The sequence below is a fragment of the Temnothorax americanus genome, unplaced genomic scaffold, assembly GCF_048541705.1.
Source record: "Temnothorax americanus isolate GAGA-0224 unplaced genomic scaffold, ASM4854170v1 Scaffold78, whole genome shotgun sequence".
Taxonomy (NCBI): Eukaryota; Metazoa; Arthropoda; class Insecta; order Hymenoptera; family Formicidae; genus Temnothorax; species Temnothorax americanus.
This window is the reverse complement of record NW_027509801.1, coordinates 301,471-526,091: the sequence shown is the minus strand read 5'-3', so window position 1 is coordinate 526,091 and position 224,621 is coordinate 301,471. Positions and strand designations below refer to the sequence as shown.

General features: G+C 38.1%; 31 protein-coding genes, 1 long non-coding RNA gene and 3 other non-coding genes across 60 annotated transcripts; 20 read left to right on the top strand and 15 right to left on the bottom strand.

Annotated features, from left to right (window-relative positions):
* The first annotated feature begins 4,891 nt into the window (after window positions 1–4,891).
* On the top strand, window positions 4,892–12,900 carry LOC143906930 (lipase 3-like). Its single transcript, XM_077423314.1, has 9 exons — window positions 4,892–5,209; window positions 6,993–7,310; window positions 7,925–8,123; window positions 9,372–9,486; window positions 9,841–10,084; window positions 10,704–10,862; window positions 10,942–11,026; window positions 11,293–11,435; window positions 11,906–12,900. Exons 2-9 carry the CDS (start codon window positions 7,104–7,106, stop codon window positions 12,068–12,070), a joined length of 1,317 nt encoding a protein of 438 aa, XP_077279440.1. The 5' UTR covers window positions 4,892–5,209; window positions 6,993–7,103; the 3' UTR covers window positions 12,071–12,900.
* Dgo (ankyrin repeat domain containing protein 6 diego) lies at window positions 12,752–31,055 on the bottom strand. Its single transcript, XM_077423309.1, has 11 exons — window positions 30,944–31,055; window positions 29,274–29,743; window positions 24,128–24,233; window positions 22,514–22,612; window positions 16,572–16,781; window positions 15,994–16,092; window positions 15,501–15,738; window positions 14,443–15,353; window positions 13,967–14,210; window positions 13,483–13,725; window positions 12,752–13,266 (listed from the first exon to the last, which is right to left on the bottom strand). The coding sequence occupies exons 3-11, from the start codon at window positions 24,218–24,220 to the stop codon at window positions 13,103–13,105; spliced, it is 2,301 nt and encodes a 766-aa protein (XP_077279435.1). The 5' UTR covers window positions 24,221–24,233; window positions 29,274–29,743; window positions 30,944–31,055; the 3' UTR covers window positions 12,752–13,102.
* Window positions 19,504–19,626, top strand: Trnal-caa (transfer RNA leucine (anticodon CAA)). Its single transcript has 2 exons — window positions 19,504–19,541; window positions 19,582–19,626. It is a non-coding gene; the product is annotated as a tRNA-Leu (tRNA).
* Window positions 21,429–21,501, top strand: Trnar-ucg (transfer RNA arginine (anticodon UCG)). Its single transcript has one exon. It is a non-coding gene; the product is annotated as a tRNA-Arg (tRNA).
* A 156-nt stretch (window positions 31,056–31,211) lies between the features above and the next one.
* Window positions 31,212–36,263, top strand: LOC143906933 (uncharacterized). The gene is made up of 3 exons (XM_077423317.1): window positions 31,212–31,340; window positions 31,894–34,091; window positions 35,211–36,263. Exons 2-3 carry the CDS (start codon window positions 33,749–33,751, stop codon window positions 35,999–36,001), a joined length of 1,134 nt encoding a protein of 377 aa, XP_077279443.1. The 5' UTR covers window positions 31,212–31,340; window positions 31,894–33,748; the 3' UTR covers window positions 36,002–36,263.
* Window positions 36,264–36,309: 46 nt separating this feature from the next.
* Window positions 36,310–44,482, bottom strand: LOC143906924 (nucleolar pre-ribosomal-associated protein 1). 2 transcript variants are annotated; one of them, XM_077423303.1, is made up of 10 exons: window positions 43,965–44,480; window positions 43,304–43,892; window positions 42,663–42,956; window positions 41,374–42,573; window positions 39,228–40,362; window positions 38,885–39,012; window positions 38,610–38,819; window positions 38,148–38,368; window positions 37,330–37,726; window positions 36,310–36,747 (listed from the first exon to the last, which is right to left on the bottom strand). In XM_077423303.1, the coding sequence occupies exons 1-10, from the start codon at window positions 44,396–44,398 to the stop codon at window positions 36,454–36,456; spliced, it is 4,902 nt and encodes a 1,633-aa protein (XP_077279429.1). In that variant the 5' UTR covers window positions 44,399–44,480; the 3' UTR covers window positions 36,310–36,453. The 2 variants fall into 2 exon arrangements, with proteins under 2 accessions (XP_077279429.1, XP_077279428.1); XM_077423302.1 differs by having other exon boundaries at window positions 39,228–42,573; window positions 43,965–44,482.
* Window positions 44,483–45,716: 1,234 nt separating this feature from the next.
* Window positions 45,717–51,594, top strand: Vir (VIR_N domain-containing protein). Of its 2 annotated transcripts, none has more exons than XM_077423306.1 (5): window positions 45,717–45,943; window positions 46,518–46,630; window positions 46,739–47,105; window positions 47,387–51,002; window positions 51,171–51,594. In XM_077423306.1, the coding sequence occupies exons 1-5, from the start codon at window positions 45,890–45,892 to the stop codon at window positions 51,461–51,463; spliced, it is 4,443 nt and encodes a 1,480-aa protein (XP_077279432.1). In that variant the 5' UTR covers window positions 45,717–45,889; the 3' UTR covers window positions 51,464–51,594. The 2 variants fall into 2 exon arrangements, with proteins under 2 accessions (XP_077279432.1, XP_077279434.1); XM_077423308.1 differs by having other exon boundaries at window positions 45,718–45,943; window positions 47,390–51,002.
* On the bottom strand, window positions 50,999–53,890 carry LOC143906928 (pentatricopeptide repeat-containing protein 1, mitochondrial). Of its 2 annotated transcripts, XR_013259692.1 has the most exons (5): window positions 53,633–53,890; window positions 52,171–53,399; window positions 51,799–52,104; window positions 51,455–51,690; window positions 50,999–51,350 (listed from the first exon to the last, which is right to left on the bottom strand). XR_013259692.1 is itself a non-coding variant. In XM_077423310.1 (4 exons), the coding sequence occupies exons 1-4, from the start codon at window positions 53,721–53,723 to the stop codon at window positions 51,595–51,597; spliced, it is 1,722 nt and encodes a 573-aa protein (XP_077279436.1). In that variant the 5' UTR covers window positions 53,724–53,890; the 3' UTR covers window positions 50,999–51,594. The 2 variants fall into 2 exon arrangements, 1 of the variants encoding a protein (XP_077279436.1); XM_077423310.1 differs by having other exon boundaries at window positions 50,999–51,690.
* A 297-nt stretch (window positions 53,891–54,187) lies between these two features.
* On the top strand, window positions 54,188–63,005 carry Hdac6 (histone deacetylase 6). Of its 4 annotated transcripts, none has more exons than XM_077423292.1 (19): window positions 54,188–54,444; window positions 55,092–55,256; window positions 55,382–55,801; window positions 55,949–56,046; window positions 56,244–56,417; window positions 56,509–56,701; window positions 56,802–56,861; window positions 57,387–57,476; window positions 57,564–57,670; window positions 57,757–57,900; window positions 58,179–58,285; window positions 58,653–58,822; window positions 59,030–59,370; window positions 59,453–59,648; window positions 59,794–59,923; window positions 60,056–60,631; window positions 60,717–60,883; window positions 61,004–61,291; window positions 61,415–63,005. In XM_077423292.1, exons 2-19 carry the CDS (start codon window positions 55,209–55,211, stop codon window positions 61,505–61,507), a joined length of 3,402 nt encoding a protein of 1,133 aa, XP_077279418.1. In that variant the 5' UTR covers window positions 54,188–54,444; window positions 55,092–55,208; the 3' UTR covers window positions 61,508–63,005. The 4 variants fall into 4 exon arrangements, with proteins under 4 accessions (XP_077279418.1, XP_077279417.1, XP_077279415.1 ...); XM_077423291.1 differs by having other exon boundaries at window positions 54,188–54,491; XM_077423289.1 differs by lacking the exon at window positions 54,188–54,444 and adding an exon at window positions 54,519–54,791 and having other exon boundaries at window positions 60,720–60,883.
* Pig-z (phosphatidylinositol glycan anchor biosynthesis class Z) lies at window positions 62,477–66,672 on the bottom strand. Its single transcript, XM_077423293.1, has 5 exons — window positions 66,416–66,672; window positions 65,893–66,064; window positions 65,402–65,802; window positions 64,685–65,223; window positions 62,477–64,615 (listed from the first exon to the last, which is right to left on the bottom strand). Exons 1-5 carry the CDS (start codon window positions 66,425–66,427, stop codon window positions 63,691–63,693), a joined length of 2,049 nt encoding a protein of 682 aa, XP_077279419.1. The 5' UTR covers window positions 66,428–66,672; the 3' UTR covers window positions 62,477–63,690.
* Window positions 66,673–66,829: 157 nt separating this feature from the next.
* Ythdc1 (YTH domain containing 1) lies at window positions 66,830–71,330 on the top strand. Of its 2 annotated transcripts, none has more exons than XM_077423296.1 (7): window positions 66,830–67,094; window positions 67,974–68,386; window positions 68,795–69,011; window positions 69,175–69,379; window positions 69,489–69,756; window positions 69,961–70,104; window positions 70,461–71,330. In XM_077423296.1, exons 2-7 carry the CDS (start codon window positions 68,043–68,045, stop codon window positions 70,636–70,638), a joined length of 1,356 nt encoding a protein of 451 aa, XP_077279422.1. In that variant the 5' UTR covers window positions 66,830–67,094; window positions 67,974–68,042; the 3' UTR covers window positions 70,639–71,330. The 2 variants fall into 2 exon arrangements, with proteins under 2 accessions (XP_077279422.1, XP_077279423.1); XM_077423297.1 differs by having other exon boundaries at window positions 66,830–67,877.
* A 149-nt stretch (window positions 71,331–71,479) lies between these two features.
* On the top strand, window positions 71,480–74,821 carry LOC143906921 (carbohydrate sulfotransferase 11). Its single transcript, XM_077423299.1, has 5 exons — window positions 71,480–72,508; window positions 73,075–73,271; window positions 73,635–73,754; window positions 73,850–73,993; window positions 74,090–74,821. Exons 1-5 carry the CDS (start codon window positions 72,263–72,265, stop codon window positions 74,472–74,474), a joined length of 1,092 nt encoding a protein of 363 aa, XP_077279425.1. The 5' UTR covers window positions 71,480–72,262; the 3' UTR covers window positions 74,475–74,821.
* Trnad-guc (transfer RNA aspartic acid (anticodon GUC)) lies at window positions 72,596–72,667 on the bottom strand. The gene has a single exon. It is a non-coding gene; the product is annotated as a tRNA-Asp (tRNA).
* Window positions 74,822–74,853: 32 nt separating the features above from the next.
* On the bottom strand, window positions 74,854–78,839 carry Uba2 (Ubiquitin-like activating enzyme 2). The gene is made up of 8 exons (XM_077423294.1): window positions 78,621–78,839; window positions 77,754–77,908; window positions 77,376–77,663; window positions 77,161–77,228; window positions 76,713–76,931; window positions 76,379–76,636; window positions 75,580–76,175; window positions 74,854–75,501 (listed from the first exon to the last, which is right to left on the bottom strand). The coding sequence occupies exons 1-8, from the start codon at window positions 78,810–78,812 to the stop codon at window positions 75,271–75,273; spliced, it is 2,007 nt and encodes a 668-aa protein (XP_077279420.1). The 5' UTR covers window positions 78,813–78,839; the 3' UTR covers window positions 74,854–75,270.
* A 155-nt stretch (window positions 78,840–78,994) lies between these two features.
* Spn (protein phosphatase 1 regulatory subunit spinophilin) lies at window positions 78,995–100,479 on the top strand. Of its 4 annotated transcripts, none has more exons than XM_077423285.1 (19): window positions 78,995–79,504; window positions 82,722–82,825; window positions 83,134–83,405; window positions 83,867–85,710; window positions 87,247–88,327; window positions 88,807–88,827; window positions 89,376–89,600; window positions 90,006–90,189; window positions 90,447–90,710; window positions 91,047–91,405; window positions 92,112–92,367; window positions 92,712–92,765; window positions 93,768–94,073; window positions 94,147–94,533; window positions 94,710–94,968; window positions 95,073–95,279; window positions 95,398–95,550; window positions 96,006–96,064; window positions 96,322–100,479. In XM_077423285.1, the coding sequence occupies exons 3-19, from the start codon at window positions 83,146–83,148 to the stop codon at window positions 96,571–96,573; spliced, it is 6,171 nt and encodes a 2,056-aa protein (XP_077279411.1). In that variant the 5' UTR covers window positions 78,995–79,504; window positions 82,722–82,825; window positions 83,134–83,145; the 3' UTR covers window positions 96,574–100,479. The 4 variants fall into 4 exon arrangements, with proteins under 4 accessions (XP_077279411.1, XP_077279410.1, XP_077279412.1 ...); XM_077423284.1 differs by having other exon boundaries at window positions 95,958–96,064; XM_077423286.1 differs by lacking the exon at window positions 92,712–92,765 and having other exon boundaries at window positions 95,958–96,064.
* Mgtor (nuclear basket protein megator) lies at window positions 95,308–125,860 on the bottom strand. 5 transcript variants are annotated; one of them, XR_013259690.1, is made up of 14 exons: window positions 125,457–125,860; window positions 124,998–125,160; window positions 124,598–124,819; window positions 123,843–124,402; window positions 123,307–123,698; window positions 121,439–123,199; window positions 118,925–121,366; window positions 118,395–118,796; window positions 117,936–118,298; window positions 117,665–117,839; window positions 117,244–117,567; window positions 116,817–116,960; window positions 95,918–96,101; window positions 95,308–95,562 (listed from the first exon to the last, which is right to left on the bottom strand). XR_013259690.1 is itself a non-coding variant. In XM_077423282.1 (13 exons), the coding sequence occupies exons 1-12, from the start codon at window positions 125,626–125,628 to the stop codon at window positions 116,845–116,847; spliced, it is 7,092 nt and encodes a 2,363-aa protein (XP_077279408.1). In that variant the 5' UTR covers window positions 125,629–125,860; the 3' UTR covers window positions 106,772–106,906; window positions 116,817–116,844. The 5 variants fall into 5 exon arrangements, 3 of the variants coding, with proteins under 3 accessions (XP_077279408.1, XP_077279409.1, XP_077279406.1); XR_013259691.1 differs by having other exon boundaries at window positions 95,308–95,553; window positions 95,987–96,101; XM_077423282.1 differs by lacking the exons at window positions 95,308–95,562; window positions 95,918–96,101 and adding an exon at window positions 106,772–106,906.
* On the top strand, window positions 101,293–104,654 carry LOC143906919 (dynein axonemal assembly factor 4). Its single transcript, XM_077423295.1, has 7 exons — window positions 101,293–101,432; window positions 101,823–102,060; window positions 102,389–102,587; window positions 102,727–103,426; window positions 103,698–103,798; window positions 103,882–104,035; window positions 104,438–104,654. The coding sequence occupies exons 1-7, from the start codon at window positions 101,313–101,315 to the stop codon at window positions 104,642–104,644; spliced, it is 1,719 nt and encodes a 572-aa protein (XP_077279421.1). The 5' UTR covers window positions 101,293–101,312; the 3' UTR covers window positions 104,645–104,654.
* Window positions 105,089–105,893, bottom strand: LOC143906923 (uncharacterized). Its single transcript, XM_077423301.1, has 2 exons — window positions 105,784–105,893; window positions 105,089–105,577 (listed from the first exon to the last, which is right to left on the bottom strand). Exons 1-2 carry the CDS (start codon window positions 105,849–105,851, stop codon window positions 105,232–105,234), a joined length of 414 nt encoding a protein of 137 aa, XP_077279427.1. The 5' UTR covers window positions 105,852–105,893; the 3' UTR covers window positions 105,089–105,231.
* On the top strand, window positions 113,057–115,908 carry LOC143906922 (uncharacterized). The gene has a single exon (XM_077423300.1). The coding sequence runs from the start codon at window positions 113,324–113,326 to the stop codon at window positions 113,810–113,812; it is 489 nt and encodes a 162-aa protein (XP_077279426.1). The 5' UTR covers window positions 113,057–113,323; the 3' UTR covers window positions 113,813–115,908.
* Window positions 125,861–126,714: 854 nt separating the features above from the next.
* On the top strand, window positions 126,715–144,875 carry LOC143907000 (uncharacterized). Of its 3 annotated transcripts, none has more exons than XM_077423451.1 (4): window positions 126,715–127,092; window positions 129,972–130,428; window positions 130,698–132,383; window positions 144,648–144,875. In XM_077423451.1, the coding sequence occupies exons 1-3, from the start codon at window positions 127,061–127,063 to the stop codon at window positions 132,336–132,338; spliced, it is 2,130 nt and encodes a 709-aa protein (XP_077279577.1). In that variant the 5' UTR covers window positions 126,715–127,060; the 3' UTR covers window positions 132,339–132,383; window positions 144,648–144,875. The 3 variants fall into 3 exon arrangements, with proteins under 3 accessions (XP_077279577.1, XP_077279578.1, XP_077279576.1); XM_077423452.1 differs by having other exon boundaries at window positions 144,640–144,875; XM_077423450.1 differs by lacking the exon at window positions 144,648–144,875 and having other exon boundaries at window positions 130,698–143,778.
* Window positions 144,876–145,137: 262 nt separating this feature from the next.
* On the bottom strand, window positions 145,138–148,706 carry Phb2 (prohibitin 2). Its single transcript, XM_077423454.1, has 6 exons — window positions 148,490–148,706; window positions 147,758–148,020; window positions 147,146–147,463; window positions 146,622–146,699; window positions 146,353–146,449; window positions 145,138–145,683 (listed from the first exon to the last, which is right to left on the bottom strand). The coding sequence occupies exons 1-6, from the start codon at window positions 148,617–148,619 to the stop codon at window positions 145,493–145,495; spliced, it is 1,077 nt and encodes a 358-aa protein (XP_077279580.1). The 5' UTR covers window positions 148,620–148,706; the 3' UTR covers window positions 145,138–145,492.
* Window positions 148,707–154,414: 5,708 nt separating this feature from the next.
* LOC143906942 (uncharacterized) lies at window positions 154,415–156,700 on the top strand. Its single transcript, XM_077423326.1, has 3 exons — window positions 154,415–154,551; window positions 154,614–154,832; window positions 155,198–156,700. The coding sequence occupies exons 2-3, from the start codon at window positions 154,736–154,738 to the stop codon at window positions 156,064–156,066; spliced, it is 966 nt and encodes a 321-aa protein (XP_077279452.1). The 5' UTR covers window positions 154,415–154,551; window positions 154,614–154,735; the 3' UTR covers window positions 156,067–156,700.
* A 3,547-nt stretch (window positions 156,701–160,247) lies between these two features.
* Window positions 160,248–167,736, top strand: LOC143906909 (uncharacterized). 3 transcript variants are annotated; one of them, XM_077423275.1, is made up of 6 exons: window positions 160,248–160,379; window positions 160,987–162,762; window positions 162,920–164,685; window positions 164,991–165,315; window positions 165,763–165,982; window positions 166,183–167,736. In XM_077423275.1, exons 2-6 carry the CDS (start codon window positions 161,011–161,013, stop codon window positions 166,377–166,379), a joined length of 4,260 nt encoding a protein of 1,419 aa, XP_077279401.1. In that variant the 5' UTR covers window positions 160,248–160,379; window positions 160,987–161,010; the 3' UTR covers window positions 166,380–167,736. The 3 variants fall into 3 exon arrangements, with proteins under 3 accessions (XP_077279401.1, XP_077279400.1, XP_077279399.1); XM_077423274.1 differs by lacking the exon at window positions 160,248–160,379 and adding an exon at window positions 160,405–160,646; XM_077423273.1 differs by lacking the exon at window positions 160,248–160,379 and adding an exon at window positions 160,405–160,774.
* Syx18 (syntaxin 18) lies at window positions 167,637–169,605 on the bottom strand. 3 transcript variants are annotated; one of them, XM_077423277.1, is made up of 3 exons: window positions 169,475–169,605; window positions 169,168–169,366; window positions 167,637–169,053 (listed from the first exon to the last, which is right to left on the bottom strand). In XM_077423277.1, exon 3 carries the CDS (start codon window positions 168,938–168,940, stop codon window positions 167,951–167,953), a length of 990 nt encoding a protein of 329 aa, XP_077279403.1. In that variant the 5' UTR covers window positions 168,941–169,053; window positions 169,168–169,366; window positions 169,475–169,605; the 3' UTR covers window positions 167,637–167,950. The 3 variants fall into 3 exon arrangements, with proteins under 3 accessions (XP_077279403.1, XP_077279404.1, XP_077279402.1); XM_077423278.1 differs by lacking the exon at window positions 169,475–169,605 and having other exon boundaries at window positions 167,637–169,110; window positions 169,168–169,380; XM_077423276.1 differs by lacking the exon at window positions 169,475–169,605 and having other exon boundaries at window positions 169,168–169,380.
* On the top strand, window positions 169,489–169,930 carry LOC143906913 (uncharacterized). 3 transcript variants are annotated; one of them, XR_013259687.1, is made up of 2 exons: window positions 169,489–169,622; window positions 169,716–169,930. It is a non-coding gene; the product is annotated as an uncharacterized LOC143906913 (long non-coding RNA). The 3 variants fall into 3 exon arrangements; XR_013259689.1 differs by having other exon boundaries at window positions 169,491–169,622; window positions 169,706–169,930; XR_013259688.1 differs by having other exon boundaries at window positions 169,517–169,642.
* Window positions 169,678–171,538, bottom strand: Rsfs312 (ribosomal silencing factor RsfS-like protein, 312). The gene is made up of 3 exons (XM_077423279.1): window positions 170,915–171,538; window positions 170,274–170,534; window positions 169,678–169,928 (listed from the first exon to the last, which is right to left on the bottom strand). Exons 1-3 carry the CDS (start codon window positions 171,249–171,251, stop codon window positions 169,753–169,755), a joined length of 774 nt encoding a protein of 257 aa, XP_077279405.1. The 5' UTR covers window positions 171,252–171,538; the 3' UTR covers window positions 169,678–169,752.
* Window positions 171,539–174,295: 2,757 nt separating this feature from the next.
* On the top strand, window positions 174,296–180,658 carry Pgap5 (Per1-like protein PGAP5). The gene is made up of 13 exons (XM_077423320.1): window positions 174,296–174,973; window positions 175,188–175,257; window positions 175,318–176,435; window positions 176,641–176,843; window positions 176,984–177,124; window positions 178,098–178,240; window positions 178,344–178,414; window positions 178,490–178,630; window positions 178,756–178,923; window positions 179,009–179,094; window positions 179,233–179,355; window positions 179,430–179,570; window positions 179,959–180,658. The coding sequence occupies exons 1-13, from the start codon at window positions 174,697–174,699 to the stop codon at window positions 180,118–180,120; spliced, it is 2,844 nt and encodes a 947-aa protein (XP_077279446.1). The 5' UTR covers window positions 174,296–174,696; the 3' UTR covers window positions 180,121–180,658.
* Tm9sf4 (transmembrane 9 superfamily protein member 4) lies at window positions 180,175–185,293 on the bottom strand. The gene is made up of 10 exons (XM_077423380.1): window positions 185,135–185,293; window positions 184,356–184,606; window positions 184,108–184,254; window positions 183,882–184,037; window positions 183,529–183,803; window positions 183,021–183,239; window positions 182,780–182,937; window positions 182,375–182,634; window positions 182,008–182,191; window positions 180,175–181,779 (listed from the first exon to the last, which is right to left on the bottom strand). Exons 1-10 carry the CDS (start codon window positions 185,135–185,137, stop codon window positions 181,540–181,542), a joined length of 1,893 nt encoding a protein of 630 aa, XP_077279506.1. The 5' UTR covers window positions 185,138–185,293; the 3' UTR covers window positions 180,175–181,539.
* A 350-nt stretch (window positions 185,294–185,643) lies between these two features.
* On the top strand, window positions 185,644–191,386 carry LOC143906976 (neuroguidin). 2 transcript variants are annotated; one of them, XM_077423407.1, is made up of 4 exons: window positions 185,644–185,929; window positions 186,596–187,133; window positions 187,274–187,624; window positions 187,712–191,386. In XM_077423407.1, the coding sequence occupies exons 1-4, from the start codon at window positions 185,921–185,923 to the stop codon at window positions 187,735–187,737; spliced, it is 924 nt and encodes a 307-aa protein (XP_077279533.1). In that variant the 5' UTR covers window positions 185,644–185,920; the 3' UTR covers window positions 187,738–191,386. The 2 variants fall into 2 exon arrangements, with proteins under 2 accessions (XP_077279533.1, XP_077279532.1); XM_077423406.1 differs by lacking the exon at window positions 185,644–185,929 and adding an exon at window positions 186,077–186,504.
* Window positions 189,513–192,908, bottom strand: LOC143906986 (THAP domain-containing protein 2-like). Of its 3 annotated transcripts, none has more exons than XR_013259693.1 (7): window positions 192,719–192,908; window positions 192,547–192,662; window positions 192,204–192,369; window positions 192,079–192,121; window positions 191,823–191,894; window positions 191,531–191,688; window positions 189,513–189,581 (listed from the first exon to the last, which is right to left on the bottom strand). XR_013259693.1 is itself a non-coding variant. In XM_077423426.1 (7 exons), exons 1-7 carry the CDS (start codon window positions 192,734–192,736, stop codon window positions 189,554–189,556), a joined length of 648 nt encoding a protein of 215 aa, XP_077279552.1. In that variant the 5' UTR covers window positions 192,737–192,908; the 3' UTR covers window positions 189,513–189,553. The 3 variants fall into 3 exon arrangements, 2 of the variants coding, with proteins under 2 accessions (XP_077279552.1, XP_077279553.1); XM_077423426.1 differs by having other exon boundaries at window positions 191,531–191,735; XM_077423427.1 differs by lacking the exon at window positions 189,513–189,581 and having other exon boundaries at window positions 191,469–191,688.
* Window positions 192,909–193,018: 110 nt separating this feature from the next.
* Window positions 193,019–195,478, top strand: LOC143906978 (transmembrane protein 64). The gene is made up of 5 exons (XM_077423409.1): window positions 193,019–193,138; window positions 193,277–193,432; window positions 193,534–194,152; window positions 194,257–194,418; window positions 194,491–195,478. The coding sequence occupies exons 3-5, from the start codon at window positions 193,622–193,624 to the stop codon at window positions 194,653–194,655; spliced, it is 858 nt and encodes a 285-aa protein (XP_077279535.1). The 5' UTR covers window positions 193,019–193,138; window positions 193,277–193,432; window positions 193,534–193,621; the 3' UTR covers window positions 194,656–195,478.
* Window positions 195,303–201,623, bottom strand: Muskelin (muskelin 1). Its single transcript, XM_077423379.1, has 12 exons — window positions 201,357–201,623; window positions 201,076–201,145; window positions 200,870–201,012; window positions 200,578–200,782; window positions 200,314–200,506; window positions 199,998–200,233; window positions 199,230–199,510; window positions 198,924–199,092; window positions 198,604–198,810; window positions 198,227–198,418; window positions 197,839–198,081; window positions 195,303–197,743 (listed from the first exon to the last, which is right to left on the bottom strand). The coding sequence occupies exons 1-12, from the start codon at window positions 201,443–201,445 to the stop codon at window positions 197,516–197,518; spliced, it is 2,256 nt and encodes a 751-aa protein (XP_077279505.1). The 5' UTR covers window positions 201,446–201,623; the 3' UTR covers window positions 195,303–197,515.
* Window positions 201,624–201,789: 166 nt separating this feature from the next.
* LOC143906962 (RUN domain-containing protein 1) lies at window positions 201,790–206,847 on the top strand. The gene is made up of 10 exons (XM_077423381.1): window positions 201,790–202,082; window positions 202,176–202,399; window positions 202,681–202,774; window positions 202,849–203,010; window positions 203,507–203,687; window positions 203,767–203,861; window positions 204,281–205,099; window positions 205,288–205,385; window positions 205,496–205,590; window positions 205,657–206,847. Exons 1-10 carry the CDS (start codon window positions 202,080–202,082, stop codon window positions 205,761–205,763), a joined length of 1,878 nt encoding a protein of 625 aa, XP_077279507.1. The 5' UTR covers window positions 201,790–202,079; the 3' UTR covers window positions 205,764–206,847.
* Window positions 206,848–207,019: 172 nt separating this feature from the next.
* On the bottom strand, window positions 207,020–223,253 carry Nrk (Neurospecific receptor kinase). Its single transcript, XM_077423319.1, has 13 exons — window positions 222,104–223,253; window positions 218,807–218,923; window positions 218,424–218,511; window positions 218,173–218,341; window positions 217,744–217,881; window positions 217,224–217,521; window positions 213,152–213,216; window positions 212,854–213,044; window positions 212,427–212,688; window positions 212,096–212,338; window positions 211,758–211,942; window positions 210,843–211,491; window positions 207,020–210,617 (listed from the first exon to the last, which is right to left on the bottom strand). The coding sequence occupies exons 1-13, from the start codon at window positions 222,436–222,438 to the stop codon at window positions 210,253–210,255; spliced, it is 3,105 nt and encodes a 1,034-aa protein (XP_077279445.1). The 5' UTR covers window positions 222,439–223,253; the 3' UTR covers window positions 207,020–210,252.
* Window positions 213,905–216,454, top strand: LOC143906975 (tRNA methyltransferase 10 homolog A). Its single transcript, XM_077423405.1, has 5 exons — window positions 213,905–214,406; window positions 214,683–214,992; window positions 215,067–215,213; window positions 215,291–215,396; window positions 215,635–216,454. The coding sequence occupies exons 1-5, from the start codon at window positions 214,267–214,269 to the stop codon at window positions 215,985–215,987; spliced, it is 1,056 nt and encodes a 351-aa protein (XP_077279531.1). The 5' UTR covers window positions 213,905–214,266; the 3' UTR covers window positions 215,988–216,454.
* Window positions 223,254–224,621: the final 1,368 nt, after the last annotated feature.

Sequence of the window (224,621 nt, the reverse complement as noted above, 5' to 3'; positions counted from 1 at the left end):
AGAACCCCATGAAACCCAATTTTCAACCCCATAGTAGCCATTTCCATAAAATTAGTAATCTTTTGGTACCAATTTCATCAAAATCATCAACAAAAAATTAGAAAAATTTTGGCACCGGTTTCAAGAAAATCGATCCATTAATAAAAAATTAAACTTATCCTCCAAAAATTTGAAAAATTTTGACATTGGTTTCAAAAAACTTTACTATTAGCAATTTTTCTAATTCTATTGCATTCTTTAGTTCTTTCTGCCCCTATATCTATATATGTATACCTATATATATAGATAAACATATATAGTTTACATTGCATACATGTGTAGATTATGAAGAGAATAGAGAGGATGATGAGGATGAGGTCGATGAGGATGGGGATAATGAGAATAAAGAGGACGAATTACCTATAGAAATATAGATTATTATTCTTCCATGATTGATTTAAACAAAATGTACGTATTGTAAAAGCCGCAATTAACAGTTTTAATTAATTTTCTCGCTTTCAATGCAAACTGGAAGGTAAAAGTGACGATTAAAATATTGTTTAATAATTATTATTATTATCTTACGGTTTTTGTTACTTATATTCTTTAATACAATAATACTTTCTTACAACATTATATATGAGATATTATATCTTATCCTGAACGCATAATCGTAATAGACGTAAAAGAAAAAGTAATTCGTATTGCCGCGTGCACAAATGACTTTTTACATAGCAATACTTATTGTTAATAATGGAAAAGTATGAGCTCTGTATAATCAAAATAACTTAATATTTTAAAGAGATGTGATCTCTTCAAATGTAATTAGGACGTACATGTCTCCACTGCATGGATGTAATAATCTTGATCGAATGTCTCAATTAAATATGAAATTGTCCAATCCGCGCTCATGAACTTTCCGGGCCATTAGTCTCCAGTTATGTCATCAGGAGTGCGAGGCTACGCGCGATTAAGCGCACGGTTACCCAGCCGGTTAGTCATTATGACACACAAGAAATATGACACTAGATTTGTCAAGCGTATTATGAAATTGGATTGCACCGAGATGTTATTACGAATTGCTATCTGATGCATACTAATATAAATACCAGAAGATCATTACAGACATAATATACAATTATATATTGTGCCCTTCCGAAAATTGAGAAAAAGATATGATTTTCTTAAACGATAAAATATCAAATATGATAAACTGCACTGTGAAATTCAATTAATTCACTATACTAAAATGCTTTAAATTCAGTTTAATTTTTTTTCCGTATTGTTTTGTAGAAACCTGATATATAACGCATTATAAGTGATCAAAGAAACGTCGGATTTAGATCTTCGTATAAAAACGATAGATTCGGTAGTTTCGGTATCGTTGCGCAGCTTTTTTACCACATACATAATAGTACCTGCGCAACGATACCGAAACTGTCGTTAAGGAGTTACAGAATCCCGCTACTGGCCCTGTAATGTCGGAAATGGTGCTAATAATGTCTATTTAAACAGGATAATTATTTTAAGCGGAACGTTTAAATTTTTGTCAAGTGATGGAAATATTTAGTGGAAATATTTTGATGTAAATAATTCGTTTTCTTCCCCAGCCAGAAATGATTAGTCAAATTGACGTCGATTTGATATTGATCCATCGAGGAACGGTCGCGACGAATACTGGTTGATATTTTAATTGCGCAATTAAAGGCTATTGCACGTAACAAATAAAGTTTTAGTTGTAACCATAAGGCTGCAAGAAAATTAACCAATCACAATCGGTTATTCTCCTTGCGGTCGAAGAATAATCGAGTGTAAATTGATTTATTTAATTAGTGTGATAAATTTTCTTATGGCCTTACGGTTACGACTAAAACTTTATTACGTGCACTGCAAAACTTTACATAAAAATAATTATAACGATGTCGAAGGTGCCAAAAATATATATTAACCAGTATTCGATATCGAGACTATTTATCGACACATTGTCATCAAATCGACTTCAATTTAACTAATACTAATAAAAATTATTTCAGGCTGGGTCTTAAATTGATTTACATATATACAATACTTTTTAGACATTTATATATAGCTTGCCTGTTCTGTCATGGCTGGCTGTATAATATGTATTATTGTGATGCGTAAACAGAAAAAATATACATATGTATATATATGTAGATTTATGTTATATTTAAATAAAGATGTCTCGATAAAGATACAGTATTTGCTTTTCCCAGGTATTTTATGGTCCTTAAGAGCGAATTTCTCGTTGCGTAAGTTCCAACGAGACAAGTGATATTTTTTCTAACGGTGCGGAGATATAACTCATCGCTATATATGTATAAACACGAATTAATAACTCATCAGGTTATTACGTACTTAGCAAAAAAAAATATGCTGATGCCTCTGAGCAGAATGACGTGCCATTTTCCTAGTAAAAATAATATCAACGCAGTGTTAAAAATTATATAAAATGCTCGTACGAGAAACTTCGATGCGTAAACTGTTCAAAAAGTTTTAATCAACTTGAAAATAATTTCATTTTTTTGTTTGCGGCAACGATACGTGTAGGATCGATACGCCTATGTGTGTTTTAGAGCTTTTATAAGGTATACTAAAACGGCCAACGTATTTATTTAGTATAATACTCAGCGAGATGAGAAGGCGCGAGGTTGCGAGTTCGGATTACACAACGTATCATTAATTATCAAGATTTTGTGTGCTCAAAGCGCTTAAATCAGCGGAAATCTTGTGCTGTTTGCAAAATTAGTTTAACAATGAGATATTATATAAAATCTCGAGTGTGTTTGTGTGTGTAATCTGATAAATGAGTGAATATCATAATGAAAACATCATTTATATATCCATTTATATCCATTTATATCCATTTATATTTCTGAAGAAGGAAAATGCGAGAGAGGTAGACGGGTTAATTATCGCCTGTATAGAAAACAACGCGAATGGAAATAGACAATGAAAACTTTGAAAAGAAGCAAGACCTTGCGTAATTGATTAATGGATTTGTCCAAATAATTTCTGCATAAATGATTCTTTCTTAATATTGACAACTTAGTATAGAGAAATGTATTTAGGAATGGAAATATTTTGCAGATAAATAAAGTTTCGCAAAGGTTAAACATCACGTATATTCGCATTCTGCATCAGTATTCAAATTAAGCCCGTGTCAATTAGAGAGAATCATGAAAAAAAAATTGAAAATTTAAAAAATTATAGCGATTATTGAATTATTGAATTATTGAAAATAATTATAATCGCTATAATTTTTTAAATTTTCGATATTTTTTCATGATTCTCTGCTTTAGACGATAGCCACACTCAAGTAGATTAAAAGAATTCTTTTGCTTTTTTGTTTCAGATAACTACAACGGCTGCGATCGTGGTCGCCGTTTTTTTGCGACGCTCTAAAAAAATGGCTGGCACGGGCTTAATAACAGATGTAAAATTTTGAAAAAATTTGTATGCCCTCTTGAAATATAGTAAAATATGTGGGAAAAGTTGTTCATCAATTAGCTTTAAATATAATTTGATGCATAATTAATTAAACGTGCATAATTAAACATCGTACATCAATATTATATACAAACAATTGTAAAAAATATCTTATATATAAACCAAGCAAACACAATGATAAAAACAAATTTGTTTATTTTTGTGTTTAAGTTAATTAAACGAATCTAGAATGTGTAAACTGGTTTAACGAGTGATGTGTTTTTCAACGGTAAATTATATGGAAAATGTAGGTCGACTTCGACCAAACTGTGACTTAATCGATTAATATAATCGACAGATTTGCTTAAATCAAAATTTTATTTATATAATTTGTTGTTTTTAATCTAGTTTTCGTCTCCATTGAGTTAAACAACAAAAGATTTGTTATTCTATGTTAAAAAATACATCAAAACAGGTATTGCTTGATGGTTATTTGCCGATTACGCATACCTATTCGTTATACATGTACAGTAACGAACACAAATACTGGCTAAGTTCATCTATTATTTTTTATTTAATTATTTATATTTTATTTAAAGTATATAAATATGAAATGGACAATAAAATACGTATTCCCTAAAATGCTAGGATTTTATTATATTATTATAAGTTGATATTTTTTTACTACCTATATATTCTATTTATTTTTTGTTAATTTCTATACACATATCATTTTTGACGAAGAAAAATAGTTCCTTTAATTTATTTGATCACACATGCCGCTAATGCACTGAGTATTATTTAGTCATTAGTGTATCAATGGTACGTGTCATTGTGAAGATTCGATGATAAAAAACGCGATACGGATATAAATACACGTTTGTACGCATAACATATGGCTGTATTTGTTTCAAAAAAACGTTATATCAGATATTAACATTTAATTTCCTATACTCAAGCAAAAATTAACGTACGAAAAACGTATAAAAATGTCGACTTGATGCCGGCATCAAGGGAAAAAATGTGCTGATATAACAAATATCTTTTTCCACTCTATTGCATCAGAAGATCCGTAAAATTCAAAGAACATATAGTTTTTTCTTGTAAATTTAAATATAAAAAATCGGATAACGTTTAATATCTGAACATCGAAAAAATAATTTTGAGTATCTCCTTCAAATACCAGCCTTCGAATACTCATGCGAGATGTAATAATATGGTATTACGTAAATATTACACGTACCGTTAAAAAAAAACACAGGTTGTTTGTTTGACCTAAATGTTTAAGGGCCAGTTTCACCAACCTCGATCAACTGTAACCTTCTAATTGTTCCTCTTAGAAAGAGACGAAAAGTGAGTTTGATCGAATGTTACACTTAATTCAGAGATGGTGAAATCGGTCCTTAAAATGACGATTCAGTCAATGACCAACTATTTTCGATTTACTTAGCCTTGATAAAAGCCTATTGACTAAATGTCAGACGAGCTATCGCAAAATTTTACACGACCCTGAGGATCCGTATAAATGTCTGATTAGTTAGTAAGACTGAGATATGTCTGCATATATATATATGTCTGAGCTCTTCGTTGCATGCTTACAGTTTCAACTTATCCGCCGTGTGTGCATGACCAGTGTGACAGTTAACGTTTTTAGACTTTAGTAAAATTATAACATATATAATTTGCTTTCAGAAATTAAATAATATAAGTAGTACTGAAAATGTGTCTCTCTAGTTTTTGATTGCTAATTTAAAGTGTTTAACATGAATATACACACAAAATAGTAAGTACATTAATATAAAACGTATATGTAAAAAATGACGGACTGAATATAAGCAATAGGAACACACAAAATCATTTGAAATTGTTATTTCCTATTTTCAAAATTTGTGGTACTAATAGATCGACATTTTTTATATATATATAATATATAATATAAATATATATAAATGTTGTTAATAATTTAATACATAATCAATCTAAACTTTGATATAAATTAAGAGAATTCACTGCTTGGAAGGTCAAAAAGATAAGGAAATATCTATTATAAAACCAACAAAAGGACAATAGGATAAAAAATAATAAGACAAGTCTTGCCTTACGGATTTTTGCTTTTAAATTTTATTGTTTATTTAAAATTTAAATATACTTTTATTTTATAAATCTTACCAAATCAGAAAAATAAAAGTACAAAAAAGTGATACGCGCTCATACACACACACACACACACACACACACATATATATATGTATATATATATATACATCCGCCCACGCAATCAAACCTGTACACATATGTATGTTAATATTTTATATTATTCCGAAATGCGTCACAATAATATATAAAATATTTTTTGAACTATTAATCTTTTTACAACTCTATTTTAGTACTTTTACATGCAAAGCAGCTAAAAAAAACTATATAAAAAGGTCATGCGATTCCATTTAGAAGAATATCGGTGACATAAATTTTATAAAAAATATATAAAGATTTTATTGCACACATTACATTTTTCTCCTTAAACTTTAAACTTTTATTTAAAACATTTACAAAAAAATAATTTTTAAGATGATCATGAGATGGTTGCTCTGCACATACATTTTTTTATTTTTAATATATAATATGTATTTTTTCAATATATTATATGTATATATAAAAATTATAAAAACAAGTAATTCAAGATATTAACAAACATTAAGATGTAAAAACACAATTAGAAAAAAAATTAATTTTGCAAAAAAGTTGACTGCAAATTAACTTGACCTTATTTGATATTTAATTGATCTCATAGACTTTAAATGCTTTATTAAAAAAAATTAGATTGAGATCATTTTAATTCAAATCTTATCTGCAAACTTTAAAATTAAAGCGCTTCATAAACCGTGCATAATTATACATCGTATTACGGTTTTGATTGCAGTATATATCTAGCACTTTTCACCTACCTGCTTTCATCTCCCAATTTATCTTCACGCAAAATCCTGTTCTGCATATTAAAATTTCATAACCACGCATAATCCAACAACGATTAAGAAATATAGATTACGTATCCAGTTATTCATAAAAATTACGTTTTTTTTTTAATGTAAAAATAGGTGGTTCGAGTTGGTTCCCTGGATTACACTTTAAACTGTTTAATAAGCCATTAAAGTACTCATACCGAAAATACTTGCAAAACATTTAAGATTAATAATTAATTTTTTAAGTAATCTGTGAAAAAATTATAATTGATAAAAATTTAATGTTAAAATATCGAAATATTAATGCATAACTTAGTAATCTAATAGAATAATGAATTAAAAACAAGCCTTTGGTTTTTACAAAGTGATCGAGTTTTAGTCAATCAAACAGATAACAAAACTTTATAATTTCTTTTAAACAAACTTTATAAATTTTATAAACTCTATAATTACATTATTAAATTAATTACTAAATATTTGATGTCAAAAATTAAAAAATAAAACGATTTAACATTTAACAATTTTTTTTTATATATTAAAGAAAGATCAACTAATTGTCAAGTAATTAATGAATAAACTAATAAACTATATTAATTGCATTTGTAGGTTTCTTGAAATGCAAACGAAGAGATGCCATAGAACTTATATCAAATAATATTATTTGATATTGTTGGCACTTACAAGTTGTAGTTTGCAATCGCGAGTATCGACGATATAATGAGAATGAACGTGAAACTTGTTTTCCTCATACTTATGCTTACTGTAGTAATGCTAGAGGCAAAACTAAGTTATTGGTTAGATCTAATACCATTATCTCGGAAAGCAATAATCAACTATCTATTTCCTAAGGATCCCGATATAATAAGAGTAAGGAATCCAGATGAAGTCATAACACGAGCGAACAATGTAACCACATTGGATTTTGTAAGTGTATCGAGATTGTCTTTTAATATTTTGTCCTATTAAGCACACTTGAAAAAATAATGGCGTAATTAGAAGGTTAATTAACTTATTTAGAGTATTTAGACGAAAGAATCTTGTTGATACACAAAAATAACTTGCTGTGTTAACGATCGTATATAGTTATAACCAATAGCAGTATATAGTGGCAGTACAGTTATCAAGATTCTTTTGTTCAAACAACAAAAATATTGAATAAAATAATATATTGCTGTCTACAAAATAAGAAATGTTTCAACTTTATTTTGAATTGTATAGGATGTTTAAAAAATATTTCAAGACCCATTATTAGAGGATTGATATAGTATTTACCAAATTTAGTAAGTAAAAAGAAGTTAAATTAACGTGAATCGAAAAATTAAGTAATTAAAACATTAATTTCTATGATAGAGAGACAGAAATGATTTTTGTTTTGATAATGTGCATTAGTTGTATATAATATGAATTCTTTTGCATAAATAAATTTCTCTTGTAATTTTATATAACAAATATTACGTTTAAACAAATATTACGATAGAATTGTTTAAAAATCTTGAACTCTTATTTTTTAACGTTCACGCATGCGTCTATATGCGCAGATCGGTTTAGTACAAAGATACGGTTACCCTGCCGAGGAGCATTACGTCACAACGGAAGATGGTTATAACTTGGTGATACATAGAATATCAGGCAGTCCTTTATCTAACAGTCAACAAAGAAAAAAAGTTGTGTTCCTTCAACATGGTTTGGTGTGTACATCTGATTGCTGGGTGTCGATCGGCGCTGGCAAAGACCTTGGTGAGTGACGAGTGACCGTCAAACTGGCGTCAATATACATAATGCGTTAGCAATGTCACCATTAAATATGTTAATCAGATTCAGAATTATTTTCTCTAGGTAGCGATATAAACTTCGTGAAACATCTCATATATTTTCCACTTTCTGCGCATCCTAAAATTTGTATGGATCTTCTCGATCGCAGCACATCGAACGATTCTTCTCGATTTTTGGATGTGCGAAAAGTGAAATACAAATTGACGTAGAAATTAAGAGTATTATCATATTAACATTATAAGCCGTGGAATTTTCAATATTTGAGTTCACAGTTCTGGACACGGTATGGGATAGCTATGTATATTTACACGCGCGCGTACATGTCCTTCAAGTTGAGATTGAAGTTGAGGATTACGATCAATATGTTCACCTTGACTTCATTTCTTTATACCTATATAATGGCAAGAGTAAGACCGCTTAGGCAGTGAAAGTTTTAACAACTATTATTTACAACAAAAAAAAACAGATCAAGTACAACCAGCCGAAACAGAAAATAAAAGTAATTAAAGTTCAAGTAAACAATTTTGCAAGTTCAATTAATCAATCTCATTAGATCAATTTTATTAGAAGAATCTTGTATTATCTTATAAATTTTGACAAATTTTGTTAAATTAAGAAAAATAATAAATGACACTTGGTTACATCTTAATATTTTAAAGCACGATAAATTCAATAAAAACTAATTAAATAAATCAATGAACTATTTTCTTCAATCAAATTTGTTGATTCACGTAATATCAAAGAATTTATTATTACATGCTTAATAAAAATATATTTATTATGTTGGCAAGATTATTGTATGTATGTATGTAAGTGTTTATTGCGTTTCCCCGCAGGGCTTACAAGGCGTTTTTTACTGAGGAACGTACCCAAACCTCTTACATAAAATTTGGCAAGATTATTGTATTAAATCAACTCTATATTTATTGTATCTTTTTAATATTTTAATTACATATATTTTAAAAATAAATTTATTTTATATGAATAAAAGAGTTTTATTAATTGTACGATTTTTTTTTGTTAGAAATTTTTGAAGTAACGAAATATCTTTTCTTTTGGAAAAACTATAATGCTTACCAAAATAAATAAAAAATAGAACATTTAACATTGATATATACCCTGAGGAAAAAAAAGCAATTACGTTTTTATCCGAAAGTATGACTATTAAGATCATAAGAGAATATAATTACGCATTATTATTTTGTGTTATAGCATTTTTATTAGCTGATCAAGGATATGATGTATGGGTTGGAAATATCAGGGGAAATTCTTATTGCAGATCACATGTAAATCTGTCTCCACGAAATAGAGATTTTTGGCAATTTAGGTAAAATTTTATTTTATATATAAGAACCATTTTAAAGAAATATTCTTCATTAATTTCAACTTTTTTGTTTATTTAAATAGCTTTCAATTATTTATATTTATTTTTTTAATTGTATTAAATTCAAGCCAGATTTCACCTAAAATTTCTAATTAAAATTAATTTTTCCATAATAAAAAATACAAAGATTTATAATATTGTACATATACATATAGATACATTAAATATCTCGATATTCTTATTAAAAAAAAATTTATTCTAATTAAATTGAAAAATTTGTAACTAAAAGCATATTTGTTTATTTTGCGATATTAAAAAGTAGTAAAAACGAAAGTAATATTTAATTTTATTGTCTAGCTATCACGAGGTAGGAACTAGAGATCTACCATCTATGATCGATTATGTACTCAGTCACACAAAACAAAAGAGTTTACGCTACGTCGGTTATTCGATGGGAACTACCGTACTATTTGTTTTACTATCTATGAAACCCGAATACAATGCAAAAATAAAGTTAGGTGTTCTTCTTGCTCCGGTAGCCTTTTGGAAAGAATTATCTCCCGCACTGGAACATATTCGTCCTAAAATACCAAAGTTTAAGGTAATATTGTCATAAATTATAAATAGTTGATTAAGGAGGGGAACCTGAATTAGAACGCTAAAAAAAAAAGCATATTTTTTGCAATTTTTTTTGTCGGCTCCAATAAAACGAATCTTTTCGAAACTTTTGGGGTGTTTTATCACACATTTTGACATTAACGAAAAAAAATTTTTATACAAAAATATTGATTTTTAGTATTAAATGTTCAGGAATATCTACGTTTTTCGAGTTCTCGTACAAGATAGAGAAAAATCTATTTCACTAATCGACTTGATCCAAGATTTTTTAGTTATATACATAATTGCATTCTCTTCTCTATGTTTATTTTTACTTTATTACATTGATTATGCAAATTAATTATTTCTTGTATAATGCCTGTATTACATAGTTTGTGCATTTTACAATAATATCTACGTATTAACACATGCTATTATTATTTTATCGTTAATTATACATTTCAGAAGCTGATATATAGTTACATAATTATTTTGATATTATGTATTATATATTAGTTTATTTCTGCAGCTCATATTATTATATCCCGTGTATAGTTTTAATTAGATTTCCTTTTTATGTTTACATCTATTATATTATATTTACATTTATATTTGTTTATTAGAAATTTCTCGATTCCAATGAAATACACGAATTAGCTTCCTTATCATCAACAACCATCACGATTGGAAGAACACTGTGCAGAGATGGAGCAATTACCCAACCTGTCTGCGTTGCAATATTTTTTTTCTCCTTCGGATCCGGTTCAGCACTAATTAACACTGTATATCATATATCTCTAATTTAGCACATTTTTTTGATATACAACAAAATTGTTTTTAATGAAACCACTCGTTACACAGACAGCATTACCGGAAATATTATCGTATTATCCGAGCGGCACTTCCGTGAACACAGGATATCATTTGTACCAAAATATGATTACACGTGAGTATTCCTCCCCCCTTCAGAATTATAACAATATTATATATTATGTTAATTATGAAGAAAGAGATGTTAAGTTAAATCGTATCTAAAATCTTATTATTATCTTTATTAATAATAAAATAACTATCCCAGTAGTGATTCTTTTAAGCCCATGACGTGATCACTTTACGTTTATCTAAATAAAAATAAAAATTTTTACTTTTTTGCAAATATCTTTTAATTTTAATTACACATTTATGTGAAATAATTTATATTGATTGCTGCAGAAAAATTTCAAACCTTTGATTATGGATACTTCGGTAATTACGAGCACTACGGGCAGCCAACACCCCTACCGTATGATCTTGAAAAAGTTATTGCGCCCTTGGCTTTATTTTACGGCGCTAATGATATATATGCTTCAAAAACGGTAAGGTCACTTTTAATTCTTAGATAAAAACAACATTTGACTAAAAAATATATATCAAAGAAAAAGAAAGTAAAATTTTATAAATTATACGTAGACAAAACTTTATCTACGTCATACGAGCTATATTTACTTGCAATTAGATAAAAAAAAAGATCGAAAATATAATTTCTTTAAAAATAATTTAAGATGACCTCGAATTTTTTAATTAAAGCATATGATTTCCTTTTTATAATGTTATACGAAATATCTTTCTCTGCTTTCTTCTCCTCCCACCTTCTCTTTCTCTCTCTTCCATCCTCTCATTCTCTCTTCTTCTCCTTTCTTTCCCCCCTTCTCTTATTTCTTCAGCTCATATTATTATTTATGTATATACATATATGTAAGCCGAAAACGGCTTTTAAGAGATAATTGCTTATATATTTCAAATTATTATTATTAATTTTATTGTTTCTCATATTCTCTTTTCTCAGAATGTCCTCGAGACATATAAGCATCTGCCGAACGTTATTCTGCTAGAGGAAAATTCGTATAAAATGTTGACCCATTTCGATTTTTTATGGGCCATTGATGCAAAAGCTCTTGTATTCGACCGTGTAATAGAAGTATTTCAGGACTTTGATATGTGGCGGACATGAACAAACGATGAATTATATATCTGATACTTTCTTGTTAAAAAAATTTATTTACTTTTGGATTATAAAGATACCTATCTCGATAGAAAAACTAATATTAAATTACTGGCCAGAAAATGCTACAAATTAATTTTTTTGCAACATAATAAGAAAGTATCGTTGCATCATCACAGAGTAACATCATGTATACATACATGTCGAAAGAGTTTTTTTCTGAGAGAGAGAAGCTGGCAATTATATATATTATATTAACAAAGAAATGTAAAAAATTGACTAAAAGATAATATTAAATAAATATTATGTAAAATTTTGACATGTATATATCGACTGAATATATTATTGTTACTAATGATTTTTTTTTATATTGATTGTAGATATATATCTTCAAATAGTTCAAATGTACTATTGTAAATATTCGTAAATATTTTTAAACATTGTATCTATTGCGTGAATATTTGTAATCTCATTATTATTCGTTTTGTTATTGAACTTTGTATACCCATTTTATTACAATACATAAATACTTCTCTGTTTCAATTCCGACTTATGTCACTGCTAATTAATTAGTGTTTGATTGATTAAAAATTCTGAAATAATAATTGTGAATTAGTTACATTATTAGCGAAAATTTATCATTTGTTTTGTTATAATTTACAATAAACCACATGTGTAAGGACTTTAGTAAAAAAAACTTGCAGATTTTAGGAAGAATGACCTGCGGCAGCAATTAAGTTAATTTTCTCAATTGTTTTAATAATCACTTATACATATATCTACCTATACATGTACAATTTGTATATATAATATACAAACAATAAATATTATTGCTCTTTGTTTAGCGTTTATTTTTATTTTTGTGGAATAATGTCATGGCAACGCGAACGAATATGACACTCATATAGTGTCGATATTAACAGTAAAACGATATCATTGCTTCAACATTTCTGGAACGGCGTTATGCATTATGTACAGTGTGACGCGTACAACTATGTTTCAAAAGTTACGTTTTTTTCGATTGAAGCTACAGTCTCTCATCTAAACCAAACTGGCAGTACCGATATTAATGACGACGTTGTCGGCATTTCGCTCGTAAACCGTTAGATCGTGTCGCCTTGGTTGTTCCAATAAGGCAGCGAGTTGTTCCCCACTCGTGAATGATCCTGTCGAAGGTGACAAGATCACGTCACATTCCAGTTGACCTGCACACAGATGAAACAGAAACGATATTCCATGTAGTAATGTGTTTTTGTTTTAGAAAGAGCGTAGATGTATCAATCTTAAATAACAAGAAAAAATTCCAATTAATTTAAAAATTTTAATCAATTTAGAACCAATCTGTTAAATGAATGTTTGAGATAGATATACGTTTTATCGCTTATCTCTAAACCATTGCTGCGTTGTCTTTTTATATTCACCTGACAACGAGGGCGACGCGCCTTTGCTGGAGCCGTACATGCGGGTGCTGTATCCAGAATCATTATGGGTGTCGTGCAGAGGCGGTGTCGGACTGTACACAGGGTTACGTGATCTGTACGGCATTCTCGCGATACTGTCGTAAGGCACGTCTTTGGAAATGGCCTTCCTACAGTTCATCTCTTTGTACGTTTTCGATTGTTCAACGTCGTCATCTTCCCCTTCGCTGCTCTCGCTTTCGTTATCTGCGACGTTAATGTCGATCAGGATAGATTATTCGAATCAGGATGCGTCGAATCAAATTGCGCATCAAGAGCAGCGTGAAAAGTCGACATGTGTTAAAAAAAAAAAACATTTTATAATATTTATTTTTTAAATTAAGTCACGGTAAATTATTTTTTTCTCGCAGCTGTACCCGATCTATGCTCAATTTTTATGACCTCGTTAACTCTAACGTAGTTTGTTGTTCAGGAAACGTTACATCACCTTGAGAATGTACCCTCTGATTTTGCGAGCACTTGGTATGTTCATCCAGACCGGCTTGTTCACTGCCTCCGGAGTGAATTCTTCGCCAACCATTATGCATATCAGGTACTTGTTGAAACCGCTTGATCATCTCGTGGACGCTGCGGCGACCGTTCCACTCCGTCATATTCCCGTCGCTGATCTTCTGGATCTTATTTTCATCCACGGACATGTTCATGCCGTGCATGTCATACGACACGCAACTCTTAAGAACGAGAGACAAATGGATTTATCTAATATATATTTTACCTTAAAGAGATAATTAATAAATTATTAAATGTATTAAAATTATATATTATATAAAAGGAAATTTTCATTGTTACAGGGTCTTTTTATTCTAACAGAACTAAACCATTAATGTACAATTATTGTTTTATTATTTATTTCATGAAAAAGGAGTAATTATTACAACGAACGATAATATAGTTCAATCTTACTCTTTGTTGACGTCTCCCCTTCACAGGAACTGAGTCTGTCGGCGCTATGTCTAAGGACGAGGTTCCACCGTGCCTGATGGCACCGTCGAACGTTTCGTTCAATTTCGGTGAGATGTCCAGCACTCTGAGCGCTGATTTAACTACTCCAGATCCCGAAGGCAGGTCTCTCATGGACGTACTGAGTCTAGGTATAGCCGGTATATCGAGATCATCTAGACTTCCACGATGAACTGGCGTTTCTCCGGGAATCTCGAAGCTGCGATCCTGCGGTCGGTCATCCAACAGATCCTCCAGCGATCTTGTTCTCGTCGGTAGTACCACCTCCGACTGATTGTAATTGGTTTTCGCTGGTCTCTCGCTATATCTACCTCTCCCACCTCGTTGCAGACGTTGCTGAAGATGCGAATACCTCTCGTCGCACCTGGAGCGCTCCTCCTGAACGCACCTAGTCAGCTCCGAGATTTGTCCCCTGGTCCTCCTTTCAAGATTGGCCACTTTCAGGTCCAGCTTCTCGTGAGCCTGATCGATGTGTGCTTTCAACTCGGCCTTGTCCCGTTCCAACTTCGCCTCCATATGTCGGAAAAATGGGGCGCAATAACACGTATATCCGACACCCACTGGACCCTTTCTGATATTACCCGCCAGATCCAAATAGTACTGCTCTCCCCGCCCTAAAGGGTCAGAGGGCAGCGAATCTAGACGAGGTTGAGGGAACGCTTCCGGGTCCGGATAGTAATGGCAGCCATAGGGCGACCATTGCCGGCCCATGATAGCTTTTTCAAACCGGACTTTGTGCTGCTTGCTGTTGGATTTATACTTCTTCCGGTTTTTCTTCGAGCTGCTCCCGCCGCCACCGCTCCCGGTGCCACTTCCGGTTTTTTCTCGTTTTTTATCCGACTTCATTGCCTTACCTGGAAAATTAGCAAAGCAATAAAATATATGAAATAGTTAGTCGGTAATTTCGTACAAGCTATACTTGATGCGAACCAGATTCTTTGCAACGCGCAATCACCAACAATCTATTCCATAATTATTTAATAATTAAACTTTATCCTCACCGTCGCCTATTTTGCCATCTATCGAGTCGCCCTCGCGGCTTTTGCTGCGCGTCCGGCTTTTACCGCGTGCCTTGGAAATAATTTCCAAGATTTCGGTATGATTCTTACGACGGGCAATATCCTTCGCCGTTTCACCTTGTTTATTCCGCAGACTTCGATCGCAACCGGCTTCCAGGAGAATGCGCGTCAATTTCCGGCGACCCATAGCTGCCGCTATGTGCAAAGCGGTGTCACCATTCTAGAAGGGACGAACAAGTGGCGCAGAGAATAAATAACACGTTGTACAACTAACTGCAAAATTGTGACACTTTTATATACAATAAAACTTTTAAAAGTTCTTATTGAGCAACTTGAAAAGGCATAGAGAAAGAGCATAAAAAAGAATGATATTAAGAACAATATTATACGATAAAAAAATTGCAATCCGTGATGAGCAACATTTGAAGGAGCAACGAAAAATATATATTATTTAATTAAAAAATCTCACACTTACTTTGTTTTGATCTGACACCTTGCACAGAGCTGAGATTAGTATACGCATTACGCCGGCATGGCCATAACGTGCCGCAGTATGAAGCGGAGTATCGCCATACTGAAATGAGTAAATTAAAGATTCAATTTCTTGAAGAATAAATATAATTCGCGCGTAGCACCTTATAGAAAGAAAAATATCTTTTCTCTTTTACGCTTTTGATTATTTCTATAATCAAAATTGCATCGAAATATTATCGCCTGCATGTTACAAATTCCTTAAAAATTTTATCATCGCTGTTAAACTGTTTATCATATTCCATATAATTAGAAATGTACTCTTGTGTTTTATTCTCTGCATATTTATTATATTTATTACCATTTTGCATTATCATGTCTCTTTATATTTCTATGGAAACGAATTTACAAAACTATATCACTACATTCAGTCTCTGTTTTAGTTCTAAAGGTTTAGCTTCGTGTACGGTATTAACACTAAATCCCTCGCCTTTTACTCTTATCTTCCGATCCACGCGCCGATAGACGCGATAGAGGGATTGAAAAAAAAAAAAAAAGGAAAAGAATCGGTAGATCGCTCACGTTGTTCTGAAGATCGGGATTACTGCCGGCTAGGAGGAGCTCTCGACAGCTTTGATTATGGCCGTTTTGACAGGCAAGGTGAAGCGGTGCAAATCCGGCGAGATTCCTGGCGTGCAGTGGGGCCCGTTGGGTCCCGAGGGCCTTCGCCAGAACCGCCACGGTCCGACTGTAACCACGCCATGATGCCTCGTGCAGTGCCGAGTTTCCATGCTGAAAACACGCATCAGACGTATTCATCGACGGACGCTCGGTGCCCGGCCCAAACTACAAGGTGTCTCGGAAGAGGCGCGGATCAATCCCAGACGTGGAATTTACATAACTGTTTATATAATAATTCACGAATTTTTAATCGTAAAACCCCGTGTCAGCACGTTCCTCCGTTCTTCTAGCTATATATCTTTCAGAGAAAGGGAGACCTCAAATGGAGATTATTATCTTTATTTCCTATTGCACTAAATATTCTGGTTATAACTTTCTTATTTTCTACTTTGCTCCTCTTTCCGGAACAAACGAGTTAAGGAAATTTATAAAAGTAATTGTATACACATTTATTTTTTAAATCTATACATTAAAAAATTGCAATGTACTACCTGTATAATTATACTACATATAATATATAATATTAATTTTGAATAAAACTAAACTGTTATTTTTTAATGGATTACATTTAGAAAACTGTGTGTATAAAATTGAAATCTCAAAATGTAAATTTTTCTCTCATTGTCTCTCCCCCTGCGCCAACATCTTTTTCTTCATTAATTAGAAACTTTTTAAGTTTAAGGTCGCAGTCAGAATTCAATGAATTTGTAAAATTAACTTTTCTACGACACCCTGTATAATCTTGAATACATGTATGAATATCTTCGACTTGTGTTTTACTTCATGTTTTGCGAATAGCAACGTGTAATATCCGTTAATAATGGTCGTTATCATTAGTAACCAGTAGCACGCACACTAGTCAGTCGAGAGTCAGGCCAGAGCAAAAGCGGCGTTAATTTATCTTTAGTATGTTTTCTGGGCATCCTATTATCTTTTTCATCGCAACCTCAGCAGTTATCCCCGTCGGATGCTCTCATTTAGCGTTTAAATAGCACGATTTAATCTCAGTTTTTATTTATACAATATAAGACGAACCAAAGATATTTTGCTCTATCTAAATTTTTTCTAGTTTACAAATAATCTTTATTAGGAAGTTGATCTCCATTTTGATTTCGAATGTTGGATTCAAAATTGTAAAAAAAAATTTTTTATAACAATATTCATACGAATCAAATAGCTCGGCAAACTCAGAAATTTACAAATTTAAAGAAGCATGCTCGATATGACTATAAAATATTTCATACTGAAGGAATTCTTCAAAAAAAGAAAATATTTTTATTTTTTTTTATGTTGTGTTTTTATATAACGTGTTGCACAACTTTTGTGATATGACGTATTATTGTTTAAAAGAAAATAATTCACTATTATAGGATAAAAAGTGATGGTAAATCAAGTACAGCGTTGTTACAGGGACGTCTAAGCTTAAGTCGAGGAATAACGTTTGTATACTTAATTTTAAAACTGTCTTACGACTTTAAAAACAACTCAATTTTCACCACTATTGTCATAATGTATAATCGGGGCAGCCCTCAATTCGTAATATCAATTTCTACGAAATTTATCGCGTCGCTAAATAGAAATCCCCATCGCGCATCGGTTCGCCAAATCGCCATGCGACTTCACAAAAGTCGCCACGACATGCCGCGCGCACAGCGCGCGGTCGCGCAGCTGGTGCTCACAGAACTGGTGTACGGTACACGGTGTAGCGCAACAAAGGAAAAAGGCGGACGAGGCAAAAGAGGATGACCGAGAGACTTACAACCGCTCGCCCATACTCGGCGAACAGTCGCTGGTCGATGAACCGTGCCATGCCACTCGCGACAGCATCGCCGCGCACACATTTAACACATACGTGCACAATGCTGCCCGGTATATAGGGTGTCTCGTTGGAAACTTACGAGAACACTTCACGTAACTTGATCGTGCTAATTATTTCTGTCTTAAAAAAGAGAATAAATTGGATAGCGGTAAATAATCAAAATGTAAAGTAAAGTTATATAATTTCTTCTATATGTAAAAAAGAAATTTGATATCAGAAAAAATATTTAACATCTTATTTTAATAATCACACGTAGCTTGAAAAACACGAAAAATGTAGTACTTTGTATACGAAAATTTTCTAACTTAATTGTCTTTAGGTAAAGACAATTTAAAAATATATTAGTACGAGTTTCTTGTAGTTTAAATCAAGTTTCAACGAAAGAAGAAAGGTAACGGAAAAAGAGAGGAAAAAAAAGTTTCAAAAAATTGCGAAGATAATTTTTTGTTCTAAATGAGACTTATCTTTCTTCATTCTTCCACACAAGAGAGTATCTTATTTCCGTACAGCTCATTTCTTTTCTCCGATTGTACAAAAAAAGATAACGATGAGCTGGCGAAACGCCCGTATGATTCATCGTTAAGAATCTCTGTTACGGATTTAATCTCTTTTATGATTTTTTAAATTGTAACATAAATAAAGTTTCTAAATGTGTGTCTCTTAATTATATAATAATAAATTTTATAAATCATTAATTTCAAATTACTATTTTTAAAATTTATTTTAAATTTAATATAAAAACAATTCAAAAAACAATCGATTTACTTCTCCACACAAACACACATCTATTGAAGTTTTAAAGCATTTTATATCTATATTAACAAATTATATTATTATTAATAAGTTTTATTTTGAAGCTACTTGGGATATTACACATTATGCGCATCGATTTCTACGCGTAATAAATACTAAAAACTAATTGGAACTATTAATTGTAACTATAAATATCGCTGAAAATCATGAAAGCGGCAAGCATCTATAAGTGAATTTGTTTTTAGCACTTTGATGTCATATGTCAGGATGGCCGAGCGGTCTAAGGCGCCAGACTCAAGGTTATATACCTTACCCGTCCGCGACGGGTCTGCCGGAGGCTTCTGGTCCTCTCTGAGGGCGTGGGTTCGAATCCCACTTCTGACAAATTTTTTTATTTTATTTTTTTTTTCGTTATTTTTACATCGCGTTATCTTGATATCATTATCTTGTCATCCAAACGTCCCATTGTGACGAATAGCAGACAATTTCGAACGACGTCGGTTCAAATCCCGCTAAGCAATTTTATTTTTTTATTTTATTTTATTTTATATTTCTATAGCTTTCATATTACGCATTATCACATAAAATATTATTACGCTTTCGATTATTTTTCATTGTTATATTTATATATTTTAAAAAATTACCCTACATTGCGGGAAATCGTATATATGCGTGTATCTCTTCATTATCAATTCTGTCTACGTTTAAATTAAGATAAAACACATTCATGTTTTTAAAAAGAAAGAAAGAAGTAATTTAGAAGATACGACTGAAAAGTTGATTGATGATGGATCAGTTATAAAATGTGAGTTTTTAATCACGCCGGTTAGATAACTGATTGTGAGTCAAGCACCTATAAATCGCTTAATCGCAGCGATACTGTTCGGACCCCATCCTGTTATTTTCCATCGCTTAGAGCACGACGAGCATGCAAGTTCGGTCGATATAGATATTTAATAACGTCGATATTCAAGTACCACATGGCGAACACCGCTGTTCGTTCAAGGTCACGCAGTAATAACGGATATCAAGTATCCAGGTACGTAAGTAACTATACGCCGGTCGTGCGTACACCGCGCGCGGTCGCACATTCGCGGGTATATAAACGCTTCTCCCACGCGTACGTTCGCCGGGTATATCCGCCGCGGCGGGACCGGGACGTTGCCGCGTTGAGGAGCGTTTTAATGTATTCACCCCTCCTATGAGGAGGAGAATCGGACCGGGCATGCTAATTGCCCACGGAACAATAGTGGGATTCCTACGGCCGGGCAATGCGATTCCCCGACCAGGTTGTATCGTACATCGGGAATAATTTCGTTTTATTTCAACCCACGTATATGTGTATATGTGCGCGCAACATGAGCGCGTATTCCCGGTGCTTTTTACGAGTCGTCTCGTGCCTATGTTCGATATCCCAGCCGTGACGACCGAACGATAGTCGTACGCCGACGTAAGCGCGAATAAAAGTATAATTTGCTTCGTTAAATTACTCCTATGTGCAATAAATTGTTCACTCGAAGGAACATATGTTAATATCGCGTGTAATTGTTGTCAATCTGCAATTATTGATTATTAATAAGAACATTGGAGTGGGAAACAAATGTAGAAAAATTTCTTCGCGAGAGTCCATATGATGATCAAGGAAAAAGTATAATAACTTATATTTGCTTTTGCAAATTGCTAATAAATGTATAGAATATAAAACAATATACTCATAAAAGATAAACGTCTTAGCAAAAATAATAACAACTTCTAATTATAAATGTAATTATCTCAAAACCATATCATACTCAAAATCATAATTGTGATTTTTTTTGCGTTCAATAAAGAAATATTGATTTATACCTATAGATATATCATCCTGTATAATTTACAATTAACTGATCTAATGCTAGAAAGAAGAGAGATGTGAAATATACACGTTTTATGAAATTGTTAAATAATCTTTATACCTATATTAGATATTTTATCAGTAAAAGTCGTTATTCGTCAACGAACTCTTCTCTCCCCGTATAGTTAGTCATTGTTTAGACATTGCGTAACGAATTATTTTCTCTTTTAATTTTTCTTGCTAAATTAAGCACGAAGCACAGATGTTAATGTAAAAATAGATAACTGTGTCAGGAATATTGGTTTTCATAAAAGTTGATCATAGGTCTTCATGTATAGGGTAACTACCCCTCACAGACCGTGTGGCCTAACGGATAAGGCGTCGGACTTCGGATCCGAAGATTGCAGGTTCGAATCCTGTCACGGTCGACATTTTTTTTTTATTTTTTTTTTTTAAGAAAGTGCGACAAATCATACAGAGACACATATTACAAAGTGATGCGTGAAAATTATATATAAAAGAATAAATCTATTGTACACTGCCCGTCAATGATTCCTATCCTGAGATAAAGGAGGAACATAGAAGTTCTAGTAATTTTTATAGAAGTATATCGATAGCGTCTCTAGGCCTCTATATGTTCCCCCTTTACCTCAGGAAAGAAATCGTTGACGGGCAGTGTATACTATATACGGAAATCGAAAACGGAAAGAACACGAGTTATATTTTGCGATATCGAATTGATAACAAATGACAAGTAATGATATGAATGTATGATATATATAGATTATATCTTTTAGAACAATCGTACATTTTTTCACAATTACAGAATTTTTAATCTAAAGGCAATGTATAATGTATTCTTTCATAATAAACATTTAACACTGAATTACGATTAATACCTTAAAGATACAAATATTCAGTAAATTACAAGATGATTGTCATGAAAGAATAGAAAAAATGACAAACAAGAAAGATTATGCTAAAGAGAAAATAAAATCGAAATTGGTTAAGAAGTACAGTCAATACAATTATCATTAATACAGAGTTATTTTTGTTTTAAATTATATTGTAATTATTTAAAATTAATTTCAAAATTTTGTTTAAATGTCGTCTTTAAAAAAACGGCAATAAATCAAGCTGACCGTAACGAGAAAAATCTCGGCGGTAATTAATTTCAATTTATTTAATTACCACGATCAATTCAGTTAGCAAACATGTAGATTTACTTGCGCGAAATTATTTTTGCGTAAAGAACACTCGCTATTTTCCCCTTCTATTCTATGCTTAGAAATATATTCATCCCGGATTATTATATCCCGGAAATTCGACAAATGTTTATTCTTGAACTTTCTAAGCTGAAAAACTGCTAGTTTCTATATTCTAGAATATACGAAAATATTTAATAAAACATAAAACCAGAATTTAGGCAGCACTACTCACATCGTCAACGGCGCCAACGTCGACGCCCTGCAGCAACAGGATCTCACACACTTCCACGTGACCACCTGCCGCGGCCAGCAATAGGGGCCCCCGGCCATTCTGAAACACGACAAGAATCCTGAATATCTTCGCGCGACCGTGCATGCTCGATAAAACTTACTAATTAAGAGCCGCGCACCGAAAATATTTGAAAATGAATCTCTTCTGATGGTAATGCCTGATAAAATTTCTTAATCAACTATATTTAATCCCTTTTTAGTACAAATTAACGTTGCGCAGAAATTTCTTTTTTAAAGTTAAACCTTTTCATGCAAATTAAGCTTTCGCGTGGCGATAATATATTAACTTTTTCAGTTTTATTTTTATTCTGCATATACTTAACAAAAGATTAATTTTCTCACCATCTTTTTCATGACTTATTTTAATTCGCAACCATATTTCATTAATCAGAGCTTAAGTTAAAAGATTCTACGAGTTATTTTAAAGTAAAATCTACATACACACACACAAAGTTATCAGAAAAATAAACCTGTGGTAATCTTTTTCCTGCACCGGAAAAATAAAGCTTCATTATTTATGAACAACTGTGAATTATTAGTCTTAACAAGATCTTTCGCCTATTAAATTTAAATATATTTATATGACTGTTTAAAAACACTTTCAAAATAGGTATTATGCGTATTATACCTTTCAGATAAATAACGGAATAATAAATCAAATCCGATGCGATGCAAACACGTCTCAAATAGCAAAAAATTTCAATTATTGAATAATTAAAATACAATCTTGATAAGCATATAGATCAATCGGGTAGTCCATTCTTTCTTATTCAAATATGCTTTAGACAAATATTATGTATGTCGTGCTGTGAGCGCTTATTTGCATTCTAAATCTAATCTACCCGACGAAGCAACGCTTCAAAGGGAATCGTGCTGCATATGAGAGTGAGGTAATTAATAGACGAAATTAATATATTGCTGCCAGTCGCCCTCGAAGCCGTTAATAAAGTTTTCCAGTCGGTATCGCGAGTAATTATACCTATTACAGGCGGAATTCAATTTAATGCCTCACGGTAGTCTTGAACTCCCTTAACGATATTAATCAATTTATTGAGAATCGTTTTTCAACTTCGTTCTTCCCATTCCACTTCTTTCTTCCTTCAAGATCTCCGAAATATGATTATATAAACAAAGGTATTAAAAGTGAAGAGTAATTACAAAGTAGTAATAACAAAGAAAAGCATTTTTGCTTAGTCACAATTTTTCGATTATTAAGAAAATAGTGTAGATTTTTTTATCCTTAACCCAGGAGAATTGTATTATCTTAAAATTTAGATATATTTATAATTAATTTTTTAAAGAATTTTATTTATAAAAACTGCACGTTATAAAATATGTAAAATAATTCATTATTTAAAATACTTTTCTGCAACTTTGTAAAAAATTTCTGAATGAATTTCTGAATACAATTTCTTTTTATATCAGCTTGTTAAGCAAAATTTCATGAAATTATGAGGTTATAAAGAAGTTTCCAGTAAATATGTTAAACGTATCATTCTGTTTATATAATAGGTGTATTGTATACTTTAAGAATTTGAGAATTAAAGAAACATACTTCATCAGGCAACGGTTTAACGTTTTCGTTGAGCAAGCGTGCAACTCGATCAACGTCACCATGAGCAGCTGCCTCGCGCAACTTTTCTGCCATTCCAATCGCACACCTGGAACCAGAACAATACATATCACTTTAAATATGGCGAGTAACGAGTAACATACTTTTTGAAATTGTTTTGTAATTTTGATTGGCTTAATGTACGTTTAATAACTGCGCTTTACGTGCTTCATTTTATGAATAGCAGATCCTCATCGTTCATCTAATTTTAACGAGTTAGATGTTAGATTGTTAGATCGTTTCGACGTAAAAAAAAATTACAATTCTTTTTGCTTTAAAGTTCATAGACTTAATAATAATATACGAAAATTATGAAGATTTAAGACATGCTTGAGATGGTTGCTTGGCTAAATATACCTAAAACGATAATAAGAGGTAATTTGAATGGCAAGATTTGAGAAGACGCGCTTTTATATAAAAACAAGATACTTAAAAATAGTTCAATTTGCTACGTGTGTATTGCCACGTATATATACATATACTTTCAGTGATAACAATAACAGTTTTGTTTTTTATACATTTAAATATGTTTCTATATAGTAAAATGTATCTTATAAACTTCATAGTTTGCTAAAATTAGACTTATTTTCGGATATTCAGGATGATCTATATAAGTAGACAAAATTCAAATGTAATTTATATCTACGAAGATAAGTGCGTTAAAGCTTAAGAAGATATAAATTAAGATAACATCCAATAGAATTCTCGTTAAAAAACAATCAATTTCTCTTTCTCTGCGGAATCAAAAAGAAAATCCGTGGGTGTAGTTTGTAGTAGATATTCAGGATGATCTATATAAGTAGACAAAATTCAAATGTAATTTATATCTACGAAGATAAGTGCGTTAAAGCTTAAGAAGATATAAATTAAGATAACATCCAATAGAATTCTCGTTAAAAAACAATCAATTTCTCTTTCTCTGCGGAATCAAAAAGAAAATCCGTGGGTGTAGTTTGTAGTATTTCACAGTATCTAGTATTTATTTTATTTCCTGTATTCGCGTCGTGTAATCCGTGTAACGTGCGGACAGTAAATTATCTCGATGCCTGGCGCGGTAGTATATAATCTAGGATCCGAAGTGCGTTCGCCCTAATGAGATAGACTTACGCTTCGCTGACGGAGCGAGACTCGTCGTCCGTTTGTAACATTAATCTCGGTCGTGGTTATTTCTTTATAGCGACTCTCTATAACGACTCCAGAAATAAAACGTTGATGTGAACCAATGATAGTACGCGGCGGGAGAATTTATGAGCGACTCGGGAAAGTACCGTGAGGTGCAAACTAATATGTAATCTAAGTGAAAACTCTCTCCCCCCCCCCTCACCCCCCTTTTTCTCTTTTTCGATAATTTCCGCATTTTTTAAACAAATATATTTAAAAAATATGTACTGAGTTTTTTCTCTCTCTCTTTCTCTCATGACACATTTGTCACAATTGTAGCAATTATAAGATAACGAGCGAGTCGTAAAAATACAAGGACGTGCGAATTGCTAAACCCGATTTGATTTCTATCTTTATTTCAAAATGTATTAAGATATTCCAGACATATTTTTAGACGTTAATGCTTTTAGGAAATGACGTCGAGGATTAAACACATAAAAATGTTGCAATTAAGTTTGCTATTATATATTGTGGTCAGTGGTCCGATTACGTCTCGTATACTTCCGCGTCCCGCCCTAAGATAATAGGGCGTATCCGGTCCATCCTATAACTTTATTAATGATGTAATGCCGTTATGCGTCGCGCAATACTGAATTCGAACATCAGACGGTGTATACCGCGGAATCACGCTTCATCGATTCAAATGCAGATGGGCGCGAATTACTGTGTACTTACATGCAATGTTTTCCTTATTAACGCAAGTTTATCGTGCAAAATCTCAAAGGAACTTTCTTTTCTTATTCCAACAATCGAATTATCAAAATTCCTTTAATTAAACTTATTTATTTCATATACGCTAGTTTGATACTAAAGTATACGCGTGTGCACAGATTATATCTCTATATAGATCGTCTCATTTGATACGAGGTGTAGTGGTGTATTACACGTAATATTTTAAATATAATGATTACATACATTTATGTCATCCGTTTTTTTTCCAAAATTACTGGTATGTGTTTCCTCATACATATATATGTATGCGAAAACACGAAGAACGTTTTACAGATGGCGACTACTCCCACTCTATCTTTTTGTTCATATCAAGAATCTGGTATATAAATGGCCGTAGTCTTACTCTCGGCATTGAATAAAAAGACGAAGGGGAAAAATACGGTTCTCCTCCAATCATCTTGAATCCTCTCCACCCTCTTTTTGCACACGACGGGGAACCTAACTTCGTCAATAACCGGCGTTGCGCCGGACGAAACCAATAATTTTGTCGTGTTTATTTTATGTGTCGATGATGATGCATCTCACGCATCGCAGTGTTTCCTGTGTAGCGGATCACGCCGCGATGTTGCGACAAGCGGGACCGATTTTTATATTTTGTTTGTACCCTTTCTAATATAAGAGCCTAATAGAGCTATACCTCTAAATAGACCTCAATATATTAAATATTATCAATATTAGATTAAATTGAATTGCACAGGACGCTGAAAAACCATACGCGTACAAATTTCATTTGCGAATCGCTTTATTCATTTAAAATCAATTTTTTCTTAGCGAAAATTTGATTAAAAGTCACTCTTCTTATACTTCTTTAATTTTTAACGTCAAATATTTGTCAATATTTTGACAATTTACGCTGAAAACCCATCATTTAAGCAAGCATACATTACACTCGTAATTAAACGAAAAGTAAGCATTTATCTAATGGCAACTGTGAAGATTGATTTAAAAAAAACCGTGAGTTCGCTTGTGGTTCAAAGAAAGGAAATTTTTCGATCCAGATCACTATTTATAAAGAGATTTTTCTTTTTGATTAAATTCTCAATATCTCAAAAACGAAAAATATATGTTTTAGGTGAAATGAAATATAATCTGAAATATTCCTTGCGGTTGGACGGTACGAAATCTTAACAGCGTTGCTGAACGCGAACTTGTTTAAGAACCGCCCTATTTGCAAGATCATCAACGGCATCGCTTAACGAAATCACTGTCACGTTTCCGATCAAGCTTTCCCGACCAACCTAACAACTTAATATTACGCTAATATGGTATCAAGATCGATATTGATTATTATCCTGCACGCAGAAAGCGCGTTGTTGATTAGCCAGACAGAAATTTATAAAGAAATTATGAAAAAAAAAATCGATTTCCGTCCATCGTCGATTACATGTATCCGCCATTTCGATAAAAGAAAAGGGAATAACATTATACCTGTAATATGCAGTTTATTTTACATTTAACTTCGTCTTTCTTGGGAAATATAATAGCGAGATATATGCGGTATCAACAAAACATATATACCATGTGAGTTTAAATATAAAATACTTGACGAGATAATTATACGTGAAAGCGATACCTATTCTCCTAATAATGTACGTGTTTCTCTTCTGAAAACGAAATCACCGCATGAACCGAATAAATAAGTATTTTTTGTCGTCTTGCAGAATATTTTATTTAAATTACATTTTTTTATAAAAAATAAAAAACATGATAAAAAGTAAGATTTTTGGTGTTGATTTAAAAAACATTATTTTGACTGTTAATCGCTTAGTTAAAAAAATTTATCATTTTCGCATTTGATTATAAGGCACAATTTTATGCCCACGCCCACGTGATTATTCCATAGAAAAATGCGGCGAGAAAGCACGACCCGGGCTCACGGCGTTGCGCACATATCCTAACTCGGAAAAATACCTGACAATTATCTGCTCACTGCCTTCAACCAAACCGACCGTCCCATCTCGCACATTCCTGCGCAATTCGTCCATTATCCGGCGTTACAAGAAACGACTCCATATCATAATGACGGTGGAGGTCGAGCAGTCCACTTCATCAGAGAATTAAATGTACAAATTACACCTGACCTCTCATCGCAAAGCGGTTTGCAGCAAAACTAACAGTTTAATCTAGATAATAGCAACGGTTATGCATATCCAACCATTGAATAAACACATTAAAAAAGAGACAGAAAGTTTAATAAAAATGCTTGCGACGCGACGCTTTAAATTCAAGTATTACATTTGTTTAAACATAAGGAAGTTATTCACAAATTTATAATAGATAATTTAATAATATCCATATGTAGGGAAAACATTTTATAAATATAAAATAGATATATTAGGTCCTTGATTTACATTAAATTTAAAAAAAGTTAATAATTTGCATTTTATTCACGAGAAGAATATACAAACGTGTTTCTATCGGTATCGGTCACGATATCGATTTACATTTTTTTTCCAAAACATATTAACATACAGTCGTACATATACATATTATTTTACATATGACTATTGCATAATTTGTTCGCGGCGCACAGCATTGTTGAACGGGTAGTACCGGCGGCGCCGCCACGTGTGGACATGCACGCGTGCAACCATGTGTGCGCGCACGAGCAAATACTTGCATCTAACGCGCGCGAAACCGGTATTTGCGCCTTCTAGTAAAACTTTACGAGGATATATAGGGTGCTTCAAACCTTATAAGCGTTAAAGACGAAACTCCGAACGCGCAGCCGCTGTTAAAATAATCACACGTGCGAACTCTGAGATTGCACTGAAGACTCAGAAGTGAATTATACAAGCAATTGAAAATAAACCAACTTTTATACAAATCAATATCTGTATATAGACAAAAGATTAAACTTCCTGTTTTTTTATTTTATTTTAGACGGATTTCGTTTATAAATGGGACTTAAACGCTCGATTACCGAAATATTTTTTGTTCAAAATTAAAGTATAAAAAGATATAAGAAAGCAAATATAAAAGGAAACATAAAAAATTAACAGAAGATATTAAAAAATGTGGCACATTCGATTGTTGACGAAGAAAAGCTCATTTATTCATCCGACAACCCTATATTTTGTAGGATGTCCTCTTATTGTGGAACACCAAGTATAATCAACAAATGGAGCTTCAATACGTACGTTTCTATGATCATTACACGCCCTTACCGCATAAAAGGGCTCACAAATACACTTACCGGCCATATACGCTTATCCAGAGGGCGTCACTTGCGAAAGTAATCCTTAATCCGTATTGAAATCCGTTGGACGGTTCGTCTTTTACATAATCTACCTCCAAGCGAAGAGCACAAAGGCACACATCGCTGTTTTCTTACAACACTCCGAATAAACCATCGCACAAAGACTTGACCTTCTTGCTGATATCACACAGCATAAAAGTCATTGAGCACCAGGTGTAAGGGATCATCGTCAATGATACTTGGTCCAACGAAATTTAATTTATAATGTGATTATTTATCACAAAAATGCATCCCTCGTCGTAAAAACGTCAGTCTTTTCAGAAAACGGAATTCCCTGATATAAAATTTTGCATAGAATAAATGTTACCATCCCGGAATTAGTCCATTCTTTCAATTTATATAACAGTCCTAAATTAATTTTTCATTTTCCACGCATTAAAGTTTATTTTTCCTTTTCATTAAATAATCTATGCAGAAAATAATCCATATTTAATCAGATAATTGCAATAATATAAAATTTGGAGCAATTGAACCACTAAAAATTTTTGCACATACAAATATTTTATTTCATTAAAATTGTATATAATTAATATCATTTATTAGTAATAAACGTATAAAATTTCTTAATATTTTTATCAAATACGTTAATATAGGTACAAATATTAATATTCATAGTATGAATTATTAATATTTATTAAAATCAGGATTATATATACCAAAACTAAAAGCATATATTCCACGCCAAAATATTGTTGAAATTTATTTAATAATTTAAGTATACTTGTTGCTCCCCATATGTTGGAAATAATAACAATTTTTATTGAAACAATATTACTAATATTATAATGTTAGATTTTTTCAATTATCTTCTGCACTCTTTCTTTCTTTCCTTCTTTTTTCTCCCCCTTTTCTAAAAATGTATTTTTATATAAATTAAAAGCTACGTTTAATACAACCGGAATTCCAACGAATTATATTTAACACACTACTGTTCAGATTCCGTCTGTCCGGTGGAGATTTCAATGCCCGCACGATCAAGTCGATCGCACTAGTCGTCGAACGTTTTTTAGGATCTTGCTGAAGTACATATTTTGATTTTTCAAAAATGTTCACTTCTTAAGCCTAATATATATATATATATATAATTGGCGAATATATTTAAAATAAAAATTTGTTTTCGACATAATAGAATATTTTTTCTAACTCATTTTCTGTACGACGCGACGCATATACGTGTGTATAATAGAAATTCCGCGCAATCCGTCGTCCAATAATTCTGTACTGTTTTCTCGAGCAACAATTAATACGCGACATACAATTTTTTACATAGACCTTATAACAAATGTAGTTTAATTTTCAAATTTTATTATTATTATTACTATATTTAGCGACACACAAAGAGCACACAAGAGATTTTAAAATTTGTAATTTGTATTGATTTTCGCCAAAAAACTCTGCTGTATGAAAATATCAGAATTGTTTGAGACTTTTTACTCCTTGATGGAAAAATTTCAAAACGAGCTACGTTATTCTGGTGCGCGTTTCAAACGTATTGCACACTCTTCCATAATTACAGCAATTATCCTCAGGATTATACAAACAATTCGTTGGGTTTGATGTATCGTGGAAAATTTTCTACGGTTACATTCATGATTCTTCAATCTCACCCTCAATCACTTCCAATTAGCGTTTCCATTTTCTCCCTCAAATTTCCGACATTTTCAACACAAAGATCACAGATCACTCGAAGCTATTCCGCATGCAGGTACATACACTTATAGGTGCGCGAGCGCGCCACCTCCCCTAATTCCTTCACTTTTAACAATACACTTGGAATTCGCGACGTATCGACATTTGTTGATACAATTGACTTTTCAGAGTGCGCACTTTCGTGGACGTGTTCTTTCGATCGGAAGACTCGAAAAGGCGGCCGCACCGAGACTGGTCGCGTCGGGAGAAAGCTGCAACTCGCGAGCGAGTGCCGCGAGTGGTTCTTCGGGAACCCAGTATTCAGTACCGTCGCTAGTCGTACCAACTCGATAAGACCCAGATGAAGAACGAAAGGTACTAAAAAATTATATAATAAAACACAACGTCTATAGCTAAAGAATCCGATAGGAAACAATAAAAAAAAACAAATTTAAACTTTATAGAATTTCACTGTAAATTATTATCGATACAAACACATCCATTAATATTTGTTTCTCTCGTTTTTAACTGTATTTCAGTTAAATGATTAAATGTATATTTAAATACATATATTTTTCTACGTAATTTATAGATTTTATGCAATTAACGGAATATAATTAGATTCTATGTTACATCCTAATATAATAGATCATAAATCTATTTTAATTTTATCAGAAAGTATATATTTTTTTATGTTTATATAAATTATATGTGTAATATTTGCAAATTAAATATATTACATTCTATCGTTCAAAGATACTATTTGACACTTAGATAATTTAATAGATCATAATTTAGATAAAGGCGATAAAAATTTGTTCATTTTTTTTCATTATTAATAATAATTATTCGATAAATCAAATTTGAATTATTATTCATAAGAAAAACTTACATATATTGTTTAGAAATAAGTGAATATTTTATTTAGATATGGGTAACTAAAAACTTGTTAGCCGACACTGACCCCTACTACCGGAGCAATGTCACCCCTTCCACCGTAACCCTCGCCATCCCGCTACGACAACTGGACTATCCCGACTACTATATGAATCTGTTATGTCTCGACCAACAGCATAACTAATGATGGCACTGGAATCAATGTCCATTCGCACGTGAAGAAAAATTTACGTGGCCTCTTCTTTATGGGAATTAAAATAACTGTGTGACATAATTTACATCGTTATCTATATGTTAAAAAATACATGATTCTATAGATAAAAAATTGTATTTATAATGTAAATGTGTAAATATAGTATGGAGAATATTTATTATTATATGTATAATAATGTTTTTAACATTAAATTTCTTTTATTAAAATGTAGGTATATAAGTATAAGTAACAAAATTGATAATGCCATTTATGGAGTTTATATAAAAAAATCACTTTTTTAATATTTTAATCTGACAAAGTAACATTTCATTACTTGATTAATTCTTTGAGATATTTAATATATCTTTCACTAATAAACTGAATATTCAATTTGGAAAAATTTGATATCAAGTGAAAATATATCGAGATCGATTTCGAAGAAGTAATAATTAGCCCATGGTGGAAGCTTCCATCATGAATTCGCCGTGAAATGCAGCAAATATCAGAAAAACAATTACGAAGCAATAAAGATTATTATAGATATCTCGTTATGTCGTCTAAATGAAGAAAATTTTAAGTGAAAATCAATTTTTGGAAAATGTCGTACATTATTTCTAATACAAATCTTTATCAATGTTACGAGATAACATAATGGATTCTTTACAAAACAGCAGATGAGTATGTTAATTTAGATCTCCTTGAATTTTAATAATTTGTGTGACATTTAATCCTCATTCTCCCGCTTTCTCGCTTCTTCCTTCCTTCATCTTCCTTCTTTCTCTTCTTTATATTACTAAATAATTTATTAATGTAATTCACACTATATAAATATCATAAATATGATTGTATATATGTGTATATTATTATATTGGTAATTATTCAATTTACACCCCTCACCTACGATTTTGATGAACTTAGGCTTATTCGACGAAAAAAACTTCATCAAATTGATTAGTTATTACTTTATTAGGTTAATAATTTAAATTATATTAATTTTGTGTGTGTGTGTGTGTGTGTGTGCGCGTGCGTGCGTGCGTGCGTATCTACATTTTTAGGCGACAGAAGACACAAATAAGAAATAAATTGCAGTTAAAATGGAAGACAATTAGTTGCTTTATTATGGAAATTTACAAATCATAAGCTTACTTCTCCCTGATGCTATTACTAGGCCGAATTACTTTGGAGCACAACGAACAATGTTATAACACCGTGGTAGATGAAAATGAGTCCCTTGCAATAAAATCAGTGATATAAACTTGTAAGTCAAGATTGCAAAAATACATTTTTCTAATCGCGCAATCTAATTTTTAAGATCAAGGATTCGCTTAGAAATGATTGACTTTCTTCCCGATAAAGCAACTTTCTTTTATTCTGCTAGCTTATTCCTTCTAAAATCTATTTCCTTTTTATCAGTAATATATATATGTATGTGTGTAACCTTTAATCTTTTTTATTATAATTTTTTTCTATTTTCTAATATTTGTGTGTGTGTTCCAGCTATATTTCTGCATTTTTTTATGTTTATAAGAAGAAATTTAAAACGTGAAATAAACGGAATGAAATAAATTTTATATTATTCCATCTTAGATAGACGTTCAAACTTGAGGAGAGAGAGAGAGAGAGAGAGAGAGAGAGAGAGAGAGAGAGAGAAGATGAAATCAAAATTGCAGCTCTCCAAAAAACTATTTCAACAATGACACAGCGTCCTTTTAATTCTACTATCGAACAATCACAAATGGCTGAAGCTAAAAAAATCCGCGATAGGGAGATGCGCGGAATTCGGTCGACCAATTTTATCCAATGCTATTTTGATCGTAAAAACAAAGGCAGAATACAGAAAATTAAATACATAAATGACATTATAGAAGATTTGGAACGCTATGGGCCAGCTGGGTTGATACATATCGCCGTTCTGAGTAGCATAATCGAAAGACCCATCAAAATATGGAATGCTAATGGAAGTTTAAACAAAATAATCGGCAGAAGAAAAACGGGACATCACGTAGACATAGAATATCATGCGACCGAAGGAGTAGGTAAGCTCTTAATTAAATAGTTTCCAAAAGAAGTGAACCAAGTTTATGATTTCTAAGGTTTTTATGGTGTATTTCAAAACGGTTTCACCTTTTTAGTCTAGTTTAGAATAAAACTGGAAAGCGGTAGAGAGAAAAATATACCTTCATGTCCCGGTATAACTTACGTTAAACTTTGTATCTTAATACCTCATTCTTTTCACTTAACAACTCGGTCTAAATATGAAATTTGCATCATGGGTTCTGTAACATCATGCCCGACTTTAACACATTGTAGACGCGTATTATAAGATAATTAAATAACTTAACATGCTTCACGGTAAAATATATAAACTATTAACTATATCTTATTGTTTACATCCGTCGCTACTCGTAGAAGAAGAAAAATTACACATATATGCATAGTTTTTTAAATATATTAAGACCATTTTACACATCACTTTCTATCTCGGGTGACCAAGTATGTGGTGAACAGATTTTGTAAAGTATTTGCTAAAAAATTTGTCAACAAAAAAGCTAAATATTTGAAATAGGATTTATCGCGTACGTACTGTTGTCGATTTTATATTGACGAAAATATAGAAAAATTTATCAATAAAATGTAGCAATAAATTAGTAATAGTAAAGATCAAGGAAATCTGCAACACAGATTTATGTAGATTAACGACGTTTATCCGATTTTTTATCGCTAAACTGCCATTCGTATTATATTTGCAAGCTCTACCAAAACTTAATGCGATATCAATCTGCTGCAATTTTACTCGAATGTTTTGCATGCTTCATATTTTGTTCATAACTTTTTAATAAGCAATGAGAGGTAATTATAAAATCTTTTTGAAGATTATTCATGATTTTAACAATCTATGTCAAAGATATTGGAGTTTGAAGCAAATTGAATCCCCGCGCCATTTCTATAGTTTTATCATACAGTTTAATACAATATTGATTTATAGCAGAAGATGACCATTTTTTCCTTATAAAACCAGCCACTCCATTTCCTTTTTTCTCTTACACTACAATATACGCACATAATTGAAATTTATAAAACCGACATTTTACATATAAAAATTTCATATACATTTTATCCTATTTCCCGTCCAAATTTTCCTAATCCTTCTCTAGGCCATTGGACCTTAAAAGGTGGCAAAGATCCCGACAATGTTATCACTGATTTAAACAGCTGTCTCTTTTCGGTGATCGGCTGTCAAATTGGGCAGGATCCATTAAAACTTCGTAAATGGACGGTGCTAAAACTGAAGAACAACTTTCAGAATTTGGCCAAATGGATAGACAAGGTCAAGTTGGAGAGAAACGACAAGATGATCTTGATGATTGGCGGGGCTGCTAGGTACAGTGGTACAAAGCCTGCCCATGCTAAAACGATTCTGGACAGATCAGAGAATAGAGAAGGTAATTGTTACCGATGGCGAGACACCCGGCAAGCAAAGTCTTATCGCCACTATCTTAGAGGTCATGCTAGAGGACACTCCATGAAGATCTGTTCAGAGACTGATCCTTATCAAACAGTCGTGCAATATGCTAGATCGAAATCTGCAGACAAAGCTGGTTTCCTATCACGAAAGGATCAAGACTTTGTCGCTGATTTGGCATTGCGAACAGAAACGGCTAAAACAGCTATGCGCAAGCTCAGTGATTCAAAAAATCCAAGTTATTATGAAGAAATACTTATATCGGCTGAGTCTTTAACGGAGGTATGCAGCGGGAAGTGCAGCTTGCCCCAAATAAAAGTGTGGAATAAAAACGGAGAGGAATATCCGTGCAGTTTAGAAGATTTAAAAAATGTGAAATTACTACTAACTCATCAACCTAACAAACGCTGGACGCGGGACAACGCGGATGTCTTCGTTATTACTTTTTATCCTATTGTTAACAATAGATATCAATACTATTGAGTATTTCCGAAACTTTAGGTAAAGTAGGAAACTTTACCATTGGTAAATGATACAAGTTTTCAACACGTGTTTATTAATTACTTATTATGATTTTTAATTCTGAATAAATGTACATATTTTTCAGTTTATTTACGATTGAAATAAAAAAAGAAAGCAAAAATATGGTAATTTTCTTATAATGAAAAAAAGTAGCGAGGTCCTTTCAACCCCAGTGTATCTACGTATGCGAAAAATACGTGTAAATAGGTGTGTATACCTAGGGTTAAGTAGTGGTAAGAAACAAAAATTAAAAAAAAAAGGCGAAGAAATTAAGTTACAAAAAAAGAAAAAAATTTATTTCAGAACTTGTTAGAAAATTACTTAATTTAACTATTCTATACACTTTCTATATGCTTTACTTATCTCCCATTTCCATCTTCAAATTTTGAATATACACACATTTTCGAGAATAATTATTTCAAGAAAATATAACTAGCACGGACTTTATCTCTATTCTTTGAATGTACTCGTAATAACAAAAGAATACTAAATAATAGAGTTTTGTAATGACTAATGTCCTGCGCCGAATTATCTAGGGTGTTCAGCAAATTTTCAATTATGGTAATAATGATTCTGATTTCTGCTTCACAAATGTCCAAGTGGTTGACAATCTCGTGCAGCCAAGGAAGCATGCCATATCCTCGTGTGAGAAGTAAGGATGCTTTTGGAATTCTGGTAGTAGAGGCGACGACTTCCAAAATTAATTTCTAGAAGAAAAAAATAAAATAATGACTAATTTACATCGATAAAGTTTATTAATTTATATGAAATAGATAATATGAGAATTGTATACAGCAATAAAGAAATAATTTCAGATTATATGAACAGATCATATCTACTCGGTTTGTTTTATTGATACATTTAGAAAACGATCAATTAAATATCAAAATTGCTTCTTGATTTTCATTATGATTGAATTGTTATTCGATACAAGCAAATTTCCTTATTTTTACCCCATCCAGTCAAACAAATTCCCTATCTTTAGCCTTTTCTCACAATCCTCGTTCTTGTCCCAAAGATGTATGTACAAAATAAAAACATCATTGTATCGACGATTCTAATAATAAGCAAGATTCAGATGTATATAGATTTCTTTCTTTTTAATTGTTTTCTTACATTGTGTATTTATGTGATTATGCAAACATGTATAAAGCAGTAAAAAAGCACCACGAAGAAAACTGTTAAAAATCTGACTATTTAGAGAATTAAAAGAATGTGAAGGTATTAAAATAAGGGCATTGATAATAAAAATGTTAAACTGTACAATATGCAACAAAGGATTAGCTCACCTTGGTCTTGGTATCCGACAGTGCGCAAGTGTGAAAGTCTAGGAGAATTTTAAACAACACGCATTTCAGGGCCACATTTACATCGTTTTCCTCCTTCATGCCATCCCGGATGTTCTCCAAGATCCAGTGCCGATGCGCGTTGTGCTCCACATGCGAGCTGTGCAACAACTGCAGCAGTTCCGGTATGGTATTTAGGTCCAACGCGGTTTTGGCCATTAGAAAGGTATGCAAGGGCGAATAAAGTGGGTGCAGAGGTTGACTGGCGATCAGTGAGGCCCTAGCTAGGAAGGTAGTCATCAGGCAACTCAGCCGAACATCCTTCAATGGACAATTTAAGGAAGCGATTCCATTTCGCATAGCATCAATTAAACGCATCCACAATAACTTTTCTTTAGACCTAATAAATAAGGAAATTTAGATCGTTTTTTTATCAAATCTTTTTTGCTGAAATATGGATTTGTTATAGAGATCTAAAAAATATACTTCTAATTTATATGGCAATTGATGGGAAAAAGATATCTGCCTTTTTAATATAAAGTTTGGAGAGAACCTCCAAATTGTAAATTGCATTAATTTACAAAAAAAGTAGAACATAAAAGAAAGACCAATAATATAATCAAAGAGAACTAAACAAATTGAATTTAAAATTTGACATCAAAATAACTTGACAATAAATAAGTAATTAAATTACTGATAAATGGCCTGAATTATAAATTATGACAAATAATAAAGTTCTATATTGTAAAAGACCTATTATTTATCATACTGCTATCTAGCCGTTTCAATCTCTCGCTTAATTACTAAAATTGCTATTGTACTTAGATGCTTCCAAGTGAAAGTAGTATCTAGAGATGATGGTATATGCTGTCATCCGAATATCGCTTGAATCACTGCAACATGTAGCAAGTACTAATGCTAATGCACCACTCTGGCTTATTTTGTGACACGCGACAATATTATTTTCTGCTAATAGGGTACACAGCAACGGCAGATAAAATGCTGGATCATATACATTACTATTCTCATGTAACTCATCACTCTGTAAAAGAAAAACAATAGAATTTTTAATTAATCTCCAAAGAAAAACGATAAATATCTAAGCGATATCAAGTCCTACGAGGTATCTAATTCTCGCCTTTTCCTTGCTGGCAGCTTATACAAAAATTTGAACTTTATTTTTAAAAAAGGTTTATAAAGTAGAGATCGAATATCTCATACTAAAAATTTGTCTAAAATTTTGATATCGTTCTTGCAAAAATATAAATATTCGGATTGTTTACCTTTATTGCTCTGTGTATGGGATAATTTTTTATAGTCTCGTTGACAATGTCCTTATTGAACAAGTTAAAGATCTCGGAAGTGGAAGGTTGCCTCCACAGAGCAGTATCCGTCTCTCCCTTTACGCTGTAACGTGTTGCTGCGGCGCTTCCCCATAAGTACGGCCAGTACTGTTGGAGCTTAACATTATGAGTTTCATAATACTGAAGAATCTGGAAGAATTAGATATTACAACTTCAATATTCCTTCAACGACGCGCGATAATCGTGATTCTTACCTGCAAAATGCGCTGATCAACGTGACAAAGGGTGGCATTGTAAGCCGCAAGATAAAGAGGCACGTGCGAGGCAGTCATTACAGAGTGATTCTTTCGAGCGAGTATTCTCAGTAATTCGACCAGGTCGCCTGAAATGTCATGAAATGTCATCAAAGATTAAACTTATTTATGTAACGACAAATTCCTGCAAGATTTTAATACTTTATAGAGTCGCGAATCAAGACTGATTTTAAATGACGCAATTAGATTTGTATCACTGGCGAAAAATATCAATTTTTTTGGTCGAATAAGCATATTTCCACGTGTTCCCTCTTGATGATAGAACACGCGCGGGCAAGCTCACCTTTAACAGCGGATGACCCAAGCATAATATTAACAAACTCCGAATGGGACGTCGTCATTTCGAATAGCGTCTTCATATATTCATCGTCAACATTATCTCCATAAGCGATATCACATAAATTGCTCAGAGTTTTCAACACGTTCGATTGAGTCTCCTCGTCCTTAGCGTCTTTCAGACCTAATTTTAAGGAAAACCTAGTAAATTGCGGCCACGAGTAACTCTTGCTCAGCGAACTGAAGACAAAATTATCTTCAGTCTTTTTCAAACGAATCACCGCGCTGTTCAGCTTCTCGCATAAAACTTTGATTTTCTCCATGTTCTTCGACTCCTTTTTCAATGTCGAAGTCATTATGTGCAACAATACCTTTATCAGATCCATTAAAGATTTCTCTTTAGCCGTTATCAAACTTTCGCACTTCTTATATACGCTTTCCAGCAATTGCACGAAACAAACGGACACCATATCCAGTTTGTCGCCGTTCTGGGAAATGTTGTTGCAAATTTTCTCACACAGGACAAGATCGAAAGTGCTTTCGATGAGATAGACGATCGCTGCCGCGTTTTCTTCGATCCAGAAAACGGGATTTTGTGGCTCGGTCATATACGCGGCGATGTCGCTGCCGTAACGCTCGCGAAGACTTTGAAGAAACTTTTCATTCCATTTGTATTTCAAATTGCTGTTCAGTATTGGAAACACAATGTCTTGCTTCACGTTCTCCTTGAGAAAGTATTTCACCAGCGATGGAATAAGTCTGGTATTCTTGGTGATCAAGGTCGTTATCAGCTGGATCGTGGACGCGTTAATACTTTTTGTTATCAACAATGCAAAAGTATTGGTACTGACACCGGAAACATTGTGCGGAGAGATGGATAAATACTTTGCCAAGGCTTGCTCCCACCTTTCCACGTGATTTATCTTACTGGACTTCAGGTAAACCAAGTGTAAGCTAAACTTTTCTACGAACTGCTCGTTCATCGTGTCACGCAGTCTTGACTCCTTGCTGCAATACATGTCCAACAATACCGGAACGACGTGTCCGAATATGGACAGGTTTTCCTTATCGCTCGAAATAAATACAATCTTCTCCAACTTCATCAAGGCACGCAACAAGCTCGCGATATCCTTCGTTTCCAGCTGCAATATTTTCAATAAATCAATGGCGATATCATAATTATTACTGCAGGCTTTCAACGGATTACTTTCAATAATATTCCTCAGTTGCGTGAGAAACTTGTCTCTAAACGCGAAAAATATATCGATCCCTGCATCATCATGTTTGTACAAATTCAAAACAGACTCACAGACTTTCAGGATAGTTTCAGTGATCATATATTCCACCGAATCTTTCGAAATTTCTTCACAAAATGGCGAGAAATAATGCAACAAAATAGAATGAGTGAAGATACATCTTGCATTTTCTTCAAGTGTTGCTACATTATTTTGATTCACGTCGTCAGATTGTCGAATGCTTAATAAAAACGCAAGCATAAGTTTGCAATTTTCGTTTTGGGTTTGTCGTAAGATTTTAGACTGTGCTAACTGTGCTAAATAAAATACAGTCATTTTCAACAACGTCTTGACATCGTACAAAGATAAGGAGTACTTAATAGTGACTTCCTTGCCGCTGTATTTAAAACAATACGTCGAATGACCATCATTAAACAATTTAGAAAATTCGATCAAGTCCATCTTGGAATCTGCCAACAGTATACTACTCAGTTTATGCAATAATCTTAAAGACGGCAACTTATCCTTCAAGGAAATAGGTTGCTTGTTACTTGACCAACTTTGCAAGTATTTATAAACTGGCAGGTTAATCAAATCTGTTGCCATATAAACCAGCAGATCCGGTACGACTTGACAATGTAGAGTATGGACCGTTACATAGGATAAATAAGTCAAGACCGTGGGGGTGCAATTTTTCTCATTTACCTTTTGCAGCGCACAGCATAAAAGTGGTGACACTGCCGTGCACGCTTGCATTCTGCAAGGATTGACATTCTCTTTACCGAAATTATTAAAAATAGTGCCAATCACCTCGTTAGTTTTCTTTATATCACAATTAGCAAATTCATTCATCGATATTGTTGTAGATGAAATTTTATTCGGCTGACCTTTGTTAAAAGGAAAATTTTTTAGATTTACCTTGTCAAGTAACCGATTAATCGCATCCTCTATCTCCTTTGTATCAAAGTTGGTCACTTGCTCGTTCCTCTGTGTTACACACTTAACAAGTTTAGTATCTTTCGAATTTTCTTGTTTGAATTTATAAAAGCTATCATCAAGTGTATCATCCTTCTTCTCGTCAAAACTAAATTGTCCGTTAATCAAAGACGAACCTACCGTAGATAATTCTTCTTGGTAGGGACTAATTTTGTCAGCTTTATCAAACAGTTCATTAATTATATTCTCCGCCGTTTTGACGTTGAGATTAGATATCTGATCGTTTATTACTCCTTCCGCTTGCGTTATGATATTTATATATTTGTCAATGTGTTTAATGGCGCTTTTCAGGACAGACATGAACCACTGCGTCAACTGCTCATTCTCTTTGGAATCCGCGTCTACTGAAAAGCCATTGATCCAAATATCTAATTGATCTTCACAGGTTTCAAACAAACCCGTTGCGTTTAACAGTTTTCTCGTAGCATTGTAGCTGTCCGGTGACGGATCTTTTTGACGAATCAGAGATATCAAAAAGACAAGAGCTTCCTTGAAAGCCTTTTCTTTTGGCGCAAAAATGGAAGAGTCCAAGGCAAGCAGGAACCGTATCGTCTTGACTTTCATGCAATTTACTTTCTCTAACTTGGTGATTTCTCCATCGTCTCTATCGTCTTGGAGGCTATTTAAATTCGATAGCAACAAACTCGGCTGTAAATTTGTCGAGATATCTAATAACTCTGGACATATATCTTGATACAAATGAAGAACGCTCAAGATACCATCAAGATGATCCACTAATTCTGGATCTTGAATGCTTTCTGCGTTTTCCGAAGCCTTTACGTTAGCGTCATTTTCAAAAGCTCGGCTCCATATTCGTAACATAGTTTCCAAGGTGGGGATAGCCCTTAGAATAAAATCCGTTATTTGATTTTGAACTATGGATGTTTCATAGAACTCTTTTACAGCTAAAAAAATAGCTTTCAGCTGATTAGCAATTATTAGGAGAAGAGATAAAGCTTCGTGTCTAACAGAAAGACTATCGTGATCCAATCCTGGTAAGATAGCGACTTTTACAATCGTGCTTGGAACCGCCAGAGAAAGTAACGCACTTATCAAATTGTTCGCTTTCAGTTCCGCAGCGCAAGTTTTGACGCAACTAACTGGATCGACTGATTTTACTATCTGCGAAAAGAACATATGATAAGTCAAACTGAAAAGACAGTGCGCAAAACAATAATCAATTTAGCAGCACACCTGGAAGCATCTCTCACCTTCCCTATAAATTTGAGAAGACGATTCCATTTGGGTGACACTCTGGGTTCAAGAAACGGTTCGATGGCATTATATTGCGAACGAATAAGATCTGGGCAGGCACCCATTATCCTAACAATCAAATCTGATGGCTTTTCATGTTCCCAAGGCTTCTCCAAGTTCTGAAGGACCGTACGTACCAGATGATTGTGCTTATTTCGCGAACCACCCAATGTTCGGTCATGGAAAATAACTCCATAACGATGTGACGTTAACAAAGTGATTAAGAACTCATGAACTATGTCACTAATGACCTAAATTAAACGGGAAGAATAAAGAAGAAAAGTAACGACAAGAAACTCGATAGCCGTGAATTAATATCGTAAAAGATTATTAAAAAGTCTATTTTTCACAATATTGCTCCTCAATTTTAAAGAATATATACTTTAATTTGCTTTTGTCAGAATTACTTCAATAAATATGTAAAATTGTTCTTCGTATACATTTTAATATTCAATAAATTTTTATTCTTCTCGTTATAAGAAGACTGATATTGCAATTAAACTAATTCTTGACACAAAGTCATATTGTAAATAATAACTTTATAATTATTAGAATAAACATCGTAATTTATTTATAATAAAGAGACGGTGACAATTACCTCTTTGTCCGCTCGAAAGTTCTCGCTCTCATCGACAGTGCGAGTTTTGTTTTTGGGCCAGTTGTTCGGGCCTTTCCAATTGTACAACGATATCAGATTCAACACAACCGGTATGGAAAATACGTGCATCTTTGTCGTTTTACTTACGCCAGTATTCTCCAGCACGTACGTCTTCACAGTGGTGAGAACCAAGGTGACGACTTCTTTCGAGTCGTACAGCAAATCTGAGAAGATGCAGCAGAGCATATTACGCTTGTCCAAGAGCGTTCTGATCACCAGCGTGTTCCCCTCCACGAGGAAAGCAAGAACAAAGTGAACGAAGCACGTTCGAACACTTTGAGAATCCGTGGGCTTGGTGCGTTGCGCTAGGCTCTCCAACGTTTGCCGCTGCAGCGACAAATGGATGAGCAGCTCCTTGGACAGGCTGCTGTCCAAGGACGCTATTGCCGCTAGCAGCCTCAGAACCACCTTACGCCGCTTACCGCTCTGAGTCGAAAGCATGGAGCGCACGACAGACATGTACGAGTTCAACAGATGACGACAAGCTTCTATCGCGCTACTGCGGTGCTGTGGGTACTCCGCCAAGATCCTACAAACAGAAAAATGTCCTCGAATAAAGTAGATGCGTGGATTCTCACGCTCGTTGCCTCAATATACGTGCCTCGTGAGTAAAATATGGATCGCGGAGAAGACAGTGGTAGCATTGGCAGCATTCTTCTCGTCGGAAGACTCCAACAGCCTCAGAACTTCGAGAACGCTGCCGCCGGCGAGCAGGTACTCCGCCGCAAGATCCCTCTCCTTGTTCTCGTTGCACATCGTCACGAACTTCCTCAGCACAGTCAAGTCGGCGGAGGTGGAAAAAAGCGTTCTCAGAGATCGTCCATTAAATATATCCTGCCCGTCATTGCAAGCAGCCTCGTCCTTCGCGTCATTTTTATCAAAATCTACGTTTTCTCGTGCTACGTCACGTTCAGGTTCAGGTACCTCCTCGAGAGAGCCGTTGATCTTAGCCTTTTTCGTCGACGTTTCATCCTCGTTTCTCGAGGTCCGCTTGCGTGCCTTCTTCTTCGGCTTACTAGCCGAATCCATTCTCATGTGTTTACTCGTGTTTATCCGCGCACGTGCTTCATATGGGCGCCGCCATACTTTCCCGACCCTTCCCGACTTTCCGCCTCGAAGCTCACCAGCAACGCCGGTCACGTGGCTACGAAGAGCCAATCAGGAATTCTATCGGAGGGAGACAGCGCACAACAGAGATCTGATGAATACCGGTCGATTTGTCTCTGAGAGCGAATGTCCATTCGCCGCAACAATCACACAATTTGACAAATCAAGTTTTATAGAAAATGAGTTTGAATCATTAAAATTTTGTAATATTATATATTTAAATGTGATTTTAGTGTAGGATAACTGATCGTAGAGGAATAAAAATATCTAACCATGTATATCAGCTCTTCATTCAGTTCTTAACACCTGCATTCTTTTGCAGGTCAACGTATGGTTTGAATATAGGCCAAAAGACACTGGATATGTGTCAAAGAAAAAAACCGAAAAACAACCACTCGGTTGATGAAACGTTAAATACCGTCATATAGATAAAAATATCGATAGAACAAGCAAGCCTTTCCAGACACGCGTCCGTCGAAAAATTTAAATTTTCGACTCATGAAAGCAACTATTGCAGCGAAATATTATACATAATTAGATTTTTTGTTTATTACGCAAGAAGCATAAGAAAGAAATTGACAAGGTTCTGTCATGCTTGTTGGATATAATAGCAAATGAAACAACAAATAGGCATTGCTAGAGACGCAATGATCAAACTCATTACGCGAAACATTTATTATATGTATACCTTATTAGGCTGGGCCAAAAAATTGGTCGAGCTTGGCGGTTTGCAAAAACTGATGAAAGCTTCCATCAGTTTTTGCAAACGACGCAAACCGCGAAGCTCGACCAATTTTTTGGCCCAGCCTAATAAGGTATAATGAGTTCTTCGATATCACATCTTCAACGCAAACAATTATCGGTATGTGTTAACGAACATTTATGAACATATGTGCTGTGACGCTGTGAGAAAAAAACATTCGTCCACATAATTGATGAATTTATTGACAATAAATTGTGTTCGCCTAAGAGAAATGCCAAAGACGTAAAAATAATATAATAATTATAATCAAGCTGCTTAGGCTCGCGGCTTGGAGACGTGAAGCCTATGAAATTTTAGTCAGCAGGAGGACTATTTAGCGATACGTAGCGTGATCGTCGAGCAAACTACCCTTTGAACCACGTCTCTGTCCGAAAGACGGAGCCCAGTTTACTCCGCATCTTGCACGGAGGGGCGCAGCTTTCGAAAAAACATTCCATAGCTCTAGTGGACTCGAACCTGGTTCGGGGTTCCTCAGATTGCGAGTCTGGCAGTCTGGCGCTCTACCACTATATAGGCCACGGCCACACACTGCCGCCCGCTAAAACGCGTATATATACCGAGTACGGATAAAATGAAAAGTAGAATAAATAATCAGTTGTTGTATTAAAAATTAATTGTTAAGGTATTATGACTATTATGTTATTTACTCGTGAAACATGGATAACATCGAATTGCTGTTCTTCGATACATTTTCCCACGAAATTTCAGAGGTTTGTTTACATACATTTAATAACGACAAGCTGTTTATCGCCGATTTTGTTAAAATTTACCCCGATGACGCAAAAGTAAAAACGAATTGAAAAGATGCTTTTTCTCTATTACGCTTAATCGCATAATATGCTTTTGAGGTTATGATTGTTACCAGAAATAATGCTTCTCAATTTTGTTGAAATTTATCTTTGTAATTGCCGCGCGCGAAGAGAATACAGATTTGGATAAACGAGACTTTTTACGATAATCGTTATTTATGTTTAAAAATTACTCTTTTAGAGTTATGGAATTATTATTCGCCAATTTTGTTATGTTTTTTTGTACATTGCGTACCGCATATAGAAAATTGTTGGTTAATTCTCTTAAAGAGTTTAGTTTGTTTTCTATATGAGAACGTTTATATTTAATTTAGAAATAAACTGCTCAAAAATTTCTAGATCACCTTCTAGCTCTCGCAACAAAATTTTCTGAAAACACATTACCAACAAATAATTTTTATAATCTTTTCTTTTCCTTGAAAATTTACGTGACGTATCGGGCAACGTGATGTTTACGTTGAAATCATATTTTCAGGAATTGAATTTGGACCTGGTGCAATTTCCCAAGCCTGTTTATATTAGCGAAGTAAGAATAATTCCTTTGGGTGCCAGAGTACAGGCAGACTTTCCAGGAGGAGTGCGACTTGGGTAATTACGCTTTATTCTTGGCATTGAAAACTACAGGAGCTTCTTTAATAAAGCGATATTATTGTTCGAACTTCTGAGAAATACAAAGAAATTTATTATTTATTGTAGAGCGACCAATCCTTCTCAATTCGAGATCGAGTTTTTCGTGAACGATCTCAGCAAACCTGGAGCCTCCACCTTCGAATTTTTAGGTGGTTTAGAGTACAAGCAGAACATCCACATCCAACTGGAATGCGAACGGAAACAAATACCAACGGATGGGTTGGTGCTGAGAGGATGGTATACCACCATAACGTTGGCGGTGTACGGTACCCTAACCAAATCACTGAACAATCCCCAGGAAGTCGTCGGTTCGGCAGCTGGCTCCACCGCTTGCGTCAGCTCCGTAGAAGAAAATCCTGAAACTGCTGTGCAAATTCCTTCCGAGCAGCAGTCCGAATGGTATTACGAGAATCAGCGTCAAACGAGTTTATCGGTAAGGAAATCTGCTTGCTGATATTGTAACGCGATGTTCGTTCAAAAGAAACTCCAAACAATAAAAATATGTAAAGGATTATCTAGAAAAAGTACAAGAGAATTGCATATTACTTTAGATGTTTTTCAATTCTGATATAGTTTGTTATTTAATGTGTATTTGATTCTGATAGCATATTGATTCGATAATTTTAGAACAGTTATAATTATACTTTTTTTTTATTATTGTTTTAACGATTCAACCTTCGTTTAAATTCAAATTTGAGCGCATAACTGTATCAGCAGGAAACATGCGTAACGGCAACTCCATCGCCACAACCGATCCAGGTGGTGGAACCGTCCAGGACGTCTACATCGGACACAGGAAAGACGGAATCGAGACAATGGGAAGAAGAGACGTCCAATGCAGGCGAAAAATCGTCGAAGCGACCTTTGTCTCCCCCTCTTGAATCCCTGATCTCTCTGAGTCCCGAGTCCATCTCCGCCGAAGAAGAAGAAGCGGAGCAGCAAGAAGCTAGCGAGCCGGAAACTGGCGAGCCTTTCGAGCCGATATTATCGGACGAGGACATAATAACGGACGATGTTCCGTCTACAGCCGAATTTGAGTGTGAAGCATCGCAGATCGATGAAATCTACGCGATAATGCCGCCCGATTTGCTAAGTTTGGAAAAGCCGGAGAACTTGGAAAACACTCGCGTGAACCGTGAGACTTTGTTAAAGATCAGAGAGCTTCTACAATCCCTCTCCAAATCGGTCTCGCATTTCCACAATGCGTCCGGTCAGGAAAAGGAAACGTTCGTGCACAACTGCGAAACTTTGTGCGCCATATTCGGTCCATTTGACTCCGACGTAAACGATATCGATGACTTGACTGACGTTGTCAATGCCAGTTTAGATATGGAGCTCGCTAGGGCCCAACCACAACCGGCGTATAAAGTGCGTCACGTAAAGGTGGGAGTTCGCTTAGCGGAAGCTCTCTGTCGATTATCGAAGGGCCCGGTAATTCTGTCGAAGGTCGAAGCCCCATACAAATTGCTATCCCTCTGTACGCGCGAGAATGTGGCGTTACCGGTGAAACTTTCCGCTCTGCGAGCCCTCGATGCCGCATTGATCAGCCCGATAATCGTGCAGGAGTTTCTAAAGAACAATCTGTATAGCGATGCACTAACGATGCTGGACTCGGCAAAGCTGGCCAGACTCAAATACGCCCTCAGCTCACTCTTCCGCAAAGTCCACGTGTACGAGTATCTAGAAGAAATCAAGAATTTCGACGAGTTCGGTTTAGCAGAGCTAATGAACGTTTACGTGTGCGCTCCGACGTTGATGGCGCAGCCTAAACGCCAGTTGCCAGCCGGTGCCCAGATGGAATTCGAACGAGAGCACACTCGCAATCCTCGCGCTCATCTGGTGGCTTATTTCGAACATCATAAACTGGCCCATCATCTTCTACTGGCGTTATCTTCTCCGAATTGCGATTTGCAGATGATCAAGTTAATCCGTCGCTTCCTCTTGCATCTCTCCAACACTAAGGAGGGCCTGTTCTACCTGTTGAAGGAAGCCGAAGTAGTTCGACTTATACTGAAAGCTCTGAAACACGATCTACCAGGCGCCGGGCGCATTCTAGCGTGGCGTCTTCACGTCGCGCAGTGTCTAATTCGCCTGAGACAAACTTCCGACTGGACGATTTTGAAGAGATTGCACTCGTTCCTCATTTTTCCAGATGGTTTGCGTGCCATTCTCACGATTCTGCCTCTGGATGACTTCATAGATATTCTGATCCCTTTTTTGTCGGATTCTAATCTCTGCGAGTTCGCCGCCGAAATTATCTCCGCAGTTGTTCGTTATTCCGATAGGGTAGAGATCTTCCAGAACCGTGCGGAATTGATACTGGACAAAGCTCGCGAGCATGTCATCCTCAGGGACGTAATATCGTACTTGACAGTCGCGGCCCAAGCTTCTCATTGGGATTACTGTGACGTCTCCCTGTTGGTGACGATTATCAGGAAAAGCGCTGAGAAGGCTGCGTCGCTTCCCGGTCAGTTAATCACCGCCTGTAGAATTCTGCATTATCTCATCTTCCCATCAAATAACGACGTCGATCCTTTGGAGCCGTATGTTGAGCTGAAATACAGGAACGCTCTGACTCAACTATTTGCTGCCGACGGCCTCACCGCTCTGGTTGCCGTAATGGCAAACGTGTCCGAGTTCTATGAACAACCGTTCCTTCATCGTCCTGCCTTGACTGGTCGCAGAGGCATGGCGTTAATTGCCTTATTGCTTCCTTGCGTGAAGCTGACCAGGGCGTTGCTCGAGAGACTTGTTAAGTGCATGGCGACGGACTTCAAAGATCTTACGGCCGTCGTTCCGTTGCTCGGAGTCTATTCCTTGATCGAAGCCATCCCGTCTAACTTAATGGTGCAGACTCTGTCCGAAGAAATTGTGGGAACGCTTCTGGTCTTCACCCAGGCCGTCGATTCCGACGGTTCTGGCAACGTGGCCAAATCACTGTGGACTCAGATGCTTGGCGAAGTTCTAAAGATGATCTCCCTCCGTCCTTGCAACTTTGTGCCGGGTCTGAAGCTGCTAGCTCGTCTGCTACCACCTGTCCTGACACCGAAAGAGACCACTACTGAAGACGCAACGAGGATCCTGGGCCTAAGAAAACTCTGGTCGGCACATCTTCAAGCTCAGGCAGCGAATCTCACTGAAACTCTTCGGCTACTCTGCACGAGTTGGAACGGAGACGTCTTACTTCTTTTATCGACAGTTTGCAAGCAACTAAGCGACCTAGCAGCACCGACAGCTCTTTTAGTTGGAAGATGTCTTTTAGATGGTATTTTAGCAGCCACTCCTCTGGAAAACAATATTCCCATTCTCGCTCTAATCAGCGATCTGGCCAGACACGCGCCTATGAAAGCTACTTTACTGACCTTAACCAGCCCGGCGTCCAGAGCGCAGGTAAAGTCCGATCAAAAATATCCGCCAGTTATCGAGACGATGTGCTCTACTCTGAAAAGTAGCAGCGATGTTAACGTACAATACGAGATCCTCGGCATCTTCGAGACTCTGTGTAACTGCAGCCTCAGTCTAGTACAAGAAGACAACGAACCTTTGGAGAAGAGACTGACGCACTCGGTGCCCAGCAAGGAACCTCTTTTATCTATCCTCGCGGCTCTAATCGATATCCTAGCAATCAGCACAAAGTTCCAGTTGGATGTGATAGAAAATACGTTGCACATACTCTTGTCCCTCAGCAACCACAATTATGGTCTGTATCATGTGAAGAGCTGCCTGGAAAACAACCCTGGAGCCTTGCGCGCGCTCCTAGACCACGTGTCCGGCTTGGAAGAGTCCGAAACAAACCCCGTCGTGGGTTTGACCGTGACTTTCTTAGAGAACCTAATCGCCTCCGACTCGGAAGCGAGGACCTTGCATCTACGCGCGCAGCAATTGGCATTCTTGATATCTTGGGAGAAGAACGATCATCCCTTGGAGAAATTGAAACGCGCAAAAGATCTGACAGAAATTTTGAGAACCGCTGAAGAGAAAGAAGAAAAAGAACCTATCCCGGAGATGTTGGAGCCTCTGTTGCCAACCCCGGAAGCACTGTTGAATCAGTTCTCACAAAGATGTACGATTAATAATAGTCCAGTCCGACCCAAGAAGTTCGCATTCACGGCCCATCAGACACAAACTGAAGATACGGTAGACTTGTTAGCGCTCGCCACTGAATTACTGCCCGCTGACTTTAATCTGTTAGCGGAGGCGCAAAACCTATGTTCTAAAATACCTCCCGATGACGCCACTCAACCTCTGCAATCAAAACCCCAGGATGAAGAACAGGAAAGCAGAACGGAAAAACAGATTTCCCCAATGGCAAAATCAAAGCAACCATTTGGTAAGATTATTAAAGATTTGTCAGATGACTTTTATTTCTACATACCTACAAATATTAAGATGTTGAAACGAAATAAAATTAACAATTTTTAATCAACATCATCAAATTCTTATGTTAAATTATGTAGTAGCTCCTGATTAAAGATTTGTCGATTTTCTGTTCTTTTAGTAACACCGGTGCGAGGTCGAACACAGTTCGCCAATTCTCTACGAGGTGGTCCAGTAGGCGGAGGAGTGGGTAGAGGGTCCGATCCCTTCCGATCGAGGCCGCCCAATACCTCGAGACCACCGTCTCTTCACGTGGATGAATTCGTGGCGCTGGAAACATGCGGGGCTCAGCCAACCGGTCCTACCGGATACAACAAGCTGAACATCCGTGGAACGTGCCCGTCGCGTGCTATCAGCGGCGGTACCAGGAGTCGACCCTGGACCCAAGAAATTCGTCCCACGTACCTTCGCTAATTTATTACTGTCTGTCCCCTTTTCGTTTCATATATGTGTATATTTACAAAACATATCAATTACATCAACAATATATAAATTTGTCTTGAAAGGCTGTATTTTGCAGAAATAATATTTCGTCTTGTAACGAGTCACTGTTTTATCGTCTTTTGCCATTTGGGATACTGCTGTTCGAATTTCTCAATGTTCTCTTCCAAACGCTTCTGTTTTCGAAGTCTGTATTTTCCCTGGAAAAAAAATTTTATAAGTTTACATCTATCTTTCATTGATTAAAAGTTAAATGCGTAATAAAGGATTAATTCTAATAGTAGCCATAACAAATTTTGTTAACGTACTGTAGGTTTCTCTATCTTCGACAATTCTTTCGAAAACTCCTCTAAGGATTTGACGGCTTGCTCACTGGGTCTCATCTTGTTTTCCATCATATAGTTCATCACAAACAATAAATATTTAAAATCTTTTTTATGGCAAGCTGTTTTGACGAGAGTACCCATGATTACAGAATTGGGTTTATAGCCAAAGGCCTCTAATCCTTTCAGGAACTCTTTGGCTTCTCCGCACTCTTGACAACCAAGCGCCAAGACCCCGAACGTCATTACGTTTGGAGAGAGCCTTTTCTTCTCCGCTATTTTTATGACCTCCTGAGTTATCAAAAATCGTATCAGTACGACATTCGAATGGCTAATTAGGGAGTCTCTAACACTTACCTTTGCAGCTTTGTAATCGAATCGCATGCTGCGCCTTTTAATGACCATATTAAAGAAATCGATATCCAGTTCGATATTTTTGTCATCCGCAATCTTGACGAGCAGATCTTCAGCGGGTGTCGAGTTCGGAATTAAATCCAGGAGTAGCGTAATGGTTTTGGCGTCGGGCTTAACACCGTCGTTAAACATTCGATCCAGAAATCCTTCTAGACCACCAAATAAAATCAGACGATTATTGATGAACACATCGTTCAAATTTACCGATTTTTTCCGTATATTTGCATCGGTGTCACGTTGCACAATGTTCCGTTTTTCTCCTAACGGTAAAAGTGTGCTCATAACAGGCGGCGAGGCCAGCAGATCTGGCCTCTCGCCTTCCGTTATTGAAATCCTAGTCTGGTCCAATCCTGAGAGAAGGACATCGTCGGGCTTCAAATTTCCCAAATTGGTGTCTCTCATCGCTCTCAAGAGAAGATTATAAGTCGTCAAAGTCGGCTTAATATTCTTCAGGTGCATTAAATGCCACACGATCAGAGCGTGACGCAGGCCGGCCTCCTTGTCAGAAATCGCCCCGTGAAACAGGGAGTTGTAGGTGCTCTCCCCGATGGGAATAGATCTGTCCCTCATCTCGTCCGCCAACTGAAATGCCTCGACGATCTGACCGTGCCAACTGTACGCCTTTACCATAGCGTTGTAGTGCGTTTCGTTCGCTGGAAAATTTTGCTGAGAAAGCGACTTTCGAAAGTTGTTCAAATGTTCCAAAGCTATCTTTTTGTTGTCGGCTAAAGCGCACGCATTGAACAGACTGGTGTAGGTCGCCGCGTTCGGCTGCAATCCACGCTTCCTCGCCTTGGTGTACAGACTGAAGCATCGCTTTAGGTCACCCTGCTTGGCAAACGCGTGCAACAGAAGATTGTACAAGTACAACGTGGGCTTGTCGTGGTTCTCCATCATCGAATCGAGCACTTTTAAAGCGGAATTCAAATCGTTTTTAGATATATTCGACTTGATCATCTTAGCGTACTGGCCCATGCTCGGCTTCAGTCGACGTGGAATGCACCCTTCTCTATCCTGAAAATCCTCCTCTTCCTGTTCGCGCTCGTCCATGGGAGCGCGCTCAAACTTCCTGCCCGAGATATCCCCGAAGACATCGGCGCTCTTCGGGAGCTTCTGCGTACAAAAATTGCGGACCGGCAGTAGAGATCTGTGCTGCAAACGCTCGTTCTTGCCTGCGTAATAAATATATTATTAAATTTCTTTTCGCATATGATTATATGCTCTTCTATTGCTATGTAATACAGCTATTATTATTAGCTTTTGTTATTAAATTTTATACATGTAACTTCCTATGTATAAAATAAAAAAAAATTTTTTCTAAAAATAATCGGGAAAAAGGAGAATCACATATATATGGTATAAAATGCGGAATACTTATTCGTTAATCGTTCTTTCTTTCACGTACATTGTTTTGCTACGATAGAGTGATTTAATTCACTGACATAACCTATGACGTTTTTTAGTTTGATCGTTGAGCGAAATTTTTGACAAAACATTTTATAAACGGAACTATTCACATTGAAAGGAGAGTTTATCTTTATCGGAGTATCTGCTTTTGCAATACTGGAACAAAGTGTATTGAACTTTAATGAAATAAACGAGATAAACACATGGCAGCAGTATATACCCAGTAGACCGGTTATATTTTGTCACGCGTCACGTCACACGGCTAATTATTGAAACGTGTTGATTGGCTGTAGGATAGAAAAATCCTCGAGTCTCCAGAACTAGGTCTGTTCGTATTGCTTACACTTTTTGCACTCTCAGAATGCAAAAAAGCTTCGCTTTCTCTCTTTTTTTAATTAAATATTTATTTTTTCAAGGACAAATATTTGTCGACATTTCTAGCAACGCGACAAATTTATTTGTGACCTCTCTCTTTCCAACATTTAATTGCACATTTACTTCATAACACAGAGTGCCTGAGAGTGCAGGTCCAACGAAACGAACATTTGCAATCGCACCATCGCGTCATCACGCGACACGCCGCTACCTTCCGTCAGGAAATAAATGCAATAAACGCATGTCTCGAGACTCGAGACGGATGTAAACATTGTAAACAAGAGAAATAGGCAAGTGGACGTAAGCGACGCGAATAGATTTAAAGCGCTTACGCCCTCGGATCGTTTCAACTCGGTCTCGGCAAGAGAACTCGATTGAATATGTGATCTGTGTTGTCCGATCCGACGTGGTGTCCGATGAGTGTTTATACTTGAGGTGTGTATCGTTTCGACATCCGCTAAATCCTGCCGATTAAGCAAATGGTAAGGACTCTTATATCGTTATAATCAACAACTTCATATCCAGTTGTACACAATTTTTATCTTATCGCTGACTCTCGAAAACGAGATAACAAACACATGTTGGGGAGGGGTAAATCTCGTATCACGTTGTATACCCATAGAAGGACAGATAGAGCGTATACGTCGCCTGCAGTCTGCACTTCGACCAATAGCTTCTTCGTAACGAGTCTTACGTTTATTGTCATAGATCTTAACGTTGTATACCAAAGGAATCTATCCGGGGAGAAGACCCACAGTTTTATTCAACAAAAGTTACAGCGGGTCTATTTGGGGCTACTTCTTTCTTTACCCATTAGAATTTACCCTTGTCGACTCGCACTGATTGGAGAGCTCAGGCTTATCTGGTCGCTGCGGGATAAAGATTTGTGAAACCATTTTTTTTTAAATAAAAATTTATTGACATTGAAACAAGTACATTTCTTGCTTCTCTTTTCTTGCAGCTGCTGCAACTTTTTCTTTACCTTGAGATTTTTTTTACGACACTAAACTGTATGCGTGTGATATTATTTATATTGATTACAACTAACGGGCGCTGTGTAATTATATCTAATAATTTTATAGACCGAATCTACGGTGAACCTGGATCTGTTTACTGCTGCTAAACAGTTAGCAGACAGCGAGATCGAGCTGATAAAAGTGATCGAGAATTCCAGCAAGTGCCAAAGAACTGCTACAAACATGTTCACGAATGCGAAGAAAACGAAGAAGTCTGGGAAGTCGAAAAATGTAAATATTATCTATTATTTGGTGATTGTTAAGAATTATGCATGTTGTAAAGATCAGAAAAAGTTATTTCAAAATATCTTAAAATTCAAGTAATGGTTCCGATTAAAATTCTGATTCTGGGACAGGTTCGTCCGTCAGCTGCATTATTGGCCGCCAAGCAAGAGGCAGCGAAACGACAGCTGCTATCGGAGAGATCCAACAGCACCTTTGTACCAGACATATATCAGAGAGCAATCGATGGGTATAAGACAATGCGAAAAGAGACTGGCCTCGTATTTGACCGAAGCATGGCCGAGCACTCGTGCCTCTGGGATCCAAATTATCCCGAATGCCCGGCCAGATTTACACGAGTTTTACAGAGATGCGAGGAGCTGGGCCTGGTACAGAGGTGTAGATTCATCGAACCGAGACGCGCCACGGAGAACGAGCTCCTAAGTAAACATAGTCAGAAGCAGATTGATATTTTGAAGGCAACGGACGGCTCTATGGATTCTGAGTATTTGGAGTTGCTGTCGTCCAAGTACGATTGTGTCTATATCCACCCGGTATGTAGAAATATAATTCTATGTTTCTTCTAGTAAAAAGTAATCAAGTAACTGGCTTACTTTTCGACTAATATTATTTCTTAAGTATATAAAAAAAATATTAGATATACCTCGAAAGAGCTTTCAAGATTTGTTTTATTTTTACAGTCTACGTATAGCTTGTCTTTACTAGCTGTTGGCTCAACAATCAATCTAGTAGAAAGTATCTGTAAAGGCGAAGTACAAAATGGCATGGCTATTATCAGGTAATATATGAAGATCTTTATATAAAATATTGATAAAATATTTAATCTGATTCAATTTCATCTCTTCAGCAATCTACTTTTATTTAATTTAAAAGTAAATTCTGGATTAATTTAATTTAACTTATATTAGTAACAATATAATTATGTAATAAAATTAATATTTCATGATATATTAGTAAATAGTAATATTCTTTCAGGCCACCTGGTCATCATGCAATGAAATCAGAATATTGTGGCTATTGCTTTTTCAACAATGTAGCTCTAGCAGCAGAGAAAGCTCTGAGTTCTGGTTTGGCGAATAGGATTCTAATTGTGGATTGGGATGTTCATCATGGGCAAGCGACGCAACAAATGTTTTACAATGATCCACGGTATACTTTCCCTTTTTTCAATTATTTTATATTAAGACATTGTTTCATTTGTTCGAAAATTAATTAATAATGCTTTAAATTTTCTTTACAGCGTAGTTTATTTTTCGATACATCGTTATGAACACGGTGAATTCTGGCCCAACTTGAGGGAATCTGATTTTCATTATGTCGGAGAGGATCTCGGAGAGGGTTACAACTTTAATGTACCTTTAAATAAAACCGGCATGACTAATGCCGATTACATTGCAATCTTCCAGCAAGTTTTATTGCCAATGGCTTACGAGGTATGTGATACGTTAGTTTTTACTAGTATAAAAATTTATTTATAAAGTAATTAATTGATTAATTTAAATTAATCTTTTAATGGAAGTATTAACATTGTAGTTTCAACCGGATTTGATAATAGTATCAGCAGGTTACGATGCGGCTCTGGGTTGTCCAGAGGTAAATTTGCACATATTTATTATTCTTTTTTATTTCTTCTTTAGTTTTGTCCAGACCTCGTCTTTGTTTCTGCTGGTTTTGATGCCGCATTGGGCGATGAAAAGGTTGTAATAGTATTTTTTTATTAGGTTATTAATGTATTGTACATGCTACTCATGTCACTGTATTTGTAATATTAACAGCACTTTTATTTAATATAAATTAAAGAAATTTTTTAAAATATATCTTTTTTTTGTATTTAGGTACATGTTTTACATGTACAGATTTTGTATAATTTAATTAATTTATAAAAATGAAAGAAAAAAAAGTGAAAGAAAGCAAAGAAAAAGGGACAATATGAGGCAATAATAATATTGTTTAGTATCTCTATTACTATTTTGTGTATTAATATTAATTACAGATGTTATTTTTATCACTAATATTTGGTATATTGTCTAAATTTTATAATAATTTATTTTTTTGCTAGAAAGTATTTTAGATATATCTTAAAATTCATTAGTTTAATAGTTTCTTGTTAATACACAGGGTGAAATGCTGATAACTCCGGCATGCTATTCGCATTTATTATCGTTGTTATTAAGTCTGGCAAATGGAAAAGTCGCCGTGGTTTTAGAGGTGAAAGAATATATTTTTAAATATATGTTTATATCTTTACTTACGTAGGTACTATATAAATATTAAACGCAATATTTTAACACATAGGGTGGTTATTGCCTGAAATCATTAGCAGAAAGTGCAGCATTGACTTTAAGAACTTTATTAGGCGATCCATGCCCGGTTTTGCAAACACTTGAGTTACCATCATTAAGGTATAACAATCTAATCTATTAAATTATTGTTATCCCAATGTTAAGAATAATAGTTTTCTTTTTCACTCTATCTTTTATTGTTCCAGCATACGTGATACTATCCTGAATGCGATCTACGCTCATAAACCATACTGGAAATGTTATCAATACCAAGACACATATAGCATCAATAGTGTAACGCACAATAAAGAGGAGATTGCTAATCGGCACGTAGTTATGGTTACGTACAAGTAAGAAACTACAGACATTTATGTATTACTCAAAAATATAATGATTGATTAGCATAATTTAAAATTTTTCAATTATATGCGTTTTTTATGTTTCATGGAATAAATTGTGTGTTTTTTTTACTTAAACAAATTATTATAAACAAATGTATGTTTTAAACCCTAATTATATTAATTTTTATTTTATAATCGTTACTTGTTATAATTATAATTATAATTTAACTTATATCAACGTTATTAACATATTTTATAAATTGCTCGTTTTCTTCCTGCTGTTTCAGAGGCAGTGAAGTTAAACTAGAAAAGTATGAAACTCGAAATTGTTATCCTGTACAAAGCAAAGAAACATTAGAAGCTGTGGAGAAAAAATTGAATGAATTGATACAATGTAAGTATTAAAAAATATTTTAAATAAATCGCAATGTATGTTTTATTTACTGCGTGTGACACTTAGTGCGAGTTCCGCATCAGTTCCTTGATATTAATCTGACATCCTGTTATTAAATTATATTCTATTCTGATATCTAATGGATTTTTATCATGTTCTAAAGATGTATTAAAGATAAGGGCTATATTTAATCTTATCGAGAATATGTCGATCGTTAAAGATAATTTCGAACGGATTCAATAAAGATTTTAATAGTAAAAACAGATTATATGATTTATAAAGTTGTTTAAAAAATATATTTTGAAAGTTGATTATTGCTCAATTATTATTATTAAATATTTATGTTATAAAATATTTATTTTTGCAGTAACAAATTTGCGTAAAACACCTCATAAAGTATGTATCGTATATGATGAAAAGATGCAGAGGCATTGCAACATTTCTGACAGTTCTCACCCAGAGAAACCAAGTCGCATCTCCAGCATTTATAAGAATCACGAAGAACATGACTTGTTACAACGATGCCATTTATTACAAGTATGACGATACATATACGTATATATTTGATTTATAATGTACAAATCTAGTTTTATCTATATAGTGATCAAGATCACTTAAGTTACATAACTATTTTATTTTAAAGAACTCTTAAATTAATAAGAAATTCTAACTTAATATGAATGAAAGTTATAAAGATTTTACAGAGGAAGACAATATAATTCATGATTTCTTTGTATCACAAAGGGAAGGAGTGCAACGGTAGAAGAGTTATCCTTGGTCCATTCAACGGACTATATAGACGACATCAAAAGGACATCGACTGTAAAGCTCAAGGAATTACAAAAGCAAGCCTCGGATTACAATTCCGTTTTTCTTCACCCTGAAACATGGTCGAGCGCCTGCTTGTCCACCGGTTCTCTCTTGCAAGTGGTGGACGCAGTTTTAAATGGGGAGTGTCAATCCGGAGTGGCCATCGTAAGGCCGCCTGGACACCATGCTGAAATAGACATTGCGTGTGGTTTTTGTATATTTAATAATGTTGCCGTGGCTGCGATGTACGCTGTACAATTTCATCATGTTAAAAGGTATAACACTATAATAATACAACTTTGAATAGCGATAAGAACAAATTAGATGAGAAAAATATAATATATAAATACTTTATAGGGTCTTAATAGTAGATTGGGACGTGCACCATGGAAATGGGACGCAATCTATTTTCGAGGAAGATCCAAGGATTCTTTACATCTCTGTTCATCGTTATGATAATGGAAGCTTCTTTCCAAATTCTAAGCTCGCTAATTATACAAACGTTGGCTTAAACGCAGGCGAGGGATTCAACGTAAACATACCGTGGAACAAAGTAATACATATGTATATTTGTAGCATTTTAAGAAATATTCTTTACAAACAATCGTTTGACATTAGTATATGAAAGTCCTAGTTTCATGCAATTTAAAATTGATTTAAAAAAAATTCCATTACATTTTCTTTTATTACATCTACAGAAGGGAATGGGAGATGCTGAATACATAGCGGCTTTCCAGCAAGTTGTGATGCCCATCGCTTATCAATTTAATCCAGAGTTAGTCCTAGTTTCGGCCGGATTTGATGCTTGCATTGGTGATACACTTGGAGGTAAATTTTAGCAAATCAATTATCGTGAAATATTCAAAAAATGTATTAAAAATTTACGAAAAAAAACTTATATAAAAACACGTTAATATATTTTAATAATCTATAAAGAAAATTATTTTTTATTTTTGTCAGGTTGTCTCGTAAGTCCAGAACTCTATGGTCATTTAACCCATTGGCTCTCATCCCTAGCCAACGGTCGTATAATCCTAAGTCTCGAAGGAGGTTACAACATCAACTCCATTTCCCATGCGATGACCATGTGTACCAAGGCCCTTCTGGGCGATCCTTTGCCAATGCTGGACCCTAATCTCATTCCTTGCACTAGCGCGATCAATTCCATCAATAATGTACTGAAGACTCACAAGAAATTCTGGTCCAATCTGCAATATGGAATGTCCTTACCGAAAGAGAGACTACTTCCTAAACTTAAGGCGATCCCGAATAAACTCGAGGAGCAAGGAAGAAACGCAGATAAATTGAAACAAACGGAATCGAAGATCGCCTTAGAGGTAATCGAGAGCGAGAAATTGGACTTGAATCTGGCGATCGACAAGAACTGCTTGAATCTAGTGACGGACGAGGAGATTTCGAAGCTAACGTGCGAGGTGGAGAATATTAAGATTAAAAATTTGCACGCGATGAAAAGCGAAGCGATCGAGACGAGAAGGAATCCCGAGTTGAAGCAGAGCGAAACGAAAAATCTGGATGGTATATATTGAATTCACGCTTTGATTAATTTTAATAAAAGTAATTATTGTATTCTCCGACTAATATCTCTGATATATTTGATTAGCAGTTTCGCAAAGTGTACAAAAATGCGTGAACGAAACGAACCAACCGAGAGGCAGCCAGCAAGGAAATTCTGACATACGCGAGGATCGCGATGACGAGGGTGCAGCATCGTCACAACGTGAGACACGATCCACAACTCTCTCGGAGTATCTGTCTGACAATCTTCAGGTGAAACTCTCATTATTGTAATACAAGTTATTTCTCTCGTCAATGATTTCTGATAAATATATGTTTGTTATTTTATATACAGATACAAATCAGTATAACGATATCTTTTCCCCTGTGTAGGCTCTGACGACGGGAGAGATGTTCGCGGTCGTGCCCCTACAGGACTGTCCGCATCTGTTTACAGTTAACGAGGTTCCTTCGGGTGGAATCGATGTAAATTCGCCGTGTGCCGAATGTACCAGCACCGCAGAGAATTGGATTTGCCTGCAGTGTTACACTGTGCACTGCGCCCGCAGTGTTAATCAACACGCGATGCAGCACGCGGAGGAATACGAGCATCCCATCACGCTCAGCTTCAGCGATATCTCTGTCTGGTGCTACGGTTGCGAGTCTTATATCGATAATCCTGTAAGTATCCTTAAAAAATTAAAATTCAAATAAGATAATTTAGGCTTACGATAATGTAAATAATACTTTCAAATTAGAATTAGAATTACAATTTTTTTACATTGATGATTGCTGCATTTTTAGCGATTATATGCAGCAAGGAACGCGGCTCATCAAAGCAAGTTCAATGAAGAGCTTCCTTGGACTTATAGCGAAAGTAACTCAAACACACCTTAAATAATCAAAGAAATATATTTTAAATAATTCAATTAAAAATGTCTCTTGGGATTGGGGTTTTCAACTTGATGCGCGATAAAAATCTGAAAGAAGATAACTAATAAATGATCTGACCCCTAAAAACTTTAATAAATATAATAAAACATAATATATTTATCGCACGGTAATTAAAGTCTATGTGTAGATAACTGGTAATAATTACTATCTTTGTGTTTTTAATTTTGGATAAATTAATCAAAAATTTGAGAATATAAAAATTAATTTTGACATTTTGCGATTAACTGAAATGCTCAAGTTTTTTCAGAAATCTAATACGTACAACATATGAGAAGAAATAATAATTTTTCATAAATTAAAAATGATGTCCTGTTAAAGACAAAAGGAAAAGGAGAAAAACTCAATCCGATGGATATGTATCGAAACTGGAAATAATCAAAATAATAAAAATGTTAACAATGTACCGAAATACGTTATTCGGTAACGCTTCAATAGAAATTATTAGTTGTACTAAACTAAAAATACCTCGTATATTGACTCGATTATACAATTATACATAGTGTTCCGAAAAAAATTTAGTCTTCAATAAATAGAAAAAGATTTCTGAGTCTTTGTTTCTTTCGTAAATAATTCATCTATTTAATTGTTTTATAAATATGCAATATTCCTTTACTGAAAATTTTCCGGTACACTATGTATGTATATTATATTTTTATATATAGATATATTTTTCGCGTCCCACACACACGAGAATGATCTCGGTCTAACAATAGGCCTACTAAAGTCATCACTCACACGACAGAATATAGAATAATAATAAGACTAAGACTACACATCACACAAATTATATCAGAGAAAAATTACATTTTTGTTAATATGTGTACTTTATTTGATTTTTCAATGTTAGAAAAATACTTATTCCAATTTCAATATCAGTTCTGAAAGAAAAAGAGAGTAAGTGAGAGCGATTGGAAGAAAGAGGGGGGACGTAAGTTTTTACTTTTTTTTTCAAGATTTTATTTATGCGCTTCGCTCCACTCTTGGTCTTTCTATAAAAGAATCCTCTTGATCACAGATTCAGAGATTAAATATCTATCTTATTAAATACATTAAACCTATCTTCTTTTTTTTGTATACACAAAGTCTAAGCTCTCAAATCGAACAAAAAAGAAATACGTTTCAGTTAATTATTAGTTAACATTTTATCTTCATCCAATATATATTACTTCTTAGTTAACGTTTCGGTTCTTCGAAGATGTCTTCGAATTATAAATCATATAATTTTTATATCTTACATAGGAATGTGAAACGTGGAAAATCGTTCTCGTTATCTTACACTTCTTGATTCACTCTCACTGGCAGTATAGATTGCCTGTCTTTACTTGAGAAAGTTCTTGCCTCTATGTGTATAATACTATCCTCTGTGTATTTGCTGTAGTAAAACGCTGCATATAGCTAACACAAGTTGTTTTAATAAAATGTATTTATACACGCAGATTATTTTTTTGTCAAAAAAAAGCTGTACTAATAATTAAAAATAAAAATGTGGAATTTTGTATTTATATCAGTCGTTAATTTACTGTAAATCTCCATTGTAAATATCATTATTTTTAATATACAGTATATACTTTAAATATTATGCAATTCAACGGTTTTTAATACATCAGTAACAGATTTATTTATAATTATAGAATTTATTCTTAAACTTTATCGTTAATTAAATCACGTTAGCTTTAATTAGTTATAAAAATTTACTAAATTTATCTTGTTATAGTTAATATATATATTACATATAATTTTTATATAAACATCCGATTTACAGTTTTCCAGATCAAAGGAATTTATTTTTAAATAATTATATTAACTTCTTAATACATGAAAAATATTGTATTTTGTGTTTGAATTAATTGTAATTTAAATTTTATTATATACAAATTTTGATGTGCTTTCTTTATTAAACGTGTAAAAAGTTACAAAGATTAATCGCTAAATAATATTTCTTCGAACTAAAATCTATTTCATTACTGCATTTTTTTCTCTTCTTTCTTTCATCGGTTCCTTTGAGACTAGTTATTTTATATTTAATATATAAATATATATTATAAATAAAATTATTATTTATATGTGTGGATGTAATACAATTTTTTTTAAGTTTATTTGTTATATTAGCCATTTATGAAATTCATTTATTTATTAAGCCTATTTTGCTTCGATTCAGGCACTAAGTATTCGATTTTTAGCAATAATAATCTAAATTGCTCAACGTATTCATAAACATCCTTTGCAGTCGCGACGATACTGCTAAAAATGCCATCGTCCCGAAACCTTAACAAATGTTCCAGTACACCGAATGAACGCAACGATGGCAAGTTCTCTATAGAGATGTGAGGATAGAAACTATTGACTAGGTGGAACCTGAACAAGTGTGAATTATTGCTCGACAACTCCGTGAACTCGTTTATCGCGGAGGCCGGTAACGCGTAATACAGTCTGTACGGGATCCTGTTGACAACAAAATTCTCCTCGCAATCCTTGATCCTCCTGGCGATGCTATCGAACACCCACGGCAAAGGCTTGGAGCCTTGCTCGTACAAGTGAAAGTCCTGCGTCAGTTTGTATTTGTGATTACCGCTGCTGCGATAGATCCTGCGGGTATTGCGCAGCTGCAGCAACGCTGTGGGCAGCGAGTAACTGTACGAGGTATACAGGTGCACGTGAGTGAGATGCGGTTTTGCCTTCAGCTCCGTTGCGATGTGGGACACGAGCGGTAAAACTCCACCCTGATGCGCGAAAGCGTAGAAGAAGGCCAACAGCAGATTGCCGATGTACCAGAGCATCAATTTACTGGACTTGTGCTTCTTCGGTTCGACGGGACTGCAGGTCTCGAGATTTCCGTCGTCATTGACATATCTGCGGACGATATCCAGACTGGGGACTTGACTCAGTTCAGGCGCGTAAAGAAACACCAGCGGGAAGAGCACCGGGATTATAAAACGAGGTTCTTGATGAGGAAAGACAGACAACAAGACGACTGGGATGACGAACGTAAATGTCATCAGGCCTACGATGCTCTGCAGGCGCGGTAGATGCAGCCATTGCGCCTTCAGCCCGCTGAAAATGAATATTATTGTCGTTTATATGTTTCGTATCAATATCGATATGACTCGCGGTATGACTCACCTATGTATCATTTTCGCAAACGTCAGTAATCCAATAACTCCCAAAACGTTGAACAGCAGCGGAATGTTGACTAGGAAATGCAGGAAATGAGGATGCAGTCCATGCGACTCCAAATTCTTCGCGTTCGCATTGTACTTGAGGAAATTAACTGGCGTCACCACAAAATTGTTGATTCCGATCTCCAACTGGCCTATCTCCGCCATCGTCAGGTATCCGAAGTAGAAACTGTCGACTAGAATGAAAAATATCGCGGCCGGCACGCCGCAGAGAACAAAGACGAACATTCTGATGTGAAAGTCTCTGAAGCCGACGCTTTTCGAGTTCATTCCTCTTTGTAGCCAGAAGAAGATGGGGACGAAGGCAAACGCGACGAAAGTCGGCCTGTTAAATATCCCTATTACCGTTATCGTGGCCAGCACAAAGCAGTCGTTCAGAGAATGCGAGGGCAGCACGGCCCTGAGCTTGTAGTACTTGACTCGCTCTACGGCAGTCGCTGCTTCGCTATACTTCTTGGAGAGATAATCATTCCGCAACACCACCTAACATAAAACAATAAAATCGTCAGACCAACGCAAGGTACAAACAAGGTACGTAAAAGAAGGTTTCTTAATCAATTAACACAAAACGAAAAGTTGATTCAAAACTGGATTCCTTAAGTTTTTTTCTAAGAGCTCATCGATTACTTTTATATCGCATACGCTTTGAAGAACGTGGTACCTTTTCCGAATACGCCATGCACCGGGAAACGAAATACAGCAGTGCGGCAGTCAGCACCAATTCAATAGAATTGGATAGCGTACGGGTAGCGTAGGTGAGCACGACGTAGGAGCTAGCGTACGTAACAAGCCTGACTCCGTAGTTCTGGCCGTACATGTAACAGATCTTGTATAAAAAGTAATCCGACAGGAAAGAGAGCGCACACATGAAGAGCCGGGGGAAGAGCACGAAGAAATAAGGTTTCCTCAATGACAATCCGAAGAAGTAAAATGTATACGGAGACAGTCTCTTGAGAATTGCGTAAGGCAAACCAACAACGACTTGAGGCACGAACATGGAACGTATGGGAAAGGTAGCGTTAAACTCCCATGGTTTGTAGACATCAATATCGAAGTGGTCTCCTATAGAAAGAAAAAAAAACAGATATAAATATCAGATATAAAGTAAAATGCTGAAATATAATAGCTGCATAGCAGAATGGCGGCGCATACCAGAGACAACTTCGATGGACTGAAAGAACTCGTCGGGATGAATGTAGCCTGTCTGTGGAGCAAAAGTGAGGACTATTCTCAATGTGGCCAGAATCCAATAAAGACCGATCCTACGTTGCACAGGTGCCGCAGTTTGGTAATCATCGATAGATCTGCGGTATTCGTTTTTATGCTGATAAACAGAAAAACTTTATGTGTAAATATAAACATATAAAAGCAAATAGAAATACATAAAAATAGGATGCAAAATAAAACAGATATGTACATGCAGACTGGACAAAATTCTTTTTTTCAAAAACATAAATAAATATTAATACAAATATATATATATATATATATATATATATAAATTTATATAAATATAAATAAATTATTATGAATGTCTATATATATATATGTATACACATGTATAGGTATATTCAAATAAATATATACAGATATCTACAAACAAGACATATATAAAAACTTTAAGATAATAATTATATAAATATTAATGTTAAGAATATTATGTAAAAAAAATTACCTTCAGTGACATGTTTAAAGTTCACGGTTTCATAACTTAACCTCAATGACAATTCTTGGACATTTATTTGAAAGTAAAAAAATTATGAGGAGTTATATGAATTACTCTTTTCTATTTTATCGCAATCAAAATTCGTAATCAGAAACATCATTTGCGTTGATCAAACTAATCGGTGAAACCGACCCATGTCCGTGCAGTTTTCCGTCAACTTCACTTTTCTTTTTTCTCCGAAGAGTCTCAAGTTTTTGAGTTTTGGAACGCGCCGAACGCGCGCGCTGCCTTCCCGATAGAAGAAAAGCAGAAAGTGCAGGCGCGGTGCAGAAAAAAAGGTGCAGAACGTACAGCCGCGAAAGAACGAGTTTATTGATTCGGAGGGGCGCGCTGGCGGCGCTGGAGGCGCGCATCGTCGCTGAAGTACTGGAGAACGTCACAACGCGATGGCCGACAATGGACGCCGTGCGCCGTGCCGTGACTCGTGAACGATCCGCCGTCCGCGAGCGATTGTTTACCGTCGCCCCGTCGTCGGGAATCCTTTAACGTTCAGCGGATATTCGCGTCGCGCGCTCAGCGAGGTCGGGAACGTGCGTGCCGTGTTGTGTGCGAGCGATCGCGCGTCGGACAAACACCCCCGAGCGTGCTTCGGTGTGAAGTGTGTCAGTGAAGGGACAAAGGGTGTCACGTAAGTGTGCGCCGAGCCCTCGGGAGGACTCGTTCAGAAAAAAATGCGAACGAAAGATATCGCGAGGACTTCGAGGAAAAAAAAAAAGAGAGAATGAGCGCTGTCAGCGCTGTAAACGCTCTCCACGGCGAGAATTTACGTATTTAGTGGCTTAAATCGCCTTGCGCGACGAACTTTTCTACTAGATATAATTGAAACAAGATTTTTAAAAAAGGAAAAGCGGGGGAATATAAAAACCCAGTAAACAAAGTCTCCCGACAGACTCTCAATGTGTTTGACGGGCCGGGGGTAAAAACGGGCCGGTTGTACGCTGTATAATATCTGTCTGATAAGTAACCTCTGCTTGGGGAAGGAGTGCGCGTAGAGGATAAATAACTAGGAACGAGAGAGAGAGAGAGAGGCGATCCGGAAAGATAAAAAGTTTCTCCGTGCTTTCAGAGACTCCGTAGAACGGCCCTTCGTGCGAGCGAGCTATACATGTGCTGTCGAATGCCGTCGAATGCCGTCGCGTAATCTCAACGAACTGTCCGTAAAGCCGCAGTAATAGTTTACATTCCGTCCGTGGTCCAGATCTCTCTGGCCGGCCCGTGTTGCCATGTGTCCCCGTTGTCGATTTGTGTTAGGCTTAAGGGAGCCGGGTGCCGCTACGGCGCGCCTTATACGCGCTTTAAGAAAAAGTACTCCTCGGGACAGTGTGGACTTTCCGCTCGATTCGGAATCCCCGAACTATCCTCCTCGCTGTACACTATATAGTCCCTTGCTACCGCATTATTGTCGTAAGATGTACGAGAAACGTTACGATACGTCGTTCCTCTTGCCAGAGTGCCCCCGCGCAGCTCGCGACGTGGTAATAAGCTACCTACCGTCTGTGCGTTGCAGGACGCTCGATCCGACGGCGGCGACGACGACGACGACGACGACGGTGGCGAGGGACAGTCCTAGTTGACCATGGGCAGCAACACAGACGGCGACAACCTGAATCTCAGCTGTGGCGAGAACGACAACGGCGACGAGCTGAGAATCGCCGCGGACGAGACGTACGATACCCGCAGCGAGGTCTCCTCCAGCAGCTCCAACTCGGACTCTAGCCATCCTAGCATCAGCTCGGTCTCCAGCAAGTCCTCGCGCGGCGACAATAAGCGCAGCAAGAGGAACAGGAACAAACGTGGTAGATCCAGGGACTCTAAATCGTCCAGTCCTGAGCCGAAGCGGGCCAGATCCAAGGAAAGCAAGGGCACCACCAAGAGCTATGACTATGCCACCAAGTTGAATTACTTGTTTCGAGACGCAAGGTTCGACGAAGACAATAAATAGCTATTGCAGTCTTTGTATTAATAACAAAATTCTGTTTGAAATATTTTCAAGTGTTAATTTTACACAAGTGTATCAAATTAGAATTTAATTTTTATTAATTTTTATAAATTATAGTATATGGAGTAAAGTTTGCCGTAATAAAATAATAAAGTTGCATACTCTGTATATAGCTTGAAATTTTACTACATTTTATTCTTTTTATATTGAATCAAACAGATAGGATGATTGTAGTTTATTAAGCATATTTTACATGATATATATATATATATATATATATATATATATATATATATATATATATATAGGGAGAATTACTTTTTTTAATTATATATTTTTAATGGATCGTCTATAACTTGGAGTAAATATTTCTAAGTCTCCTTTGCCAGATTTTTCATCATCAAGTCCAATAATGCGGAAAATGTGACGCTGTCTAAAGCCAAGGGAGTATGGAGCACGTTGCCGCAAAACGAAGCAAATCTGAATCAAGCCTACAGGGAATCGCGAAACGTATTGCTGGTATTTTCCGTGAAGGAATCAGGAAAGTTTGCTGGTTTTGCAAGACTTAGCACAGAATCGAGAAGAGACGCTGGTCCAGTTTCTTGGGTATGTAGAATGAAATATAATGATATAATAAACAATTATGTAATCATTGGCAGATTCACAATTAACTGATTGACTTTAATGCCATTTGATTGAATTTTTTTTTCTTATTAATTAAATAAATCGTCAGAAAAGAGGAAATAATGTCATGAAATATGCATTTCAGGTTTTACCACCTGGATTATCAGCAAAGGCCTTAGGTGGCGTATTTAAAGTTGATTGGATCTGCAGAAAGGAGTTGCCGTTCGCAGCCACGTTACATTTGTACAATCCATGGAATGACGGTAAACAAGTCAAGATTGGTCGGGATGGCCAGGAAATCGAGCCCAGAGTTGCCGAAGAATTATGCAGATTATTTCCAGAGGACGAAGGTTAATATAAGTATTATGTTATTAGTTAATAAATAATAATCAAATATTTGTTAAATATCTTGTTTTATATATTTACTAATATCGTGCATATAAATATTTGTGTTTGTAGGAATCGAGATGACACCCATCTTGCGGAAATCCAAGGAAGCAGGAAAACACGTTGTAAAGTCATCGCGTTATCGCGACAAAAGACCTATAGGTAGTTCTAGATTTTTACGAAGAGGTGGACGAGGACGCAAACTATTCTTGACCTCGAGATCACGTTTAGCGTCACTGGCGAGAGGATCTCAAGATGTTACGGGAAATCATAGGAGCTCCAGGGATCATTCGTACCGATACACACCGTGGTTCAATCGAGGCGATTCACCTTACTCAAAGTACGATTATCCAATATTGATTATTCCTGGCTTTCAAAGTTGTACGATAGACGTACACTTTTGAAATTTAATGTTGATTTAACGCTGTTAATGACATTACACGTCGCAAATTATTAAATAATTCTTTTAAAAGGCAGATGTAAATTCTCGATACCCGATGTATCTTATATATCGTTTACCTTATGTAACAATAATTTCTTTTAGGGGTTACGGAACTGGACTGGGTGTCGCCGCAGTTGCAGAGGCTTATGTGGCAGATTATATGCGTACTATGCAACATCAATTGCCTCCATTACCGCCTTACGGCCCACATCCGTACGATTCTCTACCACCACCTCCACCTCCAAGGTAAGAATTTATTCAATACTGCACCAGAAGCGCTTATCTAATACTTTCCAGATCCTACTATTTCGTTCCGCTTTAACATTTATTTTTTGCACAGAGCACAAACTCCATAAAAATATAAATATCCATTCTCTCTCTCTCTCTCTCTCTCTCTCTCTCTCTCTCTCTCTCTCTCTCTCTCTCTCTCTCTCTCTCTCTCTCTCTCTCTCTCTCTCTCTCTCTCTGGTATTAAATTAAACTAGAAATTAAATATATTTATTAACATTAAATAATGTTAATATAATAATCGTGTTGACATTAAACAAAAAATATTCTATCATGGGCGTAAGATTGAATGGAAATATCCCTTTTTTTTCCAGATATTACGATGGTCTACCACTGCCTCCAGATTACGCAAATGCGACAGCATCGGCACTAGAAAAGCGTAGCTACGAGAGGAGTGTCGACGAGTTCCTATGGAGAACGGCTAGTCGTCACAGTCGGCACAGCGATCACCGTTCTTCTCGCGATCATCACAGATATAGAGATCGCAGATAAGGATCTCGACTTTAGTGTTTCCCTTGAAAATCCGTCGGGCCCCATAATCCTCTATTGGTAATGATAGAATTGGAGAGGGAATTCTGTTGATGAAAAAATTAAACTAGCATTATTTATCATTTATATTTATTTGGATTTATAGAATATTTCCGAGGAATTTAATCTAAAAATATTCAATATAGTAATAATAATATTATATATATTACATATATATATATAATATATATAATATTAATTATATATTTTTTTATATTTAAAAAATATATTTTAATATATTTTAATTAACATTTTAATATATAATTAAAATGTTATAAATATGTTTAGATTAAATTTGTATATAAAAAATGAGTAAAAAGATTTAATTTAATTAGAATATAAAAATATAAAGTCTTAAAATTCATGATTAATGGGAATCGGCGGGTTATATAATCATTGTACACCATGGAGGCAATTTTAATCGATGACGTTTAATTGTCATTACTATCAAACGTAACTGCGCAGCGCACTTCCAAACGCACTCTACGCTGTTGTAAAGTAATGTAGATTAATTAAGTTTTGTACCATTGAGTATTGGTAATTCTTTTACTGAATGTGTAACATTTTTTGCGATCACACAAATAAAATGCAATAATGAAATTATTTCGCCAATCAAAAAAAAAGAAAAGGAAATAAATTCAAATATACGCGATAAAGATATTTGTTTTTTTGTTATTTTTTCTCAAACATTTTATACATTTTATACCGTCTTATATTTGTGCGAAATGATTCTTTTGAAATGAGCGGATCGATTTAATCTGGAATCGATCAATTTTTTAATTTAACTTTAGTAAAACTGTACTGTTGCTTCTAATTCAGTGATTCCACGTGTCTCGACTCTACTTAATGAAGCTTCATATTTTATTGATCTCTGTTTTAACTTTGCAAAATGATGTTTTCCTCTTGTTCTACTCTTCCACTACCTACTCATGTTATTCACATTAGAGCAAAAAAAAGTAAAGTAAAAAGACCAAACGCGTCACGATATTTTCGTTCTATGTTATTACTATAAGAATGGAGATTAGAATAAGAGGAAGCTTGAAGATAAGAAAGGCGCTCTGATGTCCTGATGATCCACAGTGGAGAGTCGATTGTGTGTGTGTGTGTATGTGTGTGTGTTTGTACGGTACGATAGTTTCAAGCTATAGATTTAACAGTGAAGATTATGAGCAAGTCTTCTCTCTTTCGCGAGATATAGTTGGAAATATAGTTATAATAAGAGAAACGTGTCTAATAAACGAAATCAAGAATCGACAAGTGATAAGGGATATCACTCACGTACCACCCACACAAAACGGGGTATTCCCGAGCGGATACTTCGTCCTGACGAGAGACAGATGTGCGGAAAGATTCTAATGTGCTGCAGCTTCAACGCATCAACGTCAGAAATTATCTCTAATTCTTTTCATAAATTTCGATTATTATAAATCTTGAAAGTATTCTCAGATGGTGTTTTAAATAATAAATTTTAACAAAATAAAAAAATGTGTCTGTTTATGATTATTGTAAAATTGTAAATTGTGACTTTCTCCGAGTCAAGAGTCATTTTGTGTGTCGTGCGGTCGATAGTTGCGACGTTTAATTCATTATGTCCCTTAAAGCGCAATTTTTCAAGTGCGGTTCGTGCATTGTGTTATATTTTCTCATTTGCATAATTTTAATTAAAACGAGAAGAAGCAATGTAGAAGAAACGACAGGCGCGACGACGACGATCAAGTATCAGCCGCAAACGTTCCACTTCTCGATTTCAGATAGGATAATTAAAAAGGATGTCAAGGGGGAGATCAACATGTTGCGGATGGATGAATTAAAGGGTGGAACTTTCGACCTGCAGGTATATTTAGATGTATGAAAATTAGACAGAAAATATAAAAAGACGTTAAAGATAAATATAAGATAACAGATTTAAAAAAAAATAAACCTCCCCGACGGGGAATCGAACCCCGGTCTCCCGCGTGACAGGCGGGGATACTAACCACTATACTATCGAGGATAAGTTGCAGAGAGATTGAAAGTTAAAAAGTTGTGATAGATATTTCAAAAAGATATTTAATTAATATTAAACATGTTCAAGATTTTCAAAAACTTTTTGATTTTGATATTTGAAATAATTTAAGATTTTTATTATGTATTAATTAAACATATATTAAGATCATTTTCTATCACAACTTTAGTATATTTTAACTTTCAATCTTTCTACAACTTATATATATATATATATATATATATATATATATCTTATAATTTTACATAATATTCTGGATTCATCTACTCCATTTTCAACTATTATTTTCATTTTGTGCACAGGCAAAAATTAAAATTTTATTTTTACGAATGTTAAATGTCGAGGGTATCTAAATCGACGTATTAACTTTCCATTTTTCGTATTCCTGTTAACAGAAGAGCGCGAATCTGCTGCAACAGGTATCGAACGTCTGCGCGAAGTACAAGTTGAAGACTCCTCTCGTCAAAAGGCATTTTTTATACAATGTCAAACATAAGTCGCTGTATTGCTGGATCCGCAAAGTCGGGTCTACCAGTTTCACCAAACTGTTTTCCGACATGAGCAACCGCAGAATCGAGCACAATTTTTACAAGTAACTATAATATTAATCATGATCAAACGCTTAATGTATTTATTGTTATTTATTATTTTGCATATTTATATAATCTTATTAAAAATACAATTAATAATATAATAATTAATTCGAAAAAATTTACTTTGTTTTTTATTAAGAGACCCAAATTTTTCTGTCTAATTTTATTACATTAAATTAATTTATTTTATAATAATAAACTTTATTTTTCAACCATTCAGTTACATATAGTTCGTAACACTATAACTGTCTTTTATTTCCTTATTTATTTTATTTTCGTGAAAATAAACTAATGATATACAACATTAATTGTAACAGGAGTTTAATTATTATATGTTAATGATTCCGAGATTGCATTTGTAGAGAAGTGGACGTCCTGTCGCCAGAAAGTTTAGAAAATCTGCAGCGTTTTGCTAACAACAATACCATTTTCAAATTGCTTGTCGTCAGACATCCGTTTCAACGGCTGGTCTCGACGTATAGGTAATTAGTCTTATTACACAATACTCTGAATCGACAACAAGCTGACACAACTTCGAAACAGCCACGAAAAAATACCGGCCCAAAATTATTTATAGAGACCGCATCGAAGACAACAGCAAATACACCGCACAATCCTGGCTCTACACTCGCCAAATTCTTCATCTCTCAAGGCCGGAACTCTTCCGTTTCAACGCGTCGGGCGGCAACATCCTGCAAAGAATATTCTTGGCGGACCGAAGGTACGCATGTGGCATATGCTTCCATCTAATTTTCTTACTTTACAATTAATTCACGCGTAACATAGAATACGGATCTCTATCTGCGTTTCTCTGCAGATTGAAGGTGATACCCAGTTTTCGAGAATTCTTGGAATGGTTGCTGAAGCAACCGCCGGATCACAATGACGTCCACTGGGCCCAATATCACACTCACTGCGCGGTCTGTAACGTGAGCTACAACTTCATCCTGAAACTGGACGAATACACGTTCGGGGAAGTCAATTACATCCTGTCGAAGCTGAGATTAGATAAAGATAAGATCTACTTGCCCAGACTGCAGCGCACTCGTACTGGGGTCACCAACTCTGATATAACGTGTAAATACTTTCACGACCTGACCACCGACATGGTCCTGCGATTGTACGAAAGGTACAAAGTGGACTTTGAGATGTATAACTATAAGCTGGACAAGTATTTGCACTGTGCCAAGAGTAAAAATTGACTCTGACCAGGCAAAAAAATGATGGAGCAGCAATAAGTAATACTTAATTGAAAAAAGATAAAAAGAACACTTTTTGATAAATAACTAAATTTTTTAAAGACGGAATATTTTCTCGTGCCTTTTTTTGTAAACTGGAAAATAGAAAATATATTCTGATTTACTTGTTACGGATGAGTCTTTACATCTCTGGAATGACGGAAACACGTAAATAAAAATATAAACTTTAGGAAGATTATATATAGAAAATTATTAAATTATGTAATTATTAAAAATGTGTTAATTATGAAAATTATGAATTACTGTGTAGTGGATTTTGGAATTAAATAAAAATTTGAAATCAATGATTACACATGTAAGAATATTAATCAATAAACCTTAGTATAAGTAAAAACAATCTATTTTTCTTTTCTAATGATCAAGATAATAATGACAATAGTTATGACAATATGATAATACATTACGGCATATGTATATTAGTCAATATAAAAAATTAAATTAATTATTGTATCTATAAACCACGGATGTCACTAATAGAAAAGGAATAAAAAAAATGAAACTTTTTCACTTCTCCGTGTGAACCACGCAATGTTAGAAATAACTTTTATAAACTAATTTTCACACGAAAACGTTTCTCTTATCTCTTACGTTTTTACTCCGTTTCCTCTATTCTCTTCAAAAGCTTTCTTTACTCTCTTCTCTTTACTTTATATCTCAATTTGAACTTTAAATGTTTTCAAGTCCTTTCGTTTTCCACCGTATTTCTCTTCACTTTGAAGTTCATCTCTTGCTTTCGCAGTTAATCGTCGTCGCACACTATCAAGCAATCAACGTCATCGGAAGGCTTCCGCTTCCTCAACGTTGATTTCTTCAGCTCGGATGAGTTATCATGGCACGTGTCGTTACTGATAATGCAGATATCATCGCTATCATCGCCATTATCAATTTCCACTTTGCGTTTCTTAGCTGCTATCTCATCTTCGGCATCATTTTTACGCTTCTTAGCCACATCCGGCGTTTCGGTCACGTTCTACAGAAAATATATTTTTTCAGCAAACAAATAATAGATAATAAAGTAATCGAAAGAAATATTTCCCCAAGCACCCACCTGTCCATTGGAGCTGGAAGACTTCTCCGTTTTCTCTTCTTCCTCTCTTTCCTTCGGTTGAAGCGCGTTGTTATCTGCCAGTATTAAAAATTGCGGACTATCGTCCTTCGGACCAGGTTTCTCTCGATAAACTACGAAGACGGTTAGCGAATAGTTCTGCTGGAAGTCGTCGACCTTGAGAATTGCCCCATCCTTGATTCCCAACTCCTCCAATTTCTTGTCATTGTTGCTCTCTGTCTCGCCTTCCTCGCTGCTGATGACGACGGAACCAGTTCCATCGATCATGACATCGGGGGCGATCATGTTCAGTCTGTTCTTGAGCACCAACTCTTCCAGTTCTTTAATAGTCATGCTGGAGGTATCGACCGCGAGCACAGCCTGCGGGGTAGGTGCGCAAACGTAACATTGCGGATTGGGTGGATTCACTGCTTTTTCTGGGACTAGCAGCTGATTACGGTGATTCATCTTTAAGCGCAGATAGACAGATCTGCAGGCTTGTAGATTGTTCTCAAGGACCCGGAAAGCATGAAGGACCACCATGCCCGCGATGATAGCATTGGTGGTGGCGATCGCCGGGATTATGTTGCCAGCCATTGCTAAAGAACGAGAAGAATAACGTAAAGATTAAAATTGAAGGTTTCATGGACAGTAAAATGGAGTGATTTGAATAAATTGTACGTTTAAAATGAAACGCAGATATTATAAGAGATTGAAAAGTTGAAGATAATATAAACGGTAACCCCATATTTCAAGAACAAGATGCAAAAAGATGCAGAACAGATGGAACATTGTTACGAACATTTGATATCAAATCTGCTTTTCTGAGGAATTCCAAAGATGTGCGCGCGAATGTTGGCACATGCGGCGACAAAATCCATAGAGCGCTGATCATCCTTATCCCAAACCAAATGATTGCCTGGCGATTTTTCTTGGGAGGATTTCAATGTCTGACTCAAACTTTTCATCGATTCTGCAAAGATCGAGCCGCATTTGGAAATACTCCAGCGTTGTTGGTCCTTCAGCCCAGGCTGATTGATCTCTTTACTGCATCCGGCCACTTCAAGAAAATAATACGTTATTTTCACCGACAATGAGACAATGAGGAATAAGATTCTGTAGGAACGGTAACAAACCTCCGTCTGGCAATTCCCTCCAATTCAATGGCGTTGGAGGTCGGCGTTTTTTCCACAAATTGTCCATGCTCAGCAGATACTTGATGTCATCGTGAAAAAGCTTCGTAAACAATTTTTCTGGGTCGTAATTGCAGGACTGGGCCCAAACTCGCGTGGAAATCCTATCGATGTTGCCTTTATCGTTGGATTCCGCCTGTAAAGCCCCTTCCCCTGCTGTATCTGCAATATCAAGATACTTTAATGACATCTATTATATTTTGCTATAAACAATAATGATGATAATTGTTTGATAAAGTAAAATAAAAATAAATATATAATAACGATAACATTAAAAGTATTTGTATATAAAATAAAAATTATCTTAAAAAAATAAAATGTCAATTGCGCTGTTTGTTTGGTATAATTATAAATTATATCGAATATCATAGCATAATAATTTTTGTATTACCAGTTGCTTCAGGATCCGCGGTGTCCGGAGAAACATCCTGATCGGGATCTTCTTCCCCAAATAATTGACTGCAATATTACATTAGAAAATTAATTAAGGATTATCGTTCATAAAATTCATTTATACACAAGTAAAAATTGAACAAAATTTATACGAGTTTAATCAATAGATGATAATATAAAATATCTTAATGCAGATCGTGTCGCGATAGTTACTTAAAGAGATGTTTAGCCCATACAACGCAGTGAATGGGCTCGCTGGGTGTGTTGCGGATGGTACAACCGGGATAAGTCTTTTGCGCAGCTTTAGGCATACATTCGTAGCATTGGCTCAAGCCTTTCTTGATGAGTTCGACCTGGCCTTCGTAACCCGCGGTACCGGACTCTATTAATGGTATATCTGCTGCTAGACACATACGATTCACATGATTTCTCGCCGCTCTATTGTCAAGAGCGTTTAACACCACGGTGAACCTCTTGAAGAAGGACAAGCCAAATTCCGATCTGTAAACGCACGCGACTTTAGAAACGTCGAATAGATTGCGGCGTCAGCGTTGCTGACTGAGAAAAGCAAATGTGTCAACGTCGACTTACGACGTAATACTGTCGTGATAATACATCACTTTGACATCTGGATTAAATGTTAATGCTGTTTCGCACGCTATGCTGGCTTTTGATTTTCCCACGTGTTTCTTTTGGAACAGAAATTGTCTGTTTAAATTGCTGACGTCAATCGTATCCAGATCAATCTGAAAAACAAGGAAAGGCTTAATTGAGAACAATCTGAATACAATATCTGATTATAATATATCTATGAAAATATTCCAAGTACGAATAAAAACACAGAAAATATAGTAAATTGATAAAAAAAAACTTGAAATAAAAATTGTGTGAAAGGCAAAATTAAGCACAGCAATCCGAAATAAAATATCTCTATCAATAAAAATAACCCCAAAATGAAAAACAATTAAATAATTAAATTAAATTAAATCAAGCAGTTATTTAAATAAGAATCAAATAAAATAAATATAAGAAGAATACAACAAACGTAAAAATAAGAGCCTAAATAAATAAATTCGTTATAAATAAATAGATCAATTCTAATAGAAAAAAGGAGAAGAAAAAAGAGAGTGAATCAGCAGAATTATTGCGAGTAACGCGAATACAGATATTTGTACCACTTTCATTATCTAAAACAATATATATAAAGTTAACATTATTATTGTTAACATTAAAGTAAGAAAACAATAGAATGCGATGTTTTTATTAAGGGTGCGTTTACGAAGCGAGCTTAGCGTTATTACATCGTTTTATCCATGTTTAACCTAATGAGCGATAAAGATAGAATGCCGCGATAGCGTTAATCGCACGTTCCGTGAATGCACCAAAATTGTTGCCGTAAATCTGTAAATCGCTCGAAAGTGAGGTTACGTTAGCCATTACAGAACTGCGTGTACTCACGATTTCGATATCGGCGAACCCGGACATCACCAGGTTCTTGAGAATCTCGCAGCCGATACCGCCGGCACCGACGACGAGCACCTTGCTACGTAAAATCGCATCGCGTAATCCTTCGCGAAACACTCCGTTCACAGTCGTCGCCATCTTGGCCAACTCTCGGCTCTCGGCGGTCAGGCCGGCATCGCCAGACATCGCGCGTCATCGCGTTCCGCGCTTCGTCGATCCCGCGATCGCGGCATTTTTCACGCATGCGCAGCAGCGCGGTACACACGGGTGTCCCTCGATTTTCCACGTCGCCAATTGGTTATAATTTATAACCTAATTTTCTGATTGGAGACTGGGAAAGTCCCTAGATTATCAACCAACCAACCAACTTGGCGCGGGGCCTCATCTGTCGTGTCGCGCGACCGGCGCGACGCGCACGGTTGTCAACAATGTCAACGCGGTCGGTCGGGCAGTGTCCGTCGGTGTCCGTCGGCCGGTTGGGGTGTGTGGTGTGTTGGGGCGAGAGCGAGAGCGAGGTGGAGCGAGGGACCGAGGGGGGCCCGGGGCGGCCGGGGCAGTTCGCGCAAGTTCGCGATATGGAACGGCGCGTCGTGGAACGGTGATCGTTACATAGGCGTCGCGGATCGGGAACGACGACGCGCCAGCTCCTCGCCTCGCCGCTGCGGATATGGCGGACGTGGCCGCGCATTAAAGTCAACTCCCCAGACACCTCGCCCGTGCACTTGGTCGTCGTCCCCGTGTCGTGGGTCGTGGGAACGAACGGCGACGCGCGAGAACCGTAAACTGCCGAGGGCGCCGCAGAGCGGAATCGTGCCAAGTCGTGCGGCTCGCCCGTTTCCAAGAGATGCTCGCGCGCACATGGTGACATCGTCTTCCGGGTCAGTTGCGACAGATAATTCCGCGATGGGGATGGACAAGCGCTGTCGGCGAGCTCCCCGCGTGTCTTTCCCCCGGGCGACGTCGTCGTCGTCGTCGTCGCCGCCGCCGCCGACGATCGGCAGCGGCGTCGACCGTGGAGGCCCCGGCGCGGCGCGGCGCGGCGCGGCGCCTTCACGGGGTGTAATGGCGATCGGGGAGGATGTTTTGTTTCGTGAACGTTGCATTACAATTAGCTCTGCCAATTGTCACTTTACCGTATCGCTAGCCGACGTCTCGAGCTCTTATCGGGAAATTAAGTTGGACAATTTGCAAGTTATAAAGTCCGCCGGTGACGATTGGGAATTGGGAGTCCGTCCCGTTCGACGGAATTGTAGAATTGTAAAGTTTGTAATTTCTTAATTAGCAGCCACTACTCGCATTTATAATTGCACGGTGACATTAATATTCTAATTAAATTTACATTTTAATTTAGCAACAGTTTGTGCGTGCGAGCATTTGCTCCGACGCTTTTGACACCCCATAACGCGTCGAAGCGCTTATATTGTTTATGATGAAACAGAATTATTTAGGGGGATTGCCATTTCACTACTTTGTTAATGTTTGTTTTATTCCATTATCATTGACATTTTTAAATAAATTATAAAATCATACGAGACTATTTATAAGCAGTGAAATTCAAAATTGAATTTTTGAAGATTGTATCTAATTAATTTCATCACCGTACATTTATTTTTACAAATTACGGCTCGTAATCTATTTGTGCTTTACTTTATCGATGAGAAATTAATTATAGTGCGGTATTGTGTGTCGCTAAAAGTTATGGGATTTTGATTACGTTCGATTAATTTGATCAATTCTCGATTTTGACTCCCTACATTTTTATCGAAATATTTAATTCAATTGATACTGGAATGTGTCAGACGGTTTATCGATGCTGAATTTGATATTTACCGGTGGTTGAAGCAAAATTTGTACAGTAAAACCGAATCAGATTGTGTTATTTTATGAGATTATTGGACTAATACTACGTTCACGCGAGCGTCACTACGAAATTCCACGAAGGAATTATCGTAAGTTACTACGGAAGTAACGCTCGCGTAAACGTAGTATAAGATTGATATCGAGTATGTGTGTGAAATATCGGTGGACAATGCATAGACACACACGCACACGTGTGTAATAATTTGGAGTTTACGTCTCACTAACTTGCTAATGTGTGCTTCATTAGATTGTTACTACAGCATTCATGTTGATAACAATATATAATATTTTTATTTTTATCTTCAATTTAGCGTTCATTAAACGAATGATAAAATTATACGAAAACATTTTATGAGCCGTCCTTAATGGCCACTGTGGGAAAAATGTTATGGATTCACGAGATTCCTGAATTTGAAGATTATATTTCGTTAATTTTATCAATGCGCATTTATTTTCACCGACAAATTAATTAGAGTAATTCTCCATGTGGCGCAACACGAAAGTACCACGTTTCATATTTCTATAACGATTTTGAAAGAATATTTGTGCAATGTCACGGTCTTCTCGAGATTACGTTCAATTAGCTTTATTAATTTATAAATTTATTACGAAAGCATTAATTAAATAGAAATTGAAATATATAGAGCGGTTTACTGGTATTGAATTTCACATTCAATATTGATTTTTCAGACAAATTTCACAAAAGTTGAACCAGATTGTATTATTTAACGAGATTATCGGATTGAAAGTGATATCAAATATTGGGTAGATGTATATATACACATGTGATCAACTGTAACATAACTTTTTTTTACACATATATGACGAACTAACATTTAAAATGCGCATAACTTTTTTTACTGCCATTCCAAATACACTGAGAAATGAGCAGGGAAGAATTAAATTTTTCAAGTTAAACGATTCACGGAGAAAGAGAGCTTTATATCTAAAAATATAGATCTATTTATTTTCAACGCATCTCAAGTACCTGGATTATATGTCTATAGAGACCTAGAATATACTTGGATAGCAAACATTGTGAATGAACTCCCATAACAAACACCACAATACAAACGTACATGATTAATGTACGTGTTTGTGATCGAGTAAACAATTACACGATCGTGTGAACGATGCAAAAGCTCTTTTGCATCTATCTACCATAGGGACAGTATTCAAGTATTGATTGCAGCAACATGGTGTGCTATGGGAGGAGGGTTGAAACCAAGGCATGGCAGACCCACCTATTATTTATATCTTATACCTGTCTCATTCAGCTTTTGTTTCCATTAACATTTTTCAGAACGCGTAAAGATATAACGGTTTTGCATAAAAATACGAAAAGAAAGTTAAAACAAAAATCTGATCATAGTTTTATTATAAAAAGATGTAAATATTTTAGAATAAATTCACAAATTGTAACAGCATGATTTCCATTTTAATTAATTATATTTATGACATAAAATAATTTTACATTTATTATTATTACTGTTATTTTAATATTTGCGAAAGTTACAATTTTACATACATAGATATTAACTATATGTAATTTTATTATACAAAACTAATTTTCAATATTACTGCAAGAGATATTATTTTGCATTGCTTTTTTGTTTTCTTAATTTTTATTTTAGTATTTTTGGTATTTTTGAAGAATATATTTTTATGCATTTGTATTTTATATTTTTATATTTTTTATTTTAGAATGTTTTTAAATATATACGTTATAAAAATAGTAAAATTGGGGGAAGATATACGGGATTAATTCTTTAAGAGAAGGGTAGGTAGATATTCAAATTCTGTAAAGGTCAGAAAATCCAATTGACTGTGTTAATGTGCGATGGCTATAGACAACAATGGCAGAAAATGTGTATGTTCTTTGATATACCGCGAAAGCATGAAATCTAGACAGATTTTACTTACAGAATCGTAAAGTTATTTTAAAATAATTTTTATTTTGTTACAGATTAATTAAATTCATAAATTTAAATTTTATTCCAAAATAGTAAGATAATGGAAGATAAATGGACATAAGAGGAAAGCAGGAAAGAGTATTTTAAAGCACACACAAGATAAGATAGTGATTAATCGTGACTCAGATTTGATGAATTATGACATTTTAATATATAAAATATCAGAGTACTGTACACATATGTATATTTCGATATTTTAATCTTTTATCTTTAATAATTATTGATTAAATTTTTAATATAGATTTAATGATTTTTTTTATAGGTTGCTGCAATGAAGTATATCAAATGCATATGATTGACAATGGGCTGAAACGCTTAAATGATTAGCACTTATATATAAATATCACTACTTATTGTCGGTTATAGGTAAAGTATATATGTATCTATTAATTAAGTATTTTATCAAGTATTATTAAAGAATCTTTTGTTGAAAAAAACTTTCTTAACATTAAAGAAATTTACTAACATGTTCTTAAAATCTAATTTTTATTTAGTATACATAGATATATATATATAATTATTTCTCACATTTCCTGTATTGTGACTTCAAAAAGTTAATACGTGTCAATAATTTATTACAAAAATGATTTTGCATTGTAAAATTGGCTTAAATTGTAAGGACAATATGTCTGAAAATAACTCAAAATATACTAAATATATTTTCTTATGCGAAGCTTGTGCCAGACATGGCAGCGATAGAAGAGAAAAAGCGAGTAGGTGGCTCCAAGGTGTCGGCCATCGCAAATATCTTCCAATCCAAGCCACAACTGGATTTGAGTCACAGAACGAACAATATTCTTTCGGATGGATTTAAGGAACCAGCTGTTCCACTAAAGGAGTCTCCGACGCAAGTGACAGTGGTCAGAACTGAGAGCCATGTGGCACGTTTCAACAATGCGCGAGCTCTCTTCGAGAAACTTGGCGAGGAAAACAAATCGAACAAACCGTAAGCAATTTGAATCGAAAAAATTTATGCTATTTTTTTCGAAATTATATGTATTTAATTTGATTAATTATTAGCTTTTGAACTCTTTTTCATTATATTTTTTATATATTTTTTTTTAACCCCTTATTTATTACGCAAATTAATTTATTTCTCAATTATTTTTAATTATATTATTATTTAAAAAAATTTTAGCAATTAGAATTGAAATTACGAAATTTTTTTTTTTTAAATATATAATTAATTGGAAACTAAGAAAATAATCATTCCACTTGTTTATATTTTGTAATTATGAATTAAATTTATCAAAAAATATTTTCACCAAATACGTTATATTTTATTAAGTATAAATATTTATAAAATATCTGAGAGAGCGAAAAATCTAGTGTTTAGTTTGTGCGTACAAAAATAAAATGTTATATAATTACTTTTAATATTAATTTACGTGCTCGTTTAATCTACAGGGTGGAGCGAGTCACAAAACCGAACAACCTGCATGGCCTCCGGTCTCGCTCCAGTTCCGCGAACTCAGGTTCTGGATGCACTTCGCCCGCGAGATCACCCCGTCCTCACTCACCCTCTCCTCCGGGCAGCCGTGAACACCTGAGTACATGGAGCGCCAGCGTACCGGCTTTGAACGCGGAGCGGCACTTTGAGAATGGCCACTGCGCACCGGAGCGCACCGGCCGTCCTGGCGTGAGCTTGGGTAAGGTCGAACGGACGGGTAAAGAGAATGACCGTCCAGAGCGGCCGGAAAAGCCTGAACGCCGACCGAATTCAAAGGAGCTCATCGAGAAGCAACGGAATTGGACTAGCCACTTCTCCAAAGCTAGACCGAACCGGTACAATTCCGATCCGAATCGCTCGCTAGTTCAAACTTCTCTGAACTCCCAGAATGCCCAGAGTCAGGCGCAGCAATCGTCATCATCGTTCGTTGATACGTGCCAGAGCGCGGCAGCTGGCGACTCTGCCAGTCCAGCTACCAGATCAGCGAGCTTTTGCTCGGCACGCTCACCTCCACCACCACCTCCACCTGTCAGGAACTCGTCCGCGGTCAGTAGGAGGGAACGACCGGCGAGTATCGCCGCCGCCAGCCCGTCCGAATTACTGGAGAGCCCGGAGTATGCAACGGTGGAGAAGTTCGACGACATCTCGCCGACGATTCCAGAGTATGCTGTTGTGCAGAAGAAGAAACCTCAGAGCAGTTCAAAAGAGAGTAAAAGTGACGGCGATAAGACTCAGGACGCATCGTTGCCAGAGTACGCTGTTGTGCAGAAAAATACTTCAAAAGCGGCTTTGAAAAAGGAGAATTCCAAAGAGACTTCCAAGACACAGAATTTGAAGAGCGCAGCTAGCACAGAGGCAGTTACGGAAAGCAAAATCGTGAGTTTGAGGTCGACGGAAGCCGCCAAAGACGTTTCTAAATCTACTGCGCAGAATTTGGCAAGCTCCACGACTGCAGAACCAATTACAGCTAACAAAACTATAATTTCAAAATCAGTGGACGATACTAAGGAGATTTCTAAAACTTCTACGCAGACTGTGAAAAGCCCATCAGTTGTTGAGGCAGATCCAGTATGCAAAGATGCAGCTTTAAGGTCAACAGAAAGCTCGAAAGAAACCTTGAAAAGTTCTACATCTATGGAAGAAGCATCAGCATTCAAAGCTATAATTTCTAAACCAACAGAGTTTTCGAAGGAGGAAGCCATGGAGGCTGTGGAAAGACCGAAAGAAGTCACAAAAAGCTCAACGGTTCCAGAATTGAAAACTGCCATCGCTAACGAGTACAGCGACCTTTCCGAGCAGACAAAAGCATCGCCTGTACTGCACTGCGAGGATTCTAGTCCAGTTCGAAGTGCCTCGATGGACAATATTCTGACAAGGAGGGAAAGCGACCTGCTAGAAGCGCCGGAATGCTTTAACTGCCCTCCGAGCCCGATTCACTCACCAGCGAAGACTTCTGAATGGAGGAACGAATGGCTGGCAAAAAACGACGAAATTCTGAAGAGGACTGTGGACTTGAGAGATTTGAAGACTTCGTCGAGGGAGGCTCTGGAGGCAGAGTTACGTGGCGACGTGATCAGACCGGATCCAAGACCCGATTGGGCCAGACCAAACGGGAACGCGAAAAGAAAAGAGACTGTGGACGATAAGAAAACCGAGCTGATACGATCACCGGAATCTGAGCTGGGTCTGCCCTCCGCAGGCACTGACAGTGCCTCATCCAGCATGAGTTCACCCAGCTCACCCTCCAAGGATAGCAAGGAGGAAAAAGCGGAGAAGGAGATGTCAGAGAAACATCAGACAGGTAAGCTAGATTAGATTCGTAGAAAAAGTCTTGTAAGGTCGAAGAACTTTATCGTAGATGGAAAAAGTGTATTGTGACGTAAATTGATGGCTGTCACAATTAATAAAAATCGCCTTAATATAATTTTGTTTCTCAGCTTTAGTTTACAAATGAGACGAGAAAAATAATCGTTGTAGAATTACTAAAATGATTTTTGAAAGAATAATATTAAAAAAAAATTAATTTTTATATAAAAAATATATGTGTACAATAATGTTGATTATTATTAATCTTATATATTGATTTAAATATGCATTTGAACGTATTAAACATCTTTATGGTAAATAGTTCGTTTCAAAAATAAATCTACAATTTTGAGAAGCGTCAGTGAAGCCAGGTGACTTTCGCTGTGTCGTGGGCTGAAATGGCAGTGCGCCAAAATGCTAAAAAGTAAAAGTACCAGACGCAGGCCCCCTTCTTTCCCTTTTTCTCCTTCCCTTGCTCTTCCACCTCCTCTTTTACCAGTGTGCCACGGTATTATTTATAGAAATCACCGTGCGGCTTGTCCAGCAGCCAAACGCTCGTGCCTCATCGCGTTTACTTTGCAAAAGTGTCTCTGGGGTTCTCCACAGAATTTTAAGATTTGAAAATCGTCAATGTTGTGTTTCAAACGGTTCTAATCAGTACAGTGACTTCTTCGAAGAATGAATTATAATGCGTTTTATAAATGCGAAAAGAGCAAGTTTGTAAAAGTTACTCTTAGTAAAACTTTACTCTAGAAAATAATATAAATGTCTGAAAATGAAAAATATATAAAAATTATTAGTTTATTAATAAACATAGATAAAAAAGTTTTTGAATATGTTAATAATTTGAAGTTAATAATTTGGGAAGAAATGTATATATTTGCAAGTAAAAAATTTTTCAGATCTAAATATTATTTTATATCTATATAAATTAGCAAAATAAAAAATTAAAGTTAAATTGTAGAATCAAAACGAGGAGCAAGTTTATTATGGAGAAATATATGAGCAGTTTACAATTCGGCTATTTTTTTATGGTATATAAATTAAGTTAAATTAAAGAATTAAATAAAAGGAAATCTGTAAAACTTTTGCATAAATTATGTAAACATGCAATAAAAGTCTAAACAATCTAAATACGCTTTACTTGCTATTTAAATGTATACAGTTAATTAACAATTACCATAATAAATTACTTTAAAATAAAATTAAAAAATTGCGCTAAATAATATTAAATGATCTTGGCCATATTCTACGCGAGTGTGTGATCTTGTATATAATAGTAAATAGAATATACACAAGATTAGTGTTTATATGTAACGCTGCACTATATTTTGTATCAATATTTTTATACTTATTGAAGCGCCACGTACTCTCCAGGAAGACATAAAATTATGTGCCTGCGATTACTTTGCATCGATTGCGGAGGTACTTTAGCGTCTGTGTTATTCCGATAAGCTATTTCAGCGCTTTCTATATACGTCAGTTTTAGTATTTTTAATATTTTTATTATAAATCTATTTTTCAAATTCAGGTCGCAACAGCTATGACTTGGAAGCGGAGGACCAGGATAAGCCAGCCACGTATCAGAGCTGCGTCTCAGGCACGGAGAGCCTCTCCGAGAAGGACCAGTTCAAGTTTAACGAGACAGACACTACCACAGTCATTCGACGTTCTCACGTGCGCCTTGATCTTCAGGCTGCCGGGCTAGGTCCACGTCCACCTTCTGTCATCAGTTCTGACCAAGAATATCCGCCACTGGAACACAAGGAAATTCCTGTGCCCTCGCCGTACGCCAAGAAGTTACAGCAAAGTGAAGAAATTGTTTCGCAAAGTAATATCGAATGCAAAACTCAATCGAAACCAAATACGGAGGTAAAGAACCACGGCAGTACAGAAGCGCTGAAAATCAATACCACGTCCGCGGAAGATACGCTGGAGACAAAAGTGAAGTCTGGCAGCGATGGAGTATGTCAGAAGACGGTCTCGAATGCGAAGAATGATCAAATAAAAATCAGCGTGAGGGAGAAGATTGCGAAGAATAGGGAGGAGGTCTCTGGCAAGCGCTCCAGCTTTGTCGAGGCAGAAAGCAAGGATAATGTGGACAAGGCAGCTATTCGTAGTCAGGAGATGAATAGCTTTGGGCTCATTACGAAGGAGAGCAAAGACGAGGAGAAATATGTAACAGAGGTGGCGAAATCTGAGGTCAGCAGCAGAAAAGAGTGCATCGCAGCGGTGAACAGTGTCCTGAGTAGGAAGATGGAGAAGGAAGTGGACCACCAGCCGCAGACGACGTGGGAGCAAGAGAAACAAAAGGCTGAATTAGCGAAACTCCGGTTATCGGAAAACAATAATCAGGATTCTACACCTAGCACACCTTCGCAAAGACATTCCAACAAAAAATCCAACGATCAATCGTCGGAGAGCAGCCAATTCGAGGACAGTGACTCCAGTGACACGAAGACCGTTACAAATGTGGAATGTGTAGCAAGGGAAATGCAGGACAATTCTGTTAGAATTGCAGAGACAGCTTCGAAGAATAGTGTCAATCATATCACTCCTATGACGCCGGATACCATGACTCCAGACGAGGCTGAAAATCTGCTGAGTTCTCGGTAAATATATAGCGAGTAAGAGAAGAAAATGGAAAATTAGAGTGTTAGATTGTGTTTGAAATGATATATATATATATATATATATATATATATATATATATATATAGAAACAATAAGAATTTTAGAAAGAGGGAAAAAGGAAGAATTACTTTTGGTTTTAAAACATTTAATTTTTACTGATATGACAATTGACAATTATAATAATTGATAATTAATACCAATAAAAAAACCGAAACTTTTGGAATGATGTTGTTTTTGGGAGCTGCTTTTAGCATATAACTTTTGTATTTTAATACAGCAATTGAATTTTTTATAGCTGTATCTATATTTAATAGTAGATATAAATTTTTTTTGCTGCAATGTTTTGATAATTTTTAATTTGAAGCTTAATATTAATAACTTTGTTTTTCTTTTATTTTGATTCTAATACGTTCGTGTTTATTTGAATGCAAATCTGCTGATTGCCATGGTCCATGCAGCATCTTAGAAAAGAAGATTAGGTGAGTACATTTGCAATTCTGTGATTTGATAACGGAAGCAGTTATGTATTATCTCGTGAGATGATTGCAAAATATTACGTTAATATTTCAATTAAATTTTATCATTTATCATTTACTTTTTAAGACCACTTTTTCTGGTTGATCGTGTTTGTAATGAACACGAAAGACTAGGAAAATATATATTTCAATCATGTCTTCTTTTATTATTCTATGAAAGAAAATAGTACACAGAAGAGAAAAGATGAATATTTCTTTATAAAAATATTATATAAAAAAAATATTTTTTTTATCTATATATTTTTTAATTACGCATTACTCACTTGTTATTCTTTTGGTGAGAAAATTTAGATAATCATTTTTCAAGTCACTTCTAGTATAAAAAAATTCTGAAATTTAAAATAAAATAATAAGAAATATTGAGACATTTCGCGAATGAAACACTGAATAGACATAACTGCTTTTGTCATTTGACCGCAGAGTTGATTCGCTATCAGCGATTACGTAATTCGTGCGTAAAGCAAAGTGAATGATTCGTGAACATAAATTAGACAAGGTTCGGCGTTGCTATCGGACGAGGAAGCGCAGGAGATAGCGAGGCTGCTGTCTCCCACCGGTGCCAATGACGCAATAATAGGTGATGGGATTTCTAATGACAAGGATAAGGAAGGACAGGACAGGGATAGGGAGGACCAGGACAACACGCCCGACTGGCTGTCCGATGTCCTGTCTGCTCCTGATTCCAGTCTTATCAATAGTGCCACTCATGATTATAGGTGAACGAGCTTATTTTTTTTATGTGTTTGGTTGCGCGTCCTTTCTTGTGTCTTTTTGCAATTTTATTTCTATTCTCTGTCTTTTTTAAAACAATTTTAAGCAAATTTTCAATTTTAATATCGATTATTTGGTGAAATATTGGATTGTAGTGTTTTTAAAGTTTTATTTTTTTGGATCTCCGAAGGATTAAAATTTTCTGGAGCTTTGCACTTCTTCAATATTTCAAAATTGCATTCCTTAAATTTTTTAAATCTGGTATAATAGACGCTCGAGTTCTTGTCAATTCTTGGACAACTGGATACCTAAAGATCTTCGGAGTTTTGGAATTATACTAAAATTTTGATATTTATACTCTTCTCGAGCTTCTCTCTATCGACTCTCTGTTAACTTTCTATTTATTTCAGTTTGTCTCATAGATCTCGCAGTGACCTGACAATAGACTCGTTGACGGAAAGCCAAATAGGTTCGGTCACAGGAAGTGAGAGCGGACTGCTAGGTTCGGTCAGCAGCTTAAATGACACTCATGAAACTAACGATGACACCGAAACCGAGCATCAGGATGACTATATTCCAACGCCAGGAAAAATTGTAATATATATTATAATTATCACAATTATAACACCATCTTATCAATTTCTTTTCTCTCAGTTGCAATGCAATAGAATCAGAAAATATATCTGTGATAAAAAAATTAGAGAACAAATACAAAATCACACAGACAAAATAAATATATGATTTTTTATGATAGTTTTCAATATCAATTTTTATTTTTTTTTTTTTTTTTTTTACTGTCTTGATTTAAACAGTTTTGCGGCAACGTTAACTTGGATTATTTGATTAATCAGATACTCGTGGAGAATGGCGTGCATTACTTCGAAGATGGTCACTTTTGGATGGAAGTGGCAGGGATCCCAGAGTCCGATGAAGATGACGAAGACTATCCGTCCACCGTGCCCATCAAGAAGACCTCCAAAGTGTCCTTCGATACCGGTCCCATGCGTGTTTACTCTACGCATTCGGTTAATGAATACGATCGCCGCAATGAAGATGTCGATCCTGTGGCGGCCAGTGCAGAGTACGAGCTGGAAAAGCGCGTCGAAAAAATGGAGGTAACCCTGAGAGAATAACTTTTCTTTTTTGTAAAATCCCTTAGAATAAAAATAATGAAGGCTTCTTAATCTTAAATTTTAATATCGCTGATTTTTTAATGCAATTTTTTCTTACGATTCGATTTTTTTAATTCTTGAACACTTCGTTTCTGTTATATTCCTAATTTATTCTTACTTATGAATGTTTCTCGTAATTTTATGATTGCTTTAAAAAAAGAGAAGCCTGGGGCATTTTGAGATGCTGAGGGTTTCTTTGTTTACAAGCTTTTATTTTTAATTAAACGCACTTTTTCCTAAGAAAATCCTGTGCTACTAATCTTAAAAAAAAAAACTTAGGTATTTCCTGTCGAACTGATGAAAGGCCCGGAAGGCTTGGGCCTCAGCATAATCGGGATGGGCGTCGGCGCGGACGCGGGTCTAGAGAAGTTGGGCATCTTTGTGAAAACTATCACGGAGAAAGGTGCAGCCGCGCGTGAGGGTCGGATTCAGGTGAATGACCAAATCGTCGAGGTTGACGGCAAGAGTTTGGTCGGCGTGACGCAGGCTTACGCCGCTAGTGTGCTGAGGAACACCTCCGGTCTCGTGCGATTTGTCATCGGCAGGGAGAGGGATCCCAAGAATTCGGAGGTGGCGATGTTGATTAGGCAGAGTCTCCAGGCGGATAAAGAGAGAGAACTGGCGAACGCTGCCAATAGGTAAAGTAGCGCATTTGTGTTATTTGATCTCCGAGTAATATTATCGTAAGATTGTGATTAACAATTATTAGTTATTTTTATATTGACAAGTTATATTATACAATATGAAATTGACCTGGTAAATTGTAAAATCTATTTTCAAAGAATTAGATATTTTATTATTTAATATTTAATATAGTAAATTTATTTTGGTAACAATTACTTGATTAATAATTCGATCCAATAATAATTAACACATTTATATATCGAGACTTAATATCATGAAATTATCACATATTAAAAGATATTTTTTTATTGTGTTTTTTTTTACTCGATTTGAAAACTTTCCGTCTTCTTTTAATTTAAACATTGGATGTCAGTGTGGTCTAGTTGTAAAGCGCCAGACTCGTGTAACCACGAGAAACCGGGTTTGGATCCACTTGATCACAGGAATTTTAATATTATAAATTGTACCATCCTATATAACCCAACTTATATCTTACTACTACATTAATTTAAACACTGTCTCATTTGCGTTCCCAATGATGATTTATCCTTGCTCGCAAATATTCCGTGACGATACTTTGTGGCCACTCCAATGAGAGCCTGAGGCATCTTGGAGTGCTGAGGGAACTATGTTTTTCATAAGCATAATTTATAGCAATGCAATAAACAAACTGTTAATTTTAACCGGTGTTAAAAAAAAAAAATTATTTTCCACGAACAGGAAACTCAACTTCTCCGATGCTTCTCCCGATGGCCAACGAGGAAGCGAGGACATCTCCGTTGGCAGCGGGATGAGTGGGATTCCCGGTTCGCCGGCGATGTCCTCTTGCTCGGAGGGAGAACCGGCACATAGCCCCATCGAGAATTACCTGTCGCCTTCTAGTCGCAGTCGATCTCCGATACTCGGCTCGTCCATGTCACAACACAATGGCACTACGCAGAGCGACGTAGACAGTCTGAGATTGCTCTTGCAAGAGGTATTTTGCGTATTTACATTCTGTGCTTCATGACTCGAATGTATCCCTTTTTCATCCGTTTATTTAAGAATATTATTTAGCGAGATATTTACGCACTCCTACTCCTGTTTACTTATACGTGTGGTGTTAGTTTTATTTGTCTGTAAATAGTCATTAGAATAATGCATTGTTCAACAATGATGTTTCTACGATACATAGCGCATACATTTGTACATACTCTCGTGTGTGTGTAAGTTAAGAGCATATCACATATGTAAGTTTATCGCAATCGCACAGTGTGTATTTATTGATTTTCTTTGTTTTTGTTTCGCTTATGCGCTATGCGTGTCGTTGGTTGCTTGCAGAGTCAGTATAAACTCTCATTAGCGGACGAGGAAGTGGAAAAGCTCAAGGCGAAGGTAATGTAACATTATAATAGTTACTCAATTAATATTAACTGATCATAATCAAATCAGAGTTATTCAAGTTGCTTGAATTAATAGGAGACTCATTAATATTAATACGGAAAGTTAGTGTGTGATGCAAAATTTGTTTTACAGGAATAAAAGACTCCTTTTACTTATCCGCATTTATGCTTTAGTATGCTTCTCTTATATAATCTTTACAAATTTTTCACGCTTCTCTCTCTCTTTCTCTCTCTGTCTGCACTATATCACAATGCATGAAATATTAAGTGTACATTTATAGCTTACAGCTTGTGTGTTAATGTACATAAATAATAAAAATTCGGCGTTTTTCTATAATAATAAATTGTAGTAATTAACTTTCTAAATGTGAGATTCCATTACACTTTATAAAAAAAAAATTAAATTTTTTATACGTCTTATTTTTTTTTTTTTTTAATACAAGGTTTTCCTAAAAATAAAAAGACAGCTCGGACTCTTTCATTGGAAGAAATAAATAAAATAACTTGAAAATGAAGTAATAAATGTGAAAATCACATTCTTCACTCATAATGACAATATTTTATTATAAAAGTTATAAAACAATTTTAGATGATCTTTTTATATCTTTCAGACACTTTCTACACTAATCAACATTTCAGGCTTCTTCCCTGAGCTGTTTCTTTCATACAATCGCATGCTTTCGTTACTTTACAGGCAATTCTTCTCTCGTGCTAATCGATGTTGAATAAACTTCACCTTTTAATTTTCATCAAACATGTATATAACGATAAACGGCATATAACATTCAAGAAATTATAATATAAGCTGTACAAAGTTTTTTAACTCCAAAAGGGAGCCTTTATAAGCATACGTTTACGAAATTTTTTTACTCAAAATTGTATTTTCTATCAAATCCCAAGTTGATGTTCATTTTAGAATACTGTAATGTTGTTTTATGTATTTTGTAATCTTACAATCAGTCATATTATAAACTCCATTTTATGTTTTGGACAGTTAGTAGAATTGGAAAACAGCGGAGCAGGTAGCGAAGAGTATGCAGCCAAACTGCGGGAATCAGGATTACGCCTTCACGAATCGGAGAGAGCATTGGGCACCGCCCGCCAGGACCTGTCGACAGCCAGGGAGATGCTGTCACAGGCGACGGCGCAAAACGCAGCTCTGCAACAGAAGTACGCCAGAGCTAGAAGAGCTGCCAGGGAATTGCGTGCGGATATTACGGCTAGGGACGAGTTCTATCAACAATTGTTACAGGAAAAGGACACAGAATACAATGCATTAGTGAAAAGTCTTAAAGATAGAGTACGTATCGAAGGGTTTGACCGATGATATTTGATCTCAGAAAGAACGAGTATTTTTAAAAGATCCATTTCAGGTGATAAAACTAGAGGTGGAACTGACGGAGACCCAGAGGCGATTTGGTTTGCCGGTACGATTACCATACGATAACGCCACTACTAGAATAGTAACACCGCAGCTTTCTCGCAGACAACTGCCACCGCCACCTTCATCAACTAGCTGCCAGCTTTCCGACACGGAGACCTCTGATCTCAGTAGCCCGGATGATGGGGACAAGACTGCAACCGTGGAGAGGAAGCTACCTCTGCCGCTACCGGTGAAGGAAGAATTAGATCGTGCCGTACCAGCTCATCGTCTGCTGGACAATTCTGCTGGCAAGAGCAAGGCAGAGTTGGCCAGCAGAGGCGGCTTAGCCAATCGTCAGTTGCCCAGGCGATCCGGAGGCCTCAGCAACAGTAGTTCTGTACGTTATTGAGCTTGCATTAATTCATTAGAAATTAATTAGCAGCATACATTGCTTGTTTGAAGGTTAAAAATGGAACACAATATTTAAAAATAGATAGAATAAGCATATATGCTTTGAAACTTTTTTTTTTAATAAATAAAACGAAATTATATGATAAAAAATTCTTATTTTAGGACTACGGATTAGACGAGTCGGGCGACAACACGGACGATGATTCCTCTTCAAAAATGACTTCGCAAGACAGCAGGTCGCCCAACGACTTGACATCCAAGCAGTCCAACTTGAGTTCCTATTCCAGCACTTCATCCATCAGTTCACTTAAGGGAAAATCGCACATGGATCCTATACATCCCACTGCGATCCGGCAGCACAGCACTATCAGCTCGCAAGTTAGGGCGATGACCGAGCAGAGTTGGCCCCAATCGCAGAAAAGTATGCCAATGCGTTTGCTTCGATGCATTTTATTATTAAAGATATTCCGTAAACTCTCTCATTTTTTAAAATACATTAAAAACAACAAGACTTTCGCTCTGTAGCTTTGACCGGACCTCCTGCGTCATTGGCAGAACAGCTAAAGCAGGTTTTGGCCGAGCGAGAAAAGCGGCTTGGCGGAAACGACTCCTCGAGGGAGAGCTCTGGAGACTTTAGTGATCTCAACAATCCTCATAATAACGATCCAACTATGGTTACGCATCATCTCGTGGAGGAGATACGACAAGCTGTTAACGAGGCTAATCAAAGAGGTAGGTAAAAATACGCACTGAAATGAAATAAAATTGAAGAAAGTTAATTTATTTATCATCAATTGCAATAACCACAATGTCGGTTTATTATGATAAATTAAATTTGCTGTATTTCTAGTGAAAAAGGTATCGATTCCTCCATCGAATTTGACCGGTAGCGGAAATGCCCCGTGGCATCATCCAGGAAGTTCTCCTTCGAGTTTGTCCTCCGGCGGTTCTGTGAGTCCTCCCGGTGTTGATCCTAGTCCCTTAAAAGCCGGCAGCGTCGTAGGTACTTGAAAAACTTTACGTGTTAATGTTTATGTGTCAGCACTAACGCTTCGATCACTCGGTCAGGAATTAAGATCAAAAGATTTAGATTGAAATGAAGAATTTTTAAGAACAAATTTCCGTCAATTTCTTTTAATTTGCCCCAGACCAGTTAATAATAACTTTATCTAATGATCATTTTGCTTTATTTGCTTAAATTTGCTTAAACTTTAAACGCATGATTTTTTATTAGTTTTTTTTTTATGAAAACGTTTAACATTTAACAAAATAATTATTTAACAAAATATAAAATATGCTAACATTTATAGTATGGATAATGATTAATTACTGATGGAGTGATTACTAATAGCGTGATAATATCTTCACACCTTATACTTATTTTCCATCGTGCATGCATTATCAATATAGATTCGAGCACAGTTTGGTTGCCCGCTCACCTAAGCGACTTTGGTTTAGGTGACAAGAAGTCCCACTTTTGGCAGAATGCACCAGTTGCAGATTGGTCCAAGGAACAAGTGAGTATTTCAATTGATTGATTTGAGAAAAGTTAATCTGCAATTTTAAAAAACTTATTTTTCCACAAATCTTTTTAAACATATATCTTTAAAAGATGAGGATTGTATGTCAGAGAGATTTCGAAATAACTTAATATCACATTATTTCCTTTGTTTCCATTCCACGCTACAATAAAAAACTTTAAAGACAAAGGCAATTTTTTGCTTTTTTATTTTTAGTAGCTTATATTTTTCTAAAAGTAAGACTGTCTTTTCAGGTGTGCCAATGGCTGACAGGAATTGGTTTAGAACACTACTCGTCTCAATTTTTGGATAATGGCATTAATGGAAATAACCTGTTGCGTTTGGATTCGAGAGATTTGAAGACTTTAGGGGTTTACGGCGATGCTAAGGCTCATCTGAAACGCAAACTGAAGGAGTTAAGAGCGCAGGCTGATCGCGAGCGCAAGGAGCGTAAGGAGCTCGAGCGAATGCGACGGAAAGCAGAGAAAGCCGCGCGGAAAAAGTAGCCTGTAAATAAATTAGATGCGTTCAATATCATTTAGACCCCCGGTAAGTTAATGCGGATTTTTTGGGCGCGAAGCGAACCGGGTATCTCGAAAGAGGTAAGGAGGAATTAATAATGGGAATTTTATTTGGACTCTATCGGGAAGCCGTCGAGAATATTCATCGAGAAAAATTGAAAAGCAAATTTCCCGTGTGAAGATTGGAAAGAAGTTTGCCAAAGAGATAAATATTGGAACTAGAAATGACGCCGTCCATTTCATACAGGGTGTCGCCTAGAAAACTATATAAATCCCTAAAATAGGAGTGTCATGTTCAATATGAACGAATTTTATGTAAGCATATCTTCTGAATTATGCTTTCTTTTCACATATACAATTACTTCTTTGGGCCTTTTTCTCTCTTCTTTTACTATTTTTACTATTTTTAATATATTTAATTAATTTTGGACAATATGATAAAAATCATGATTATAAACAATTTTATATTTGTAATTGATATTATAATTATTTCAAATAATTCTTAATGATATTTGTGTGTGAAATAATAGTATTAAATATATAGTATTAATGAAAAAAATTACTTATGCGTATTTAATTATGATTATGTGAATTATTTGAAATAACTAATAATAACGATCAAATAATGATTCCTCATAACATTTTAGTATTATTACTAGGAATTAATCTCAATTGAAAGGATTATTGTTTTAATAATTAATTGCTATTTTTGATAAATTTTTAAATTAATTTTAATAAAACGAGTAGCTATTAATCTTACGACTAATTTTTATTATTTTCTAATAATGGGAGCACATAATAACTTAAAATAACTCCTATAATCGAAGTTATTATGATTTATTCCTAATACTAATAACTTAAATTGCGCCTCCTTAGGACACTCAGTATATTCCTGGCGTTTCCTTCGAGATACTCCGCTTCCGTTCAATTATGATCTGTTTCCTTGAACGAGGCCCATGTATTGCGCCTCCGCATTTACTTGTTGTCGCCATACTTATATTGTCGCTATATTAAGTATTTTTTTCCTCAGTTATTAATACTATTTAAAAGTGTGTGTGCGAGCGAGCGCGTATGTTTGTGCGTGTGTACGAATGCGTGTAAAAATTCTAGCAATTCAGCTAAACGGTCCCGTTCTAACTATGCGTATAAGTTAGCGGCTGCTCGATTTTCGCTCTAACAAACGCTGTTCTTTTATAGGTCGGGGGGGGGGGGGATAGAATCGTGAGCCGCTTTACTAATTCTAGATGGGTCACCTAGAACGCGAGAAAATGTGTAATAAAACATCGTGTCATTTACGTACACTCTTTTGTAATTGTATATGTACGTATATATAGTATACATAATTATATATATAGGAGCATATAAGGATTATTCCGATATTTATTTCTACGATCGCGTTTAACGGCGCTTTTTCCACGATTAAGGATCGACTTTTCAAGTAGACGTTCAAACGTCTTTTTTGTCGTCTTCTTCAATTTTATATATAAACAATGCGTCAATTATTAATTAATTATTAATTACGCGTTAAAGGTGCGTCTCTGATCAATTACGGTGGACTTCTACTGTTGAAACTCTTTAAATTTTTGTAATTGCCAATGTCTAGTAGTCATAAATGATTTTATTGTTTGTTGAATAATTATAGCGTTTTTTTTATGATTGGGAAAAAATAATGGACCATTCTGTAGAAGTTTAGAGGGTGAAAGTATCCAGTGCGCTTAAGACCACTGAACGGTTTTTATATCCCGCGTACTTTATATCAATAATTATATATACATACAATTTATCGATAAAATATATACAAACAATATTAACATTTTTTAATAATAGATATTAAATATAAGCATATATCGTTTAATCAATTTTTGTTTTTAATTAAAGCTTAAATTAAAGTTGATGTTGAATATGAATTTGAATATTAACAAATGTTTTTTAATATTGAGTTATAAAGAGTAATATTTGAAATATAATTAATATTTATAATATGAGTATGAAAAATTACAATTTATAGTAGCAATAGACTATAATATTTTTCTCGTATTCAATACCATATCGTCGTATTCTTTGCGATTAAGATTTTCCATAATAAATATTACGTTGCGTTAAACCAACTGCTGTATCAACTTGAGCCGAAAGGAAGGGACGAAGTTGATCAGAGACAGCCTGTACTTTGCAAACTTGCTATAATTACTTTGTAAAGAGTACACTTCTTTGTAATTTATACTTATTCACTCCAAATTTGCTCAAAGCAAGCAATCCTTCACGCACCGTGTCAGATATATCGAGAGACTTGCATTCTCCGCTCCCTTGTTTCTCACAGAATTTGTCAAACGCTCGCAAAAAGGGATGAGTCCATCGTTGAGCCATCGCGAATCGAGCCGCTGTAAATTCTGCGAAAGAATCCAATAACATTCCACATCGGATAGAACGAAAGCCGAGCTACGCTTTCCTACACGAGAGGGAAAGCGAGGATGCAAACGGCTACGAAACGGACGCTCTGCGAGCGAGAGCAGAGAGAAAGAGAGCCGCGCTGAACGCGAGGAACGAGCGTACTTATTTATAGTAACGTTGAAACCTTTTTTCGCGCTCCATTTTGAACATTTCAAAACGCCTCGTCGCGAGTAGTCGGAAATGTTGAACTTCGGGGCGTGTAGCGTGTAAATATACATATGTACTGAGATATGATTAATAACGATGACTGTAACCGGTGAGACGATTAATATGTATGCGTGTTGTGCGTGAGTGCGTTGTGCGAGCTGCGTGAGTCGCGGAGCGACAGAGCGATTACAGTGTCATAATGTTACTCCACGAGGCATAGCTCTGAATTTTTATGATCGTAAATCCTTATAGAAGTCCTCCATTAGCTGCATTACTTGACGATCGCGACGCGACACTTGTTGTTTTTGTTGTTACACTCACAACGAACTGCGGGAATGAATCGTCCGTGTTTCTTATAAGAATCGTAATATGATATCAGTTGCTATTGGTGAAACGTCAGTGGAACGATCCTCCTGCACTTCGATTATCCATAGCAAAATCTCTTTTGCTTTTCCTTCCTACGATACTTCCTTAATTATACACTCACTAAAGACTTTTTTTTTAGATCTTGAAGTTTGAGGATTTCTTTTAAGCGTCGAAAACAGACGCCCCGGGATGTCTAGAATCTGAAAGAATCGGACTTTTTCATCCACAGATCTGTGTATTTTTAAATTTTCAGTTTTATTTTAAATTTATTAGTTTTTTAGAACAATTGATTTTTTGGAACGTTGGAATTCCACGTTCTTGAGACTGAATTCTTTCTTTTTGGGTTTGTTAATCTTTTTAATCCTTGAAACTCTACATTTTGTTAACTTGGGATTCTTTGAACTTTGGATCCTTGAATCTCGAAATTTGTGGTATTTTAATTTCTTGTGACTTTAAAAGTCAAATTATCCTTTATCTTAAAATATGTAAACTCTTGTTATTTTAAAATGTTTTAGTTGACCAGCGATTTGCTTCAGTCTTGATTGATTACATCCCTTAGTTCTCCAGCTGTTACATTCAGATCGCATTCTTTCACTCTTCGATTTTTGAATCCTCAAAAGTCCTGGATTTGTTTCCGTTCCTTAAGGACCTTTCACAAAACTGACTGAATTATCATAAGTTATATAGCCAATTTTCAACGAATCACTTAGCTACGTAACTACGAGAAGCGCCTCACACACGATCTGATTAATCGCAGAAATCGAGGTAGAAGCTTTTAAAAAAATCTTGCCATTTCTCCTTGATCATGTTGCTCGATTGTTTGACAGTCCTTAGCAATTGTATAATCAAGAGGATAAAATATTTCTCAATGAAATTAAGAACCACTCGGAATTGGTGGTCAAAATGACGAAGTACAAATTGATTATGTAACCTTGCGAAAAATAATCGTAGAGTTATATTTAAAGAGATATTTGAGAGGTTTCGGTCTTCAGACTGAGGCTTTAAAATGCTTTTCTTGAATATTGCTCTATGACATTTGTTCGCGAAGATATATAAATCTCGTACTTCGTTAAACTTCCTATCGACTTCTAGTGGTACTTCGATTTTGTTGGAGATGTATTTAAACTCGCGTATTGCTAGAGCAATGAATAATTTGACATGATTAGTCGTGAATGGCAAATACGTTTGATTTAATATCACAAGTATTTTAAGCTTCATATATATTGATGACATTTTTTCTCAAAAATGTTATCGTGCACTTTTCGTACTCGCTTTTGTCAGATCGCGTGTGACTTGAGTCATGTACGCGTTTCCATTGATTTGGGATTATTGTTCATAAGGGGAAAGACGATTGAAGCGATAGAGAGGTGATCATGGAGGTACATGCGGAATGTGTGGTGGCAGCTTTTTAATATGTCTACGAAAAGTATTGTCAAACAAATACTCTTGAACGTTTTAATTAAAGGTAATTCGTACAGTACATAAAATTTGAATTTTATTCTTTACCTTTAATATTTAACGTAAGATGGTAAGAATAACGCGAATTTTTCGACAATTTTTTCGCTCAAAAAAATATATTTATCATGTTATTGTTATTAAATTATTATGATCAATCTGCAATTTGCATATGTGTTCTTTGCGGTTGCTTAGATATGTTTGTTTGATCGATATTTTACCTAGCGCTGTATAAGAGTTTTACAACGAACAAGAACGGAAGTTGTGTCGATTCGAATGAATTGTTTGTGATAATCTAAATTCAGATTATGGCGATAGTTATTAAAGATTATCAATGGCGACAGACGGAGAAAAGAATAATAATTCACGTCCCTCTAAAAGGCCGCCCTAAAAATGTGGATTTATTCGTTATGGACAACTACGTAAAGGTATTTTTGAATTTTTTCCCTAACGTTTAAAACAATATTTTTAAACTTGAATAATTTGGATATTTTCCCTTTCCCTTTCCTCTATATCGATTGTTTAATTTAATCACATTGTATTATATTAATTTATATATTTAAAATACAATACTTACACAGTGTCACAATCAAGGAAACCTAAGAAAGTTTTTTTTACATGTCTTTCTTGTATTATACATATTTTTTGTATTATACATATCTATACATATAGGAGGATTTGATGTTCGAAAATAATAATTTTAATAACTTTTGAAAGTTGTACATAATTTTTAATTAAGAAACAATTGATATATTAAAATATTATGCATGAGCATTTGGGGATGCAATACTCGAAATAATAATTGATTTTTATTGAAGATTAGCTTTCCACCCTTTATTTTGGAATTATTTCTGTGGGAAAACGTACTTGAAGAGGAGAGTGAATGTACTTTGACGGATACCGAAGCTGTCTTCTCTTTACAAAAAGTTAGCATGGCTATCGAGTGGCCGAGTCTCGAGGTGGAAAATATTAGCAAGAGTGAAAAATGTCATACTAGAAACCGCATTTTAGAAAAAGCACAAAGTGTTTTGGAAAATCGTGCAAAACTTAAAAAGGGTAAGAATTGTTAATAATATGAACAGATAAGAAAATTTCTGTTTTTAAACTATGAATAGAATATAGAATAATTAATGAGACGAAAAGATATAATTATTAATATTTATATTTTATATACATCTAAAATTATGTATATAATTGTACAATAATAAAATAATAAAATAAATTATATATATATATATATATATATATATATATATATAAACAACTAATTATATATATAATTTTCGTAAGTCAGTGAAATCGCGAGAAGGGTTAAAAATAGAGAACATTAAAAGACTACAGTTTTACTTAAAAGATGAAGTTGATACGCGTCATTATGCTCTAGAGAAACTTCAACATCTGCAAAAAGAAGCAGTAAAAATACAGGTCAATTTGGATACTGATACGCTGAACAAAATAGAGGCCTTGAGAAACTGTCATCGGAAAGCTGCGATGCAGGATTTCGAAGAATGGCGATCGAATGCAGAAATGCCGATTCTCCAGGATATTTCCGGCAAAGTGCAAGAGAATAGGAAGGCATATAGGTATATTGTTTTAAAGAGAGATAGACGATTAAAGATATTTCTGAGAGAATGACAAAAAAATAATATGTCAAAAGAATGTAATTCCGTAGAAAAATTTAATTTGACTATTTTGTGTTTAATCGAAGACTTTTTCTGGAAGGCCTCCACTTAAATGGTTCAAGGATGATCTTGATATCATACAATCTCGGGAAATTGACAAGAAAGAAGGGAAAGAAGAATCAATAGTTATAGAAGAATTAAAGGAAGATCTAATTGTTAAAGAAAATACGAATAAACACTTAGTTACCGAAAAAAATCAGAAAGAAAAATTAGTTAATAAAAAAAAACTGAAAGAAGAATTAGATGTTAAAGAAAACCCAGAAAGTGTATCAACAATTAAAGAACATCTGAAAACAGAATCAATCGGTCAAACAAATTTAGAAGAAGATACAACTCTCAACGAAAATACCGGAAAAGAAGCGGATGTAAAGATAAAGGAGCCAACGACAAATCTGAGCAACAAAAAATCCGATAATAATTTTGAAGAATGCTCCAGTTGTTCCGAAGATTCCAAATCAGATGACGAAATTACGTCTTCTAAGTCTTCAACAAATTCTTTAGTTAAGGAAATGGATAAGAAATCTCTGCAAAAGTTCTATAGAAAAATGAAGAAACAAAGACCAGACCAGGATTTGATTGATAGGATACTGAAGGATCGATATCCCAAAATAAATCAAATATTCGATGAACCCACAAAAGCAATTCCACTTCCTAGAAAAAGTGGAACGATCAATGTTACCTTCTCCGAACGGGCTTTTCCCACGCCGGCTAGAGAGAGCGCCTTCGTGGAAGAACAAGAAGTACGTGTATCTTCAACTATTAAGTATTACGATAAATATCTTCTTGCGAAGAATTAGATTTTTTGCGAAAAAAAAGAGTGTTTGATAGAAATAAATTTTTTTTCAGTGAAAACTGAAAGAACTGCTAGAAATTCATTTCGTCTTTTACAATTAGAGGAAACTCGATGAGCATTAATTCTTTTTAATTATTTCCAGCTTCGAACTTAAAATTTTAGATCAATTATATACAATTTTTAATACACATAATTTCATGTGCAGTTTATTTTTTTAGTGGCTTTCCAAGCAAGCAGAAGCTAGAAGGAAAACGGGATTTGTTGTCGAGAATCTCCGTCCTGAAGAACAGGATCCGCAATGGCTGAAAGACAAGGGCGAGTACGTTATCAAAATGGGTACTATTTATCACATATTTTACCATGTTTAAATTAATTTTGATTATTAATTATTTGGTATTACAGTGATTTCTTCAAAGCCGGGAATTATTTAGCTGCCATCAGTGCATATACACATGGTATCAAAATCAGCGATAAAATGGCAGCACTTTATGTGAACAGATCTGCCGCACATTACGCCCTTGGAAATTATTATAGGTGTATTGATGATTGTTCTAAGGTAATGTGTGTGTGTGTGTGTGTGTGTGTGGGTGTGTGAGAATTAAAATCAATATGTACATTCTACATATTCTCTAGAAATATTTCCTACATTTCGAAAGAATTTTAAGAGACATAGAAAATATAAGAGAATGTCAAAATAAAAGAAATATATATATGTACATAATAGATTAAATATAATAAAAAGTAAAAAATTATATATATAATAGAAATAATTAAAAATAGATATAAAATTGAAAATAAAATAAAAATACAATATGAAATTCATTACATATTATATGAATTAAGTTTTAAAATAAAAGATATAAAATAGAAAAGAAATCTTTAAATATCTGATTGATTTAAATACGAAGTACATGGGAAAGCTGCAGCTATTAGAAAAGAGACTTTTTTTCCATATTAGGTACTGGAGCTAATGGAACCAAAGTGCGAAAGCAACAAAGTATCGCGAGCAAGGTGTCATGCTCGTCGTGGTGCTGCGCTTTGTAAATTATCCGCGCCGCAGCATGGCATCCCCGAACTGGAAGCTGCCCTGAAGCTAGATCCAGATAACAAGAGCATTAAACACGATCTCTATGCCGCTAGACAATATTTTAATATGAAAGAATGAATGAAAGGACGACCGGGATTAATTTTCTAAAATTTCCCCCCTGTAGAAATTTTAGGAACGTTTCAATTTATATGTTTATTTATTTTCCATTATCCATAAGTTGATGTATATAAGACACACACAAGTAATTAAAATACAGTAAAATATACAAAATCATTTCTTAATCTACATAAAAAAAGTATTGCTTCTCATATATTTATTATAGTAATTTTTTAAATACGATTTAAACGATAGTTCACACTAGTGCAATCTAACATAATCTAATCTAATTTAATCGAGATCTACGATTCTAAAATAGAAAATTAAATACGTTCCAAAATATATTTAGAATAAAGATTGGAAATATATATGCATACGTAATTATTTTTTAGATTTTTCACCCAAACTTGGTGGAATAAGTAGAAATTGATAAGAATTAAAGAAGAGAAACGGTCATTCTTTCTCTCTTCTTCAATTTCGAGAAAGAGGAGTTCTCCTTTGAGAAAATAAAATTCTAATCTTCCAAATAAAATCGTCATCATTTTAAGTCAACATTTATCTATATTAGGTTGGTTGAAAAGACAGATTTAGAAAAGTATTTTTCTTGTTTAAAATCTGGAGTTCTTCATGGGCAGAATTTTATCCACGCAGGCGCACTTGGTATGCTCCACAGCATGGATAACTTCATGGTGACGGTCTCGTTGTTGATCAATGCGATGTCTGACCATGAAAACGAGGCTGACGTTCCTGGTCTCGATCGGAGTGCAAATCTGTTTGGGATCAGGACAGCATCCCGATCCAGTGCAGCGTGTCAGAACTGTGGATGCAGGATAAAAAGCTTCGTCAGGCCCAAGACCCATGGTCAAGAGATCTTCTACTGCGATTGCCCTTGGTTGGGGCAACGAACATTGAAATTGATGCACCAGCTGTACGTGGCTCAAAAAATCACTGTCCCTATATTGAACGAGAAGAATGCACAAAAATGAAGGAATGAAAAGAAAGGAAGGATAAAATGAAATAAAAATCAAGAGCCAAAGAGGAAAACAATTTAAAAACAAGATATTAAGGAACGAAGAACAGAAAAGTAATACAAAATAAAAAATATGAATGATCGTTTTGTTAACGAAACTGACAAATCTGACTATATATTATTCTCTCACCTGTGATGCCTGCCAACAACAATTAATGCAAATTGAATGCAGATTATCAACAACAACACTTTCTTCATCTTCGTGACTCTCGAAGTGAGCTTTCACAAGTTGTTTGCCGCAGCTTTTAAATAAATGTTAATCAGCAAATTTATCAATAATCACTGTAATATATATTTGTAAAACAAAACACACTATTATTGAACTGATCAACAAATTTTGCTCGATAAAACTAAATTTTCTTGATCGGTAATCACAGTATTTCGCAAATGCGGTTTAATTTGTCTCATCAATAATTATATATTCTTTCAAGAGAACCGAATAGTTTTATTAGTAAAACAGTCTTTTTTTTAATTAAACGGATTAAAACGGAATACCAGAACTTTCGATATTAGAAGTCCTTGATCTCTGGAACTTTAAAATCTTTTTCACTCTGGATTGAAGAGTGAAAAAAATAAAGAAAAATCCAAGAAAGTAAAAATATTCAAATTTTCTTCGAATCAAGAAGAGATTTCATCCTTTTTTCAATCAGTTTCAAATATATTGATACCTCAAATAAATTAATCTTCACACTTCCATCAATCTCTTCTTTCAGCCAACTTCAAATCTTATTTCCAGAAATATCTCTTCTTGTCTTCAGAAACATTTAATTAACCATTTTAATAAATTTAATACGTAATTGATTTTCTTCCAAAGGCCAACTTCCTACGATCTTCTCTTCGAGCTTCACAACGTTTGCACTGAGAAGATCTACTGCCACTACCGCCATAAGTTCTGCGATCAGAATTCTTTCATTCTGTGTATATACGTAACGGTTATCCAGCTTTTCCCTCACCCTCGTTCTCCCTTCTCCGAGTTCTTCCCTCTCGTTACCACTTGCTCTTCGATTTTTCTCAGCGCAGAGGTCTTCCTCCGGATTCCCGGTAAGAGGAGAGAGAATTTGAGGAGGGATCAATCTATCCGTTCCGAGAAGCTCTTCGAAATAACCGTAATTACTAAGAGTGCTTCGCGTGACTTTTCTCCTTCTTGCTTCATTTCCTTCATCTTCTGAGTGCTTTCTTCTTCCTGTTCTCTTTCCTCTTTAACTGGCCACCTGGTTTGAGATGCAGGAGTTCGAGGAGCACCGTGAAACAAACTGAAGAAGTCACGTTTTTAAGTTTAAAGTTAATCAAAGATCTTAAATCATAGAGATTATAAGAATTGATATTGCAATTTACAATCTTAATTTTTTATTATTTATTTTTTATTTAATGGAGGTAAGAAGAAAAGCACACACATTGCTATTCATACACGACACAATCACAAAAAGGAACTAAGAATATCATTCATTTCCACGAAAGGAAATTACCTATCGATCGGTATATAGCGATTCGACTTATGCTGAGATGATCTATTGCAGCAATACCTACATAAACGTCTACGTCGCGTCTAGCCGAGCATTATAGAGACTCATTCCTTATTTCCATAAGAACTGTACGTGATTTCCCCGCTGTCATTTAATAGATCGATAAATAAGCAGAAAAATTATAGAAGGTTTTGGCAAATATATTGTAATTGCAAAGCTTAATTGATTTTATCATTATACATATATTATATATAAAAAATAAATTTACTTTAGAAATTTTTATGCAAAACAAATGTATAAATATAACAATAAATAAATAAACAGTAAATATAAATATAAATATTAAATTTTATGCTGTTATGAATAGGCAAAAGCACAGAGAATGCGAAATATCCTTAAATATAATTTGCCTCCTACTTATCTGCAAGTAGATATATGTGTTATAATAAGCTGTTTGTAGAAAAAAATTATTTTAATTATATATCATTTACTATTAAAACTTATATAAATTAAGCGCATTTATAATCATGCGTTTTGTTTGTCTGCCACAATGTGATTTGTGTGTAAAATATGCGAAACTCGTAAGTTTAACCAAATACGACGATTATCTCAACGAGATGAGTTATTCGTCATCATGCGCACAATACTCGGACTAAGGAAGTGCGAAAGATTAAAATTCCTTACGCAAATTAGACGAGAGATTGGACGAGAGTGGGTCATCGAAAGCCATGACGGAATTCGCACCGCTTTGGCGATCATGTATTTCACAGATCGAGTCATCATAGAGAGAGTGTGAGTCATGGTATAAATTTAATATGATATCTCTATATATGCAGTGTAAATCGATATATTTTATTTCTTTCTTTTTTAAATTAAATTCTTTTTTAAAATTATACTTTACTGTATATTAAAATATACATCTCGAATAAATTGAAACTAGCAACATTCTTGGAGATATATATTTCTCGAAGAATAACTATTTTGAAGCATAAAAATTACAAATTATTTTTTTACAAGTAAGAAAAAAGGTAAAAAGTTTGATGGTTAAATTAAATAATATTGTAAAATAATAACTATTTTTTTGATTGGGCGTAAGGATATTTTTAACATGATCTTTTGTTCTTATTGAAAAACATCATAAAAGAGATGATGAAACGGTATTTTTTTTTTATGACTTTTTCCAATAAGCTCAAAAGATGTTTTTCACACATCTACCGTTCGCTTTGCCAAAAAGATAACTTAAGAAAAACATCTTTTTCGTTATCTTTTAGGCTGTGTTCGTCTTAACGCAAAATTATTGTCAGGGTCACATAAGCGACGAAGGATTTTCGTACCTCGAGAAGTTGAAAGGTTTGGAACTTAATACGTCTTTGCAAACTACTGCAAAAAAGTCAACGGCTGCGTGAGTTACAATTGGTACCGTTTATAAGTGATACAATTCTAATAGAGTTGGGAAATTCATGTCGTGATTTAGAAGTAATTTTACTGGACACACAAGAGTTTATCCATATAAGTTCCGAGGGTATTAATGCCCTCACTAACTGTAAGAATTTATGAAAAGTGGATCTTTTTCGGTAAGCGTGTGTGCTACATTTTCTTTTAAAATACATATTATTGTATTCTTTATTGAAATTTGTTTGCTTTTTTTGCAAGCATCTTGAAAAAGTTACATGAATTTTCTCTTTGCAATTAAAGTACTGTACTGATTATATATATCATTTTTGTTACAGAGGCTGCGAAGACCCAACTACTGATGAGCTTATTTAGACTTCTTTCCTCTTATCAAAACTTGCAAGAGGTTTATTTAATGTCAAGAGGTTTTATAGATATAAGTATAGGAAGTCTCAATTTTTTGGCTTACTGGTCACAATTTAAAATTGCTAGCGCAGTGCAAAAACTTAACGATCTGACGATATACTATGATATACGATGTGTTGATATACGTAATGATAAATACCTAATATATTCCATTATCTTGGAACAATGTCCTAAATTGCATGAGTTTTATCTCATACGCTGTAAAATAAGCGGATCGGTTGGTTAATCAATGGAAGGAAAGGTATCCGCATGTGTCCGTCTATTATAGTCAATGGGTTGCGTAAACCATAAGGAAGGAATTAAGTTCCGTCTGCGATGAGTAAATCGAGCAATTACGTTGGCAAATACGTCATTCTTACGTATAACGAGTAATAATGAATGACTTGGCAATACGAAAACTTGGATTTCTCGTAAAAATTCTAATTGAATGCAAAGTGGTAGACCTCCTTCAGAACACTTTAAGACTCGATCGAGAATAGCGCGAAAGATATTATACGTCCGTAAATTATACATCTAAAGAATCTTCAAAAAATTAGAACCTCTTTCTTTATGGTTTAGGTACCTATCTGTAAAATTTCGAGTTCTCTCTATGTTCGCGAGATAGCGATAATATAAAAGAAATAAAGTAGACTAATTCAAAACTTGAAAAATTAAAACGTCTTTTAACCGTCTATTACGTTTACAAATGACTAAAATTTCTAATTCAACAAATTTCTTATCTAACATCGATGTGTATTTTTATCGTAATAGTGTTCAACGACATGATTTAAAAGCGATTTGAAGGACAAATACTTATCTGTTGCAAACGCGTATGTAATTAATAAATGTACAGGATAATATGCAGAAAACCATTCACGTTCTGAATGACGTCAGTAATAAGGGAACTCCCGACGAAGGAAAGAAAGGTACGTATCTTCGGCTAATTGGTGTTCCCACCAGTTCCCATATGCGTCACAGTACGGGCAATGATATGTTTAAAACCTTTCACAACGGGTGCAAAATTATCTGGCACGGATGAAATCACAAAACTTGTACATCTGCATTGTACATTAATATTTATGTAAAAAAATAATATATATATATATATATATATATATATATATATATATATATATATATATACACATATATGTATATACAATCCACTTATAAATTAAATATATATTTAAATAAGGAATAATATACACATATACTAAAATAAAAGTATGTCATGTGTATATTAAACCTTGATAATACAAAATTAAATAGATACATTTCTCCTATTTTTTGATAATTATTGTCACTTGTTTATAAAAATAATATCAATAAAAATAATAAAATATAACAAATTTTTATTATTATTATCAAATACGAATTGAGTAAAGTTCATTGCCAAAGAATTTGAGAGAGAGGGAAGAAGGAAGAGACAAAGAGAGGTATATGTACATGTTCGAAATTCTTCAATGATGTACATACATAAATTGATAAAATAACGATGCTGTGGACACATGGCTTGGCACGTGGCCATATAATTTCTGATAGAGGCGCCTGTGCAACAAGAAACTCTTGGGCGCCGCACCGCACACATATAATTAGCCAAGCAATAGAAATCTTAGAGGAACTACGATGACAATCAGAAATATTAGATTCACTGGAAATACATTGATTTCATCTGAATCATCTATCGAGATTAGTTCCCGAGAAAAAGAAAGAAGGAAAAGGAAGAAATTCTTCAATTGTAAAATAAATTCCAAGATTATAGAGATCTCATATATCGTACAGAAAATAACTTGAACTTGACTTTAACGTGATGTGAGAAATATTGTACAAAAATATAGCATAACAACTTATAAACATCAATGTAATTTAAACTTGATATAATAATTTGTAAAATAATTTTACATTTAACATACTCACTTATGTAATTTTAGTTATGTAAACGCATCTTATAAGTAAGAAGTAAATATTGCTCATTTATTAATGCAGCCTGCAATTTGCATTAATGTAATTTGCTTACTTATTAATCCAGTTTTCAAACTACTTCTCTGATACGACCTTGACGGAATCTTGTAGACAAAAGCTGTGTTGCAAAAGACAGATTTAATTGCATGTTGATAGGTAGCCGTTAATAGTTTTGATTTGCTTAAAAAAAAGCTTTTAACATGCAAATATATCATTTGTATTCCGATGTACTAGAAATCATTACTAAGAAAATAAACGTGATTAATATCCATATTTCTGCAATTTGGTTATTCACCTGTCAAAATGACGCATGTGGTCGTTATCATGTTCTGATTTTTTGAGAATTTGTATTTTTCTCGTAGAACAAGTTGGCGCATAACTATCTGATTAAAAAAGTTTAAATCAATAAATATTGGAAAAGAGAAAGATATATATATATATATATATATATATATATATATAAATATTAAATTTTAAGTAAATTTCACCGATGTGATAAGTAAAACTTGCAATCTCCTGTTAAGGAAAATACAATTATGTTACTTACTGTGTTGACAAATTCTAAGGAACAAAAGAGCTAAGAAATTATATAGCAAATTGCAATGTGTTTACTCTAACATTCTAACTCTAGCGTAAATAGCGATTTCCACGAAAACAAATATAGTTACGCTTTTTCCGTGTGAAACGAAGAAAAGGGCATTTTACGATTCGTAGAAGTCAGCAAGTCCGCAACCGAAATAATCGAGATAATCATCGTTCGCGAGATGATCTTGTCTTCGTCGCTAGAAACGCTCGGCCGCGAAAAGTGACTTTCAGCGTGACCATCCGCGCATAAGAACGCCGCAGTCGTTTAAACGAATCGACGTCGCACGAATAATTCGCCATAGCAATTAATTTCCCGTAATAAATAAATAAAAAATCGAACTTTCCCTTGTTACTTGACTCGTCCATTGTGAAAATGTAAAATTATTATTTTTTTTATGAATTATTATGTTATATCGTCGAATCAACTCACTATCGTCATCGTGATTGTGACCACTTTATTATCATTTATCATTATTAAAATAATACGTTATTGAAACAAATTTTTATATTTTCTTTTCTTTTCAAAATCACACATCCAATAAATCTCAAACATTCATATGTCTCGAATTCACTGGAAGTTCTTTTTATAACAGATTTTCAGAGTAGATTTCCAAAAATGTCGAGTCAATCGTTTTTGAGTTATAATAAGTGATACAAAAGTGATTGAAAACAAAAATCTTTCCACAAACTAAATTTTAGAGAATTAAAAAAATTATATTTTTGAGTTAATTTCAAATAAAGTTTATTTTATAAAAGATTTTTAAAATATAATAATAAAAATGTATTACAAAAAAAATTGGAAAGTTACAATAAATGGCCATTTTTAATTTTCCTCAAGGAATAAAATATTGATTTAAATTGACTAGGTAATTTATCATTAAAAACCATTCAATGGTTTCATAACAAATTTTATAGAAAATATTGATACTAAAAATATCAATTATAGATACCAAAATATTTGCCATCGTGTTATTTTATTCTCTTATATTATTGCATTATAACAATATTAATACCTGACAATCTCATTACCGGCTGTGACAATTAGCATTCAAACTGCGCAAAGGGTTAAACAACATACCGGCACAAATGGTTGCACAATAAAGCCGCGGAATCATCGCGGAAGGCACGCGCGATCCGGACTTTACGCGTGTTCTCGCATGAGGCATGCGTGCAAGCTCTTCGATATATAAATACTCGTGTGTCAGTGGGAAAATCTCAGTCGACCGATACTTGGTGCCTGTATACTTGCTCTTCTTTCCCGTTCACCGAGCTACCTTTATATTCAAAAACCAGAAGTTCGCCACGTGATTTCATTGCTTCTGAAAAAAAGAAGTTTTGAAAATAGAAAAAAAAAAGAGAAAAAGGCATTTTGCCAAAGGGAATCCGTCAAGTTTACCGTGCCATGGCACATATCCTTTTTCTTTAAAAGAAAAAAAACGACACGAAGAAAAATTCATAAAGCGAAGAAAATCCAAGAAGATATGGATTGATAAAGCGAAAAAAAAATCTCAAGAAGAGGATTTTTCATCTTTTCGAAAACGTGGCGATTTTATTCTTAAAAAAATCCACGTCGAAAAGAGAGCACAGCAGGAAGAATTTTTTACACTTTCTGTGTTATTAATATCTTCAGTTTCACTGAGCTAGTGATCCTGTGTAATTTAAATCTTGATCGAAAAATACAATGGAATCGAGACTTGGCAAGTTCAGTGATCAGTAACGAGTACATTTGTTGCGGCCAGAAATCACTGATCGGTCCAGTGATCGAGTGCGGTTGAGCTTCCGAGTCGGAAATCCATTTGAGCTTGGGCTTCGAGTCCGCGTGATTTCGCTTTTGGGGAAGACCGGCTAGAACCGTGCGCGACGATGAAAGGCAGACCGAGGGGGTCGCTTTTAAGGCTCTTAATTCTAATCCTAACGGCAGTGGATCAGACAATGGTTACGGCTCATCACGGCGGTCATCATCATCGGGCCTCGGGGAGGATTCACCTGCCGCGCGCGATGGAGGCCACTAAAAAGTTCCTCTGCAGAGAACCCCAATCGAGGGCCTACAATCTGAGAGACCTGGTGCACAACATGCAGCCGAGTGAGAGCGTGAATCAGCCGGTGTACATCGTGGTGAAGAAATGCGACAGTCACACGGGCTGTTGCGTCAGTCCCGATCTCAGCTGCGCGCCGGTGCGGTCGTCGATCTATCACGAGGATATGGAGGTCGAGGTCTGGAGTCTGCTGACAAACAGCACGAAGAAAGTGTGGATTAGGATCGAGCAGCACGGCAGATGCAGCTGCGAGATCAGTAGCGCTGGTGAGAGACTTATAGAGGACACTCAGCCACCTAATATACAGATCCTTTGATCCTCGAGGTTCTCGAGCATCGAAACAGAAGACTGCAAGTGGATCGGTCAGCAACCGACTGGATTTGCATCTCGATAGACAACGCTCTGCTGGAAGAAGAATAATGCGGAGTGTCAATTAAAGTCGGTTAATCAAAAAGACTGGAACTAATTTTTTAATATTTTTATTTGTACTTTAATTTTTTAAAGATCCGTTAAAGTTGTGCGTCAGGACTAGCGCTGACTTGCCCACCAAGAATTTTTAATACTATATGGTGCAACGTTAGAAGAAAAATTGATACAAAGTGCTGATAAATGTTAGTTGATTGTAGTTGAGACTCGGCCAGATTGGATTAGGACGAAGCCTCTTTAGAACTTCAGTTTCGCCCTATCTACCTTGTTTACGGCTATGTGACTATACGACAGCAAAAGACAAGAAGCGATAAAGTGAAATTAGTTAGCAGACATCATACAGACTTCAATATTTGATTATATTACTATGCAAATTATTTTAATTAATAAGCCTAATTAATAAATTAAAAACTGGTGAAAAGCTGACGAAGAAAGACTAACTTCGTTAAGTGATTGTGATCGTGATTGTGGAGAATTATTGTCATGAAGAATACAAAAATCGTTATTTGGATGACTGATAAAAAGTGGAAGCAAACCTTCCAGTAGGTAAATTAATGGATTCAAAGATTTAAGGATCCAATTCCGCGTTTAGTTATTATTATATTTTCACTTGCCTCACAAAATGTAGTCGCGAATATTTTTAGACACTTAGGCATACTTTTAACTGACATATTGTGATAAGATCATATCAATTTGTAGCGATAATAGCAAAGTTTCGAAGTGAGATATATGCAAAAAAAACATCAACTATTCCTTACTTACGTTCGGATTTCACGTTTAATTTTCAACGTGATCTTTATACGAGACTAATAACATCACGTAACTAACAGCCACGTTAAATATAACTTCACTATATATTTTGCTAAGTGCGATACTGTTTATGCGTTGAACGCAGAAGTTTACATTAATTAAACAAAGTCCAGACACAGCGGAAATAACTGCGTTTGTATGTAGATACAAAGCTCTATATAATAAGCACATGCCGCAAAGTTATAGGCGAGTACTTTAGAATTCGAAAAAAAAAAAAAAAAAAAAAATGTTTTGCATCGCAAACGATTTTTTTACAGGTCAACTTCTATAGGTGTAAATAGGCAATAAATTTGTATGATCTTTATTTTATCAATTTATGTATAAAATGAGCGAGATGAAGTAAAAATCACGACTATTATGACCAATAAGAAGAAGCGTTTTTACAATTTAGTCCACAACACAGTATTTTGATACCAGTTTAAAATTTAGAGCAATTTAAAAAAATCTAACCGTTTATTTATATTATTATTTATTTATTTATTTATTTATTGAACGAACGATTTGTCAAAGTAGAATAAATAATAAGAGAAAATCGCGATCGGTGTAAGTTGACGCATCGAAAGGGTTCGACAGTATTCTTGTAGTACTTAATTAGCAACTAATGACTCGGATTATTTAATTTTTGTATTAATTAATTTATATGTCGACTAATTTATGAAAAGCAAAACGACGAAAATGTTTATATAAAAATAAATTGCAACTTTGGCTATTTTTATACTAACCCGTAAGATTTATTTCTGTGCTTGTTACCTATTTTTTATCTTTTTAAATGTAAAATTAAGGTTAAATAATTCACTTATTTACTTTCTGTTTTTACTGAATTTTCTCAGATTATTACAATTATCTTCGTAATAAGGAACAACATTGGTTCAACAATTTTCATCTAAAAAAAGAGTAAGTTTAAAGAAAATATATTAAAATATTTTCTAAAATGTAAAATTCGAATAATCATTGTAAACTTCATAATTTTTTTAATTTTTTATTATAAAATCATATATATCGATACTAATTCTCTCTATTTGAAAAAATCGACTAGTCCATTTTTCTTTCCACCGATTGAAGAAATGGATGTAAAAACAAATGTTGTTGTGATTTTTTAAATAAACTCTGAGGACAGTATTCATAATCCGATTTTATATTTGTGGTCATCTCAAACGATCTCGAAATGCTATACGGTCAATCTATTGACTGGATGGAATTATAAGAACCGTGTTAGGACGATATTAAATATAAAATTCAACCACAAATACGGACTCAAGCGAATTTTTCTCCGATAATACCTTCAAACAAATTTTTTACTTCACATTTTATTCCAAATAAAATTTCTTAAAAAGCTAGAGTTAATTTTTACGGCAATAATATCGTTATTAACTGTATCATTTATTCGCCTGTCTGTCTACGAAAGACAAAAATAGCGAAACAATACGTATTCTCGATTTAGCGCGCAGACGTGCGAAAAGAATTGGACTGACGCCCAAATGAAAGCCGGCGGCGCCGTTATGTCAACGATGTTCACGGACACCTGTTCCGCAAAGTCAAAGAAAAAAAGTATCGCGAATCGAAGTTCCTGAATCGCGTACCAATGATTGCGTATAAAATTACACAATAATATATTATTTACTGGAAAATGCATTTAATTTTTCGTATGCCCATTTTAAAAACGGACTTTGGGATCTTCGGTTAAAATGGATTTCAAAAGAAACAATCCAACTCTCTCTCTCTCTCTCAGAAAAGAAATAGAAATCTAACTTTATTTTCTTAAATCTAAAGTTTCTTTGCTTACTTTCTTATAATACTTAAAAAAAATGATAAAACTTGCAATCTTTCTCGATTCTCAAACCCACATTAAGAAGAAACGAATGTCTCAATCTTCCTTAAAGAATCTGTTGAAAAAATATGAAAAAAAAAGTATATAACATTTTCTATACATAAGTTGTCTGCACATGTTCAAAATATGATTAGGAATGTTAAAGCATTTATTATCTAAATGAATGAATCCGTTTACTGGTGTTTTCCCTTTACTTGCGTTTAACATAAATCGACAATAAAAACTACATAAAATATCTGACGAATAAAAGACGTACATAAGACAGAGAAAATGCTGTGCCGATATTACGAGTATCGGGCATAAGGATATTTCGAGCGCATTCGTCGGCCTCGCGTCCCTCGTCCTCGTCCCCCCTCATTGGCGGCTCCTCTAGCCGCGTGTCCTCGCATTACGGGTTGTCCTTCAAAAATAGAGATAACATTTATACACAAAGCATTAGTGAAGAAAGACACAAATTAGACACGTGATATAAATTCATCAATACTAAAGAGAACGGCAAAATATGCTAATCGTACATATACATGCATTGAATATTTGAGTAGTGAATTATTTGTCTTCTAATTGTAAGTGAAGTAAATGACAAAAGAAAAGAAAAATATTTATTACAATATTCAAATAAAAAAATTAAAATGTAATAAAAGATATGAAACAATTAAAAAACCTAATCGCACTACTCGACTCACCTCTACCCGATGAGCTTTCTCCCCATACGATCGGTGTAGGCCTCGCGCCTCTTGCCGCCCTGAAGGGCGACCTAGGCGATCTTCTCACTGTTACTCCTCTGGCATTGTTGGGGTCACCCGCAGCCGCCAAGCTGGCTGCCATTGCCCTCTGGCGAGTGTTACTAGACGGCGATGCCTCTGCTTCGCGGTTATCCTCTTCAACCTCGTCTTCAACGAGTTCGCTTCCCGCCTCTTCCGTCGCTTCTACTGTGTCCACGGCATCGTCCTCGCCAGATGCCAAAGCCACTGGTTCTTCTCCTCGCTTCTCACCTTCCGAGCTCACTCCTACGAAAAAAGAAAAAGAAGCGATAGAATTGTCATTCATACTTGTTTTCTTAAAGACTAAACTCTTTAATGAATTTGATTAGATTTAATGAGATGCCTTCGCTTGGAGTTGCGCTGGATTCTGTAGCCTCAGTTGAACCGCGTTGCTGTTCATCAGTACCGATGATACGAATGCTAGGAATGTTAGGATCCTCGGGATTATCTCCAGAAGTGGCCGTTACGGAAACATGCGTCACAGTGTTTTCTTGTTCTTCAGATTGGCTGCTACTAGTCTATTGCAATGAGAATTACAAGAGGAATCGTTGAGTAACAGTATTAATGATTAATGTTTCATAAGAAACTGCAATAAAAAATAGAATGTTCTTTACCGAAGGAGGTAAATCTGCAGCTGGAGAAACTTGAAGAGGTGTCGTGGGAACGCTTCGACCGGTTCCACTGTCTTCCAGTTGACCCAAGTCCATTCTGCTGTCGTCCAGACTCTCTTGGACAACCTGAACTACCGCGGAATTAGTTGAATCAAAGATTCTAGTAGTAGAGCCTGTCGTTGGTGTTGTCAGAGACGGTGTCGAGGAAGCTGTTGTAGGTGCCGAGGGGTCTCCAAAAGTAAACCGACCTTGTGGGACCTGCGGAGAGCTCACAGCTTCGCCGAAACCGTCGCGACGAGGAACGAAAAGAGTAGGAGTGCTTGGTACAATGCAGTCGTCGCCGCCATCTTCGTAACCTTGTTGTGGCTTTAAGAAAAAAATATCGATAATTTGTAAAGCAATGTAAAGTAAATTTTGTAAAATTTAATAAATAAAAAAAGGGAAAATATTTTGAATACCAACCAGAAGAAGATGTTGCTGTTGTTGCTGCCTGGGCATAGGTGCGATTCCTCTGGGCCTTGCTGTGAAGGACGTAGCAGGTTCTCCAGTCGGTCCAGCGCTACTGATAGCTTCAGATTGTTGCTGGTTTGTAGGAATAATGGCTTGACCTTGTCTAGAGATCTCAACGCTGGTGGAATCCTCCTCCATAATAATCTCTACCTCATTATTGTCTCGTTCAACCTCAACTTCTACTTCATAGGGCATTTCTTCTTCTTCCTCTATCTCTTCATACGTATCGTTGTCAAATTCCTCTTCTTCCTGTGCTTGATGGTTGCCTCCACCTTCACCCTCATCACAGTCCACCACTACTACGCAACCTTCTTCTACTTCTTCATCTTGATCCCTCTGACTTGACGTGGGCACCTGTGAATCGTTATCAATATTAGAAAGAGTCAAAATATTATTTTTAAAACTAAATTGTGGATAAATACTCAATTGTAAATTGTAAATTGTTTATTCTTCTTTCTATCTCCCTATCGTACTATCCTCACCTGATACTCCACTTCCGAAGCGCTGGCGCTCGCAGTAGCGCTAATGTCCTGTCTGCTCCTCTTAGTTTTTGGACTCTGCACCTGCTCTTGACGTCCATGGTCCAATCCTTCGACTATCCCGGAGCCGGAAGCGGTTGAATCTAGGCCTCGTGCTCTCTTGAGTCCCGTGGAAGCTTGAGAAGTACTGACTGACTGCGTGGAGCTGCTTGCCACTGTCTGTTGCTGATCGCTGACAGTGATCTGCTGTTGCTGCTGCTGTTGCTCCACTCTAGGACTCACAAGCGCTACTGTTTGTTGCTGCTGTTGCTGCTGCTGCTGACATTGTTGCTGTTGCGGCTGCAAGTTAAGTGTCTCCGCACTTTCTGGGTCTTCTCTCTGTGTCGATTCCGCCGATTCGCTCAATTGGGGTTGTACCACCAGTTGACGAAGACCGCTAGTTTGTGCACTCTGCGAAGAAGTACTAGTACTTGCCGGCTGGAAGTCAGTCAGGCTGCTAGTCGGCGAGCTCGTCTCCGTAGTATGCACTACCTGTTGTTGCTGCATCTGATGTGGCGCAACCATGACCGGCGCACCAGCTGTAGTCGGTAAGACGGCAGCTGTTCGCGACTGCACCACCACGCTCATTGGTCTAATGCTGGCCAGTGGAGTTTCTGCTCTGGCTGACATTGGCTTAATATTCGCTGTCGGTGGTTCCGTGGTCGCGCTTACCCCACTCACTCCTGACAGCTGTCTCTGGAGTTGAGCAACTCGCTGCAAAAGCGCTTCCTTCTCCGCCTGTATCTCCGTCTTCTCGTGCTCCAATCTAGAGATACGACCTTCCATCTGTGATTTTAATGCCACCAATCGTGCGTCGTGCTCCGTATCAGAATCTCCTTGAACTCCGGTACTGCCTCCTACAGAATCCATTCTATATTTTAGATCCATTAACTCTTTTTCGCAGATCTTCTTTGCTTCAGTTAACTGCATGATTTTCGTTCTGGCGCCCTTAAGGACCTGTTTTGCCCTGTCTTCCTTTTCTATACTGCTGCGATTCATGGCCTCGATTTCCATTCTTAGATTATCGGCCTCGCTTTGAGCCGCTGCCATTTGACGAGTTACTTCATCTATCTTCGTCGTGAGCTCAATGTTAACTTGACGAAGTTCCTGGCGACCTTCCTCCCGTAGTTGGTCCTCACGCTCTTCCGTTATCACGCTGGGAGCGTCCTCGTTTTTGGTTTCTTCATTACGGTTCTTCTCTTCCTCGACGGTTCGAGCGAGTTCCTCAAATTGCGTTTTATACTTCTTGGCTATTTTGCGGATCTGAATTTCCTTGTTTCTGATGTCATTAAGAACGACGTCTTTATCGCCTAATTCCTTTCTAAGAGAAACCAAGTCCTTTGCCTTCGAAGAGGAATCGGCTAGTGCCTCGTTGAGCTCCTGACCTAATTTGCGGACTTCTTCCGATGCTCGCGACATTTGTTCATTTTGGGTTTGCATCTGTCTTTGTAACTGCGTCAGTTGCTCCTCGAGTTTCGTCTTCTCTGTTTTCACTTGATTAAATTCTTCAGTTCTCTTTGCATGAGTTTCCCTCTCTGACGTTAACAGCTTGCTCAGGTTCTCTCTTTCCGTTTGAAGTCGTCGCCAGTCCTCAGGGCTGGTCTTATTCGATCTTTCCAATAATGTATTCGCTCTTTGTCTCCATCTAGTTGCTTCGCCTTTCAAGCTGGTGTTTTCCTCTGTCAAAGCTTCTGTTTTGGCTGTCAAATCTCTCGATATATCTCGAAGAGGTACAACTTCCTCCGATAAAGCCTTCACTTTGGCCGTGAGTTCGTTAACTTTCGCACTAAGATTATCTCTTTCTTCCCTAAGGATTCGGTTAGAATCCGTGATGGCGTTTAAGGTCTCCACTTTGCGCAATAATTCCGCATGCTTGGATGTGGCCATCACATCAATTTCAGACTTTTCTCGTTCAGAATTCAGCACAGCTTCGGTTTCCTTCAATCGCTTCTCCACCACTTCGGTCTGTGATTTCAACCTAAGATTTTCGGCTCTAAGAACATCGGATTTGGCTAAGGCCAGATCTTTCTCTCTTCTCAAATACTTCATAACTCTTAACAATTGTTCAACGGAATTCGAGTCTTCCTCCAACGAACTGAAACTCTTGTTCAGAGCTTCCAAACTAGTATCAGGACTGTCCCTTCCGCTTATCTTGGTCTGCTGACTCTGCATAATGGATACTCGGTCGCCCAACTCCTGAATCTGATTATGCAAAAGTGCATTCTGCGTATCGAGGTCTTTAATTCTCTTCTGGGTTTCTTCGACCTCGTTCACGAGCCTCTGCTCTCTTTGCTTTGAGGCTGATTTCTCAAGTTCCAGAGCTTCCACTGCCGAGTTCCGCTCTTGAGTCAGAATATCAAGTCGTTGTTGAACTTGCTGAGCTTCCTCTTTTAATTTTGCCAAAATCTGCAAAAACAAATATGTAACGAAATAGATAATAATTCTTATATAAACGTATTTCTTCATTGCTAGACTTACCTGCAAATCAGACGAATGCTGCATCATTTCTCTAGTATATTTTTCCTCGGCTTCTTTAGCCGCGATAGAGACAGTTTTCAGATCGCTCTTTAGCAATTCTAACTCACCCTTCAACTCGTCCAGCTCTTCGACCTTTCTTTCAGCCTCAGCTAGTCTATCTCTTAATTCTGAGTCGGTTTCTTGCCTGCCATTTGACATCTTCGCCAGATCATCAGCCAGCTCCTTTACTCTTTTCTGCAACGAAATGATCTCTACACGTGACTCTTTCAGAGCATTCTCCAATTCTTCTTTGCATTTGTTATATTCGGCTGTCAATTCTCTCAACTGCGTTTCAGCGCTCTCAGCAATATCACAATATTGTTGACTTTGCTGTCTAGCTGCCTTCAATTGTTCGGAGAGCGACTTTGCTTCAACCTGAGAGGCATTCAGCTGCGTCTCCAACTCCTTCACTCTCTTTACAAGACCTTCATCTCCTGTCAAGGGCTTAGCAATGGAATGAGCGGCTACTTGTCTCAATTTATTGCTCAACTGATCAATTTTCTGGCTACTTTGAGCCTCAGTTTCTCTGGCTTGATCCAGCTCCGCCTTTAATCTCTCACTCATTTCACGTTCTTCTTTTAATCTCTCTTGAGCGATCGTCAACTGTCTCTCTAAATGAGCTGCCAATTCCCTGAAGCGATCCTGTTCTTCCTGAAGACGACGTCGAAGAGCAGCGCATTCTCTGTTGGCGTCGTCGAGTCTGTGCTCGGCTCTAAGCTGTCCTTCAGCCGTGACTCGCTCCAAACTGGCCTTAATTGACTCCATATCAGCCTTAAGCAGTGCTTGAGTCTGTCTTTCTCTTTGGTAGACTTCCCGTTCCTTCAGAAGACGTCCCTCAGAATCCCGCAGAAGTTGACGTTCCTGGCGAATGTTTTCCAATTGAACTTCCGCCCGGGATAAACGAGTTTGAGCGGAGAGCGTCTCATCTTTTAGCATCATAATACTCTGCTCATGTTTGCTGATGGTGACGTTATAATTGTTGCATTTCTCCTCAAGCGCTTTGATCTGGGACTTATAAGAAGCGACATTGCCCTGCAAAAGTGTAAATCTCTCGTTCGCCGAGTCGAGTTGTGCTCTCAGTCTGCAACACCTCGCCGAATTTGCTTCTGCCTCTTTTCTAAGTCTTTCAACTTCCTCACCTAACATCTTTTCATGGGCGGTTCGTTCTTTTCGATATATCTCATACTCATCCGAAACATGTTTCAATTTACCCTCAGTCTCTTTTAATTTTCTTAACAATTTCTCTTTTTCTTCAACACTTTTCGTTGTCTTCGATTCCTCCTCTGATTTGAATTTGTCCTCTTCGATATCTTTTTCCACTGCTTCCTTTTTTTCACTAGACGTCTTCATCCGTTGATACATGTTTTTGTACATATCTCTCTGCTTCAAGAGACCGTCCAACATCTTCGACTGCCTATCTTGCGCAGCCTGCATCTCTGTTAACTGTTCCATATAACGGTCCAACTTCTCTTTCATCTCGCCCGAATTTATTTCGTCGGTGGCCCGCTCGATTTCTTCTTGTCTGGATGACAACGCGCGGACAACTGCTAAAAGTTTCTGATTGTTCTCCTGCAGTTCCTCAATATCCTTAAACGTCACCAATTTCTTGCTAATGATCTGCGACGACAAGACGTCATCCGTGTCTACGGAGGAAGGTAGATCTCTAGTTTCCATGCGAGTGCCAGTGCGGCTTTCTTGAACTTCTTTAAGCAAATAACATACCTGTAACAATAAAAAAAAATTAATAATCATATATCACAACGGATCACCTAAATTTATCATTCTTAAATTCTAGTTTGTTATAAATGTGTAAGAAATATATAACTCACTTGTCTAGCCAAGTCGGCCAATTCAGTTTTCAGCCTTTGGTTTTCCGTAGTGTGATGCTTGGCAAGACGGTTAGCCTCGTCAGCAGTTTCATGAAGACGCTGATTCTCCGCGAGTAGTTCGTCCAGCCTGTTTGTCAGCGTTGCGATATTCGCCATAGCCATTTCATAATCCTGACGTTGTTGTTGCAATAACGGCGCCTTCTGTTCCAACTCACGAAGGATCACATCCATCTGAGATTTCATGCGTTCATTTTCTTCTCGCTCCGAGGTTAATTCATTGGAGACTTCAACTAACTGAGTATAAATCTGTGTGAGACTTAAGCCTCTGCGTAGAACTCGACTGGTTATAGCTGCCGTAGGTGCTAATTGTTCTACAGCTTGGTTCAATTTCTCTGCAAAATTTGTAAATATAATAAATATACATCTAATTATAAGAAAAATAACTCAAAAATTTAACAATACGCGCAGTCTAAGGATCAAATGTACGCTATCAGCATAATCCATTAAACGGGACAAAGAATTAAGTTGCCACTCACCTTGCTTGATGTTCTTCAGTAATTCATTAGCGTGTTCTAACTCTTTTGTCAATTCTTGAATAATCTGCTCCTTGTCATCAACATCCTGCTTGTGCTGGACCAATAATTGATGGTACTTGGTCTCCAGGCTTCCATATTCTTCCGCAGTGCTATCCACTAACTTCTGTAGCTCGCTTGCCGCATTAGAGATTGCCTCGGCCTTCGCATTGGCATCATCCTTCATCGACTCGTATAAGCTGGCTAGATTTTTCTGCGCATTGATTTCTTTTTGGTAGGAATCGTTAATAGCGATTTCATGGGCTCGCTGCTGCTCCACTTTCTGAACCAGTTCATCGCATTGCTTTTGAAGCGAGGAAACTGATTCTCGCAATTGAGAATTGGCTTCGTTGGCTATTCGCAACTCTTCTTCGCGCTGAGATAGTTTTGTATCGATTAAGAGAGCCCTAGAAGAGGCTTCGGATCTCGCTGTCTGAAGTTCAGAGGTCCTCTTGGATAGTTCTTCCTCGAGGTTTGCCATCTGCTGCGAGAGAAGCACTCGTTCTTGCTCCAGTCGTTTCTCCCTACGTACGTGTGATTCAAATTAAGGACATATATTAGTCAGATTAATTAAATTTGTCATGTTATAAATCATACAAAATTAACAAAAATTTAATAACTCTAAATAACAATTAAATGATGTAATTATACTAATTATACGTATATACGTTTATGCGTGTATTTAAGAAAAAATTGTTTTTTCTCTCTTCTTAACTCACTTGAAGTCTAAGGTCATTTCTCGACTGCGAATTTCCTCTGTGTCAGCTAGAGTTTGGCACTTGGTCGCAATGGCAGTTTGAAGCTGAGAGCTTAAAGAGGACAATTCGGTACGCATTCTTTCGACTTCGGTATCTCGCCTTTCAACTTGCAGTTGTAACGCATTAGCCTCATCCGTAACTGTGTCTCTCTGTCTACGTAATTCACAATTTTCCTTCTCCAACCTGTATAATCCACATTAAATCAAATCTAATTACAAGATATTAAATGTTAATAACATTTCATTAAGAATAAACATTAGTCTTTTGCTTTTTTTATACAGTAATTATATTAGTTATCAAAATATCATTAAAAAAAAATTTTTATATATCGATGTTAGAAATTGTAAGAACGTGACATTACCGTTTGACAGATTCCTGTAATCTGTGCGCTTCAATTTTCACTTCCTCAAGATTGCTACATACTTCTGTATTGCTCTTTTCCGCTAGCTCCAACTTCCCCCTACACTCGTCGAGATCCAACTTTTGCTCCGCAAGTTCCTTCCGCGCCGTCTCTAAATTTTGCTCTGTAAGTCAACATTCGCGATATAAAGTTCTCGGCCTTCCATTTATTTATGCAAAATTCTTTATTTTGAGATGAATTTTGGCCATGAATTACGGCTTTCGATGTTTGAGACTAAAAAAGTTTACATTGAGTAAATAATCTCGAGTAAATAACGTAAGTATCGTTAGAAGAGATCTAAATTCGAGAAGGGTAAATAAAAAGCGCGCCGGCGTTTCAGAAGTACGTAAATAAAACGTGCGTCCCCCTCAAATATATCCGAAGCTGTTAAAAAATTCAAAACGGCGCGTCCAAGCTTACCCAAACATTTTCGGCTGGTCTCGAAAACCGCCTTGGCGGTTATGAACTCCTCGAACTTTGCATTAAAATGCGCATTGATCTTCCTCGTTAATTCTCTCGGGATTTGTGCCAGCTCCTCCTCACTCGCGATCTCGCGAAGAACGTTGGGCTCGCTCTCCTCGACCGCTTCCATGTCGATCGGATAATTTCTTCGACGATTGGATCAGTCGAGCTTTACAACCGACGTTTTCAGATTCCAATGTTGAGGAGTTGAATTTCTCTCAACAGGCACCACATTTGCGTCTCGGTTAATAAACGTTATCACGTTTCTGCAACGGACACGCGAACGTTTTACCGCTCCTGAGTCTCCTGACCGCTTCGTCTCCGTTATTCGTCGTCAGCGTCACGTAGCGCAAATCAGTGCAGAGTGTGCGCTTGTGCAGACCCTCCTACCCTGCCTGGGCTGCGTTCCAAAATTCACTCTAGTTAACTAAAATGCTACAGTGTATGTACGTGACGTAAACTATAGATTTTAGTTACCCAGAGTGAATTTTGGAACGCAACCCTGGAAAGCAAGAATCAAAGCTAGTCAGAATAGCCAACAGTCTGGTTAAATCCAAGGTGACCAGATTATCTGATTGCAAATAAAGGTGAAATTTCATGGGCATTGAAAAGTAGCAGCAGATCGTACTGATTGGCTACAAAATAGAGAAGTTCTAGGAACTGGAGAACTTCTCTCTTTTATAGCCAATCAGTACAATCTGCTGCTGCTTTTCACTGCCCATGAAATTTCACCTTAAGGGTTTTATTAGAACAATCCCGTGATTGGTCCGCTGATTCCGCTTTCGCGTAATCTGCTCCATGGGGGTGCGCCTAAAGCCCGTATCAGAGACTACGGATTGGGATTAAAATTAGATTGAAATTTAACCAATCAGAACAAAGTTTACTAAACTTGAGATCAGTTTTCTCTGTTCTGATTGATAAAATTTCAATCCAATCTCAATCCCAATCATAACTAGTAAATTAGCTTGAATTATTGGCCGATCAGCTCAAATATACTTATTTGATACGCGTATCGAGAGATCGCTGTAAACTATAGGCCAATACCTATCGGCCCCTATAAATATCGGCCATTGATTGGACGACATCTTGGATCCTGGGCGTATATGCATACGTATATACGTATGTACATACACGCGCGCACGTGTAAATACATGAATAAATGGCATCGCGCTGATCGCGCGACGCGCATGCCCGGGAACCCTGGGTCGATGGTCGATGTTGCGCGAACGGGACGTATCTCGCGTCTTCTCCTAGTTGGCCGTTTCCGTCTCCGTCCCGTCCGGAGCTTCTCCGCCATCCGCCATAGCTCCAGTTCGCCGGTTCCTGTGGATTGAGTTCGTGGATTCGCTGCCGTGCCGAGTCGTTGAGGCACGTCGCTTGCGCCGCGAGTTTCGTTTGGACGCGCGCGACAACCATACCGGATCGTACGAAGCCCGAGACCCGAAGACCCTCGACATCCAGACTATTCCAGACCGTTGGCGATTGACACCCTCCTCTGTGTTCCAGCAACTTCCCAGCCCTTCGCAGCGTATCACCTCCCGCCGACCGACAACGGCATCGGAATGTATACGAACGGGTACTCGCAAAATCACAAGTACGTCCTTTGACGTCCTTTCGCACGTCGCATTCTAGATTAGCATTCGATCGTCGAAGAACGGGCCGAACGGCTTCGATGCAGATATTTCGCTCTTGCTCGCACAGCCGCCATTTTAGTCACGAGCTTACTCTGTGTTGCTCGCTTCATTTTCTACAAAGGTATCCGACGGATTTAAGACTTCTGTGCCCGACGGATTTTACCTAACGGATATTGACGATAAATTTATTAAAATACGTGATTATATCGTAAAAAAGACAATAACGCGATATGGCAAGAAGGTGAAAGGTGACCGAGCCAGAGACTTTTCTTTTAATCGGACCATTATTTTCATCGCTAATAAAGAAATTACAAATATTATATCTCGATTTTATACAGATGGAGCAATGAAAAAAAATCGATACGCATTTTATCGTTCGCTCAGATAATAGATAATTCGCAAAATGTCCAATGGATATGGCCCACGTGTTTGGGAGATTTTAAGATCCATATTTAAGATTGTTTCAAATTCGATTTCGATCGTATTATGACGATCGTAATTTATAATAATATTGGGAACTTTTCAGCGAGCGACGCAAGTCGACAATGAGTAACAAAGACAAGACAAAACAACACCTGCGTCGACTTGTGTCGCTCGCTGGAGAAAAGCTCCCATTGTATCATCAACATATCACTTTGTTAGCCGGAATCTTAAGATTAGATGATCTTCGAAGATTTGGGACGATCTTGAATACAAGATCGGATAGCGAATGCTACTTTATCGTTAGATTGCAGATCCCATTGATATCTTGGGTCTTTGTCTTTTCGTATCAAATCGCGTATTACATTGAAAATAAATTGATACACGTGTCCGAGACTCTCAAGCGCTAAGTAGGACCCTACCTTGTGAGGGTCTATCCAGATAACTTGCATGGGCGCGTAAGCATATATGCATAAGGAAATGGATTACACATACGCATGTATGTAGACAATGAATTTTTCATGCTTATGTTTATGCGTTGTGCAAGTTTGTCTGGATAGACTCTAAATAGGGAAGATGAATTTGAATTATAGGTGTTATATATAGCACAATTAGCACAGTTAGTAAAGAAACGTTATTCGAGATATATATTTGAGAGGATTCGATCTCATTTCAGTACAAATTTCTTTTCTTTCGTTCGCACAATCTATTGTAATATTAATGTTAGTTTAGCATTTAGGTGGATATGTTTGATCATATAAATATACATATATATATTTTTTTAAATGGAGAAATTTTTTTCGTGGTAATTATCTGAAAATTTCTGACAAAGAGGTAATATGTCGGTAGGTACACGATGTAAATTGTAAATCGTAAGAGATGCACGGTCTGTGTCTCGCTGCGCGTACACTTGGCGCGAGACACTATATCGTGTTTCTCTTGATAAACGTGTAAAACAAATAATTTCTGTGTAGCACACTTTACAAATACATATTCCTTGCAATCGCATTTCGATTACACGTCCCCAGATGGAAAATAAATTAATCCCTCGTGTTATTTCCCTTTGTTTGTTATTTCCCTATTTTATTTTCAGAAATAAACCCATTTATAGATTACGAGTTGTCCCGTAAACATATTCGAGATAATTGGCGTAACGCTTCTCGTGAGCAAGTAGAACGGATTAAACTGAATAGAAAAGCCCCGTGGTTTGTGATTGTCGCGATAATTAATAAGAAATTAATTAGTAAAGATCTACGAATGAGCGCGTGCATTCGCAGTTGCTAGAGGTGTGCAGCGAGGCATTGGGAGGAAGGGCATGTAAGGGCGCGTTAGGCTATCTTTTCTCGCAGCGTTTTACCTAATAGCGTTTCACTTAGCATATAGAGACACTTTTTCCAACGTCTGTTAACACGATCGATTAGAGTCAACAGACGTTGGAAAAAGTGGCTCTTGAACTAATGCCATCAGACCACGCGCAATTCGTAATGATTTACGTTGTTTGATTTCACAAGAAAAATCGCTTCGCTGACGAATCGACGTGACGGGTAAACAACGAATGCAAGCTCGACGCAAATATGTCCATTCATCCTATTCGTGAACCTCGCGCGAACGACGAATCTCGAGAACTGTTTCGAGACACGAATCGCGTATGGTCTGGCTTTAGATTCGTCGCTGAATCTCTTCCTTATGTGGATGAGAGACAAAAAGAAAGGGCCAATTTCACCAACCACGGTTAGCTTAACCGACGGTTGGGTGAAATTGGCCCAAGACTTGTACCTCCAGGAAAGAAAAATATTTTTCTCTTCTGGTGCCGCGCCCCTTTTTCTTATTAGGGACTCCCAAGGAAAAGAAGGTCTCTTCAGGTAGCTATACGTCAGCAGGGGGTCTACTGTGTATCTTGAAATGAGGTGAAAATTACGAAAAGGAGGAAATTCACTAGAGTATCTACAATTTCATTTGTTGAAATCTAGTAAATTTGTTCACTTTCTTAATTTTTATCTCATTTTAAGATACACACGTGACCTCGTGAACTTTTATCTTGTTTTAAAATTCAAAAATTGATACTAAAAAAACAAATAAAAATCCAGATTAGCATATAATAATAAATATAATACGTAATAAGTAAATAAATGCCGTGTGATTCCATGTAAGAACAGCATTGCGAATTATGTAGTCTGCATAAAGGCTCTCAAGTTGAGGGTTGCTAATATGGCTAAATAACGTCACTTACTATTGCGAATGCTCATAAAGAGGCGGTCGGAATTTTTAGGACAGGTCAAGATCCACTCAGAATTATAGAGTCAACATTGATTGAATGAACAAATGAAAATATATTTTTATGAAAAATCATTGAAATCATGAGTCAGACGAAAAAAAAATCCTTTTTGCGTGGTGTTTTTCAAATGAAGGTTTTAATCAGTTTCAGACCTAAAGGGACTCGAGATCATGCCAACCGCAATGGAGGAGTTGGTGGAACTTATTGGAACAGTCAGCAACAGACTCAAAAGGATTACGGTGTAAAGAAGCAAAATCATAAGAAAACTCCAGGCGATTTACTGAAGAAGCCTAATTGGGACGTGGGAAAATTGCCCGTAATAGCAAAGAATTTATACGTTCCCCACATCAATATCGTGAACAGATCACCTGACGAGATCAACAAATATCACGCGGGCAAGGAGATCACTGTATCGGGCAATAATACGCCTTCTCCCATTCAAGCCTTCGAAGAGAGCAACTTTCCAGACTATGTGATGGAAGAGATCAGGAAGCAAGGCTTCGCCGAGCCCACTGCGATTCAAGCTCAGGGCTGGCCGATCGCACTCAGCGGACGAGATTTAGTTGGAATCGCTCAAACTGGTTCCGGGAAAACTTTAGCGGTAAGTACAGCATCTTATTTGAATTAATTGGTTGATAAAAATTGATAAAATAATTCGAGTAAAAACTATTTAGAAACTGATCGCTAATCTGAAAGGCAATCGGGAAAGACTGTGATGTACGTAATAAGGCACCTAAATGTTTTAGATTTTTGAAAAATATCTAATTTTTCATAACAAATTATAGAAAATATATAGAGATATTATTGAAAGATTTGAAAAATTTAAATGCCTCTTTTTGTTTGCATTGCTATTTTCTATATCTATTTTAGTATATCCTTCCGGCAACGGTGCACATCAACCATCAGCCTCGCCTCAGCCGTGGCGACGGACCAATTGTTCTGATTCTCGCTCCCACGCGCGAATTGGCTCAACAAATTCAAACGGTCGCACGTGATTTCGGCTCGTCCTCGTGCATCCGCAACACTTGCATCTTTGGCGGCTCGCCGAAGGGACCTCAAGCTCGCGATCTTGAACGCGGAGTGGAAATCTGTATCGCGACACCCGGTAGACTGATTGATTTCCTCGAGAAAGGTACCACGAATCTGCGTAGGTGCACATATCTGGTTTTGGACGAGGCTGATCGAATGCTGGATATGGGTTTCGAGCCACAGATACGCAAAATCATCGAGCAGATTCGACCTGATCGGCAGGTACTCATGTGGTCCGCCACTTGGCCCAAAGAAGTGCAGGCCCTCGCCGAAGACTTTCTCACTGATTATATCCAGATCAATATCGGGTCTCTAACTTTGGCAGCCAACCACAACATTCGGCAAATTATTGAGATCTGTCAGGAACACGAGAAGGAAACGAAATTGTCGCAATTGCTGCGCGAAATTGCATCCGAACGTTGCAACAAGATGATCATTTTCGTGGAGACAAAGAAGAAAGTGGATGATATCACGAAGGCAATTAAACGCGAAGGCTGGTCCGCGATCTCGATTCACGGTGACAAATCGCAGCCGGAGCGCGATTATGTTCTATCAGAATTTCGCAATGGGAAGACTATGATATTGGTCGCGACAGATGTGGCTGCGCGTGGCTTGGATGTCGAGGACGTCAAGTACGTCATCAATTTTGATTATCCCAACAGCTCCGAGGACTACATCCACAGGATCGGCAGAACCGGTCGCTGCCAGAGCGCAGGTACCGCGTATGCTTACTTCACACCGAACAACGCGAGACAGGCGAAAGAGCTGATCGCAGTGCTGGAGGAGGCCGGTCAAGCTATAAACCCACAATTGGCGGACATGGCAAATTCTATGAGGAACCAATACGGCAAGGGACGGCAACGGTGGAGCCACGTACGAGGAAATAAAGATACCAATTCTCATGGAAGTCCTAGAAACAACATCAGCCCGACGATAAGCAACTGGCAGCATATGTTGCAGACGAACCAACAGCATGGACATCACAATCAGATGATTCAGGAGAAAAGCGTGGCACGTCATCCTCGCAACAATGGCTATCAAACCAATCGGCAGAACAATTACCAACCACCGCATTCCTATCAGCAACAGCACCAGCAACGACAATCCATTACTGGCTATCAACCGAACAGCTACCAACAAGCGGCTAACAACACATGTCAACAACCCGTGCATCAGGCTACCAGCGCACCCAGGTACCAAGGCAGAACTGGATACCAGGGTAATCGTTTCCAAAGTCGGCAAAACGGCTTCAGCGGCAATCAGAACGGGCCCAATGTCTACTCGATGCCACCGCCCTTCATGATGCCGTCCGGTGGACACGCGGACTCCGGGATCCAGAATCTCGTCAACAACAAGTTCTTCCAGACCAACCGACCGCCGCCCAACGCAGGTGCCTGTGCCTACCAATCGATGGGCTACGGCCAGTTTCAAGCAGTGCCGCCGTACGGTTACCCGTACCCGCCCACACCGGTGCAGCAGTGACGCCTCCCACGATGTAAGACCATCGGGGTACGGGCTAAATGAAAAGTAAGTATGTCCCGCCTATCGGGCTTTATTTGGATCGCTCTTGCATTGGGTAGCGGATCCAATTTATTATGATAGACTGCCGATGACGGTTAACTGACTCATAAAGATTGCAAAGTTTTATTTTACAATTTTTCTATTAGTTACTCGCACACTTCAATTAATTGCAATCTCGAGATTTTGCTTTGGGAATTTTAACGCCTTCTAAAAAGAAATTAACTTTGCTCAAAAAGAAATTGTTGGGGTTTTTTTTACGACCATTTTTCGAAAAAAAAGATCTGATTGTAGAAATATGCTTTTTGTATGAAAGTAGTCTTGATTTTCAATATTCCGTCAACGCCAACACTTTAACGTATCGGCAGTCCATCTATACTATTCTTAACGTAATACTTGTTCTCATTTCCTTTTTCATTTATTTTTTTCTGGAATTGTGCCCGGTCGACGTACAAAATAGTATTTATTTCGAGATGTTAATCTCACGACGGAGTTATTATCCAAGAAGTCATGTTTTTTCGATAGAAAAATTAGATTTGTTGTTTAAAGCAAATTATTTAATACTTAACAATTTGAGTTCGATTAACGCGATATCAGGACGCATAATAACTCGTGTAACTGCCAAAAGTTAAAGGCCAAAGGCCAAAACACTCAGAAAACTCAAGAGTATCGGTCACGCTTTGTCATTTATAAATTTTAATTATTATAATTATTAAAAGTACAAATATGCAAAAAAAGTGAAAACTATTAAATTTGAAAAGTTATTAACTTATAAATATATATTTAAATTTTTTATTTATAAATTATATAGATATTAAATTATTTTATTAAATTATCTTATTAAATTATTGTTATATTAAAAGTAAAGGAATATTTTTTTAGTGCGGCATGTATAAATATTAATGTATGTTTTTTGGGGTCGCACTCTCTTTTTACATCTTGTTGTCTCTTTACTCGTCTTTTTTGCTCAGTTGAGAAGTCTGACTTGTTAAATGGACTCAAATTGTTAAATCAGCAGAAATAACGGAAGCGGTAATTAATCGAGGCACATTCCAGTTTTCAAATTCTTGATGTAGCATTTAGCACCGTTAGCAATGAGCATTCATGATATAATATCGATCCTAGATGTTAATCATCGTGTTGATGGTTCACGAATCCCTCTACTGATATAATTGAGAATAAATAATAATCCTCTTATGCGAGTATTATTGTAGCTATATTATATAAATGCTTTTTTCCGAAATGCACGAAACGTATAGAAGGGGGTGGATTAAGACTATATATCAAATGTACTAATTTATAATTTATTTATATATATATAATTCGCGTGATTACACATACGCAGAAGAAAAACCCAGGGGATAAAACGCGCGATATGCTCTATAGGAAGGAAATTTGTAAGGCCTTTTGCATAAAAATTAAGCCGTTTTTTATGTGCCCCGGCATAACGAACAAATTGTCGTGCCCTTTGTTTCGGGAACGGGAAATTAAAAAAAAAAAAGAGAAAAAGCAAAGAAACAAGAGGGAGAGAGAGAGGGAGAGAGAAAGACAAACTAGAACAACAGGAACATCTATTTATCTATAAAGCAGCTTCGCTGACGGGAACTAAACCTATCTTAGGCACTCTGTTTCTCTCTCTTCTCTCTCTCTCTCTCTCTCTCTCTCTCTCTCTTTCTCTTTCACTCTCTCCCCGATACAACTAATCGTAGCGTTAAAAATAAGTATCTCGTGCTCCGATAATCTTATAAAAATTCAAACGAGCTTTGAGGTTTCTGGATTCTTGAAATTCTGAAGTCAGCGGATAATCTGAGACTTGTACTTACAGGACCTCTGAGTCTATCCAGAACTTGGATACTTGGATGCTTTGAGTCTTAAATGTCATTACATTGAACTTTTTCAACACAATGTATTTAAACTCTAGCTTCTCTGAAAATTCTCAGAATGTCGGTTTCTCTGGAATCCCTCGCTCTAGAAAATTCTTATGCCTAATTAAAGTTCTGATTCAAGGCTTGGATGTTCTAATTCTCATGTATCTTCGAGATTCTCGAATATATCCTTCGTTCTCGCACACTTAAGTTCGTGGATCCTAAATCTTTGGGCATCCTCTGTGAATATTAAATGTTTAACTTCTTGGACTCCCCGACTTTCTAGAAGTCTAGAATCCAGAGATCCTTGGCGAGTTTTGAACGCTGGATCCTTGAAGACATGCAGATGGCTTTTAGAGGACAACGTAAATTAAGCACGTAGTCATGATGGCTGTGTACCTTGATGCAAAGTTTGATACCTTATTTTTATATATATATCGAAAGTGATTTGTTGTTGAACCAACGAATGATTATATGATACATTGTTGTTTGATGTTTATGCAATTGGCCACTGAGTGGTCTTGTCTCTGCGCACCGTGCGCGCAGGCTGGCCGCCATCGATACTAATCTGATTTTTCAGTTGTACCTGCTATTTTAGTTAACAAGCAACCAAATTAGAGTATTAAATGCGCCGTCGTCACCTATCACTCCGGTGAACAATAATAATTATGCTACTTTTCGCCGATGCTTCAACTCTTCAACCAGTGACTTGCTTCTGATTTCGTGGATTAGGCGGACTTGATGAACTTTGAGAATCTTAAGCTTATTTTTATTCTTTCAACATTACTTTCTAGAACTCAGGATAGACACATTCTCTCTTGGGACAGACGTTCTAGGACATTCTTGATTCGAAAAAATCTTCAACGTGGAAAGAATAAAATCCTTGAGAACTTGAATTCATGAATTTTAAATGTTTCGCTCTTAGACAGGGCTGAATTTTCGAATTTAATTGACCTGAAGAACCCATATATTTCGTGGAGTTAGAAGATACTGGTTGAAAGTTGAACCATCTTATACGCATAATGAATTAAGGATATAACATATTGTTGTATTCTGAAGCAGCCCTTTGTGGTACCGGAGGACGTTTTTTGATCAACATGCCCGAATTAATTATTAAACTAACGATTGGCACACGCTGTTGGGGCATGTGATACATTTTATTAGCAGCGTGTAGCAATTTTGCGAGCCTCCAGATTACTCTGCACATACCACCGTATATCATGTAATTATTGAGAAGGAAATAGAAAGAGACAGTGCGATTTTAAAAAACGGAAGAAAAAGAGAGGAAGATAATTCTCTGGTCTCAATCAGGAAAAATAGACGGCTCGTAAAAGATTTCTTTAATTTCTTAAAAAAGCTCATTGATTTCGTTTCTTACATAACACGTAGCTGATCATACCTTTTTATAATTATTCCGCTTAATTATCTTCGTCATGAAATTTGTGTTTCCTTAAGTTTTTCATTATTTTTTTTTTCCCGAATATTTCTAATAATCTTCAAATATACGATTAGTTAAGGATTTAGCTATTTTTATTTAAACTTCCTGAACAGGCCAGAGAATCGATATCGGATAAATAAATGTAGAAACGCTCTCGCGCAGGAACGCTATTAATTAATGATTGTTAATTGTTGCCGCGTGGCGATTATTCACTCGCGACTCGCTTTTATAAAATAATTAACAACTCGTCACGCACACACGGTGCACGAAATGCTGGGACGCAAAGGTGTCCTGTTTGCAGAAAAGAAAATCCCATTCGACTCGTTTAGATCCACGTACGTCTAGGTACGTACTCGAACATGAGCCGTGGATTGATTTGGGACATCGTTAATTGTCGTAGAATCTCCAGTGTTTTTTACGAAAGAAACATAAACGATAGTCAATAATGTTCAACGAAGTGGGATATTCGTGGTTCCTGGATCGGGATGCTCGTGTTCTCGGATCCTTGCATCTTTGAAGGTTCATATTCCTGATTGCTGATATCTCTCAGTTTTGTTTTTTATACATTTCGTGGATGATTTTTAAGAACGAAATAAAAACAGAATTGTTCAAGTCCTGGATTTTTTGCCGCTCTAAATTTTTCCAACTTTAGATTCTTCAATTCCTCGAATATTAGGAACTGAGAGAAGTATTGGTATTTTAATATACCCTAAAGATATTCGCGAGTACGAAAAGGTTTCGAAACCTTTGGCAGCTATAGGACTTTCGGAGCTCTATAGCACTCTCGAGTTTTGAAACACAAAAGTTTCACAAACTTCCACAGCTGTGAACAATCTTGGAATATAATGACTTCGGACAATCGAAACTTTGCGAGTCTGACATCTTTTTGGAATTATATAGGAAACGGAGATTTTAAGCTCTGGGAACGCGCTTGAAAATTACTTCAGAGTCTCTGATGGTCCTTTCGGATTCTTAAAATCTTACGTCAAGTTGCAGAACACGGGTACTTGATATAACCGTGGGAGATATTTAATATTTTAAAATTGCTTGTTCTTCTTGTGTCTTCTCCTCAAAGATGTGCACCTCAAAAGGACGTGTTACGTGGTTTCATCTCCGAAAGATTGGATATTTCTTTGATTGCTGAATCTTCGAATTGGAGGATCCTTGGATTCTAGGATTTTTGATCGACGAATATTAAGCTCGACGCGCCTACTTTGTCAATCTGACTGCGGACGTCGATGAATAGTGATATAATAATAGGAAACGTGTTGCGAGCATGAAAAAAAATACTGAATACTCTCGCGCATTGCGTATGCCCGCTATCAAGTCGCGACGATTTCCGATCGAGGCGATCGAAAAAGAAAATAATATAGAGCAATTCGCTATAAATCAATGCTATCTGCATTTTATTTTGTTCTAAAAAGTGGATTATTTTACAAACTATTGCATAATAATTATAAAATAATTATATAATATATGATGTATATATTATTTTATAATTATTTCATTGAATATATATTTAAAAAAAATTTTCTTATTTCTTCTTTTCTTTTTTCTCTACTTTCCCTTAAATAAACAGCAATTTTTAAATGAAATAACAATGTGGATAGCGGGTGTACGCGTAGCTCTGTGATATGTAAGGCATAGCATATTTCTAGCTCTACCTATCGTGCATCATGATTAAAGTAAGGGATGTATCTCATCAGTTTTATATGCGGTATCCGTCATCAGATCTTAATGATGCTTAAAGCAGGGTCGTCGATATCTATTTAGCTAACAAGAAAGAAAAGGGAAATGACACCGAACGCAACTTTTCTCTCACTTTCCTAGAATAAACAATATAACGATGGGCTATAGTTGATATATCCAATTAGACTGTGTAAAAAGTTTTTCCCGATAAAAAGACAACGAGACGATAACGTTGTCGTAAGATTAATAATATTGTCATTTTCGTTCCATAACACGCGTCATTTTGTTCGCAATATAAATATACAAATCGACATCTACCAAGTGGTACATCGCTGTCCCGAAATTTTTTGGTTTTCTGAGCAAAGAAATGGTCAAATCGAGATTTTCTCCGGATCTTCAAAATCCAAAAATACTTTTTATCCAATCTAACAATTAATTACTAATTAACTAAGCAATAGCTAATATAGCGTGTTCTCATATATTTTTATTAATCGCGATTATATAGACCTCGAGAAAAATCTTAAAGTATAGGTTTATTAAATTTCATAATTAAAAATTTTATTTTATTTGGATTGTAAGAGTTAATTTATGTACTTTTTTGAGGTATAATAGTGAAATATCAAATAAAAAGTGGCTTTTATTATTAAAAGGATGGGGCCAAGAAGTTCTTCAAGACAGTTATTTCTTTGTCATATCTTCGCGTTCTGTAAACGTTTGGTGCTTGCGACTATAATGTTTATCCTACATTATCATAGCAAATATTACTTTTCATATTTAATATTTTAGCATTCACACGATGATTTAAATGTAAGTTATATTCAAGTGATTAGATTATAGGTGGAATTTTAATTTAGTCTTGCAGGCGTATTAACGAAAATGTACGAGTTTATACATTTTTTTGATTGAAATTATACTCCGCGATCGTCATCAAGTAAAATAAAATGGTATATAATTTCAGAATTTAAATATTTTGCTGACACGGAATGCAACTTGCGTCAACGAGCAGAAACTCGTTGGATTTCTGTCATTCGCGTTTCCGTTTAATGCAAAACTGATTCTTTTGCGTTGAGAATTAGGAGAGCATTGTGGGATAGCAGACTAATTGTAAGTCGCCATTTTATTTGAATTTTTCTTGATTACTCGTAACTTATTCGAACCTACTCGGTGCAGCGACATCGACGATCGACGCATCCCTAATACGATAGAGCCGAGCGCACTCTCCGTGGAGCCGAGAATCGACGATCGATTGTCCCGCGATGAAACGATAATCGCCGTAATCGCCAATCAGGGGAATACCTTCTTCTACCTTTTTTCTTCTTTTTCGTGATGAACACTGTGATATCACGTGAATAAACATTTTAATTAATCGCAAGCATGAATATCATAAATATCGTAATATGTTATAGAAACTATTCTTTTTTACACACAAAGACTGAATCTCTCGCCAGCTTGTACATGAATTTAGTATAAATCCCTCATCCCTTTCATATCTCACCCGGACATGTGTCGATCGATGACGATAGGGTTGCGATATCCTTTCTTTCGATGAGCCTCAGCGTACAGCCGTGCACGCAAAAACTCGTTAATCTGTATAGAGTTGTGGTTTAGCGCCAGGATATAAATATAAAGACGAATCTAACAGAAGAATCTCTCGTTCTCGTGAGATCGTCCTCGCTTATCGAAGAGAGAAAAATGTTACAATCTTTTTATCGCCGACCGCACACATGCGCTGTGTTGTATAACGAAAAAATACTGTTAATAGTTTGTTTAATCGTTTCGTGTGATTTTACGCCGTCCTTCTTGGACGGCCATGGCCGTACTGTTATTATTAGTTTCAATTGTTCATATATTATCCACTTCGTTAAAGAGACATTCGCGAATCTTGTAATACTTTATGGTCGGCATAGAGACTATAGAGTTTCGGATTCTTTCTCTTTCTTCCTCCGAGGCTATCTTACTCTCTTTATAGGAATATGTTTTTCGTATCGTCGAATCTTCATTTGCGTCTAGAGTGTTCTGAGAGAATGCATTAGAAGGCAGTGTAATGCGATTACATATAGTTCCAGACATCTTAAATGTTTTATTTAAAAACAAATATCTCTATTCTCCTTTAATTGCGTTAATATTCGTTAGCAAGACGGTATTTAAGTCCGAAGTGTTCAGCAATTCTCCGCGTATACATATAGCGATGAGTTAAAACGTGTTGAATTAAATTCGTTATATTAAATATATCGATAAACAAAATTCGTAGGAAATAATGAAATCCACAAATGAAAGGAACTTTCGTTTTAGGTGGGAGAATTTCTTCATACACGTGGACGTGGATTATGTCCGCTTGTAAACCAGTCTTAAAATCCTGGAATGAGACTGCAATATAACACTTTTAATTTAAACGTACTTTTATGATCCAACAAATAATAATTTTTAATTAACTGTATACATAAAGCCGATTAAGTTGTAGGGCATTTGTGTAGCTTGTAACGGCAAAATCTCGGCCGTTTCGATCGAACAATCCCCGTCGTTGTACGAAACCTACGGTATTACAATGGACGAACGATTGTTCAGCCCACTTTCAGCGTTTCCCTCCCTCTCCCCCTCACCCCTTTCCCCTCCCCCGCGTCCCGTCTGAACTCGCAATATTATTCTAGGTAATTAGCGCGTGATTAAAACATAAAAGGCCGCCGAACTAAGGAAAACGAGCCACTAAGATATAATCGAACCGAACCGCCGCGAGATTAAGCGAGGTGGAGAAAAAAATAAAAAAGTATGTGCCGAAGATGTAACCTGTTGCTCTCAAAAAGTATCGCGTATTATTGATCCTCTTTACGGGCGCACTTAGGAACAGGTGTGTCGAGGAACCTGACCTGTGCTTCATTTTCTTCTTGTGGTCCTTCGACGGGTGAATCCTTCAACAACAGTATGGTATAGCGCGTCAATCAGCCCGCATTTCTGGCGCATCTCGGCGCGCCAAACGTTCAAGCCGTCCCGGTTCTCGAATCGAATCGCAAGATTTAGATTTGAAACTCGCGATCGTTAACGAAGCGAACAAAATTACTCCAAAATTACTCCGGAGTTTCGGGCGGCGCTAAGCACGCGCGCGCGCGCGCGAGCCGGGAATGCGGGGTTCGTTCTAATTCGAATGTTTGATGAACGATGAATTTATTACAAAAGGTGTGATCCGTAGCGATTGATTTCTTTTTTTCGTTTTTTTTCCCTTTCGTTATCTCATTTCCGTTGACTCGTACGCGTGTATGCGTGTTTTCGTGTATGTGTGTGTGTGTGTGTGTGTGTGTGTCTTTGCGTGTGCGATCGCGTGTATGGTTGCGTTATAGTTCGACTGCCGACTGTCGAAGTCGGCTCGCGCGAATTCGTGCAGCGCGAATCTGCTGTGTGTGAGATAGAGAAATACACGCGGGAATGCGGGAGAAAAAAGAATTCTGTACACGTTTCAACGTCGCTTTTGTCAACGTGATTCGATGTAAGACTAATGCGGCACCGTTCCGACACGACGTGCCATCAACAGGAACGTCCTGCGACACGTTGCGAAAGCTCGCTTCGCGAAGCGTGATAAAGCGCCAGACATCAGACCGTGTAATTTACTCGAGCTCCTGATGTAACCGACGTTATCGCGTAGGACGTAAAAAAAAAAAAACCTAAGTGATGAGCGAATCGGAAGAAAATTGACTGTAATTGGTTTGCTTATTGCTTAAGTGCCACTGGCTGCGTTCGGCCGAAAAAGCGCAACTTAGTAAACACCTATAGTGGTTCTTTGACACGATTGGTTCATACGCTTAGAGATCTTTGGAAAAAACTCCAAGCAATCTCGCTGTGAGTAGCTGTGCAAGGTACCAAAAGGAGCGCAACTATTTAAGAAAATTGATCTTGAATGCAATATCAAATTTATGAATTCTATCTTCAGATATATTGGGTACCAAATCGCTTTTTAATAAAAAAAAAAAAAAAACCGGTTTATTAGAATTCATAATTTGAATGAAATTGTTCTCAGTTGCATACAGCGTCATTACAGATTATATTTACACAGCCGCTTACAATCCAGTTTAATAACTACCCTATCCAACGCAAAATTTTTTTTCTTTCAATCATTAATCATTTAGATATGAGCCTATTTTGATACTTGAACTTAGTATATACATATATACTATATATATGTATATATATCAAAGATTGATTCAAATGTTTAAGAGTATCAAAATAGGTTTATATTTAAATAATCGTTATAATCTAAAGAAGAAAAATTTCGGATAGAATAGATATACGATATACGGTAGTTATATTAAACCGGATTATAACCCGCTATGTAAACGTGACGTTTGTGTGCGAAAATGTATGTGAAAATAAATTAAAAAATTCTATCTTATTAGACTACACATTATACCGTGAATACTCGCGTGGAAACATTAACCGATTATTTACTATCAAAATGTATTGCTTGAAACATTTGCTTCGTTCATTCTAGCCATGTAAGAATGATTCTTAAATCTGCATCTAAAGCTTCTTACGTAATGCGAGGCGACAGCGATAGCGTTAGCAACAGCGACAAAATTTTCGGAAGTGTATCAATGCCGTGTATGACAATGCTGTAGCTTTGTCGGCACTTTTGTCGCTATATCACTATCGCCTCGCATTGTGTAAAGGGCTTAACGCTAGAAACTTGGTCGTGTGTATCACGGTCGTCGCATTTTCGTCAAAGAATTCAAGATGGTATTCCTCCAGTTCCTGAAAAGGAACTTTCTAAAGGCACAAGAACCAAATCATATTAAAGAATTATTGAGCAGCTTTTTCTGCTGAACGCAGCCAATGACCTTAACAGGTGTCTGCGAGTCACACTCTTTAAAATGGAGCTGAGACAACGGAACAATATCGCGAAACTTTCCATCTCTGAATTATTCATGAAATGCGAAGAACATATATATAATTTTGTCGCAACATTGCGCGATGAACAATTTCGTAATTAACTTAGGTGAGTCTTGTTTTGTGCGCTTTAAATAGAACGCGCCATTAGAGTGGAAAAGAAAGATCTTTAAATGTTGCACACCGTATACATACATATTTCTTAAGTGCACAAATTATATTCATATAATTTTCAAAAGCCACTCCTTGGTCGTTTCTGGCTAACGCCCGCCGTTACCGATGATAAATTTCATTAACAGCGTAAAAGACGATCACAAAGTTGTCAATATCAAAGAATTTCCAAGTTGAAGAGATTTTCATAATTATTTTGTTCCCTAGCATTTTCTAGTGTTGCGATTTTAATTGTTCTACAATTTTTTCATCTTTTTCATATTTTTTTGTTATTTTTTTCTCTCATTTTTTTTGTTTCATATGTATGTATATATATATTTTTTATTTTTATTTTTATGCGTGTGAGATATAGCGCAGCGTCATTACAACTTCGCCCATTCTTTTCCTAATTTTGTGCGCGCAAATGCATAAAAATCCTTTCATTCTCACTGAATTCCTGGAGTTTTTATTCAGACCCTTGGAAAAAAAGGCTGCCTATGCTTACGTAACGGGGATATCCTGTTTGTAATTCGTGTGACGTCAACCTTTATGTAACAAACATTTATAGAATAATTTCGCTGTCGCGTTGCAATATAAAAGAAAAAAAAACCTTTTCAACGTCTAGTCAGAATACATTTGATAATGATGCTCGATAAATCGTGTAATCATGAAATGAAAGCTTTAAACGCGTAAACAAAATCTGCCGTTTTATGGTAGCGAAATTGAATAGAAAGTTTACGAAACAATTTCTATAACGTTCTCACGAGGGGACAGTCACGAAAATTAATATAAAAACGTACCTGCAGAAATGAGCGATTCAAGAACCATTAGAATCCTTCTTAACTGAGATTCTAGCCTTTAGATGAAATTGTAACTTGAAAAAAATTTATGCGAATCGAGTTTCTAATCTTGAAGGCCTGGAGCTGCATTCGGGAAGATTAGGAAACCAAATAAATTTTTAGTAGTGTAATTCTTGCAAAATGATTGATTCTCGCAGAAACATTGTGAACCATTGTAGCAAGGTTTGCCAGTCATAAATTCACTCCTTCCATCTCGGGGCGATCCTACAGCTTTGCTTGATACAATCAAATTCACTACGAGGATGATATCATTATATATAAACGTAGAGAAAGAAAAAAAAAGAGAATTTATTAATGACACCGTGCGAATCGTGACGATTTCGTACCGGGCATATATAAATTTTTATATGTTTTGATAACATTTCGCTATGTATAAAGAGCGTATAAGGGTAAAAGAAAACGTGAGCGGGAGACGCGAGGAGACGAAATTTCCTGAAACGGCCGGCCGTTTTTAACCGCAGTAACCGTTCGATTAGTTCTCACGACCAAAGAGAGGTAACGCGAGAAAAGTGGCTTTTTTTTTTATTTTTCCACCATGACATATTTCAGAACGGCAAGTGAATAGTGGTAGCGTGCGTGACACTGTATGCGTCTAAATGCGTTGAGCGTGAGTGAGTGTGGAAGCGAGGGAGGACGAATCGAATTGTCGTCATACGAATCCCTTATATCGATGCGCGAAATAATATAACTGACGGGAACTATACGTTCGCGTTTGTGTTGAGGAGCGAATGAGGAAGGATGAATCGATTGTCCTCGCGCGAATCGCCGATATCGATCGAAATAAAATTACTGACGGAAACTGGCATCTTTGTTTTTGTTGAGGAGTAAATGTGAATGAGTGAGTGAGAAAGCGAGGGAGGACGAAATCGGTTGTCGTCGTACGAATCGCTCATAATCTTATATCGATCGAAATAAAAATAACCGACGGAAACTAAGCCGTTTTGCGTTTGTCGAGGAGTAAATGCGTGAGTGAGTGAGAGGAAGCGAGGGAGGATGAATCGATTGTCGTCGTACGAATCGCTTATATCGATCGAAATAAAAATAACCGACGGAAACTATGTTTGCGTTTGTTGAGGAGGTGAAAAAAAAAAAGCACACGTTTGTTATATGCGGACACGAGAGCGAAATGCCGCGAGGCGATGTTAAGTGTCTGACTTTATATTCAGATTCTCTTCTGTAGGTTTCATTAAAGTGCATTTCTTGTATGTTATTACAGTATTACAGTAGAACATAAGAAAATAAATGAATGCAATAGTAAAATGTGTTTGCGTGTCTCATTCATGTGCGCTCCCGCGTATAAGGGACGTCATACTTCGCCCTCTGCCTCTCAGACAATTGCTTATTTTTCCACATAAAATACGAATACGACATATAAGATATATCAACAAAAGTACCCTAGGTAGATGATCCAACAGCTCGTGAAATTGAACGTGACAGAGACGAGGAAAAAAAACCAAGTACCGTTCAAGCTGAAGACCGTACAGCGACGGAGGACGAGCTCGCTGAGGATTGTCACGCGCAACGAAGGTATAATAAAATATTACATAAGATTTTCATTTGTTAAATCCTAAGATTACCGCTAAAATTTAATTAAAAAACTTTTATAAGCAACTTTGACGGTGCCTATGCGAACCACGGTAACAATAATTTACTCTGACATTGCATGTTAATATTTTATAATTAATTTCTCTTATTATAACACTTAATATTTTCTCTTCGCGCTCTTTATATTTTTATTACTATTATTATTCTTTCATGATAAGAATAAACGATAAAAAATGACATCACCAATAAACTACTAAACACCTAGTCATTGACATTTAAATTTAGTGCAGTTATGATATATATATATACAATATACAGATTCATAGAAAATGTATAGCTTGAAGAAGAGAAAGAATAAAAAAAGCGACATGAAAATCGTACTCCTCAATTAAAATCGTTTCTTCTAACATCATTTATCTTAATATGCCTATTTATCTCTGCTTTGCATTCCGCGATCTTATCTTATCCTTTGTCTTTTCTCTCCCGCCTTTGAGTATATTTTATTTTCAAAAAAGTGCAGAAAAGTATATTCAAGATGAACATATGAACATCTCTAACGAGATATCACAATTGTATTACTTATCCCATCATCAGCAGTCATAAAAACGTACGCAAAAGGGCAATGTTCTTCAACGGGACAGCGGACAAAGGGGACTTGTGTTTGGCGGGGACCAAGACAAGCTTGCATTGTAAACTCTCTTATCGTAATGGTACTATCAGCTTTGCGCTATCGTCAGCCGATTCCAGAAGGGATGGGACGACGGAAGGTACTGGTGTCTCGATACCGGACCTTTCGGCATTCGGCAGTGCCTGGTGGGAACTGGTATTCAGGCTCCGAACTGCGCGGTCGGCGGCCTCGTCCCAGCTCTTCCAGCTCACTCCCATGTGACCTGAAAAAGCCAGTATTGGGCGTCTATGTGTAGCCTATGCGCGACAAACTCGGAGTACCCGTTACCAATTATTAGATAATTCTCTATGAATTTTATTAGTTTGCCATATGATTGGGTTATATTCCTAATCCATTTACCGAATCTTAAATTTATCTCTTTTTACGCGCTCACTTTTCTTTCTGCGCACTAAAAAAATTTTTGTTTTCTTTACAGAAAGGTTTCAAAAATTGTCAAAGAGGAGAGCTTGCAAAAAAATAGAAATAATTTTCTGGTACACGGTTTTATTCTTAAATATACCGATCTTGACAGTCCGCAAACTGGTAACATTTTCTTAATTTTCATTTACTTGTAAGATTTTCAACAATCTGGTATAATTATTCAGCATCTCAACGATCTCAACGATTACCTTTTGGGTATATAATTCAATTAATTTAGAACATGCAATGGTGAAACTAGCAGATATCTGCGAACACGAGGACGGCGAAAAGGAGAGCGCAATGTGATGGGAAAATACATGTAATCCGTGCGTTCGAAACACATGACGTATCTTATTCACAGTAATTCAACATAATTATACATAAGCCAATGTTCTCCAGGCTCAATAAAAACTTAACTCGAGAGAAGAGATAAAAAAAAATGACGCGCACTTTGACGATTTTTACTTCTTACTTTTCAGCTTATCCGAGGCCACATCAAACGCAGGATCTTGAATATTTAGCATCAGACCATTGCCACTGAGGAATACTCTATTCTGGGAGTTGGCGATCTGAAATAAAACGAGCAACAATTATGTATATATAAATATAGTATTGTTCAACAATTTTTCAAGTATATGAAATATTAATATTGACACGGAATGTTACAAAGAACTTCATTACATCTTTTAAAACATCAACATTGTTTGCACGTTTATAACGAAACCATATGAAGATGCTCACCGTACGAGAGATAGTCTGTGCCGCCCGTATTTTACGCAGCTTCAGGTATCCAGGATTCTCGCCGACAGCTAAGCCAAGGTACACTGCAGTTAAGGCATTTATATATTTCAAACGCAGTATTATCATTGTATTCGTTATTTATAAATTATTAATTTAATCGTATACTCAAATCAGTAGTTCACTTGTAAACCTTAACCGTTTGACAATAAGTCTCGTAACAATTACAAAGAAAAGAAAAATTTATAGTTTTAACTGCATTTTTCAATACATTCATAACCGCGGCAATTGTTTCACCCGATTAATAGAACACAATTGATTGCATTATAAATTAAGGGTTGGTTTATAATAGCCGTAACCGTTGATTTAAGCCGTAATCTTTAAGAAATTGACCAATCACAGTCGATTATTCTTTTCTCATTCGACTGTGATTGGTCAATTTCTTAAAGATTACGGCTTAAATCAACGGTTACGGCCTCTATAAATCAACCCTAAATTGGGGAAAAATAAGTTTCTTTAAAGGATATCATTTTGGCTGCCTCTGCCTCTCCTTCGGCTTGCACGATTTTTTGTTGTCGTTCCTGTTTGGCCCTTTCCACAACAAATGCGGCACGTTGGGCCTCTTGTTGTGCCACTTGTTTAGCCTCGACTGCAGCGGTGTATTCCTTGCCGAAACTAAGCTCCGTTATCGAGACGTCATCCAAAACAATGTTGAAGTCTCGAGCACGTTCCGTTAATTCCTTACGCACCATGTTAGACACCTGCTGTCTTTGCGTAATCAGTTGCGAGGCGTTGAATTTAGCGACAACAGATTTCAGCACCTCATTGCAAATGCTTGGCAGCACCTGGTTTATTAATTTTGATTTAGTTTCAAATCTACGATATCAATTTCACGTTCTAAACTTTGGTGTATAAATTTTACTAAATAGAAACTTGAATATATAGCTTTTGATTGTATTACTTTTGAAAATTTGGAATTGGAACCACGCGCTTGTGGAGAGAAACTATACCACATGGAAGTTAAATATCTAAATCATCTAATAATCTAAAATATCTAAACACCTAAATTTTAATCAAATTTAGAGATTTCCTTTTGTACTCGAGGGATCAAAATTCTTGTATATAGTCGTTCCGAGAACCTTTTCGTCATAATCGAGACCCAGTTGCCGATACATGGAAGGCAGCGTGCCGGCGTCGGGACGTGAGAGTACACGTAGCGAGATATTGACCATTTGCAAGTCTTTAGATCCCGTGGGCGAGGACAGCTTCCTAGGTCTGCTCCTAATATCGTAAATTATCGGGTATTGAAACCACGGAACGCGGAAGTGCAGACCTTCGGTCATGATATCCTTCTGGATACCTCCTAGTCGAGAAAACATTATCGCTCTGTGACCAGCCTCCACTGAAATCCATATAAATTTAATTTCTTCTTATAATCCGTCCTTTAAAAAAGCCGGATTATTCTTCACCGTTTCAATATCCTTGACTTGTTCAAAATGAGACTCTCTTAGGAGTTTTACGCTGCAAGAAAATCCAGTAATTTTTTTGCGATATAAAAGTAGCTTCGTAAAGATATTAGCAATAAAAATACAAAATAAGAACAGTCTCTATTGTATAAAGAAAAAAAGACTAAACAAGTATGTATCGCACAAATGTATTAAATTGCATCAGTTACAGCGTGAATTACATAATCAGAAACACTTGTAACGACGACAGTTGGGATATCTGCTGGACAAGATAACGTAAATCTGGGTAACATCGTCCGTTGATTGAACTGGCGTTTAAGGTCGTCGTTTATTCAAAAGAGACAATAATGTTTAGCAGTAATTATCACGATTAGCAGTAAAAATCAAAGCGAGATTGAGGTTAACCTGTATACATGGCTTTAGAAACGCTGTAGGCCGCAACGCCCGTGGCGGCGAGAACTTTCAGGCTCATCGGCACTCCATTCGTGCCCTTGCCGAACCGTGAGGCCATCTCACTGAATTTATTTTGCGCCATATCGAAAAAATTACGCTGCAAAATTACACGCGACAAACCGGCGACGTGATCTACGGCAGGAAGGATGAGCGACGAAGACGAAGAACCGGGTGGCGGGTGGCGGGAGAACGGGAGATACTAGGGACTAGGTGGTTGGCACGGACTGAGCGCGCGGTGCCTACACTGCCTATACGTCACCGTATCGATCCGCCGCGCCGCGCCGGCGCATGACGTCAGAACAATAGAATGTGATTGGTTCTTACCTTTGGATCCAACCAATCACACTTAAGGGTCGACAGGAGTAAGAGTGGAGACCTCTGTCGGCCGGTCGGGAATTACGGATTCGTTTTTCCCAAAGTTTAGCCTAATTAATTAACGAATCTCATTTTACTTATGCTCGTTTTAATCAGTAAGATCAGCCGCAAGCTGGTACAGAGCCGGATTTTGGAAAAAGGATCGAAATAAAATTTATAATAAATGTGGGGAAACGCGCAACTTGACACGGGTCAGGTTGGGTCAGCTGCGAGTCCGTATTTTATTTATAATAAATTTTTAAGAGCCAAAATGCAAAATCCGGCTCTGTACCAGCTTGCGGCTGATCTTACTGATTAAAATGAGCCTAATTTTAATGAGATTCATTACGTAATTAGGCTAAACTTTGGGACAAACGATTCTCACTAGTAAGAGCAGCTTATGGGGAATTTCCGTGGTAACATACTGACAAGGGCTGTGTTCAGAGGTGCCAATGGTGCTGTTTGCCCGCTGCCTGCGCGCCTGGTGGGGACACGCACACAGCTGACGGAGCCGTGTACGTGTGCGCTGGGCGCTCGGCGGCGACCGGCGACTCGGCGCGGCTCGGCCAGCCTCGGGCGGGTAGAAGAGCGCATACATAAGCATAGCCATAGCCATAGCCATAGCCGGTCCGAAAGTCGGCGTATGCGTTCATATGCGTTAGCGCGTCGGCTGACTTGACTCGTCTGTTATGTCTCGCGTTTCCCTTCTGATGTTGATTTATGAATAAAATATATATTATGACATTGCATATGACAATAAAATATCCCTTCCCACACTAGGCGTGAAACACTATCGTGTGTCTCTTATTTAAAATAAGTAATGAAACTAATAACAAAAAATGTTAGTAAAATTGATCAATTACATAAATAATATCTAATAAAACTATATTATCTTTATTTTGAAAATAAACTGTATATAAGAAATAAAAAACAGAAAAAGCGTAAATAATAGAAATCCACTCTTGGCCAATATGTACGCTTTCTTCTAAAAAAAATCATGTTATTAATGTAGAAAATAAATTATTGTTAACACAAGAAAAGTGAAATAAAACATTAAATTATATATTGTTTGTTTTAGAAATATTGTTTTGATAGTATAATTACTTTGCTAATGGCAAATACATGTAATATAAAATTTAAAAAAGGAATAAATTATTTGTGCAACAATATGATAAATTTATTGTAATTGTTCTCAAATAAATGCATGGACAACGTACATATTGTTGCTCAACGGAAACCGCGAGAAGGTGGTGGTCTTTTCCGTCAAGAGAAAATGTAAAAATTGTTTTCTTTAATATTAAAGAAAACAATTCTTTACATTTCCTACGAATACAAATAGAACAAAGAAAGAGAAAGATAGAGAGAGACATAGAATTGGTATAAAGAATAGACATAAAAAAAATATAAAAGGATAGACAAAAATATACAGGACAGAACATAGAAAAAGAAAAGATATTAAAAGAGTATTAGTTTTAATTTACACGATTTATAATTCACGACAGTTTGTGACAAAATTGCATATATAAAAAAACATTCAAAAAATTAGAGGTACATGTAAAAAAATATATACAGATACAGACATATGTATACATACATACATTAATTATACATCTTCAAATGTTCTCTAGATTACAAAATACAAAACATAACAAATAGAATTATATAATTCTTCTGACGTGAATTATATTAGATTGTCTAAAGTAACCTTTACACTAGAAATATCAAATAATTTTCTACCGTTTCAATTTTTAAAAGTAATGTTACATTAATTATGTTAAAAACATCAAATAATTTTTTTATTATAATCTACATTTTCTACTTTTACAATAAAAAACAGGATATTAAAAAATAGAAACGGTTGAAAATAGCTTTTGGTATTTCTAGTGTTTAAAAGGAGGCTCTTACCTCGATCATAATATGACAGATCTTTATGAAATTAATATATGTTGTAAAGTGAACCACAACGGACCGATGCCCAAAACTTGAGAATAGGTTGACGATAAAAACTGTAAAAATATCAGTATTGAAATTCGCATTTTTAACACAGGGCATATGGTAAACACTAAAATTTTTACCGGAAGTGATGTATTTTCTTGGCAAGTTTGCGAGCCAGGTAAACAAAAAACTAAGGAATTGTAGTTAAAATAATAATCTTTCTAATGATAAGAAGAAAACTTGGTGTTGACGATGAGTTATAAAAGATATTGTAGTTTTAATATGACGTACGACAGGTTAGGCGAATGATCTTCCGAGTGTCAAAATAGCGCGAAGTTTCTAACCTCACTTGCACATGTCTTTTCTCTGCGCTGTATGGTAGCGGCATAATTATTCTCTCGCGCATTGACAACCTTTATTTTCGCGAATTTTCCTTTCATTTTCCCTCTCAGCATTTTCACGTTATATCTTTCTTTTGGCTCCATCTCTTCATCGCATCATTCGCTACAACGCTACACGGCTACACCTCACTTAGCTGCAGACTGCTACAGACGACGTTGTGACACGCGCATGTTCTGCTCTTTAGCACTGACGTAGTCAACTGACTTATTGTATAAATTTTAATATTTACACTAATAGAACATATAACTTACTCTTACACTATGTAAAAATCATTATTTATTTTTTTATTTAATTTTCCGATAATTTTATAACCAATTATTAATGATAATTTTTCGGTTGCTACATTGATTAGAGCAGCCGGGTAAGAGCCTCCTTAATCGCGGAAAAAAAGCACATGTTTTATTTATTATAATACTGAAAATAATAACATTCCAGGTAGCAAGCACTTGTCATTTTGACGTCAATATTTGGTCATAATTGGTCAGTAACGTCATTCGTCGATTAAGTGACGTATATTTAACGTCATGTTTTAATACGTCAAAAAGACTTTGTAAAATGACATTATATAGACGTTTACGTGACTACCCAGGTAGCAGACAGTCGTCATAATGACGTGATTCTTACGTCATTTTATGACGCATGTTACGTCATTTATTCCTAAAGTTTAACGTAAAAATGGCATATTTTTCACAGTATTTTTCACAGGAATATTCCTACATTTATAAAGTGTTTCGTAATTTTATGATTGACGTGGTGAATTTATGGTATAAGTGGATCTAGTTGCGTGTGTAATTATAGTTTTATGACAACTACTTCATGCAGTGTTATAACTATCAAGAAGATATTATTACAAGATTTTTGAACACTTTAAAGATGTACCTGTTTTATAGATAAGTACAGTTAATAAGAAAGCATCAGGGTGAGAAGATCGTCACTGTCCACTGGATCATCGAAGTCAAGCGACTCCGACGCGGTACTGTACTAGGATGGGTGGGTGACGTGACCGCCTTGAGAGAGCGTCTATATGCACATGGCATGTAACGAAACAGTTAAAAAAAACTTTTTTTTTCTTAAATAAAGAAAAAGAACATATTTTTATAAACGTTTATCAAGTAGACAAAATTTTCAAGTTTTAAAATTTTAATTTCATAAAAAACATTTCTAGAAACCGGTATGTCGTACATTGAACCCATTTTTGCCGTCAATAAAACGTCAGAAAATGACGTCTTTGGGATGTGACTTAGGACCGTGTAAAATACGTCATTTTTACGTTAAACTCTAGGAATAAATGACGTAACATACGTCATAAAATGACGTAAAAATCACGTCATTATGACGACTGTCTGCTACCTGGTTTATAGCAAAAATATTTCAGAAATCATCCAAACTATTACGACTACAGCCAATTTTTGAAATTAACAAAAGAAATATGTTATAATAAAATCAAAATCGATATAAATAATGTTATTACAAAAAAAACAGATATAAAACTTAATTTATAACCACGGATTAAATACACATATATACATATATGTATTTAATGAAATAATAATATATATATTTCTTCTACATTTTTTACACAATTTTTAAAATAGAAAAAGTTGTTTGATTTTGCCAAGGGAAACATTCTATAGGAATGTCGTACTTAAAAGTACAATTTTGTGCAAAATTATGTACAGCTGTTTAAAAAAACAACGTTTTAAAGAACTGTCATTCAAAACCCGTTTTTATCTTGAAAAACTAACATGAAATACGTACATTACGTCCGTATACATTCAACGTACGTTGAATACCTCGTCAAATAATAATTTATTTTCCTCTTTACCAATGACTATTTTAAACATTTTGTACAATATATTGTAATACAGGCCGTAGAGCTGTGTTCCGAAATTGACTGCCAGTGCTGAAAATCTGTAATACATGTGACGTGACCTATAGATTTTTAGTACTGGCAGTTTCGGAACACGACCAAGAGTGACATAATTTATATTATATTATTTATTATATTTCTTTATTTGACAAATACATAAAATATATAAATGTAACGTCCAAACATACGTACACACCACCGTAAGAATGTTATATATTAGTTCATTATTTCCGAAAAGTTAGACAAATTTTGGCACCAGTTTCCAGTAAATCGGTCCATTAATAAATGAGTAGTTCGCAGTAGGTAAGTCAGACAGACAGACAGACATTATAAATATTTTAGAACCGATATCCCAAAAAATCGGTAATGATGCGGTTCTTAAAATATGTCTACGGTCTAAGTTAGAGTATCATAAAATAGTATACCAAATTAGGTTGATTTAATTTCAAAACTGTAGATTTGCATAGCGGACAAACACATACATTCATTTATATAAAGATACAGATAAAAATATGATTTTATTACAATTATATGTATTTCTTGTGCTAATAATATAATAATTTTTAACAAGTATAATCGCTTATCCATTCTTATTAGTAAGCTCAATTTTTTTTAAATGTCTGGATGCAAATTTAGTAGCTTCGGTCACTGCTTTTTCTATATACGTCCCAAAATCTTGTGACACATGTGTAGATTTCATACTGGCAATTAACATGGATTTGAATCCTTTAATAGGTCCTTGATTTGCATTAAAAATTTGTAGAACGACATCCATCCAGATTTGTACATTGAATGCATTATAATCCATCTCCTATATAGTTCCTAATAATTTTTTTCGTTTTTTTTGTCAACATTATTATCCATCTAATTTTTTAATACATCAGAATCTCAATATTTGCTGCAAAATTTTAACAACAAAAGTACGTGTGCACCGCTGATATAAAAACATTTTGATGAATCATTCTAGTTTATTGTAAATTTTCTAAATACATCAGCAAAACACAAAATTTATCTAAAGCGGGTGCTTGTTGGCCTTGGTACGTTACTGCCTTCTGCTACGGACGGCCAGAAAGCATTTTTCAGGCCGTATTGCTAAAGCGGGGAGCACGCGGCAACGCCGCACAGACGCGGCAACGCCGCAGTCTTAGCATATGTCTTTCTACCGTGCGTCCGCGTGAGCAGTTCAATGGTGTGTGTGCGTATTACACATAAAACCAGAAGTTAGTTTCTCGACGTTGGCGACACTGAAACGAAGTTTCGTATTGTCACCGCGCGAGGTCTCCAACATCAATTCGGAGTTCGGCCGTGACTCCTGGCCTGCGTTCTGAAACCTTACTCGAGTTAACTCTAGTTAACTCGAGGCATTCAGAAACGCCGAGTTGACCCATTTGTGGCGTTCAGAAACACGCTTGAGTCAACTCTCGAGTTAACTATTTCTACTCACGTCAAGGAGGTAGGTAGAAATTACTCGACATGCGCACATAACGCATATTCTCGAAACACGCCTTTTTTCAGGTTAAAGTTATTTACAATAACCGGCGAACAAAAAAATATACGTTTTGTTTCGACATTGAGCTCCAACGAATTTCGTACTTTCGTGCAATTAATAGCTCGAAATTGCTCGAAAATTCAGAAAAATGTCTGAAAACAGACAAAAAATCGTATTTGTAACAGATGGAAAAGGAAATAAAATTTTCAACAAGGACGGGTTAGTCCTCGTTCAAAATACGGCAGGTAAGTTGACATAGAAACTGATAGAGGTTAACAGAATTACTTTTATATCGATGGCTTGTAATAGAAAAAAGACATTTTAAGTCTGTATGAGCATAGATGACTATATAGGCGATTAACTTTAGACTATCGATATTATATAAAATTCAACTATTAATTAACCGTACCTTAATAATTGTAATGGTAAATTGTTTGCAACTGTGACTTAAAAAAGTATCAGTGGATTTATATGGTGAATTTCTTATACTTTGAAATTTTTTCCGCACTGTACACTTCACTATAGAGAGCCTCTAATGATTAAAGGCTCTGTACTTCATTATTCTAACATGCACCTGACAATTTTTATTTTCTTTTCTATTTAATTTCAGACCAAACTGTCATGTACGTAAAGCTACTTGAGGGATTGATAAACAAACCATGTAAGCAGCCTTTGAAAGATCAAAATTCAACATTTCCTTCTCCATCAAACACTCAAGTTCCAAGCAGCCAGGTGCAATCCACCGTGCAATGGCAGGGGCATCATCACATTGAAGCAGTTGCAACATCGAGACGAGACGATTGTGACTCGGGGCCCTCAAAGGATGCTAACAAAGAAGACGCTACCAATGATAAAGCGAATTGGGCTCCCAGTGCCATTACAGCTTTAATGGCTGAGTACAAAGATTACGCCACAAGCTTCCAGATAAATACTAAAGGGCATACCGAGATATGGAAAAAGATTTCATCTAATTTGCACATGAGCGGCTACTTGTATACGCATAAGCAGTGCGAGAACAAGTTTAAAAATTTAAAAAAACGATACCACGCCAAAATCGACAATATGAAATCTAAGCAAACTGGAGCACCACCTTTACGATTCGACTACTTTGATATATTTCATGAAATATTTGGGCAGAAGCCAAATGTCGAGCCAGTTGCATTAGCCTCTGCGACAAGAGGATCAGCGTCGTTGAACATTCTTAACGCAGTCGATGATGATGTCATATTTAAAGATGACGGTGATGAAAACGAAGCGTCTACCAATAACATAAAAGAGAGAAAACGTTGTGCTGAGACAACGCCCACGCGAAATAAAGGAAAAAAAACGAAATTCGAGAACGCTGTCGACGAGATGAAGAAGGCAATAGAGCACAAGTCAACACAGCAAGATCTCAGGCAAGAGAGATTATTGGCTGCTCACAAAGAACAAACTGATCGTTTGATTAACTCAATGGACAATCTTATCAAGAAGTTGTAGTACAATGATGACTGACTACTAAGACTGACTGGAGTGGCTTTATAAAGTTTCGATTTATAATAAGTGTAGCTAGCCTTAAGTCATAAGAAATTGACAAATTACAGTTGATTATTTTTCTCACATATGCCTGTAATTTGTCAATTTCTTACGGCTTGATACTTACTACATTTATTGTAAATTGAAACTAATGTAATGCCACACACCAACGTACTGACCACAGGAGAAGCTCCAATTATAACAAGCTCCGCTTTCTTATGTTCTGTGAAACGGTTGATATTTTGGAATAAGCAAAGATAAAAGATATAGTATTGAACTATTTGTTACGTGAATTTCAGAACTTTATGTCTTAAGTGATACATGAGACACGACACAAAAAAAATGTTTAACATGTAAGATTAGATGTATTTTTGTTTCGACGTTGTCTTACATATTTTATGTTTGTTATGTTAATTGCAAACGATGTAATTACAAAGTGATATTATGCGATTCAAAACTTGAACATTAGTTTCAATTATGGAGTGATATTATATTGTATGTTGCACGGATATGGTGCAATAGCTTGAAGTATTAAGGCTTAAGCGGGGAGCACACACTTCTGCACAACGCGTAATGCGTAAGCATAAGAAAATTGATTGGTCCATACACATGTGTATAAGGAAATAGACCAATCAGTTCTTTTATGCTTACGTGTTATGCGTTATGCAAAAGTCTGTGTTCCTTGCTTTAGCCAGACAAATTTGCATAGCTGCATAACCATATACAAAAAAAATAATCTAATAGCATTTTATGTGCGTCCTTATGATAGAAATTTAATTGGATAAATTTCTTTATGCATACGGTTATGCAGCTATGCAAGTTTGTCTGGATAGGCCTCTAGAATGTCATTAAGCAATTCAGTTTTTACTACAGTAGCCTTAATAATTCATTGGCAATTATTTTATACGTTTGTTCCAAAAATTAGATTTGTGATCTCTTTATTTTATTGTTAGTTTAAGATTAGAATTATCGTCTCTTTATTTTCGTTTAAAATGTAATATTACATATATAATTCGTTATGTGAGTTTAAAAACTGCGTTATTGCAAGTAATATTGTATTGTATGTTACACTGGAATAGTTTGATGCACCAAAGTATTAATCTCATTGACCAAATACATGTTTTTATTTTGTAAAAAAACATTGAATATTATTATTATTATTATTATTATTATTATTATTATTTTACATCAGCTAGACTCGGTAATACAATAATTCTGCTAATTCGTTTCTTTTCGGATGTCCATCATTTTCACCTGGCACAGCTCGATATACGGGATTGATCGGCTCTGCATCTTGGTTGTCATTGTTCATTCCCTCAATGACATATTCTTCTATAAATGAATCATTACGGTCGATACACATGTTGTGTAGAACACATGATGCTAATATCGTAGCAGGTATCAAATCAGTACGATTCATGTCCAGGTATTTTAATCTTCTAAAACGACCTTTCAGTAACGCAAAAGATCTTTCAATTACCTGTCTAGTGCTTGCCAAACTTCTATTAAAGTGTCTTTGAATTTCAGTAGTGTTCCCTCTGTCGATGTACGGGGGAATAAGCCAGGTTAGTACAGGGTAAGCCTTGTCTCCCAACAAAAACTCCCCATTTGGGAAGTAAGCTTGCGGTTCAGCACTTATTTGTGCATAGATATCCGAGTTACGAAATATTCTGACATCGCTTACAGAACTTGGATAGCCAGCAAAACAATCTATAAATTTCAACGATGGGTCGCAGATGGCTTGCAGAGTAATGCCATAAAAACATTTCCGATTTATATACACCTCTGGATCTATTTTCGGAGCTTTAATAGGTATATATGTTCCGTCAATTGCGCCAAGTACACCCGGAATATGCGAAAGTTTTTGGAACTTCTCTTTGATTTCCTCTATTTCTGCTCGTTGAGGCCATTTAATGATTCGGTGTGCAATTGTGCACAACGCTGTAACCACTCGAACGAATGATGCTGACAGTGAAGATTTTGCCATGTTGAATCGATCTCCAATAGATCTACACGGAGAAAATTTTATGTTAAATATCTATGATATCTCACTAACTGCGGGCTATCAAGGAATTTTAAGCTTAAATGCTATGACTATTATTTTAAAAACAATAAAGCAACGCAATTTTTACGCTTTCTCATAGTAAAAATATTTATGTCTCAAAGCAAAATCTGGATAAAAATTAGAGTTACAAAGAGAAGTTTGTACTGTACACCATAGTAAAATTTAACTCTTTCCACTTTAGAATATAGTTTGAGCATAGTTTGAGCAAAAGTTAGATTAAGTTACTTTATTTATATGATAAAAAGCAGTGTATTGCCATAATAAAAATTACATCGAAGTCATATAGACTTTTCAAATTCGGTAACTCGTAGTTAAAAACTCGAGGGGAAAGGGAAAGCGATAAGCATAGCTTGCAAAATCGAGCATAAACGATTTTGTTGAATAAGTAAACACGGCAGTGTCAGCTATAGAAATGTAACATATGCATATTTGATTTTTAATTGTTTTTAACTTTAATTTGATTTATTAAATAAAATCTTCACCTTGTGTGTCCAAGTAGCGCTTTTAGGCGTTCTCATTATTCTCATTAACTTTATATATTACATATTTAATTTTAAAATATATTTAATATTATATATTATATTGTGTTGATATACAAATCTTATTCGTATATCAACGGCAAAGTCAAGCGATACGGGCGCGGATACGAGTTGGATGGGTGGATTCAAACATTCCGTGATCTAACAGTGCCAACTATTTATTTCTTTTATAATTTTTGTCTGCATAAATAAAATACCAATAAAATACCATAAATAAATACCTATATGAGTCTGGTGTACTAAGGAGCCAAATTACAGAAAGTAATTGCTTCCGAGGATCGATCATTGGACGGCCCTGTCCATTATCATCACCTATTAGCATACACGCAATCATTTGTAGTAAATCCTCAAAAGTATCAAGTGGTACTCTGAAATGTTGTTGGAATTGAACGGATGTGTAATTCAACACCACATTCTCAATATATCCAGTAATACGTGTTGGTGTGTTTCCCTTTTCCAATGCTATAAGGCAAAATAATTCCTCTTCGTCATCATCCTCCTGAAATTCAATTATTATACATCGCTTGATTAAAGTAAACAAAAATTATTGAAGGTCACTTACTGATTTATTAATTACGATAGTGAATCTATTAGGTTGTACATAAATGTAATCATTTGCTTTAATGTTACTTAAAATTAGACTGTATCATTCTTAATTTATTTTTTACTTATTATTTTTATTCTCAATTATATTGTCAATGTTACATTGAAAATGAAGACTTACTAATACTATATAAACCTCGTATATATGTAAAAAACGTATAATGCTTTCCATAAGTATAAATTTGTCAATCCTAACCTCATAATGGCAATGGGTTAACGAAATTGACATTAATATAGTAATTGTATTCCGATTAATATTATTACGTTCTTTTGTAGATAACAACTTACCTCTGATTCCTTCATAATGGCCCAAAAATTAGCGGTTTGAGCTGCGATTTGTGCAATAACCAAAGAAATAGCTCGTTTGATACGGACACTATTCTGATGCGCTGTCATATTTTCTTTCAAAAGCGGCGCTCACCCCAACCTATCCTGACTCCCATACTTCGAATTCGACTCGGTACGAAACTTACTCATATTCAATGCTTGATTGGAGAGCGCCATGTTAACAGGTGATGTTACTTTCGTCGTCCATAAATCACAGCAACCTGAGGTCAACTCTAACTCTACTCCTACTCTACCTGGGTAAAAGTTTCTGAACGCAGGCCTCTGTCGACCCTTAAATGCTACTTTAGCCGCTCAGGGCTGCGTTCCAAAATTCACTCTAGTTAACTAAAATGCTACAGTGTATACGCGACGTAAACTATAGATTTTAGTTACCCAGAGTGAATTTTGGAACGCAACCCAGTGAGCGGTTGTGCTTTTGAATGCAACCATTGGCTGAGTTCAGCGGAAAGGGGAGCGCTCGACAACCGATCATTGAGCATCAAAGTAGCAGTTGCAGTTAAATATGATTGTTTGGATCCAAAGGTAAGAACCAATCGTATTCTAGTGTCACTTAACCGCTCAGTGAACGATCGTGCTATTGGATACTACATTACTACAAAGGACCCATTGTAGTACCGAACCGAATGCCTGGCTCCTGGCTCGCCTGGCTCAAAGGTGCCGAGTGTGCCGACTGCCGACCGCTCGGCCGCTCGGAGTCGCAACTTATGTATAGCTGAATTGTGGTATAAAATGGTTTAATATAAAGCTCGCGCCGTTCCCGCGTTCCCGACATTCCTGTTTCTATTTCGCCGTCAAAGATATAAATCGCCGCGATCGTCGGGAGGGGGGGGGGCGGTCGCCGACTCTCGCCGACTCGAGGCGACCGGCGGAAACGTTCGCTCGCGGCAACGCTGGTTAATGTGATACGGATATCTCGTGTCCGCGATCCGCGACACAGGCACAGGTATTCCCGGCTGACGGGCACGCCACGTCGCACGCGTCGAGTTTCGGTGAGTTTTGCACCTTTGCTCCGCGATCTACGTCGCTCCCGGCTCCGTTCCGTATCGCGAGACGACGTTCCCGCCGTAACCTTTCGTCGCCATTGTAAACACCGCTACACGCACGCGGAATTCACAAGGCATGTATATAACGTTTAACGCTGCCTCGTCGCAACGCGATCCGCAATTGCGAAGTCTTGCATTTCAACTGAGATAATTAATTAATTTTTCAAATTGCCATTTTGTTTTTAACGCCAGTCACATTTCTGCCGGTTTAACAATATTTTTAGGCATTTATAATTTAACATTTTTCTCATTTTCACACATCAGTTTACATTAGTTTTATTTTCAGAACTCTTGTCACGATTCGTCGACAATGTCTAACCCTGAGAAAGCGAGCAGCTGCGTGCCAGACACGCAGGAGACCTATTACGAAGGTGCCAACGAAAGCTTCAAAGTTATCGGCGAAACACAAAGTATGAGCTTGAATGAGAGTCAAGATTTTCACCTCGTTGATTCCGGGGCAGACGAGAGCATGGTGGAAGGGATAAAGCAAACACAGGATGGAGAGGCTAATCCCCAGGAGTCGGTCGAGCAAATGGATTCGCAACAAATCTCGGAAACACCGCGATCAGAAGTGGATAACGACGCGATAACCACGAGCGACAAAGAGGACAAAACTGTCTCGAATGAAAAAATAATAGAAAACGTGGTTATCGAAAAGACTGAAGGAAAGGCATCTGGCGAGCTATGCGAGTCGGAGAAGAAAGACGAGCTTCTTGACGAGGACGAGATCATCCAAGGTACACCTCCTCAGAGTTACTCGCCATCCAGAAAAGCAGGTAGCGTCAACGTTGCAAGTCTAAAGCGTAAAGCTAAGACTGTTGACGAACTACCTGCCAAGATTGCTCGAACATCTGCAGAGGATGCGACAAATGTTAAGAAACAACTCGAGGAGGAGGAGGAGGAAAGTCATCGATCTTATGGATCTGACGATTCGTATCAGGATTTGTTTAAAAACATCGAAAAGAATGTTATAATAGAGGAGACTCAAGATCCAACCAACTTGGAGTTTACTCAGAACTCTCTGAAGATTCCCACGGAGCATGCGACAGAAACGACGGACAATGACAAGGCTCAGGAGCCTTCCGAGAAATGCGACGTGGAGAAAGATGAGAATCTGAATGTTTCGGCAAAATTGACTGACACCAGCGCCAATGACAGCACCGTTGTTATTATGAATTCCACAAACGAAAATGATTCTCAGCTGGATGACAACGATCTGTCGGTCGAAACGAAAGGGGATGTTGCTTCCACGAGCGTTGTGATAGCCGACGAGAAATCTGGGATTGGAACGTTGGACGAGACGGAGTCCGTAAAGAATACGGAAACGGTATTGGATGAAAATAATCAAGTGGAACAATCGAATTGCACCGAACCCACCGAGAAGATTGTTGACGACAATGATGAGATCCCATCTTCGCAAACCAAATCACGAATCAGCATAGAATTGATATATGAGGGCACAAACCGAGCTGTTGACGAAGGCGAGAGTAGATCGAAGCCGCAAGTGGTGCAGATCGACGACGATGGCGAAAATATTGTATTGGACTCGTCAGCCGAGGTGACGTACGATGGTCAGAGCACGAAAAAAAGACCGGAGGTCGTTCAGATCGACGACTCGCACGAGGATGGCGAGAGGATTGTCCTGGACTCTATAGGGAATAATTTCCAGGTCCAGACTATGGAAAAAAGCAGTTTTGAGAGCAAGAGTGGCCCTGATTTCGGTTACAATTCGGCGGAGAGCGTAAAGGAGTCATCCCTGGACTCAAAATTGACGGCGGACAAGAAGCTGGTGAACGGCAACGCTGAGTCCAAGAGGAGCGGCGATACTGACGTGACCCTGAGCTTGGACTCTGATACGTTCTCCGTATGTGATGAAGAAATTCTGCCTGCTTCAGTGAAAACTGTTCCCGATATGAAGAAGATACATAGCGCCAAGGGTAGCTCTTTTGCGTCCAAGGACGTGGACGATATCGAACTCGTCAGTTTAAGCGACCACGAAACGTCTCGTGAGGAGAAGAACAAGTCCGATTTGATGTATAACAGCACAGCTAAGACCGTGCAGGTGAGCAACAGATAGATCGTCTCGTTCGTCTATTGCGTATAAAAAATACATGAATTAATAAATTAGTTAATAAACGTAGGTATAAATGTTTGTTTTGCTTAAAAGTTGCGTAAAAGTAAAATTTCTGTGCAGATTCGTGAAAATAATACTGTTACAGGTAGAGCGGGAGATCGGCGTGTACGTGAAGCTCAAGTGTCTGACGCACGTGGACGAGAGCACGAAGGAGCCCGTGAGCAAGGAGTTGATCGCGGTGCAGTGCGAGCCCGTGATAATCGAGTCCATGATGAGGAGAGACAGCCAAACCTCGTTGACAGATATCTCCGACAACAAGGATTCGTCACCCGGTTCCGTGAACAGTAATCCTCAGCTGTATCAGCTGCATCCGTTGTCCCGATTGTCCATCGTGTCGTCGATCAGCTCGTCCAGCTCGGGGTCCAGCGCTGCTTCTTTGGCAACGAAGATCGCCTTGAAGAGCGGTGCGCACTTTTTCACGATGCCGGTGGGCCCAGCAAAGCACGCGAAGAAATCCACCCAAGACCAGCTGACGACGGACAAACAGACGTTGGACGAGACTTACGATCGTCTGACGCGCGAGTGGAAGAATCATCGCCTGCTCACAACGACGGTCTTGAATTACGCAAACGCAGAACTAGGCAATATCTCGACACTGGGCAACACCACCGCGGTCACAGCCGCCGCGATAGCCGATACTTCCGCGAATGTGAGCAACGAGCGGCTGGACGATCATCATCACCTGGAAAAGAACAATATGCGCTCCTCAACGCCGTCAGGCGAGCCCATGGCGATTTCGAAGATGGAACTAACTGTTACGCCGAAGAGCACGAAGAAAAACAAAGCTGTGAAGAGACCGAGGAGCAAAATGACGAGGCAGATCAACGGCAAGAACGGTACTGATAATATTCCAAACGAGCCGACTCTGCACGCGTCCACCACGGAGACTGAGACATCGCCGAGCAGAAAGAAGAGCAAGATAGAGAACGCGCTGCTGGAGGACAAGCTGCTGATAAAGGACGAGGACGTTCTGGCGAATTCGTCGCCGCGAAGCGTTGTCGCCGACGAACTGATCGGTAAAACCGTGTTTGCCAAATGGTCGGACAACAATTACTATCCCGGCACGGTGAGCGATCGGCTGAAGACCAAGTACAAGGTGAACTTTTACGATGGCCAGACCAAGACGCTCATACCCGAATTTGTGATACCGATACCAAAGATTCTGAGGAAGGGTCTGTCCGTGTACGCGACCACAAACACCAATAGTTACGATTCCTGCGGCATTATCGTCGACGTTGAAACGTCGGACAACGACACGTACTACACGGTGGAGACTGATGAAAGCGAGCGACTGCGTGTGCAAATGCACAACATTTCCTTGTCCCCCGATCAGGCACAAGTGCTTAAGGAGGAGGTGGAGTCTGCAGGTAACAGTTCCCTACCGAGCACGCCAAAAGCGCTCGGCCAGGTAACCCTGGATAACGTGGTGGAGGGCAAACGACGCTCCAAGAGAATCGGCACGCCACTCTTCTCGACACCTAAGTCCAGGAGCAACGCCGCTGGAACGAACACTTCGGCCAGTAAAATCAAAGCAGAACCCTCGGTGTCCGGCATATCCGCGAAACTGAAGAAGGAGAAAGCGTTATCGGAGAACGAGAGTATGTCGAGCGACTCAAACGTTGCATCGGCTAAGACGGAGGACGAGTATGTTCTGAGAGGCGTGCAGAGGGAGATAACCAACACGCCATACGAGCAGATGAAAGGACTGCAGAGTAAAATCAAAGGCAAGGCACGTAGCAAGAAGAAGGTAGAGGAAATGAATGTGACCCTCGGTCCGATTCCAACAAACCCCAACATCTTTAAAGGCATATCATTCGTCTTTACTTGCATAGATTCCCGTGAACTGCACAGGTAGTTTCTTTTCTCGTTTACTTATTTATTTGATAATTGAGCAGGGCGATCTAAATTCTAATAAGAATATTGGGACTGCCGAACATTAGAAAACATTAGCAAAAAATAAATAAAGATATATTAATACAAAAATATTAAATTATAAAATAAAAAGATATAAATACCTTAAGGAAAATATTTATATCTCTCTTTTTACTTAATAATTTAATATTTAAGGTACATAAAGTATTGTATCTCCATTCTGTTTGAATTTCTTTGTTAAAGGTTCCGTTCAATATCCGCTCACTCATTCGGCGCCATTTCAGGTTTCAGTACGAGAAGATGTCCGCTGCGTCGGGCACGAAAACGGAGGCCACCGGTCTCGAAACCGAGGATGGCACCGAAAACGATACCGAGACCGAATACGAGACCGATTGGGGAAACCAACCTTTCGTGCGCACCAGACTGCGCAATCAGATTGTAGCGGGCGGCGGAAAAGTCTACGAAGACTTCGGACAGATACCAAAGGATGAGTACGAGAACACGGTGCTCATCACAAACGTGCCAAACTACACGGAAACGAGCGTATTGTGTCTGTCGGTCGACATTCCCGTGTGCAGTCACAAGTGGATCACCAGATGTTGTGCAGAGGTAGCACGATATTTTTTGTTCAACATTATAATTTTTTAATTGTGCTTAATGTTTTTTAATATCCGTAAGGGAAATAGTTCCCACATACGCCCAAAACTGATTATCCATTTACCTCGTTGTCTATTTACTCATAATGTTCAATCCCCTTTATGAAATCAAGGTATAATAAATGGGATAACGATCGGAATTGAACTCGGGACTTGTGAACTAAGAAACGATCACTTTCATACAGAGTCACGCGTCATCCTAATATATGTTCTAACACGTTCAGTAACATTTGTCGTGTATATGTATCATATTTGTATATTTATATCTTTGCTATATATATCTTTTCACACAACCTTGTTTTATGGCTACATTTATCATGGCCTCGTTTATTATTGTACTCATACAATAATAACAATTTGTGTTATGCGTAATGTCTTATATTCGATCGTATACTTTTAGGAAGAGTTGGTGAGTAGGGCGGAATATGCTCTTCCAAATGGCTGGAGTTGTCAGAAAAAAAAGTACGTAGAAAGATACGACGTAAAGTACAAAAATAAACCATTGTCAAACGTCGTGGTGATAATTCCTAGTCTGGCACACGACGGACAATTTGCTACATTCTGGCGACAAGTTTGCGAGAACGCGGGCGCGTTCACAGTTTTGATCGCGGAGGACTCAGGTATTTATTTCATCGCCGCAGAAGATTTCTTTTTTGAAAGCAAATTTTGAACACGTATTAATATATAATATTAAGATAAAAAAAAGCACATAGTCCAATATCTTAATATTTATAGAACGTAAAATAAAATTATTTCACACGCTCGTATGTTATTTTAAATAAATTACGATTCATGGAAAAGCTTACAAATATTTTTTCAGGGGCCATGGAGGCGATGGACTTTAAAGATGCAGTGGTCGTGTCTAATCGAAAATGTCCGTTGTGGGCAATAAACAGGGCGGCTCGATTGAAAATTCCAGTGCAGTCCACCATGTGGGTGATTCAGTCTATAATCGAGGGCAAGCGCTGCCCATATAACCAACAGCCGTGCTATAAATATAATTATATATCAAATTAGCAAGCTTTCGTTAGAAAGCTATTGTTTTTACAATCGTGAGTACGTCGCCTATGATCAATGTGGCTACTAGAATATATATATTTTTTTTGTTTTCCGAGTCCTTTCTCAAATTTTTTTCGGCTTTCCGTGTCGTCTTGCACAAGATGAAAGAATAACTTTACAATCGTCAGCCTTGTGACTTTCCGATTTTATCTCTTTTTTTTTTTTGTAACGTTCTACTGTTCTCAATACGCTAGCGTTACGCGACATATTGTCTTATTTCCATTGTATTTTCTCCAGACAGATTCCCAATTATCCTTCCTCTGTTACGTTTGTACGTTCGATATGACTGATAACGTAAATTATGCATTTTGATATGGCGATTTATATCCTCGCGCGATCACTACGTGTATGCAACAATCTCGACATTCGTTTTACATGCTGCTTCTCGCGCAAGGATACATGCGTAACGATTTACACTTTTGTAAGATTTTGTGTAAAAATGGACATGCGCGGGTACCGCAGATCAATTTTATACGCGAACGTGAATCCTTGTGTATAAAGCGATATCTTTAAGAGATTAACATCTTTGCGATAACTCGTGATCCGCGGGGAATCGCGTTTATACCTCGATAAGGGACGCAAGATTTATTTCAACGCGATCGATATATTCAAAGAAACGATGAGGTTTCATATGAAATATGTTCTGCTTTCGATCGATTTTTTATAAATGAACACATCTACTTTAATCGCCTACCGTAATCAGATCTAATTGGTTTAACGATATTAAGGCCCCTTTTTTTCCTCACCATGTGGAATTGTATCAGAAACTAGAAATAACGTGATTTTTTTTTTCATCGTAATGATTAGATTATTAGATTCAAGGCAAATTGATTTTTTCGTGCCTATTTAACAATGTATTCACACACATTTCTTCCAAAAATCTAAGACATTTCTGCACATGATAAGCAAGCGCATACGAAAACTAATTTATTTCGAATTAAACGAAGCTTAAACGTATATTACGACAAAACGATATTTACATGATCTCCAACTTCTGATCTCTTATAATTCATTACCACTACAGCGAGAGGAAACAGGAGCCTCAAGAGAATATTATTACGAAAGATACAGAGCAAAGAGTACATTGACGCACAATTGACGTTAGCAACGCAGTTGGCAAAACTCACAGTTTTATTAAGGCAAATTACCAACCAAGTAGATGTGTTTTTGTACGTGCATATATATGTGGATAGACGCGATGTATATAAGTAAATATATACTATACAAATTTTATTATACATATATATTAATAAGTTATAGCTATTATGTACAATAATGTCCGGGGATAAAATATAGCAACATATTTTTTGGCAAATGTTCTCTCTTTCTCTTTTCCGACTCTTTCCGACACATCTATCGTTACATTCTTACGAAAGTAACAATTATCGCAAATTGGTACAATAAATATTCGTAAAATTCAATAGTTTAATAACTAGAAGTGCGTTTTTACGAATTGTACCGCGTAAGTGTTCGCAACTCCTTGCTTCGCTCGTATCTTGAAATACAAGCGGCAGGATGTCTGTCGACTCTTATGGATTATACCAATCGAGGAACAACAGCGAGAACGATATCACCAGAAGGAAGAAGAGGATCCACACCCTGAGACCGGCATTCCGCTGAATCGCTCGTCGTATCTGTTCGTTCGCCTCCTTCACGTTCTCCGTCGACCCGACCACCGTCGTCATCAGCCTGTCCAGATCCTTGTCTTGGTCCAGAACCTTCTCCGTGAAGATCTCCTGAAGCTCGGCGATGTGCACCACTTTGCTCTCGATCTGCTTGACCTCCTCCGTCACGGCGTTGAGCTCGTTGTACAGCTGCTCGTTCTCCGACTCGAACATCTGGACGTCCTCGGCCGACAATTCCTCCTCGTACGTCAACGTATTGACGTCGCCGTTGATCTCCTGAATCTTCATCGGACTCGACTCGCTCGAGTCGTTCCTGGTCTCACGATCGTCCAGGATTTTCTCCGCCGCGTTGAGCGCCGACTTTTTCACCACCGTCGCTGACGATCGATCGGCTGCTGGTCTAGGATCCGCCCGCAGCCTGGAGATCCTTCGCATCTCCATCGTCCTCTTCACGCGCATCGCCTTCTGCTCCGAGTATATCTTACAGACGTTCTTCAGGTAGTTCTCCATCAGCAGCAGCATAATCTCGCGATGCTCGACGTTCTGCTGGGTGATATCCGTGGACGCCGCGACCTCCCGCTTCAGGTCCTTGACCAGCTGCGAGCACGAGCTCATTATCCGCTGCGCGCCCAGGTCGATCTCGTCGCGCTCCGCGTCCGTCATGCGCGGCGCGGCGGACAGGTAGTTGGAGAAGTTCAGGTAGGCCTTGCGGTTCTCCAGCAGGAACTCGCGCAGCTTGGAGATCTGCGCGACCACGGAGTACGCCTTCGCGCAGAAGGTGCTCTTGCTCCTGGCTCTACGCGGCTGACGATCCGTCGTTGCCGGCGCGCCGAGGTCCTTGTTGCGCAGATTCACCGCCTTCACGCTCGCCTTGAACAACGCGCTCACGTCCATCCCTGCCTGCGATTCCCTTGAATCCCTTGTGTGTTCGCTCGATCTCCCGGATCTACCGGAGGCAATTCGGAACTTCCAAAGTCTTTGCGATTTTTGCGCGAATAGCGATAATCCTGCAACATCCAGATATATTCGAGGTGTCGACAATGAAAAGTCACGTCCGTTGAGAGCTGAAACGAAGTTGAGATTTGAGATGTTGATACCAAAATTGTCTTCTTGAAACTTACCTCACTCTCTTTCTCTATCAGCGCCTCATTTATTACGTTTGTGAATGCGCTGATTATATATTAAGCACTGCGACGGCCGTGATATCATTTGTAATTGTGCGGCACGACAGTGTGCCTGTGTTTCCTTTTCGAGTAAATTAATAAAATAGCAATTGGATATAATCGTCAATTTTGTAAACACCTGTCACGCGTCGAGCGGCTAAGAGCGATTTAAAGTGAGGTTATGTATAGATACGCACGTTGTACGCGTACTCGTTCCAGATGTGTGAAGAATCAAGAGTAACGCAATCAAGATGAAAAAACATACCTTTTTCTTCCATAACCTAAGAAACGATGTTCGTGGCATCATATTCGATGATTTAACAATATTCCTGTTTCAAAAACCTAACCATGTAATTATTGTCCAGATGCAAATTACGCTTCTATCGTGATAATTTTGACGATTAAAGAGCTCGGTAATGTTGGATACACAGCTGTAATTATGAGAGATACATTGATAATATACCTTCATTATTAATTTTATCATTTATTTAATTAGGCTTAACTAGTTTTAGGATTTGTTACAATAAAGTACACGCGCGCAAATTATTGAGCGTCATCGGCCGGTCGAAGATCAGCTAGGAAGGCGTTATACCGGTCCATGATGTTCAACTCCTCGGATTCGTTGGTCTTGTCGTCGTATTGCGAACCGACCGTCCACAAGGTCTCCAAGTCGTAGTGCTCTCTGGCAGAATGAGAGAAGATGTGCAAAGCGATGTTTCCTGCAACGTAAACCGAATTTGATTTTTATAAATTGCTCCAATAAGCTCCAAGTCCGTAGCTGTTGACGCATTCATCGCCCATTCGCTTTCAACTCGAATCTTTATGATGTAATAAAGTTTGAGGAGCGTATAATATTTATATAAATTGATCATGTAGAATGATATGCAGAGTAATTCTTAATTACTTTTCAATACCTCGGTATAGGTAAATCAAGATAGAAAAGATCTAATTATATTGCACATTTGTACTGCGTAATTATATATATATTGAGAATCGCAAGTCATATAAACATAATATAATTTTCTAATTCAACTATTTCTAATGAACGCAGAAAATGTGTTTACCTAAATCCAGGGCTATCCAATCCTTCGAGTCCTTCCCTTCAATTTTAGGTATCCGTTCGGTCGGATACCTCTTCAGCTTGTAGACCTTGCGTACGAAGGTGGCCAAAGCGTTCATGTGCTTCCACGAATTTCCCGACACGACAACGATGTAGTCCACGTAAGCGTACTCCTTGGGAACTGAAGCGACGAAGATGTTCTTGGCCTTGTCTCGTTCCAGCAGCACAATAAGATCCTCGACGTCGTATACTCCGGTAACGCCGTCTAACGTATGCACAAATCTGATCATTATTATTGGGTCATTGTTGAATTGCCAAATAATTTTACACGTTTAGTAGATAAAAAACGATTCATTATATATATAATATTTATATAATATGCCGTTTACCAACATAAATTATATATTTCATTATATAATTTTTTAAACGTTCGTTTCACGAATGTAATTACGTTAATTTTGTATATATATATATATATATATATATATATATATATATAAATTTGAAATATATAATAAATAGAAACGCACGTTAAATTTGTAACATCAATCATTATCGTTACGTTTCATTAAATACGTATTTTTCAATTGTTTTTTATCGTCATTTCAGCTCCGCTCTGATCGGCACTCGGATCTGTATACTCACGGTTTAGATTTATATCGGCGTAAGGATCGCGAATCTCCTCCTGCTTGTTCAGGTCCTCGAGGAGGATCTTTTGCTGCTCCTCGCTCACATCGAGGATAACGTCCGCGTCTTCGTCGTGAAATATCTTGTATTTCGCATTTATAGCCGTCGCCAGGTTAGAGCCGGTGCCCTTGGTCGCGTCATCGTTCTCATCGCCGCCGTCCTTCCCCACGGTGCTCGAAAACCTCCTCGTCAGCCTCAGTCGCGAGTACGTTAGCGACCGGGCTGAGTGACCGCCGAGAGTCTCGCGCGACAAATGCCGCGCGCGGAGCAAATTCCTCAGGACGCACAAACGCATGCCGGTCTCAAAAAGCTAGGTTATAAGTAAGCGATGCCAATCGATTGCAAATGCTTGAAGAAGCATGGGCACGCGAGCTTCAACTATACAACTCGTCATTATCGGTACGTCAAACGTTTGTATTTTCGGGATGACGCGTGGCTCCGCGCTAGCGCGAATGATTCCTAATCGAAAGGTTCAGTTTGAAATCATTCGTACCCACTCGATATAGGTATACGCGTCCGCGTATCGTATTCCGATAGCGCACGTACACGTCTATAGATTCTTCCGATACGTTACTCGGCGTTTATGCACGCCGCTAACAGATAAAATGCAGAAAAAGTATACGATAGAGGCGATTGCATCGGCATGCAATTTATTTCAAAAGATCATAGAGGAAAAGCGGGAGGAAACGTGCCGGGTGATGAAACGAAAGCCTGCGTTCTATCTCGTAGGAGCTGGATGTATTTAATCAAACAAGATTTGCAAGATGTAGAAAATGCTCTCGGTGCGAGAAACGTGTCCATTGAAGATTCGTCTCCTCGGGATTCTCAAATCTGCCAGGAGCGTTCGTCGAACGGTGAAACGTCGCAGGTCCGCTCTTCCCACGGCTGAAATAGGAGCCGCTTATTTGGACCTCGCACGCATCTTCCTCCTCTTGCGCTTTAGCCTGCGCATCCTCTTCTTACGCCACTGCAAATCAAACTTGTCATTAATTTCCGCTGAAACTCGCAAGCGTTTCTTTGCAGTTTAACTCTTAATAGGGAAAAACCGAAAGCAAATGTTTTTGTTTTTGTTTTTCCATTATATTTTTATCAACTACTAGGGACTCCGAATTCCCGCCCGTTCCTTGTTGGTCGAGTTCAGGTTATGTTTAATAAAATATGCAGAGAACAAGACGCACAAAAGTGCCGCTAAAAAATCATGACGAGCTTGAGTCAATTGTCAAGCTCATCGTTACGGAAGCTTGCAGTGTCACGTTAATAAAAATCGTTTGCCACGCGCAAGCGAGGGTTATCGTATCGCGACGACTAGTGCGTTTCGCTCGGCGAAATAATCGTATTCGTTCGAAAAACGCGATAATTATCGACGGCGATCGAGGACGGCTTACCTTAGCTCTCATTTCGCTGTTCGGACGATTCTAGAATCGCCCCGGAATCACCGGATCACTCTGGATTTCGACGAGTTTCGAATCAAACCTCCTCTGAAAAACTCTCGAGGTAAAGTGAAAGATGTAGGAATTAGGAATGCGGAATCTAGCGGAAGCGGATTGTAAAGGTCGCGCATGCATCAACGCCGACAACGCCACCAACGTGCCGCATTTGCGCGCAATCGCGCAGCGCACGCACCGCACGCGCGACTCGGCGGTCGGTCTAGTCCCTAGGAAACGGAGCTTCCCATTGGACGCCAGCGGACGCCAGGCATCGCGCATTAAGGGCCAGTCTACAATGGATGTCGTAAAGCCCGTATCAGGGTGCCATTACATGGAGCGCGGAAACGCGGAAACGCGGAAACGCGGAAGACAAAATTTACTAGTTCCGTCGATCCGTTCCGTCTGTTTTGAATGCCTTATAATACATAGAGCAGATGTTGAGCGGAAAGGCGGAACGGAGAATTATAAAATATTAATTTTTAACGGTATTTATTGATTAAAATGCTTGTATTCAATAGATAAGCTGAAAAGATAAGCATATTAATAAAAATTGCAATGAATTAAGTGAACACAATTTTAAGAAATGAATACAAATGTCTATTTGTCACTATACTGTTCCGCTTTTCCGCGCAAATTGTGCTCCATGTAATATAAGGAGAAACAAACTCGCGGAACGAACGCGTCAAAATCCGTTGTCAACGCGGATACAATATACTCCATCAAATTTCGGAGCTGTTTAATCACATTGAAAAAAAAAGCTTTTACTCATACTCTTCGATTACTTTATTATTTAATAAAAGTGGCAGTATAATATTATAGATCCAAACATCATGTTGATGGTTATTATGAAGTATATCTTATATGCAAGCCAGGGTACATACATAGGCTGCGTTAAGTACTGTGGCAGTGAATATCGAAACGCAGCCATACATACATACACGATAATAGCGGATTCCGCTTTTCCGTTCAAACGTGCAGGACTCAACTCGCGGAAACGCGGAATCTAGTTACTATTCTGTTCCGCGCTTCCGCGTTTCCGCGTTTCCGCGCTCCATGTAATGGCACCCTAATAGCGTTTTTTCTTGGCTGCACTATCGCCCTGCACTGCCCTGCACTACCCAATAGCGTTGCACTAATGTTGCACTAGTGTTGCACTAGTGGGCAATAGTGCAGCCAAGAAAAAACGCTATAAGAATTGACCACGCACAGTCGATTATTTTCCTCGAATTTGATTGTGATTGGTTCAATTCTTAACGACTCACAACTTTACGACTCGCATTGTAGACCTAGCATCACAGGAGAATAATTCTCCTTGCGGTCGAAGAATAATGAACTGTTAAGGCCCGGACACATAGAAAAACTTAAGCAGTAAAACTCAAGCAGTAAGCAAATCAGCCAATCACAGTCAAGAACTTAAGGCACGGCCCTAAAATGCTGCGTTCCCACACTTCCAACTATACGCGTCGCGTCACGACGCCGCGTCAAGAGTTATCCAATCAAAACGTTTCATTTTACGACGTCATTTCCGACAAGATCTTGCGTCGGAAATGACGTCATAAAGGGTGCGTTCCACTTATCGCTCGCAACGCTCGTGGAATTATTTCATCCTTGTTGTTTGTCAAATGTTAAACAAGGACGAAATGATGCTCGCGAGCGTTGTGAGCGATAAGTGGAACCCAGCCAAAATAAAACGTTTTGATTGGATAACCCATGACGCGGCGTCGTGACGCGACGCGTGACGCGCTCAGTGGAAACTCAGCCTTATACATCTGCACTCCCGCACCTGCACTTTCACTTTACACTTGCACTTACACTTTATCGATCCCCCCTTTCACGTTCCGCGTTCCGCCGATTCGAGAGAAACGCGCCGTCGCCGGCGTTCCGGACCGACGGCGACAGCTGGCGCGTTCCGCGTTCCATCTGTCTTCCCGCCCGTTTAAAGCCCATCCCGCCAAAAGTGCGGTCGCAGATGGGGCGAACTCGAGTGCGCGGGGATGCGTTTGCCGCGCGGTAAACGACGCGTTTCGTCACACAAACTCGGCAGGCGGTAAGCGGTAACCGAACGCGTTAAATCGCTGACGCGAACGAATTTTCCGACGCGACTCGCTTGACGAACGTTTCGAGAACTCTCGATAGCTTTTCACGCGGCGGTGACTGCTCGTGCGAGTCGTTCTCGGGATCGCGTGGACGAAGAATTTTTCAGGGTACGTGTAATTCTCGCCGAATCCGCGGCCGGTTTCTCACTTGGAAAGGATTCGTCGACCCCGCGTCACGTTGATTTGCCCGCTCGGCGATAATTTTGAGTGAGGAACGATGTCGGGTACGCAGACCACCATTTCTTTTCCCGTGCGAAAGAAGTGCGGTTTTTACGGTCGAAAGGAGGAAGCGAAAGAGGATTTCACGAACGCGACGGCGAGGGACACGCCGTCGAGGTACATCCCGACCGTCAAGAAGATCGTCACCTTGACCAGCAGCGAGTCCGACTCGGATTCCGATATTGAGAATACGACGAAGAAGCCGGAGGTTTACAGAGACAGGAGGACCGAGGATGCGGGCAACACGCCGAGGCGACGAAACTGCCACGAGTATGGTAAGTTCGTATAAGATACGTTATTTCACTTTATTTAAAAGCAATGATAAAAGAATTGCTTTTTAAAGATAGATTGTTCCACGTATCGCGGCGTTTTTGCACTTGGCGACAATTGCGCAACGTGGTTCTGCTTTGTGTATCATAATTGTACTGCGGATCGTTTTGTTTTACATAAATTTGCTGCCAAAATGTGATAAATTATGTTTTGTTTCAGACAGGAGAGTCGAGAATGCGGGCAACACGCCAAGGCGACGAAAATGGGACGAGTCGGATGGTAGGTTTGCGTAAGACACATTACTTTACTTTATTTGAAAACAATAGTAAAAGGATTACTTTTTTTAAAGACAGATTACTTCACGTATCACAGCTTTCTCGTGCTTTGTGATAGCTACGCAACATAATTTTGCTTTATGCGTTATAATTGTACTATGGACATTTTTATTTTACATAAATTTGTTGTCAAGACGTAACAAATTACAATTTGTTTCAGAACACACTCCTAGTCCACCCAAACAGAAAAGAGACGAGCCACGTCTGCGGTCTCCCTTGACGCCGTCTACTCTTCTCGATAAATTAGTTCTGAAATCCCCTGAAAAAGAAAGCAAATTGACTCCCAAGAAATTATTCGACTCTCGCTTCTCTGAGGAAGAGAGCGAGTTAACTTCCAAGCTAGTATTAGGATCCAACAGATATCAAAACGCACGAAAATCGTTGCACAGTTCCATAACGGAGGATTTACCTGGAAGGGAAGAGGAATTGACTGGGCTACGGAAATTTCTTTTTGAACATTTGGACCAAGAAACGTCGGGGTCCTTGTACATCTCTGGTCCCCCAGGCACCGGCAAAACTGCGTGTCTGTTTAAAATTATGCAGCGGTCGGATATAAGGTCGAAATTGAAGGTGGTTTATATCAATTGCACCAGCGTGAAATCTGCGACTGCCATTTATGCCAAAATAATCCAGGAGCTATGCATTCCTAGCTCGACAAAGTCGAGGAAGAACAGCAAAGCCGTTATAGAGAAGTATTTAACGTCCAAACACAAGACGCTGCTTCTAGCGCTGGACGAGATAGATCAATTGGAGAGCAGAAAGCAATCGGTGTTGTATTCCATATTCGAGTGGCCTTCCATACCGGATTCCAAGCTGATTCTCGTCGGAATTGCCAACGCCCTGGACCTGACTGACAGAATATTGCCTAGATTGCAGGCTAGATGTGAACTGAAACCGGCGTTGATGCACTTTGCCCCATATTCCAAGCAACAGATATCTGACGTAATATCTGCGAGACTGAACGAGGCGAATGCGGTTAATATTTTCACTCCGTCCGCGATACGATTCCTCGCGGGTAAGGTAGCTGCGATTTCCGGGGATATCAGGAGGGCCTTGGACATCGGCCGAAGAGTGATAGAATTGGCCGAGTCGCATCAAGTGGCGCAAGTACTGCGTCCGACAAACGATAACGGTAATTAATTTTTGTGCGATGCAAGAACGTTGTAGTATTCTGTATCAATAAAAAATATTATTATATATTATTGTACGATGATATATATATATATATATATATATATATTAACGTAAATTATCAAAATAAAAATAAATAATTGATATTGTAAATAATTAAAGAATAATGTATGTGTACAACACTTGATTTTCTACTTTTAATCTAGATACAAATATAGAGACCTCAAAAAAGGAAACGATAGAGAAGCCGGTTGACTTGAAGGAAGTGGTTACGGTTCTAAATGGAGTCTATGGGGGTACGCAGAATCTCAATGAACAGGATACATTTCCTCTTCAACAAAAACTGCTAATTTGCTCTCTATTGCTTATCCTCAATAAAGGGAAGAACAAGGATGTAACTGTTGGAAGAGTAAGCTTGTCAAAATCACGCGTTACAATTATAATTAAGCGTATAAAATTTTAACACTGAACTAAATTTAGTTTTAATACATAATAATTCATATTATGTGTTGCAACTTTCTTTTTCAAATAGCGCTCTGTTCGTTTCAGTTGTACGAGGTGTACAGAAAGGTTTGCAAGAAGCGCAACATATCCGCCGTCGACAATTCCGACTTCGTGAACATGTGCTCGTTGATAGAGACCAGGGGTATCTTGCGAGTCGTGGGCAAGAAGGAGGCGCGTTTGTGCAAAGTAAACTTGCAGTGGGATCAAGAGGAGTTGGACACGGCTTTGCAAGACAAACGGATGATGGCCAATATAATCAACGATACGAGTTGTTTATAGAACAATTAGGGAATTTTAATGTTACACCGCTTCGTTACGCCTAATTTATTTTATAGCTCCTTTAATATTTTATGTACGTAACGTGACCATCTTGTTACCGATCGAACGTTACGTTGTTATCAAGTCGTCGTCATCGTTTTTCTACATATCACTCTTTTAAAGATGGATTTTAACGTTAGCGTGAATATTTAGGCGCCGCTATTGTGTGAGACTGTACATCGCATGAGACTGATTGTATTTACTGCCCATTTTATATTGCACTGAGGACGTTTCATATCGTTGTAGAGAGATATATTTTTGATGATTGCAAATAAAATTTGTTTCAAGTACAATTATATTCGTCAAAAAGTCGAAAGAAGATTATTACGGTCGAATCGAATTGGTGAATCGAACTAGCCGCGAAGTATCACGGATAGGCTAACGCATACATCGACACATACATGTATATTGAGTTAGGTTAGTGACGCCGCCATGACAGGACTGGGCGCCATCTGCCCCGAGTTTTACACCGATCTATTTTAGGTTAGTTTAGGAGATAATTATAGGTTATGAATTCTCCGCGTTGTTTACATGGTGCAGAGACAGCAAAAAAATGGCATTACGTATAAGTTAAAGACTTGTACTTAAAAATTGTGTATAAATTTTGAGAAATTTCGAGGATGTATCTTAAGACAGTTAAGACACTTTTCCCCAGGACACTTTTCAACATGAGTTTAGGTTTAGTGTTTGTACTATTCTTCTGCGAATATCTCATATATTACGTGGTGCTTATACAAGTGAGTCCCCGTGTTACATTCACTGATGTGTCGCGTAAGAGCTTAGACCGTTCAGGAACATCTCTCTCCTTAACGACGATTCAAAACTCATAATTTGTTCTTAGTGCGAATGGCCCACTTTGGACCCTCGGAAAGAGGACCCTGCTCTACGTGGGGAAGCAACGGACAGGCCTGTCAGAGCTATGTTTATAGCGGACACTCATTTATTAGGTTCCAGAGAAGGTCATTGGTTCGATAAGCTGCGAAGGTTTGTATCCCCAACGCTGTAATTTCATATATTTCTACTAAATCATATTTTTGTCGTGTATCGCATTTGCATGTGTACCGAAGACTGACGTATATTGCTCCAGGGAATGGCAAATGTACAGAGCGTTCCAAACTATGACGACGTTACACCGACCGGACGTAGTTTTCGTACTGGGTGAGTAATGCGTGTATCGTTGTTTGAGATATCTTCTAAAGTTACTTGTCAGTTTCATTATCTCGCGATATTCAGGTGATGTTTTCGACGAGGGACAATGGTGCGGCTCTATGGAATTCGAGTATTATATAAAGAGATTCCATTCCTTGTTTCATGTGCCTAAGGACACACACATCTATGTCGTCGCTGGAAATCACGATATGGGATTTCACTACGGTACGTTGAAGTATATATATTCTTTGCGAAGAATCTGTCCCGAATAACGATGAATCCAGTAATAATTTCTGCTTTATACTCGAGTCGAACGTAAATATATATATTTTAACAACGCACGCTTTTAGCAATCACGCCGTATCGTAATCAGCGCTTCATTCGCGGCCTGAAGAGCCCGAGCGTGCGACGGCTGAGTCTAAGAGACAATCACTTTGTGCTGATCAACAGCATGGCGTTGGAAGGAGATGGTTGTTTCCTGTGCCGACCGACCGAGATCGCAGTGAATAAAATAGCTAGTAAGCTTTGCGTTCTCGTATTAACGCGCCAAGGTCTTTTCGTAATTGATTAATCGTTACACCGTCTGCGTGTGTCATATTGCAGATGATCTGAAATGTGCGAGAAAAATTGGCCACGACTGTCGCAACGCAAGCGCGATTTCCAGATACAGCAGGCCTATATTGCTGCAAGTCAGTCTTCCAACCATAATTCGTAAATAAGATATTTTCATAAATAACATAGGAACAGAAATCCTACAGAATTCCTAGACTAACTTTTAAACGTGAGAAAAATTCCGTTTGAAAACAGAAGCGTCGTTTCTTCTTCAGCATTATCCGATGTATCGAGAATCGGATGAAATTTGCAACGAATTGGATCAGGCTCCTCAAGAGTTGAAGGCTATCAAGTTCCGGGAGCGATGGGAATGCTTGTCGAAGGAAGCGTCGGAGCAGGTACGTTTGACAAGTTCACTAACGGAACAGGCACACATATTCGATACTAACGCAAAGCTCGACTCGTCCCGCAGCTTTTAGATATATTAAATCCGCGACTGATCGTCGACGGTCACACACATCACGGTTGCAGAAGGATACATCGGGACGACGTTCTGGAATTCACGATCCCGTCTTTCAGCTGGCGCAACAAGGTCAACCCATCCCTTCTGATGGTAAATCTTAAACTTTAAGATTTTGACGTTAACTCATTAATGGTCAACGTCTCACTTTCGGAAATATTACAAGCTATAGAGCGAAGAAATAAAAATGGAGTAAAGGGGTAGAAAAATGTTGCTAACTTAAGAGGAGTATTATTTATTATTTTAGCTAAAAATAATATTGGGTAAATAATATTCCTCAAACTCTTTTCGTCTGATTTTCAGGCATGAAATTAATAATTATTTAATTCTGGTACTAAACTGGGATCTTAATCTTTTAGAAGATAGAAGCACAATATGCTTAACTGGAATTCTTTATAGTCTTAATATTATTATGGCTTTCTCAATGAGTTAATTGTCCCCTGTTGGGACGCAATATATCCGCGAATTATTTGTATTTCAGGGTACTTTCACTCCCAGCAATTACTCCGTCTCCAAATGCTACATGCCCGTGGAATCTACTGTGATCACTATTTATAAATGTAGTCTCCCATGCATGCTGATATATCTGATTATAAAACTCAGGCCGAGGCGGCACGCGTACTCGCGTTTGAAAATGCCTTGACTAAATCTATCGTGACACGTTCGAATGCGCGAACGGGCGTATAATAATTCTATATACAATGCAATTTATGGAGGCTATAATTCTCGAAATTAGGACATATCTGTATACACTTTTCGTACACGCTATCCATCACGTATTATTTACAACAGTAATAGTATAAAATACTTTGTGATATATCATAATTATAACGATGTCGATCTCGATGTACATAGAATTCTATTATGGAGAACTTGAGACACGTTTACTAAAAGATCTTGTAAGTACCAACGAATTTTATATAAGTGCGTTAAAAAAAAAAAATTTACAAATCGAATCTCAACGGAACTGACGCACAGAGGATTGTGATGACACGATCCGAAAGCTGAAGAATGAAAACGTGCACTCGTACGAATGTAAAGTAAATACGCAAAACTATGTTATTATTCATATACATTGCATACCGCGCTTATTGTTATAATAATAATAATAATCGGCCGAGACAGTTGCATGTTGTATTCTTACATTAAAGGAAACAATAAACACTTTAGACTGGCTCATTTTTATCGGCTATAATACTTTCGCATACTTTGACTGTTACTAATATCACATTGCTTGAATATTTTTACAGAGTCCCTTGGTCTTCGACAAGAAACGTTATTGATATAGCCAACGTCCAACTGTTCGTAGATCAGTTCGATTATTTTCTCGCGTGTATGTATACATATATATATGTATGTCGTAAATCATAAGTACTCACGGGAGAAACCTTGCACACAACTAACCAATAAGTATTATATAAATAAAATAGATTTATTATACATTGGAGCTCCATATTCGCCTTCCCTAAGCGCGTATTTCGTGTACATTCACAAGTATGAAAAGCTTATTTTCCGCCATAAAAAAAAGGAAGCGATAAACAGAAAACTGATTTTGGCAATGTTTTAAAATAAAGATATTAGAAGAACTTCTTTCTCTCTTCGCTGCGATATTTATCTCAAATAAATAAAATAAAAAAAAGTATCAAGAAAGAAAAAAAATGTTTTCTTGAAAAAGGACCTCTATCTTTCAATATAGATCTTTTCCCTATTGTCTCTCCATCTTTATATTCGCGATAGTTTTGCAAATCCTAAGCCGTGCGACAAACATGGAGCTTACATTGTACTCATTATGACGGACGCAAGAATAGACACGTAGAAACCTTACGTCAATACATCAAATATGCGTACACGTGTCATAAAATCTTGTGCAATGTTCACAGTTTCAAAATTTCACGTGGAAGATGAGACGCATCCGCTTCGATTCACTTATTGTTCCTACACGATACGAAAACTTCAGCTTTCTGCTTCTCTCTCTCTCTCTCTCGCTCGCTCCCTTTCTCTCGCTCGGTTAAATTAAAAGTCTAAATTTATTTCGCTTGCATTACTCTAACGATAATTTTGACTAGTCTATTTTGACGGCCGCGTATATTTTCCTGATGAAGGCGTACGCGGCGAAGAAGCCGATCGTGCCGGTCAGCAACCAGAATGTGAGGACCATTAACGCGGTGTAGCCGAAATACATGAGAGTCGGCACCAGCTCGGTGATCTTCAGTTTGGTGACGAAGTAAAAGACGGAATACGCCAGCACGTAGACCGCCGATCCACCGCTTACGATAAAACTGCGCCACCACCACCTATAATCCTGAAATCAAAACATCAAAGCGTAAGAATAAGAATATTACAAAAACTAGGAAAAAATACTAATCAAGAAGACAGAAAGAGCATTCAAACTGCAAATGATAGAACATAGAAAAACTGAATTCAAAGTCCAAATAAAGATATAAAAATTTCCCTTAAATAAAAATTAAATATGGCATTGAATATTAAATCAAAGAGACCGCTTTTGGGGTAATTTTCTCGTTGCACTTACCTCGCCGCACAACTGGAAGTAGACCATGACTATTGATATTTGCGAGCACGAGATTACAAGGATACAGAAAACGAGGAATAGAAATCCGAAAAGATAATAAAACTGATTTTCCCAGAGCGCAGTCAGGATGAAGAACAGTTCTATGAATACCGCGCCGAATGGTAAGATTCCAGCCATTAGAGTGCTGCAAAGATTATATATTTCCGTTATTAATATTTAAAGTAAAAAATTATTTATATATCAACTTAAAATAATATTGTTAATATATAATTGTACAGGCATATTATATAATATATTTCTACAACTGATATTTATTAGTAGCGAAATAATAGAAAAAAGTGAATTAAAATTCTCTTCTCAAACTTACCATAATATTGGATTCATATACCATAGCTGGTCAGGAACTTGTCTAGGGATTTGATTCGTTCTAACGGGATGCGTAAAGGGCTGCTTGCGATAGCCAAAGAAGTAACCGAGATAGACGAGAGGTAGCGAGATGCCGAACCAGAGGCACAGCAGGGCCACCATTGTGGTGAAGGGAACCGCACCAGAGCTATGTTTTCCCCATATGAAGAAATTTAGGAAGAAGCATGTCGCGAAGACTATACCTGGATAGAACGTCGCCGTCTGCAGCGATAAATATTAATCCTTATATTAGAAATTACGATACGTACGTTTCGTGAATCAATCGTGGAAAATTATACGAGTTAATTATGCAGAAAAACATATTCGCGTTATACGAATAACTCAGATGTAAATTTATGTTTCTTACCAGTAAAGCGGCTCTTCTCCACTCTCGACCCCGCATAGTTTTGTACAATCGAGCCGAGAAATAGCCAGCGATTAAACCAGAAAACACATACAAAAATATCGCGCAGGTGCCCAAGGCTCCTCGACTCGCCGGCGACAGCATTCCCAGCATCGCGAAGACTGCAGGAATACAGACAGGTATAAACAAATATGTAGTCGCTGTACTTTACGTTGCATTGCTAGGATTCAACGTGTGTTCCTACATATCGTGATCAAAGCCATGAAAAATATCTGGATGCCGCTGCCGATCACGGCGGCGAACAAGCGCGAGTTGGTCGGCGGTCGGAACACGTCTCCGTGAACCAATTTCCAACCGGTCTCCTCGATGGTTTCATCCAGACCTGCCAAACTGTCGCTCTCGCCCGCGTTGTAACGGGCTATGTCCCTTCTGAGCGTTCTCACCATGATCATCGTAAGAATTCCTGCGACAAGTACACAATCCAAAAATTAATACCCGAAATTAAATTCTGAAAAAGTACAACGAATTATTAATTTGTTTTTAATTAGATATTTTTTGCTGCTTCGAAAATCGAGGAAATAAAGTTTTCGTATCGACTTTGTCATATTTTATCGAGTAGTCATAAAATTTGTCCAATGTCGTCGTGCGTCGCGCGACGCACTCGCAAATTCGTGTCGCGAAATATTGCAGAACCTTGAAATGCGAGAATCTCTAAAGTTTTGCCTAATATCGCGGTCGCTGCTCATTCTCACCAGATAAGAAGAAAACGACAATGAGAGAATTGACGATCGAGAACCAGTGAATTTCGACGTCGCTCATGCCGAGGTACGCGTCCCATCTGCTCGCCCAGCTGACGTCCGACCGTTTCCATTCCACCGAGTACAGGAAGAGGAGACTCGTGCCTTTTGGATTGACAAACTGCGGGCTGGCCTCGCTCGGTAGAACGCAAGTGTTCCCGTCGAACTTCAATCGAGTTGCGTCGATGGATCTAGCTTCCACCTCGAATCCAACTACTCTGAATTCATTTCTGTAAAAACGATTTTCGTCACAATTTCCTCCGTCATCTCTGTAAACTCTTTCGCGGATGTATGGAATGGACACTAACTCGCCGTGTTTGTGATAGCTCAACTTTAGCTTAAGATAATTATTGATGTACGCTAGATCGTTCACGATTCCACCGAGGCGATACCCTTGATAGACCACCACGTTATTCGTTTCTTCGTGTTTCTTCTTGGTAGCTGCCGGCAGATTATCTATCAACCTGAAAAAGATCTAGGATAGAGACGACGTAAAACGCATCTTCTTGTAACGTATAACAATGAAATTCTCACAGGTGCACGAAATATTCATGCTGGACCATCTGAATGACGCGCTGGGAATTCGCCTCGTCCCAAGTCATCAATTTAGATGGCTCGTGACACAGTAGCCTGCAGGTGACGTCTTCTCCCATTGCAACTTCATACGGGGTGTTTACTATCCTGGGAAGCAGAGATAAGAATCATTAGAATTTGCAACGATCAGAAAAATTGGACAACAGCGTCGATATAAAGAAAGGTGCTTTCTTTCAGAAGGTCTTTACCTGTCACCGCGCAACACCTCTCCCAAATTCTCCGACTTATAAATGAAGGTTCCATTCTTGGGTAAGCAAAATGGAAGGGAATAATATTCATACGGCAGTTGCGTGTGGGTGCTGGTCATTTTGACCGCTTTAACGTCGATCTTCTGGCCTTTCTTGAACTCCACTGGAGCGACTCCGGGCACGTAGAAGCCATTTGTCTCTATCAGGAGGCATATCGCCACTAGCACGGCACCATTTCTCTGTAATCTTCCCTGCGTCGAAAGATTTTACCGATTAACACAAAATCGCGACTATTAACGTCGCAAGATACTGAATCCGATTGCACCGATGCGCGATGGGAATTTTTTGTTTTATCAATGACATTTGTGAAAGCGTTCGATCAACGCTCGCGCAATCAATTTATGGTAATGAAAAGTCTTCTTCGTAGAACGAGTAAAAATATTGACGGAGCGACAAACGGTCGTTTTTTTGCCTACAAATTTACGACGGACTCGTAAAAATCCGACGACGCGCAATCGCGCTGCTGTGTAAACACCTAAAACGGAGTGAATCATCCGATCTACGCGGCACGCGCGGAAACGGCGGGGAAAAACGCGCAACGAGCCGATCGCGCGATTGACGTCGCGAGTCGTCAGTCTCGCCCTCGGGAGCGACCTTCTCCGCGGGAAAACGCGCGGAAAAGGAGAGGAGAGCCTCGCGCGAGGGCCGTGTCATGCCCGGCCACGTAGCGACTCCGCTCCGGGGAGGAAGGGTGCCTCGGCGGGAACGATCGCACCTACCATTCTACGCGATTGTTGTGACTTTTCGACGAGGATCGCGCGCCACGCTGTCTCTCGTTCAGTCTCGCCCTCGGGGTCTCTCGCGTCTCGCGTCTCGCCACTCGCCACCACCTCGCGCGAGCTCGAGCTCTCGCCCACCGACAGAGTGAAGAGTGAAGTTGCCGCCGCGTGAGCGCGCGCTGAAGCTGGCCGCGCGGGCCGGCCGCGCCGGCGCGGGGAGAATCCCTAGAATCCCTAGCCGCGTCTCGCGGCCCTCGCGCCCTCTCGACGAGGACGAAACGCGGCAAAAAGAGAAAAAACAATCTCGCGGAGGCTCGGGAATGTCCGAGGTCCGAGGACTCCCGGCTCCCGGCGATTTCTCCGTATTTATCGCGAATCGCAAAAATTTGGTCGATCGGTGTCGTCGGTCGCGGGTCGCGGCGACGGGCGAGCGCGTTTCGAAGATGGCGCCGCTCCTAGCCCTCGTCGGCCGACCGGAAGTGCAGTCTCGTTGAGGGACGAAACGCGATTATTCTCTCGGCCCGCGGCCGACCGAACGTCCGGGCGTCCGTCGTCTCGCGGAGCCGGAAAAATCGCGCGACGCCGATCGCGCGCGGTGGCGGAGCGGTCCGCGTCGGCACGCGGACCCTAGGGACTCGCGCGACGGTCGCTCGGCTGACCAGACTTTTCCGAGCGAAAAAATATACCCCCCCGAAAAGGAAAATATCGTCCCACGTGGGGACTCGTTTAATTACGAGTTACGTTGTTTGGATATGCGTCTGTCCGGCTGATTTTTCACGCGGAAGCATGGTGCAGGTGAGTGGCGTGCCGTCCGCGCGTTATCGCCGCGTAATTCGGCCGCGCCGCGCGGTATCCGCCGCGTTTTTCTGCCCGTGTCGCCGTCGGGAATTTTTGATCGTTTTTTTTTTCTTTCCCTCCGCTGTCATCCATTAGTAAATAGGAAAGATGGCAGCAGATTATTGCGCTTTTTTCCCCGTGCCTTCGGTCCCGGGCGGACATTTTTCCCGGGGCACCGCAGCGGCCCGGGGCGAGTTTCTCGCCGTAATTACCGTCGAAATCGGCCGCCGAGCGCGTTTCCACGCACGGGATTCGCCGCGCCGACCGTTTTTCTGAATGAAACGCCGCGGTCACCGGGACGTACGCGATACCCGCCGCACTCGCCCACACGGGGCCGCCGCCGCCGCCGCCGCCGCCGCCGCTCGCGTGGGCGTTACGCGAGGAGAACGTCCCGGCGGTTTCGCCTCCGCTTAACCTATGCGCCTATGCGCGCGGGAAACGACCTGCGACAGTGCGACGTAAATAAACGCGACGCGACGCGACGCGCTCCGATTGCCCCGCGCTCCCGCACCCCGACGGACCCGACGATGATCGTAAGACTCGGAGCTCGGAGCCTCGGAGGGGACTATCGTCGTTGTGATTTTTTCACTGGTCTTTTTTTAACGATTCGTCTCCTCTTCGCAGGCTATCGACGAGATGGAGCAGAGGGACCTGCCGCAGGCGTTCCGCCTGCTGGGGGAGATGAACGCCAACGTCCTCCAGGTGAACCAGCTCGTGGACAACATGCTGGTGCGCGTGAAGAACGGCGAGATCTCCACGGACAAGGGCCTCAGCTTCCTAGAGATGAAGTACCACATGCTGCTCTCGTATCTCATCAACCTGACCTACGTCGTCCTGAGAAAGTGCTCCGGCGAGCGTATCGAGGGCGACCCGTCGATCGACCGTCTGATCGAAATCAGGACTGTCCTAGAGAAAATCCGACCGATAGACCACAAGCTTAAGTACCAAATAGACAAGCTCGTCAAGACGGCGGTGACCGGCACCGTCAACAGCGACGATCCCAGCAACTTCAGGGCGAATCCCGACGCGTTGGTCGCCAAGTTCGACAGCGAGGACTCGGACGGCGATCGGGAGGAGGACGCGGATGGCGTCGAGTCGACGACGCAGCAGTCCAGGAAATCTAACGTTTACGTGCCGCCGAAACTCGCCGCGGTGCATTACGGTCGGTTGCTGATTTTGACAAAATTTTCATAACTTTTTTACATAATTTGTCGACAATTTTTATACGCGTACGCTTGAATTATTTTTTCTCTCTTTCTCTCGTTTGCTCGCTAATCGCGAGTTGTCGTAATTTGTCCACAGATGGCGACGAAACAATGGCGGAGAAGATTCGCAAGGCCGGCGAGAGAGCTCGCAGACGCGTCGTGTCAAATACGGTGCTGCGGGAACTGAAGGAGGAGTATCTGGACGCGCCTGTGGAGGACAGCCAAGGTCTGGGCGAGAAGCGAGCGATCCTGGTGCGCGAGGACAAGCGGAAGACCGAGTACGAGGAGAATTACATGACGCGTTTGCCCGTCGCCAAGCGGGAGAAGCATAGACGTCGCCAGATGACGACTCTGGGCACTCTCGGCGACGAGATCACCACTTTCGGGGAGTCGTCCACCAAGACCGCTAAGAAGAGAAAAGCTCAGAGGAAGGGCAAAGCTAAAAAGAGTGAGAAGACCTTCCCCCGTAATAGCTCTACGCGAATGCGCACTCTCGGCGAGACGGGGTGCTAAAATCGAAAATTTACGTTTGCAGGTTTCAAGAAAAAACGGCATCATTAAGAGCACGATGAAGAGACGACTCTGGGACTTTGGACGAGACCCCGGGTTTCGTTACGGCGTTAACGATTAAGGTAAAAAGTAAAGGAAAAAAAAGAAAAATAAATTTACTCGACTTCTTCGAAACAAAAGCAGATGCCACTAATAATCGTTATTAAGTTAAGCTAAGGATAACGTCGTAACATCTAGTAATAAAAAAAAAAATTAAAAAAAAAATGACAACGTGCGTCGACGGTGGAGGTAAAAATAGCACGATGGTAATTTATTACTGTATAAGACATACTAATGGTCGTGTAATTGATAATTCTAGTTAATAATGATTTTAATCTTTAACTGTTGTCCGAGAGATCAATTTTGATCTGTGGAGTTGAGAGACGAGATCCATCGAGAAAAAGAAAAACCGGTATTCCACGGTGAGTGCGAACGCGGTGAGAAACAACGTCGGGGTAACGATGGCACATACGAGCTTAAATGGAAATTATGTGTCGTAATAGCGTAATATTGTATCGTAATGTTGGATCGAGTAGCGCGCGGACTTAACGGCTCCAGGATTGAAAATTGTGACGTACGCGTAAAAGTTGAAAGCAGAACATTCCTCTGCTTTATTTTGAAATATTCTCCGGCTATATAGAAATGAACGAAGGGAGGAGGATAAATCGGTAAACGTAGCAGGAGAGACGATATTGAATTAATTGTTGACGAAAAGCGTAAAAATCACAAGACATTCGCGTAGCGAAAACGCGCGCGGGTCATAAAACTCAAGATTTAAAAAACAAAGAGAAAGAAACAATAGAGGAGAAAAAAGTTCTTTAGGAAACTGCACGCGCTCGGCGCAATCTTTGAAAGCGAGCTTTTCGGAAAACATTTTGGAAACAAAAAAAAAACAAGCGAAAAAAGAGGAAAAGAAGCAAAAAACGCGATATTTCGTCGATATCGCGTGTCTTAGGATTTTCTCGCTGTCTTAGAGTAGTGAAGTAGTTACTAGTTTTACTATATTATATGTATGTTTCGTTTGTGTTTTTCCCCTGGTGAAACTGTTGAGGCTATTACAAACATTTTGAATGTGAGTCATGTTTTTACGTTAAGTCTCATTTGTCTTTTATTATTACAATGTGCTTGTGCATTGTATATCTGTTGTTTTTGCGTTGGTTTTAAGTCGTTAAACTTATATTGATGGTAATATAAGGATAACACGAGCGTGTCAAAATTCAAAATTGTCGTCATGTTCTCAGATTTCATTTCGATCGATCGTTTGTTTGATTTCTCAGAGGGAGAGAGAGGGGGAGCCTGTCATATCGCACACTAACGGATAGAAAGTGAACGAACGAAGGAACAAACGAACGCGAACGAAGACTCCGGGCGAAAATCACTTCTGCAAGCCTGATAAATAGGATATATATATATACATACACAATCGAATCGTGTGTGCGCGCGGGAGGGGGGCTGAGAATCGCATTGTCGATTGTGGTTTTCTTCCCCTCAAATAGGTTGCATTTTTTTTTCTTAACGTTGTTAGACGCGGGGCGCCTCGCTTCGTCGCGGCGTTCCCCGGGTGGAAATGTTCCTTTAAAGTAGCCAAGTTGAGCGACACGTAATTGTTCTATGCAGAGAATACGTACGTTAGATATATGCGTTATATAGCCACATTGCTCATTCCCTGCAGAAGTGACGATGCCACCCATCCTGTTTGCCCTCGCGAGAGGCAACTTAACTCGGTTCGCTGCGTATGCTGGCCAAGGGCTCAACCATCCATAGATATTATATTTTTTACAGAAGTGTTCATAGATTGAGCCAACTTGGCGCGGCGCCGACGGATGTGTTACACGCCTCCCCCTCTCCTCGACGATCTGTGAAGACGATTAATTAAAGGAGAAAAAAAAAGAAAAAATGTGATAATGATTATTCATGAAATAATAGTTAAAGAGAAACTTAAACAAAATAGCACAATCGCTGGGCATTATTTACAAAGTGCTAGCAAGCCTAATGTCAGCAGCCTTGTCGTATTTGGTATTTAAAAAAAAAAAAAAAAAAATGAAATTGAAAAACGCCGAATTGCGGACGGATTTTTCGCGGAACGTCCAACGCTTTTGAAGAGACACGCGCGCGCGCGTTATTAATACGGGATTGATTTCCCGAGCGCGCGCGCGCGCGCGCGCAAAAGAGAAAGACAGAGAAAAAAAAAGAAAAGAAAATCGGGAATTTTTTGAAATGGAATTTGTCCGACGTTCGGCTTCCTCATACTCCATTGCATATAGACGATAATTTTGTGAAGCACACCTATGACCAGCGCGAGCTGCGAGCCCGGAAAAAGAACACACATGTATGCGTCGATCAACGCACTTTCATAATCGCCCAGTCAGATTTCGATTACCGCCGGTACGATATGCCGATAACGATATTTTGCAATAGGCCTCGAAACACTTGGCATTCGTACGCGCTCACGAAATAGCGTATCCTGCGATACACTGGACTTTTTTATACGTATAGATTAAAACGACACGCGGTTTCTTCGGGCTTGCGGTCGCAAGTGTGATAGGTGCGCGAAGGAGTATTCATACGACACACAACATATCCACACACGCAACATATAGCAGCAAGGTAATAGGATTACATTGAATACACTACCTCAAATCAATAGTAATATGGATTTACAGTAATACGGGAAAAAAAAAGAGAAAAACTCCGTAGCGGTCGCGCTCGCTCCGTTGTTCTTACGAACTTGGATTCTTTACGCCGACGTTTTTTTACGGAACGTATTTCCACCGAACTTTGTTGAAGGATTTATTCGCCTTAGAACACTCTCGCCAATCCTATATTAACCCTGGGAGACGCGGGTGTGTAATTTTACAGTAAATCATAGGACTTCCTTGGAGACTGCGATCCTGCGACGATCGAAAATTCATTTAAAAAAGAATTGTAGATCTAGAGCGGATCTCCATTCCGTTTTTCATTTTCCGATGATTCGAACGACTTGTAAGAAAGAAATCCAGTTGACGTTTAAAATGTTTCAATCCATCCCAGACCTATTCGGCACGGGATAACGATTGAATTAGAATTTGATGTTTAATTGGTCGTTAACTCGAGCATTTAACTCGACATTCCCGTTGGATCCCGTGTTTCCCAGGGTTATGAGGAAAGGACCTACAAATGTACAAATATATATTAGGAAGATATATTGCGAGAGCGTTGCCGCTGCGGACTTTTAAAAGAGTAGTCCTTCAAATCCAACAACGCTGCCGAATGCCGAACCGAAAAAAAAAGAAAAAAAGAAAAAGGAAAGAAAGAAAAGTATCAAGAAGTATCTTTGCAGCAGAGACGGAATGATGATAGGGATGATTTATTGACTACATTCATAGTCTTTGAAGAGTAACGACGTTTGATTTGTATATTGGTGAATTTTTCTGTAATTTTATGTACACTATATAAATGACAATTCTCAACGTGCGAGCGAGAGAGACCGTGAGAACGGAGAGCGAGAGAGAAATAAAGGGTGAGACAGAGAGAAAGTTTACCTTGTACATTTAAAAATTGTGGTTATTACGAATGAATTATTATTATTAATTATTATTATTATCACGGATTATACTATGATTATTATTATCATCATGTAGAATGCTTCTTACTGACTGAATAAAATGTTTTCAATGTCTAAGATTACCACCTTTTCGCTATATACACGCAACTTCTCTAATATATAGGTACATGTTTCTTATATCGAGGCACTCGAAGATATATACATTCAGAAGTTTTGTATATTGATCATTATATATAATTAAATATTCTATATCAAATTTACCCAAAACGATTTTCATAATCGCAATTTTCTTGTCTTTTCGGCAAATTTGCTGCTTTAATCTGAAAACTGCTCGTCTTCCTAATTGTTTCCATATTCGAAGCGTTCATATTCCATATTCTTTCAGGCGAGATTCTCGTTCCCCTGTCTTGAGTTGCTTTCTGCAATAAGGAAAGCGAAGTGTTTGTTCCTTTGTCACATTTTGAAACTGCAATGGAATTTATTCCTTAATCTTCTATGCACATAAATCTGTCCTAACATTATCAACCAAAAGTATGTAATTTGCGAAACTTACGAACGGCAGAATGTTGGTCGAGGTTACTTTCCGTCTTCACTTGAGTGTTTAAAAACTTGGGTAGTGCTGACGCTGAAATAAATCAACGTAATTTTATTAGACAAAGATCTATCTAAAAAAATCTGAAACTAATATATCAATAAAAAAGAAAAAAAAACAGGTCAAATCTAAGTTAGAAAAAATTGATAAAAGAAATGCTTTTGACGATGGTACAATATTTTTAATCGATTATCAAAACATTTTTATTTTGTTTCACCTGTTTCGACTGTATCCATTTTGTCATACAGATCCTCAAATATCTGTAATTATGTATATTGATTAAAATTCTCATTTCTTTTTAGTTCTTACGGTATTGTTTTTTTTTTTTTCCCCAACACTTACATGTGGAACAGCATTTTCTCTCAATCTGACGTACACCAAAGACGTACGATCTATATGTTCTTCCTTGAAGTGAAGAGAACACAGACGACTTCTACCGTTAATATTTTTGTTCTCGAGTCTCAATATCCTTATCCATTCTGCTCTTCTGACAGGATCGGAAGGAAATCTGCAAAGTGGCGGTATATCATATGAAAAAACATACGTGACGTTACTCTTGTTCGTGTTTCCATTCAATTGTAGAGCAAGAATATTTTTTTTTAAATGTAATTTATAAAAATTACGAGAATTGGAAAAAGATTACTTTATTTTTCAAGTTACATTAATGCATTAACCTTATACTCACACATGAAACGTTATTTTCATTACTTTCTCTAATTCAATTTGCGCCACGGGCTTTCTCTTAGTATCCATGGTATTTCCACATGCAATAGCGGCGCAGCGTACAGGCATCCTTTCCTCCTATAAAAAACGTTCTTTGTTATTTTGTTTACATGACAGATCGCTCTGAAGTATACCGCTAGTCGCGGCCCCATGCCTGAATAAACAATTTTACTGACAAGCCTATGGGGCAGCAGGCAGAAACGTGTGTCCTAGGAAGTTCAGCTACCGATATTTTCGTTCCCAGAAAGCGACTCTTTCTATTGGACATTGAGTGTTCTGCGTCGCGAAATTGCTCCGAACTCCGAAGTGGTCCTTGATTCTTCTTGAATGAAACAACGTGCCGCACCGCAACTCCGTGAAGTTGCCTCCGAATCAACTTCGCGAATTTGTGTTTGTTTGTGCGCGATCTACTGGCTTATTATCGCACCTCGTTCGCAATGCACTCATCAATGGAGACATTCCCATCTTGTGCGATTCTCGTGGTTGACGATCATTTGCCACTTGCCACGCTTTCGAATAATTGTTTACATGCGATCGAATTAATTAATTGAAAGGTCGAGATTACACTTTTTATTCACAGCGAAATGATTAATGACAACTTTATGCGCAGTTAAGCCGATAGTTAAATCGTTACGTTTGCATTTATATTTCTCGCTGGGTTTCCGCAATTTTCGTTTTACGTCTTTTAATAGATTATATAGTGCGGTTTGCGGTTGACACGTTGCCGAATGATATGTTTAACAACCGGAATTTTACGTCCCGCGTTCTTCCCAAACGGACTTATGCGCACTTCGCATTATGGGTCGAAGTGTAAAGCGATTCACCTCCTTCGACCGATGTTACACAAGGTAAAATTAATCTTCGACTCTGATAACATCTACTAGAAATGACTCGTCTATTGTGCGATCCTTAACCTTTTTTTTTTTCCAAATTCTTATTTACTTTCAAGAGCACGCTACCGTCAAGGGCTGGTTGCTCACCGATAAACTTTGAAGAACGTTAGAGTCGTTAGACCACGTTAGACGGGTCACTCAAACATGGACCAGCTCGTTGACATAGACGATGTTGAGACTGGGATGCGCTCTTCCAAGAATTCGACGATACCCTTCGGTTGCATCAGCTCAAACTCTATATGCTACGTCGCCATCACGATCGCGACCCTGGCCTTCCTGGGCACCATCGTCTTCATCTGCAGAGACTACATAAAGCTGCTCCTGTACTGGATCGAGCATCAGAACGCCTGGATCATCGCCGTGATCTTCATAGGCTTGTTCACAGTGGTGTCGTTCCCGATCGTGATCGGCTACCTGTTCCTCATCGTCGCCAGTGGCTACCTGTTTGGCGTGGTGCGCGGCATGGCTATCGTCGTACTCTCCGCCAATCTCGGCATCGCTATTGCTCACGTTACTCTGGGCCTGCTGTCCACCAGGCTACCCATAGGTGCCCTCTTGCAAAGTGACACGGCGAGGGCGATACTCCGCGTGATATCTGGGCCCCAGGCCTTCAAGATTGTGCTGTTCGCGCGGCTCACCCCGATCCCTTTTGGCCTTCAGAACACTATTTTTGCAGTACGTATGTACCTCGGCGATACACGTTCGCCGTATACGTGGCGTATAACTCCCGCGCGCGGCTCGCGACAATGTTGTGTACATTTATACGTGTGTACGATTAGGTCAGTCACATAGGTGGTTTTCATTACCACGTAGCCAGCGCGATAGGTTTGCTGCCCGCCCAATTGGTCAACGTTTACCTGGGCAGCAGTCTGAGATCGATGCAGGATGTGCTGGAAGATAAATCCACTGCGGCGACCGGCTATATAGTATTTTGCTTCCAGGTGCGTCATACACCTCTTCAAAGTCTTTGCGGGAAGAAGTGAATAACCGAATAATTTTTCTCACTGTTATAGATATTAGTAGGAGTCTCGCTGATGGTTTACATCGTACAGAAAGCGCGAAAGGAGCTTCAGTTGACGTTGTTCGAGGCCGATCTCGCGTCCATGGCGAATTCCCCTCATTACGTTCTCGACGGTCTACCAGACTCTAAAATAATCTTGACGAATTTAATTACGTAATTCTTCTTTTTTTTCCCTTTTTTTTTACTGAATATCATATGCATTTTGACAGCTCGTAATTTCATTACGAGCAACAGCCGACTTCTTTCTCCATAGTTATTATATTTTTAATATTATTACTTCTATATATATATATATATATATATATATATATATATATATATATGTGTATCTTCCAGATATGTATTTCGCTAAGACTTTATCGATGGTGCTTTTGAAAATTTAGGCTTTTGAATACAGGCGTTATACAGGAACTCGTCAGAGATATTTAAGTCTCACCAAAGCTAACGTGATTTTAGTACCAAACAAAGCTCCTAGAGCACGTGATGAGTGCATGTATATTTTGGTAAAAAAAAATGGATGGAACAAGGAGATGATGGAACTGCAAATCCAATGTAAAAAGCTTCCTTACAATAAGAGCATATTATAATTTATATATTGCTCATATATATATATATATATATATATATATATATATATATATATATGTATGTATATATTAATGATAGAGACTGAAACTTTACATTTCTACCTTTTGCAACGTTATCGATCAATTATTGGTCTCTTTCAGTTCTTTATAGTTCGAAATTTGTTGTTAACGTAATGATATTAATGTGCATTTGTCCGTTGTTTTTTCTCGTGCACTGTATATTCCATTTGTACATTATTATATTATAAAATATAAAGAGATACAATATTATATCTGTACGATATAATCCTGGAAGGAGAATGCGTCCCGGTGACAGGAAAGAAAGAAAAAAAATGTAATAAATTTGTCATTCTTCAACCGAATTTACGCGTGTAAATAAATTCCAAACTCGTAGTCCTTTTCTCTCTGCACTGTGTACTTTGTAAACATTTATTATCTGACTAGAACTTCGGATGCATGTATATCGACGTTTCGCTCACGTCCCGAAACTCGAAGAAGGATGTATGTACCTGTTCTTCCAGCTTCGAGACGTCTAATATATCTCGTATATAGGTATATTTAGAGGAATGGCGGCGTCGTCTCGTTCTGTGTGCCTGTATACATTTTCTCTACTCTTTATATATCTCTTTTTTTCTCTATGTATACTCTTCATTCATTTTTCCCCTTTTTTACAATTCCGTTATCTAACTTACTTAACTGGAATCACATTATAAAAATCGTCTCGACGTTTCTTACATCGTCTAATTGTATATGTACAAAGATAATGAGCGGCTGGATATTCTTAGTAGCTATTTAGTTTTTGCTTTTCTATGTTTCACACTATACATATAATTGCATCATTCTCGCGTGTGCCTCTCTCTCTCTCTCTCTCTCTCTCTCTCTCTCTCTCTCTCTCTCTCTTCGGTAACATTTTAAACTCGCGAGAGGCTGATTACATATGTACAAGATGCATTTCGGTCAACAAACGATGAAGTAAGCGCAGCGCACCGATAATAATTATGACACAGGAATAGATGACTGTCATCGTGGATATTTACATGCTAACGAAAACTTAATTTCTGAAATTTACTCGTCTACGGGTATTCTACTGTGGATGATTGTTTAAAAGGGAGCTGAAAGCTCCTTTGGGGAAGTCGATTATTAACTCGCGTCATAATAATACACTTTCAGATTTCATATCTTGTCGTTAAAAGGCATTTCCGGTGAATGAACGTATTCTTAGATTATGAACAAAAGATACGGAGCTGTTATATCTAAGATCATGATACAAGAGAAAATATAGATCAACGAACGGGATATTTCATTCAATTTGACTATTTCTGAAACATTTCTGTTTCCTTTGATAATGCGAGAAATACGCAAGGAAGCAACCGTTTTGTTCAGTTGGAAGCAACATTATGGTCGGTACAATAAAACTTCTGTATTTAACTAATACTTAATATTTAAATAACGAAATCTCCTCATTTAATTAATTATAATTCGACATCATAATTAATTCAATTAAGTACAACTGATTAAATTAGTTACAATTTAAGATTGCAATTAATTAAAGAAGGAAATTCTATATGTAAATTGACCATAATATTTTCTGTCTTTTTCTTTGTCATTACGTCTCTTGAAGCCAAAAAATTACGCATGTATTTCGCTAAACTCCAGATTAAAAGTTATAATTTGTCGTGTTTGGCGAAGCTATATAATAATTTCTTGGCTTACATACTTTTGGTAGAAAGTAGCGTACATCGCGGTGACGTCAAGTTGCATGAAACATCTTGCAAGCGTTAAATCGCGACGCTTTACTAGGAGCTTTTTTTTAGCGCGCTATCATCCAGCCTTATTTGTCTTCTGTTCATTCGACGAATATATTATTTCAGCAAACATAATAACAACAACAACTTTATGGCCACATTTTAAACACATAAGCTATAGAATATAGAAGAGATTATATATAAAACCGATCTCTCTAGTTTACTTACGTATCAGCTAACCAGTCCGTTAGAAAGCTATCGATATCACAAAGTTCCGAGGGGGTCGATCTCCAAATAAGTCGCGTAGGTAAGTATAAATAACACGTAGAGTGCTTTGTCTCGAAGAACTACTTGCGTTTCATAAAAAAAAGAACTCTAACAATCAAGTTTCTTACTATAACGGTAAAACACAAATCATAACAAAGATGAAATAAATAGGGTTGCGAGAGACGGTTCTGCTAACGTTGAACCCGAAATACGCTGCAACCAATTCTTTTTCCCAATACGGTATCGAAAATAGAAAAAAATAAATCACACCACAAGCGTGGCGAAGCTCGTCGTAAATCTACAAAATAATTAAGATTACTTTACAAATTGCAACAAAGTTATTGTCGAACGAAAGAACCATATAGCGTAAACAGAGAATATTCCGCCGTCGAGATCTCACGACCCGCTCGTTGCGTCATTATAACGGTAGGAGATCGATCAGATTCGCCCGCGGCTGCGTCAACGATTCCGGGAAGAATTCTGCGAGTTTGTTGTAAAGTTCAGTTCGCAAGTTATGTACGTCACGCGCGTTGACGCACGGCTGCGTCGCCACGCCAGTCGTCAGTTCGTTCAAAATCGTTTTCGAATGGGAGGCGTCCTCTAAATTATTCTGTTTCCGGAATAGGATCGACGTCAAGAGTTGGAACTGCGAAGATAAGCAACCAGCGATTAGCAAGCGAGGCGACATTGCGATTTGGCGAATAAAAGTAAATGAATGAAAAAATGTATACGGATATATACCTCTTTCGTTTGTTGCGTGTCACTGTGATCGATAATCTCAAAGATCTTCGTCTGCAGGTATTCGAGGGCCTCTATACTGTTGCTCAGAGCGAGCTCTGTGAACTTGTGCTTTCTAATAATCAGTTTGCATTTTTTCAGAATCTGCTCGGCCGTGGGTCGGCGCAGTTCTAGTTGCCAAAAGTCGTCGAGTCTCAAATTTGGAAGGCAAGATCTGCCTGGGTTGCCGCCGAACAGGAAATGAACCTAACGAGGAAATTGTTTGCGAAATATTATTGAATCTAGCGTCAAACGGACTCATTTTACGTAATACAATAATAAAGAGGCACAATTAAAATTTGAATTTATTTAAATGTCAAATAAAGATTTGTCATAATTTGTCACAACGTACCTTTCTAGTGTGATCGTAAACAAGCTGATGCGCGAATCGTGGGCACGGTTCGTAATCTTGCATCTTACTCCAGTATTTTTCACCGACGTTCTCGTTACGATATATACAAGACCATTTGCTGTTCTGAATATTGTACACCCAAAAGGAATTTTGCACATTGTCGTCCCTCTTATCCTTGTCCTTGCTCAAACCCTAAAAAAATATTGTTATATATATATATATATATATATATATATATATATTTTGTTATATCAAGCCATAATGAATTAATCATTTACAAATAATTCATATAATCGTAAAAAGATTCCTATAATAATTACAAAAATTTCTCATATCAATTACGCTTCGAATTAAAGATCGCTAAGCGAGATACAAACCGATAGAACGTAAATCTCGTTGAGTTCAGGATCGATGGTCGCTCTCTGCGTGAATCCGGCCGCGGGAACGTGATTAGAATCCTTCGTCGTGCCAAACTCGTTGTAGCTTATATACTCCACGTGCTGCGTATCGACTTCGTAAGTGAAGAAATCGCTCAGATATTCCTTGCCTCTCTGTCCAGCGAATATGTACAGTTTTCTGGACCGCTAAAAGATCCAACAAGATCCCGCTTTTCAAATACCTCTTCGCGCGTTTGCCGATTTGTTTATTATTATTTCTCTCGTGTTAAAGAAATAAAGTCGAGCATGAAAATACCAACCGGGTGAAACAACATGGAGTGGCCAGCGCGGGATCTGTAAATCGGCATGTCTCTTGAATACGGTTTATCGGCGATATCACAGGCAAGTCTGACCCAGGTGCCAGTCGGCACGTGATAAGAGTATAGGCCTGAGAAATGCGGCTCCGGTATTAAACCATGTTCGTCGGCACTGCGCAAATTGGAAGAACGATGTCAGAGAAAGGTGAAGGAGGTATAAAAAGTTTCGAAATCGTACGTAAAAGTAACATTATTGAAAGATGGCGCACAAAATCGCTACTTTTCTCTCTCTTTTTTCACGTAACTCACCTACTCGGATGAGTCAGTACTCGTCCACCAAAAACGTAGATAGTTCGCTTCTCCACGTCCATTGACATCTGATGGTCAAATACGAGCGGTGGCCCACCCATCGTTCCCGTGTCCTCCGAGATCTGCGTCCACTTATTCGACTCGATATCGTAAACGTAAAAGTCGCTCTTCAAATTCTCGCAAGTACGATACTGCGTGTCTAAGTACCTGCCCAATGTAAAGAGCTGCCGTCTCTGCGGGTCTAAGCACATCTTGTGGCACGAACGTGCGCTCGGCCCTCCCTAGGAATTACAGATCGCGATAGGTGTGAAAATAAAATGGAGTAGGCATACGTGATCTGACAATTCGTATAGACAAAACATTTTTAATTAAATTAACGTATTTATCAAAGATGCGACACGATAAAATCGTCGAGACACATAAGTACGGAATTTATTTTATGTTTATTTAAAATCTCTTCACATTTTTTTTGTAATATATAACTATATATTTTGTATCTTACGCGCGTACTTAAAAAAAAATCCGCTTTATTTATAAAGAAACTCATTAATGATTCTGTTTTCTCAAAATATTACTCGACATCTTCACACAACAGAAAAGAAATATCGAATAAACAAAACACACTGCACGCTGTCGGGACGAGATACGTAGCGCAACGCAGTGGAGAGATAACGAGTTAAGTCGCGTATTATTGTGGTATATGTCGGGCCACGTCGTAGCGTTGAAATTAAATTGATTAAAAACGCATTTATTAGAAACACTACCGACCACCGCTTCAGTATCCTTGCATATGAGCGTCCACTCGCCGGCTTCTATATCGTAGGACCATAGGTCAGAGAGATCCTGATTACCGTCCCATCCACCGAAGAGATAAAGTACCTCAGCCGTGGGATCGAGGACCATCTGATGACCGCCCCGCATCCCAGGTTTGGACTCGCTAGACGACAACTTCGTCCAAATTGCTCTATAAGTTTGAGCATTGATATAATCGTTTAAGAGCCCCACTAAAAAGCGGATTCAACAATGTATAAGAGTGTCATGGCTGTGAAACGAGACAAAGGGGAATTTACGTCATCAGACTTACTCGTGAGCGCGTTGCTGATAAAACGTTCCGCCTGCAGGTGATCGCCTTTGGTAACCAAAAGATCGTAAAGAGTCGACAATCGCGGATCCTCCAATGGGACTCCGGTGACCCTCTGCAGAGTCTCGACGATTTCGGGCTGTTCCATTTGTCGAAAGTGTTTCACGCACAGTCTTATTATCTCCTTCTGCCGATACTACGATACGAAAGATCCATTAGTTTCACTTCAGAGTGCTTTATATCTCGTGTGCTCGACGACGCATTTACCATATTGAACCACTCAAGACAAGGCTTTACGATCTTGGGGTCATTGATACCGGTTAATTTGATGTGCCATATAGAAAAGTTGAAGCTGGGACCCCACGACTGCAGCGGAAGTACCTTTATATATCGGATAGGAAAGTAATTCCCTTCGTTTCCCAAAACATGCTTGAGATCGAAAGTCTCTGGGATGGAATCGTTCCTCAGTCCGCTGAAACGAATGAAACGTTCTCTGGTTAGGTAAAGAACGAAGCAACTGGCTCGTGGAAAGAGAGAGAGAGAGCAATCGTCGGCAAACCTTTCGAGGAGTTCCATCATATTCTCAGGTTCCAATCCGCCGAATATCTTGAATTTCTTTATATTACACACATGGGTTTTCTCATATTTGCCAAAAGTAATGTACTTGACGACGGAAGGACTTTGAAGCTTGAGGATGAGAAACTGAAACGCACAATCGGCGAGGTAAGTGACGCGACGAGAGGAGCGGCGATGTGCGATACGTACCTGAGGGTGATTGTCGATGTCGGAGGACCAACGCGAGGACTGATCCGATGGTATATCGACGATAATATTTCTGAAAAAAAAAAAAAGATGTTCGGGGTGTACGAACGGTAACGAACAAACCTCGCTGTCGCGATTTTGACACGCATGTCGTACGCGCGAGGCGGCTTCCGCGTACGGAACGTTCTCGTTTTTAGGTTAGAAAATTGCGGTCGGTCGACGACGGGTTCCCCGACCGTTTTTCCGACGATACGAATGGACTTACGGACGTCGGGGGCACTCACTCGGGTATGTAACAGGAAGAATAACTGGAGCACTTGTAAATCCGATACTCCAACACCTTTTGAAAATCGCCACTCTCGCTCGACGCCATGTTACACAAGTGACATAACCTTCAACGTTCGGGGGACGGGGATCGGGGATACCTGCGAGCGCTCGCGAGCTCCGAGTCCGATCTCTGTCCGATCCGAGTCTCCAACTACTCCAACCTCCAATTCGATTACTCGAGCTCGAAGCTCGAACTCGAGCGGAGATGAAATTTCGCGCGGAGGCGCTGATTGGTCGTCGAGCGTCGTCTTTCTCGCTCTTGAAGAGAGATGCACATTATCTGCTGTCTCTCTCGCTCTCACTTTTACGTTCCCCCCTGCATCGTCCCTGCCCGGCCGGCGCATTGTGCGACGAAGGATTGAAGGAAGTGTCTTTTGACGTGTCGTCAGTCGTCAGCTGTCCGCGCATGAATGCGCGTCCGCGTCGCGCGAGCCTTGAGCGATCGCGGAGCACGCTGTGCACGCTTTTGCGCGGACCTGTACTTACCACTGACGTCTGACGTCCGTGGCGCGGGCGCGGGCGCGGGCGCGGGCGTCTCGGTCGTACACGTGCGCAGGTGGTCAATTAACAACGATCCAGATATGAGAGAGGAGTCTGGGATTTAGACGCTCGTTCCGGCTCGAATTCGGCTAATCGTGAACGCTGAACGGCCGCGCGGGCCGTGCCGGGAACCCCTCGTCATGGTACGTGCATACGCGTGGACGACGCGACACAACCACGATTATCGCGACGGATCCGCAGATCAATATGCCCGCGTATTGTTTCTTGCCGAGCAGGAGGTAGGCGAGGGCGAGACGGCGTGCGACAACGACAAGGAGACGATGGACGGCGAGCGGCGGCGGTGGCGGCGGCGGCGGCACTGCGAGAGCGACGAGGTCGAGAACTCGGACGAGAGCAGCGAGAGCAGACCGTCCGGGGAGAGGTGGGCCCCGGTAGGCGCCAACGACGGCGACAATGAGTTCGCGGACGAATACAAATACGTCAACGCCAACGTGGAGAAGTACGTCGACCGAGTACCAGTTTTGTCCTTTCGCTCTTAAGAACATATATGTTCTGCCGTAAAGCCCATTATAAGCCATTCTCGCGAGAACATATGTTTTGAAAGAATAACACGAGCTTTAACCATCACTACGTATTGCACGTGCTTTGTAACACAATTTTATCCATTATATTGCTCAATGTAAAGATTTTATATTGAGCAAAAAGCAGACACGACTGTATCGAAGCTGCGTTCAATAATTGTCAAACATTATAGATAAGATAATTCTTGTTTTTCGCTAGCCTCGCGTATGACATGGAGAGAGTGAAACTGCTGGAGGAAGAACAGGAGATGCTCAACTCGTCTTTGATAGCGTTAACCACCCACTTTGCTCAGGTGAGACAATCAAAAGTGAATTCGCTTTGCGATCGTCACCTCCTTGCTCGTCGATTAATGAAATCCGTTTACAGGTTCAGTTTCGTCTTCGACAAATCGTGGATGCGCCGGCCAGCGAGAAGGAGACGTTGCTCAAGGAGTTGGAGGAATTTGCATTTAGGGGAATACCGGACGTTCCGAATAGCTTATTATTGGAGAGCGGATCTGTCACGCCAATCTCCCCCGTATCCTATGACGTAAGCCACATCTGAAAAGCAAATTTTTCGCAATTTTTCGGCATAAGTCAATTTTCTATGGTGCTCTTGTTGCCTTATGATATCCTTGACATTTTTTATCGCTTCGTTTGGCAACGTTTTTGTGGCTTTGACGCTTTTTTATCGTTTTATCGTTTGTCTTACATCTAGTCATTGTTAAGGCGTTTTTATATTTTATTCTTTTTTTACCTTGTGTTATTTGTTTAAGATATAAATTGATATTTATGTCTTCTGCTCTTTTATACTATCTCTGAATGTGCGATAAAAGTTTTCCACACATTTTTTTCTCTATTTATCCATTTTATTTTAATACCTTCACGCATCTGATCCTTTGCTCCATGCGTAGTTAATTTAGATCGTGGATTGTGTTGCTTGTTGCATCTTTCTAAGCTTTTTTTTAGCTCCAGCGCGATTACGTAGAGGAGTGTTTTTCCACAGCAATTTATTTAATTTCGCGTCGGATGTAACGTAACTGTAGGTAACTGGTGTGATCACTGACGCGGAAGTCGAATCCAAAATGGCATTGCAACGAACAAAACAGAGAGAACTGATAAGCCAGTTGAAATCTCAGTTGGAGGATCTGGAAAAATACGCGTACGAGACGGGCGACGCCGATCTACCGCAGAGCGTTATTCTGGAGAGGCAAAATATTATAATCAGTAAGTGCTATAAGAAATCAGTGATCAGAAATCTGTATTGCAAGGGAACAGAAAGTAAAACAACCGCTGATGTTCATAGGTCATTTGAAAGAGAAGTTGAACTTCGACGTCGACGATCTGTGCAAATTACCGGCGGACGATCTTAGGTGGCAAGTCGATTATGCCATAAGTCAAGTACGTTTAAAGCGATCTCGAGATCTACACTCCCGAAACTATTGGATGTCCGTTTGTTGATTTGAAACGTGAACTTTTCCTTAATCGATAAATACATATAGTTTTGGATTAATTAACGATCGAAAATAAGAAACAAACTAATGTTTCCTAGAGGCAAAATAGATTAAACTGTATACTCTTTAATTGATTTTATAGTATGTAGACTTTAATAAGAGTCTGTAATTCAGAATTCACTTACAGAAATATAATGTCAAAGATTGAAAAAGCGATTCTTCCTACAGATAAATAATTGTCAAATTAATACTTAATGAATTGCGGTTGTAAGGATCCGGTGTTTTTGGGATAATTTACGTAACGCGCAATTTGTTGTCATCTGAGAGAGAAACAATGCATACATTCATGATATGATTATACGATAGATCGTCAGCCCATTGAAGATGAAGGAGCAGCTGGTCTCCCAACTCAAAACGCAGATCGCCGATCTGGAGCGTTTCATAAACTACCTTCAAGGCGAAGTCAGCACGGAGAGTTTAGCGTGTACGTGCGCGTGTCCGGTACACGCTAGCGGTTCCGGCACCTCGTCGGCCTCCTTTGGCTCCAAGCGGCGCTTTGACCGTGGGAGACCCATCCAGGATGAAGCAGGTGCCGCCAATCAAACTAGGACCTTGAACACCGTGCGTAAGGTGGTCGCGCTTTTGCACATGTTCCTGATGTCGCAGTTGGGTTGTGGCAGCGAACGGATGCGACGGAACTTTGGCGGTAAGAACCCGGTGCATAATTGGCGCGATCTGCGTACCCGACTGGACATCGCCGTGGAGCACGTGCTCGAGACGATCGCGGAAACGTCGCAGCAGCAGCAGAGGCATGCCGACGACGAGGAGGATGTCGATGACATCGACGACAATGAGAACGACTACACGTCCGACTCGGACTCGGCGTCGCACGCGAATGCGAAGCTCACGTCCGCCGTGAGAAAGCATCTTGCCACCTCGGTCAGGGATCTCGTGCAGCACGGCTTGACCGCGGATGTGCTGCGTTCCGGGTCCAGCGTGGTGCCGTTTGTCGGCTGCTTTCCGCAGCGCGGTATCACGCCGGCGAATTTCATGCACGCCTGGGAGTTGATACTGAAATACTATGAGATCAAACACGGACGCCGTTACAATTCCAGCCCCGCGCAGAAGCTGTCGCAGAGCTTCAACCTGGACCTCGCGGCCGGGAGAATAGCCTCCTCGAAACAGGTAGACTATATTTTCGCCTCCAGGCGAGGCATCGGAATATCTAAGAAACTATAACAGTAGAATTCTGATCGTTGTAATAATTTCCGAAGACCATCCTCCTCTATACAATTTCTTGGACATTCTGCAAACTAAACTGTTATATTGTATCTTCGTATGTTTCAATTTTTCTTCTTGTCTTGTCCGTTTAGAGTTTACTGACGACTATAGGTAACATAATCGCTTCTCACAGTCCATACAAACGGAGTTACGACTCGCATTTCAAGGCATTCGTATGTGCAGCTTTGAAGTGAGTAATAATGCGATTGCGTCGCGGTCAAAGCTATCAAAATTGACTATTCGTTCTATAGCTGCTAATTATAAGTAACAACTAATTTGGTGAATAACCGTCATTTTCAGCGCAAATAAACTCGTGATATGGTTAAAGTTGATTCTGCAATGCCAGTATCTTCTGGAAAATTATTACCTCTCGTGGAGCTACGTTGTAAAGACAGGTACGTCACAACTAGAATAATTAATACCGCAAAGTGGAATTGGATTTTTCATAACGAAACTTCCAGGTTTCCAAGACGCGTTTCACACCTTGGATCGCCTTACCAGTTACAAGTTCAATTTGCCGGTGGACTTGGCGGTGCGACAGTTTCAGAATATAAAGGACGCATTTTGATCGTACAATCTTGTCATTATCGTCTCGTGCAAATGACAATGTAGGATGTAAACCGTATATATATACTTTCAGTATTTTCTGTAACATAAGCCAATATGTACAAGTGAGGGATAACGGTATGCAAGTAGAGTCACTAAAAATAGAATACTTAATTAGTTCTCTCGAGTTCAGAAACGCGTTGAGAGATGTGAAAGTAATTTAAATACAAACGTTCGAATGTGTTGAGCTCTTTCAGAGTTATCAAAGTCATTAATCTCTAATGAAATAACATTTCTACTAAATGTAAATTGAATTTTTAAAACTATCTGAATCAATATCTTATAACATTTTCTTGGTACTTTTAATCCAAGAGAAATATTTAAGTGCTCCGTTTTTAGAAACTCACGCTGTATACGAACACGTAAAGAACCGTTTAAAGTATCGATATCGCAAAAACATTTCTTTTCTTAGAGTCCCTAAGTGTTCACTATATCAAATGCATTTAGAGAGTTGAATTGCAATAACTAATAGGTGTAATGATTATTTACTTTCTAAGGCATCATCAGTATTTGTATAGATGAGTTGTAAATGTACAAATGTGCTTTTGTTTTTGCTTGTCGAACGATAGGTAATATATATATACATACATATAGTTTGCATATTTTAATTAGACCTTAATCGAAATATCGAGATATTTTCCACCGCAGTACAGATGTAAATGCAACGCATTGCCTGACGTGTTAAAGATGCAAGAACTGAATCGAAGCTAGTCACTTCGAAAAAAAGCCATTCCACATTTGCGCCAAGTATCACTATATTTATGATGCATTTATGAAAGGAGGAAGCGTACCAAAGAGATACGTAATGTTATAATCGCAACTAGAGACTTGCACTGAGCACTGTTTATATCGTAAGGCGTTTTATGTATATGTAAACACGTAAATTAGCGATAATCTAATATGTATATACGAGATGTGCAAACCCCCCAAACCTGCTTTTTATAAAAAAAATAATGAATTATTTTAGATTAGTTCCATAAGCAGATAGAAAGACGAATAGAGGAAAGCACATATGGTTACAGAAAATATACTTATGATGCAAGAAACGACGTTAATTATAACATAATATCCCTAGGCAATTTCCCTATTAGAATAATTAATATAACACATTACATATAGTTTTAATTTAAGCGACAATCAATTCTTAGAATCCTGAAGGATGTTCAGATATCTTATATGCGACACAAGGCGCAATAGAGTGGAGAAAATAATTCGGAGTAATACGAAATTGGTTGTTTATTTCTTGCCAAGGTTGCGCACATCGGGATAGAGTTTCATACTTTTTCTCGAGGCGTTCGTAGTACAGTTAGACCGATTATTGGATTTAGCGTGACACAATTAGAGTCTACAACGGAAAGAGCGATCTGAACGGTACAGCTGGTATTATGTAATACAGTAGAAATATAGGTATATAAACGGTATTGTCAGCGGTACAAAGACTCGTGATAGACACGTTATCGATTATTTACAAAAATCATTACACCGATTATCTGCTGGAAGAATTCGCACGAGTTACGTTACGTCGTCGGGTTGCCGTCATATTCACGTCAATCACCGAAGAATGGGGTTCGCGTCGATATCGGCAACTATGTATACGAACCCAACAGGTATACATGTAGTGGCAGTAAATTGTTTTTGTTGGTCACGGGACGCATACGCGCCTGTCGCACCGATAACATGATTCAGGATTTTCACAAAAAAAGCATGTACGTACATTTCAGGAAGTATATCGGATCGACCGAAAGGCATTTGTTCATTTTTTTCTCTTGTAGTACGATGTTACACTAAGAGAACGATGAACATGAATTCAAAATAAAACAAAAAATTACAGCTCATTGTGATTGAAGTCTATAAAATAGAATATACCACACATAAGTCCAAGATTAGCGTTGGCTGTTGGAATAATTCTGCGTTTTATCGATAAAAAATTGATATTACGGTATAAGTAGCATCTCAGCTAGACGACCGTCTTGTATACAACTCGTGTTCTTTTTCTTGACACTTTAATAACACCTATGGGTAATTATTTAATTGCTTACTAAAGTGCTCTTTTCTTTTCTTCTTTTTGTGAAAACTCTGAACACCCGCGTACGGTACTACTTACACAGAATACAAATATACAATATAAAAAGGCTCGTGTGTATGTTTGTGTGTATATGTAATATATAATGTGGAAGATCGTCAATCGTCAATCGAGAGTGGACCTGTGTCCAGAACGTCTTGGAGCCTCTTTTGTAGGCAAAAAGCTAGTTTTGTAATACGTGATCTTCTTCGAAGATACATATCCGAGACGTTTTGGAAATGAGCTCTTTAATTTTGTCCTCGGCACGACGACACACGTGGTATCACGAGAAGGGGTCGCGATAGCAGTCTTCATTTCCGGTAGAGGCGAAAATATCTTACTCCCAAACTGACAGAAGCGTACCGTATTTTTTCTCGCTTTCGATGATCAGTTGAAACGCGCGAAACGGCGTTAATATTACTCGCTGAAATAAAAGCGACGAAAACGAAGAGTTATTGTTACGTGCAGTCTACGTATATCCTTAAACACCGGATAAAAAATACTAAAAAAAAGAAACAAAAGAAGAAACGTTCGTTGTATATATTTGCAGCATTGAACGATTCCTCGTAGCATACGCGCGCTACTTGACAGTAAATGCTTCCTGGAATGTAATTGCGGCAGTGATGAGGTGGCTATTCAGTCGGTGCGCTTCGCTAAAATCACAGCAGGTAAAACGAAACGGCGAATTATCTTCCTAACAAGGCAGTCAGCAAGTCGAAAATCGCGAGCTATTAAATAAGAGACAATTAAACGGACGCGATTAGCTCTTTCTGTGCGGGATATTCTCCCGTATGCGTGACGCACTACTAACACACGTTAATCTCACACACGATTAATCTCCTTTGCACCCTCGCGAGGTACGTGTTAGGCATTAAACAATAGTATATTCAAACAAGATCACGCGCGACGCAAACGCTGGGTGTAACTTAAAATTACGCAAGTTCGCAGTAAATCCAACTTGTGTCTGTAGGAGGAAATCGCGACGCGCCTTTGTTCTTGCTTAATTTACAACAAGTCCGTAGTATACATTCATTCAATGATTCGCTTTCGCTTAACATTCCTCATAATTATTTTCTCGTTAATCTTAGCACATTAAATATAGGTATTATTTATGTCTTTTTCCTTTTTTTTTGGTACAGCAAACGACCTAACAACCTAACACACGTCTAACAATCAAGGAGCCTCTAAATATAACGTCGCTAAATGCGCTTTTATAGCCACACCGCTTTTATACTATTTGTACAGACTCGACAGTGCTTTACTCGCAAATAAGCGTTACTTGAATTCGGACGCGGTAATTAGGACCGCCACGTTTCCGCGTAATGTCAAGATTACGGAACAATATTAGAAAACAACGAAAGAAAACAATGCATAAAGCAAGCCACGTTTAATGAAAAAAGATTAAACGATTCGCAGACGCGTTTAAAAATATTATAATAGATCTTTATAAATTTATGCTAGAGAGAGCAAAAATCAAGAGGATAAGAGTTTCCAAAAACCAGAGAAGTGGCAGCCCTAATTGGGGATAATTGGAAACTAATTGAACAGAAGATCGATCACGTAATTTCACGTAAAATTTTTCACTTTTCGCTCTATCCATTCTGCGTTAACTTTTTTTTATTACGAACGAGATCACGTTTCCACGTTTCGTCGAGTTACATGATCACGAGTTCACGTGAAAATGTTAATTTTTCACGTATCCGTCCTAAGGGAAAAGTTACGCGATCGCTGCCCAGTAAAAACAAGCGTGAAAATCTCCTCGAGCGGTATTCAGAAGATAAATTAACAGTATTGTACCCCGATAGGGACGTCTTAGTTTTTAGACGAAATAGAAGATGAAGTTAACGTGTAATATCGCGCCTCCGTTTTATACATTGGTCCTTTTCTCACTTCTCGCAACTGATAATCGATTCAGTATCGAAGCGGATCCAACTAAGAAGGCAGGCATTCCACATCGCACACTCATGATATACAATATAAAGTTATTTAGCTGGAAAGGTAATCAAAGAGTAAGTAGTAGGTACACACAAAGTGATGTTCCTTACTCTTGATTGATCGTCGCGCAGGGTGAAATTTGTCCGATCCAGAAGAACAACATTCATGTTTAGTTGCACATAAATAAGCATAACGTGTAATTCCGCGTATCAATTTCATGATTATTTATACAAAGTATCCGCGTGCTCGTATAATAAAAAAGAGCGTGATTTCTTGCGAAGAAACAAGCCGAAGATATAAAAATAAATCCTTCTCATTAAGGGGCATCATTTTCGAGAAAAATAAACAAAAACAATTCTACCTTTCTTTTCTCTCTTAAATTGTACAAATTTCACGCTATGCGAAAGTGTGAAAGAGAAAGAGAAATATCGATTATTACCCATTATTATTACATTCATACGCGAATGCGTAGCGGGACGCTGTCCGACTTACATTCCGCCTCCAAATCCTGCTTGATGCCGTCGAGAGTTTGATAGATCGTGCGGAAGGTAGGCCGATCGGACGGCCGCCTATTCCAGCAGAGCTTCATCAGATCGTAGATCGACTGCGGGGTATTGTCCGGACAGCGCAGCACGTTGCCCTCCTTGATATACTTGACTACCTCCTCGTGCGTCATCCCGTAGTACGGCTGCAGCGCGAAGCCGAAGATCTCCCAGAGACACACGGCGAACGCCCACACGTCCGACTCGACGGTATACTTGTTGTAGAGTATACTCTCCAGCGGCATCCATCTGACGGGGATGGCGTCCTGCTCGTCCCCTGCATTATTAGAAATATGAGTAATTCGACGATTAAAGTTACAAATTTCCGTGAAAAGGGTACCAGTGGCGTGTTACGCGAAGAGATATGAAACTTGAAAGATATAATAATTACAAATTTTTAAATATAAAGGAAGTGAAAGAGTGTACTTGAAAATTGGAAGCAACTGTCGAATAAATTTCGAAGCCCGACACTAACAATAAAAATAAGGAGAAAAAAAACAACCTTTATAATAATCCTGCAAGTATATCTTCTGCGACAGGCCGAAGTCGGCGATCTTGACGATCATCTGGTCATTTATCAGGCAGTTGCGCGTTGCTAGATCGCGGTGAACGAACTTCCGGTCGGATAGATACACCATGCCGGATGCCACTTGTACCGCAATGTTGATCAGATCCATGTGCGAGAGGTGCGAGGGCTCGCCCGTCGTCGGGCCACCCTCGTCCGCGCTGGGCACACGGATGACATAATTGCTGGGCGAACAAGAGCGCAAAAACTCGTTGAGATCGCCGCGACCCATGTACTCGAACAGCAGGCACATCGGCCGTCCAAGCGCGCACACGCCCAGCAGCTTCACGATGTTCGGATGATCGAACTCGGCGAGTAGGCACGCCTCCCGCTCGAAGTCCCGCAACAGGTCATCCGATGCCTCTTCTTTCAGCATCTTCACGGCGACGTTTGTGAACTCCTCGCCCGCGACCAGTCCCGGCGCTTTCGCCTGGAACACGCGGCCAAACGCCCCCTGACCTAGATCCCGCATGTAGATAATGTTGTTACGCGGGAACTCCAGCTTCTCCAACTTGGGATTCAACTGCGCGCTCGTTTTGTGATACGCTTCGTTGTTCGGCAACTTATCTAGATCGATGTTCACGTCCTGCGAAGAGGAAGAATGTTGGAAAATCGTCGTCGGAAGAAGAATTGGAATAATAGATAATCAAAATGTAAATATATGAGAATGAAGAAAAAATATATTTAATAAAATAATTTTGCAACAATTAATTTTATATATAGATAATTTAAAAAGTATTATTATTTAATTATACACAAATATCGATTAAGCTTGTATCAAATTGTTCTCAATACTTTTTTCTTGGTAATTTTAAACATCTTTTTTTTACGGTTATTGATTAATAAACGTACTTGATTATCGGTCGGATTGTACCCTCGATGACGTTTGTGCAGTCTTTGACTCAGCAGGATAGACAATAGCGCACCGGCTACAATTACAAATCCCAACGCTGCCAGGATGAGTACCAGGGTGTTATTAAATAGAGTGTCCATCATTATGTCTTTTGGTTCGATTTCCACTTTAGTCGTAACATTATCTGAACAAAAAAAAAACACGTGATATAAATGTTTCAATTATATTTTTAAATTGTAACGTATTACCGTTAACGTAAGAGAGAAGAGGAATTATTAAAAAATTATTAATGTAATTTATATATTAAGAATATTTAGTATATCGCACGTGTACCTACCGCATACAGGAATATCGCAATGTTGCCAGCGTATCGAAGGATCGGTTGTGAAGCACCACGGCATCGGCTCGTCGCCGCCCGCGTTTCTGCAGTAATTTTCACCCTGACGGATCTGCGGGAAGACGTCGGGCGGCTTATCGTGACTATGCGGTATCTGCACGCTCCACGATTGGCAGTCTAAACCGTATTTGGTCTTGTTGACCTTCCCCATGTAAAATCTACCTTTGTCTTTGACGCAATCGTCTACGAAAATCAATCGACATTATTCAATTAATTGATCTTGCAATTCAATTACGTTTTTGGCATTTATCCGAAGAACACGGTAACTTACAAGTGGCAACCTCGTCGTCCATGTCGGTCAGGTGTACGTGTGAACAAGTAGGTGTCTCCTTGTTCACTTTGGGCAAACTCTCGCATTCCGGTAGCACAAAGTGTCCACGTGAGCGAATGTAAATGTCTCTCTGCTTGTTGTCCTCGATAATCGCCCAGTCGTTGAAGCAGAATTGTTGACGTACGGCCATGCAGTCTTCATAGCAGAGAGGTAGGCCTGTAGATTCGTGGCACAGGGGAAACGCATACATGCAGAGCATTTTCTGCACAAAAAAAAAAAGAAAGAAAGATGAAAACAATATTTCCCCATGTCAGTTCTGATTTGCTTTCCTAAGGTTATTTCGAAGCTTTCTCAAAAATATTTTAAAACTGTTTTGCAAGGTCATTTTAAAAGTATCTCAAAGTTTCCTTTTTTTGAGACGTCGCACCTCTGCAGCTGAGCGACATGGCTCCAGTAGAGTCTCTATCAGCTCTTCCCAGAGGTTCGCTGTGATCTTCTCGTTCAGCCATCCTCCAGGATTGTCATTGGAGTCGTTAAACCATACCTTCCCGATGCCATTGAGGTACTTCTTGCATATCTTGCCGCTGTATGGGGCGCAGTAACCTTGCGACTCTGGCTCTAGGGTGAGACGTAGAAAGATAGGGATATCAAACAAGCTTGTATCATAAATTTACATTTTTACGTCAATTATATATAGATGGTTACAGCGACGCAGATGTACGTACTTGCTTGTAGGGAACCGAAGCGCAGGAATAACGCCAGCGAATAAACAACGGCCCAAAACACCATTATTTACACAGTCATCTATATATACACAACACATATATGCATATGCAGATTTCTTTTTCTTTCTGTGTATATACGCGTGACGTCGCAACGTGAATCCAGAAGAAGGCTCACATGCTTGATAAGGAAACGGCGTTGATACGGTCCTCTCTCGTGCTTGCTTTTAATGGTTAACATCGAGCCATTCTGACCGACCGAAAGGGCACTCGTATAGCGCTACTGCGACGACCGTATTTCTCGAGCAACGACGTATTGTACCATTCCATAACGAGCGACGTAAACAATCGCGCGCACGAAGCTCGATCGCCAATCCTTGAATATATTGATAACTCGGCCATCGGCGGCGCCGATCAGCGGGTCATGGCGGTAAACTCTCGATTGCTCTCGATCTCGAGCTGTGAGGTTACGACGGCGGACGGAGCTGCCTGGAGCGAGCTGCCTGCGCAGCCAGCAGCCTGCGCTTAGGCATACCTATATGATATGTAACACACGTACGTATAATTCATGAGAGAAAGTTATTAAGTGAAAACGGATGTAAGAGAAATTGCTCACGGTCACGATGCTGCGTTCTAAACATACGTATATAACTTTAGATAAGGCGCCGGTGGCGAATCAATAAAATCGATATTCGAATTTTCGCGCGTTACAAGGTTTCTGTTCGCCAGACGGCGCGAGATAAAACTTGGTTTTAAGTGTTGGTTCTCAACATCGTCGCCAAGTGGCGTATCTCTACTTTTCTAATTATTTGACCAATGGGATTTTAAATTTCAACCTTTGGAGTATTTTGGAGTATTTGGTTGGGACTTGAGCATGGTGCGACAGACGACGTCTACACGTGACAATTTGAAAAAAGCAAAATTAATATAAATATCAGATACTGCTTAAAAATCAATGCTGTCGTAGACATAATTATCAGCTAAATGCGGATTAAAAACTCCACGCGTTTCCTAGACAGAAATTCGAAAGAAAGAAGCAAAAGAGAGAAAAGGTCGACAAGTTCGATCTAGCGCGATTCACGTGGCTCGCGCCGGGGGAAAATTAATTACTTCGCGATATGGACGACGTAAATTCTACGGAAGACAAGACGATTGTAGTGGCAGATGAGTTGCCCGAACCACCGACGAGTATGAGCAAGCGTCAATTGAAGAAATTGCAGAAGAGGAAGAAGTGGCTGGAGCAAAGGAGCGAGAAGAGGTTAGGAACTCCCGATGTCACGCGGCAGCGACGTACGAAACTTTATAAATCAGGATGACTTTGTCGCATCTTTTTATTTCGAACCGTCTGAAATAAATCTCCTTGGTTGTATATTAAAAAAAAAAAAATCCATATGCAATTTTTACGTCTTTTATATTATGCTAATTCTTTATTTTAATAATTTTTACATCACGTGCTTTTTTTACGAAAGACAATTTATTTATGCAATCTTTTCAACAATGTTTGTACATTAACTCGCTATGTTTGTCGATGCAGGTTACGGGAGAGGATTAAAGCGAGGGAGAAGCGCGCGTACGCGCGTGCGAATAACTTGAGCCTAGGTCCGTCCAGAAAACTTTTAAAGAGAAGCACCATGGCAGCGAGTGCCTGCACGCTCACGGTAACCATCGACTTGTCATTCGATGAGCTAATGATCGATAAGGATATCGCCAAGCTAACGAAACAGATATTAAGGTGCTATACCTTGAATAGAAGAGCCGCCGCACCCATGCAATTTTCCCTCACTGGTTTCACCGGTAAATCGCGGGCCAGCATGGAGAAGCACATTGGATATGAGCACTGGGACGTATGTGATTGCAACCTCTTACTTTTTATGATTAAAAAATCAATGACAAACGTCTAAATTTCGCTAAATTACAGGTGAGCTTTCATGCGGAGTCATACATAAACGTTTATCCCAAAGACAAAATCATATACTTAACGAGTGAATCGAGAAACGTGATAGAACGTCTGGAACACGATTGCGTATACGTTATAGGTGGTCTCGTTGATCACAACGCACATAAGGTAAGATCTTTTCAGCTAGTCGTCTCTCTCTCTCTCTCTCTCCCTTTCTCTTTCTCTACCAAAAATTTAAATCATAGGGTATGTGCCACAAATTAGCAGTAGAGGCGGGTGTCAGGCACGGCCGACTACCATTAGATAAGTTCCTGCAGATGGAAGCAAGAAAAGTGTTGACCATTGATCACGGTAAGTATTGTCAACTATTAAATTTTTTTCAAAGCAATTATAATGTTGCTTTCTATGAGCATCTCCAAGTTTGATGATTTTTTTGACAAACAAGTGATAAATGTGTAAAATTAATAAACCCGCTTTGGTATTTTTGGATTTTGAATAGACATATAAATTGCTTTGAATCAAATTTCGACGATAGACGAGTTACGCGCGTTGAGATTTACATATCAAAGAAATTATTGGACCTTTCCAGTCTTCGAGATACTGCTGAAAATCTCTGAGGGCGATACTTGGCAAGAAGCGTTTCTGAAAGTGTTGCCGGAAAGGAAGAACGCGCGACCGATCGTTCCTATACAATCCAAAGAGGATGGATTGCAAGATCCGAAACCCGTTGATGTAAATAGCGCAGTGCCGATTGATACAAGCAATACAGTACCAGTTGATGTAAATAATACCGTGTCAATTGATGTAAATAATACAGTGTCGATTGATGTAAATAATACAGTGACGATTGTAAAAGATGCTTGCAATGAGGAGAGCGATAGCGGACCTGAATGTAACGCGGACTCGAAGGAAATCGTAAATGAGAATTCACGTGTAACGTAAATCCCCGCGAACAGTGGTACGATTAATACCAAAAACGCTGGTATAAATCGTGTGAGACGTCGCGACGTGCAAAAGGGAAAAAAATTTTTGAAAAAAATATGTATATAATATTTAATACAAAAAATCAAAATATAGGACATTTAATGAATGAGATTTTTTATCCAAATATAAATTATAATTTTAATAACATTTCTAAAATGTCTATTTTATCGTTTCATTTTTAAGATTGCCGAAAATTTGCAGTTTGCAAAATTTGCACTGCGTGCAAGGGGTAAGATCGTGTACATACATATATAAATAACAACAGTATATTTTTGTATCGTCCGTCGTGTATTTTCAAATATACGAGATGCGTAGACAGGAGCGAGACGGCAAACGTCAATTATAAACGGGCTACAAAAATGCGTCAGACTCGACAAACATCTCGTCAATATCTTCTCTCGCGCATTGTTTTTTTTTTTTTTTTACACATCTCACAGACACATGTCACAATATAATACATTCTTACACATCTAAACGTTTACGCTACCGGAGTGCAGCCTTTATTGATCGTATTAGGTACCTTTCGCGTCCTTACCGTCATACAACGCCGTTGCAAATTGCTCAATCATAGCAATTAGGTCAAACGAAACTGACTCTTCGGGTTAAAACGTTTGTACACAGGTGCATATTTATTACATTGCAAATGTACATACGCTTACTTTATCATGACATTATCCATGACACTAAATACGGTAACCAGTGGTATCATATTGTACATATATATGTATCTACAGTTGAAAATCCCCTTATTCTCAAATCTCCGCCCATCTACTTTCTTCGTTACTTCTTTTGTACATTAGGAGAGTGGCGCAAGATTAGAAGCGGTAGAGAAGGAAGAATACGGGCGTTCGACTGAATTCGTCTAAATAAATAAATTTTGCCCTCATCTTCGCGCTTTCCGACCGAGATCGATACTTTGTACGCGCACGGGTACAACGTTGCGATCGGGAGACAGTAGGGTGACTTAAACGATATATCATCTTATTTATTTCAATTTACCATCACATTCTCGGCCGAGAAACAATTACACAAGTTTCAAGCGAAGTCGCTATTGTTTATCGTAGCTCGATTTAACTTTTTTATTTCATTCGCGGGCGATTGCAGAGATCATAGATGGTTTTCTTCTAGTTTTACATCGCAACTTAATCGCGCGCGATAATCCCTCATTTTCTTACACCGGTCGAGCTTCGTCACATCTCTATCTTGGCTATTTCCTCCTCGTCGATTATCTCGAAGTCACTATCGCCGTTGCTCTCGTCGCTGCTGACCGCGATTATTTTCTTCCCGTCGAAGACTTCCTCCTCGGAAGAAGACGAGGAGCTCTTCTCGAAGTGACCGGCCTGAAACTTCACGCCGTCCTCTTCGGCGTCGTTCTCGCCGACGCTGAGTTCCAACTCCGATAGCTCGACACCGTCGGTGCTACCTTCACCGTGGTAGGGCACGTTGAACGCTATCTCCTGGAGACCCTCTATGAAATCCTCGTAAAAAGAATCTGCGAGCAACGCGACGAGATGTAACGGAGAGCATCGCGCGGTGGACGAGAGATCAAACGAGTTTGTTCTTTAAATACGTAGTTTAAATTATCGAGCAACAAATAAGGCGATAAATATGGAGGAACGCAGAATCGATTATCTCTCTAAACTCTGAATGTTAAACAAATCCGAACCGCGAATTTACATTTTTAATGAATTTCAACATAAGTTTGTCTCAATACCGTTCTGAGTGTCCGACCGCACGCTCGTCGGCGTTGGCGAATGATCGCCCGTCTCTCCCACTCGATTCAACACCTGCAGATTCGCCTCCGTCACTACGGGTAAAAATTCATCCTCGATTTCGCTGCCGCATTGCCAGTCTAAAAAAGAAGTAAGAGGAAGAGCACAAATATATATCTTCAAAATGTTATACGGCGATGTATCGTCGCATTAAATTATATGTATATATAAAAAGATTTGAATAAAGTTTCGAGTTTGATGTCGGTAAAGCTCAGAAAAGAAAGATATAAGATAACTTTGAACAAGTTTCATTTTCGTTGAATTAGATCGTTTCGTTAAAGTTAATACAGATCTAAAAATAAAACGGTTTGCGTTAATCTTCGAGATATCAGTCTTTTTCTCAGGGAAATTCTTGACGCTTTCGATTATACCTCTCTGCGACTTGAAGTACTCCGATACTTTGTCAGGCAGTTTTAGGTGTAACAGGTGCAGTATCAGGATCACCAGTACACCGCCCCAATATATCGCGCAAAGCGTTGACAAATCGAGGCGAGCGAGGAACCATAGGCCGAAGGCCACGAGACAAAGGACGGCGCAATGCTGAAAAATTGTAAAAAAAAAATTCTCAAACTTTTCCTATAAGATTCCTTCCTCGCGAGACGATCGACGGAAGGATTCTTACCAATCCCGGTTGCTCGCTCCTCATCTTCCGCAGGCTTTTCCACACCCGGCGAAGACTACCACGTACCCTACCACCAAAGCTACGCTCCCTAAAATGCGTTTGCAAAAGCTCGAGATTACCGTTGTTTTTATTACGTAAATTCTTTCAAGTACGGAATACGGAATTTTGTTTATCGAGTTTTGTCAGCAATTTTTTTTTACCGTCAATAAGCAAACGACGAGATAAAACTACGTCGGGAATAATTTGACGATGGAAATATTACGCGCGTTATTCAGCGAATTAGCTCGACGATTCGAATATTGTTGTTCAGCGGGATGTCGCACGTAAGTGCGACAACGACAACGACGCAATAACGCAAATGTAGTTTTCTTTCGGTAACTTACGCTGCTGGGGCGCCCATGTCCGTGAAATTGAAAGCGGTCATTACTTGGATAACAAAATACACGTTGAGAAATTTCAATAGCATCGGCGATGCCGGTATCCCCCACAAGTCGTAGGTCCTGCAACGAGCAACAACGTGGTCGTAAGTCGTAGGTTCCGCGAAAACAATGGTAACGGTATAAACGATCGGGGTATATATATCTCCGTTCACTCTCCGTCCTCCCCGTAGAAAACGCGTAAGGGGCTTTGACATCCAACAATATAAGAATGCTCTATCTCCTCATTCGTCGTATAACAAATTTTTAGGAAATTTAATTCAACAGGTATTTATTGGCTGCAAAATAGAGAGTTTCTCTGGAGACTCGAGAACTTTCAATCAACAGACTTGAAAAGTTTGTCCTAAGAATTTGTCCAAAGAAAATATAATAAAATTATCCCTAATCCCTCTCTCTCCAACCAGGCACTTTCGCGTCCCACGCGTTTCCAACGTCGTTTTGTCCCGCGGTCGTTTGTTCCGGAAAACCAACACGGCCGTGGTACAATCTCTCCTTTCTCTAAAAAAAAAGTCGTTACGGTAGGGAACATCAGGTAGAAATTTCAGAGTCGTAGCTCATTTACTCTCGAAACGGCAAACAGTCAAAATCTCGTTGATTGAATGGCGGAAAAAACGTTGGAGGGATTAGGGTTATATTTCTTTAGAAATCTTTACGAATATAAAATACAAAAAATTCTTAAAAACCTTGTGCAATATTTTGCAAGGATTTTTTTATCCATCGTGGAAAACAAAAAAATTTACACCCTTTTGGAGCGAAGTTTAACACTGCTTTCACGTTTATCTAAAATTATGGAGAATTTCCTTTTATTTTCACCGGTGGAAAAAAGTCACGGCATCCCACAAAGGAAGTAGGAATTTTCCATATTTCAAATTTATGAAGATTTCTACACAAAATATCAAATTTCTTCAGATTTCATAAGTTTCCTTAGGAAATTATATAGAATGAGAAATCGTAGAATATTCTTATAGAGTTCACGCGTATAAAGAATTGATTCGAAAAGACGTAGACTCTCTCAATAACTCGGTATACTTCTGAAAAGTGTTTCGATTCGCAAAAATATTTGAGAAAGTTTCTAAAGTTAGTAAAATTAAATTAAAATGGTAAAAAATTCCAAGATTAATATAGAAATTCCGAAAAATTACGTGACGCGTAAGAAAAATTTATCCTTTGCGCGTCGTTCCCTTCGACAGAATTATCAAGGCTCTGGTTATCCCCCCACCTCGAAAATTCGTAATATTTGCAAACGAGAGTAAGAAGCGCGAAATATATCAATTCGGTACAGTTTACTCGTGCAACAGACACGTTGCGCGTTGCGCATCCATTTCTGTTCTATCCCGATTGAAAAAGGCGTGTCAGGTTTCCCCGCTGGACTTTGATTTATTTACTACGATATATTATATTACGTATTACTCTTTAAAGATATCTCGAATCCGCTTGCGCCATGTGTTTCAGAATCGTTCGTAGTCGCGTGACAAGTTTGTAGTCGTCCAACAGAGTTTATGAACAGAACTCTTCGGAAAACGTTCGGATACATTAAGAAGTACACGAAAAATATTTTGACGTGAGATATCTCAATTTAGGGTAAGGGTAATTTTTTTAAATATTTGTTTTTCTTTTTTTATGGATAAAACTACAAACGATATTATTGTTACTACAAACAACTACAAAGGATTCTAAAACACATATAGCGCAAGCGGATTCGAGATATCTTTGAAATCGAGAAAGATACATTTCGTTATTTCCAAATGGATAAAACTACGAACGATTCTAAAACGCATGGCGCGAGCGAATTTCAAATATCTCAATTTTGGGCAAGAGTGATTTTTAAAAATTTTTGTTTTTGCAAAATCGATAAAACTACAAACGAATATATCGTTACCACAAACGACCACGAAGAAAATGCTACACGTTCCTTTTTTTTTAAATTCATTTTGTTAAAGTCGGGTGCCAACTTCACAGAAGTCGGACAAACAGCTCGCGACAAGAGATTCTCGTTCTTTCGACGCGCAAAATCGCACGCGTCGCCCGTCGTCCGTCGCCTTCGTTTGTACGCGACGCTATTTAAATTTATAAATCGCGCAAGAGGATGAACTCGTCACGCGTCGCTCTCTCGACTCAATCGCTCGCTTTGGGCTAATCGTAGTCGAAACCCGATCTCAATCGAGAGGCAAGTCAGGCGAGCTAATAACAGAGCTAAAAAAAAAAAAAAAAAAAAAAAAAACACGTGGGGATGAGAATTTCCGTAACGCGCCACGTACCGAAGAGTGCGCGCGGGCGCGCGCGCAATGCGTAAACGACAGACGCGAAGAAATTCTCGTCGGGGTTTATCGTTGGTCGAGATATAACGCCGCGCATTTTACGCACTTTACTACGATCGCACACGCGCGCGCGCGATTACGACACGCGTATCGATGACCGTGGGTGCATGTGGGTGCACTTGCGGGTGTCCGCGTGCATGCATATGCATATGTGCGTATCGCGCGAGATCCCCGCGAGGGGCCTTGACCTAGAAGGCGAAGTTACTCTTGCGCGCGAAACGTAAAACAGCTGTAACGCCGCGGCCGGCGCGGCGGCGCGCGCCACTGTCCGCCGCGCGCTGCGCGACGTCACGGGCAGCCGGAGGCGCGGCGCGCGGCGCGTCACGTCGCCAAATCCAATGCAATATCGTGCACGACGCGCGCAGCGAGATGCAAAACACGCGTCAACAAGACGGGAACTGGGAGATAACCGTGGCGCGATAACGTAACCGAGATAAATTGAGAAACGTGACGAGAGTCGCGGGAGGAGACTGACTCGGGCAACGACGACGACAACGGTTAATTGTCCTTTAAACGCGCCCGCGCCGGAAGACGGTGGCCCTTTAACCGCGGAGCCTTTTAAACGCGACAGAAGGGAAGGAGCGGAGAACGCTTTCGATAGCGCGACGTTTCCCGAATCTTCCTTCTTCGAACAGTGGAAGCAAGTGGAAGTATAGCGGAACAGTTCGAACCTTCGACAAAGTAAAAAAAATCACGTTCGATTTTAACGAGACAAAAGTTGTTCGGTCATCAAGGAACAAAGAAAACGTTCGGAAGGTTCGGAGAAGAGAGAGCTCGATTCTTCTTCGACGCGAATGACGCAACGAGTGGAGCGCTCGATAAACATCTGACCGCATCCGACGGACGAAAGGCGAGCGCGGGAGTGTCGAGCGTCGAAAGAACGGAACGGCCCGTTTTTGTTCCCCCCGCACCAGTCCCGACTCACCACCACATCACGGTCAACAGGATCGGGATGTGCAGGCTGGGGGATCTGACGACGACGGTCAAGTTCTCCCAGAGCGGCGTCTTCTCCACGGCGCGGGCGCGGGCGCGGCAGTAGCGGCACACCTCGCTCCGGCACCCCGCGGTTCCGCCGCGGCACGCCGGGTCGGGGCCGCGCGACGCGGACGTCTCCTCCGGTGCCGCGTCGCCGTCGCCGTTGTCGCGGCCGACCGGGCCGACCCCGATTCCCATCGCCCGACGGTACATCCAGCGGCACGCGTCCCACGGGAGCTCCGTGGCCCGTGTCGCGACCCGGCGACCGGCCAGGAGTCGCTCCATGCTCCTCGGATCGCGGGCACGTCGCTCGTCGTCGTCGTCGTCGGCGGCGGTCGTCCAGCGTGCGCGACGCGCGTCTCCGTTTCTCTCCCCTCGGCTACTCGCCGTCCCGCATGGCGATCGCTCCACGCTCGAAAGACGCAAAGACGATCGCGTGGACGTGGACGTGGACGACTGCGCGCGCTACGCTGTACGGAGGAGTCAGGAGTATATTAATAGCGCGCGCGTGAGTCGCGACTCGCGACAGTCTCTGGTCTCTAGCGGTCTCTAGAGCGAGTGCGTGCGTATGCTCCGCGGCTGTGGCTCCGTCCAGCTCCGCCGAGGGTCGGGGGTGGGATTGGATAGAACGGAGCGTAGAAGCGAGACGGAGAAAGACCGAGTTGCGGCTACAGCTGTTGGTCGAGGGACGAGGAGCGACGCGCCGTCACCAGTCACTGTAGTGTCCCAGTGGACCACCGATATATATACGCACTTCGACGATGCTATTCTCTCTCTCTCTCTCTCTCTCTCTCCACCGTTAACAGTCCCCGTCTACCCGTGTACCTGCGCCAGGACGCCCGCGCGCAATTCTCTTTGTCTCCGCGCGCCTCGTTCCTCGAGAATACGAAATATGAGACTGCGTCTCGACGACGGCGGCAGGCGGCTCGAGGCCGACGGTCGACACGGATTTCGCGAGGGCGAGGAAGCTGCGGAATGATGCGCTTTGTGCGCCGTTTTGCACGACGCAGCACGACGCAGCACGACCCGACGATGACGCGCGCGCGATGGAGGCCGACTCGCCGTCCGCCGACTGACTGACGTATAGACGTTAGACGTATACGCTCTAGCGTTATTTCGTTTATACATATATATATATATGTGCGTCGCGCTCTTTCCAGCGCCTAGCCTCTCCCTCTCCCACTTTTCCTGCGTCCACGACGCGCGACAGTTGCACGCGAGTTCGCGGTTCGCGCTTGTTGCGACACCCTACGCGTCGCGCGTGATCCTGCGTTCGAAAAGGGAGGGATCCCCGAGAAATCGGAGAATTTTGGAAAAAGATGACGAAATCCTCCCTTCTCTCCTTTTCCCGCGCGTACCTATCAACCTGTAAACTCCTGCCTCGTGCGTCACATGCCGAAGCGTACGTTTCGCATTTTTCGACGAGTGCGCCTAAATTTACGTTGGAAACATAACAGCCCCGAGTGTACGCGCTACGCGCGGATTATATTTGTATTTTTGTTTTCGTGACGAGAGTCAAAAATAGATTTCTCGCGTATGAGAGGGAAACATTTCATATCTCTTCCCACGCGAACGCACCTGATGCGTAATAATATATCGCTTGCTCTACTTGGCTTTTTCTCGGTGCTGTTCGATCAGTCTCGTCTCTCTCTTGTTCGTCATTCGTTTCTCGTTCTTGTTATTTTGCGCTATATTTCTTCGTTAACCATTCCGGTGCGCCTGTGTTCGAGCGTTACGAATGGCGTACTAGCTGGGAAAACATGTTTTTCAAATATCGGTAAAACCAGTTTGCTGTCGCTTTCTTTTTTCGTGTCTGTCTCTCGAGAAAAATGTTAAATGTTTCGTTAAAATGTTTCGAGCTCTGCGACGGGTTCTCCAGCACATTTTCTGAACGAACGCGTCGACTAGCTAATTAATCGCGCGAGCGATCGGTCGATTCCTCCTGGCGTTTTAAACTTTAAGGATACAGGGGCGGGGGGGGCAGTGGGACAGGTCAGTTTCCCCTCGATTCTTTATAGCGATTTGCCCCCTCACTCCTATCTCTTTCTGACGCAATCGTGAGAGTTTCGTATTATCTTCTTATTTCTTCAATTTTACGATGGTCTACGAAAGGAAATCTCTTATCTCCTCGTTCCATTGCAAAAAGAGTTTGAATAGAAATTTTGCTGCTCAAAGTTATCCCTTTCCTCTTGATCCGTGACAAATATTGGCGGAGAGATTAATTTATTAATTTAATTTATTATTTTTTTTAGTCAGTCATTGCTGGAGGAATGAGAAATAATAAAAGGAGGGATTAGAAACGTGAAACGAAATACAAGATGTATCAGTACCTAGTTCGACGTTTTTTCTCAAGTCGTTGATGCAAAAGGAGAGTCGAGTGTCGAGACTGTCGGAGGACGGAGAGTTGTCCACGTACGTGAGCCCCATTTTTGCAGTCTTTGAGTCTCGCGCTCGTAAGATTTCCTACG

Coding starts and splice junctions, on each gene's coding strand:
- Rsfs312 (XM_077423279.1), bottom strand. CDS start 171,251: ATGCGTTTGTGCGTCCTGAGGAATTTGCTCCGCGCGCGGCATTTGTCG. Junction 170,535..170,914: donor CGCCGATATAAATCTAAACC/GTGAGTATACAG, acceptor TGCATACGTTAG/ACGGCGTTACCGGAGTATAC. Junction 169,929..170,273: donor TTGGATAGCCCTGGATTTAG/GTAAACACATTT, acceptor TTTACGTTGCAG/GAAACATCGCTTTGCACATC.
- Phb2 (XM_077423454.1), bottom strand. CDS start 148,619: ATGGCGCAAAATAAATTCAGTGAGATGGCCTCACGGTTCGGCAAGGGC. Junction 148,021..148,489: donor TTCTAAAGCCATGTATACAG/GTTAACCTCAAT, acceptor TATGGATTTCAG/TGGAGGCTGGTCACAGAGCG. Junction 146,450..146,621: donor CACAGACTATCTCTCGTACG/GTGAGCATCTTC, acceptor GTTTTATTTCAG/ATCGCCAACTCCCAGAATAG.
- LOC143906975 (XM_077423405.1), top strand. CDS start 214,267: ATGGACGACGTAAATTCTACGGAAGACAAGACGATTGTAGTGGCAGAT. Junction 214,993..215,066: donor TTGGATATGAGCACTGGGAC/GTATGTGATTGC, acceptor GCTAAATTACAG/GTGAGCTTTCATGCGGAGTC. Junction 215,214..215,290: donor TTGATCACAACGCACATAAG/GTAAGATCTTTT, acceptor TTTAAATCATAG/GGTATGTGCCACAAATTAGC.
- LOC143906928 (XM_077423310.1), bottom strand. CDS start 53,723: ATGTTTTGTCAAAAATTTCGCTCAACGATCAAACTAAAAAACGTCATA. Junction 53,400..53,632: donor CTCTATCGTAGCAAAACAAT/GTACGTGAAAGA, acceptor TTTATTACGCAG/GCAAGAACGAGCGTTTGCAG. Junction 52,105..52,170: donor TCGATTACAAAGCTGCAAAG/GTAAGTGTTAGA, acceptor TTGATAACTCAG/GAGGTCATAAAAATAGCGGA.
- LOC143906976 (XM_077423406.1), top strand. CDS start 186,397: ATGCGCGCGGGAAACGACCTGCGACAGTGCGACGTAAATAAACGCGAC. Junction 186,505..186,595: donor CGACGGACCCGACGATGATC/GTAAGACTCGGA, acceptor TCCTCTTCGCAG/GCTATCGACGAGATGGAGCA. Junction 187,134..187,273: donor ACTCGCCGCGGTGCATTACG/GTCGGTTGCTGA, acceptor ATTTGTCCACAG/ATGGCGACGAAACAATGGCG.
- LOC143906930 (XM_077423314.1), top strand. CDS start 7,104: ATGAGAATGAACGTGAAACTTGTTTTCCTCATACTTATGCTTACTGTA. Junction 7,311..7,924: donor ATGTAACCACATTGGATTTT/GTAAGTGTATCG, acceptor CTATATGCGCAG/ATCGGTTTAGTACAAAGATA. Junction 10,085..10,703: donor CTAAAATACCAAAGTTTAAG/GTAATATTGTCA, acceptor TTTGTTTATTAG/AAATTTCTCGATTCCAATGA.
- LOC143906919 (XM_077423295.1), top strand. CDS start 101,313: ATGGCGATAGTTATTAAAGATTATCAATGGCGACAGACGGAGAAAAGA. Junction 101,433..101,822: donor TTATGGACAACTACGTAAAG/GTATTTTTGAAT, acceptor TTTTTATTGAAG/ATTAGCTTTCCACCCTTTAT. Junction 102,061..102,388: donor TCGTGCAAAACTTAAAAAGG/GTAAGAATTGTT, acceptor ATTATGCTCTAG/AGAAACTTCAACATCTGCAA.
- Ythdc1 (XM_077423296.1), top strand. CDS start 68,043: ATGGGCAGCAACACAGACGGCGACAACCTGAATCTCAGCTGTGGCGAG. Junction 68,387..68,794: donor TACTTGTTTCGAGACGCAAG/GTTCGACGAAGA, acceptor CTCCTTTGCCAG/ATTTTTCATCATCAAGTCCA. Junction 69,380..69,488: donor ATTATTTCCAGAGGACGAAG/GTTAATATAAGT, acceptor TTGTGTTTGTAG/GAATCGAGATGACACCCATC.
- LOC143906942 (XM_077423326.1), top strand. CDS start 154,736: ATGTCTGAAAACAGACAAAAAATCGTATTTGTAACAGATGGAAAAGGA. Junction 154,833..155,197: donor CCTCGTTCAAAATACGGCAG/GTAAGTTGACAT, acceptor ATTTAATTTCAG/ACCAAACTGTCATGTACGTA.
- LOC143906924 (XM_077423302.1), bottom strand. CDS start 44,398: ATGAGAATGGATTCGGCTAGTAAGCCGAAGAAGAAGGCACGCAAGCGG. Junction 43,893..43,964: donor ATCCATATTTTACTCACGAG/GCACGTATATTG, acceptor TTCTGTTTGTAG/GATCTTGGCGGAGTACCCAC. Junction 38,820..38,884: donor TTGATCAGCGCATTTTGCAG/GTAAGAATCACG, acceptor TAATTCTTCCAG/ATTCTTCAGTATTATGAAAC.
- Dgo (XM_077423309.1), bottom strand. CDS start 24,220: ATGGCAGAAAAGTTGCGCGAGGCAGCTGCTCATGGTGACGTTGATCGA. Junction 22,613..24,127: donor TTAAACCGTTGCCTGATGAA/GTATGTTTCTTT, acceptor GTCGTGTTTCAG/AATGGCCGGGGGCCCCTATT. Junction 13,726..13,966: donor TCAGAGGGTACATTCTCAAG/GTGATGTAACGT, acceptor TTAACGTCGCAG/ATAACGAAAGCGAGAGCAGC.
- LOC143906933 (XM_077423317.1), top strand. CDS start 33,749: ATGACACAGCGTCCTTTTAATTCTACTATCGAACAATCACAAATGGCT. Junction 34,092..35,210: donor TCATGCGACCGAAGGAGTAG/GTAAGCTCTTAA, acceptor ATCCTTCTCTAG/GCCATTGGACCTTAAAAGGT.
- Spn (XM_077423284.1), top strand. CDS start 83,146: ATGGCAGCGATAGAAGAGAAAAAGCGAGTAGGTGGCTCCAAGGTGTCG. Junction 83,406..83,866: donor GAAAACAAATCGAACAAACC/GTAAGCAATTTG, acceptor TTTAATCTACAG/GGTGGAGCGAGTCACAAAAC. Junction 91,406..92,111: donor CTGGCGAACGCTGCCAATAG/GTAAAGTAGCGC, acceptor TTCCACGAACAG/GAAACTCAACTTCTCCGATG.
- LOC143906921 (XM_077423299.1), top strand. CDS start 72,263: ATGTCCCTTAAAGCGCAATTTTTCAAGTGCGGTTCGTGCATTGTGTTA. Junction 72,509..73,074: donor GTGGAACTTTCGACCTGCAG/GTATATTTAGAT, acceptor TCCTGTTAACAG/AAGAGCGCGAATCTGCTGCA. Junction 73,755..73,849: donor CGGCTGGTCTCGACGTATAG/GTAATTAGTCTT, acceptor AATTATTTATAG/AGACCGCATCGAAGACAACA.
- LOC143906922 (XM_077423300.1), top strand. CDS start 113,324: ATGAAAGGCAGACCGAGGGGGTCGCTTTTAAGGCTCTTAATTCTAATC.
- LOC143906986 (XM_077423426.1), bottom strand. Junction 192,370..192,546: donor ATGAAAATAACGTTTCATGT/GTGAGTATAAGG, acceptor GCCACTTTGCAG/ATTTCCTTCCGATCCTGTCA. Junction 189,582..191,530: donor GATTATGAAAATCGTTTTGG/GTAAATTTGATA, acceptor TCGTCTTCACAG/ATCGTCGAGGAGAGGGGGAG.
- Syx18 (XM_077423277.1), bottom strand. CDS start 168,940: ATGGACGTGAGCGCGTTGTTCAAGGCGAGCGTGAAGGCGGTGAATCTG.
- Tm9sf4 (XM_077423380.1), bottom strand. Junction 184,255..184,355: donor GAGGTGTTGCGCGGTGACAG/GTAAAGACCTTC, acceptor TCTGCTTCCCAG/GATAGTAAACACCCCGTATG. Junction 184,038..184,107: donor CATGAATATTTCGTGCACCT/GTGAGAATTTCA, acceptor GATCTTTTTCAG/GTTGATAGATAATCTGCCGG.
- Mgtor (XM_077423282.1), bottom strand. CDS start 125,628: ATGGAAGCGGTCGAGGAGAGCGAGCCCAACGTTCTTCGCGAGATCGCG. Junction 123,200..123,306: donor TGGCCGACTTGGCTAGACAA/GTGAGTTATATA, acceptor TTATTGTTACAG/GTATGTTATTTGCTTAAAGA. Junction 121,367..121,438: donor AGCATTCGTCTGATTTGCAG/GTAAGTCTAGCA, acceptor TTGTTTTTGCAG/ATTTTGGCAAAATTAAAAGA.
- Nrk (XM_077423319.1), bottom strand. CDS start 222,438: ATGGAGCGACTCCTGGCCGGTCGCCGGGTCGCGACACGGGCCACGGAG. Junction 218,342..218,423: donor GGAGCGAGCAACCGGGATTG/GTAAGAATCCTT, acceptor ACAATTTTTCAG/CATTGCGCCGTCCTTTGTCT. Junction 210,618..210,842: donor CTTGCAGGATTATTATAAAG/GTTGTTTTTTTT, acceptor CTAATAATGCAG/GGGACGAGCAGGACGCCATC.
- LOC143907000 (XM_077423451.1), top strand. CDS start 127,061: ATGTATACGAACGGGTACTCGCAAAATCACAA. Junction 127,093..129,971: donor GGGTACTCGCAAAATCACAA/GTACGTCCTTTG, acceptor GGTTTTAATCAG/TTTCAGACCTAAAGGGACTC. Junction 130,429..130,697: donor GTTCCGGGAAAACTTTAGCG/GTAAGTACAGCA, acceptor TATCTATTTTAG/TATATCCTTCCGGCAACGGT.
- LOC143906962 (XM_077423381.1), top strand. Junction 202,400..202,680: donor GTCAACGCCAACGTGGAGAA/GTACGTCGACCG, acceptor GTTTTTCGCTAG/CCTCGCGTATGACATGGAGA. Junction 202,775..202,848: donor TAACCACCCACTTTGCTCAG/GTGAGACAATCA, acceptor ATCCGTTTACAG/GTTCAGTTTCGTCTTCGACA.
- LOC143906909 (XM_077423275.1), top strand. CDS start 161,011: ATGTCTAACCCTGAGAAAGCGAGCAGCTGCGTGCCAGACACGCAGGAG. Junction 165,316..165,762: donor TCACCAGATGTTGTGCAGAG/GTAGCACGATAT, acceptor GTATACTTTTAG/GAAGAGTTGGTGAGTAGGGC. Junction 165,983..166,182: donor TTTGATCGCGGAGGACTCAG/GTATTTATTTCA, acceptor ATATTTTTTCAG/GGGCCATGGAGGCGATGGAC.
- Muskelin (XM_077423379.1), bottom strand. CDS start 201,445: ATGGCGTCGAGCGAGAGTGGCGATTTTCAAAAGGTGTTGGAGTATCGG. Junction 200,234..200,313: donor TATCAGCAACGCGCTCACGA/GTAAGTCTGATG, acceptor TCCGCTTTTTAG/TGGGGCTCTTAAACGATTAT. Junction 198,082..198,226: donor TTTACGATCACACTAGAAAG/GTACGTTGTGAC, acceptor TTTCCTCGTTAG/GTTCATTTCCTGTTCGGCGG.
- Vir (XM_077423306.1), top strand. CDS start 45,890: ATGGATAACATCGAATTGCTGTTCTTCGATACATTTTCCCACGAAATT. Junction 47,106..47,386: donor AGCGTCAAACGAGTTTATCG/GTAAGGAAATCT, acceptor TAACTGTATCAG/CAGGAAACATGCGTAACGGC. Junction 51,003..51,170: donor AAAATCAAAGCAACCATTTG/GTAAGATTATTA, acceptor CTGTTCTTTTAG/TAACACCGGTGCGAGGTCGA.
- Uba2 (XM_077423294.1), bottom strand. CDS start 78,812: ATGTCTGGCGATGCCGGCCTGACCGCCGAGAGCCGAGAGTTGGCCAAG. Junction 77,229..77,375: donor TGGGCTAAACATCTCTTTAA/GTAACTATCGCG, acceptor GTAATATTGCAG/TCAATTATTTGGGGAAGAAG. Junction 75,502..75,579: donor CTTCCAGCTCCAATGGACAG/GTGGGTGCTTGG, acceptor TATTTTCTGTAG/AACGTGACCGAAACGCCGGA.
- LOC143906923 (XM_077423301.1), bottom strand. CDS start 105,851: ATGAAGAAAGTGTTGTTGTTGATAATCTGCATTCAATTTGCATTAATT. Junction 105,578..105,783: donor GTTGTTGGCAGGCATCACAG/GTGAGAGAATAA, acceptor CGTTCAATATAG/GGACAGTGATTTTTTGAGCC.
- LOC143906978 (XM_077423409.1), top strand. CDS start 193,622: ATGGACCAGCTCGTTGACATAGACGATGTTGAGACTGGGATGCGCTCT. Junction 194,153..194,256: donor TTCAGAACACTATTTTTGCA/GTACGTATGTAC, acceptor GTGTACGATTAG/GTCAGTCACATAGGTGGTTT. Junction 194,419..194,490: donor ATATAGTATTTTGCTTCCAG/GTGCGTCATACA, acceptor TCACTGTTATAG/ATATTAGTAGGAGTCTCGCT.
- Pig-z (XM_077423293.1), bottom strand. Junction 65,224..65,401: donor GCATGGCGTATTCGGAAAAG/GTACCACGTTCT, acceptor GTTTTATGTTAG/GTGGTGTTGCGGAATGATTA. Junction 64,616..64,684: donor TTTGCGAAAATGATACATAG/GTGAGTCATACC, acceptor ATTCATTTTCAG/CGGGCTGAAGGCGCAATGGC.
- Pgap5 (XM_077423320.1), top strand. CDS start 174,697: ATGTCGGGTACGCAGACCACCATTTCTTTTCCCGTGCGAAAGAAGTGC. Junction 176,844..176,983: donor AGGATGTAACTGTTGGAAGA/GTAAGCTTGTCA, acceptor TGTTCGTTTCAG/TTGTACGAGGTGTACAGAAA. Junction 178,924..179,008: donor CGCAGTGAATAAAATAGCTA/GTAAGCTTTGCG, acceptor GTCATATTGCAG/ATGATCTGAAATGTGCGAGA.
- Hdac6 (XM_077423288.1), top strand. CDS start 54,588: ATGTTGGGGAGGGGTAAATCTCGTATCACGTTGTATACCCATAGAAGG. Junction 55,802..55,948: donor ATTGTGTCTATATCCACCCG/GTATGTAGAAAT, acceptor TTATTTTTACAG/TCTACGTATAGCTTGTCTTT. Junction 59,649..59,793: donor TAAACATACCGTGGAACAAA/GTAATACATATG, acceptor TTACATCTACAG/AAGGGAATGGGAGATGCTGA.